Here is a 250,213-nt window from a genome sequence, read left to right on the forward strand (position 1 = left end):
CTTTTCTCAGCTCATTAGTGCCTCGCCCCGGCGCTGTTTCTCCTAAGCTCCCCTTTCTATCCAATACTGCCTAATAACGGAATCTATAAGTCCCGGCTCCTTGATTTATCCCCTCCAAAGTGCTGAGTGTGGGCTGGTTGTGCGTCATTGGACTGTTAGGATGTCACTTCCAGGTCAAATCTTAGAACTATTGGTGGAACTGCAAGAAAGCCCGTCCAACAACAAGGGCTAACGCCATTGGTGTGCCTCCACTGAGTCCTTTCCTGGCACATCATTGGGCAAATAGATGCGTCAGTTAGATCCAGATTCACTGTGCTGGAGTTGTTTATTGGCGATTGAGGTCAACTCTGGTTATTTGGCCAGTAGTTGATAATAATAGTGACTACCGTTCTTTGCACTCCTACTTTGTGCCAAGTACTGGGCTGAGTTCTTTACAGAAACTCTCTGGTTCAACTTAAACGTTTTCCATGTGAAAAAAAATTACTCATTTTTACATGTAAGAAACTAAGGCTCCAGAGACGCTAGGTAACTTGCACAAGGTCATCCAGATAGAAAGTAGTTGGTGGGCTTGGCATTTGGTCCTAGGTCTTTCTGACCGCAAAGCCTTCATTCATTTTCCTTTCCCTCGGTTCACAATTGTACCTGTCAGCCAACCTAACATCTTAAAAATGTTCCATTCGCAACAAGGTCCTCAATCAGTTTCTGGAAGTTACGTTGTTTGGTTTTGAGTATGGAGAGGTTGTCACTACCTCCGCTGTGTCCTCCCCAGAACTCATTCCTCTACATGGTAAATTAAACAATCTTGGTATTTCCTGACCAGAAACTCATCACACTACACCTACATTCACTTTTTCAGCTTTATTAATGGACATTTTCACCATCCCTGTGTGCCAAGCCCACCCACCACCCCCAACCCCCTGACCATCTATCTCCAATTAATTTTCTGAAGAGAGTTCTCAAGATCCAGAAACAATGAGAACATAGCGTTTAAAGAGAGATAAAGAATAAATCGCCTTAGAAATGAATAATTTATTGCAAGCAAAGGGAACAGCCCTTCAGCTATTGGAAAGCTTCCAGGGTAGCTGATGCTGAGCAAGACTGTGCTCCTGGCTGGAGGCCACTGGGTTCTTTCTCTGTGGCAGCTTTCATTGAAGTAAATCGGACATTCAGCCAAGGGAGGGCAGGATGCTTAGGATCCACTGCCAGAGTGCCAGCCCTGAGCCTTTGGGACCAAAATGAGCTCCAGGAGCACAGTGCTGGACTCCAGCCCACATTCCATCTTGGGTAATTAACATTTTACCATCTCAAATCCCCAACCCCTGTAGCTTCAGTGGGATCACCGCCCTTGTTTCACTTCCTGATCCAAACTGTTGTGTAACCTCCCTGGCACTGCTTTAATAATAAAACAACCATTGTAACATGGTAACAATGCTCAACACTTGGCGACTTTCAGCAGATGAAGCCAAGCTATTTCACAAAAATCAATTAAGAGTAAATGGCATGGTATTCCTAGGGCAACTGCAAGAAGAGATTATGAGTCAAATTCTACTAAAGGTCCTAAATCCTTACAAGTCTGTGTACATACCCCATATTAGCATTCCAATATTAGGGTCCTTATCTTCATAGTTGGTTATTTGCACCCCTATTTTAGTTCTTAAACTAGTGTTTGTTTGTTTGTTGTTTTTTTTTATAGAGACAGAGTCTCACTTTATCGCCCTCGGTAGAGTGTAGTGGCGGCACAGCTTACAGCAACCTCCAACTCCTGGGCTTAGGTGATTCTCTTGCCTTAGCCTCCCAAGCAGTCAGGACTACAGGAACCCACCACAACACCTGGCTATTTTTTGTTGCGGTTTGGCTGGGGCCAGGTTTGAACCTGCCACCCTCGGTGTATGGGGCCAGTGCCCTACCCACTGAGTTACAGGTGCCACTCAAATAGTGTTTGGTTTTATACATGTAGTTAATTGTTGGATACATCCCAGTTATCTAAGTTCCTTGAAGTAGATGGTTTCTTTTTCATCTTTGTATCCCTTACATAGTTCTGATCAAATAAATAATTATTCAGTAAATATTTAGGGAGCATGTCTGGCACTTTCCTAAAGTACAAAGGCTATGTAGATAAATAAGGCACTTTCTCTGCCTTCAAGGATTTCAGTCTAGGCCAGGTGTGGTGGCTCATGCCTGTAATCTTAGCACTCTGGGAGGCCGAGGTGGGTGCATTGCTTGAACTCAGGAGTACAAGACCAGCCTGAGCAAGAGTGAAACCCCGTCTCTACTAAAAATAGAAAAATTAGCTAGGCATTGTGTTGCATGCCTATAGTCCCAGATACTCAAGAGGCTGAGGCAACAGGATTGCTCAAACCTAAGAGTTTGAGATTGTTGTGAACTATGATAACGCCATGGCACCCTACCTTGGGTGACAGTGAGACTGACTTTTTCTTTTCTTTTGAGACAGAGTCTCACTTGTCACCCTTGGTAGAGTGCCGTGGCATCATAGCTCACAGCAACCTCCAACTCTTGGGCTCCAGTGATTCTCTTGCCTCAGCCTCCCGAGTATCTGGGACTACAGGTGCCTGCCACAACACCTGGCTATTTTTAGAGACGGGGTCTCACTCTTGCTCAGGCTGGTCTCGAACCTGTGAGCTCAGGCAATCCACTCACCGCAGCCTCTCAGAATGCTAGGATTACAAGCGTGAGTCACTGCACCAGGCCGAGACTCTGTCTTAAAAAAGAAAAACTCAGTCTAGTAGGGATGGCTACGAGATAATCCCAGTGCAGTGCTGAAGCAAGTCTCCCCTGGAAGCACATGGAAGTGACATGATCTCAATCTATAAGAAAAACTAAAGGATGAATAATGGTTAGCGAGGCTGGAAACTGGTGATGTGCAATGACCTGCAGTGTTTGCTATCTGGGGACAGGGAGCAGGATAGCAGTAACCCAGGAGTGGCCAAAGCCTGATCTTGTTATCATCTTTGTCCTTGAAGGCCTTCAGCTATTTGTCCACTCCACCTCATTGTGCTTTCTTGCCCTGGGAGAAAGCAGAAAGGCTGAAACCTGCTGTGTTTGCCCACTTGAAAATAAGTAATTTCCGATTATCATGGCTATTTTTCTGATAGTAAAAGGAACATTGAGTGAATATAACATTCACTCAACTCAGTATACCATCCTATATTTCAGACAATATGGAAAGTTATAAAGTAGAAAGCAAAAGCTTCCCACAGTCCCACTGCGATAGCCAACCACTTTTAAGGAGAATGTCTTCCCAGACTTTTTTGTGAATAGATCCACACATGGATCTCTTTTTCCAACAAACAGTGGGAGGTGGTTCTGGGTCTTGTCTGGACTCTGAGAGCTCTCATTACTCACTACTACAGCTTTGGATGGAACCTGTCCTCACTTTCTATACTAAGAGGAAGGAAGCCAATCAATCAAATATTTATTGTAGAGAAGGAGAGTTTCAAATTCCTGCTGTGACAGGACTCTGGGGGTTTGCTTAGCCTGGCGTGAATGTGGAGTCAGTAAATGGGGTGACAGTCCCTGCACAGAAGGGCTCACATATTTGCTTTGGTGGCTGTGGAGTTGACCTATGCTCTAAGAAGGCAGCCCAGGGTAGAGAATGATATGCGAGGGAGCTCTCCTATGCTCTCTTTCTCATTTCCTCTCTGCATGCTACTTGGGGAAAATATTTTTCTGTTTGTTTGTTCCAACCCACCCAGCCTTGAGAGTAAAAAGACTCATTAAGCCCTGCACACTTCCATGCAGGCCAAGTGCACTATGTTCTTGGAGCGCTATGCTATTCTTAGAGCTCTATATGTGGTTTTCTATACAGTTGGCTTTTGCTGGAGGGGAAGGCAGATTTAATGAGTGATAGCAGCCTTGGACAGCTACCAAAAGTGCTCCAAGCCATCCCAAGCAACAGGCCTTCCTTTTTTCCCTTGAGAGATTGCGCTGTGATCTCTGCCCTTGGCCTGGACAACATCCAAGGCAACAGGAATTTTTGTGAACTATCCTGCAATGACCCACAAGCTTGAGGTGGTATAGCCAGCTGAATCTGCTCCAGTTATGATTTCTGTGACACAAGAGAACTCCCTCCTCCCTTTGCATTGGCCTCCCATTCTTATGAGGCATTTGGAAGTGTTTGTAAAGCATTTTCCAATTCTTGAAGCTTATAACAATGGGACGATCCCTGTAAAGGAATCTAATCCAAAAGACCAGGGGACACGGTGACAGCTGATACTGCTCACTTGGCAGTAGGCGTGGCCATCACTAAAGACCAAGAGCCAGTGGTGGGGAGCTCTCTACAGAGTGCCAATTACAAGAACATGCTCAAAAGCGTTTATTACAGTCCGTGTAACAAAGCCCTTGAGATATGTGCTGACTACTTCTAAATCACCTCTCATTTTTTATCACCACTCTTCCTGAAAAGCTACTTAGTTAAGGAGCACACACTGGACCCCTCCTGTGTACTGGCCAATGCTAGACACACAGGAGGAGGTTAACAAGAGAACTGGGAGATGTGATTGTTAATAATAACTACCCTTTCATGGACACTTGCTGTGTGTCAGACATTGTATTGAGGGCTTTACAAGGATCATAATAGTTAATGTTCCTAGCAACTGTGGTTATCCCCATTTTTCTATGGAGAAAAATAGAGGCACTGAAGGGGTGACTAACGTGCCCTGGGTAACAGATGGTAACACCACATAGTTGAACCCAGGCAATCTGACTCTTACCCATGCTGCTACATTGCCCTGAGATGTCTACCTCCAGACCTCACAGGGCAGCTGGGAAGACAACCAGCCCCCAATGAACTGTTGCCCTTACAACCTTTATTATCCAACCCCACCCCTTTTCCCTATAAACTCAGGGAAAGAAGTACACCTCTCCCTGGCAAAATTGTAGCCACTGGTGGTCCTTTCCTCCCCATCCCAATCGTGACCTGGTTTTCCTCCACCCCTTTCAAATAACCTCCTTCCTTCTTTCCCTTTTTTCTCTATTTCCTGAACTTGGTTTCTTGCATAATGACCTGTGGCCATCTCCACGGTCAGCAGTGCTCCTTCATTCTTCAAACCTGGCTTGTAGCGTTAGCTCTCTACTGAAACTCATTTCTCTAAACTCATCTATAACCTTTTTGTGGCCAAGCTCCAAGAGACTTTCTCAGTCCTTGTTTCCATGGCTTCTTCACTTCGTTTTACTCTGAGGATTTTGCTTCCTAAAATAGCCAGCTTTCCTCCTACCTCTACAACTGTTCATGCTCTTTTTCCTATCATTTCTTTCTCTGAGTTCCTGCAAAGGAGTCTGTCTGCTCCTCTCTCCTTATGTTGCCTTCTGGGGCTGGTGGCGGGTGGCGGCCGCGATGGGAGCTGGGTCATTATCCTGCTTTCACCTTTAAGATTACAATTTTCGTCTCTCTCCAGCCTTCATTCTGCAGCCCATTTGGTGCATGATTTTGCATAAGTCACGTAAACTATCTGAGCTTCACTTTCTTCATTTCTAAAACGAATATATTCAATCATATTTGTTATTCTTGACTCTAAGATAATGACACAACTTAACATTTTAAACATGCTATGGTAAGAATGGCTACATAATTTGTAGGGCTCGGGGCAAAATGAAAGCAATGGGTTTCCTCATTCAAAGGTTGCATGTCCGTAAAGCCAGCCCTAGTGCCAGCCTCTGTTCTAAGCATTTTATGTGTATTAACTTATCCAATCCTCAGAACAACTTTATCCAGTAGATAGAGATGAAGAAACCAAGGTTTTTAAATGGATGAAGGTGCCCAGTGAAGGAAAAATGGTTCTTACTTAGGGACCCCTAAGCAGGGCCATTCACAATTCTTCCTCAGAGACTTTGTCCTGAATGCAGCTTCCTTCTTTCCCAGCACCCAAGTCTGTTTTTTTCAAAGCTCAGTTCAAGCCCTTCCTCCTCTTTTAAGGGGCTTCTGGAGCAGAAGCACATCTCTCTCTCCCTTGAAGATTTTCTCAGTGCCCTGTGTAAAGCCAGACCCACCCCCACCTGGTCTTAGGAGTTCTCACTTGCCTTCTCGAGGCTCAGTGTTAACCCATCCTACAAAGCTAGAGGAAAACATCTTCAAACTTTCTCTATATTCTGAAAGCAGCTTGCTTCATACGCTCTCAGCCACCAGACGGGAGGGCGAAAACAATATATGAGTCTTCACTTCTCCTGGATGAAAAAAGGTCTGTCCTGGCCCAGACCTTTCCCTGGAATTTCTTGCCTCTCCTCCCCTCCCCCATACACTCCTCAGGTGTTAGCTTGGAGATCATTTCCTCCTCCAGGAAGCCTTCCCTGACCTCTGCCTCCAGCTTCCAGATTTAAATGCCTCCCTGGGCTTTCACACGTCCTGTGCTTTCCCACTATAACACCTGCTTTCTGGTGGGAAGGTCCACCTTCCCAACCAGGTTATGAAAATCTTGAGGGCAGAGATCAGGTCTGTCTTATCACAGTGCCTGAGACACAGTAGGTTCAGTATATGTGTCTGAACAAATGAATGAATGAGCAAAAGTTAATATTAAATAAATGCAGTTTAAAACTCTAGGCTCCTTTGATGAGAATATTTCAGATTGTATATAAAACCCATACATTGTACCCCTTGATTGCACTAATGTACACGGCTATGATTTAACAATAAAAATAAATAAATAAAAATAAATAAAAAAATTCTCTTAGAAATGGAAAATAAAAAAAAAAAATACCTCTAGGCTCTTGACCAGGTAAGGTGTCTTGTGCCTGTGATTCTAGCACTTTTGGGGGCCAAGGCAGGAGGATCACTTGAGACCAGGTATGGAAAACTAGCCTGGGAAGCATAGTCAGATACCATCTCTTAAAAAAAAAAAATCAGGTATGATAGTATGCACTGGTAGTGCCAGCTACTTGAAGGCTGAGGCAGGAGGATTACTTGAGCCCAAGAGTTTGAGGTTGCAGTGAGCTATGCTGATGCCACTGCACTCCAGCCTGGACAACAGAGCAAGACCCTGTCTCTAACACAAATACAGAAAACAAAGCCTCTGGGCTCTTGCATGCACCTCAGAACAGGGCTGGGTACCTGATGGGTACTTATGAAATAGGTGAAAACCAACAACTCCAGACTTTCTGGTCAGGTTTAGTGGCAGCAGTCTGGTCTCAGGAGTGGGACTAGTGGGATTCTTGACAGAACAATGACAAAATACAGATGATAGTTGAGAGTCCATGTTGGGAGCAGAGATACTCAGATGTCCTTGGCCTGAGGTCAGCAAGCTAGAATTTGGGGGCTGAATCTAACTCACTGATTTTTGGCACAGTCTATGAGCTAAGAATAGTTGTCATTTTTTTAATAATTGAAAACAATTAGAAGAAGAATAATACTCATGACACATGAAAATGAGATTCAAATTTCAGTATCCACAAAGTTTCAGAACACAGCCCCAGCCACTCACTCACGTCCTGTCTATGGAGGCTTTAGTGCTACACCGAATGTCTGCAAAGCCTAGAATATTTCTGTTCTGGCCTTTACACGAAGTGCTTGCATACCCCTTGCCTCCACCACCTATCTAACCCAGAGAAGGACGGACACATGCTACCAGCCAGCCACAAGGTGTCAGCCTTTCGCCACCATGCTTCCAGCCACTCGGCTCCCCTGTAAGAAGTTCTGAGGCACGACGTAGGCGCATCCCCAGTCCAGCTGGGGAGATGATGGGGCACTAATCCCTAGTGTATAAAGCTAGAGGGCAGATAGGGAGGACCCGGATTCTAAATGGAGGGTGCAGGACTGGCTGGGGATGCCTGGAGTCTGTGCACAAGGTTGGCAGGCTTCTCCGGACCCATTCCGTTTCTTTAGTTTAGGTTTTATTTGTATTTTACATACAAAGGATTCTCCACACAAAATTCAATTGTTTATCTCTTTTGCACAACCAGATAAGACCTTGGCCCTTGTTCTGAGATGGGGATGGACCTGGGCAAGGCCAGCTCACAGACGGCATCTCTGGCCTTGAAACTCTAGCCCTGTGTGTCAGCTGCTCAACATGAAGGTGGCAAATATACAGGGAGGGAGCAGGGGAGAGAATCCAGGAAAGAACTCCTGTGCGTCACCCTGCTCCTTTTGCTTTGCACTCACCCCCAGCCTCAGGAGAACAGTTCCAAGATCATCCCCATTTGACACACAAGGAGACCGAAGTTGAAGTTCTGGAAGTAAAACTGTTTGTGGGGGTTATTAGCGGTTCAGTGGCAGAGTCGGGATTCCAGCCTGCACCTGCCCATTCTAAAGCCTGTCCTTTCTCCACCACGTGCCCCTACCAAGATCACAACAAGCAACACGCAGCCATGATGCCTTAAGACCATAAGCACCACCAGCACCTTTCCTGCTCACCATGTATCCCCAGGTCTGGTGCCATACATATCCCTCAAATGTACAAATGTCAGAAAGTGTTGCTTCCTGACAACACTTTTCCTTGTCCAGTCACCTAACTTCCAGGACACATCCGGAAAGATACGAACCAGGGAGTCAAAGCCACAGCAGGAAATAAGAATCACAAGGATGTTCTTTGCACACGGTGGGCACTACTGGCCTCCTGACCTCCTTTGCCTCTTGCTCCTTTCCTCCTCCAGGCTCCCATGCACTTGTGGCATCTATGGCAGGTCCTAGCCTGTCTTCTATTATGTGAAGCTGCTTTTTAATGGCTGCAGGCAATGCCCTAACTTCTAGCCACTTTTCTGGATGAAAACTTGTTTGCAGCTGGCTGTCACTTGGAGAGGCCATGGAGTGTAATGAAAGTGCTCTGGGCTGGTCCAGATAACTGGGTTCTAGTCCTTCTCATGACTCCTTGGGTAACTTTGGACAAATTTCCTCACTTCAAGGTCCCTTACCTCCTCTCATTTTTATAGCCTTTTGAAAGGAAGTGTGCAGAGAAGAGAGGTCATCCCTGAACAGCTAGAGGCTTGGGGCCTGGGTATCACCTACTCTGGAGGACCTGGGAGAAGACCCTCCACTTAGGACCTGCAATGAAGGGAGAGGCCTTCTTAGGAAAAGGATTAGATCAGGAGGGATTTTTGATAAACCCAATCCTTAGGGAATTAAACAGCACACAGCAGAATCCTATTTGGCTTCCTGTACCAGCAGTCAGGAAGACAGAAAGGTCATAATCACTTCTGGAATCTCTGACACCGCCCACTTATTAACCTGGCTTATTCTCTGTATTGAGTAGCTGTCAAGTCTTCAATCACTTAAAAAACAGGTATTAGGTATATATCATAGTTACCAACAGTGGGCCAGACTGATGAGGTCCTGCGCTCACAGAGGCTGGTCTCCAGGGAAGCTTAGGGACAGATGGGGACTCACCATGTCAGACAGCAGTACATGGCCCCTAGAAGCCAGTCCGTCCTCTGTCTGTAGCTAGAAGGGCAGAAGCTTCAAGGGAGGAGTAAGAAATTCAGGCTGCCTAACTTCGTGAGACTTTGGGGCCGATTTTGCAATTATTCAGCTCAAGAACACTCTCATGTATGTGCCTGCCACTTCCTGCCCTTATCCTCACCCAACCTTGGTCTGGTCCAACTCTCTGAGCCCAGGGTGCCTGTTCTTCAGCATGCCTCCTGCCTCTGGAACAGCAGTGCAGATGATCAGTGACAGCCACGGGGGCCTTTGGGCAGGGAGGGATGAGTGTGGCACACCGCCAGATGATAAACTATACCCACAGCACGTGGCAGGGCTAATTAGCTGCTAGGAGGCTCTCTCGATGTTCACTCAGAATGTGGTCATGACAGTCAGATGGCAATCCCTGCCTGGCCTGATTAGAGTGTGGAAGGCTCTCTGCTGTTAGCCCTGCTGCTTTGGAAGGTGGGGCCACTGCTGGGCACACACAGGCATGTCCAATTGTGCTTCCCATGCAGGACATGGCTGAGACTGAAGGAAGGGGAACAGATTGGGAGAAAACCTGACAGGGAGCTGAGCAGGGTAAGGCAGATGCATGCACATAAACACACCTGTTCTGGGGAGCACAAGGCAGTAACTAGAACAGAGATGGAAGATGCTACTACATCTGTCCCAGAAAGCAATGTTTCAGGCAAGTCGGCCACCCTCGTTGGGCCAAAGCACTGCATCCGAGACCCCCTGTGCAGGGTGCACAGGAACACTTCAAAGCAGCAGTCTGTGCAAGCCTCAAGGTGAGGGCTGCACAGCAGGGCCAGCGAGCTCAGGTAGGATCTCTAGGGGACATTTAGTAACAAGTAGAGACATTTTTGGTTGTCTCAATCTGAAGGGGTGCTACGTAGTAGGTTGAGGCCAGGGATGTTGCTAAACATCCTACAATGCTCGCGACAGTCTTTGCCACTGGGATTTTGTGTCACTATAGGGCTAAAACCCTGGGCTCAAGGAGCAGGCTGGATCTGCATTTTATGGGATACAGGATTTTGGGAAAGCTGTACACCTCCTCATCTGAAAAGTGGGGACGATACAACCGGCATTGCTCACCACACAACTCTACCAGGCACACTTCCCACATACACAGGGAAACTGCTACTGTGCAAAGGGCTCTTTCTAGAGCTTTTCTTACTTTAAAACCTGCATGTGACTAAAACAGCTAGCACAGTAAATGACATTTAGTAGGAACTCAATAGATGAAAAAGAAAAAAGCAATGCAGTAGTTTAAAAAAAAAAACACAAACCACTTCTCCTCTCTGGCCAACTTCTTCCCTATCTCTAGGCCTCATTTTTTTTTTTTTTTTTGGTCTAGCCTTTCTGTAAAGTTCTCTATAGGCACAGGGAATGATGTTAGCAGAGGCTGCCTTGAAAACATACCCTGACCTGCAGGACAGACAGCCAAAGGAGATGGGAAGTGACAAATCTCAAGGGACAGCCTCTCAGCCCCATGTAGGAGTCTTGTGCTTCCTGCTTTGAGCGGGCAGAAGCCAGGACAGCCACCCAGAGGGCTCGCAGGGAGAGGGGCCTTGCCAAAGAGCTGCACCAGTTCTAAAACTCACCCTACAAAAGCTGGACTCAAAGTGAGGCAGAAGCTTGGGGGGAGGAAGGAGCCCTGCCAGACCCCAGGCCTGAGTGCAGCTCTATCCTGTTCTGCCAAGAGCCCTTACTGCATCACCAGCCCTGTTGAAGCTGCTGTGCAGGGACCAAGGGCATGATCCACGCTTGAACTTGCCATCCAACTGGGAAGGCCAGATGTACCCTTGAGATTTGATGAGTAAGAATATTTCACAAAGTGCGTGCAAGTGCTGGAACAGAGGGCAGATGCACTCAAAGCTGAGACGCCAAGAGGCAGAACAGAGTGGGCCGGTGCTTAGGCAGACAAGCAAACATTAAGAGCTGCATTTTAACTGACTTCAACATCCTCAGCAATCTGTGGACTACAGTCTCTTTCTCAAACATCTTGGAGCTGGAGGGGGCCAGAGACTGTCCTTTCCAAACCTCCATAAGGATGAGGATGCTGAGGATGGCAAAGGAGGACCACCTGCCTGGGAGGTCCTGTTGCACAGGCCCACTCTTCCCATTACACTCAGCTGCTTCCTCTTTAGCATATGGTCTCTCCTTCGTTTCTATCAAGAAAGTGAGAAAAATCCCATCTTGGCACCTGGAGAAACTAAGGCAGAAAAGGAAGGCCTGGCTCAAGTCTGCAGTGATTTGGAACTTCTTATCGGCAATCCTCCTAGATTAAGTGCCAGGGCAAGGGAAGGACCTGGGCTTCTCTCATGGGAGAGGCATGAGAAGCCCTAGGCTGACTTGCTTAGAAGTTGGTCCCTTCCTTAAGTCTCCTCCCTTGTCCAGGGAGGGATCCAGCCTCTACACAGAGGGTGAAGTCTTTTCCCCACTGTAATTTATGCATCTTATGTCTCATGCCTTTAAGGCAACCACTTGGAGCTCAAGTATAACTCCCCCACACCTCCATGTCACCTCTCTCCCTTCCCTATCCCCTAGAACAAGCTCACAAGACACTGTCAGGCCTTGATGTCTAAGGAATCACTTCCCAGAAGTGTTCAATCCTCACAAACACTCTGAGAGGTGGGTCAGAGTCCCTTCCCCCACCTATTAGGGCTGGCTCAGGCTTTCCCTCCCTTTCCCCTCCCCACTGCCAGAGCCCCAAAGCTTCTCAGTGCCTGCCCTGTGCTGCCCCCACCAGCATATCCCCTTTTCTTGCCTCTCACATCAGTGGCCTTGCAGACATCTGTGCCCCTCCCCCAGGTGCTGGTGATGTCCTTTGGCTTTTCAGAAGAAAAAGAGTATAGGAGTTTAGCTCCGAGGTCAGAGGCTGAGGAAAGCTGCCATGTGACTCTCGTGGGCACTTGGGACTTCTGCTTCCCAAAGCTCTGACCCTCTGTCACCCTGCCCACAGGGCCCCCTGAGTCTGCAATTTCTTCTCCTAGGCCCCCTCCAGTCCCCACATGGGGAGGGGGCAGTGTGGGAGTGTCTACTGGTTGCCCTGGCCCAGCATCATGGCAATCAGGCAGCCCTGCTTGGGGGGCTAAGTTTCCTAAATGTGGCCTCATTTCTGCAGGAGGCTAAGGCTAGTCTGGGGCTGAGATGAAACAGGAGAAGCCCTGGCTGGTGAAGGGGACTGAGGACCATCTGAGGGGCAGGGAAAGAGGCAAAGGCTCCTTAGGGAGCACATGGGACACAGCCTCCCTCATCCCCCCTCCCCCTGATCAATATCCCCTGCCTTAGGCTGCAAACCAAGATATGCTGAGGGAGGCACAGTCCAGGTAAAAGCACTATAAGAGCCCCACATAGGCTTACAACAGGCAAAGCCAAGGAGGCCTGGGTCACTCAGGCCAAGATGGCCAACGTGGCACAGAGGGAAAGGAGGCTTCAGTATGAAGGCTCTCAGAATGGCAATGTCAAATTCTGCCACTGGCGGGGGGAGGCTGAGGCATATTCCCCTCAAACCATTCAGAGTCTAGTGCAGAAGCCTGCAGGGACCCAGCTACAAAGGCCATAGAAGCCAGTGCCCCAGCTGTCCCAGCTGCCTCTTACACCTTGAGTTCAGAGGCTAGAGCAAAGCTGGAACTCAGGGTCTGTGGCTTAGAACCCTGTCCTCTTCTCTTTTATTCCACCGGTTTTTGGGGGAGGGGGGACTAAAAGCACCAGGAAGCACAGGTAAGGAGAAGCCAGGGCACTAGGGTTACCCTGGAGACTCCATCCTGATAAGGTTCAAAGACATTCTCTTGCCCCATCTAGGGACCTGCAGGGCAAGGCTAGCCCAGCAGAGGGAGGGTCAGGCAGGCATAAAGGACAGAGGACACTGGTCAGGCTTCTGCTTCATGTAAACAAGGTGGCAGTGACCCCTTCCCAGCCACCAACAGTCTGGTAGAGGTGTGTGATTGTCTGGAGATGCTTCGGTCCCTCCTATTTGGGATTCAGGTCCCGGAGGCCAGGAGAGAGGCTGCAGGGCAGGAGGCCAGTCAGAGTCTGATGTGCAAACTTGTACAGCATGCAACATGCGCTCTCCACAGCCCAGGACACGACAGGTGGGCATCCACAGGTGCTTCCCACCACATCCTGTGGCTCAGGAAATCACGCAGTTGCTGGACTTGGTGGCACTTTGACTTGTTTTACCTGTGGAGACAAGGGGCACAGGCAGAGAAGGGGGTGAGTGAGCACTCAGTAGGTTTGCCTCCAGCCCCATCCTGTGAACCGTCCACATCTCAGATGTGGGTCCTGGGCTTACTGTCTCCCTCCCAATCTGCTGATCTGGCAACCAGGCCAGTAGGGCACCTAGGAATACAAAAGGAAAGACTCTTTCTGCCCCGGCAGCCTCAGCAGGACCCCACTGGTAGGGATAACAAGGGGGCTGCCTTCCCCTGACCAGAGGGTGAGGCTGGGGGAAGGATTCAGACTCTAGAACCAAAGACAATCTGCGAGTTCGTCTTGCCAAGAGGCTGTTCACGAGCAGCTGATGTCACAGGCAGCATCACAGCTCCCAAAGCAGGACCATAGTCCCCTCCAGTGCTCGTCATGCTGGCCATACCATGAACCAGGTGCCATTTGCCCTTTTCTACAGCTGAGGGCAGGGGACACATAGCTCCCAGAGCCGGTGAGTAGCAGTGCCAGGAGCTGGTCTTGCCAATCCAGTGTCAGCTCCTTCAGTCCCAGCTGCCTGTGTTGGAAGAAACGCCTGCGCCTCAGGAAGGGTCAGGAGCACTAACCAAGAGCCCGGCGCTAAGGGGGAGACAGTTAGGGGACAGTTTGAAGGGAGAGGACAGAGAGGACACACTGCACTAAGGGGGGAGAAAGTGTCTTTCTTTCAGTCCAGAGACGCATATTTCTCCTCTTCCCCAGGCCTCTACTTGCCCTTCCTTTGCGGCCTCAGGGTGAGGCCACCTGACTCTCTGACAGGAGGAGGGGGCATTGCGAGGCAGACCTGACCCCCCGGCCTACAAATTGGAGCCAGTGCCCTTCGACTGCTGGCTGCCTTCTCCCCTAGTGGAAGCCACTCGTGTTATTTCCTGCCAGTCACCTTCCACAGCAAGGGCTGGCGGTCTTCCTGGTGCTCACACCACCTCCCTGTATCACTTCAGTTGTGAATTCATCACGGTGGCGTCTGCCTCCTCTCCTGGGCTATGTACAGGGCTGGACTGGGAGCCCTAGTTACGGCAGCGCCTGCCCCCTTGAGGCCCTGCTCATGCCCGTCATTGGCACTCGGTAACCATGTGGTCTTATCTGGGCCAGACTGAACTAACTCCTCAGGACTTCCTACAAATCTGGTTGAGCCTTCCTTCTCAGCGCTGCCTGAGACTTGGGTAGGAGACTGCCCAGAAGGAGGTGAGAGGGGAGACTGATGGCTGTGCCAGAAGGGCTTGAGCAGCCAAGGATCTAGGGGTTCACCTTCCTGGTGCCGCTGAGGCCCTTGTCTGGTTCAGCATTGCTAAAGCGATTAAATTCTGCCATCTTAGAGCCCTCACTGATGCAATGGACACCTCCGCCCCCATTTCCTTTCCTTAGGGGCTTATTTTACATGCTTGGCCTACTAAGCAGATGTCTGGTCCCTCCCCAGAGGTGGCAGCATTTTGGAGCAGGTAAGCAAAGCAATCTCCAGATCTTGAAGCAGGGGAAGAAGCTGGGAAGCAGCATAGCTCTGTGGGGTAGAGGCGGCAGGGTGGAGGAGCCTGCTTCCCAGGCCTGCACTCTGCCCAGCTCCTTCCTGGAGAGGGCTAGGATAGGCTGGGGAAGAGCCTGTCTTCATCAGAACATGCCCCCACTATTTTATAGGGCTAGATGAAAGCTGGGAGAGAGAACTGATACTCAGAATTCATTTCCACGCCTCTGACAGAGAACTTGGTTTGAGGAAAAATTCTCTGTGTCCAGAGTGCTCATGTGCTGGAAGCCTACTGCATGGCAGGGGAATCAGCCCTGCTAAGGTCAACGGGGAGGAAAACATCAATGGCCAACAAACCTTTTTTTTTCTTTTTTCTTTCTTTCTTTTTTTTTTTAACAAAGTGTGTGTGGCATGAGTATGGGTGGCCCAAAGAAAACTAACGAGAGAGTCAAGCTTCAAAGCGGGGTCAGCAGCCTGGGCAATATCAAGACCCCGCCTCTGCAAAAAATAAAAATAGCTAACCTTGTCTCAAAATACAAAAGAGGATGGCTAAGCTAGAGGTGAGGCTGCAAACACTGACCAGCGGGAGGAGGGGGCTGTGTAATGTTGACAGCGGCAGGATGTGTCAACATCCTGGTGGGGGGAAAGACAGACGGGGGCACCCAAGGCCTGCAGTCAGTTATGTTTGAAGGCCAGCAAGGTGGTAGAGGTGAGAGGAAGGCAAGCGATACCCAAAAGGAAGGATTTGAGGACAATCGGTTCTATCTTCCAGTATGTGTCAGGGCTTCACCTTCCCTTCATCTAGAAGATTCTTCCCCTGGATGTCCACGAGGGGCTCTCTCTCCATTCTGGTCTCTGCTCCAGGGCCCCTTTGTCAGAGAGGCCTTCTTTAGGCACCCTTTCTAAAAGTCCCAGTCACTCTCTGCCCCATCCTGCTCTCTCCCCAGAGCAGGGACTTTGTTCATTCTATTCTGCTGTCCCAGGAACTCAAAACAGTGCCTAGCACAGAGCAGACATTTCATAGATAGATACTTATTGAATAAAATGAACAAGTGGGCAATGGCAAGCTATATAAGGGTTTAGAGCAATGCTAATACCATAACAATGGCAGCAACAGCAGATACCAACCGGGTGAGGTGCATACCCTCACTCACCTAGTACCTCCCTGAGATGGTGATGTCTGCCCTGGGCAGGCCCAAGAGAAACTAGAGGGATAGAGGGATTATGATGTCTGACAATAAGAATGAGGACAGCTGCCTCTTCTCTGCAGCTGAGTGGGGTCAGTCACTCAGAGGACACTCACTCTGCTCCCCTCACCTGCATCATGTGAAGAGAAGCCCTGACCCCTGCTGGTGATGGGACTCAGGTTTACCAGATCAGACTACAGCTTCTGAACACTGTGCTCCTCAGGGCTATACTGAATTTTGAACCTTGACTTGATGAGATAGTCCTGAGTAGACTGACCCAGAACTAGGACTTACAGGTCCTTAGGACACCCTGAAGCTAGGAGGCACTTCCCCAAAATTCCATCCTGGACAAGGACCCAGATTTCCAGGAGAGAGATCTGAGACCCCCAGCTCCCAGGTGTTACATAGGAGAGCCTGAAGTCCTCAAATCCAGTAGCCCAGCGATTACAGCTCTATTGAGCTTGACCACACTGCCAGCCAGGTTAGCCCATCCACATGTGAATCAGGGGAAGCTAGGAGAGTTCGGGAAAGGCACTGTCACTGTATATCACCTCACAGAACTCAGGAGAGGTAATGATCTTCTAGGGTGCCAGGGGAAGGGCCGATCTTATGTCCAGGCCTCTGACTCTTCCCAACTGTCTGCAAAGATGTAGGGAAATGATGCCAGTCCTAACCTGGAGACAGCCAGGATGCTCTGAAGAGGGCCTGGAGGCAGAAGACCACACTTCCCTGTCCTCACTGTGTGACCATGGACAAGAGGTTGCCTCTCTGTACTTCAGGCGTCTCGTTTGTGAGGTGCTGTCATCAGGCACGATGGCTGAGAGGATGACGCCAGTCCTGTGTGACAGCACATAGTGAGAGCACCTCCCTGAGGGGACCTTGTGGTGTTTCAGGCACAGCACCTAGAATCTCCTCCCCTAGCCTGGCAGTACCCTGGGAGCAGGGTCTCGTCTGCATCAATGTTGCTGTAAAGTCTACAGGCCCGAAGACCCCCCGACTGGAGAACTACATTGGAAAATCAGGGCCATTGTTTATTTGTATTTTCTGGTTTTTAATGAAGCTCCCCACTGCCTGTTGCTCCCTGAGGTTCGGGATCTCTGCCCCAGAGAGCCTGGGGAGGGCTGTCAGGTGGGCACTCAGCTTGCAGCAAGCACAGGAAGCAGGGTCCAGAGGCGGCAAATGGCACCAGCTTCAGCCACTAGAGGGAGCTGCAAGCCTTCCAACCTCTGGGCAGGTCCCCAGCTGGATCCCAGTCCCAAAGGAAGCTATTTCATAAGGTTCTCCCAAGGGCCACACCTGGGTTTATAGAAATCTGCATGCTGTTTGACAACTATATACTTCTTATCAAGCAATTTCACAGGCTGTCAGTTCTTAGCTTTTTCTGTTTTTGTCTCTGATGACAGAACATGTCATCAACCCAGGTTCTCCCTTGATAAGAGGGTAGCAGAGAAAGAATGAAGAGTCAGAATCTCAACTCCAGGGGCCCTCAGAAACCCTTCCCCCGGCTGGCTCAACCCCTCTTCTCCCAGATGAGGAAACAGCCCCTGGGAGGGGGGCAGGGCATGTCCTGAGTGAGAGCCCCTGATAGCTGTGCTGGGCTCTATATGCTCACTGCGGGAAGGGAAGGGGCCTCCTCCTGGGATGGGCCCACTGATAGATAGAGCTAAAGTACTCTCTAGTTCCAGCTGGGAGCCTCACTCTGCCGCTGGGCGCTCATCTTCTCACACAGGCGGTCCACATGAGGGGAGGCACCAAAACAGCCCACTGGGGCCCATGTCTGGGAGGCTGAGGCCATGAGAAAGGGCCTTCCAGGAGAGGGGCCCAACTTCTCCCTGCCTATGGGGGGGAGGGAAGAGTAGGGACAGGAAAGGTCTCTCTAGAGAGCTTGAATCTCAGGGCTGCAGGGAGGGACGCCCAGCCAGGTGGGCAGAGGCTATGCTGGAGGGAGCCTCCATGTGTTTCTCCAAAGGGGTGGAGAGGGCAGAGGGTGATGGCCCTGGGCATCAGATGCTCTGGAGAGGAGCGCCCCTAGGGTGCAGTCAAGGCTGCCTGGCCAGCTCTGGGCACCATCTGCAGACACTAGAGAGCAGCATGGTGGCAGCGACCACACAAGTTGTCCAGGCAGGGCACCCCAATACAGAGAGACACACTGAAGGCAGCAGGAAGGGACAAGACAATGGGCCTGTTTCCATGGAAACACCACCTTGGGGTGAGGGGCTGAAGGAAGAGAAAGCTCCCACTTCACTTCCAGTTAGGACCTGGGAATCGGTCCTTCTTGCTGTGGAGCTTGCCCCTGCCCCCCCTTCCTGCCAGGTTTTCACCATGGCAACCCTCCTCTACACCAGAGGTGCAGAGCAGTAGTAGCATCTGGTGCTGTGGGGGCCAGGGAGCCCAGGAGGAATGGGGGACGGAGCCAGCCACCCTCCCTGACAGGACATAGTCCTGGGTCTAGGCCTGGGTTTGAATCCTGGCTCTGCTACCATTTCCTGTGCCCTAGGATAGCTTAATTCACCTCTCAGGGCTTTTGCCTGCCATCTCTGTGTTTGCAGGTTGCTGTGAGGGCTGAGGGCAGAGAGAACCCATGCAGGACCCAGCAGGTGGGCTGCTGAGTCAGTGTTTCCAGGCCAAATGAAGGGAGGTAAAGCACTGGTGAGGAATTCAGGCCTGTTCTAACTTTAAGAAGCAAATTTCCTGAGCATGGACTGAGTGAGCCAGGGTCTGTAGCAGGCGCTGGACAATCAGCAGAGGGGAAGATGGTTGTGGTTCCTATTCTCAGGCTACTTATGATCAGGCCAAAACTGGTGCTGCAGGGAACATTGGAGTCTTGGAGCCCTCAGGCTGCCCCAATTGAGACCTTGGGCCCTGACATCACCTGTGTGGCCAAGCCAGGGACCTCAGTTCTCATTGCTGCAAAGCCCCACAGCCACATGGGAACAAACACTGACACAGAGACCCCTCTGACTCAGCGATGTTGAGAGGAGAAAGTCATTACTGCAGGCCTGGCTGTCACCACCAGCCTCCTCAAAGGCCACCCTGGAGATTGCTCTGGAGCAAGAGATAAAGGTAGGGGCTGTCAGGGGTCCCACTGAGACTGACTTTCTAGAACAATCTCTCCTAAAGGGTGAGGAGCAGACAAACTCATCAGACAGACACTTGGACAAACCAAACTATTTACCATAGAAATAGGAAAGTGGGTCAGGGCACTGGTGGGGCACAGGTGAGGGTGAGGGTGAGGTGTGTTTGACCAGGTGAAATCCTGATGACAGGTGATCTGAAAAGAAGCAAGGCTTCTTAGAAAGAGCCCTTGACACTGAGCCTTAGCCATGCCCCCCGGCTGTGCTGGGCCTCCATTTCTTCATTTACAAAGGAGCAACTTTTTTTTTTTTTTTTGTAGAGACAGAGTCTCACTTTACTGCCCTCGGGTAAAGTGCCGTGGCTCACACGGCTCACAGCAACCTCTAACTCTTGGGCTTACGCGATTCTCTTGCCTCAGCCTCCCAAGCAGCTGGGACTACAGGCGCCCGCCACAACGCCCGGCTATTTTTTGTTGCAGTTTGGCCGGGGCTGGGTTTAAACCCGCCACCCTCGGCATATGGGGCCGGCGCCCTACTCACTGAGCCACAGGCGCCGCCCAAAGGAGCAACTTTCTAAGCTTACTTTATTTACTTGAGTTACCATGAGGGCCAATCTGAATAGAAGTACCAATAAAAGCTTCAGACTACTGCATGCCCAGCATTATAATGGGCACTTTATAGCCTCAGAACAGCTGGGCAAGGTGGGCATCATTCTCCCCTTTCAGGGAAGAAACCAACTCAGAACTGCAGTGACTTTCCCAAGGCCACAAGGCCAGAGCCAGAATACATCCAAGAGCCCTCTGACCCCAGAGCTCCTGCCCTCTGAGGATATGAGGCTGTGCTCTTTGATAGGGCCAGATGCAGGGTGGGAGGCCCGGGAGGTGCTGACCCGAGAGAAGAGGGCTCACCTGGGATGTCGGTGCTGGAACTCTCATTGGGCCTCTTCCCCATCAGAAACGGCACTTCGGCGAAGTTCTCTGTGGAGAGGGAGGCGGCCATGCCGTTGGATGCTGCGGGCCTCTTGGCCCGTCGGCTGAAGAACCTGCTGCCGAAGCAGCGCTTAACTTCCTTGGCTGGGGCGGCCTCTCCATTGGCAGCTTCTCCCATGCCATTTCGGGTAGTTGCCTCCTGGGATTTGGGTTTCAGGTCTATGTGCATACGAGAGACCACCCTGCCATCCTTCCGGCTCAGCTCTCCTGTGGGGAGGGGATCCACGGGGGGCAGCACCTGCTCTATAGTAACCAGGTCATCCAGGAAGCTCTCCAGGCGCCGGGCCGACTCACCACCGCCTCCACCCTCCTCCTGCCGCTCTGGGTTGCTGCTGGCTTCCCGCTGTTGCCGGGCGGCCCAGCGCATCATCTCGCCCGGTGGGTGGCGGCTGCCGGACACCAAGGCATACTTGGGGTTGATAAGCTTGCGAGCCACAGTGGAGGAGTAGTTGAGGCCCAGTCTGCCCGCCAGGCCCAGGTGCCGGTACAGGTCCACCTCCTCAGAGATGGCGTACAGCTCCCGGAACTCTACATCGAAGGGCTCCACGTGCTGCCCTGTCAGGAGGAGGAGGAGGTTCCTATCCACGGAGGAGGAACTCCAGGTGAACCTGAGAGCAGGGGGACAGAAAAGCAAGACACATGTGCCCAAGCCTCTCCTGCCCTGTGGGCAGCCACCTCAACCTGCACTGCCCCTGCCTGATGTTCACAGCCCCCAGACCCCTCGCTGCCCGTGGGAGGTGCCTCTGGGCTTCTGTGCTGGACTGCTCTCCCTCCACCACCCCAAACCCTCCCTTTCTCCAGATCTGGGCCTCGAATGCAGAAAGCAGGCAGCGGATGCAAGGAAGGGCTTGAGACATCAGGCTTGGGCTCACACGAGGCATGTACCTGGGTGTGCCATGAAAAGTGGAGCTCACGGGACACCTGGCCCAGAGCAGCTTGGAGCAGCTACATCCAACATTTAGCTCAGTACCCTGCACAAACACACACTTAATAAACAGTAGCTGCACCTACCACTATTATTATTATCCCATTTTTATTGGTTCTTTTTTGAATTTTTAGAGCACTTAGTATGTGCAAAGCCTACTCTTTAAAGAAAAATGAAAAACAAAAACAAAATCCAATCTTTCACTATCTAAGGGGACTCATGCCTTTTATTAATTGTTTTGTGTACTTGGGTCTCTCTTCTCCTGGGCTAAATTTTAACTTACTTAGAGGGCAGAAACTATACAAATGTAGTCTCTTGTGTTTCTGGTAATTTACTGTTTAAATCAAAATTCTAGAGACATTCCTGCCACACCCCTGCAGGTCTTTCCCAGTTCTGGTTCATTCTACTTCCTGCTTGTCCCATTCACCAACTAACCTCAAAATGCAATTAGTTGCAACTGGACCATGAAAAGTAGACAGTGCAAGTGCCAGTAAGAGTTCATTCTATTTCTAGAATAATCCATCAACCAGAAATTTTGAGGGAGGGGACTAAGCAGGAAGCTATTCTTTGCCATTGGATCAAACAATACCTAAAACTCATGACTGTGGAGGCTCCAGTCTGGCATTCTCCTGAATAGCTGCCATGAACAAAGGCCATCCAGGCCCTTCCCTGACCTGGCCCGACTCACCTGTAAGATCCAGTGGCTACTTTGTCACCATCCACCATCAGGAACCTTGATGACAGGGTCCCCTTGACTTTTCCCATGGGCATGTAGAAGCCGATGCCTGTCACGGAGCGGACACGGATGTTCTGTTGAGAAGAGGAGAAGGGCCCTGACACCCAGCTAGGGCGGGCCTAGGAGGTTCCGTGCCAAGTCTTTGCTTCAGCAGGGGAAGAGTCAGCTTGTCCACAGGCCCTGTCTACTGACTCCTGCCTTCACTAGAGTCTCTGCTTCCTACAGCCTTACATATAAAACCCTCTTTGGCGAGCAGGAGGAAGTCCCCAAATCTTGCTTTGGGCATGAACAAGCCCAGGGTGGTTCCTTCCTGTTCCCAAAGCTCCCCAGAAGAGAACCACAGCCCTAACTTTGAACCTGACAGTGAAGTTGGTGACTCTGGAGGCTTGAGCACCCCAGGACTGGGTCAGAGCTGACTCCTTCAGCCTCAGCAACCTTGGGATAAAATTTAAGCGGGGCATGTCATTTAGGGGGAATCAGTTCATAAGCTAAGGCTTTGGACAGAAGGAAAGGGCTTGAGATCTTGACATTCACCTCTGCCTTTGAACTGGGGAAGAGACATAAAAGGAGCCAGAGGAAGGGGCAGGGGAAGCCTCTGTCTCCTCTCCTGCCCACCTCCACACCCATCCCAGTGGTGCTACTTACCCGAATACGGAAGTCAGTGAGTTGCAGGCCTTGACACATCTCCAGGAAATACTTCACTCCTGCCTCGTCCAGGATGATATATACTGGGACCCGGCGCTTAGAGGAGGCATCCACAATGTCTTGGAAGATATCACCATCAGTGAAGAGGTCCATGACTACAGCAATAACCTAGATAGCGATGGGCACTGGTGAGGCACATTGTGACAGAGACCCCCCCACACCCTGAAAGGACCAGCTCACCCTGCGATAATGGTGGCCAAGGGTCAAAAATCTCCACCTGCACCATTCCTGGGTCTCCTCCCCACCTCTACCCACCTCTGAGCATATCTGAACCCAGGAGATGGGCCTGGAGGTGCAGACAATGCTGCTTGAACTTCACTCTGGACAGAACCCCACTTCCCCACCCTGGGGATTTTCCAGCAGCTCTTCCAAAGCCATAACAGGGGAGATCTAGAAGGCTCAGGAAAGTTGCTCCTGGTACTCTAGGGAAACAAATAAGCATAAGGAGATGTCATCGCTGAGATGCAAGGGACGAGCTTGTTTTCACAAGTCACAGATCTGCTCAAACATCACTTTCTCAGCAGGGTGCTTTCATCTCCCTGTAGCTATGTGAAGCCCTGTGCTTCCCTATGCAGAGGTCTGGGCAGAGTTCCAGTAGGTTCGGATTCCCTGGCCTCCAGGTGTCCATCCCATCTCACCCCGTCTTCAAATCAAGGTCACTGCTCAGGACCCCTCATTTTCAAAAGTCAGTCTTGATTACCCATCACAGAAGGTGAGGCCTTTTGCAGCCTGGGGCAGATCCACCCTCTGACCTTAGCTGCCTCCATTCTCCTACCCACACCATCCTCTGCTCCAGCCATAAGATTTTTCTCAGTAGCTCCAAATATTGTGCACGTGATGCAGAGCAAAGGGCCTTGGCTTTGGGGTTGGAGAGATCTAGTTTTAACCTTGGGGTTTAACCTTAGATCCACTGCTTTCTGTTTAACGTGACCTTAGCAAGTTGCTTAACTTTAATGAGCCTGTTTCCTCATTTGCAAAGTGAGGATGCTGATACTTTGCACATTTGCTCTGAGGATTAGGGACAATGTCCGTAGAAGCTCAAGACACAATGCCTGGAGTATAGTCAATGCAGCGGCTGGAAAGTTCAGGGAGCCTGAATGCTGTTGTAGTTGAAAGTACAGATCTTGAAGTCAGGCAGGCAGGCTTTGGACACCTCAATGGCCTGCCCAGGCTTCTTTGGCAGTAAAATGGAGCTAATTATCTGCACCTGTCTCAGAGGATTGTTGTAAGGATTTAATGACCCGAACCAGTTAAGTATGGAACCAGCGCCTGGCATGTGGTAAGTTCAATAAGGCCCAGTCACCGTCACCAGCGTCACCTTCACAAACATTCTCTGCCATTACCCCTGCCTCACAAGCCTGCCTGACCCCTACATCCATACAATATCACAGAAAGTTCTTCCCAGTTCTTACACTTTGAGAAAGGGAAAAAAAAGCTTTTTATCTGAGGAATCCAAGTACCTTTAAATTGTCAGACCCAGAGATGCACTGAACTATTACAGCAGTCACCTCTAACTGTCCCTTGCGCTAAGTAATCACCTCTGGAAGCCACTTGCCATGCAGGCTCCAGAATGAATGATGTCAATAGCCACACAACATCATACATGCTACAGTTCAACAACGGACACTGTACATCGCACATGGATCCTAACAACGTGGTTTCTGTAAACCAGTGAGAATTCCTCACCAGTTTTTGTAATGGCCCCCTCTTGATTTATCCTCTCTTTTAAAAAAAATTTGAGCTTCTCCTGTGTTCTCTGGAGCACTCTCCAAGGCAATCTGGAACTGTGTCCTAAACCCTGGCCCGAATAAACTCTCCTTGTTAATTGTGCCTCTGTTTTTTCCTTTTATAGGTCTACGCACTGGTAGTTGTTCATACAAGTAGTACGAATGATTTCTGAGCCCCATAGGCACAGTGAGAATCTCAAGACAGATAAACGACAATTGCTAACTTCCAAGGGGTTAATCCAGGTGGAGTGATAAGATCTTTACACAAAATACCTGGGACATAGGTAGAGATAAATACCTAAAGAGTTACACAAATGACATGAGATGTAGATGGCAGAGAGAGAGAGAGATTACTTGCAGCTGGGGGAGAACAAGAAGACTTCACCAAGGAAGCGCAAACCTGAATGGGAAGGCCCTGGGCACCATGAGAACTGAGCTGCAGGGAAACCAAGCAGGGAAGTGGGTTGCGCCACCACGGAAGAGTGTGCTCTGCATACGGGCTCCGGGTGGAGGAGGCAAGTGAGAACTTCACCTGCTGGAGGAAGGGTCCCCATTTTCTAATCTCCACATGGCCTCCCAGGGGCTAAGGAGGGGAACATTTCAGGCAAAGGGCACAGCGTAAAACAAAGGCACTGTAATAATTTAATTTTGTATGTTAATTTGGCTAGGCCATGGCACCCAGATATTTGGTTCACATCATTGTGGATGTTTCTATGAAGGTTATTTTTGGATGGATTAACTTTTCTTTTTTGAGACAGAGTCTCACTCTGTTACCCTAGGTAGAGTGCCATGGGATCATAGCTCATAGCAACCTCCAACTCTTGGACTTGAGCAATCCTCTTGCCTCAGCCTCCTGAGTAGCTGGGACTATAGGCATGTGCCACTATGCCTGGCTAGTTTTTCTTTTCTTTTTTTTTTTTTTCCAAGTTTCAGATATTTATTAATCAGTGTAATCCTCAATACAATACATCAACGTGATTTCATGCATTTAGAGGAAAAATATTTCCTGGTTAAATGGAAAATTGTGTGGATGGCTTCCGGAAGACACTCATTCTAAGCGGCTTTATTGTGAAACATTTGGTTTAGAAATCTGGACCTTCTTTCTTCAGTTTGGTATAATCCACATTCACTGAGTAGAACTTGTATTGATCAGTGGGACCCAGTTTGTTCCCGGGCTCCAGGTTATTCTTTCTGTCCCAACTAACATCTGGATTGAACAATGCCAGATGCAAGACATACAGTGCTGCTCCAGTACCTCCGGCTCCAATAAATACGAAGAGGGGAATCAAGCTTGGATGCTTCTTGGCCTGACCAAGGATCTGGCAAAGGATGTTTGCAGCAGTGGCCTTTAGTCCAAAGGGAAAGAAAAATAAACCTGTGGGCTAAGACCTGGACTAAGTCTGTACCAAGACTATGCAGATGTCCAAAGTCACCTAGGACCTCCTTAGTTTTTCTATTTTTAGTAGAGATGTGATCTCATGCTTGCTCAGGCTGGTCTTGAACTCCTGAGCTTAAGCAATCCACCCACCTAGACTTCCCACAGTGCTAGGATTATAGGTGTGAGGCACCATGCTAGGCCTGGAATTAACATGTACATTTGTGGATGGGTAAAGCAGTCTACTGTCCATAATGTGCTGAATCTCCACCCAATTGGTTGAAGTCCTTAACAGAACAAAGACTGACCTCCACTGAGCAAGAAGGAATTCTGGCTCTTTCTAGCCAGTGCCGAGCGATGGGCATCTCTCGGGACAACTGGCACAAGTGCCGCAAGACCAGGGGCAAGAGAAAGACCTACCGCAAGAAGTCGAAGTATGAGTTGGGACACCCCACAGCTAACACTAAGATTGGCCCCTACCGAATACATACAGTCCGAGTCCGGGGAGGTAATAAGAAATACTGCGCCCTAAGCCTGGATGTGGGAAACTTCTCTTGGGGCTCAGAGTGTTGTACTAGGAAAACAAGGATCATTGATGTTGTCTACAATGCATCCAATAATGAGCTGTTTGTACCAAGACAAACAGCTTGGTGAAGAACTGCATTGTGCTTATTGATAGCACACCACACTGACAGTGGTATGAGCCCCACTATGCACTGCCCCTGGGCCGCAAGAAAGGAGCCAAGCTGACTCCAGAAGAAGAGATTTTAAACAAACAACGTTCAAAAAAAAATTCAGAAGAAATATGATGAAAGGAAAAAGAGCGCCAAAATAAGCAGTCTTCTGCAAGAGCAGTTCCAGCAGGGCCAGCTTCTTGCATGCATTGCAGCAAGACCAGGCCAGTGTGGTCGAGCAGATGGCTATGTGTTAGAAGGCAAAGAGCTAGAGTTCTATCTGAGGAAAATCAAAGCCTGGAAAGGCAAATAATTCTTCCTCTCTCCCATTTTTTTTTTTTTTTTTGGTTGCCGTTGTCATTTTTTAGCTGGCCCTGGGTTTGAACCCACCAGCCTTCATGTACATGGCTGGCGCCGTACCCACTGTGCTACAGGCAAGAAGCCTTCCTCTTTCCTGTCTTTGTTCATGTAATAAACGTTCATTATTCCATTAAAAAAAAAAAAAAAAAAAAAGGAATTCTGCCAGCAGACTGCCTTTGGACTTGGAATACACCTGTTCCCTGGGTCTCCAGCCTGCCAGCCTATCCTGCAGATTTCGGGCTTCATTCTCCACAATCCCGTAAGCCAATTCCTTAGACTTGATATCTCTCTCTCACACACACACACACTAAACCCTGCCATTGGTTCTCTTTCTCTGGAGAACCCTGACCAATACAGTCATCAAAGATGGGAATTAACCTGTACTAAATACTTTCAGTGCACCCCACACTGTTTTCATATGCTTTAAGCAAATTTTCTAGTCTGATCCTCACAAGTATTCTACAGTGAAGGGTTGTTATTCCCACTTTACAATTGAGTAAGTAAACATGGAGGGGTAAAGTAATATGTCCAAGATTATAAAGCTAGCATAGTGGCCGAGCAAGGCACTCAGGATCCACAATCTTCATTTCACTGCTTCATAGAGAAGGGACCGCTTTGAAGTATTTTAGAAAAATGGATCAAAAACTGGTTCTTTACACGCAGAAGGAAAAATTCCTTTTATCATAAGGACAGTTGCACTAGACTGTTTATTGCAGCTCAATTTACAATCGCCAAAATGTGGAAACAGCCTAAATGCCCACCAACCCAGGAATGGATTAACAAATTGTGGTATACATACACCATAGAGTACTATTCAGCCATTTAAAAAAAATGGAGACCTTACAGCCTTTGTATTAACCTGGATGGAAGTGGAACCCATTATTCTTAGTAAAGCATCACAAGAATGGAGAAGCATGAATCCTATGTACTCAATTTTGATATGAGGACAATTAATGACAATTAAGGACACGGTGAGGGTGGGGGAAGGCGAGAGCAGAAAGAGAAAGGAGAAGGGAGAGGTGGGGAAAGGAAGAGCAGAGAGAGGGAAGGAGGGAGGGGGTTGGGGCCTTCGTGTGTGCCACACCTTTTGGGGGCAAGACACGATTGCAAGAGGGACTTTGCCTAACAAATGCAATCAGTGTAACCTGGTTTCTTGTACCCTCAATGAATCCCCAACAATAAAAATAAAATAAATAAAAAGGAGTTTGGGCAAAATTAAAAAAAAAATGGTTCTTTAAAGAGACTAATCAAGATAGACAGACTTCTGGCAAGACTGACAAAATGAGAGGAGATGTAAATAAAATACTGCACGAAAAAAGAGAAATAACTACAGATATAATAGACACTTTTAAGAAATAGTAAAAATGGTGAAAATATATATATATTATACATTACACATGAAAATGTAAATGACATGGCTAACATACTAAAAAAGCAAACTAAACATAATATGCCATAATCAAATAGAGTTTGTTCTAGGAATGTAAAGATCCAAAATTAGAAAATGAATTTTTTTGTTGTTGTTGTTGTTGCAGTTTGGGCGGGGCTGGGTTTGAACCTGCCACCCTCGGTATATGGGGCCGGCGCCCTGCTCACTGAGCCACAGGCGCCGCCCCAAGAAAATGAATTGTTTTAATTTTAAACATTTGTGGAGTCAAAGAGGAGAAAATCATATATCTTAGTAATTTTAAAAAGAATTTGATTAAGATAAACCCTTGTTTGTGATTATAATTCTCAGAAAACTAAAAATAGAGGGATCTTCCTTAATTCAGAAAAGTCTACCAAAACCCACGTGAAACATTTCACTTATAGAGAAACTTAAGACGCATTCCCTTTAAGTCTCTGGAAAGTCAAGGATACTCACTATTGCTACTACTGTTCAACATTGTATTGTCCTAACCATTGTGACAAGACAACAAAAAGAAATAAGAGATAAGGATTAGAGGAGATTAAACTACCAGTATTTAGAGATGATAGAATTTACATAGGTAATCCAATAGAATCAAGAGAAAAGCTATTAGAGTCAATAAGATAATGTAGCAAGATTGCCAGATACAAGAAAAACTTACAAAAATCAATAGCTTTTTTCTACTCCAGTAATAATAAACTGGAAGGAAGGGAAAAAAGGGAAAGGAGGGAAAGAGAGAAAGAGGGAAGGAGGGAAGAAGGGAAGGAAGGAAAGAAGGAAGGAAAGAAAGAAGGCAGGCAAGCAGGCAGGCCCATGCACAATTGCAACTCAAACACATAGTATCTAGGAATTAATACCTTTAGGGAGAAATTTTCAAAGCACTACCAAAGGACATTTCAAAAATACATGTATAAACGAAGACAGAAAACATGAAAAGATATGAGGACTTACTATTTTAAAAATCCAGTACTCTGGGAGGCGGAGGTGGGTGGATTGCCTGAGCTCACAGGTTCGAGACCAGCCTGAGCAAGAGTGAGACCCCATCTCTAAAAATAGCTGGGTGTTGTGGCGGGCGCCTGTAGTCCCAGCTACTTGGGAGGCTGAGGCAAGAGAATCTCTTAAGCCCAGGAGTTTAAGGTTGCTGTGAGCTATAATGCCACAGCACTCTACTGAGGATGACAAAGTGAGACTGTCTCAAAAAATACATAAATAAATAAAATCTAATACTCCCCTTACTAATAAAAGTCAAAATAATTCCAATAATAGTTCAGTAAATGCTTTTAAGAAATTCAAATATTTCTAGAGTGTGAGGAAGAATAAAGGTCCACAAACAGCTACATTAATTTTGAAAAAGAAAAGCTAAAATTGGACACTTGTCCAACAGAGAGTAAGACATAGTACAGAGCCATGGTAACAAGAACTGAATAATATTCAGGTAGGAAGAAACTGACAAATAGACCAATGGAAGAGAATGGTGAGACCAGAAATACTCATGCATGCACACACAACATATACATTTATACCCACACATATACATGTATATCTGTATGATAGGGATAGAATCACAGCTCAGTGGAGAAAAAGTGCTATTTGGTAGATGCTATTGGGAAAATTGCCTTACTATTAAAAAAAAAAAAAAGGTGGATCCATCCCTACCTCACACCATATGTAAAGGTTAATTTCAGATAGGCTAAATACCTAAATGGGAAAGATTAAACTAATAAGGGAATTGATGAAATGGAGAAAAATATTTTCATAACATGGGGTATGAAAGGATTTTAGGTTCCAAAAGCACAAACCATATGGTAAACAAAATAAAACTTGAAGGATGTATTTGTCAAATTAAGGATTTTCCATTCAAATAAAGAGGCCATTGACAGAGGTAAATGATAGGTAACAGGAAGTACAGTTTCTATGACCAAAAATAATTAATGTTACAGAAAGGATTCCTGCAAATCATCAAGAAAAAGACAGGAAACTAATTAGAAAAATGAGCAAAGGCTATGAAGAACCAATTCCCAGGAGGAAAATCTTGAATGGCTAATAAGTATATAAAAAGCAGCAGATCTCATTAGTAATCCAAAAGTTTCAAATTAAAACAAAGAGATGAGAAAAAGAGAGAAAGTGCCCTTTATGAGATTAACTAAAAATTAGAAAGTTGGAGAATCCCAACTGTTGGTAGGTGGGGAAAGGGGAGCCCCCATTCACTGCTGGTGGGAAGGGACAATGGTGCAGCTATCCTGTAGAGCAACAGGGAGAATTTAGTAGATCTAAGTATGTGTGTAACTCCAGGCTGCAAAGCCACAGATGGCCATGTGCCCTGGGAGCCTCTTGGATATCTGCACAGTCTACAAGGGGACAGTAATAAAGATGCTCACTGCAGCTTTTTGTTGGGAGGGCAAGCAGCTTTCAACAACTTAGATGTCTATCTCTAAAAGGCTAGATAAAGATGTGAGGAATGTCACAGAATGTGTTATAGGCGACAGAAGCAAGGAACTAGTTCCACATGCAGTAACTTGCATAGTTCCCTTTAAAGTGGATATTCCTGGCCGGTGCAGTGGCTTATGCCTGTAATCCTACCACTCTGGGAGGCTGAGGCAAGTGGATTGCTTGAGCTCAGGAAATGGAGACCAGACTGAGAAAGACTGAGACCCCAACTTTACTAAAAATAAACTAGCCAGGTGTCGTGGTGCACACCTCTAGTCCCAGATAGTTGGGAGGCTGAGGCAAGAGGATTGCTCAAGCCCAAGAGTTTGAGGTTGCTGTGAGCTATGATGCCATGGTACTCTACCCAGGGCAACAGAGTGAGATGCTGTCTTAAAAATAATAATAATAATAAATTTAAAAAAACAAAATAAAATGGATATTCCAGCTGGGTGTGGTGGCTCATGCCCATAATCACACAATTTGGGAGACCGAACTGGGAGGATCCATCACTTGAGGCGAGGAGTTTGAGACCAGCCTGGCAACGTAGGGAGACTTGGAGACCCCATCTCTGCAAAAAGTAAAAAAAAAAAAATTATCCAGGTGTGGTAGCATGCACCTGTAGTCCCAGCTACTCAAGAGGCTGAGGCAGGACAATTGCTTGAGTCCAGGAATTCATGGCTATAGTAAGCCATGATTGTGCCACTATGCAGCCTGGGTAACAGAGCAAGACCCTATCTCTTTAAATAAATAAATGGATATTCCATCCGATGGAGTGCTGAAAAGAAAAAAATGGGTCATTCAATTGAAACTGTTAGAGAATGAGCTCTATAGTCTAGTAACATTTATGTAAATAAAAACACACTACATAAAATAATACAGGTGCTGCATACCGTTGAAGGATACAAATATGCCCAAGGTTTTATACCAGATACATGAAGGTGGCTGTCTACAGAAGGAGAAAGGAAAAGAGGGAAGGAGAAAGGGGAAGCAGGAGAGGCCTTTCATGGTAGATGATGGCAGAGGGCTGTGAAATGAGGCTTGTGAACAGTTCTTTGCACTTGAGGCCCACAAAATCCAGCCAAACAAACAAACAAACAAACAGCACATGTATTTCCTCCAATTAGGCTGGCACAGGTCAGGGTAGGGATGGGATAGGTATAAGAGGGCTGGGCTGGATCACAGAGGGTTTTAACACACACTGCAGAGTTCAGGCTTCATTTCATCAATAACGCAGCTACCGGGGCAGATACTTGACCATCCCAGCTCAGGTGCTTTTGATAGCTTTATCTCCCATGTGCTGTCCTGGCCAGAGTTCATCGTCCTCTCATTTCTGAGCTCTCCATGATGTACAGCTCACAGTGGACTCAGACGCTTGAGGACGGGCTTGACTGCTCACAGAAGCACTTCTCAGATTCACACTTTTCTGTTTTGTAATTGGAAAAGCAAGCAGCAGACCTGCCTGAGGATGTTGGGAGAGAGGCAGCAGTCCCCAGGGCCTGGCTTTCAGGAGGCAGGGTCTGTGACACCCTGGTGAGAGCCAGCCATCTGTGTCACAATTAAACAATGAAATAACGGCAGTAGAAAAAAAAATCAATTGCTGGCCGACTCCTGCAATCTAACTGTGGAGGAGAAGTGATAATTACCCTGGGCTTTGGCCTCTGAGGGCCCTGCTTGACATCCAGCTCCTCAGCATCAGGCCCAGGAAAACCAGCTCCCTCGACCCTCTGTCCGTATTTGGCTGCCCACGTGATTTTCCACACCAAGCCAAACTTCAAAGCTCCCAGTGTAGATGGAAAATTGAGTTTTAAAAAGGGCGTCACAGGCTCAGAACCCAGGGAAACATTTTGTCAGGAGAGAAAATCATCCCCTCCTCCTGGCTGGCTCCCTACCCCCAGTGTCTGTTACCTGGTCACCTATTGATATAAAACACCCAGGGAGAGAGGTTAATTTGAGGTGGCAGTAGTTTTCATAAGCTGTCGCGAGCATGCTGACAAAGAGGCTCTGATGTTGTAAGACTTCTCATCGGGTGTTTTGTGAGCTTAACATCTCCTCGTTTGATGTCCTGCCTAGGTGGCAGGGTAGGAGGGGGGTGGATTTAGGGGGGCCTCAGAACGCCCCTCTATCTGCCATTCAACTTTAATTAAACTGCCAACTTTTCAGATTCTCTTTCTGGACTCTTTAATAACCATTAGATAAACAAAATGACAAAGGGGCTCTACCTTGCCTATGCACCCCGGTGTGTTTGGATGACCCAGACTATAGAAGGGCCACTCTGCCAGATGTCCACACACTGGACATGGCCACCAGCCTGCCTGCCCCTCAGGCACTCCCAGAATCAACATTCTCTCTGTCACTATGGCCAGAAAACCACGAGTACCGGCCTGCTCCTCCTCCTCCCCACTGACCAAATCCTGTGCATTGCCAAGTTCAGCAGCTCTACCCCCCACCTTGGGGAACTTCTCTAGTTCAACTCTTTTCTGTTCTGTTAGAAATGCTGCCCTAGCTCAGACCCTCCTCATTTCCTCATTCCAACTTCTGGAATGGCTTCCTAACTGCTCTCCTGCTATATCTCTGCCCTCCCCTTCACTCTCCATGGCAGAAAGCCCCCTAGAACAGACAGATGAACCATAGGTGGGTCCCATAGTCCTTAGGAGAGGTCCAAGGTCCTTGGTTCTTGACTTGTCATTTGTGGGGCCTTATGGTGGGCCCTTTTCTCCTCTCCAGCATCATCTTGGGCTATTTCTCATGCCTGCCCCCAGTTTGCAGCCATATGGGATGAACTGCAGTTACCTTAACACAGGGTGTCTCACGGTGGCACTACTCACTTTTGGGGGCTGGATAATTCTCTGCTGTGGAGAGCCATCCTATGCCTTGTGGGATGCCACTAGATGCCCCCTAGTCATGACAACCAAAAACGTCTCTAGACATTGATAAATGTCCCTTGGCAGGCAAAACTGTGCCTCTCCCTCTCAAGAACCATGTACATATCAGGCAGTTTCAAGTCCTTTTCTTTCTATTCCTCCCACGCTCCTGTGATATATCTATGCATTTTTCAAGACTCAGCCAATAATTTCCTGAACTTCTCTCCATCTGATAGTGTGTTACCCACTCCTTGCTTCCTGCCCATAGTGTGTTCCAGGCAAATGACAGAGCTCTGTGACACTGTACTGGAATGTCTGCTCAGCATCTCTGTCCCTTACTAGTCTGTGGGTTCCTGGAAGGCAGGGCCCATCTGATTTCTTCCAGAGTTTCTACCCTTAGCACAGGGCTCAACACAAAGTCAGTTCTCTGTGTCTGTGGAACGATGGCTAAATAAGAGAGTTTTACATCAGTTGCTTTATTTGTTGGGTATAGGTGTAACTTGGCAGTTTTTTCTTTTATTTCATTAATGACAAGGTACTGAGGTGAAGAGAAAAAAAGAACACTGAGCAAGATTCCTGGCTAGATCATTTTGCTGGAAATTGAAGTTCTCCCTCAGGGGTACAGAGAAGGAAAAAGAAGTTGGCACCTTTTGGGACAGTTACCTGAGTGACAACTCACAGGTCCGGTCTCTGGCATCACTCTACTCACTCAAGATCTCGAAAGTACAGCCAGCCCTGACTGAGGATGGTAGTTAACTAAGGGACCCGGACCAGGAGGCAGGGCTGCTACCAGCACATATGGCAAGTGCTTTTGTGCAAATTACAAACAAGCACAAGCATCCTCCTCCCTGTGACGTGAAGGCCGGGAAGTAGAGCAGGCCTGCTGGGAAGTAGTACAGGGCTGCGTGTTAGCCCACAAAGCCCCTTGGCTGTTCTCACCATTGTGTTTGGCCTCTGCAACCCAAGACAGTCCAGGCTCTCCGAATCTCAGAGCTAGGAGGAAACTCAGATGGTGTCTAGCCCATCCCAGAGCTGAAAATTACCCAGTCAAGTCTTAGGACAGGCTTCTAACTCCAGCCCTGAACTTTTCTACAACATTGAGTTGTTTCCCCAGACAATGTGGACACAGCAGGCTCTGGGGCCTGACTTATTCTGGCTAGGACCCTGGGCCACCTCTGGTGGGCCACCTCTGGTAGGCCACCAGGAAGCAGACTGAGTTGCCTGCGTTGAAACAGACAATCCCGTCCTCCCCTCTCTAGCTGCCCCAACCCTGGAGTAGTGACTCTGGGGCTGTTGACCACAAAGATCCCAAACTCCACCCCTTCCTTACCCAGCTGCAAAAAGTAAAAGGCCATAGGCCAAGCTTGCTGACGTCAGGGGCCTGCTGCTGCCGGTCATTCTATTATCCATGTGAACCTGGGGCCCCACTTTTCACCCCCTGTACCTCCCTGCCTGCCTCCCAGGGCTGTTGAAAGGTCCAAATGGGATCATGCCCAAGAACTCCTGGGAAAACAGGTACTGTAAACACACTGTTGACTGCTCACGAGTTACCCAGTAATATGGATAGTTTCTACATAAAACTGCTGGTCACAATGTGTTACGATGTCAGAGGCACTAAGAAACTTTATATTGTAAGCAGCTGAGAGATGAGGAGGGGAGAACAAATAATAATAGCTCAGTGGGTAGGGCACCGGCCACATACACCAAGTCTGGTGGGTTTGAACCCAGCCTGGGTCTGCTCCAAACAACAATGACAACAAAAAATAGCTGGGTGTTGTGGCAGGCACCTGTAGTCTCAGCTACTCGGGAGGCTGAGGCAAGAGAATCACTTAAGCCTGAGAGTTTGAGGTTGCTGTGAGCTGTGATGAGGGTACCATAGTGGTACCCTCTGGGAAAAAAAAGAAAAAGAATAAAATAGGCTGAATTTGAGACAACTGGGAATTGAGACTGGGAGAAATGGATTAGGGAACAGCTGCTATGTTAACACATTGTTGATCGGCAATTTTATGCAGAAACTGCCCATGTTACCGGGTAACTCAGGTAACTGCTGACTGGTCAGCGATGTGTTAAGAGGGATCTGCAAGGCAACTGGTTCTAACTCCCCACACCTTAAGCCCTCAGGTCCCTGAAGGTAGGGAGGGCAGCAGCTGGACAAACAGGTCAAGTGGCCTGGAGGCGCCCTCTCAGCAGCCATCCCTTAGGCAGCCCAGGAGAGTTTGTCTTTCTGGCACAGCCCTTCCCTTTCCCACAGAGGGCAAGTGCTGGGTCTAATCGCTCAAGCCTCTGGCTCAGACAGCTCTGACTGTGAAATCTCTTCTGTTCTCCCCAAACAGAGGGATCAAGGTCTACAGGGCAGCAGTTGACAAACTTCAGTGTGTGAAGAATGCCCTGGAAGTGAGGGTGTGTATATACAAACACACCTGTTGAAAATGCAGATTCCGGGGCCCCATCCTCAAATTTTGGCAACACCCCTTTTCTCCACCTTCCTTCCAGGTGACTGAATGCAGGAGGCAGGTGTTGAGTGAAGGCTGGTGTTTAAAAAATAATACACAGTCTGGAAGCAGACAGTCTCATTGGTTGTGTGGCTTTGAGGGAGTCATTTGCCAGGCCTCAGTTTCCTCATTTTAGTATGGGAGGTGACACCTTTACAGGGTTGAGTTTTATTTATTTATTTATTTTTTATTTAAGAGATGGGGTCTCATTATGTTGCACAGACTGGTCTCAAACTCCTGGCCTCAAACAATCCTCCTGTCTTGGCCTCCCAAAGTGCTTGGCTAACAGGTACCAGGTACATTCTGAGTTTTAAATGAGGCGATGCAGGTGGAGAACAGCATAGTGCTTGGCCTGTTGTGAGTGACAGGTAAATGCTGGTGTCCTTTTTTCTCCTCAGAGATGGAGCCCGGAACAAAGTGGCCATCACTCGGAGGAGGGGGCAAGAGGGAAGGAGACAGCCAGTGGGGACCTGCTGAGCTCCTGGGGAGTCAGCCAGCCAGTGCCTTGGAGGCCCAGAATCAAGGTGGAGATGTTGTTCCTCTGCTCCCCGCCGTGCCCAGCAGGCTCAGCCCAGAGTGGTGATTAAAGCCCAGGCTATACTACACTCATAGAAAGGTCAAAATGAACTAATTGAGGGGAAGGGCTGCCCAATTAAGGAAGAGCCTGCAGGATGCTCTGTTCATCAAGTGATGCTGGGCAGCTACACCCACACACTCATCAGTGCAGTCTGAACACACTTTTCAGAAAGTCACTGCCAGGGAGGATCGCTTGAGCCCTGGAGCTCAAGGTTGCATGCAGTGAGCTATGATCGCACCACTGCACTCCAGTCTGGGCAACAGAGTGAGGCCTTGTCTCTTAAAAACAAGAAGATTTGCAGGCTCCAGGCAACCGAGGTGACTTCCCCTAACTGGCACGGCCACTCCTGGAGCACAGAAAAGTATGGAAACACTGGAGTATGGAAGCAATTCATTTGGGGCTGAGGTGCTCTTGTAAGTACCCTAGGTTTACATTGCAAAGACTGTCATCAAGACTACTGCTTGTGCCTGTAATCCTGGCACATCGAGAAGCCAAGGCTGATGGGTTGCTTGAGCTCAGGAGTTTGAGACCAGCCTAAAGAAGAGTGAGACCCTTTCTCTACTAAAAATAGAAAAACTAGCTGGGCATTATGGCAGGTACCTATAGTCTCAGCTACTCAGGAGGCTGAGGGAGGAGGATCGCTTGAGCCCAGGAGTTTGAGGTTGTGAGCTATGATAGTGCCACAACACTCTATCCAGGGCTAAAAAAAAAAAAGGCCAGGCATAGTAGTTCCTGCCTGTAATCCTAGCACTTTTAGAGGCTGAGGCAGGTAGATTTCCTAAGCTCACAGATTCGAGACCACCCTGAGCCAGAGTGAGAACCCTGCCTCTAAAAAATAGCCGGGTGTTGTGGTGGGCGCCTGTAGTCCCAGCAACTTGGGAGGCTGAGGCAAGAGAATCGCTTAAGCCCAGGAGTTTGAGGCTGCTGTGAGCTGTGATGCCAGGGCATTCTACCAAGGGTGACAAAGTGAGGCTGTCTCCAAAAAAAAAAAAAAAAAACTTCTTCAACTGGCCTGATCTGAATTATCACTAATTTTTACACCAGTAGGGTGTGAACCTTAATTTTCCCAACTATGTACCCTGGGGACAAGGAGGAGGGGAGCAGCTTGGAGAGGAGGCCTGCACAGCTGCCCTCGGCAGGGGCTCATGCTGCACCACACGCATAGAATACTGTCACTCCCCAGCCCTGGATTCCACATTCAGTTCACTAAATCCCACAGTTTAAAAGTGCACTGCAGCGGGGGAAGTGGCAGAGATGCCACACCAGGTGTGAGACCTGGGGCAAGTTACTTAACCCCTCACAAGTCCATCTGAAAAAACGAGGCTACCTTTCCATTCTTAGGGGGATGAAAAGAAACTGATAAAGCCTACATGAAATCTCAGGTGGTACCTGCCCCAGATGGCCAAGCACCAGCCTTCCTCTGGGACAGTGCCTGGGGCACAGGGCACTCAGTGTCAGCGTCATGCGGTACCAGCTTACACTGTCCTGCTCCATGTCCTCTCAGCAGATGTGTCCCATCACGCAAGCCCAAGCACGTCGTTTCCCTGCTCAGACCCTTTGTGGCTCCCGACTGCCACAGAACCTAGTCAGAGGCCCTTTGCCTGGCTGAAGACCTTCCAACTCAAAGCTGTGTTCCTCCATTCCCTCCCCTGACAATCGGCCCCCACTCCACAGGATTGCTCCTTGTTCTCCCAACTCATACTCTCACCACCCTCTTCCTATGGAGATCTTGGGGGGATCTTTCCAGACTTTCCAGACTCCATTCATCCCTGTACAAGGACTGGCACTCAGTAAACTTTCCAACAGAATACCTTCAGGTCAGGAGCTTCCCACAGGGAGCTGAGGATGCAGTTCGGGCCTGAGCCCTGGCCCACCAAGAGGGTAGAGCAGAATACAGAGCTCTAATGGGGTCTTCTTGCCCACTTGGAGGCTTTGTCACGTGGCTTTCCAGCTATCTGCAGCCATGTCATAGTATTTCAACTCACTAATTAGACATCATTAACCACCAGGCTCCCTCTCTGAACAAGCTGTACTGGAGCCCAATTCTGCCCAGCCAGGCTAGCTCCTCTCCCAGACCCCTCATCCTCAGCATGGGGCTGCTCCCCACCCTCGTGAGTCATGTCTCCCTGTTGTGCCCCCTGGGTTCACTCCCCATTGAGCTGACTCTCTGAGGCCATCACTTTTGACACTCACTTCTGGACAAGAATGAATGAGGGGGAACATACAGGGCAACCCTGTCTAGCTCTGCAGAGAAAGAGTGTACCCATGTGAGCAAGGTCAACTAATTCAGCCACGAAGAGCCATATGCTGGGCCCTCTAGGGAGTAAGCGTAACAATTCTTTTTAAGGCCAGCTTTTCCCTGACCTACGGCATGCTTCTGGGACTGGGACGACTTCCCCGGCACTAAGTTGGTGTTAATTAGTGAAAATTATCTAATGCAAGCTCATTTTAACATTAGCTTAAAGCCAAACATAATTACAAAGATAAATCAGCTGCTAAAAAAAAAAATCAAGTGAAGATACACAAATGATTTTTAGGATCGTTTGAGGTTTGAGCTCCCGGCACTTTGCAGCATGTGGGTGGAGCAAGGCAGGACTAGAGGTATTTCTTGATGGATTTGTCGGCAGCGGTAGTGTAAGACAGCTGGCAGTTTGCCTGGGAGGTTCTGAGAAGCAGCAAGGATAACCTTGTGGCTATTGCCAGGTGAGTTTACCTGAGAGGGCTTCCCCAAAGAGGCAAGTTAAGACTGCAAGGAAAGGGGTGGCAGTGAAAGTGAGGAGGAGGGCATTCTGGGAATAGGGTGCGTCCTCCTGCCCTCAGGCCTCTGCCCTAGCTTTTGGTCTGTCCTTCCTGTCCACAGCTTAGCATCCATTCCCAGGAAGGCTCCCTTCATCTGGAACTCCATGTGCAAGTACACAAGCCCGGAAATCAGAGTCATCTCGGTCCCCATCCAGCTTCACTATTTATTGGCAGTATGATCTTATCCTCTCTGAACCTCAGTTTCTTCACCTGTAAAAAGGAAAGTTTCTGGATTGTTGTAAAAATTAAACGAAACAGTCTATTCTAAAAGGGCTGGCACATGTCTGGCATGCAAATGCTCAATGAATAATAGCTTCTGGGGCCAGGCAAAGTGGCTCATGGCAAGAACACCATCTCTACAGAAAAACAAAACAAAACAAAAATTAGCTGGGCATGGCATTGTGAGCCAGTAGTCCTGGTTATTCAGGAGGCTGAGGCTGGAGAATCATTTGTGCCCAGAGTTTAAGGATTCAGTGAGCTATAATTGCACCGCTGCACTGCAGCTTGGGTGGCAGAGTGAGACCCTGTGTCTAAAAAAGGAAAAATACCTATCAACCCCCTCACCGCCACCGTACTATAATTTATCTTCTTTTTGTCTCCCCATTCAACTTAAGGCAGGGTTCACATTTTATTCATCTGTATATTTCTGATCACTGGCGCAAGGTAGGTTCTCAGCGAAATATATTCAGTGAATGAGCAAATAGGTCCCTCCATGCAGTCCAGAGACCTACCTGTGAGGGAAGGACACTCCCAGTCTGTCCTCAAAGACTCACCGATAGGTAAAAAGTCCTGGTCCCCTCTACCCTGTCTCTTGACTCACTGCTAAAAACAAAACAAAATCAGGAGCCTCCTACATGCTCAGCCAGGACTTCAAGGAGTCCAACAGAATGATGACCAGCATACAAGCGGTGCCAGGGATATTTCCAGATTATTGGAAGCCTGGGCCAGAGAGACTAATAATTAGCAAAGCCACAGACTCTCTCCCAGGACTAAGATTCTGGGATCATTAGCAAGTCTACATATTCCACGGATTTCAGAGAAGGAAAAGGAAAACCAGGGAAGGCAGCAGCCCTAGCTGAGGCAATAGTTTTGGCACCTGGGAGGGGGGAGGAGGGAGTAGAGAGAGAGATCAGCAGAGTGAGTCAGGCTAGGGGGAGGCTCAGGTCGGCAGCAGGAACAGAAGCCAAGAACAGAAGCAGGCCTCAACCAGGACCCAGCTCTGGGCTCCTTTGTTCTCTGCCCTGCTCCCCACCCCCAGCTCAGGTTGGAAACTTGTCCCCAAACAGCCTTTGCTTTGTACAGTCTAAGAAAAGGACAGGATGTGGCTACCAGGTGAGGCAGCACCCTGGGTGGTGAGAACATGCAGGGACTGACAGTTGCTGGGCTGGGAATTCCATGGCCTCAACTTATCAGGGAGGGGCACAAGTGCAAGGGAGCCAGAAAGTGTCCATGAAGAGGATAATATTATCCCTGGAGGCTACTTATACCAGATTCCCTGTGTTACCTGCCCCCATGTCCCCAGGAAGAAAGAACCTTCCTTCCCACAACCCCTCGCTAGGCATAGATTGGAGCAGCTAGCAGTGCTATATTTGTCTATCTCTAGAACTGGTCTGAAAACCTCACAATAAACTTCAAATGTTTCTGGAAGTTTTAGAGGGAAGAGATAGCCCCAGAGGGAAATTCCCAAGGGTAACCTGCATTTGTAGCAGAAGGACACAACCTTGAACTCTGACTGGTTAGAATCCCAGCTTATGAGTTCTATGACCTATGCTACCACTTCCCTTGCAAGGTGCTGAGGATTGGGTTAAAGAAGATACTTTATGGCACACAGGTCATTTATCTCATCTTAAGAGAAGTCCCTTTTATCTGCATACGTGCCTTAGGTTCTTAGGACAATCTTGTGGGTGTAAGCAAGAAAGCAAGAATTATCCCCGTTTTATAGATGAAGAAACAGAGGCTCAGCAAAGTCAAATCATTTTCCCAAGTCCACCCAGTGAGCTAGGAAAGAAATAACTAGAGCAAGGGTGAGGATTCCCAGTCTCCATGGCTCCCCTGGCAGTGGCCTGGGCCTTCTGAGATCTCTTCCCATCAGACCTGCTGGCTTCTAAGAGACCAAGAGTTTATTGAGGCCCCACCTTCTACTTATGGACTCTCCCAGAAACACCCATCCACCTTTGGGTTTTGGGAACCCAAAGTGTCAGATTTCAGAGGAGCCAGCCCTCCTCTTCATCTTCACCAAAGAGAAATACAGCCCAAAGCCATGATTACATCATAGTTAACCCTCAGCACCCCCACCCTCTGTACCACAATCTACTGAGGCCTTTTCTCCCAATGAAAGCTTTAGTTCTCCAGAGAAAAGAACTTGAGGGATATCTTTCCAGACTGCCCTGGGGCTCTTTGGGCTGGGCCTGGGCCACCACTCGCCCTTCAGGATGACAGTGTGCATGAAACATCCTCAGGGCCTCTCTGCACCTGCCTGTTTTAGACCTCTCTGCCCAAGGCAGATCCCAGAGAAGATCCTGGACTGAGGATTCAGCAGCCTCCCGCAGGCAGCCCTCAGGCAGGCAGACAGCTGCCCTCACCAACTCCCACCCCCACCAAATTGAGGCCAGCAGAAAAATTTGTGAAGTGGAGAATTCCCACGCAAAGGAGGGAACTGGAGACACACCCATGGGGGGAGGGAACTGTGGCCCCAACATGAGAAGCGACTCCTAACTCTGATCTCCTGGGTGGGGCACCCTACTTCTTGGGAGAAAGTTTGGCCACGCTACCCTCCTTACATAGCAAGAAGAGGAGAGAAGGCAATAGTTACTTTCCACGACAACGAACATTTGTACCATACTTCCTAGGACCCTCAGCTTTCACACACCATTTTTAAAAACCATTCAGAAACCTAGATATTATCTTCCTCAGTTTTATCAGTCAGGAACCTCAGAGAGGGCAGAGATTTGCCCGAAGGAACACAGCTGGTAAGTGGTGGGATAGATAGAAACCAAGATCTTTCAACTTCAGAGCCTGTCTTCTGTTCTTGACATGAAGCTGGGTCTCCACTGCTCATGAATTCCAGTGCCTGAGATTAGTGATTAAGCATAAAAAAGAGAGACTCAGAACCCAATAACCACAGTGCCCAGAGCTTGCCAGGGATGCCTAGACAGGCTGGGGCAAGATCCCAGAAGGGCTGGGAAGTGGTTATTCCCTGGTACTGCAGCCATGCCATTATCCACCAGCCTTGATGGGACAAGTGACTCTGGAACAAAGCTCATGTTGAAACTATCACTTGTGGAAGGGTAGAAGTGTCAAGAGAAGAGACAGTGTGCGGGGCCTGAGGGTCCCTAGGCTGCGTGAGAGGCCCATTGTCCTGTGCATTTTAATCAGGCTTCCAAAAGGCAGCTCAGAAGCTTCTAGATAGGGGAAGGAGGAAGGTAGGGAGGTATGAGGAACCCAATCAAGAATTGGGACTAGCAACACAAACAAGGTGGTGAGGTGACTAGTGAGTATATAATCTGACTCTCGGAATTCAAAAACTAGTAACATTTAAAAAATTATTTTTGTATACTGAATTTTTTTTTTTTGGCATCTGCTCAATCTCCGTATCTTAATACCCAGCATCGCACTTGGTATGGAAAAGGTGATTGGTGCTATTTGCTGGGCGTAGCTGAAGAGCAAAGTGTCAAAACTGAGGTTAATGCAGAAGGACAGTGGCCTCTACTCTGGGGCAGAGGCTGCCATCTGCAAGGCTGAGGCCCATGGTGAAGTGAGCTGATGACTCCAAGACTTTGTCACACCCCCTGGGCACCTGTATCCCAGTTGTTTACTGGGCTCTCCCATCAGCTCAACAGACTTCTAACCAAGGCTGCGAACCTTGGCCAATCATGCCTCATGCTCTGAGGCCTTTCCCCAAGTCCCTCTGACCCATCCCTTTCCTGGTTCCCCCACCACCCTAAATTACAGCATCCTTCTCTCTGCTGCCACACTGCTTGTTACAACAGGGGTTAAAGGTCCTGAGTGGTGTGTCCCTCAGCAGCCACTTACTTCCCTAGAGGGATGGGTGGCCAACAGAAGACAGTTTTCAATTCCTTAAATGGATTGCTGACCACCTGTAACAGTCAGGACACCACTGGGGTCCTGCAAAGAAGACTGAGGGGAGTAAGACAGAGTCTCTACTCTTCTTCTTCTTCTTTTTTTTTTTTTTTTGAGGCAGAGTCTTACTCTGTCACCCTGGGTAAAGTGCTGTGACATTGTAGCTCACAGCAACCTTAAATTCTTGGCCTTGAGCAATCCTCTTGCCTCAGACTCCCAAATAGCTGGAACTACAGGTGCCTGCCACAGTGCCCAGCTAGTTTTTCTGTTTTTGCTCAGGCTCATCTTGAACTCCTGAGCTCAAGCAATCCACCTGCCTCCGAGAGGGCTAGGATTACAAGTGTGAGCCATCATGCCTGGCCGTCCCTGCTCCTCTAAAGCTTCTAACTCAACAGGATAAAATGGACTCTCCTAAAGCAAGCTGTGTGGAACTTTTGGATTAAAAATTTGATAAAATGCCAAGGCAAAGGTGGCCTCTCAGCCAGGCCTTGAAGGAAAGGGGTGATGGGATAAGCCCATCAATAGGTAGAGATGGGGTAGGACTAGCCTGGTTACCCACTCCTTTCTCTCCTTAGTCAACCTGGTAGGCCTATTCCACTACCTACAACAGGAATAAAAGGAGTAGCTTCTAGTTAATAATAACCTATCCCAGCAGCCTCCTCTCCTGGGCTGTGTATATAATTTTCGTGGGGTCACTGGTAATCCTGACCAAGGGCCTGCGGGTGCTGTGTAATCTCCTTGTCCTTGGTCTAATGACAAGTTGTTTCACGCTTTTGGACCTCAGAGGGATCCTCTGAGAAATGAAGACAATATCCTGCCTTACATGGTCATTGAGGCTCCAAGGAAATTGGACAGTTTGAGATAAACTAAGAAGAGTTGAGTAGCTGGTACATTTGGGTGTAGGCCCAGCAGTAAGTTTTCTGTTTCTGAAGCACAAGGCAATATTCTCTAAACCTGCCCAGCAGCCTCAAAAATGGATGCAGCCAGTCACAAGGAAGCCTGGGTGCGTGTATGGCTTAGCACCATGTCCTCCGTGTGCCAGAGACAGTCCTCAGCTTCAGTGGGTCTTCCCTAACCCAGTTTAGGGGCTGGGCAAGTGCCCCTCCTACCTGCCTCCTGTCAAGCTCTGCTCATACTGCATTACAATGATGGATTAGCAGATGATTAGGCTATCTAAGAGCAGAGGTGTGTTTTCTGCTGAAATAAGCTTAGTACACAATAGACCTCCGAATATTTGTCCAGTGACCAAATGGATACCGGTTCCCAGTGCAGCTTGTAAAGGGCCTTCTGCCATTTGCAGAGGCCCAGGGAGCAGCCAGCTTAGGCTGCCACCCTTCCATACCTGCTGGGCTGTCTCCCGATTGTCCCTCCTCCCTAAACCCCTCCTCCCCAATCACATTTTCAAAGTGTCCCCTGATTAGACTCCTTTCTCCATATCTTTGAAGACCAGATAAGGAATTGCTCTCTAGACTGTGATCATGCGCAAGTCATGGCAACTCCTTAGTTTCCTATTTGTCATGTGAGGACAAAAATGATAGCACTTTACAAAGTTCTTCCAAAGACTACAAAACTCTCTGGCACATAACTGGAGGTGGGCACATCCTTCAGCCTCCCTCCATGATACTGGTATCTTTGCACATGAACTATCTGGGTCAACCCCACCCTGCTTCTGGGCAGCCAAACTCTCATTGAAAACAAAGGAAACTCCCTCCCTCGGGTGAAAAGGAAGGAGGAAGGATCTAGGTTAATGGCCAGGAAGATTCCTTGCCAGCTGGACTCACTGGTGTGGGGGTGGGGGGCAAGCAGCAGTCAGAAGGTGCAGCCTTTAGAGCAGAAGCCAGGGATCCGGGTTCTTCTGTAACCAACCACGTGACTTTTGGACAAGCCCCTTTCCTTGTCTGTACTTCAAGTTCCTCACCTGTGAATCAGGATGAACCTACTTCTTTGAGAAGTGGCTGTACAGACATAGGGACAATGATTAAGGGTGGAGGCCCAAGAGCCTGGGAGTTGAGTAGGTACAGTTAGAGTCAGAAACTGCTGCTTCCAGGGGCTGGTCACCTACCTTGGGCCCAGTTTTAGGGCCCCTACACTAGGCACTAAACTCCCACTATGATGTCCTTTGTTCTTTTTTTCCTGCCGATCAAAATACCTTGCTATTTTCAAAGGAAAATCTCTCACTCTTGTTCTGGAGTCTTACTTAGAAATTGCTCATTCTACTTTACTTCTCTCTCTTTCCAACTGTGCAGTTCACCTCCCTCAGGAAGCTTCCCCAGATTAAGCACATCCAGCCTCAAACTCTTTTCCTCTCAGCATTTGAGTAAACTCTTAGAGGACACAGGCTACAGCTTGCATCTTCTTTATGGCCAGTGCCGGGAACACAGTAGGCACCCAGGAGATAAATACTGGTTAAATCTGTACATATTGGATTGGTTCACAATTGTGAAAGAGTTAGTTTAAGAACACCCTATATACAAGACTAGAAGCTTCAGTGGCCAGGGGCCTTGTCTCCCCCTTCTTGTAACAGGGGTGCACAGCCTACACTCCATGTTGTGACCAGGGTAGCTCCATTCAAACTCCAGGCTTAATCCTATAGCACCATTTATTTCAGACTGGGACCAGATAGTGCAGTGGTTAAGAGCAAAGGCTTTGGTGTTTGGAGCCTGGCTCAGCTACTTCCTAGCTATGAGACCTCCAGTAAGAAACTTACCTGTTCTGAATCCTGATTTCTTTTTCACCAAAAACAAGAATACATAGCTCATCCAGGTGTTGTGAAAACAAATGAGAAAATGCAGTGGTTGGCACATACATCGTATTAAGTTCTAAATAAATTCAGGCTTTGTTAGTGTTACAGCATGAGACTTGACCCCTGACCCCAGCTGTAGCCTGCTGCCCAGTATTGCCCCACACTTCCCTTATGCTGTATCTGTGTTCAATCTTGCCTTTTTCTTCTGCAGAATGCAAATATACAAAGAAAGCTCAGTCAAACAAGGAGGAATTTAGAGAGGGAGGGTGGAAATATGGACAATGAAAAGTTAACCATTACTTCTGGAAGCCAATCTAGCCAACTACCTAGATCAACCCTCCAAGAAGAGATGCTTTGGTCTTTCCAGCTTAATTTTCCCTTCTCAGGCCTGTTCGGTGTCCAAGAAAAACAGAACTCCAACCACACGCATTCAGTTGAATTAGTGTGGTGAACCCAAGCCACTCCTGTTGTGTATTTTGAATTGGGCACCAAAGGCTGCTGTTGTTTCTTAACAAATCTCAGTGTATGGAACCAGATTTAGCAAATAAAAATAGAAAATGCCCCATTAAATTTTAATTTCATATAAATAATGAATACATTTTTTAGTACCAATATATCAGTATCAGTAATATTTGGGATAAATTGATACTGAAAAGTTATGTGTTGTTTATTTGAAGTTCAAATTTAATGGGACATTTCATATTTTATTTGGAAGCTACCCAGGTACTCCTACCAGAAGGCACAGAGTAAAAGTTGAAATATTCCCCCTGCTCCACAACCTCCTGGCCCCACCAGCATTCCCAACCAACCACCCTGGAAACCTCCCTTCTTCCAACTCTCAAGCAGAGCCATGTGCTAAGTAGAAGCTTTTCCCAGAGCTGCTGAGTCCAGTGACCTGCTTGTCAACGTGGCCAGCACAGTGCCAGGGACATAGTAGGTGGTCAGAATACATTTCCTCGTTCATTCCAGGCTGCTTGAGCTCTAATACTGAACCCAGAAGAGGGTGTGAAAGTGAGGGGCCAGCTGGGCTTTGACCGTGGCTGGGTGGAGGTGTTCCCAAGAGCAACATGGCTGAGTTGGGGTGGGAGGTCAACACCAGCTACTTCCTGGAGTAGTTTTGAAGATAACATGAGAAAATGTCCAGGGATATGTCCTGCAAATCCCTGGGCAGCAGATAGGTTATTGTCAAGACCTTCCAGTGACTCATTTTTTGCAGGGCCTCATGGAATTCACCCTTCCCTAGGGAAGGGACGCCAGGAAGAAGTTTCAGAAGTATAGAGCAAAGACAGTGCCTCTGGGCACTATAATAATGATGACCAACATCTGCCCAGCACCTTCCAACTTGTTAAACGTTCACATCTATCCTGCGGAGATAGACAGCTCCGAGACCTCACCATAGCCCTGCGAGCTTAAGGAGGGTTGGCCCAGAATACACAGGGTGCCAGGGCGGTCTGCTCCAGGCCCTGCTGCGGCGGTGGGGCCTGGTCCAAGGGACCGGGGTTGGGGTCCCATCAATCGGGGGACAGGGACAGGGCCTACCTTCTGGGCCTGTTGGATCATCTCCCTGACCACCTGCTTGAGGTGCGGCGCCTTCTCCTCTTTGGGAGGGTGAGTGAAGAGAGTGATACGGCTCACGCCGCGGTAGAAACCGGTGTCCGTCCAGCCCAGGTCCAGTGGGGGGACCTCGGTGTCAGAACGGTCAGGCCAGTAGGCCAGAGACTCTCCGGGCTCCTCTGGGGCCTGCGTAGGGGCCTTGGCCTTGGCCTTGTTCTTGCCCCGGGCGGCGGCGGCGGCGGCGGGGGCGGCGTCCTCGTAGGGGCTCCAAGCGGCAAGAAGGGCCTGGCGCTCCTGGCTGGAGAGGAAGTCCCGCAGCCGCTCCTTCTTGACCCGCTCGCGGTAGGCCTGCTCGCCGCCGCCCAGCAGCGCCTCCAGCGCGGCCCGCCGCCGCTCGCAGTAGTAGAAGGCGGCCTGCACCTCGGTCACCCTCTCGTTCACGTGCGCCTCGTCCAGGCAGCTCAGCTGGGACTCGGCCATGGCGCCCCAGCCCGGGACCTGCCGCGGCCGGGAGGTCCCCCCGCTGTACCTGGAGCCGCCGAGGGGCGGGGCGCCTCACCTGGCCGCGGGGTTGGCCTCGGCCCGCCCGCCGCCGCGTGCCGGCCAATCCGCGCGGGCCGGGGCGCGGGCGCGGCCGTCGGGCGGGGAGGAGCCGGCGCGCCGCCACCCGTGCCGGCCTCTCCGGCCTGGGCGCTGCCCTGCTGCTGCGATCGGGGTCGGTCTGCAGGGCCCGGCCTGGGTCGGAGCCCCAGAGTGGGAACAGACTCGGAGCTGGGCGGCAGTTAGACCCACGTGCGGCCTCTGGCCCACGGCTGCCTCCTGGCCCCGACTCTCGTGCGGGGCCAAGATCGACGACCTGACCCTTTTTGCCTCCAGCCCCAGCCTCCGTCGCGGTGCGCGTTCCGCGTTCATTGTCGGAGCAGGTAGGGCCTGGAGCACGTGTTCTGGCCGAGGCACCTTTGGGGCCGCCTGACCCCTCCCCCGTTGAGGGTCTGGGAGCCCTGCTGCTGGACAGGATTGTGACGGCAGCGGAGGGGGGGCAGCTGGTGTGCGAAGGCGAAATGCTAATGAAATCTCTAGCTCCTTCCCACGTGTCCCAGTTCTGAGATCAGAGGCCTCCAGGGACTTTCAATCCAACACCTTCACCATAAAAATTTCTTAAAAAAAAAAAAAGAAAAGAAAAGCCATTTAAACCCAGAAACACAGAAGAGATGTAAGAAGCAGCAGTGAAATCTCCACCCCACCCCATTTTAATTTGAAGTTTGGGCAAGACAGGCTGCCAGAGGCCTGATTACTGTATCAGTGAATCAAAATATATGTTTGAGCTTAAGGAAGCCGCATGTGCACACACACAGCATACAGCAGCAGCTCTGCTGTTTCCCATTGGATTAAATACAATCTTCTTAGTCATTAACATATTATTTTGTTCGTGCTCTGCTATACAATTTGATCCTCCACATTCAAAATATTTTCAGATCATAGCAACCAAAGGTTCACATTTCTTTCATTTTACAGCTCAGTGTCTTAGAGCTGGAAGGAGCTTTTTAAGCTAGTTCCACCCCCTCATTTTACAGATGAGGAAATTGAGGCCTAGAAACGTGGGCTTTGCCGGGGACTCCTGCAGGGGAGAAGGAGAACATGGGGAGTGCTGAGTTCTCTAGTCTTAGACATCTTTCCCATATATCACAGCCACCTTTGCCCTTTCCCCTTTCCTTGTGAAACAACAGGTCTGGGGGATGCGGTTTTAACTCCAGGGGATTTGAAGAGGTGGCTTACCATTTCTAAGGCCTTCCTTTGATGGTCTGAAAAAATGAGGGTTAGATTTTCAAATATCTGCACATTTTGCGACAATCATCAGTTCTGGCATCCTTTGTCAGCCCAAAGATTGGGGGTGGTGAGCAGCAATGTGTTCATCACCTCATTTATCTGTTCTTTGCCCATCTTGGGAACTGGAAGTCTTCACTCTGGTCATACTCCAATTTTTTTTTTTTTTTTTGAGACCCAGTCTCACTCTGTTGCCCGAGTGCCATGGTGTCAGCCTAGCTCATGGTAGTCTCAAACTCCTGGGCTCAAGCAATCCTTCTGCTGGCTAATTTTTCTATTTTTAGTAGAGGCTGATCTCAAACTCCTGAGCTCCAGCGATCCTCCCTCCTAGGTCTCCCAGAGTGTTTGGATTGCAGGCATAAGCCACTTTGCCGAGTCCATCCACTCTTAAGTACACACAGACAAATTATATCTCTAGGTAGAAGAGCATTTAGTTTGTTACCTAACGACTTGAGGCCTGATAGGATGCCAGACCCTATGCTCTGGGGACACAGAGGAGCTCAGGGCAGTGGAAGGATAATGGAATACAGAGAAGGGGAACAGAAGTGTGATGAAAGTGATTTCTTTTCTTTCTTTCTTTTTTTTTTTTTGAGACAGAATCTCACTTTGTCGCCCTCAGTAGAGTGCTTTGGCGTCACAGCTCACAGCAACCTCAAACTCTTGGGCTTAAGCAATTCTCTTGCCTTAGCCTCCCAAGTAGCTGGGACTACAGGCACCCATCACAGTGCCCGGCTGTTTTTAGAGACAAGGTCTCTCTCTGGCTCAGGCTGGTCTCGAACTCTTGAGCTCAGGCAATCCACCTGCCTCGACCTCCCAGAGTGCTGGGATTACAGGAGTGAGGCATTGCACCTGGCCTTGAAAGTGATTTCATAAAGGCAGTCAGAAATGCTTTAGGAGCAAACTGTTTCAACATTTACTCAGTGCCTGCTATGTACCTGATACACAATTTGTGCTCAGTACGTATTTCTTAAAGAAAAAATTAGAGCCAAGAGAAAGGTAAGTGGAAGGAGTTTATGGGGACTATGAAGGAAGATGCAATTAATCTGCCCAGTGGGATGTGGATAAGAAGAACTTTGCCCAGCGGGAAAGAATTTTGAATGAAGCCTAAAAGGAAGAGACGAATTCAAGGAGAGAGGGAGCCAAGACATTCAGGAGTTGAGTTTGGAAACAGTCAGAGCATCATGCTGACATCAGGCTCACGTGGGTTCACCCCAACATAACTTACTTTTCACAGCCTCCTCAGTGTCCTGATCTATAAAGTGGGATAATAATGCTGACTGTTCTTGACCTTCTAGATGGTTGCAGGGATTAAAAATGAGATCACATGGTTTATTTAATTAACACTTGAGTCTAACTGAAAGAAAGTGGTTTACAACAGTGCTTCTCAAACTTTACTGTGCATGGTAAGCACATGGTGGAGGGCTGTTAAAATGCAGATTCTGATCTTGGTGAGGCATGAGGTTCTGCATTTCTAACAAGCTCCCCAGTGATGCTAGTAGTGCTGCGCCACCGAAAGAACGTAGCCTGGCACGGATTTTGAGATTGGTAGAGGAGAGCATGAACTTCCATAGCAGAGGGTCCTGGAATGAAATCCAGCTCTCCTGGTATTAGTTGTGTGTCCCTGGGAAAGTTATTTCTCCTTTCTGGGCCTTTGTCTTTTCATCAGTGAAATGTGGGCAATAATAGGTCCTACCTCACTGGGTTATGTGAGAAAGAAAACAAGTCAGAGAGCATACACACTGGCTGGTATGTCTGGCACAGACGGTAGCGAGAGGTTAAAAGGGCAGCTAAAGAGAGGGACATTGGGGCCAAATTGTGGGGACCTTGACTTTAGATCTTATTCAAAAATAGCAGCAGTACTGTGTGCCAGGCTCTGTGCTACGTATTTTACGTGCACTTTAAATGAACTACATGATCCTATCAGAAAACTGAGGCACAGAGAGGTTCAGTAGCTCACTCTAGGTCATTCAGCTAGTAAGCAGAAGACCCACAATCCAAACCTAGTCCATCTGACTACAGTGCCTTCCTACCTTCCCACTTTGCTTTACTGACCTAGCTGGGGATGTTAGAAAGGGACATCAGAAAGAGAAAGTGTTCCCTTTGTTCAGTCATTCATTCAACAAACATTTGCTGAATTCCTAGCATTGTGCTAAGGGTTAGAAACCATTCATTCATTCACCAGATCCTTGTGGAGCCTCAGTAAGCACAAGGCCCTGTTCTAGGTACTAGGGCTGCAGCTCTGAGCAGAACAAAGTCCTTGCCCGCCTGGAGCTCACATTGAAATAGAATGATTAAGACATGGTTTTTGCTTTCAAGGAGCACAAATTGTATGTGACATGAGTTGTGATTGGATAGAAGGTTAGAAGGAGAGCAGAATATTTTAGTAACAGTTCACATTGGAACAGGTCTTTCTAGATCTAACTGAGATGAAATACACTGTAGTCTTTTTGTAATATTTACCTTAACATACCCATAACTTACTTATTCAGCCAACTGTTTGAGCTTAATGTGTACTAGATAACATGCTTGCCACTGAGAATAAAAAAAATAGAGGAATCAGATGTAATAACTAGCTTCCCTGATGAGTCCCTTAGTTTAGCTGAGAGTCAGATTCTCATGGCAATCTTTACAAGGCGAAGTGCAAAGTGGTTCAAAGGCATCTGCAGAGAGGTTGCAGGCTGTGGAGGCATTTTAATGCACAATTATCTAATTTGATCTGTCCCCTCCCCCCACATCTGCTGAAGTAGACTGTGAAGGAGTTATTGTCGGGTATTACGCCGGATGAATAAACTGGGGCTGCAGGAGATGTGCTGTTCAAGGTTATGAGTGGGCATTGGAAACGCTGGGGTGTGTGTCCACATAGCTTGATCCCCAGACCCCTCTGCCCTGCCACACACCTAAACACTCAGTGCACAACTCCTGAGATTTTTAAAAAGCCGTACTTACTCCCTGATTTCTTCCAGGTGCAGGCCCTGCAGATCAAGGTACATATCTTCTCACCCAGGGACACTCCATGGGGCCCCCTGGGAAAGCCCCTGGTCCTCTACTGGTCCTTCTGGCTCTGGGTCTGGAGTTTCCCTGAGCTAGGTGGGGCCCCGTCATGGTTGCATTTCCAACTCCAGAGGCCTCCTTACCCAAGGTGGCTGCCACCTTCCTGAGAAACTGTGCCTCATCCTGTGATGCCCTTCCTGCTCTGCCCCTCCTCCTTCCTCAGACAGACAGTACCGTGCCCTCCTGGGTAGTTGGCTGTAATTCACCTTCCTCTCGCCTGCTACCACGCACCTTGGACTGTGGGTTCACAAGATAAGATGTGACACCTTGTATTTAAGGTTCATTGTAGTTGTGTTCATCCCTGCACACGTCTATTTTCCCAGGCCTCCTGTGTAATTTGAGTCCCCAAATAGCCCACCTCATGATATATTTTTAGATAAGTTTTCTAGGGGCAACTTTTGTCCTCCACAGCAATTTGTGTCATGAGCGCCTCTTATAATACTTTGGAGACTCTTCCGTGCCTCTGTAAAATTCTTGCTCACTGCCTGGAGGCTGGGATCCTGGCCTGAACATGCTGAGCAAACCCTCCCCTCTGACCCATTCTACTGTCCCGAGAAATCAAGGGTGCACCACAAAGGCGTCCCACCTTCATCCACCTACCTAAGGCTTTCATCTAGTCATTCAATGATTACTTATTGAGCACTAATTATGTACTCAATAAAATAAATAAAACTCGGGCAAGTTCATGCCCCCACAGATCTTCCAGACGCAGGGACTTTGTTAAACCTATGGCAGTGGCGGCATAGAGGCTCCCTCTCCCGTAATCCCTGCACTGCTTTCTCTGATGAGGTGGTTCCGGGTTTTTCTTTACCTCCTTCTCAGTCTCCATCATCCATCCCTTAAACCTTGGTGTTCCTCAGAGCCCACCCCTGGCTTTCCTGTCCTTTCCGTCTCACCAGCTCCATGGGCAGTCTCGCCCTCCCATGGTCAGATGACTCAACTCTAGGGCTCTTTCCCTTCCAGGCCAGTTTGTCAGGCTGCCTGCTGGCCCCCTCTACACGGATGTCCCACAGATACCTCCAGTGCAGCATGTCCCAAAGGGAAGCCATCAGCCCCTTCTTCTTTGCCCCCTCGTACTGTTCCTCCTGGTTTCCCTCCTCTGCAGTGACCTGGCCATCTACCATCTGCCATCTTGCCCACGTGGGAAACACGGGCTCATTTGGATTCTTCCCCACCCTGGCAGCCACTAGGTCAGAAGAGGCTTCTTCTGGGATGGGATGGGATGGGATTCCCCTCAATCCCCTTCCCTCCATCCATGCTGTGACTCCCCGCTCCTCATTTCTACTCTGCATTTTTGTAGGAGCCTCCTAACTGGCCTCCCTAACTGAAGTTTCCTTCTTTCTGAAAGCAAATATCATTATGTCTGTATAAAATTCTTCAGGTTCCCCATCACTGCTAGGCTAAAGCCCATTTCTGATCCTGACCCGCTGTGCTTTTCCCTTCCTGGACATGTTGGGCCTTTGCTTAGGAAGCTCTTGCTCTCACAAGCTCTTCCCTCGAGCCCATTAGAGACTCTTCTGGCTCACTTAGTCTTCAGCTGGGTGCTCATTCCTCCACAATCTTTCCCTGGTCCCCAAGTCCAGGTTGGGTGCCCTTCCTGGCTGTCTCGCTCTGTTTTAGAACCCATGTGGGGATGCTCTGTCTCCCCCAGCCGTCGTAAGACCCTTGAGGGCAGGACAATGGTGTTTGCCATGGTGTTCCCTAGCATTATGCCTGAACCACTGGACTTCACCAGCTCCCTCTCCCCACCACCTATTTACTTCAAACTGACCAGGTATTTCTTCTTAAAACTGGGCAGGAGCTGGGTGCTGTGACTCATGCTTAAAATCCCAGCACTTTGGGAGGCTGAGGCAGGAGGATCACTTGTAGCCAGGAGTTCGAGACCAGCTGAGTACTAGCACACATATTTGAGGGTCAGAACAGCCCAGATTTCCTGCCTCCATGCAGCTCTACTCTCAGGAGGCAGCTTGAACCCCAAGCTGAGAATGACAGGGGATAGGCTTCCAAGTAGAGAAAGTGCCTGATCTGGGTGAGGTTGCATGTAAAGTAATGGGGGTCCATCTTTGGAAGTAACCCAGGTGGCTGTTATCCCTGTGGTGGCCCTGGGCTGCGGCTGATGCCCCTGCCTAGCCTGGCATTCTCCCTTCAAGAATTATTCCTTTGCTTGGCCAGCACCCCTGGCACTTTGTCCTTTGCAGGTGGTCACTGCAGGGCAGGCATCACTTGGAAGAGGGTGGTGAGGTGAGAGAGGAAGACTCTCTCAGAGCTGAGGTGCTGTATCAGCAAGTTAGCGGCTTGATGGGTGCAGGGAGATTGCCCCAAGGAGGGCAGAGTACAGGACAGGCAAGTTTCAAAGGAGAGGAGTCCTCTGCAGCAACTTGTCCTCACTGGAGATGGGCAGGGCAGGGTAGGGTGGGGTGGAGCAGACTAAAGAAGGCTGTTTCTGCCAACAATGGAAGATGGTTATTGAGGGGGTTGGGGGACTAGCTAGCCACAGAAAGCAAGACTCTTGCCAGGGTCAGGGAGGTCAAAGCCAGCATGAGCCTAAGAGCTGAACTGATGCCTTCTTTTCTGTGCCCAGAAGATTAGCCTGGGCCTTGGAAATAAAAAGAATAAAGAAAGCAAACAGTCGTCACATAGCTACTACCACTTGCCAGACCCTTACTAAATAGTTCCTATAATTTTGTTTACTTCTCACGACAGCTCAGTGCTCCAGATTAGCTCAGAGAGGTCAAGTAACTTGTTCGGGCTCATGTAGTAAGTGGCAGAGTCTGGACGGGGGCCCAGGTGCATCTGACTCAGACCTCATGCCTTTCCCACTTTTCCGTATTGCCTAGAGTAGAAAATAGATGATAGATAGGAAGGGAGGGGAAAGCCAGGTGCACAGCTCAAGGATGGGGCATTCTCAATGGGCTGGAAGGTTCTAGAATGCCCCAGAGCAAAACTGCAACTGAAAGACTTGATACCGTTGGACCACTCACCCTAACACCCCAGTGGTCCTCATTCCCTATGTTCAAGGTATAAATTCTTCCTTTTGCTCTCAAGCAAGGGGAAACTCAGCTTTTGAGTCAGGGTGAAGAATGTTCCCTGATAGGTTGACTCTGCCATCGTTGGCCACACTCAGACATTGCCCTGTCTGTCGTGTTTGTATAGTGGTGTGGAGGAGTCAGGAGTGGCCAAGACTTAAAACGGGATGTTGCCTCCAGGAGGAGGACAGACCAACCACTAAGGGTGTGACAGTGCCCGGCCTGTCTTCTGGGCTTATAGGAGCCACTGGCTTGGGCAGGGATCTTGTTGCAGGAACGAGGGAAGAAGATGGGCCTGAGTAGTCTCAGAAGGAAGGGACAAGCACAGATCCAAGAGGCTTGTGCAAGGTCCACACCGGAGGAGGCAGGATGGGGCCCAGGACCTGGGGAGGGCTGGGCTTGTGCCATGACTCTGCCTGGGACAGAGGACCAGCAGAGCCCAAGAACTGGTAGACCTTGTCCGATAGGATATCAGGCTTTAGCAAGCTGAGTGTTTTTTGGGACCCACTTTGGGTATTTATTTCTTAGAGAGTCTAGGTCCATCAAAGGACTTGCAAGTCCCAGGGATTTGTGAATATCAATTCCAGAAACTAAATTTTTGCTAACAGAAGGGAGCATCTCCCTAACTTTTATTTGTCCTAATCTAGACACAAGCTTGCTAATTTCCCTGTTCTTAAAAAGAGACACTTAATGCATTTCTTTTCTGCATCCATCTTGAGTCATTCCTTGGCTAAGAGGGGTCTTAGGATCAGTGTTTATTCAGTTTATGCCATCCACATGCATCAATACGTTTAATCCAGACCTAGCCTCTCCATTTTACTGATGAGAAAACTAAGGCCCAAAGAGATTTCCCTAAGATCCAGTGGCTCAGGATAAGTGAGGACAGAATCCAGGCTGCTGACGCCCATCAGGGCTTCCTCTCCCCTGCGTCCCCCAGCCATCTGGACTTGCCATGGTAACTAAGGCTCCTCTAGTGTGGGCAGCAGTTGCCTGGCAACTCCCCATAACCAGGTCAGAGCCTGGGGAGTGAGACGCTGCTCGCTGCTCTCCCCGGGGAATTCAGATGTGTATAAATGGGATAGCCCACGTCACAATGTGACCACCCATGACCCTGCAGAGAGCTATGCCTGGAAGCCTCTGGGGGGCAACATCTCACACTGGGATCAGAGAATCCCTGGGACTATAGCACAGTCCCAGGTTGCCTGTGGCCTTTGTCCACACAGCAGACACAGACCTTACTAGATATCAGGCCCGTGTCTTTGAACACCTGGAACCTGTCTCCATTGACGTGCTGGCTTAGTGTGGATGTGGGAGTCCAGAGAGGAAAGGTGATGGATGGACGTGTGTGTGTGTGTGTGTGTGTGCATGTGAATGTGTATGTGTGTGAGACTATCTGAGTGTATGTGTGAGTGCACAGATATTTGTGTGTGTGTGTGGAGCACATGTGTACATGTGAGTGGTTGAGTGTGTATGTGAGTGTATGTGTGTGTGAGTATATGAGTGTATGTGTGAGTGAGTGTGTGAGAGTAGGTGTGTGTATATGAGCTTGTGACAATGTGTGTGTGTTTGAGGTGTTTGAGTGTGTGTACATGTGAATGGTTGAGTGTGTGAGTGTGAATATATGCGAGTGTGTACGTGTGTGAATGTACAAGTAGTGTACACATGTGCATGAGTGTGTGAGAGGGTGTGAATGTGTACAAGTGAGTTTGTGTGAGTGTGAGAGTATTTGTGACTGTGTAAATGTGTGTGTTCACGCAGGCATTTCACCTTAGCTGGGGAGTTGTGGTTCCTTCATGCTACCATCTTGTTCCGTAATTATCTCTAGAAATGTTTATGAAATGACCCGATGGTAGAATAAACTACTCCTTCCCTAACATTCCCATGACATCTGGTCTTGACAGCCATTCCCCCCCGCCCCCCCACCGCCCCAGTCCACTTCTTCCTGTAGCAGACCCTGGCCTAGGTTTCCAGGTTCTGCCTCCCACAGGTGCCCACCAACCGATTATGGCAGCCTCGTGGTCCTGGAAATGGTTTACGAGAAGCGTGTGATCCAGTCTTTCCCATGAGGGCTGAGGGAGTGGCTGCTGCAGGACTTTTGGGAAAAGTTTTTCACTAATTAAAACCAGGAAGGATGTGCCCCTTCTCTACCAGACATCGTCATATCTGCCTGTAATTTCTGGAACGACAACAGGCACTGAGAAAAGACACTGATGCAAGCCCCAAACTACCCTATCTCTGGACTCCCTGTCGGGGGAGATTGTAAGCCCCTTTTTGTTTAAGATACTTTTTCTGGCTTCAGGCTCACTTGCTTCCCACTAGCTCGAGTTGGCCACTCAGTAGATGTCTGGGCCTGTGTTGGTATTAAAGATAAAGGACCCAAAGGAGAAAACTCTTCCCAAGTAAGTCAAAGATAGGACTCCTCAAGCCTTCCTCTCCTGGGAGGAACTGAAATCGGACCAGCAGCTGCAGCCCCAGCTTCTCGCAGGGCCCTGTCGCCTGCTCCCTGCACTCCCAGCGTCTGGCACATTCCGCTCATACATTCCCGCGGTGGTGTCTGGAGCTGGCTCCTGTCTGCTCATGAGAGCCAATTGTTCGCGTTTCTTCCCACCTCTGAGTTCAGTGATGTCATGTTGGTAGCTTGAAATCAGCCATGGTGGGAGTTGTTCTTTTTAAAGTAGACGATTTTTTATAGCAGTTTTAGGTTCACAGTAAAATGGAGCAGAAGGTGCAGGAAGGGGAGTTGTCACACGGCCTCTGTCTCCACGAACGCATAGCCTCCCCCACTGTCCACGTCGTCCAGCACAGTGGCAGAAGTAGTGTATTTGTCACAATTCACAATTGTAGAAACTACATTGACACAACATAATCACTCAAAGTGCACAGTTTCTGTCAGGGCTCACTTTTGGTATACATTTGGCAGGTTTTTAAAAATGTGTAGTGACTGTACCCACTGTCGCAGTACCACACAGTTTCCCTGCCCTAAAAATCCTCTATGCTGGGTCTATTCATCTGTCTCCCCCGTAAACCTTGGCAACCTTTGATCTTTTTAATTGTTTGAGATAGAGTCTCACTTTCTCTCTTGGGCTCAAGCAATCCTCCTGCCTCAGCCTCCCGAGTAGCTGGAACTGTAAGTGCCCACCACAACTCCCAGCTAGTTATTCTATTTTTAGTAGAGATGGGTCTTACTCTTGCTCAGGCTGGTCTTGAACTCCTGAGCTCAGGCAATCCACTGGCCTTGGGCTCCCAGAGTGCTAGGATTACAGGTGTGAGCCATTGTGCCTGGCAACCTTTGATCTTTTAACTCTCTTTCTAGTTTCTTCTTTTCAAGAATATCACATAACTGGAATCACACACTATGTAGCCCTTTCAGACTGGCTTCTTTCACTTAGTAATAGATATTTAAGTTTCCTCCATGGTTTTTCATACCATTTTAGCCCTGAGTAAGTAACATCCTGTTGTTTGGACGTACCAGTTGGACGTAGCAGTTACAAATAAAGCTGCTATAAACACCCATGCAAAGGTTTTAGTGTGGATATAAGTTTTCAACTCCTTTGGGCAAATAACAAGGGGTGTGATTGTTGGATCGCCTGGTAATAATAGGTTCGGTTTTGTGAGAAACCACCACACTGTCCTCCAAGGTGGCCGCATCATTTTGCATGTCCAGCTAGGAATGAATTTACCAGCATCTGGTGGTGTTGGAGTTTCGGATTCTGGGCATTCTAGCAGGTGTGTAGGGGTATCTCATTATCTTCATTTGCAATTCCCTAACAATGTCTGGGGAGCATCTTTTCATGGCTTTATTTGCCATTTATATCTTCCTCAGTGACATGTCTCTTCATGTCTTTGGCCCATTGTAAAAACCATGTTGTTCATTTTCTTATTGTTGAGTTTTAAGAGTTCTTTATATATTTTAGGTAGTGGTCCTTTATCAGATATGTCTTTTGCAAATATTTTCTCCCAGTCTGTGACTTGTCTTCTTACTCTCTTGACACGTGGTGGGAGTATTTACACCACAGAATTGGCAAATGCCACTAATCCAGGATTTTTCTCAGAAAGACAATCGTTAAACCTTTACCAGCACACCACTGCGTTCGTGGGTCAACCATTTATTGAGCGAATTGTTTGCCTTTGTCCTCAAAAATCTTCAGTCTGGTGGGGGAAGCAGATCAATGATCACTGATCACGGCACGGTGTTCTACATCTTGGGGTAGAGTAGAGGAAGAACAAGGCTACTACGGGAATGTAAAGAGGGGGCATGTATTTCAGCCATGATGGTGAGATGGCTTCCCAGAGGAGACTGTGAGCTCTGAGCTCAATATTTCTTTTTCTTTTTTCTTTTCTTTCTTTTTTTTGCAGTTTTTGGCCGGGGCTGGGTTTGAACCCACCACCTCCAGCATATGGGGCCGGTGCCCTACTCTGTTGAGCCACAGGCGCCGCCCTGAGCTCAATATTTCAAGATAACAGTTGTCTGGACCCATGCTGCCCAGTAAGGCTGCCACATGTGACTGTCTCACTCACTGGCACTAGCCACATTTCAAGTACTCAGTGACCACATGTGGCTAGTGCCTACTGCATTGGACAGAAAAGATACAGAACTTTTTCGTCATTGCAGTACGTCCTGTTGGACAGTGCTGGATAAAAATTGGCATTCTAGGCAAAAGGAACAGAATTCGAGAGACTCAGAGGTCTGAGACGACATGACTCCTTCTGGAGACCACAGATAGTTCTGTGGGACCAAAGTAAAGAGTATTTGAGAGTGGAGAGGTGGAAGATGTGGCTGAGTAAACAGGCAGCAGTCAGATCACAAAAGGCCCTCAGTGTGACCCTAAGGAGGTTAAACTCTAGCCTGAAAGCTATGGAAAGCCCCAGAAGGATTTGAGCCAGAGCCTGATGTCATCAGCTTGTACATTGGTAAGATCTCTCTGGCAGTGAGAGGAGGCTGGATTGGAGGTGGCTAGACACGTGGCAGGGAGACCAGTGCCAAGACTGTGGCAGTCACCTGGGAGAGAAGTGAGAGGGGTTGGAAATAAGGTAGCAACTGTGGCCTGGATACAAAAAGGACAGAGTCTAGGGACGTGAGGGGCCCAATGACTATTCTGACCCCTAGGAGGTGCTTTGTAAACGTTTGTTGATTCAGTGAATGACTTATAGCCGAGCTCAGACTGTGCAGCTGGGTACATGTCTGCACGGTCCCTCCATGGTATCTTCTGCACAAATGAGGAGATATCAAGGCATTTCTTTTTAGCTGAAGGAGAAAGGGGTGGAGAGAGAGATGGAGAGAAGGGTTGGCAGCCCCTGTTCTGTCTGATGGAGAGAGCACACAGGTGAGAAGGAAACGGGCTGTGTTCATAGAGGACTGTGAGGGACCCTGGGTCCGAGAAGAACAGGCCATTCTGCACCCCACCCATTGGCCGACTTCTTTGCCATATAGACCACAGGGGAGATTTGGTTCCTGAAAGATCGGGCCATTTCACCAGCAGACAAATGCGATGCATAGCGGATCCACAGCATGAGGGAGGGTGACGTCAGCAGAGGCTGTGTGGGGCAACAGAACACAGCCAGGACAGGAGGCCTGGGCATACTGGTGCCTGGACACGTGGACTCTCCTGGACTCTCAGAAGCAGTTGGAGGAGAATCTGCGGGCAGTGGCAACAGCTGCTATAACTTGGGCATCATAGTTAATATGACCTTGCTTGCACCTAGAGAAAGCCTGAGATTTCAGGGTTATTCAGTAAGTGGATGAGGCAGATCCACTTGTTCATTCATTAGACAAATAGTTGTTGGGCCTCTGTGTGCCATGAACTGTGCTGGATTCTGAGCGTGCAACGATTAACAAAACAGAGGTGATCCTTGCCCTGTAGAGCTTACAGTAAAACAGTCAGACAGCTCAGGCCAGCACCAGCATCCATGTACATGCTGGACATGCATCCCAGGCAGTGGGAATAGCAGGTGGAAAGATGTGGGGACAAATCCTTGGCCATCTGGGGGTTGAAAGAAAGCCAGTGGGGCAGGGGAGTGAAAGCATGTGCGGGTAGAGGAGAGAGGCAGAAGAGGAGGCTGGAGAGAGGGAGGGGCCACATCTCGCAGGGCCACATTAGGACTTCAAAGCCTAAGTCCAATGGGAAGGGGAGTGATGTGACCAGTTTTATTTTTGCAAATATTATCTGGCATCTTTGTGGAGTGTGAATTAGGGCAAAAGGAACATAGGAAGAAAAGTGTGGAGGCTAAGACAGGCGTTGGGGTAGAGATGATGGTGGCATGGCGGTGGTGAGGGCATGAATGGAGGAACTCGAGAAGTATTTTTAAAAAGAATTGAGACAATAAAGGTTTTTCTCACATCCTTGCCTTGGAACAGACAGGATGAAATGTTGACTTTAGACAAGGCAAACAGCAAATCTTTCAACCACGACTGTGCCATCTGTTCCCAGTGTGGGCTGTTGTGCTTTAGGTTAGCTGAGAGCTAATGACGTCATACAGGCCCATTCCCCTGCCCTAGCCAGGGTCATATACAATGGGAGTCTTTTTTATTTTTTTTTGAGACAGAGTCTCACTATGTCGCCCTTAGTAGAATGCCATGGGGTCACGGCTCACAGTGACCTCCAACTCTTAGGCTTACGTGATTCTCTTGCCTCAGCTTCCCAAGTAGCTGGGACTACAGGCACCCACCACAATACCTGGCTATTTTTTGGTTGTAGTTGTCATTGTTTGGCAGGCTCGGGCTGGATTTGAACCTGACAGCTCTGGTGTATGTGGCTGGTGCCCTAGCTGCTGAGCTATAGGTGCCGAGCCCAATGGGAGTCATTTTTATGTTTAAAGACTTTCTGAGAGAGCTTTCACATTTTCTTCTGCAATCTCTGCTTGTGTTCAAAATAATTACTATTAGGAAATTCCCACTGGTGTTTCATCAGATGCCTCTCGCTCTAAGGTGTTTTGATTCTTGGTGAAGATGAAGAAGATAAATAATAAGTCACCTGGCCTGCCAAATATGAACGATGTCATGATGACGGTTCTGAATTGCACGTGTTCCAAAGCATAGAAAAATGGCTGCATATCCCCAGAAAAAGAATTTTTGTAGCTATTTAGCTCACTGCTGAGTCCTTTGTCCTTGCAACTGAAAGTGTGGACCCAGCAACAGCACCTGGTAGCTTGTTAGCAATTCAGGACCAAATCCATGGTATCCAGGCAATTCTAGGCAATTCATAGGCACTTTGAATTTTGAGAAGCACCGCCTTAGATCACCCTTAGGCCATCTAAAAGTGGGTAGGCAGTGGCAGGTCCCTCAGCAAGCTGCTAGAAAAACCCAACTGGTCCGACAGGAACTAGCTTTTCTCTGGAAGTCCCTTGCACTCAAGTCACGTACAGCCAGACTCAGAGACAGTGTGTTGGTTGCTGGTTGCATGAGAGGCCCTGTGTGGATACCGCCCTGGTACTGAAACGCTCCCCAGTAGAAAGTGGGGTTTGTGGGGACACATGGGAAGTTGCTCCCCTAGGCAGCACCACAGACTGGGGGACAGTTTTGTCCATGTCCTGGGTTTCTGAGAGTCCTGGTTCTCCCTGGGTGGTCTGGGTGACTCTCTTGCTTCCTTCTGAATCCAGCAGGGCAAGGCAGGTTTAGCGTCTCAATAAAAAATACCCCCACAAACTCCCACAATAGCCTTGCTAGAACAGAACACCCAGTTCCAGGGGTTCTGAAAATTCCTGACAACGCCTGTGTGGTCAGCCTTTCCGGGCCAGTGACCCCCACACCCCCTGCTCTCACTCCCACCCCTAACTTGAGGGGTATGTGACACACATACCAGACACAAGCTCAGCAAAACGAGCACACTTGTTTTATTTCTCCTTTCTTGAGAAGTGTTTGTTTCAAAGCCCAAAATGTAGCCCACAATCTAATCACGTACCATTGTCCCACCTCATCGGACAAATGGATGAAGTTCGTGGGCTGTTTAACGCATATGGTTTGTAAATACTGACAAATCAAACATTACTTCTGGCTTTTATTTACTGTACGTTTCACTTTATCCAAATACCAAAATAGCTTATGAGGTCTTCTTTGCCTCTGCCTTCTTTCTCCTCTTTTTATTCCTGTGTTTCTTTGCTCCCTGCCTTGGCCACAGCGGCAACTTCTCTGCTCTGATCCTCCCTGTGCCCAGCTGCCTGGCCCCTCCCTCCTGTGCCCTGCCTGCCCACTGGCTGTCACTCTCTCTTTACTTAGCTCTCTTCACCCCAAGCTCCTGTTCCTGCCTCTGTGTCACTCACGCGGCTCCTCTATCCTCTGAGATGTCCCAGCCTCTGGTTCCTCTCCATGTTCTCACTTCCAAAGGCTGCAGATGCTCTCCACTCAGGCTCCACTCCCCCCTGCCTCTCCCAGGCTATTTTCTTGTCCCTCCCAATGTCTCCCATAGGGTCTCCTCCCCTTTTCTCTAAAGGGAACATGGGGATCAGAGAAGAGTAGAATCAGAGTCACAGGGGACACAGCTTATGACCTTTACAATGGCTGCTTCTGGGTCCCTCCTAGAGCAGGAAGGACTGGGGAAGAAAATCCATCTCTAGGTTCCCTCATCAACACTTTCGCCCTGACCCTTTCTTTCCTGTCTCAGCATACGTGCATACACACAGCCACATGCACAGGTGCACACACAGCCACACACATGCACACACACTCCTAAGAAGTGCCCTCTGTGCAGACATGTTTGCTTTCAGGCTCCACTAAGGCCCAGAGCTTCCAGTGTCAAGAATGTCTTCCCCCAGCCAAGCTGGTCTGCACTTCACACCCCCGGTGGAGCCTTAGGAACATGATTCCGGTTTGAGTTGACAAGGAGTTGACACATAGGTCAGCATTCGTTAGCTCCACAAGGAAGCTCATCTCAAAGCCAGCATCCGCCTGGGTCATGCTCAGTCAACCAACCAACAGTCAATGCAGCAAAGTGGACCACTCTCTGTGCCCGTGGGCAAGGCCTCTTCAAATCACAGAAAATCCAGAGGGAAAATGAACAGAACCCTGAAGACACACCCTTGTAAGCATCACATTGCAACTCTAAACTGAACATTCTCAGCCAGGGAGTCCCCGGGCACTTTATAGGATCTAGGATGCTACTATCTTTGCAGCTGGGGAGCAGAGGTTACATCCGAGTAGCCACTGGGGGTCCAAGAGAAATCCCTTGATTTCCCAGGGCTGGACTCTTCATGGGGTGTCAGTTCCTCTCCATGCTGGAGACCACTCTCTCCTGTCTGCAGGGAAGAGGATTATCCAAGGCACATTCATCTGAAGGACGTGTGAGTCTCAGTGGGGTGTTGACTAGGAGATCAACCCTGTTCAGGTGGGCCTCTCCAACACTGTCCTGCCCCTACGCCTGGGCCCACTCCCAGCTACCTGTGCACTGCTTTGGCACCTGGACTCTCAGCACAGCAGTGTCCACCCCTCGGAGAACAAGAGGAGAGCTGCCCTTCCAGGGGAGCTGGGCTTGCCAATGAGCTAGAACGTGCCTCACCAAGTCCAACTCCACCCTGCTGTTCTGTGTCCAATGCCAGGGTGTGGTCTCTGCTCAGCTCCTCTCTGTGAAAATACCCAAGGCAAGAAGGAAGTTCTGTTTGATTTCCCTGCACCCCCCTCCCCGCCCCTACTGCCTTCTGCAAACCCTGAGGGGAATAGAAAAGTAAGTATGAATATCATTCTCTACCCAAGCTCCTTTTCATATCAACTAATTAACCATCCCAGTTGCCAATAAATTACTATTACAAAATGTCGTGTATGTGTGTGTATGTAGTCAAGCAGTCCAGCCTTTTTTCCTTGTCCCCTCTTGTGGGAAGCTTCAGACAAAATGCCTCTGGCCCCCCGAAGGGTTCATCTCGTCATGGGTGCCACGTAGTTGGCAGGGAAGAGGCCCAGCTTGTTGTGTAGTCGGCCGGTCCACCAGGATGGGTTGGAGCTATCCAGAACCTCAACCACCTCTCCGCTGTGGAATCCCAGCTCATCGTCCGCCAAGGCCTCAAAGTCGTACAGGGCCCGAGCCCACCGCACTCGCTGTTGGGGGAAGCACAGAGAAGCTCTGCTGAGCTCTCCTCAGAGCTGCCAGTCCACAGCACAGGGTCTGTGGAGGCACAGACCTGAGCATGGGACTCAACTGCGACAGAGATGTCGTAGAGAATCCTTGAGAATTACTCTCTGCACACCAGTAGGTGGTATTTTTTATTTTCTTCAAGTGACAAACAAATGGCATCATGTTCAAAATAATGCCCCCACCCCTATCCCTGGGGTTATTGCAATGGAGTCATGAGTCAAGATGGATCTGGGTGATAAAGCAATGATACTATGGTAATAAAGGAGATAAAGGACAAGAGCCAAGAACTTGGAGGCCAGGGAAGGCCAGATACCCAGACTGGGAATGACAGACCCAGTGGAGCTGCTGGGATGGGCTTGACCCCAGGCCTCCCTGCACTGTCACTCCCTGGATGTCCCCCGCCTCGAGCTGAGCTCTGTGCAGTTTAGTTCTCTGCTGCCGTGTCTCTTCCACTGAAGAGACACAAAGCCTGGAGAGACAGTTCACTTTGAGAGGGACAGTTCACCTACCCCAGCCACTTGCAGCTGCACCGGGTCTGTGTGCCTCCGGTGCATGAGGGCCGCATTCATTTCACTGCCCAGGCTGGTGCCACAGTGCCCGTCGTTTATGTCAAGGCTGCCTCCTCGGCGCTCCTAGAAACAGATGCAGCAGAGGACCCATCACTCCACTGGCCTGCTCCCCCAGTGCCTTGCTGGGATGCCATCCACACAGCCAGCATTCCAGGAATACTTGCTGACCACTGATGATGGCAGGAAACCCTCGATGATGGAGAGAAGACGGGGGAGGAGGATCACAGGACCTTAGATTTGGCAAAGGAGCCAAATGTGGGTTTCATATATTCACTCAAGAAGTATTTATCAGGCTGCCACCATCTGCCCAGACCTTAAAGATACATAGCTGCAAACAGCAGGTGTCTTGCTTCATGAAGCTTCTGTTTAGAGGGGGAACCATACCCACTTAAGTGGTAAGTGAGCAGAGAGGAGAGCTTCTAAGTCTGCCTGGGTAAATCAGAGAAGCCTTCATAGAAGAGGTGATGCTTGTGTTTCAGCTTAAAAGAAGGACTGGCCAGGGAAGGGCACTAGAGACAGAGGGATCGGCATAGAAAAACCCACAAAGGCATGGACCATTCAGGTAACCAAGGGTAGTGCAGGGTTGCTGGAACGCTGTCTGCATGGGGAGTGGGCGGAGGGAGCAGGAAGCAGGTTGGGAAACAGATATGGGCTGTGAACAAAGGACTTTGTGTGCCCTGCTAAGGAATTTAGGAATGATGTTATCTGGCTGCATTGTCCATCTCCGTAAGCCACCTGAAATCCCATCTGGAACAAGGTGGGAGATAAATAAATAAATAAGCAAGGCTCCCCTGCAGGTCTTAATCCCTTTTTCTGGTGGATCTCCACAGCCGGATGGGTTAAGGGGCAGGAATAGATTTAGAATTGTGCTGATAGGAAAATGAAGCCATTGCTCACTGAGTCCTCAAGATTAGAATGTGTGTGTGTGTGTGTGTCTGTGTATTCAGGCAGTGAGCCATTTAATTCACGGAGACTTCTTTTTTTTGTGTGTTTTTTTTTTTTTTTTTGGCCAGGGCTGGGTTTGAACCTGCCACCTACAGCATATGGGGCCGGCGCCCTACTCCTCTGAGCCACAGGCACTGCTCAATTCACGGAGACTTCTTTGCCAAGAGCAGTTTCCATATTTCTGCCACGTGGGGAATCCTGTGAGACCTCAGGAGACTCAGCCAGGCCTGGGGGAAGGCAGGGCCTCCTTCCCACCCGTTCTTGCCCATCTCATTCTTTCCAGATACCTGGTGAAAGTGGTGATGCTGCAGGTAGCGCTGCTGAGGGGGCTGCAGTGCGGGGCCGTACTGCAGGGGTGCCTGCTGGTGATGGTGCTGGTGCTGCGAGGGGACGCCTGGCGGGTGATCCGATAGCTTGCGGTTCATGGAAGGCCGGATTTCTTCTCCCACAGCTCCACTGAGGTGCGGGCTTCCCTGGGACCTTCTGTCCAGGCTGTTGCCTCGGTGACCCTGGGACAGAGAACAGAGATGTCTTCTGGGAACTTCTGACCTGACCCCACCTGTTGCAATTGTTCCTAGACTTGGCTCCCGGAGTCTCAAGAGATAGCTGGGGAGTGGGTTGACCTTAAAGGGGACTAATGGTTCAGATTTTCACATTCTCAAAAGGAGCCTCTCCATTCTCAGATTCTCCCCATTTTAGGAATTCAGTTCTCTGGTTCAGTTTCCACGTGGTACCCATTTAGTCTGTACCTAGCAGGCTTGTTTTCCTCTGTGTAATCAAGCTTAAATATTCCATTTTACTGACACAATGCCACCCTTCCTTATCTCATGTCACCACACTGGTGGACCTCCTACCCCTACAGATAAGCTCTGCTGTTGACTTTGCCTGATTTTGAACTGTCATTTATAGCCTGGTGACAGAGACCCAAACAGCAACACTCTCTCGGCACCATGGAAACCAGACCTGCCGCTGGGCATGCTGGGAAGGAGCAAGGCCTTTCTGCTTAATGTTATAACAGCCTTGTGAATCAGAAATACTTTATTGTTATTTTTATTTGACAAACAATTACACAAGGCCCAGGGCTTAGTATATACCAGGCATTATTCTGAGCGCTCTACAAATATTAACTCATTTAATCCAGTTTAATGCAATTTTATATTGCCTCTGTTATCTCTGAATGCACATCCTGGTAAGTTAATCTCTCTGTTTCCTGGTCAAAATAATTCACAAGATCTGGTTAACCTTTATTTTTCTTTCTGAACTTCTGTGTGTGCACTTGGTGGGGACGCTATTTTCACCTTTAACAGGAACTTCTCAGGCTTAAAAGCAACTAAGACTTGAAAGGCAGGGTTTTCTTTACTTCCCCAAAGCACATGTCGTTGCTGTTATAGTTCTGGTGCCTTTTAAAGTAACCTTTCCCTAGGATTTCAACTATCGTCATAAATACTCCTTCTTATAATACCTGTCTCTTATAACCATGTTATTTCATTTGAAAAATAGTTTATAAATTGTGTGTGTGTTTACTCATGGGAGGCAAGGTAACATGTCCTCAGTGCCTTGTAAGGGCCGGGTTCTATGGCGCTGCTTAGCTATACTACTTCACGTAGTCTCCACAATGGCCCACAGATACAGGTACTATTGTTCTTGCTATTCTACAAATGAGAAAACTGGTACTCAGAAAGGTGACTCAAGGCTGCGCGCAGTGGCTCACGCCTGTAATCCTAGCACTCTGGTAGGCCAAGGCGGGTGGATCGCCCAAGCTCACGAGTTTGAGACCAACATGAGCAAGAGCAAGACCCTGCCTCTCCTAAAAATAGAAAAACTGAGGCAAGAAGATCTCTGGAGCCCAAGAGGTTAAAGTTGCTGTGAGCTATGATGCCATGGCACTCTACCCAGGGTGACAGAGTGAGACTATCTGAAAAAAAAAAAAAAAAAAAGTGTGTCTTGGCTCAGCACCCATAGCATAGTGGTTAGGGCATTAGCCAAATACACTGAGGCTGGTGGGTTCAAACCTGGCCCGGGCCAGCTAAACGATGACAACTGCAACAAAAAATAGCCAGGCATTGTGGTGGGCTCCTATAGTCCCAGCTACGTGGGAGGTTAAGGCAAGAGAATCACTTAAGCCCAAGAGTTTGAGGTTGCTGTGAGCTGTGACAGCACAGGACTCTACAGAGACTCTGTCTCTAAATAAATAAATAAATGGTGTCTTAACTTGCCTAGGTAATACAGATCATTAAGTGATTGAATCAGATTCAATGCCAGGTCTGTCTGATACATTTTCTACTAAAATATGTTCCAGGGTGGTGCCTATGGCTCAAAGGAGTAGGGCGCCGGCCCCATATGCCGAGGTGGTGGGTTCAAACCCAGCCCCATGCAAAAACAGCAAAAAATAAAAATAAAAATAAAAATAAAAATGTTTCAAATAGTTCCAAGAACAAGGATTTCAAGTACAGTTTTCTCCTCCTATGGTCCCCCACACCTAAGCCCTCCATAAAACTCCACCTGCTGCTTTAGTCCTGGACTCTAGGCTGCCCCTTAATATTCCTCTCTGTAGCCCCCCCAACAACTCCTGAGCTAGGTGGAAAATCAGGATGTAACAATGTCTATAACAAAACAATAGTACCCACACCAAGAGCTAATATTTGTTGAGTGATTAGGAGCGATGGGCGGGATAAGAATGAATTATCTTCTCCAACCTTCACAACCACCCTGTAAGGTAGATTTCACCATTGCCCCCATTTTATGGATGATGAAACTGAGGATGGGGGGAACTTTCCAAAATCACATAGCTAGGAAATGTTAAGCAAGGGTTTAAACTGAGATCCGACTTCAGAGTTTATTCTGCCTTTCAGAATGCTCAGAGGATCTGCCCATCATGCTTTTTCTTGGTGGTTCATATGGGTACTCGAGCTGCTTAGAATCTCTAGATTGGAGTTTATTTGGACCTGGAGCATACCTGATCTTCTCTGGTTCTGTCCCTTAGGAAGATCTGCTTCTGTTTGGAGATGGAAGTCGTCCTATAGTAGTCCACCAGCTTATTTAGGGATGGGAACTTCTCAGTCCACAGGAAATAATTACCCTTGTTGTCTCGCATGACCTTGAAGTGCTGAACATCATCCTCATGCCTGGAGATGAAGGCAAATCCACGTTGAATGTTACATGGTGACAATGGCCCTACCTGCACACTGCTTGCATCTAGAGATGATGGAGATCTATTTGAGCAGGAGATGTAGACATGAATGACTCACTCAGAGCTGGGCAGGTGAGTTGGCCTAGTCAAGCTTTAACAGGTTTATGGGATGGACCTCTTAGGACACAGGCTACGCTACATTTTTATATCAGCACAAGGTAATCAGATAGAATCTCTCCTGAACATTGGAACCAATCTTTTACAAGAAAGAAATGTTCCAAGTACCTTAAAAACTAAAAGATCAAAGTCCTTTTCACAATGTTTACTTCAAACATGGCAATACCTAAGTCCTGCACTGTGTTAAGGACTCAGTAGCCAAGGGGTTTTGCGAGCCCTATTTTTTTCTGTCAGAAATACTTTGAACCATCTCCTTTAAGCCAATCAACTAGTACTGGCAGGTAAGAAGCTACTCTTTTGCCTAATAAATCTGCCATGTTTATTCTTTATGTAATAAGGATCTCTTGATCTGGGTTTATATTTTGCATAAATAAGGTTACCAAGTATTTTGAGTTTTGGGGAGAAAAACATATGGAATTGTAGGGTTTTAATTGGGAAGGACCTTGGAGACTGAGTAGCCCTGCTTCTTCATTGTACAGATGAGGACACTGAGGTCCACAGAGCTGCAGAGTTTGGTCAAAGTCACTGTGAGAGAATGGCAAGGTTGGGCAGGAACATGGGTCTCTGATTTCAGTCCAATGAGCTTGGCCTGTCACACCATGTGAACATACTGTCTTGTTTTTGATCAGCACCTTTGATTCCAGTCTGAACTCACAAGTGATGGGGCACATTCATATCAGAGCCGGAGAAATTAGACTTTATCCATCTGGGAAGGGTGAGCTGAGTCTTTGCTTTTAGATTCAGTCTTACTCTATCGCTAAGTCATTCTCTTTTGGATATAAAGTTTATTTATTTATTTTTTTTGTAGAGACAGAGTCTCACTTTATTGCCCTTGGTAGAGTGCTGTGCCATCACAGCTCACAGCAACCTCTAGCTCCTGGGCTTAGGCGATTCTCTTGCCTCAGCCTCCCTAGTAGCTGGGACCACAGGTGCCCGCCACAACGCCCGGCTATTTTTTGTTGCAGTTTGGCCAGGGCCGGGTTTGAACCCACTCGGTATATGGGGTCGGCGCCCTACTCACTGAGCCACAGGTGCTGCCCTATAAAGTTTATTTTTCAAGCAGGCATACATTTCTATCTAAAATTAAATTGGCACTGAAGATACCAATTTTCTGCTCTAGAAGAAAGGTCAAGAATTTAAAGGGTCTTAGAGAGTAAAGATACTGAAGGTAAGCAGAAGTTTCTTAGGGATGGATTTAGGGATCTGTGTTCAGAAGGGGACAGAAATTTGGACCCTCAGTCTCATCTGGTATGTTGGACTCTGCTCATACTGGGTGAGGCCAAAGTAACCTCTTGCTTGGCTGATTTGGATTGCTCTCACTGCTTCATCATCTTCCATTTTGCTTTTGGCCACTAACACATACTTTCTTCCCTCTAAGAATCTATGGCTCTGCTCATAGTCTGGGTGAGGAAGAGGAAATATTCCTGCGATACTGTAATTATTCATCTGTCACATCATAGTCAAAGAATTTAATGTGAAACATTATCCATTTCACTTTCATACGCTTCAAGGATGAATGTCAAGGTTGCTGTTGGTCATCTTGGTCTATAGAGAGAAAATGGCCTGCACTTTGTTTCCCATGCAAGTACTAACCAGGCTTGACCCTGCTTAGCTTCCAAGATCAGATGAGATAAGGTGTGATTAGGTACTATGGCTGTAGGCTTGACTATTTGTGGAATTTACTCTAATAAAGGAAATATAAACCATAATTCCTCGCTGAAAAAGCCAAAGTCATTTTCACACAAACCAAAGGAACCAAAAGATGCTTTTCAATTTAACAATTTACTTGGCCCAGTTTGTAGGGGGGCAGGGAGGGTGCTTAAGAAATAGGTTTGATTTAAGAGATATCTTAAGAGAGCAAAATGTCATTTAATTAAGACCTAACAAGTTTAGAATTCATGACATAACAATATTGGCCTCAGCTAAAATTTCCCATCATCTAAGTCAGCAGTTCTCAACCTGTGGGTCACGACCCAAAGGAACTGTATTAAAGAGTTACGGCTTTAGGAAGGTTGAGAACAATTGATCTAAGTGGTGAAAAAGAAAATTTTAGTTAAGGAAAATGAGAATTTAAGCAAGATTGCAATGGCAATGCTGAGTAGACCAAATTGTTCTAAGAAGTTTGGTCTGTCCATCTAATCTAGCCCATTAGATGCAAGTGTGCATGCTAATGGTTGACCCATTATTTGTAAGTCCTTCCTACCTATCCTTTAAAATATTCACAGATATTCATTCTTTGTAAATAGCAAAGTGGCCACAGTTTCTTACCTGAGATTGGATTTTTGTTCTTAAGACAAATAAAGCTGCATGCCTTTCATACACTGAATAATCCAGATCAGCACTTCCTGTCAATGAACTTGACAGCAAGGTTTTACTGTATAGGTTGTCAAGTCTTCTCCTAATCTGCTATCAGCATTATTTCTTTTACTTTCACATGTGGTCACCAAGTCTAAGGCGTGACTTGCAATCCCCAACATGCTGACCACACACCGTGTGTTCAAACTTGGGGCTTCTGAGTTTGGGGTTGTGTAAAGTCTGTGCCTGGAATGAGTCACTTCCTCCCAAGTGCCACACATGAGAGAGATTCCGCTGTGACAGCCCCCCAGCCTTGGCCCTCTTTTGCTCTGTTCTGTTGCTTTCACTTTTGCTATATTGTTCTGTGTTGAGGTAGCCTTGCTTTTTGTTCGGCTGCCTACATTATATATGTATCTGTTGGGGCTTAGAAAATGATACCCCTTATCATGCTGAGTACTTTGAACCAAAGGAGATTGGAAGGCCTCAGAAGCAGCCTCAGAAGCAAAGTCTCCCTCTTCTCCTACCCTCTTTCTCTTCCAAAGCGAGTCTCAGAAACCAGAATTCCTCTTCCCCAAGGCTGATCAGAGAAACCAGAACCCCTCTCCCCCAAAGCAGGCCATAAACTGTAACTTTTCCTCTCCTTTCTGTGTAAGAGCTGGCAGTAAGAAAGTCTCTGACCTACGGTGTCTGGTAGTAGGTCATAAGACCCTCATTCCAGAGGGGTCCTGCCCTATGCCCAGGAGCAAGGAATGCCACACAAAGAGGCCAAGAAGAATTTGAACAGACAGACCTTGCTGGGCTTCCTCACTCGGTCTGTTACCGTTAGATCACACCCTTTTTGTCTAATCACATTACTAAGAGGCTGTCCATTCTTCATCACACCTAAGCATAAAAATAGACAGTTTTCCCTGGGTCTTTGGGTCTTCATTTTCAAAAGCTCCCATAATCAGACAAAATGTTGATTAAATAAATTTGCTGTGGTTTTCTCTTTAATGAATAATTATAATATCACAGAAACTGTCTTTGAGGAGTGTTGGCTGTACCTCTGCGGTGGGGAAAAGGGCATCACCCCCGCTTCTCCTCCAGTAGTGACTTGGGATTTCTGCTGTTCTCTTACCCTTCGTCAGATATACATCAGTAGTAAAAGGAAAGCTTAAGATTTTTTTTTTTTTAACAATATAACCATTTCTTAAAAATTTTTCAGACTAATGTGAGGGTACAAATGATTAGGTTACAATGTTTGCATTTGATAGGTAAAGACTCTGTTGTGTCCCACATTCCAGAAGGTGCACCATATATCCTCACGTTGTGCCCATTAGGTGGGAACACACCTGTCCGCTTCTCTCCTTCCCCCTCCCCTTTCCCCCAACTTGAATTAAAGTGAGTTTTTCTCTTGTGTGCTTATGTATTAGTTTGTCTACTGGCTTCATATTATTATTATTATTTTGAGACAGAGTCTCACTATGTTGCCCTGGTAGAGTGCTGTAGTGTCACAGCTCACAGCAACCTCAAACTCTTGGACTTAAGCGATTCTCTTGCCTCAGCCTCCCAGGTAGCTGGAACTACAGGCGCCCACCACAACGCCTGGCTATTTTTTGTTGCAGTTGTCATTGTTGTTTAGCTGGCCTGGGTTGGGTTCGAACCCACCAGCCTCGGTGCATGTGGCTGGCACTGTAACCACTGTGCTAGGGGCATTGAGCCATGGCTTCATATTAGTATTGCATACACTGGATACTTGCTTAAGAAAAGCTTAACATTTAAGCCCCCAGATGGCATGGACAAGTGGAAGTTCTCTTTCCTTTTCCCTTCCCTCCTTCCTTCCCCAAGCACTCACTGAGCATCTATTTTGTGCAAGGCACTGTTAGAGGCACAAAGATGAAGTGGAGAAAATTCTTGCCTTTCCAGAAGCACCTGGGCTACAGGGGTGGGCAGATGAATACATAAATAATTTTGAACACAAACTAATGTACTGGAGTTACGTGTGCATGTTCTGGGAAGGAAAGGGACAGCAGCACAGTTGTTAGATGCTGCCATAGTTGGTCTCCTTGGCTACCACGCTTCTGATCACTGGGTTACATCAGATTACCACATAGCTTCAGTAGTTTGGGTAGTTACAGGCTCAGAAGGGTCCGGCTGGTGTTGGGATTGGCCAGTACCTGACAGAGATGGAGAAGTCCCCTGGGGAGCTCTGGCTGGCCCGGATGATGAAGAAACCAACCTCCTTGCCCATGAGTAAGTTCTCTGCCTGGTGTCGTGAGAGGCCTTCGTGAAACCATCTATTGAGCGAGATAAAAGAAGAGGGTCTGGGTGAGGCACATGAGTGGTAGGAGGAAGACATGGAGAAGAGGTGACCCGACGGGAGAGAAGGGGGACTTTGTTCAGTAGAGAGCAGAGAGAGACCAAAGAGGGGCCAGCTACTTTTTGAAACCAAACCAGTGCTGTAGGTAGTTGTCAGGAAAGTCAAGCAAGTTCCCCTGGACTCACTCTATTCTTTCCCTCCAGGAGAAGTCGCTCTCCAGCTCGGAAATCCTGTATCACGGAAATGTGCCACTGAGCCAAAATGGGGCAGTGTGGGAATGACTCACTGTGGGGAGCAGCCGCGGGAGGGACAGAGAAGAGCTGCAGGGACAGAGAGGCACAGAGAGGGAAGGGGCAGCTTCAGGTGCTGGGACAACCAGGCTAGGAATGGCCACCACTCCCCAGGGCATTAAAGGAGAGTTACCACCCGAGGGGTCTTGCCACCTGGGCTGGCGTGCTTTGCCCAGTGTGCCCAGAAAAGAATCCAAGACACCCAGGGAGCCCTGCATAGGTGTCCCTGGAGATGAGTGGGGCTGGCAGCAGCTGGGCCCTCCCCAAAAATCCAGGCTGGAAAATGATCTTTTATGTGCAAAAGAAGACATGGGAAAAACTGCCCTTTAAGGCGAGCAGTCAGGGTGGCAGACTCTGGAGCTATTGCTACACATGGCATAGCATGTTTGAAAAAAGTCAAATACACAGGGCAAGGCAAACAATGGCTACAGGCTCAGGACAGGAGGCCAGAAACCTCTTGCAACTACAGATAAGCAAAATGAGTGTTTGCAATCACTCAGCAGCCAAAGGTGGGACTGTGTCACATTGCTTCATGGTGGCTGCTCTAATTGCTGCCACCAGAAGGCTAGTACTCATGTCCCTTTAAGATAAATGCTCAACAGGCTTGGGCTTCAGATTTCTTTGTTAGCAATTCCCCGTACTTTCTAAAATTTGGGAACCTGGACTCTGAGACAAGGGTAGCAGGAAGGGTGTGCTTATTCCAGACCCGGGCCACAGGGGAAGGTTGGTTGTGCTTTGAGAGGGCTGAAAGCTGGGGTTTCTGGTGGTCAATAGACCATGCCAAGTATTTGCCACACAACCCTGCAGGGCTGAACAAGAGACCACCACAGCATTGCCATGTGTGTAATGGGATGGGAAGAGGAGTGGGCGCACCGCACAGAAGCTGTCCCTCCAAGGAAATATTTAACAAGAGGTAACAGATAGGGGAATTTAGAAAATACGCATTTGTCCTCCAACTAGAATTTGCTAAATGGCTTCTTTCAAGACTTGCAAAAATTTCACATGCTCTATATTAGATATGAGTGGCCAGGGTTTCAATATTAATACATGTCGTTACAAAGTCTTTCATTCATTCACTTAACAGCTTTATTGAACATGTACTATTATGTTGGGTCTCTTCTGGGCACGGGAGATACAGTGATGAGCAGAAGAGACAAGCACTCTGCTCTCAGGGAATTCTCACTCTAGTGGGGGACATGCAATAAACAAAATACAGTAGAACCTCTGTAAGTTGAATTTACAAGGGACCGTAACACACCGGTGCACACCTACTGTACTGACACGTACATGTGGTGCGTGCTCAGTCTATGAAAATGAGGTCAACTTAGGGAGGTGGTCAACTCTGGAGGTTCTACTGCGATTAAACTAAGTGTGTCACATGATGACAAGTGCTGTGGAAAAAAACGAAACCAGAGAAGAGGGGCAGGGAGTGGGGGTGGGAGAGTATTTAAAATATGGTGACAAGAAAGATGTCACTGAAAAAGAAAGAACCTAAAAGGTTGGAGAGGAGGAGGAACCTGCAAAGGGGATGGGAAGGAAGGGCATCCCTTAGCCTTATGAAGAAAGTGTTTCAAAGGTAGGGAGAAAGCACCTAGGTCAAATCTGCCTATGGCCCCCTGGATAGCAAAGTCAGGCTGGATGAGGAGTTGGATACAGTGAATACAAATAGTTCTTTAGAAGAAATGGAATGTAGCTGGAAGGGGATTTGAGATCAAGAGGTTTCCTTCTGTCTCTTTGTTTGTTTCTGGTAAGCTGGGAGAAATTGCAGCACTGTTTGTTTGCTGATGGGAATGACCCAGCAGGGAAGGAAAGAAAGTTGATGTGGGAAGGAAAGGGGAGAATTTCTGCTAGAAGCACTGACAAGTTCCTTCTGAACAGCTGCAGGAGAGGCAGAGTGTCTGAGTGCAATTGCAGGGGGATGGCGGATGTGGTGGGTAGGGGTGGGGTGGATTTTACTGTCCCAGAGAACCTAGAATCAAAGCCACGAGCTGAGAGTGAGATGGGGAGAGGCTGGAGGTTGAGGAGCAGGAAGGTAATGCAGTCATCTAGCAGATTACTGGTAACCTCAAGGGCACAGTCAAGGTCAGTGGTCATTCCACTGGTTCATAGTAATAGTTCACCATGAGTGCCACTGTTGCACTCATTGGAGTCATCAATACCACTTCGGTTTCCTAATAAACCGTTACTCTTTTGGGCTAGACCCTGGCTCTGAGATAAGATTAGATTCCTATCAAACCCTTGTGGTCAATTCTTAAGACACACCAGACCCAATCTCAATTTTTCATTTCCTCTTTATAAAGGGAATTCCCCTTCCCCCCACTGACTTCTCTTATTGGGGTGAGCAAGGCAAGGCAGGAGTGTCCATGTACCCACCCAATTAAGGGTAGGGAGGCTGGTGGGGCTGCAAAATGGGGTTGGAAGGTGATGGAGAAGTGCCTTGAAGCAGCAGCTCTTGGAATGGGGTGGTTAATGGCGACCCCTTTGGAATTCTCGGAAACCCTGTGATTGCAATCGTTACCAATGATTTGAGTTGATAAACTTATTTTATAGAAACTTAAAAGAGACAATCTATGTGCATAGTGTAAAATTCAAAATTGAGTGAAGTAAAATGCAAATTCTCCCTCCTGTCCTGGCCTTCCCCATGTGGCTCTGGAGGCTCTGGGGAGTTATCTCCAGAAGCTGCCATTTTTGACAACATCTTAGGAACAGAGATAATCTTAGTGACTACTGAGTAAGTGAGGGGAGTGTGTAGGGGTAAGCCTATCCCAGCAGGCTGAAAATACTTACTCAGGAAACTGGATGTCTATGAAATTCTTAGGCACATATCCTTCTTGGCTCCCAAGCTCCGCCTTGAACCATTCCTCTTGGTTACTTAAAATCTACACAGAAGAGAAGGAAGGACAAAGACACTGCAGGGATGATACCAAAAAGCAAGAGAAAGGGGTTGCAGGGCAAAGAAGGGCCTTTGGACTTACAGGAAAATAAGCCAAAGGAATTGAACAGCTGCTCGGGGATTTACCCCGGGCCCGGTTGGGGAGCAGTGGGCTTATCTTTGGAATTTGTCTTCTCTTGACCCTAAGTTATTTCTGTCCGCTTGTGCCACCCACTCATATCACCCCACTGTGGCTTGGCCTCCCAGGTTCGGCACTCAGGGACTTCCCTGAATTCCTTTCTCCTTCTATTTTGGAAACGCGTTTGTCCCAGATCTTAGCATCTTAAATTCCTCCTCTGAGCAGATGGCGGGAAGGCAAGAATGGTTTTTTGTTGGTTGGTTAGTTTTTGTTTTTCTCTCCCAGGTAAGCAGGAATCTTTTAAAAATTTAAATTGTTTTAATTTTTTAAACAAGCAGATTAAAATGTAAACATCCGAGCAGGCCAGTGTTGAAAACAGTAACTCTTTGTGTTCATGCTCTGGGTGTCTCACCGATAGTTTGGATCGAACTCAAGATAGTTGGGTTGCCTTTTCTAAACATGCTTTCAGAGCCAGATCACAAGCAAACTCCAAAGTTCTGTCTTGTTCCTTTACGGTCTTACTGTGTCTATGACCCCCCCGTGTTATTGCCTATCTCCATTACTCATATTACTCACCAGACTTGACTCTAGGTAGCTTTTGGTTATTTCAGAAAATGAAATTAATTTTCATTAAAAGACAAATATTTGCTACCTCCACCAAGAATGACTCTAAAGCCTATGACACGGAGTTGACAATAATTCTATTAATATATGAGGAGATGATGGGGCGTGGTAGTTCATGCCTGTAATCCTAGCACTCTGGGAGGCTGAGATGTGAGGATCCCTTGAGCTCAGGAGTTCAAGGGTGCTGTGAGCTATGGATGCCATGGCACTCTACTCAGGGTGATGGAGTGAGACTCTATTTAAAAAAAAAAAATGAGGACAGTAGAGCAAAAGATGGAAAGAACACTGATCATGTTATGAGCCACTAAATTAATCACCCAGCGGCCCTCCTACTTTGGGACTTTGAGAAATTATAAATCTTTTTTTTTTTAAGAGACAGAGTCTTACTTTATCACCCTTGGTAGAGTGTTGTAGCATCACAGCTCCCAGCAACCTCCAATTCCTGGGCTTAAGTGATTCTCTTGCTTCAGCCTCCTGAGTAGCTGGGACTACAGGCATCTACCACAACGCCCGGCTGTTTTTTTGTTGTTGCAGTTTGGCTGGGGCTGGATTACGAACCTACCACCCTTGGTATATGGAGCCAGCGCCCTACTTACTGAGCCATAGGCTCTGCCCCAAGAAATTATAAATCTTTATTGTTGTTTCAGCCATTTTTACTTTCTGTTTCTTATGGCTGCAAGTCTCTTACTTGATTGAAGTATGATGACAATGGAGAGAACGGAAATGGCTAGGAGAGAGACCTCCTCCACTTAGGGGAGAGGCCACTGGCCCTGTCAATGAAAGGAGTCACTCAGATGGCACCAGAACTCCCTCCTCTTTCTAGGACACAGGGAGGTGCGGTCATTCTGGGAACTGATCCCTGGTGAGGCTGTAGTTTAGACCCGAATCTGGGAGAAGAGAGGGAAAGCTAGACGGGTGCACAGGGCCTTGGGGCCCAGGTGGGGGAGTTTGAATTTTTTTTTTCTTTTTGCAGTTTTTGGCCGGGGCTGAGTTTGAACTCCTTTGAGCCACAGGCGCTGCTCGGAGAGTTTGCATTTTTATCTTGAAATTTATGGAGAGCCATTAAAAGATTTTAAGCAGGAAAATAACAGTAAGAAGTAGAGCTAAGAAAGGGTTCTGTATCAGAGTGTGAAGACTGAGAGGGTGAAGTCAGGAGAGAAGTTGAAGGAAGCAATGGAGCCCTCCAGCAAGAGATGCTGGGCCCTGGGCTAAGAGGAGGTGAGGACTTATTTTAGAGGAATTCAGGGAGCAAAACGGGGAGGGGGGTTTCATGACCATTCTTGGGAGCTAAGGGAGAAGGGGTTTCTGGCTGGGAAGACTGAGTAGGTGGCGATGCCTTGACAAAATAGAAAATACAGGAGAGGGGCAAGGCTGAGACTGCAGACTGCATGCGGGTGAATTTGAGTGCAGCTCTGCAACTAAGAAGAAAAGCAGTGGGTATGTGAGTCTGCAGCCAGGAGAGAGGCTGGGGCTGGAGTTCGGGATTTTAGAGTCACAGGAAAGTGGGTGGTGTTGAAGTCATGGGTCCCCTGGGCATCTCTCTCCTGAAGAAAATGATTGGAAGAGAATTGAAGGAGAACTTGGTACTTGAGAAGGGACGATGACCTATTTCTAACATCACTCCCAAGGTGGAAAGCAGAGGACAGAGCTACGAGCTTGGAATGAGAAGACCTGGTTTCTAGCTTAGTTCTTTCACTAGCTGTGTGACCTTGGGCAAGTCAATTAGCCATTTGAAAAATGGGGATAATAATAACCACCCAGCGCCTCACAGAGCTGATGTGAGGATCAAATGAGCACTGGTACCTGAAAGTCCTTCAGAAAGCATACACTCTTTTTAAAAAAATATATAATTTCATCAAATGTGATATTCTTATGAGGGAGGACTAGAGCTCTGAAGGACATGGAAGGGTTTGTAAGTTCTTTAAAGCATTATATGTGTATGTTTTGAATTTAATCATTTGTTCCAAAGAAATAAAAGTGTGCCCCATATTTGAGTTTGAGATTGCTGAGAACAGAAAACTTTATAGTTTCTAACATCAAATGTGACTGTTGGTATCACTAAGGACGTGTGGGTATGTGTATGCCGAGGGGGGTAGGGGGAAGCCAAAAATCTAGGTCAAAGGAACGAGGAAACTCAGCAGTGCCTCATAGCCACACAGAGAACACGAGAACATTTCACTCCAGCCATCACTCCTGAATTTATGGCTTCAGAATTCCTCTCTCCCATCACATGGGAATGTGGTATTGGCTAGGGTAGCCAATGTCAAATACAAAAGTGAGCAGGGATGAGGTGAAAGGGGCCATTTGGAAATTGGCTTATCACAGTAAGAGCCACACTCTGTGCTTTGTTCTCTGACCTGAAACCAGCTGTAATTTTAGTAATCACAGCTCATGTTCATCTACCCCCTCTAGAAACTGGAAGATTATCCCACAATGGTGGCCATTTCTCTCTACCACCTGGTGCCTGTTCTTTCTGAGATTGTGTTTCTAGAGAGGTGAATTTACAGGTTTCTTACGGGATATGGAAGGTGAGGTTTAAAAAAAAAAAAAAAAATCTCATTTTTTGCCAAGAAAGGTATTCGGGGGGAGGGGAGAGGTGGTTTCCTCCCGCCGTTGGGGGCCCAGGGCCCCGTACTTCCTGCACTTCTCATCTATCTCTCCATCTGTTCGGTCCTCCCCGCCCCTTCTCTCGTACCTATCATGTAAACCCGAGCAAGAAGTTCGGCCTGAACACTTGAAGTTTTACACTGAAATTTATTGTCCCTTGATTCTGACAACATTCCCTGAGAAAATAATATTCTGGGTTACACGGCCTGAGAGTAAGTTAGATGTGGGAAGAGAAGGACCAAAAGTACGGCTGGAAGAGATTTTAAATTGGATGGAATTGTCGCTCTTAGCAGCATGGCAGAAGTATCGAGGAAGTTAATTACATAGAATTAACTCTTAGTGCTTTTAGGTTGCTGTTTTAGTAGGAAGAAACCAAGTCGAGTTAGATGCATTAGAGAAGCAGACAGAAATGGAACAGGTCAAGAGACATTTTTCAAAGCTACTGGCAAATTCAACGGCAGATTCAAATGTTAAGCCTGGTGCTACGTGCAGCTGCAAGGTGCAGAGGCTTGTGGCCTGAGCAGAACAAAATCTGATTCCTGAATTTTCAAATATTTCTCTTACAGAAGTGGGAGTAAATCATTTGGCAGGAGTTCCCTGTCCACATCTTGTTTACTATTCTGTGCAGATCAGCATGTATTGAGTGCCTCTTGTTTGTACTTAGGAGCTGGGAATATAGAGATGAGTAAGCTGGGGCCTTTGCCCCAAGGAACTTGAGGTCTTTTGAGTTTGGGTGGCTGGTGAGCTAGTCAGACATTTTTCTGTGCCTTTTTAAATGAGGGACTCTGTTTAGTTGTTAGCACCAGAGACCAAATAAGAGATGGAGCATCCTGGAAGTGAATTACTGGAGCAGTAAAGAGCTGGCTTTGGAAATAATTGAGAGGACCCTGGTGTGTCACCCACCTTGGGAGGGGAGGGCAGAAATTGCAGTCCTATGTGGGGCACACCGGGCCTAGGCACAGACCACTGTCCCACACATATCCAGGAGGCTCTGGCAACAAGCCCTCTCTAGTTTTCTCTTTATCCCACAGCTGCACTGGACAGAATTTGAAGAGAGGGAGGGAATTGGCTTTTGGATGGAATTCTAAATGAGCACGCAGAAATACAATTTTGCAATTCAAGAAATATGTACTGGGCACCTGTTTTGGGCCATCACTTGTGTTATAGGCTGTGATGATACAAAGGAACCCTGCATGGCTGTGCTCTCAGGGAGCTCACCAGTGGAGGGATCGATGGTTCATTCATTCAACAAATATTATGGAGTCGTAAGCACTGAGGCAGACACAGCCCCCACCTTTGCAAATCTGTGGCCAGTGGAGTAGTCAACACCTAAATTGGCAGTTAGGATCCCCTAAATAGGCAGTTAGGGGTAAGAGTAGTGGTGAGAGGTGGAAGAGGAGAAGTGTGAGACCACGGCGTTGCAGCCCGCCCATGTATAACTGCCGTGGAAGGCAAGGTCATGAGTGCCTGGAAGTGAGTGAGGTGCGTGCTGAATGCTGGGGAAGAGCTGAAGAGGGAGGGATTTGTGTTGCTGGAGTAGTGGTGGGGTGTTCAGGGAGGGTTTCATAGTAGAGATGATTGAACATGTATGCAGAGAACGTGTGTGCCTTGTCATACTGTAAGGCACACACCGGCCCCTCTCAGGCTCTCCCCATTACTCCCCCTGAGTAAATTCAGATCTATCTAGCTCCAAACTCAGATCTAGCTAGCTCCAGTTTATGCTCCTTTTTACTGTAACACACTCCTTTTAGTGAAGAAGGGGCTCGCTTGAGATGCATCATGAAAGGAAATGAATATTCAGAGCAGAGTATAGTGCTTAGAAGTCAGACAGAGTGAGCTCCATGCAGATCCTGGCTCCTTCACATTCTAGCTGTGCGACTTTGGACACGTCATTTAACCCCTTAGCCTCCATTTCACATTTGTAAAATGGAGGAAAAATTAGTGCCCGTCTCACAGATGTGTAAGGATAATGAAATAATGCCGCAGACCACTTAGCCACATCCCAGCCCCGACAGGGGGAGCTCAGGCGATCTTGGTTATTGATCAGCAGGATTTGGCAAGGAGATGCTGGTAGTAACGGAGGCTTCTTGCCTGGTGACCGGCCTAGAGTGATATTTAGAACATGGATGGGGAATAATTTGGGCAGAATGAGGTATGAGGTGGGTGTAGGGGGTTGGAGTGATTTTGGAAATCAGGAGTTAGGAGCTGGAGTCCGTGTGGTGACATCCAACAGACAATTGCTAGCACAGTTCTGGAGCTCAGGAAGAAAGTCAGAGTCAGAGCCGTGGACGTAGGGTCTTGGCACAGACGTGAGAGTTGAAGCCAGAGCAGTAAGTGAGATGTCTCAGAGTGAGGAGAAAAACCAGAAATCCAAGGCAGAACCTTCAAGAAAGTGTATATATTTCAAGTCAAAAAGAGAGGAAATGGAGCACTTAAAAATGAGACTTTCCAGGAGTGCTCAGGAAGGGGTGAGAAGAGCCAAGAGAGGGGGAGTTGCTGAAGGGGAGGAGAGCTTCCAGGAGGGGCAGCTAGCAGTGTCCAGCCCACAGGCGGTTCCGTCAGCCATTATGTTGCATGTTAAGGAGATCACTGGTGGACTTACTGAGAATGTTGGGGGCAGGTCGGGGTGGGGGCAGGGGGTTGTGATCCCACAGAGTTGCCCAATGAATGGAAAGTGAGAAAGTGGAGAGCCTCCAAACTTAAGCAAGATATTAGGTTCTATTTGCAAAAGAAGATGAGAGTGTGGCAGTGGCTCAAAGTGCTCTAGAAGGGTTGCTAATCAAATGGTCACAATGCCTCATAGAGAAGGGAGGAATTTCTCACCCCATGACAAGTCCCCTCAAGACATTGGTAGATCTCAAAGCAGTGAAAGCCACTTTCTCCTGGGTCAGCAGCCCAGTGGGGATTTTAAACTCACGAAGGCCTACACTTTGCCACCACCATGACTAGAGCTCACCAGCTGAGAAAAGTTGGAAGGCTACATAATGAGCTGTCCAGATTCCAAAAGAAGCCATTCTATGTGTGCTGTGGTCTGTGGGCACTTTCTGAGTCCTGACAAGGTTCTCTCTGGCAAGCAGGATTCTTGATGGTGAGACCCTGTTGGCCTCAGGGCTGCCGGGCATCTGAGAAGGCCCATCTGGACTGCTGAGGACCAGGGAGTGGGCTGTTTAAGGATGCCCTGAGGTCAGACAGGGGGATTGGCTTCACATATTTCTGAATGGCCTCTTGAAAGGCTTGTGCTCTTTTGCAAGATAAATGAGGGTTAAGAGTCTTGTAAGTGTGGTGTGTGAAATGTGGGAGAAGTCCAAGGCCACTTCAGCTCAGCAAGTGGCCATTACAATCAAGTGCAGGCTGAAGACAGGTTTTAAGAAGCCCCTGAGTGGCCAGGTGTGCCTGGCCTTTGTAGAGCCAGGTCCCTTCCGGCTGCTCTTCCCAGGCTGTCACCACCCACCCCTCCATCTATGCTGAACCTGGCCATGCTCTCTGAATTTAGCACGTGCTTGCGCAATTCTGAGCTTTAGTTAAAAGCCCATACTGCACACATTCCTACAACCCTCCGCCCTTCAAGTTGGAATCAATTTGTTCCATCACCTGTGTTCTCTGAGCACTGAGCCAAGAGCGGCATCTGTAACAGCCCTTTGGATGGAGGAGACATTCCCCCCTCCAGACCACGAGCATCTCAGGACAAGATGGTGGCTTATGCTGATCCTATTTCCATCACCTGGCCTGGTGTCTGGCACATGGGTGCACGGAAAGAACATTCTGGATACAGCCAAACTTCTCTTTTTAAAAGGAACTTCATGCAGTTCTTAAGAGACAAAGGCATGGATCCTTAGATTACTTCAGTGTCCAGACTAGAGTAACCTAAACTCTTCATGGCTCCCCACAGGCCCCACGACACGTACCTTCAGGACATCTCCAGTGTGAAAGCTCAGTTCGTCCTCACCTGAGGCGGTGAAATCAAACTTGGCGACAGCTTCCATGGTGTAACCCGAAGCTGGAAGAGAAATAATGGGGTCATTGTGCCTCTCTGCTGCCTGGCAGTCTTAGCCTCTCACAGGAACGTGTCGGATGAGCGTCTCCAGGCCAGAGAGCAAGGCTCAGGCACACAGTGAGGGCCTGTGTTTGCCGGAAGAACTGCTGGAGCCCTTAGGATCGCTCTCTGAATCCCTGGATGCCAGAAGCAGGAAGTGGAAGCCAGCCTAGACGCTCTCTCTCCTTTCATCTCCCAGTGCTGGTCCTGGCCTGACATCACTTTTGGGGGCATCTGTTTCCAGTTGATAAGGACGGGAGGCTTGCTATCCTCTGTAACTTGAGGCCCAGGGGGCTAGAAAGACTATTCTGTAAACACTGTCCTAGTCTATCCCTTGGCAGCTATATTTAACCAGGCAGTGTTAATTAGACAGATGCCATTTCCTCTTTTACATCTGAATCATTTAAGAGAATTAGACAGCATTAGCCATTGGGGAACTCAGCTTCCTTTTGCATGGTTTGAGAGTTGAAAGCATTTTGTTTGGAGAGTTAGGAGACTCTATTAGTCAGATTACTTATATTATTATTAGAGTGTAGACCAAGTACATTTTGGAAATCTAGATTTTAATAATTTTTAAATTGAGTTAAAATGCTGGTCCCCTCCTCATAATATATGGTAATGGTGTAAAGATAAATGAATCAGCCTATGTTCTATATGGAGTATGAAATAGAGCTGTTTTTTTGGAGATTGTGGGGAGGTTAACAGTGAGAGAGCTGGCATAAATCCTGGTTTTCTTGGTAAATATCTGTATAATCCTGGACAAGAAATTAAGCCTCTCAGAGTCTGAGTTTCCTCATCTGTCAAATGAAAATCATAATATTCAACTAATAAAACTGTTAGATTAAATTAGATCATAAATGCAAAGCATTATACAAGAAAAAGCTAAGTTGTACTTAAGTTTTAAAATGATTTTACGGAATGCATCCCCTCACCCCTGGCAAAGGCAGCCTGACCAAAACTAGCAGAGGTTTTCTTCTGAAGCTCCCAGTGCCTATAAACGTTTTTTTTTATTGAAGTTTGATGCTTAGTCTCCATGACTATCAACCTCCATGACTCTTTGCCGAGACAGCATTCTGTCAGGACAATCTTGAAAGCTCTCGTTGGGCACTTACGGTTTTCGAAGTTTCTCTCAGTCTCAAACTCTCTAGGTTAGTACTCTGAAACCTAGTGGACTTTCTGTGACCAGTAAACTGGTACCATAGTTGTCCTTTCAGTAGGAATTTCTGCACAGATAGACAGGATTTGGGTAAATAGGAAGGCGGCTACTGGTAGGTGGGTGCAGCACCAGGACATCAGACAACTGCAACAGGGCGATAGCAAAGGGCTTGTTTCTCTGATTCTCCACACTTGTTTGGTCTTCCAAAGGTAATTTGGAGAGATGAATACTACCCGTCCAAAGGTGGATATTAAGCAAACAATAAGCAAAAAACTGAGCTTTATCATCAGTCAAAACTTATTTCCAAACAACACCACCAGCACAAACAATACTTTTTGTACATTTTCTTCAAGATCTGTCCCTCTAAGGCAAATTAAAATTTTTGTGACCTAGGATGACCCACTCAACAGAAAGGAATATTCTCCTCTCCTTAGTTAATGCTAAAAGCCTTTGTCGATTTGATTCGCCCCACTATTTTAACATGCAAGTCTTCTCCTAATTAAGGCCTTGTCTCTTGTTTGCAAGGAGACACAGCTTCTGTGGGTCTACTTCATGGTATCAACAGTAGACACTGGTCACCTCCAGGGATCAAGGGTCAGAATAATGGTTCCGAAAACCAAGATCTCATTTCTATGCAAATTTACCTTAATAAGCAGGATGGGGGATACAAGGGGAGGGCAAATGCTTAATATATTAGAAAGTTACATAAATGGGAGAAGAAAAACTGTCCAAGGCATGAAGCAGATATGACCTTGGCTTGAGGAAGACCTTTCTAACATTACACACAGCTCAGCTCAGGCCTGGGCGCTAGGGCTGGCAGTAAATTACTTGTGGAGGAGCTAAAGCAGAAGTAAAATTGCTTCTGAATTGAGGCACTTTTCTCTGTCTTCCCCCAGGAGGCAGGCGGTGTGGCCAAGCCAACGACACAGGCATATCGCAGTGCTCCCCAGCTTATGGTATTAATCCTGGCTCATAAAACTCAATTAAACAAGCCCACTCTTCATGAAATCACTTGGAAAATTTTTGTTTGCTTCCATTTCCATTTGCGAAATGAAATCTGCTCAGGCTGCTATTTATTTAAGGCGGGGTGGGTTGTGTTCCTTTTTTCATTCAAATCACAGGGCTTTGAACATTCTTCCCTTGAAGCACCCTAATAGCAGAGAATGGTAAATATGCCACCCCCAGGGCTTGATCTTCTGTTTGATCATAAAAATGCATGGAAATCTATATCTCATTTCTCTATATTCATTCGTGTTCATTTTGAAAAGTTTTAAAATTATCACCAGGGAAAAAGAGAACTGAACTAATAAAGTTGTTTCAGTATTTATCCACTTGTTTTATAAGCTGTACCTGCCACCACTACATCCTGCATCTGGGAAACAAGAAAAATATGATGGCGATAAAAACTGGGTAACAACAACTCAGAGAGAGAGAGAGAGAGAAAGAGAGAGCTACAAGCCTGAATTCAAGAATGCAATGGTGCCTTCTTGCAATTTCAGTGTGTCTGACCTCTGGGGGAGATGAAGAGAGAGGCCCCTCTCTAGAGAACCTCACAGATGGCTTAAATGTGTTTTCTCTGCCAGTGAGGGGCTTTAGAAACAGCTGGATGCTGCCTGCCGTACAGCATGAGAAGCTGCAAACTCCAGGGTCAGTTTAGCCACCTCCGGCAGCGCCACCCCACCCTGCCAGGCGCATTGATGCTGCCATTTCCCCAGCGCTAGCTCTCACCAGCCTTCTGCTGCTCTCTCACTCCCTGGCCTCCCCATGAGTTGCTGGAAATATCCATTAGCAATCCGGCGACACAGATCTGCTTCACCACAGGGTAATGCCACACAGACTGCCCTGACGTGATTTTCTCTGCCTTGCATTTCCATGTAAGCTTCTCTTACCACCAAAGGCCTGAAAAATATTCAGGGTATATAACAAGAATGCTGTCTACTTCTAAAACATAGTCACCGCAGAGGTTGAAAACAGAAGCCAGGAGAGAGCTCTTTAACCTGTATTTGAAAGCCAGATTGTAAGTGGATTTGTTCAGAAATATGTAGTCACCATCAAAATGGTAGCAGGCAAGAAGCTACGTGAACAATTTCAGCTCCTCCTAAGTTGGCTATGAATAGGGAAGGTTTCCATTTTCTGTGTCTCTCAGAAAGAGCAATTGCATAACACCACCAAGCTATGCGAAGATTCAGGCTTGGGACCTCGATGAAGACGGGTCCCAGATTGATGGCACTTCTTACTTTGCAGCGAGAGCTCTAATTTGAACGCTTGCCCCAGTTTTATTGCAATTCAGATGAGATAATATCTTGAAATTTTTTTAAGAAAGAGAGAAACATTGCTTTTTAAAGTATTGCTTGTTGCATGTTTATTAGGATATTAGCAACAATTTTTATTAGTTTATCTTGTTATGAAATGAAGTAAGTAAGTAGGGAGAATAGTTTACATTTTAGGACTTTGGCTGTAGCTATAGAGAGGAGATTAGCAAAAAATGTAAACTTATACCAGCCACCTAACATCACGTAATTCAGAGACTTAGACTGCACAGACTTTCTATTCTTTCCAAGCAACAGGTAAAGCCCCTCTTGGGAGACAATAAGGGATTGTGCTTCCTTCCCCCATGGAATTGACAAGGTCAGCTCAATTACTTTCTTTCCATAAGTAGGAAATCTTACATCTGCCAGGGAAAGATGATTATAGCTAAGCTTCCCTGTGCAAAATAGGTATATTCTTGAAAAGTTATTGTGAATAGAGTATTTGTAAATGGAATCATATTAGCATGTATTATGGAGGCTCACTCTATAGAGAAACCCTGTTGTGAATTGCTTTATAAAATGAAAGGAAAATTTGTTATGCAAATAACTAACTGCCTTTTAATTTATCTGTTTTAAAGTCTGGATTTTCATGCATTGAGTCTTAAAACAGAGAACACCTGTATATCTCCTCTAGCTCCACACACTGTGGGCCAAATAAATATTTGTTTTCTCTCTTCTCAAGTCCTAAATATCTCATTAAAGAAAAAGCCTCTTTTATTGATACAGAACATTCTGCCTCAGGAGTCATCAAACCTTTTCTGTACAGGGCCAGAGAGTAAATATTTTTGGCTTTGCAGGCTGTCCAGTCTCTGTCACAATTACTCAACTGTACTGTTGGAGCTGGGGATGGAGACTTAGATGATGATTGTAATTAAATGAATGTAGCATCGTTCTAATAAAACTTTATTTGTAGGCACAGAAATTTGAATTTCATAGAATTTTTACATGTCAAGAAGTGTTGTTATTCTTTTGATTTTTTCCCCCAACACTTAAAAAATGTAAAAAACAATCTTAACTCAAGGTCAAAAACACAGTGAAGGGTTGAATTAGGCTCACTGGCTATAGTTTGTCAAACACTGATATACACATCTATATCTATATCTATATCTTATGTCTTCTAATAGTTTGCAAATTTCTTGAGAAGAAGGATTGTAGCTTAGTGGACAGAGTGTGGGCTTAGAGGTAGGGGGCCTACATCTTAATCTAAAATGGGCCACTTACTTCCTAGTGTACTGTTTCTTCATCTGTAAGATGACAGTCACCACAGTTACTTCATGGGGTTGTTGTGTGTTAATGTGTAGACTGACAGCATGGTAATCATTACAGTTAATGGTAATCATTGTTATTTATTCTCCGACTCCCTACAGTATCTAGCCAGTGCTTAGTTGGCCCTTAGCAAATGTTTGTTGAGTGAATGAAAATAGGCAAATGACCTGCCATTAGAGTTGCTATAAAGTTGATTTCCTCAGGGAAGGGGCAGCAGACAGAGGACCCATTTAAAGATCAATTAATTTGAGACTCAAAGGTGCTCTGACTTCTCAGAAAACTCAGCCAGAAATAGTGAAACACACACACCCACTAAGAGGCCTGATTTATTTAATCCAATAGAGGGCAATGTGCACCCCAAACTGGAGATTCCATCTCCTAACTTTTCTCTGCATCCTGAGTCCCTGCAGCTTTTACACAGACAGGTTTGGTGATTGTCCTTGTGAGTTTGAAGGCACCCACATGTTAACACTTCAAAGAGTCTAAAACCAATAAAATACAGAATTACTTAGATGGAAAAGAATTAGAAGCCATTTTCCCCTGCATTGTTTGTGATGCTTAACCGCCTTCTGAGCATCCTGGGAAGGTGATCCCCATTCCTCTTGAGGTGAATGGGCCCTCACTCCTGCTTGGATTCCAGGTTAATGATCCTGTATCAAAACCCCTACTCTATGTTTTTCTTCTATTTGAACCTGACCGCTGTGTTTGGGGCATTACTGCCTCAGTTTATCACTCTTACTGGGCATTGGACATAGGAATAGGAAACTGAGAAAGGTTACAGAGGGCCCTTCTTGAAAATATGTGAGCATGGAATTGTCAACTACCATACGCTTGCCTGTCAGCTGCTGATTAAATATTCTTTGAGAGAACCAAACTAATCTATTTTGGAAAAGAAAGTGGGGGGTGGGGGGAGAAAGAAAAGGCTGGCTTAGCCAAGAGACCAAAAGATCAAGGACTAGCCTGTCCCCATTTTGGCCTCTCCTATGACAAGACTTTCACTTTATTCTAAACCAGCAGAATCCCTGCTTACAGAATACCTCTTAATTAGCTGGCCATGTAGGAAATGTTAACCTTCTTACTGAATGCCTAACAAGGCTTACGTGTTTCTTAACTGTGCCAGCTCTTGAATTACTTCTAAGTCATCCTTTGGAGGCTTTGAAATAGAAAACCTCAAATCCTTTCTACTAGGATCCTACTTCTGGTTTCTCTGGAGACATGGCTCCGTGGCCAGGTGCAGAGGGTAGAGTGGGAGTTGGAATCGTGGAAGCTACAACCAACTCATGTGGAGCCCCCTGGTTCCCCCAGCTGCCCTTCCCCAGATAAAGCTTGCAGAGAGTCATGTTCTTGGGAATGACCCTCAGGGTCTTCTGCTTTAGATGATCTACAGCCAAGTCAGAGACACAGGACCATTTCTTTTTGGGTTCAGGATCCCAGGAAAAAAAGACAGCTTGCTCAAAAGGTCCTGGCCTGTTTAACATTTCAGATTTTATTGCAACCAAAGTAAGCAAGGTAAGGAAAATATACCCCCATCAAACCATTTCTGGCTAGTTGGCTGAGATTTTAGCACCCCCCCACAAAAGCCTCCATTTTGCGTGATTTTGCACAGACAGGACATCCCTATTTTTCTCTTGTCCCTGGTTGACTCATTATTCCCCCCCTCTTAAGCCTCAGGAAAGCACAAATCCCCCCAGCATGACCAGCAGGGGTGAACACAGGGAACTAGAGGGGGCCTCTGCAGCCTGCCCAAGTCTGATAATTCATCAGTGGCTGAGCTGCAGATGCTGGCCTTGGAGGCCACAAGGATGCTATATGAATAGAAACCAGTGGGGCACCCCTCAACTCCCATCCATTCCTGTCCTGTGCACAGGTGTGTTCCTGGAATAACAATTCATCCTCTGGCTGCTTCACTTCTGCGGAAAGCCACCAACAGAGCTGTCTCTGATGACAGGTGACTAATGGGCAGCTGGTTCTTGAGTGAGACACTGTGCTATGGGCAGGGGAAGTGTGCTGCCCTCTCCTCCCAGTGCCAGAAGGGTTCAGGCTTAGCCCACAACCACTTACTGCAAGGGGGGGGAGTTAACTTGCCCTCACCTTCTAATACCTCGACCAGCGTCCCTCCTGCAGACCCTTGGCCAGCCTCCTTAGGTCCTAGTTCAACCTGGGATTCCCCAGCTCCTCCTACACCCTTTGACCTTGCCTTCCAATTGCTTCCCAGTTTCCGAATGAGAACCATCTCCCCAGTTAGAAGGCAGTAGGTTTTTAGGTTTGGAAGCCAAATAAATATATTTTTCAGACTTACAGGCAAACTTTACAAAACCGGAGAGTCTCTTTAAATCCCTTATATCCTTATTTAATCAAATTGCTCTTCTGCAGGCCCCTGTCTGTCACTGTGGATTATGGAGATTTCATTGGTTTCAAGGATGTTTTTCTTTTTTAATTAGCTTCCTTTTTCCTGCTTATGTTTTTCTGGTTTTGGTTGAGAAGGGGTGTTGCAGTTCCCTCCCCTCCCCTGCTCCTAACTTGGGTGATGCCCGAGACAAAGGGATCAGTCACCTGCTCTTCCATTTTCAGCCTATTTATTACCTTACTCTTCTTCAATCAACACCAGTCTGGCTTATATAATCTAATTTTTTTGTTTTTTATTGCAGTTTTTGGCCGGGGCTGGGTTTGAACCCACCACCTCTGGCATATGGGACCGGCACCCTACCCCTTTGAGCCATCCTATAATCTAATTTTTTTAGTGCAAGGCATATTGCATAAAATCTCATTTATAGTCAAACTTTTGGTAAGAAAAGTATCTTTTTTTAAAAGCATAATGTACATATATGTTCTGTTAAGCAAATTCCATTCTTTTTTGCCGTTCTCTGCAAGGCGAGGCTCTCCCCCATCAGTGGGAAGCTCAGCTAACAGGACGCAGGTGTCAGAAACACCTGGTTTCAAATCTCAGGTCCTGTGGGTTACTTAGTGGGTAGAAGGCCTTCTTCGTGTCTCAGTTTCTTCATCAGAAATTCTAACGATAATCATCAGCCCACAATGTTACAGAGAAGAGGACAAGAATGCGGGGCCTGTTGTCGGTGTTTGATTGCTAAGTGTCTTTTTCCAAAGAGTTTTTGCATTGCTGTTATCTACTATTCTTTCTTGTAGAGAAAAAAAAAAAAATTCAGAAGTTTTAAGTGTAAATGCACCAAGCATATACTCCTTTTCAGCCTTTCAAGTACCCGTTTTTCCTTATTTCCCTGGGCAAGTGCTGGCTTCTCCCTCTCAGCTGCAGTGTTATCAAGACAACCCAGTGAGTAAAGAGAGAAGATGGCACTAAACAAGGAGAAATGGGGGGAAAACCAGGTAGAGAAACAGAAAACCGATTTGGCTTCTACACATCACCATCCACCCAGAGCACAGTCACTGCCTTGTTATCTTTAAACAGGAAGTGCCAGCACAGCCACAGACAGTCCCAGTACACCACCCAAGCTTTGCCAACATCTAGACAGACGAACCAGCTAAGTTACCATCTATTGATATGGCTTATCACATGCCAAGGGCTTTCCAAAAGGTCATCCTTGTTGTTGTTATTATTAGGATGTTATAATCATTCTATTGTATAGATGGGAAATGGAGGTGAGAGACAGAGCATGTGTTGCTGGCTCCCAGGCTGTGATCCCTCTTTACCCTGCCACTCCACCTCTGTTCATACTAACAAAATAACAAAAAGTATTCTTGCTACTATTTCAAGCTAATTGTTAACTAGCTCAGGTACCCTAAATCTCTCTGGGTAGCTGTTCTTCAGCCAAGAAATCGACAGGAGCAATTCTCACACACGCGAGAAATTCAAGCCCATTACTTCTTGGTCAAAGAGGCAAAGACTGCAATCAACCCCGCGGACCTCAGACCCAGCCATCATGTGCTTTAAGGCAATTGCAGAAACTCAGAGGATCTCAGTTAATGAACTTAAAATAGCCTGCTTTTTCCTTTCCTTCCTTTTCCTTTCCTGCCCCACGGCTTTCTTACCTTTCTCATCAATTTTCCCCACAATATATTCTTTTTTCAAGTTCTTTTTCTTTCTCCTTTAAACATTGGTAGCTTACTATGAATTTACTCTGCTTTGAATTCCCTACGTGTTTCTTATTAAAATGACACTGTGAGAACAACATCATTCCCAAACAATAACAACAAAAAAAAAACAGAAAGAGGCTACCAACCCCGCTGGAGATGGGAACATCCAGCCCCACTCTGCTGCGAGGCTGATGTGTTGTTGCCTTTCCTCATTTTATCTTATTGTCTCCTCGAGCAATAACAATTGCCTACAGAAACACCAAGAATCTTGCTGGCAAAATCCACACATAAACGAAGCATTAAAAATACCTACCTGGAATCAGAAATCATTTAATGAGCCCTGGCAAAAGGGTGGAGTGTGCCATGGGGTGGGGTGGGGAGATGAGAGTGAAAAAGTAGAGACAGACAGACAGACATTTTACAAATTTCCGGGCTTCACTCCCCCACCCACACCTGCTTCCCACTTTCTAGTCACATCATGATTCCCCCTCAAATATATCGCGAGGATTTTATGACGCCCTCATGTTCTCTTTTTCTTCTCTTCCCTACTGTTCACTTCATGTTTGTTTTCATTGATTTGGGTTCTGAAAGCGTGGCTTGTTTATGTCTTTGAAAGGCTCCATTTTCTTGCTCTGTTGTCACCAGGACTGTGACACTGTTCACAAATGCTACAGATGCCCTCAGCCCCTGTTCCTCAGTATGCTCTGGGCTACCTAAATGTTATCTGGGCAAAGTACAGCAGCGTGGACCTGACCACAATTGCTTTATTCTTTTCGTCACTTTTACTTATGGTCCCAGCCTTCATTTATTATTGGAATACTGGTCATTTTTTTAGCTCACTGGTCTCAAAGCTTGCAAAAGTGAACATTAATTCATATAGCAGCTTACTTTGCTTCACTGGATAAGATTTGCTTCACTGGATAAGATTATCCGTGAAAAGGTGGAGGTAACGGCATTTTTACGTTATCAGGTCGCCTGGTAAAGGTACTAAAAAATTGCCAATGGTGGCTGTTCATGGTATCAATGAGGCCAATAAAAAGTATTTCTTGTTATCTCTAGGTACGTTTAAGAAATGCATGTTTCATACTTTAAACATAAAATACTCTAAATGTTGATTGATGTTATTTCACTATTAGATTAGTATCATTTATTTTGAATAAAATTGAATAAAAAGTTAATGTGTTCAGGAAAAAATTGCCAATGAAAGGGATAATATTGCTAATTCCTTTCATCAAGGGAATAATTATAATTTTTTATTATTTTGGAAATTTTGTTCTTCAAATTTGAGTTGAGTTCAATGAAGGAGCACCTGTATTTGTCTCACTTAAAGTAGTTCTGGGCCAGGTGCGGTGGCTCATGCCTGTAATCCTAGCACTCTGGGAGGCTAAGGCAGGTGGATTGCTTGAGTTCAGGAGTTCGAGACCAGCCTGAGCAAGATCGAGACCTCTGTTTCTAAAAAAATAGCCCAGTGTTGTGGCCAGGGCTGGAGTCCCAGTTACACGGGAGGCTGAGGAAAGAAGATTCCTTGAGCCCAAGAGTTTGAGGTTGCTGTGAGCTATGATGCCAGGGCACTCTACTGAGGGCTACAAGGTGAGACTGCCTCAAAAGTAAAAATAAAAATAAAAATACATAAAGTAGTTCTCTTTCTTTTTAATTGCTGTTTTGATCAAGTAGGGTTGCACATCCTATGTCCAGAAGGTCAGTCTTTCACCAATTCATGGAGATGATAAAGAATGGGCAGAAGACTGACCAGGAGAAGAAAGAGTGACCTAAGAGCTTATTGGATTGGTTACATCAAGTCCTAAAGTCTTTCAGTTGCCCTAGGAAGCAGAAATTTAAAAATAATAATAAAAAAAAAGAAGGGAAGAGAAAAGAAGAAAAAATGAAAATGACAACCAGAAATTTCAGAAGTTCCAAATTCTCATTTCCAACCCCAGGGTCCTCCACCACCCTCCATGTGCCAGGGTTCCAACTCCTTGGTCTCCTGCTCATTTTCCTGAGGCCCCATTTTAAAATGCATTACTGAGATTTGAAACCAATATTTGAGATTCAGTCTGAGCTGGGCTGAGTGGAACAGGATGATTTAATTACTTTATCTGTACACTAGATTTTTTTATAATCATGTTACATTGCTGGCTGTTCAGGAATTATGCAACCACTTGAACAAAAACCCAGGTGTTTCCGACATGCAGGTGGTCAAGGCAGGCCTCTCCACCTCTGCAATGGATTTTTGGAACCAAAATACAGAGCCTCACGTTTAAGTGTTTTAACTTCCATCTTATTTCTCTCTCTTTGGCCAGTTGCTCAGCCCTCACAGTTCATTCAGGCATGGTTTGAACTCCTAATCCTCTGGTTATATCTTTCAAGTCTTTTTTAATAAGCAAACTTCATGCCTTTTTGGCCTTTATTTCATAATAAATGGAACATGGACTTTGGAGTCAGGGCCACTGGGCTCTAGTCCTGGCTCCTTTGTGCACCAGCTGTGTGACCCTAAGCAAACTGGTTATCTCTGCACCTAGTTTCTTTACCTGCAGACCCCTCCAGGTTGGCATTAACTTATTCATCAACATTCTCTTGAGTATCAGCTACCACCCACCAGATTAAGTTATCAGCTGGCCTGTCTATCTTCGTTCAGGGTGTCAGGAAATACCTTGCTGAAGTCGAGCTGTGCTGGCCTGCGGCCCTTGCCTTCTGTTCTTTCCTTCTGCTCCAGCCTAATAACCCCACAGGAAAAGGACTCAAACCAAAACAGGGCAGACTCTTCCTTCACAGCCGTACTTGGGGAGACACCAAGTGGAAGAAATTCATCTTCTCACTCACTGTCCCTCTTCTAGTGTTTTCTCTGCCCCCCACCTCTTTTCCAAGCCACAGACTTTCCTTTCATTGCGTCATGAAATAGGCGACTGCCACCTTACCTACCACGCCTCATTCACCCTCCTCCCTACCCCTGCTACTTACTCCTCTGTGATGGAGCACAGACATCCGTGGAGGATCATTTTCCCACTCAGCATCCGTCCGTGTCACATTGTCACCTGTCCTCCCAGATCCATTCAATTCTCTCCTACTGTCATTTTGGGCCTTCAGCAGTCTCTCCTCATCTTGTCTCTCAAAACTGACTTTAGAATACATACATACTAGTACGTTAACCCATGCAAACATGCTTTACTAAATGGCTTCTCCTTGTTCTCTAAGCTCCCCATCTGCATCCTGGCTTCTGCACTAGTCCTCTGCCATCTAACTCACATAGTATGGTCATGCAGGTTGTTCACTGCACAAGGCTGAGGTTGCAGTTGGGGGATGATATTCATCCAGTGTTCTTCTAATCAAGCTTTGAGTCCTGGTGTGGGGCTGCATCTGCCTAGAATTGGGAGCGCATTTTTTTTTACTTAAAGGCAACTGGTATGGTTTCAACTGCTTCTTTAAGTCCTTAGTCAGGGTCTGACACCATCGTACCCATGGTCTCACGCTCTCTTATTCTTCTGGGGGACTTGGTGTATCTACCCCTTGCCTAGAGCTGAAACCATATCAAGTGAGGTGGACAAGCACATGGGCTTTGGAGTCAGGCTACCAGAGTTCACATCCTGATTCTACCTCTAGCTATTTGGGTGACTCTGAGCCAGTTATTTAACCTCTCTGAGCCTTAGTTTCCCTATTTAAAAATGGGGATTATAGTAGTACCAGTGTCATAGTGTTCTTGGAAAGAACATATGAAATATTCATCTAAACCACTTAGTATGATGTCTGGCACATAGTGGGTACACAATAGTTGTTTGCTATCATGACTCTGACAAGTTGACTCTGCTCAACAGCGAAAAAATGTTGAGATGAGGTGTGGCTCACAGAAACCCAGTCACAGTTTTGTGACTGCAAAACCCTCACTATGTAGGGTTGCCAGATAAAATATAAAATGCCCAAAGTTGAATTTCAGATAAACAACCAGCAATTTTTTTTGTATAGTGTATGTATATCCTAAATGTTTATCTTCTTCATAGAAATCTCAAACTGGTAGTGGAGCATTGATTGTTAAGAGTACTGGCCAGGAATTGTCTGATCTTTTCACCCTTTCATCTCAATTTTTCCCCGATGTCTCCTCATGTCACATGTGGCCTATTCCACGAGGTCTCTTACATGAAAATCAGCTCTAGCTGTTGGGGTCAGAGCTGATGTCCTGAAATGAGGCCTTAGCTTTCTCAGTGAAGGTCATGGTTGGTGTGTAGAAGTATATAACCTCATTCATAAGTCCTGTGAGCCACAGAATATCCTATCTCCTATTTACTCTATTTTTCTTGGATTATTTGCTACTTTCAATATTGTATGGGTCAAAAGACATGATTTTACCATTATATATTCTGGAATACTATGTGTGTTGGTAAGTAGATTTTATATTTTGGAATTTCTGTTCTTACAAGTGCATTTGTTTTGGTAGTCTGTATTTGTGGCAAGGCAGGAATCCTCTAAGGCCTCTTATGTATTCAGATATTCCTCTTGTGGTGATTTTGGCATTTTGTATCATTATTTTCAAATTCACCATCTACTTTCCTATAACTTGTCAAATTTTTCCATGCTTGGCACCAGCCCTGATAAATTATTAGTAGTTCCATCACATAGTCACCAGGTTGACATTTACTTAAATCGCCCGTGTATCTAGTCCTGATGAAAACTAATCCCTAAATCAGTTGATGCTACCTCATTTTTTATTTATATGATTTGCACCTTCCTAGTCCTTGTCTCTTCCTGGAACCATTTCAGAGGAAGTTACTAAAAACCACTCAGAGTACCAAATGTGGTTCTGTCGTTTTAATGATCTCTTTTTTATAATGATCTCTTTTTTATAATGATCTCTTTTCTTTCATTTCAAATCCTCCATTGCGTTTCTCTCATTCTTGATTCTATCTACCCTTGTGCCGATTTCTCCCCAAGTTGGTTTTCAGATTTTCCTCCTGCCTAACTTCGCTGAGCACTCACCCACCTTATCTCTCTCAGTAGTATCTATGTGTTTTGTGCATTCACTCAACAAACATTTCCTAGGCCCCACTCTGTGCCATGCACTGCACTGAGCATGGACATCCAAGGTAGACTAGATGGCCCAGCCTAGACCTTGGATTGCTCAGCCTTATAGGAAAGACAAGTCAATTGAACAAATAAGATTGGTGTAATAAGGAGCCAAACCTCAAGGGTCAAGGAACCCAAAGGAGAGGCTCCTAATCCAGACTGGGTTGGAGGCAGGTATAGGAGGGATTAGGAGAAGTTTCCCATGTGAGTTAACAATCGAAGTGGATATTGCAGAAAGTAGCCAGGCAGAGTAGCGAGCACGTATGCCACAGAGAGAAAATGATGTGCACGAATAGGAGTTGGGGACCCAACTGATTCAATCATGGACTGTCAGGAAATGGAATTGGTGATTGGCATGGGGGCAGGGCCTTCATGCCCAAGGTGACAGGAGTCTCTGAGAATTTGACAACATTTGCATTAGAGAATGTTAAATCTGATAGCAGTACAAAGGATTGGAGGGCAGGGTGAACTGGAGATGTCGTGAACATTATGGTGGATGGAAGTAGCATTTTCTGAGATATGGGGATATAGATAGAAAGAGGAAACGATTTGAAAAGAATCTGAAATGTTTGTGAGGCATCTAGGTAGAGACTCCTCCCAGACAAGGGTTGGATATGTAGGTGTAGATCTTAGCAAAAACATCTGGATAGAATTCTAAATTGGGGAGCTATTCCAATATAGATAGATGTTAAAACCCAGAGTAAGAAGAAATTCACCCTGAGAGATAAGTAGGACTGTGCCTTAGCTAGCAGCAGGAAGGGATGGGATACCTTGCTCAGGTGAGGAGCACACTGTGTAGCAGCAGCTAAGGCATCTCCTCATTGAGTGAGATGGAAGGAGGACGTGGTGTGGATGCAGGTGAGTCTGAGTAGGTAAAGGGGGTGGGAGGGGCAGGAAGCAGGTGCCCTTCTAACCCATGTGGGCAGGGCTTCTCTCAACTCATTCTAGTTTTTCTCTTCTCTTCTATAGAAAAGGGAGCGCTAGCTTTTATTCATGACTGCTCACAAATCTGTGTGAGAAGGGAAGAGGCAGACAAAATGTAAATATTTGTATAGGTAGGGACTAAAATCAATAAGCGCTCATTTCTCCCAATTGTCACTCCTCTCTCTTTCTCTCTCATTAAATTCTTTATTTGAAATAATTATAGATCTGCAGGAAGTTGCAAAAATAGTGCAAAGAGGTCCCCTGTACTCTTCATCCCCTCTTTCCCCAAAGAAGATGCCTTTTGTCACCATAGTATACTATCAAGCCCAGGAAAATGACATGGTACAATTCTTCCACCTTCTCTTTTATTACTTCTTAGCAGGAAGAATCTTGAGTAAAAAGAATCAAAATGATGTCAGATATAATGTTTAAGCAGGTCAAGAGCTTTCTGTGTGTTCAGAAGGGTTTCTCCCTGTAACTAAATGACATGGATTAAATACAAGACTAAATATCACCTAAATGCTTGGATCAAAAACACCTGATGACCACACATAATTTGCAACAACATTAATCAGGCTTTTCATTGTCTGCTTGGCTTTATCTCATTGTGGAGACCAGCACAGATGAATAGGCTGTTCTGTTGTTCCCATGAGCATCTATAATAAGGGTACTTGTGGTTCAAAACAGAGATTCAACATCCCCAAGATGACACTGCAGTATCACCTAGGTCTTGCTGACATCAGAACTCAAGCTCAGTTTATGACATTGCACCATCTCTCAGAAGAAGAAGCAGAAGACCAACGGATTAGGAGGGAGTTAGTATTCAGATGGGTGACTTCATTTAACCTTCAAATGGGGAGAATTTCAGAGGAATCCATGGCACCCAACATGGCAGGCTCTTCAATAAATGCTAGGGATTTAATCAAACCAGCTTACTAAGCAACAAATCAGGAGAAGTCAGGCACATTCCTCAAAAGAAGAAGAATCAAAGACAGACAGACAAAACCAAGAAATCTCTTTGCTTTAAGGAAACAAAAGCCAACAAGAGAAAATTAAGCCAACTTGAAGTGAATAGCAGCTGTCCATCCACCCAGGTTCAGCCAAGGCAAATAACCAACTTACTGAGAGTGAGAGAGTTCCCTGTATTTTCACAGTAAGCGGTAGTTTGTTAATGGGGAAATATGAAATGACTTTCCTTCTCCCTTGGAGATAAATAAGCTCTGATTCTTGAGGAAAAATATGTCTGGAAAGAGGTAGAAGACAAAAAGAAAAAAGAGGTATTTCATTCATTACAATTTGAAAAGCAAAGTGAGGTGCTGTGGTTCATGCCTATAATCCGAACACTTTGGGAGGTCAGGATGGATCACTTTAGGCCACGAGTTCAGGACCAGCCTGAGCAGCATAGCTAGACCCCTCATCCCTACAAAAAATAAGGAAAAAATGGCTGGATGTGGTGGTGCTTGATTGTAGTCCTAGCTACTGAGGAGGCAGAGGCAGGAGGATGCTTGAGTTCAGGAGCTTAAGGTTACGGTGAGCTACAATTGTTGCCCTGTACTGCAGCCTGAGTGATAGGGTGACAGAAAAAAAAGAAAAAAAAAAAAAAAAAGGATTTGAGAAGCAAAGGGAATATATATTTCTGGTACCAAGGTGGAGGGAGGTTGGCCTTGACAGTTTTCTCCTTCCAAAGAAGGAAAAATATAGCAGGAAGACAGAGGAACACGGGTGTCCAGATGCCTTCAGGCAGAACGATCTAATAAATGACATATTCCCTATGTGGGCTCCTTACTTATTTTGTGGACCTACACCTTCCTGCTTCATCTTCTTGTATCATGTTTGTGCTACCAATAATAAAATAGTTTCATCAACCAGAAAGACAGGCCTGAGAGCCATCTGCAGCTGTGGAGAGAAACCACAAGATGGAGAGGACAGGACACAGAGAAAGGGGTTGCCTTGCCCTGTGGTTGCCGCTGGGAAATGTCCTCAGCCCTCAGGTGGTGGGACAGAGCAGCACATAGGTGATGGGTCAAGAAAAAAGCCGAAATCAGCGTAGCTCTATAAATGGCCATTATCAAATAGTCAGGGGTGAGGGGAATGCTTTTGATCAACTGGTCCTGCATGGACCAGCCTCAAGGTCACTTCTGTCACTGACTTCCCCTACAACAATGTGATATGGCTACTCTTCTCCGACCCTGGCTGTTTGTTCGGGTGTGAATGGATGCTGCCTGCATTTTGGAATCTGTGCAGATGCTTAAACAGACCTTGCTCTCCAGTTAGACAAGAGGAATGCCACCAGAGGTGACCTAAACGTGCTTCCTTCTCAGCTGTCTCAATGTGAGGAATCCCTCCCGCATCTAGACCACTACAGTGGGTTATTTTCACCAGGGGCTCTCGACCCCAGCTCTGAGACACATCACAGCAATTCCCACAAACGCTCCCAGAGCAGACAAATGAGATAAACCAGATGTCAGATGGACTTGTACGCGCAGGCAGGCCAAGAGGGTGGCGGGTCCTGTCAGGACGCTATTCCCCGCCATCACTTTGAACCTCAGAGAAGCTAAGTGGGGACAGCATGACCAACAGGGCAGAATTCAGACGTGATCAATGCGACATCTGATTTCTCTTCTCTTTTCAGCTTTCACAGAAGTGAACATGAAAAAAAGGAAGAATGGGCGGCGCCTGTGGCTCAGTCGGTAAGGCGCCGGCCCCATATACCCAGGGTGGCGGGTTCAAACCCGGCCCCAGCCAAACTGCAACCAAAAAATAGCCGGGCGTTGTGGCGGGCGCCTGTAGTCCCAGCTACTCAGGAGGCTGAGGCAAGAGAATCGCTTAAGCCCAGGAGTTGGAGGTTGCTGTGAGCTGTGTGAGGCCACGGCACTCTACCGAGGGCCATAAAGTGAGACTCTGTCTCTACAAAAAAAAAAAGAAAAAGAAAAAAAGGGAAGAAGAGGGGAGGGAAAATAAGAAGAGACAGGGCTCCTTCTGGGAAAAGCAATTCTAGTCCTGAATTCTCAACTGTGCATTCCACCTCAGAAAGCCAGTGACTGCCTTTGCTGAGCATGGGGTGACACTGGGCTTACTCCCGACTGGAGCCAGGCAGCAGGTGGTGGCTGCTGCCTAGATCTTTCTGCTGTCTCCTTTCCCCATCCCAATCATGATAAATATATTTATACTTACTTGATTATGTCAGCCAGACAATATTCCCCTAATTGGCAGTGATCAGGGTTTCAGAATTGTTTGAGCGAGCCTGCTGTCTCTCTATCCGGCAAAGCAATAAGGGGCCGCTAATGCAATCCCCATTAACAATTTCCAGTGGAATAAAAAAACGATCCCTAGACTCAAGCATGGCAATGAATTTTCCAAACAGCTCCTAACAGCCAGCCCTTGAGGAACTCAGACTTACATGAACCGTCCCAGCACAGAATGCTTTTATAAATCTTCCCCACCCCCAGCTCCGGTGCATAGAAAAAACCATAGCCACTTCCTTCTGCTCGAGGTTCTTCTATTCTTTTGCTTTTTTTTTTTCCCTTTTTCCTTTTATTGGGTTTATGGAGCTGTCTTTTTGGGTTTTTAGTTCTTTGTAAATTGCAGGGACATCTGGCACACGGCTTATTGCATTTGCTAGCTCTGGTATTTGTAGATATGCGCCCTGTCTGCTTGTGTGTGCATGTTAACACTCCCCATGCATAATGTATGTGTGCATAATTGGAGCTTGAGCGCACAGGCTTATTTTGACATTTAAGTGTAACTACACAGTGCTGATCATAAGTAATTTCTCAATAAATATTTATTAAATGAATGAATGCGCCAAGAAGGCAAATAGGCAACTATCATTCATTCATTCATCAGATATTTCAATACTTAGCATATACTGGGCACCAAGCTACACTGTCCCTGTCCTCCTGGGGCTCCCATTTGAGGGCAGGAGGCATCTTGGAGACACGGTGCTAGAGCCCTGTGCAGGGTAGCAAGGAGTTCCAAGGAGAGAACTTAGTGCACCTCAGTGAAGGCTGAGGCCACGGAGGTTATCTTGAAGGTAGTGTGGCCTACACAGGACCTAAAGGGTTCAGATGTAGGACAGCACCATCAGTGACAGGATGGAAGAAACAGCAATGTTGTGATACAGCAGTGAGGCTGGGGATGGCAGCAACAGGTGGGAACTCCGGCATGGCCAGTGTAGGGGCTCGGGATGGACCAAAGGAAAAGAGCCTCGACTATCCCCATGAGGGTGGGGAAGCACCATTAACTCCTCCACTCAACCAAAATTCTCTTGGGTTCTGCCAGAATTTGTGTGCACACACCTCAAAGCAAAACTGTGACCAGCCCAGGAAGTCTGAGGTCACAGCCTGATCCCATCATTAAGGAGCCATGAGGAAGTGAACTTGGAGGGCTCCAGGGTTTGTTCCAGCTTTTACCACTTAGGTTGCAAGGATTCTCTGAGGTTTGTGGACAGTATGTACCTGGGCCTATTCTGTGTACCAAATGTGGGCTCTCAGGGAACTAGACTAGTTCCAAGGAGCACACAGTGTCACAATATCACTGTCTGACAGTGCAGAGGCAGCCAGGGACTCTGAGGCACAAATTTATATGTATCCCTAAGAGACATTCTCAGGACTATACTATATGACAGAGACATCCCACTGTCCCCAGCCTGGGTCAGTATCTCATGTCTGTGAGTCCGAAAAAACCCCAATTAGTTCATGGCACTGATCCCTGTGAGATTTAGTTTCTCAAAATCATTGTTCAGTTCACATCATTTCTACTTAAAAACTCCCAGTAATTCCAATTAAACCAAATCCAGAGTTCTTAGAGTGGCATACAAGGTCATCCCCAATCTGTCCCCAACCCTTCCTGCCACAACCCCACCTCTGGCAGGCAGGACATCTAGTAGCAGTGTCCATGAGTGTTCCCACCACTCTGCCTTTCCTTACTCCAGCCCCCCTCAAATTCAAGTCCATCTCCTTGAGGGTTGCAGTCTTGTTACCCCGCCTTCTTCTGTGCAGCACTTACTGACAGTGTTGTTCCCTGGTGACAGTTAATTTCATTTTGTGGTTTGTGTTTTTCATCTCCAGCTAACTCGTAAGCCCCAGAGGATAAGAACCAAGCCTCACTCCTCTTCATAGTCCATGGACCTAACACAGTGTCATGCTCACTGAAGATATTTGCTGGTGAATGAGCTTCCTACACGGCCCTGACTCTGAGACCTTTCCATAAAGTTCATGGAAAGTGTGATGATGATGATGACTTGTCATGCTAGTGCTGCTGCCTGAAGTTCATTTTCCCTCTTCTTGGAAAAAAGAAATCTTTGGAACAAAAGGAACCTTGGAGAGAGAGACAAGTTTGATGCAACCATTTTGGAGTAATGAGAATGTGAAACATTTCCCCTGCAGTGCATAAACAGTATTTTATATGTGTTTCTTGGAAGCTTAAAGTTCATCCAGGAATGAGCTATTTCACAGATCAAAAGGAGCATATGTGCAATCCACCAGGAGGAATAATCACTCTGCTAAATTTAAAGGGAGAAAGATTGAATACTCGAGCACAGAAGTAGAAATGTTTTAACGTCACATGGCTGGAGAGGAACACGAGTGACTTATTTAATTTCTGGCCCCGTTCAGTTTTGATGGTATATGTGCCAGGGAGCAGCACACGGAACTTTTCACAAAAGAGGAACTGGCTTTAAATCAATAAGGAAAATCACCGTCTCCTTACTGATCCAATGGCATTTAAGGAAGCGGAGCATTGCCAATATGGACAACCGTGCAGAATTTGTCACTGGGCAGTTAAAACCACCATCTATGCTGGCAGCTGTGTTTTCCCCAGAAGTAGAACTGCAGGGAGAAAAATAGCTTTTAAACTTCAGTTCCATTTTTACAAATTAGATCTTTTTGTGAAAAACTGTTTTAAGTCCAGATTTGTTTGTTGTTGGTTTTTACCTTTTCTTTCCTTGTTAATAAAGGAAATGACTGTGTCTTCTTACCCACATGGAAATTTATTCATTTACTCAATAAATATTTATTCAGCACCTATCAGGAGTCAAGTGTGGTTTTAGGGACTGGGGATTTGGATGAGGACAAGGGAGACGAAGTCCCCAGCCTCATGGAGCTTGTCTTCTAGTGAGGGCTGGAGGGAGATAAATACCATAAACATGTACTATACCAGGCACAGATAGCTGAAATAATGCCGATATATTATTGCATTTGAAAACTTAGTTGCCAGAAAATTAAAAATTAAAATTCTTACACAAATACTGTCCTAGCTTACACACACACACACACACACACACGCATATATAGTATACATCTATAGTAAAATCTCTGTAAGTTGACCACCCAAGGGACTGTAACAAACTGGCCAACATCCAGAGGTAGTCAATATAAGGGACTAGGACTGCTGTACTGATACCTACATGTGGTATATGTCTTTTATGAAAATTAGGTCCATTTAAGGAGGTGGTCGGTGGTCAGCTACAGAAGTGCTGATCACTGTATTTTGGGGCATTTTAAAAGAAAGATCTATTAAGAAATACATATATGCTGCCCTTCCCTACTGTTGGCCTTCCCTACTGACCTTTGGCAGGTCATGTGTCTCTGAGGTACATCTCTGGAAGATGGATTTGTGACAACTTGTATTTGCTCTGTTAGGAGACTAAGTGGCACACTCACCCTCATGGTTGTTCACACCAAAAATCTAGAAATTCCTTCCAGACTTCTCCCTGTCTTTCCTTCTTCTTTCCCAAATCTGGCGCTCCCTCTAGTTGGTCTTTCAATGCAAACTTTTAAATATACCTAATATCCTTCTCTTTATCACCAGCACCACAGCTTTGTGCGAGCTTTATAATGTCTCTCGGCTGCCCAGCATCCTATTTCTCCTACCTGGCTCTAGGCCCCATGCTGCCCTCCTCACTGCTTCCAGAGTGATTTATGTAGAGTGCAGATGGCTCTGCCCCGCCTCTGGTTACCATCCTTCCCTGGCTCCCGACTCCTGTAGGATGACACTCAGGCTTCTTAGCCCGGCCCTGCCTGACCATGTCTCTGCTCCTTTCCCTGACCTGAGGCCTGAGCCATAGCAGCCCATGTAAGGTGAATAGGTGATACAATGTGCAAATTATCCCTGGGTGTTTCTTCTTTGAATGCCCTTCTTTTTGTACTCCTTAATTTTTGCCATTCTTTAATATGGCTCAGATGTCACCTTCTCTCAAGGCCATCCTTGAGCTTAATAATCCCCTTCCTCCTTTCTTCCCTGAGCCATCCTTCCCATTTCAAGTATGGCATCCAATGAGAAGCCATTGGTAATGATTCGTGGACAGTATCTTCCCTCCCAAGCTGTAGGCTCCTCCAAGTAGAGAGGATCATTTTTGTAATCTTAGTGCCTGGCACATAGTAGACACTCAATAAGCGTAGAATGAATAAAGGAAGGAAGAACCTGTGGTCACTCTGGCATGGCTTGTGCTGACTATGCATGTGAGAATTAGGTGGCCTTTGGAATATGACAGAGTGAAACCAATAATGGGTTTTAAACATTCAAGCTAATGGGGTGCAAGTGATAAGTAATTTCAATACCAGATTTTCTTAGACAGTATTTCTGTGTGTGCTACATCTGAAGATGGTAGAGAAGTTCAAATAAATGATTAAAGCATGTATTAAATAATTTGGAACATTTACTGCAGAAGGGAAACTTGAAGAGAATAATGGTTTTTAATGAAAGGAAAGATTGTATTCTGAGGATAACGAAGCACTCTCCTTCTTCACAAACACAGATGAAGAAATGAGGTTAAAGCACTTCAAAGATTAAAGTTAAAAATAAAATATAACTCGGAGGTTTTTTATACTGGGATATGTGAACCCATTTCAAGTCACTATTACAAATAACTCACATGTGTTGAGGGCTTACTTGGACTCAGGCACTGTTCTAAATGGTTACTATGTATTATGTCACCTAATATTCACAACAAACCCACACAAGTTTGTTTAAAATTTCATTATTCCCATTTTACAGGTGAGGAAATGGAGGCTTAAGGTGGTTAAGTAACTTACCCAGGCCACATAGCTGGACGTGGTAGAGGTGAAACTCAAAGCCAGACTTCTGAGATTTTGCTCTTACCAACTCTGCCCACTGCCTTGCTAGAGCCTAAAATAGATGTCAGAGCTCCATATGAGGATGGAGGCCTGAAGTTCAACTTGAGAAAGCTTACTCAAGTTCAAGTGAGTAGTTTAAATTTAAACAAACAAACAAAAATCTTTGAACATACAAACTGTCCTCTGTTGCCAAGGCAACTAGCTCTCTTGTGGTCTTTCTTTCTTTCTTTTCTCTTTTTTTTTTTTTGAGACAGTCTCACTATCTATGTTGCCCTTAGCAGAGTGCTGTGGCATCACAGCTCACAGCAACCTCAAAGTCTTGGGCTCAAGTGATCCTCTTGCCTCAGTTTTTCATTGTTAGTAGGCTGCTCTTCGACTTCTGAGCTCAAGCAATCCACTCGCCTAGGCCTCACTTTATTACACCAGTGTGTGTGTATATGTGTGTGTACAGTGATTCTTTACTCTGGTGAGTTGGCCTACCAGCTCTTATCTTTCTAATCAGGCAGTAAGTTGTTTTGTTTTGCTTTTGGCTCTCAGGGAACACACTGTTTCAGCATCTACATATGTGCATGTATTTATAAGACCTGACATAAATCAAGTCATATTTAGATATGATTTTACCTCTAGAATGATGGAATTTACTCTGGGGGCTGAAGAGTCAGCATCTTTTTCCTTGTTATTTTTTCCAAGACAACCTTGTTTAGTCTACCTCGGGGGCATACACAGCAGGGTCACAGTCAGCACAGGACAGGGGCAGCCTGGCCCTAATGAAACTCAAATGCCTGTTCAGAAGAAAGTCAACACTTATCTGATCCGTGGAGAGGGTAATCAGGCACTGAGCTGCTCCCAGGCTGCAGGCCAGGTCAGGAGAACCAGGCAGCCCAGCAGGAGCCCTGTGAGAAGGGTGGGAATGAGTCATCAGACTTTTCAGGTTGACTGAGATGACTTCTGTTGATTTTCTTTGAATTGAGATGTGTTATCAGTGTTCACACATTGGGCATAACGGGAAGATGAGTGAACATTCTCTTGATAGGGCCTGGCCTTTGGCAGGGTTGTGATAAGATTGGGGTTAAGATAGGAGTGACTCTGCAGAATATGCTGGGCAGTGTGTGTATGCCTTGTGCACCAGAGGTGTGATGGCAGATAGACCCTCCCAGGAGAAAATGCCATATTTTCTCACATTATACAGAAGTTATCCTGGCTTGATATTTTACTCTCTCAGGGCAAGAGGAGGCATTGCTAATTTGTCACCCTTTGAGTTCATGATCTAGGGAAAGCACTTGCTTTTTTAACGTTGAGTTCCTTATAATAACTGGATAAATTACCAATGCCTTGATTAAGGGTTTGGGTTCTAAGAGTTCGTTTAACATTTCTGGCCTCAGTTCCTTCATCTTTAAAGTGGAAATAACAATGGTACCCATCCCCTTGGATAGGAGTAAATAGATGAATACATGTCAAATGCCTAGAACAGTATATAGCCAGCATTAAACTCGTATTTATATCAATGCATATATTTTTGTTATATAACTTGATATTTGTCAGAGGACCTACTCCAATGCTTGATCAAAATAGATGCTAGATAAATATCTGTTAAATATTGAAGGAGATAGATTTAGTGGAATATACGTATGGCTACCAGTTCTGGCTGCTCAGTAACCTCTAACTCAGGGACAGAGTGGCAAAACTGGGTGTCAGACTTAATTTCTATTGAGCAATATTTCTTTTTTTTTTTTTTTTGTAGAGACAGAGTCTCACTTTATGGCCCTTGGTAGAGTGCTGTGGCTTCACACAGCTCGCAGCAACCTCCAACTCCTGGGCTTCAGTGATTCTCTTGCCTCAGCCTCCCGAGTAGCTGGGACTACAGGCGCCCACCACAACACCCGGCTATTTTTTGGCTGCAGTTTGGCAGGGGCCAGGTTTGAACCCGTCACCCTCGGTATATGGGGCCGGCGCCCTACCGACTGAGCCACAGGCGCCGCCCTATTGAGCAATATTTCAAAAAGAAGCAATATTTCAAAAATACGTTTGTTCTGCAATCAAACATCTCTGTGGAATAAACAGATGGGAATACAGATGATGATATTGCATGAAGATTACAGAGGAAATGGCATGAAGAATTGGGTTGGAGAATGTCACACCCGAAGCACAGGTAGCAGGGACAATGACTCTAAACTGAATCAAGAGCAGGGTCTTATACAATCAGAAACCTTTAAACTATAACATATAGTTGTGAGTCTATCAAAATAAATAAATATAAAGAACAAGAGTCAAATCCCTGACCTGTATTTACTGTCTATTTGTTGTCTAATAATGACAGGTTCAACTTGAAATAAACCATTTCATTTAACAAATAGAAAGAAAATGAAAAGTATAACGTTACTGGAACAGTATAACAACAGTACCTTAGTATTAGGCTGGATCACTTAAAAGTTGCCACTTTTTGGATTAAAAGTAAAAGTCATACATTGTTAATTTCATATGGTTCAATGTAGTATATTTCATCAAACTGACACTAAATCAAAACACTTACATTACTTTGCCTTTTATCGTCCTTATAACGAGGGCTATGAAATCAAATTGGCCAGTTTTATTTGTAATAGGCTCCTTTGCCTCTCAGAATTTGTGCACAGTAGGTGCTAAATAAGTGTTTTGTTAATTGAATGGGGTTTTGTTATTTCCTCTCCAAAGTTAGGTCTAAATTTTGCCACACTAACTAATGCTGAGACTGCCCTTAAAACATAATTACCAAAGCGTAGGCTTCATTTCAGTTTTTAAGATTTAGATAAATCCTTTCTGTGACTCGTTCAGGCAGCACTGGGAAGCTAATTAATACATTATTAATATATTGTAGAGACAAACAAGACTCCGCTTGCTCACACAGCTATGACAAGAATAAATTTAGGTCAGAAATATTTTTGCAATTAAGAGAAAATGTTATTATAATGAGAAATTATTTTTCATATGACACAACACTACTCTGCACGTTGAGACACATTATAAATTTACAAATAAGGTGAACAGAAGAGTCAGGCAAGCTTTTTCCCCAATGGTTCTAATCGTTCAGAGCCGGATAGGGGCATCCAAAGTGCCCTGAAATGAACTAGCAATGATAACCTTTTGGGATCGCAGGAATGGAGAATGTCATTATTATTCATATGAGATTTCATAACAGTTGGGATTGGTGCCAAACTTTGGAGCGAGGACTGAAATAATGGAGCAGGAGGCATGAAATGGTTTTCAATTCAGAAAATAAAGAGCTGCTTCTACAGTGGGAGAGATGGGGCATGTTCAAGGAGGAGCATGAAAAACCCATGAGTTACAGCACCTCTTTGGGGTCTCAGTTTTCCCATCTTTGTTAACTACCTCCTGGAGAATAGTCATTCTCTGGCACATCTGTTGTTGTACGGACACAAGGGATAAGGCCTAAAAATGATAAGTATTTCTTGAAGGGGGGAAAGACTAGAGCTGTAAAATGTATGACTTTGGTTTTTGTTGACCCAGAGCTGTGACAGCAACCACGTTGTACTGGCAGAGTTCTAAGAAAACAGAGTTGCTTTCATTTTTCAAACAGAAGAACCACAATCTCCAAATCAAACATGTGGGCAAGAGCGGACTCATGGGAACACCAATTTTAACAACCCCCCCCCATGCCATGACTTTTTCTTAGACATCTTTTGAGCACGGAGCAGGCACATTTCTGCTTAATTTTTACTGTCTAATGAGATCTCAGCCCCAGGTGATCTGCTCCTACAAAAATGTCTCACTGCTAATTACATTTTAGAATGGTTAGGGCAAGAATAGTTCCAAACATACTTAAGGTAATAACTAGTCATATATCCAGAAGGTCAACAGTGCAATCAAAGAGAGAAAAAATTAGCATATCTTAAGAAAGAGTTCAAGTGGTTTTGTACAAGAGCCCTCTTTAAGTCTACAAGTATACCTAAAATACTGATAGAGCTAGGTAATTCTATATTTCCCTTTTTAACTTACTGCAGGCTCCTGATTTCAGGGTGTAGTGTCTGTGAACAAGAAGCCTGTGGCAGGTGAACGAGGAAGGAGTGTTGCTAGGGGAATCGGCTTGGATTTTAGGTTGAGGGTCTGAGCCAGGGCTGCATGGCACCAAGTTGCAGAGAGGGGGGCTGTTGGCAGCTGGTGAAAGAAGAGAGGTCATGCCAGAGAGCTTAGCACTGGGTCAGGGCTCTGCGCCAGTCTTCCATTCCAGCAACAACCCAGCTTTGATCCATGATAACAATAAATCCCTCAAATGATTGTATATCAAACTCTGAACAACAAAATGACAATCCACTGTGATCAATGAAGTTTCTGTGTCACTGATTTTCCCCCCAACTTCCCATTTTTTAAAATGATTTTTAATGAACATCAAAGAGAAGGCATTGGAAACTCTACCCGTTACTTACTCTTTTAAATGCTTGAGGTATCTTTGGTTTAGAAGTGCACGGTATTTAATTTGTTTTAAAAATATTCACTGAGCCCCGAAGATGTACTTGGCAATAGTTATATAGTTAATAGTCTTAAAGATGATTCCTAAAAATATCATCTGCCAAAACCCCCAAATAAATCATTTCTACTCTGCTGAAGGTAAAGTATTAAAATAAAAAAGCTCAAGGATTTTTTTTTTTTAAATGTGCTAAAAGTGGTACTTTTTCTCCTCTAGGAGCCCCACGCTCTGCACGAGGAGTTCCTCTCAATAAGGGTGCAATGCAACCTGGCATTGTGTGAAACAGCCTAAGAACTCACGATTTCATGGGGGACCATACTCTGTTGGAAAAATACAACTAAGCTAGGAAGTGAAGAATGACTTTTATAATTCAAACTATAGGACAATTTTAAGGCAGAAAATCGAATCACAGTGAATGAAACTTAACTCACTAACTTTTAAATATGATAAGGTCTTTTTAATGACCATTTTTAAAACAAAACATTTCAAATGTACGGAAAAGTACAGAGAATAATAACAGCAAACTTATCACTCATAGGGTTTTAATGAGTCAATGTAATTGACCCTATTAATTAGAGGTTCTATAGTTGCTCAGGAAGGACTTTTCCAAATGTGAGACTAGTTTCTGGGGACAAAGCCTTTTCCTAGGATGTGGAATTCTCTTGATCCTGGGCTACTCTAATTTGAGCTCTTCTTTACATTAATTTCTGTTCTAGGAGATCATGGAGCACTATCGGGGCAGGGGGCCATACCCATTGTTAGGACTGCCCTTGCCCTGTAGCCCACAGGCCACTGCCCAGGTCACAGGCGATCCAGGCAGATCAGTGCTCATGTAATGATTCTAATACCAGACCACTGTGAGTGCTGCTGAGAGGGAGATTTATTTTGTCTGGGGAAGAGCTGGGAAGAGGGGATGAGTTGAGGGCTAGTCCTCAAAGGTTGGTTGGGATTTTGGAAGGTGGTGGCAGGGAGGGATCAGGGAGCTGAAGCCGGAGTGAGGGCTTTTGGTCTAGAATGGTGAGCATACTGTCCTTGGAATAGAGTGCATGTTCTCAACTCACTGGGCAGGCTTTGACTATAAAATTGTTGAGAGGCCTCTAAATTGCTGATGGAGGCATCAATACCACCAAATTTCCTAATTTTCTTTTCCAACTATGCTACCCAACTTTAATGAATTTTTACATTTCATTTTAAACCGTAAAATCAAATAATACAATAATAATTTACTTTTGCAGCACATGTTACAGTTTACAAATTGCTTTTTTCTACACATTATTACATTTGATCCATGTAACAGCCCTGTGACACCCTGGGCTCATCTGCCCAAGCTATTTCCTTTGAAAGTAACTTCTAGTTATAGAAACTACTAGTCATAGAAATCAGAAAAGTTTCCACTAGCAGGCTTATTGTGTTAGAAGCACAAGCCAGAATACAGCCAGCAATTCAGGATAAACGAAAGGAGAGGGCCCCAACGTAGAGAATGAGAGTCCTGGGAGGATGACAAGACTGCAGCTTTGGAAACAGTAATGCAGAAGAAGGAGGCAAGTGTGTAGCAGAAAGCAGACGATGGAGCGAGGAGGGCGGTGGTCCTCAGTGCCGCACGCAGCAGGGGTGGAGTCAATGCCTGCTCAACCACAAGTGGGGCTGGGTGTCTCTCTTGAGCAGAGCCCTATGAAACACAACTCAAAAATATAAAATGGTGTCTTTCAGAACATGGGCATAGAATAAAATGAGTTTTTTTTTTTTTATAACATCAAGGAGCAAAAGACTGCTTCAAAATCTAGAAAGGGTTCAAAATCATTTGACATGTCTGACATGTTTCTCATTCCACAATACCCCCTCTCTTATAGCCTTAATAAGCTGTTTTTCAGGCCAGGCATGGTGGCTCATACCTGTAATCCTAGCACTCTGGGAGGCTGAAGCAGGTAGATTGGTTGAGCTCAGGAGTTCAAGACCAGCCTGAGCAAGACTGAGACCCCATCTCTACTAAAAATAGAAAAACTAGCCGGGTATTGAGGTGGGTGCCTGTAGTCCCAGCTCCTTGGGAGGCTGAGGCAAGAGGATTGCTTGAGCTCAGGAGTTTGAGGTTGGTATCTTGACACTGAGGCCTTGACACTCTACCTGAGCAACAGAGAATGTCTCAAAAAAACCCCCCAAAACCAAAAAAAACCTCAAACAAAAACCAAATTGTTTTTCGGAGCACATACATAAGTCATGCACTTTTGCAACTATTTTACAGAAGCAAAACAACCAGGACACTATTATTGTTGCAATCTAGTTGGATAAATCTTGCTGATGTTGGATGCATTAACCTATCTATTTGGCCTCCTGTTAATCAGTTTAGAACTACTTAGAGACATGATATGCAATGAAATTAATCCAATGGCAGCAAAGTGAGCTAATTCAGTTGAATAAATCCCTTTCCATGTAAAAGAACTTTGTTTTGTAGCTTGTTAGAAACAAAATCCACAGGACAGTATAACGCCTTCTCTGGAACTGAACAAATACATTTATTCTAGTTTTTCTGACAGCTAAATTCACATTAGAGCTATTTTATATGATAGTACACTCCACTGTCCTTAGGTAAGGATCATAGTGAAAGTATTTGCAGGACAACCAAAATGTTTTGGTGGAATTTAGCCTAAGGACTACTGCTCCGACTAAACTAAATAAATGCAGCAAGGATAGACAACTCCTTGGAGAGAGAAGAGAGAGACTAATAACTAGCAGAACTGTGCATAGCCTTTTATATTTTTCCTTCTTTATTTTTCATGGTCAAAAGGGCAGTTGGCACACTGTATACACTTAATAAATACATTTTAGTGGTAACTATTACAAGCAGGCAAGAGTTGGAACAGGTCCAGAGGATACCAAAGGGATTAAAAGGGCGGAGAGAGACTTTGAGGGCAACCAGCTAATGGAATTGGGATTCTTTTTTTTTTTTTTTTTTTTTGTAGAGACAGAGTCTCAAGGTACCGCCCTCGGGTAGAGTGCCGTGGTGTCACACGGCTCACAGCAACCTCCAACTCTTGGGCTTATGCGATTCTCTTGCCTCAGCCTCCTGAGCAGCTGGGACTACAGGCGCCCTACAACGCCCGGCTATTTTTCTGTTGCAGTTTGGCCAGGGCTGGGTCCGAACCCGCCACCCTCAGCATATGGGGCCGGCGCCCTACTCACTGAGCCACAGGCGCCGCCCTGGAATTGGGATTCTTTAGGTTAGAAAAGGGAAGGCTGAGTTTGGCAGTTGTGAAGGGAGGTTTATGTTATTTATCGTTATTAAATGTTAGGAATCACATGTATGCGAGGTAGGAAGAAAGAAAGTCAACGTATATCCCAGTAAGGGTATTTAGGGTTAGAAATGGGGGAGAAGTCTTGACTTAGATGTACTGTAAGGCATTGACAGGTCCCTAAGAAATCTTTCTCTGGAAATGTTAAAGTTGAAGAGTAGATCATCTTTCTGAAATGATTTAGGTGCCCTGTAATAGGGAAATGACACAAAGGTCCCTCAAGTTCTATTCCATTTTTCTTGCTGTGATTTTTCAGTGGCCAGTGTGAGGACCCGGACTGGCTTTTCAGCCACCTTTCTCCACAGTTGGCAGCACCTGACCCCTTCCTGCATGTCAGCTGTGCTCTAGACTCAGCGCTGAGCCTTTTCTCAGTTGGGAGGGATTTAAGAAGCTCACTGTAGCTGAACACTCAGCTGACTCGGCATCAGGTCACCCCTGCTGCTAGTCTGGCTCTGAAGTGTCCTACTTCTAGCAAGCAGGATTCTGCCTTGTTCCTAAATCCACATCTTACTGGATTTACCTGCAATCTGCCCTTATACGCCCATGCTAATACTCGGAATGTTTTCTGGCTTTCCATGTCTAACACGATTTTGAGATCATACCCAGTACCCACTCGAAGACTGAAGCCTTTTCTCTTTCTCTCTCTCTCCAGCTCGCACCTCCCCTTGCCCTCCTGCATCATACTTGGTATGCAGTCTCTGAACCCTAGCTCTGTCATCTACAACCGACTGCCTTTGTGCACAGAGAACTAGTCACTTTCTGTCCTGGATGTCTCCTGCCCTCAGCTCCCGCTCCCACCATTACTCAGGCCACCGCCAGTCTGTCTGTTCTTTGCCTAGCCATATCAAGACATGCTACACAGCTCCATCTTCCTACACCCTTCTACTATTTATAGTTGCAGATGTGAACCTTTCTCTACAAACCATCTACCTCTCCCACAGGGTTTTTCAAGCTTTTCTTGTGGGGCCTTTTAGGTCTTTATTGTGAGGGCTTTCTTATGCATTGTAGGATTCTTACCTGCTCACCAATTTTTACTTCCCCTTCCCACCAATTGTGACAATCAAAAGTATCTCCTGGCATGAACAAGTGTCTTTGATGGGAGGGGGCTGGTGTAAGGGAGAGAATCCCTGCTCTACAAGAATCCAGAAAGGCAAGAGTACTTTAAAGCCAGTTGTTATACACATAGAGACATAGCTGAATGTATATGGGATATTTAAATCTGGTAAAAATTGAAACTAACAGCTCTAAACTCTTAATAAATACCAAATGGAAGTTTTGTATTATGACACAAGGTGGATAATGGATAAAATGAGGTGAAATCTCTCAACCCTAGATCAGTTCTCAGATTTTATTGTGCATGAGAATCACCTGGGGAATATGTTTCAAGTTCAGGTTCTGATTCAGTAGATTTGAGGTAAGGCCCGAGATCCCGTTTTCTAACACCCTCCCAGGTAGTGCTAATTTTACTGGTCCTGGGATCACATTCTGCTATAAGTAATGAGGCCCTAGATCAAAATACCAATGAGAGGTCCAGGAGGGGCTTCTGGCATGTTAACAATGACAAGGTCACAAGAGTAACATTAAATTTTGCATTAGAATGATAGACTAGAAAAATGCGGATGTTCCGTGCAACTTTCTAAAATGAACAAAATTGCTCATGTTTTGAAATAGGACATTTCTGTTAGCTTGACATTGTGAATATTGTACAAGTTTTCTAAGCACTCTTTGCTTTGGCCAGAGAAAACCTATGAACTGCTAAGCTAGTTTGATAAGACTTTTAGAGGTTTCCTAAGGTCTAACAGAAACCTTAACTTCAAGGTCTTTGTAGCCCTGTGTTACTAACGGAAGAGGGTAGAGTTGAGGAAAGGGATGGGGGAGGGGAGAGAGAGAAGAGCGTAAATTTAAATGAGTCTTGTGATGAAATAGATATACTTTATGGCACTTAGTCAAATTACAAATAATTCTGTGCAAAAACTATACTGACATCACATGTTGTTACTACAACCCAAAATCAGATCACCCAATTATATCTTTAAAACAGTTGCAGAAATGAATGCCATGAACTGTAACTTGTAGTGATAAGGAAAATCAAATATGAAAGCTGCTGAAAGCCGGAAATAAATTTTTCTCCTCTCATCTAAAACTGCCTCTGAGGAACGTTTCCCTAGGGTTTTGCAGATACCCAACTCATTGCTGCATATCCTTGGGAAGAAAATGGCCATTCAATTTGTTCCTATTTTATAGTTAGAAAGATTGAGGCCTACTACCCTGTTTCCCCGAAAATAAGACAGTGTCTTATTTTAAGGTGTGCTCCCAAAGGTGCGCTAGGTCTTATTTTCAGGGGACGTCTTATCGTTCCTGTAAGTAGGTCTTATTTTCAGAGGATGTCTTATTTTCGGGGAAACAGAGTAGGTTGCCTAAAGATGCAGATTTTTCCCGAGTTGCAGATGATTTAGGGGTAGGAAAGAGAGAATAAAGTTATGGGCCTTTCGAAGCCAGAGATCCAGCATGAGATTAGCTACACCAGCTAGCCCTGAAATATTTTGACAGGTTGCTATCAATGTGATCAGTTGTAATAGGGATAAATGTTTCTGCATTTTAATGTCTCTGTGCCTAGAGATTTTTTTTAAGTCAACAATAAATACAGAATAAGAAAGATCTGGCTTAATAGGAGTGCATGGGAACTCATGGGTTTTAGTTGACCACAATTTCAGTATGAGTCAGTGATGTGACATGAATGCCAAAAAGTCACATGTAATTGTGGGCCCCATTAATCGAAGTACAGGAGTTAGACAAAGGTGGGCAACCACCTGCATGGTGTTCCGCATCCTTAGACCACTCTTGGAGAGCAGCGCTCCATTTGGGGCACCCTCAGTTAGGAGAGGTGATAAGTGAAGTCCCTCCAGAGTTGAGTGCTGAAAATGATGGCAGTATGCAAAACTACATCATAGGAGGAGTGGTTAAGAGAACCAAGGATATTTAAGCTTGAAAAGAAGACTGAGGGATACCTTGGAAGTGGGGCAAGAGCAAGCTATGTGGAAAAAGAGCTTAAGGTACTTTCCAGTGACAGAAGTTTAATCTTTGAATTCCCCAAGAAAAAAAACTTGGCAAGTACCTTCTAACTCTCTTTTGTTTGCAAAATAACAGATCTTTAGCAAAGAAGACTCTGTTCCCCTTTTGTTTTCCTTGAAGTGAAATACTTTGTAGATGCATTTATGGGCCCTTGCTAAAGCATCTCCTCTGCCTACTAGTGTGCCTCCTGTAAGAAGCCCTCTCTGAAATCCCCACTTTGTGCTGGTCACCTGTCATCTATCTCCTTATCATGAGTTTTGCCTTGTGGTAGCATTTCTGTTTTTGTTCATTTGTTTGTTCTAATTTCCCTAATACACTGTTAGTTCCTTAGGGAAAAGAACCCTATTATGTCTTTTTGTTTTTATTACCCTTAATGTTCTCTCAGTACATCTGGGTACCCTTGAGCCAGGGATTGAGGGAATTTCTGCAGACGGTAGCCAAAAGATGAATTAAAGTAATCGGACAGGTAATCTTTATAGCATCTATATGACAAAGCATTGCAGCATGCTCTCTTGATGATAATAACACCTAATTGACCCTTCACTTTGTGAAATAATGTGAGCTGACTAGGTTAGCTGTATAGTAAATCTTGCTTCCTTACATCTTGCATTTAAAAATGGAAGCTGGGGACAACGCTTGTGGCTCAAAGGAGTAGGGCGCTGGCCCCATATGCCGGAGGTGGCGGGTTCAAACCCAGCCCTGGCCAAAAACTGCAAATAAATAAATAAAAATAAATTTTAAAAAATGACTAGAGATGGTTACAACTTTCAAATTAAAAATAAATAAATAAATAAAATAAAAATGGAAGCTGTATACCTATGCTGGAGAAAGGCAAAGTCTTCTGTCTAGATCTAGAAGCTCCATTTTTTTCGTTCTAGGTGTTGGGAATTTCTTTGAGAATTCCTTGACTTCACACTGTCCTCTTCTTTGTTTGTTCGGGTATTTACCAGGGTGACTAGTGTCAAGTCACAACATCTTATGGTACCTAGTTTCTAAATATTATTAGTTTATCTAAAAATACTGATTTTGTAAATCAAAATTCCATAAAATGAATGTGTTTAAATAGGAAAACATTATGTTATATATTGCACAAGCGAGATATTATTTATTTATATAATATCAAAGATATAAAAATGTTTTGGTATAGCAACTCATGAATCTTTTTTTTTTGTCACCCTGGATAGAGTGCTGTGGCATCATAGCTGACAGCAACCTCAAACTCTTGGGCTCAGGCAATCCTCTTGTATCAGCCTCTCAAGTAACTAAGACTATAAGCACCCGCCAACCACACCCAGCGGGTTTTTTATTTTTAGTAGAGATGGGTCTTACTTTTGCTCAGGCTGTTCTCCAACTCCCGAGCTCAAGCAATCTACCCACCTTGGGCTCCCAGAGTGCTAGGATTACAGGCGTGAGCCACTGCACCTGGCCACAGGAATCTTCTTAAGTCTCCTGTATAGTGGCTTAAGAAGTAGTATCATTTCACTAAAGGCCATAGGAATGTATGGGGCATGCTGAGTCATTTGTGAGTGACTTCTTACACTTCTCTGTAAGAAGCTGACATTAACTCATCAGCTGTTAATCACAAATAGAGTTGGTCACCTTCCTGGTTACCGAGGTGCCCAGGCTGCCCTTGCTAATAGCACTTAGCTTGCATTAGTACAAAGGCCTAACGAGGGTCTTCTTTCTGCGTCTCAGAGTGTCCATGTTCAGAGCTGCAGGCCCTCTCGTGAGTAACTTCCAAGAACTTTTCTGAGACATTAAGGAATATTAACTGTTAATAATGATAAATCCGCTGGAAGGTTTTGTGCCCTTCAAGAAGAATAACTTCTTTAGAAGGATGGGGTCTATCAGCCTAAAATAAGTCCCTCAGGATTATTTATTTATTTCCATATTACTCCCTCAACTACCCAAAAAGGACGATACAATAGCATGATGGTTCGTCTGCCTGGTGCAGAGTGCAGCGAGAACATAATCGCTGTGAGATAGTCAGCCCTGCGGCCAAGCAAGCAGCCGGCAGATTGACAAACGAGCAGTGCACCAAAGCGCTATTGGCATTTGTAGTTTCTGACAGGATTTAGACATTGCAAAGGAATTCATCAAGAATTGGATGCCAGCTCTTCTGACCTGTGGGGAAGGGAGAAAGGTCTTGCCATTTGTGGTAGAAGGTCATTTCCCTCTGTTCTCAGACTTAGGGTGATTAGGTAGTTTTCAAAAGAAAACCAAAGGGCTTCAGAGAACGTGTGCTCTAATCCTTCACTTGATGGAGGAGGAAACCGAGGTCCAGAAAAGTTAGGTGACTTATTCAAGGTGATGTAGGTAGGTTCTGTTAGAGCTAGAATTCAGCCTTCCAGAAGCTCCATCAAGGGTTCCTGCATCTCCAGAATGCTATGCCTACCCCAGTGTGGTAGAAGGAACTTGGCCTTGGTGCTAAGCCCTGGGAGACATCAGCAAAATTACCTTGAGCAAACCACCTAAATGTTTCAAGCTTTGCATTCTCCACTTTGCAAAACGAGAGGTAAAATGTGTGGTCTATCTACCTCAAAGATCACAGGCAGATCAAATAAGATAATGAAAACTCTCTTAAAGCTCTACCAGGATTAGTTCAAAATAAATCTAGATAAAGGAAGTTTTTCCTTTTGAGAAAATATCATGGACACCAGAGAATCCAGGGACCACAGGAAATTCTGGGCGAAGTTGTGTGAGTTTGAGTGCTAGGCACGGTTAGTTTCTTCACACCCTGGGGACAATTTTCATAGCTTCCTCATCTGTGACGTTCCCCTTCCCCCCAACTCCTGTGTGCTATGGATATCAGCATATTTATGATCAACTTGGAGGGATTTTTTTTTTTTTTTGACACATAGTCTCACTCTATTGCCCTGGGTACACTGTGTGCCATGGTGTCATAGCTCAGCAACCACAAACTCTTGGGCTCAAGAGATCCTCTTGCCTCAGCCTCCCAAGTAGCTGGGACTACAGGTGCCCACAACTACACTCAGCTAGTTTTTCTATTTTTAGTAGAGATTGGGGGAGGGGGGGGTCTCGCTCTTGCTCAGGCTGGTCTCAAACTCCTAAACTCAGGCAATCCATCCACCTTGGTCTCCCAGAGTACAAGAATTACAGTGTGAGCCACCTTGCCTGGCCAGTTTAGAAGGCTGATATAAGGCATTAAGATGTGACAGTTTCCTTAGATTTAATTTATGGTTGAGATCCTCTTGCTAGTCTAACTGATTCAATAATCCATTATCTTCAGAACAAAATCTATTTGGGAGAGGAGAACCTTTTCAGCTATCTGACTTTATATTTTGTTCCATAAAGGACTAAACCTATGACCTATAAAATGATGAATAGAAATTTCAAATTACAAATCAACTAGTCCTCCCACCACTTTGTCCTCCCCTTGTAATATTTCCTAGTTATTTTGAAAGATTTTTCTTTGAAATCGTATTTAACAAGAGAACTATCTACTTATTATTTGCTGAATTCCTACTGAGTTCTCAGCAGTTTGTTTCTAATATTTTCCCATACAGCAATTGACAAAAGGCACAAATCATAAGCCATTTGTAAGCTGACGCATTCAGCCCGTGGTTCTGGAAGGCTGGGAGTGTGGAGAAAAACAAATGAAATATTATTCATGACCAATCGATCAATTAGGCTGCTTTTCATTAAAAAAACATAAAAAGGCAGAACCAATTTAGCAATGACTATGTTAGAAATGCAAAAAAAATATTAATGATAGATTTTTTTCTCATTTATTTTTAGCTCTCTTTAGAAAATTACACTTGAGAGCTTTCTGTAACAGCAATTTAAGGAGTGGAAAAGGCTTGGCACAGCAGTGGAACCCTTTTGTAATGCTAATGAAGGGGGCACATACATAGTTTGTAGGGCATTTTCTGAATTCCGTTGTAGGTTTCAGAAGACACAGACGGACTTATGAAATATCTGCCTATAGAGGTAACCAACCAGGGAAGTTAACTGCTAACACGAATCATCTGTCGTCCCATAAGGAAATCCACTGCGGTCTTTTATAAATCTGACAATGGCTTATAACCTTGTGTTTTAGTGGTAAAACATTATATAGTGTAAGAATATGGGAAAGGAGAGGGATATTTTCCTTCCTAACTATATCAAAATAGCATCCCCTGCCTGAAGCTCAGCGCTCTCATAACTCCCCTTTTGTTCTTTTTAAGATTTTTTTTCCCTTTTTATTCCTGCATATTTCTCTTTGTTCAGTTCCAAGAAATTTATGTTTAAAGTTTCTTGGATAGAGCCTTAAGCTATATAAATACGGTAAGTGTATTATCTATGCTTAGTGGAATTCTATTCTAATTCACATGTGTCAAAACCAAAAACGTGCTCCCAGACTTTCAGTGACTTCAGATCTGGGTGTGTGTGCCATTTGTGTCCAGAGAGTGCTCTGGAATCAGACTGCCTGGGTTCAAATCCTGGCTCTCCCATGGTCTGGTTAAGTGAGTCTTGCAAGATATTTAACCTTTCTGTACCACAGGTTCCTCATTTGTGAAAGAAGGATAAGATTAGCACTTTCTTCACTGTACCATTAGGAGAAATAAATGAGTTAACACCTGCAAAGTATTGGTACAATGCTTGGCAATCATAACAACGGAACACTGTTTTAGAAATTTTACATATGTAAATTATTTAATCTTCAAAATAATCCTGTGAGACAGGTACTATTCATTTCATTTTATATCTTAAGAAACTGAAACACAGGCTCAGCGCCCGTAGCCCAGTGGTTATGGTGCCAGCCGCACACACCGAAGCTGGCGGGTTCAAACCCAGCCTGGGCCAGCTAAGCAACAATGACAACTACAACAGAAAAATAGCCAGGCATTGTGGCGGGTGCCTGTAGTCCCAGCTACTTGGGAGGCTGAGGCAAGAGAATGACTTACGGCCAAGAGTTTGAGGTTGCTGTGAGCTGTGATACCACAGCACTCTACCTACGGTGACATAGTTAGACTCTGTCTCACAAAAACAAAAAATGTTTAGTCAACCTAATCTTGACTTTATTCCTAACTTGGAGTTTATAGGAAATACAGGGGGTAGAGGAACAAATTAACCAAAAGGCGACAACAAGTCTGGAATATGGGACATTCTGCAAGATAACTGGCCTAATCATTAAAAAAATCTGATATTGGCCAGATGTGTTGGCTCATGTCTATAATCTTAGCATTTTAGGTGGCAGAGGCAGGAGGATCGCCTGAGGCCAGGAGTTTGTGACCAGCCTGGGCAATATTCAAGACCCCATCTCTACCAAAAAGTACAAAAAGAGAAAAATTAGTGGGTCATGGTGGCATTCTCCTATAGTCCTAGCTACTCGGGAGCCTGAGGTAAGAGGATTGATTGCAGGAGCTCAGGAGTGCAGTGAGCTATGACCATACCAACTAAGCTCCAGCCTAGGTGACCGGCTGACACAGCAAGACCTATCTCTAAAAAAAAAAAAATCCGTTGTTGAATAAAGAGATATAAAACCCAGCAGAAAAATATTTTTTTATTTTTTAAAATTAGAGTCTTTTTTTTTTTAATGGTATAGAAGATGTTTGGGGACAAATGAGGAGGATTAAATATGGACTAGATATTAGATGATATTAAAGAATTATTATTCACCTTCTTAGGCATAATAATGGCATTGTGATTATATAGGAGAATATCCTTATCCTTAGATGTATCTTGAATTGTATAAGAGTGAAATGTCATTTTATCTGCAACTTACAAGTGATTCAGAAAAAAATACATGTAGAGGGAGCAAATACAGCAAATAGTTGCATAGGTGGTAAGTTCTAATATTTCAACTTTATGTTGGATATTGTCTTCACTTTCTTCATAAAATACATGTCTCAATATATCTCCTTTGGAAAGCATGTAAGACTTTTATTGTCATGGACTTTGTAATAGTTTCTTTTCATTCTCTAAAACTTTTGTCGATAAGTGCACATTTAAAATGAAAACTATCTTTAAAAGTTATTTACTGAATTCCTATTTGATGCAGGCTTATTGAAACCCAATGTTAACATTGTTGAAGGGAGCTCAGTGCCTAGTATAGGGCCTTGCACATAGTAGCTGCTTAATAAACCTTTGTAAAAGGTGTATTTGATAAATAAGGCTATGCTTTTTTGAGAATTGTCAAGTGCCAAAAGGGCGGATGGGCAGAGACACATAAGGATGTGTTATTCCTTTAGGAATCAAGCAAATACTTCAGATGAGTGAAATGTGGGATAATCAACTCTATCCTTTGATTCAAACAACTAAGGTCATGAAAATTCTTGAAAAAGTTTTGAGTTTGTTTAATGCAGATGCAAAAACTAAGAATCCGTTTCCAGGATTAACCCAGCAGCAACTGTTACTTATTTAAGAATCCTGATGAAATCATACTTAATGATACATTTCTGAACAATTGCAGACTTTTCTTGATCCAGGAAAAGAGGCACTTCTCCTCAAGTTTAGGCATGAACCCTACAAGTCACCAAGGTCAGCAGGCATTGCTCTCATGGGAATCAATAAATAGGGGGGAATTAGGATCCTTTTCAACTCTTCCCGAAGGCAATGGTTCTAAAATAGATGGCTTTAGGCAGTAAGTGAGATACATTTTGTGTAAAAGGTGGGAAGAAAATGATCGGATTCAAAGAAATAATTAATAATGATAACATCTTACATTTTCATAGTGTCTTTTTCAGGCACTTCATATCTATGTCAACTCATTTATTCTCACAATATCCCTGTGAGGTAGATATAGAACAATTGAAATTAAAAAAGAAAAGAGATATTCATCAGGGCCTAAGATGTGGAAGATATTCAAAAGGAAATTATATTAGCAATAGAGATATTTCCTCATATTGAGCAGATCGATCACTTCCTCTCTGCTTCAGAAAAGTCATTTTTAAAAAGATAAAGTCTATTATAATTCAGAGAGAATAAGATTTCCGTTTACTATATGAGAGACATTCAAAGTTCAATCTGGAAAGGTAGATTTATTTAGTAATATAGGGCCGTCTCTCATCTATGAAAAAAGCCAAAAAAGTTCTCCAAAGGGTACAAATCAGATTTTTAAAGAACTTGAACTTCAAATGCACTTAGGTAGTTCTCTACTAAGTGTACCTTTATTTACAAAGTCTTCATCACAAAAATTTACAAAATATTCTTTACGTGTTGGCCACTTCTTCGTAAAATTTTGTAATAAGTATTTTGTAAATAAAGATATATGTAGCTACATTTTCCCCTTTTCCCTATGTATGGTGACTTTAGGGGCAACTATTGGCACAGCCTACATTTACATAATGTTCTTTCATAGTGGATGTAAAGATGGTCACTATAAAACTATTTTATAAATATGAAGTTTTATATACAATACTGCATTGTTAGAGTAACTTATACAAAATGTTCTTTCTGAAACCAAAAGTAAGAAAAAAACAAAGGGACCCACTAAAGAACTAAACAGTTTATGATAAATGTAGTTGTACAGAACAAAAGATTCTTCAACCAGAAGATTCCCACCCTCAGATAACACAACCCGAGTGCATGACATTTTTCCCATTGGATTTTTAGATTCTATACCTCTTCCCTTCTCTTAATTTGTCAGGGGATGTATATTTTCAATTACGGGCCAATTAAGTTACATATGCCAACGCCTGATTCCAGGTATGTAAATGTGATAATTTTTTTTTCTCTAGTTTTGGCCAGGATCAGATTTGAACTCACCACCTCCAGTGTATGGGGCCAGCACCCTACTCCTTTGAGCCACAGACGCCACCCAATGTGATAATTTTTAAGTTAGTGAAATCAAATCTTTGGCTGTATATTCAATTCTCTTGTTCAGGAGCAGCTGGGACAAAGAGCACAAAGGAGCTATCTTCAGATCGGATGCCTACAGTAGAGACAGCCATAGAGATGGAAATAGCTTAACTATTAATAAAGGTACAAAGATAGACAATATACTCTCAAAATACATTTCAACAAAAAGGTGTAAGAGTGTGTGTGTGTGTATGTGTGTGTTTATTGGAAAGTAACCCAAACTAAAGTTTTTTGTAAAGGTAACAAAAATACTACCAGAATTGGAAATTTGAACAAGAGAGAAATCCTGACCCTGGAGCGCTGGGACTCACTCAGTGCTGTTCAGCCCTCCACTGCTGCAACATCACATCCACCCAGTTTGGATTAAATGCTGGCTATGGTGAAGTGGAATTTTACCTCTGTGATCCTAAGGTCTAAAGTCTTTTGCTGAGATGCCTGTGAAGCCAATTAGTGGAGTTTTGTGTGTGTGTGTATGGACTGAATAAGAAACAGGTTTGTTTGATAGAATTTGAATCTTATCACCATGAATATTGTCATGGCAAAAGATTTAGACACCTTAGCGGACGGGACTGAAGTATTAAAAGTAATATTTAGAAAGGCCATAAGATTCATTTGAATTAGAGTTGACTCACAGAGAACATTCTGCAAAATATAAAACAGTTCAAGGTTTCTAAGAGCATGTGGACTGATGTATAATGACATACCTTTTGGAAGCAAAGAGGTTGAGTTTGTCTTGGCTTTGGCACGGAGTTACTAGACTTCTCTCTTGCAAGAAGGAAGATGAGTCAAACTATCAAACGTACTGCATTTCAGAGTATAGATCCACCTTGCACAGTCTTCCAAGCACCACACTGAGAGAGGGTGCTTACAGATCCATTAGCAGTGCCTCCTCCTCCCCACCTCACTCCTTCCTCCAGACTGCCCCTGGCAGCCCAGCAGTCTGTAGGCAAACCACACAGGAACTAGCACACACAGAGGGGTTCAGAGACTTGGGCGTGAGCCTTAGATTATGTGGTTTTGTTTTCTTGCTGCCAGAGTTGAACTAAAATGCAGAAGGTTCGAGGGAACACTTTTGCTCCTTTATATTCAGTTTCAGTTTTAACAATATCCCCCCTGAACACTTTGTTCACATAAGAAAATTTCTAATCCTAGATATGGCTCACCAGCAGGCTGATGCTATGGAAGACCCTCATTTTCTTTTAATATATTCATGCGTCCAGAGAAATCTTAGGGCTTTTTGGAAGAACTTATTTAAGACCATCCTCAATCACTCACAATGTTAAAATCCCAGGGAAAATGTTTTCTCAGTGCCCTCAGCCTGTAATACTACCCTAGCCCATCATATTACTTTTGGTAAACAACAACAAAAAAAAAAAAAAAGAAGAAGAAGAAGAAGAAAAGCTCTGCAATAAGTTCTAATCCTAGGGTTGCCACAGTCCAGCATGAACTGGGACCATTTCGTTAGATTTTTGAGACTTCATTTGCTGTTGAGCGAGATGAAGGAGTGTCTAACCTTTTGGCTTCTTTGCCCCATGTTGGAAGAAGAGTTGTCTTGTGCCACACATTAAATACACAAACACTAACAAAAGCTGATGAGCAAGAAAATAAAAGGTCCATGCATAATTTTGTGATACCCACCACCATAGATAAACAAAAATGTCCTCACCATAATACACATGTGGCCTGAGGGCTACAGGTTGGACACCCTTTAAAAATTTTCCCTGACCTTGAGTTTTGTCATCTTTGACTTCCTTAGTTCAGATTTATAACTCACCCTTCCCCCTCCCCCAGCTGCAACTTGTGAAAGCCTCTTCCTTTCTCTTTGGTCTTGTTAGAGAGAAGATTGCCAATGTTGCATCTTTTGCAGAAAATTAGAGACATTGCTACTTGCTAAGTAGCATCATTCAGAGTTTGGGGGCTGGCCTCAAGATGAAGAGGGATATGTTGGCTCACAGGGACATTCCTAGCATTAATCCCTGGAATGCCAAGGAGGGTGTCTTTTTTTTTTTTGAGACAGACCCTCAAGCTGTCACCCTAAGTAGAGTGCTGTGGCATCACAGCTCACACCAACCTCTAACTCATGAGCTTAAGTGATTCTCTTGCTTCAGCCTCCCAAGTAGCTGGGATTACAGGTGCCCACCACAACACTGGGCTGTTTTTTGGTTGTAGATGTCATTGTTGTTTAGCAGGCCTGTGCTGGATTCGAACCTGCCAGCTCTGGTGTATATGGCTGGCGCCTTAGCTGCTTGAGCTACAGGCACCAAGCCAAGGAGGGTATCATGTAAGGCCTAATTTAAGGCTTCTAAAATTTAAGCTTAGGCCAGGCATGGTGGCTCACACCTATAAATCCTAACACTCTGGGAGTCTGAGGCAGAAGGGTCACTTGAGCAAGAGCAAAACTCTGTCTCTACAAACCCCAGAAAATTTAGTTTGTGTGGTGGCATGTGCATGTAATCTCAGCCACTTGGGAGGCTGAGGCAGGAGAATGGCTTGATCCCAGGAGCTTGAGTTTGTAGTGAGCTAGGATGATACAACTGCAGTCTAGCCCGGGTGATAGAGCCAGACTGTCTCAAAAAGAAAAAAAAAAAAATTAAACTTACTCTGAAATGTGAAATGGCATCTTTTTCTATCTCTTTGTCCCTTAATTTCTAAATCTTGCTCAAAATTTACTTTCCTTTTTAAAACCTTTTGTTTGGTTATAATTACTCAACATTTTTGTTAAAATAGAAAAGAATCTGGCATTGAATCAGGAGAGTACTTTGGTGATAGAAGATGCTCAGTAAATAACAATCAGATGAGTTAAAGAAAATAATTTGCTACCCCTCTTGACTCCTTGACAATGGTCTTCTTATTTATTTTTTTTTTTTTGTAGAGACAGAGTCTCACTGTACCGCCCTTGGTAGAGTGCCGTGGCGTCACACGGCTCACAGCAACCTCTAAGTCTTGGGCTTACGCGATTCTCTTGCCTCAGCTTCCCAAGCAGCTGGGACTACAGGCGCCCGCCACAACGCCCGGCTATTTTTTGGTTGCAGTTTGGCCGGGGCTGGGTTTGAACCCGCCACCCTCGGTATATGGGGCCGGGGCCCTACTCACTGAGCCACAGGCGCCGCCCAACAATGGTCTTCTTATTAACACAAATTTGTCAAATTGTCTTAAGTCCAAGTTATAGCTGAACAAGATCCTTATTATTTCCACATGTTATAAACATAAAAATTAAAAAATAACAATATGTTGCCAATTTTAAAGCAATAGCATCTTGGCGGGGCATGGTGGCTCACACCTATAATCCTAGCACTCTGGGAGACTGAGGCAGGTGGATTGCTTGAGCTCAGGAGCTGGAGACCAGCCTGAACAAAAGCAAGATCTTGTCTCTACTAAAAATAGCAAAAACAAACTGGCAGTTATGGCAGGTGCCTGTAGTCCCAAGTATTTGGGAGGCTGAGCCAAGAGGATCACTTGAGCCCAAGAGATTGAGGTTGCTATGAGTTTATAATGCCCAGGGCAATGAAGTGAGACTATCTCAAAAAAACAAAACCAACCAACCAAAGAAACAAAATCCCAAACAAGAAAACCAATAGCATCTCTCCATAGTCCTTCATATCCATCAGCCTTCTCAGTGTAAGGAACTTCTTGGATCCCATCATTACATGGATCAGCACCATCAGCAAGTTTTCAAACACTGAAATCCTCTGGCCACAGTTCTTTCTCTTCAATTGCTCCCAACTCAGTGGTTTTGAAGTGGTTAAACAGTAAACTCCTACAGTTCCATGGCTGGGAAGTGTTAAATTATGGTATATAGGAAGTACCATGGTATTTTCAGCTTGTACCCGAAGGAGGAAGCTACTTTCCCACAGGGGACTACACATGGGGGAGAATGTAATCCCTTCCCTTTAGAAGCAAGAGGCAGAGGGAGAAGAGGAAAATCTCCCAAAGAAGTTATTTTGGTAGTCAGAACTGATGGACAGACTGTCACAGAGCACAGTGGGAGGGAAGCAAGGCCACTTGACAGCTCTGTAATTGAATGAGTGCGAAGGCAGAACCTAAGAATATAGACCCTAATATGAGAATGCCAGCACCGCAGTCCTCACCATGACAGGATACTCAGCAAAACAGCAGCCAGATTAGAAGGATTCAGGGATAATGTGAAATCTGAACTTGCCACAATGGAGAAATTTTGTTTAAAAAGTTTTAGTCCTTCCTTTTGAAGGATATTTGCTAACATTTGAACTTCTTATATATAATTACGCTTAATTGAACTTTATGGTAATATATGTACTTCTGATTTAATAGTGTGATACAAACATTTTCTTTACATTCTTTCAACAAATAAAATCTGAGCACAGGGACTGGGAATGTGTCAGTGAACCAAAGATAGTCTTTGTTCTTTTGGACCTTACATTCTGATTAAGGGAGAAACGCTTATAGTGTCATGGAGAAAAATAAAATGTCTCAGGGAGCGTAGGAAGTGTGGCTGAGACAGGGATTATGATTTTATGTTGTGAAATCAAAGGACACTTGTGCAAAGTCCAGGACGAAGTGAGGGAGCGAGCCTGGTGGGTATCTAGGGAAACAGCTTCTGGAGGTATTGGGACAGCAGGTGCAAAGCCTTGAGATGGGAGTGCACTTGATACTGTGAGGAAGGGGGAGAAGAGTCGGGATGGAGGTCAGAGAGGGAGCCAAACACATAGGGCCTTCCTTGCCAAGACAAGCCTTTGGATTTTTTTTTTTTTTATTGTTGGGGATTCATTGAGGGTACAAGATGTGTCACACACTGAGACCCCACCCCCCTCCCTCTTTCCCTCTCTCTGCTCTTCCTTGCCACCACCTCCTCCCTCCTTCTCTCTCTTTCTGCTCTGAAAGGCCTTTGGATTTTATTCTGAGTGAGATGGGAGCCAAGAGAAGATTTTGAACTGGGAAGTGATATGGTCTGCCTTGGGTTTTAAGAGTTACAAGGATAGCTGCAACTCTTCTGTTGAAATTAGATTACAAGGGAGCAAGAAGAGAAGCAGGAAGACTAATTAGAAAGCAACTGCCACAGTCCAGGTAAGAGATGGCAGTGGCTTAGAACAGGGTGGTGGAGGTGGTTGAAAAGTGGTTGGTTTCTGAACATACAGGGTGATCATGAAGTCTAGAATCACAATGTTATTGTGTTGGGTATTGAATTGTAGTATCAGTTGACAAGACCTGGGAGCCACTCTGTATTTTCAGACATATGATGATGGGTATGATGTGAGGTATGAGAGACAAAGGGGGAAGTCAAAGATGGTCGGTCCCAAGGTTCACGGTCTGAGAAACTATAAGCAAGGGTGTGTGTGCCATTTCCTGAGACATGAGAAACCATGAGAGAGCAGGTTTGAAAGACAGGATCAGGAGTTTGGTTTTGGGCATACTGAATTTGAGATGTCTATGAGGCATACCAGTGTGGAGGTCAAGGCAGTTAAGTTATATGAGTTTGGAGGCCAGTAGACATTAGGGCTGAAGACAAAACCTTGAGAGTTGTTGGAATCAAAGTGTCATCCAATCAAAGACTGGATAACATTACCTTGGGAATGAATATAGATAGAGAAGACAAGAGGTTGGTGAATAGACCCCTTCAAAGCTCAGAGGTCATAGAATTGAGAAGAAATGAGCCAAGGGGATGAGAAGGAGAAGTGGTGTCCTGAAAATTAGGTGAAGCAAACTTTGTTCACTTTTATAAGACTCTTAAGTTCAAAAACTTAAAAAAGAAACCCTCATGTTATTATCATAGAACAATATTTGTATTTAGCAGATGCTATAGTACTGCAACTAAATTGTGCCCCCAAATGGAGGAAAGCAGATAAGAAAGACCCCTTACATAATGTCACTTTAACAGGATTAATTCCATTAATTTGGTAATACTTTATACTTTTGGCAGCCTAGCCAGCTCCCTCACAACTTATTTGGGCTGAGTCTTTGCCCTATCTCCTATTTCCATCTTCCTCATCAGTCAACTTCTATATGCTGATTACTCTCAAGGTTGTGAACCCAGCCCAATCCCCTTTTTAATTGCAGTTCTATTCAATTGTCTTGACATCTTCACCTGGTTGTCCCTCAGGTTCCTTGCATTCAAAGTGTGTAGGACAAGATTCACCATCTTTCCTGCCAAACCTGCTCCTCAGACCATATTCCTCATCTTGGTGAACAGCAAGTTTACATAGTTACCCAAAAAAGAAAACTTGAGAGTCACTGTAAGCTCTTCTTTCTCCCTTACTCCCAACATGTATTTGGGGTCAGGTCCTATAACTTTTACACTTTAACATATATGCAAAAGTATATGTGTAAAAGGAGAAGGGTGGAGTATCACCCCATCCCCATTACTTCCGCTTTCCTTAGGGCCTTTCCTCGCTTATTGCCAGAACTATCATAGCACTCAGTTCTTCTTTCAATTCCTCTGTTCTACTTCCAATGTATTACTCAAACACATACAGAGATTCATTCTAAAAGGAGAAAATGAACAGATTAAAAAAAATTGGAGTCTCTGACCTTCTTGAAACAACACAAGGAGACTTCTGACTGAGAATGCTGATGAGGCCAGGAGAGGTGGCTCACTCCTGTAATCCTAGCACTCTGGGAGGCCGAGCAGGTGGATTGCTTGAGCTCACAAGTTTGAGACCAGCCTGAGCAAAAGCAAGACTCCATCTCTACTAAAAATAGAAAAACTGAGGCAAGAGGACTTCTTGAGCCGAGTTGGAGGTTGCTGTGAACTATGACACTACAACATTCTACCCAGGGTGACAGCTTGAGACTCTGTCTCAAAAAAAAGAGAATGCTGATGGAGGTCAATTATCAAGGAACAAAGATTTGTCCTTAGAGTAGCAGAAATAGCATAGAATTGGACAGAGGAGATTTGTGTTCGACTTACAGCTAAATTGCTTGCTTAGTTAAATATTTCTGGCCAGTTCTTGGTAACCTCTGTTCCTATAAACTCTACTCCAGCCCACCTTCTCCAGGAAGTCTTCCCTGACTATGTAGATTTAGACAAGTCCCCTTTCTATGCCCACAGCAGTCTATGCCTGCCTTTATTATGGCAACTTATAATACTTGCTGATTAATTCCTGTTCTATTAAACTAATAGACTATAACTTCTTTGTATTCTCATGGCTCAGCATAGTGCCTGGAACATAGTAGATGCTCAGTACTGTGGAATGAAAGCATATTACCCAAACTTAGCTTTATCATCTATAAAATGGGATCATAATGCCCACTTTCAGCGTTTCTTTGAAATTTATATAAGAAGCATATAAAAAAACTTCATAAACTATAACTCAACGTATAAAATACTCGTTTATCCACCACTACTTTATAGTCCAAATACCTTAGCCTGGCACTCAAGGCCCTGAACAGTCTGTTTTCCAGGCCACCTTTTCAATTTCCTTCTGGCTACCATCCCCCATCACTCGATATTAGAGCCAGTTAAACAATATTTCCAACACACCAACTTCTTTCATGCTTCCTATCGTTTTATCTAGTTTTTAGATTTTATTTCTTAGCATAGCGAGGGGAAGGAGACTGAGGCTCCACCCCTCCTGTCCTTTTATACTTACCTATCTACATGTCAGTGTCAATACTGTGGGCTGTTATTATCATAATTACGATCCCTAATTAGTAGGAGCTGAAAACAAATGTTACTTTTGTCTGCTAAGCATTTTGCTATCCTCCAAGTACCCCCCATCCTAGTCAGTATTCCACTTGGCCACCAAGTGCTTTAAAACATGGGTTCGATTATATTTTCAATGCCTCCTGGATACAATCACCTAGTACCACAGACAAGATGCTTCATGATCTGACTTCCCTCTGCACTTTATCTCCCTCTGCTCCTCCAGTAATAGCCTTTACCATAGCTGTAGTAGCTACAGGACTTGTAGGTTTGCCAAGATAACAGGCTTTCTCAGCTTTCATGCCTTTGCACATGTGTCCTTTGCCTCCAATGTGCTCCTCTACTAGTCTATCCAGTGAACTCCCTGTCATCCTTTAAGATTCAATTCAGAAGTAAACTCTTCTGTGAAACCTGCCCTTTAATACTCCTTGGCAGAATTCGATGCTCTCTCCTCTCTTATTAGGCTGTACATATCTTGTCACAATCTTCTGTGAGGCGCCTGTCACCTCCACTGCCTATAAACTCACCTAGCATAGGGCTGTGTTTCATCTCCGGTCCTTATTGCCTGGCTCACCGAATCAGTTGAATCCACCAAGGTCTCCCTGTCAGGGGTTGCCGGAGCGATCACTGGAGTCCTCCATCACCGCCCATCACGCACACGGCTTCTTCAGGGCTGGACTGCTAGAACACTTTGTCCTTTGAGGTGGCAATCAGGTGTCGGAGGTGTTTCTAGTCAGTTAAACTTACGGCAGTAACGCGCTGGTAAACATTTATTTTTGGAAAGGAGGATTAGGGCTTAGGGCAGTGCTGCAGCCCACTAGAATGTAAAATAAAGACACTGCCTTCGCTTGGTTCATACCCTCCAGCTGGGGCATTTTGACCGCTCCTCGCATCCCGCATCCGGCATCCGGCATCCGGCGCCTACCTCTCCTGAGGGCCGGAGACGAGGCCGCCAGGAAGTGACGAAGCGGAAGTGAGGGCGCGCAGGGACGGAGGTGCGTGCGGGCCTGGTCTGAGGAGCTCGAAGTATCCTTGGGACCTAGGGGTTTGAATTTGAGTGGGAAAGGGCCCCCGCACCGGGGCTGGACCTTCCTCTCAGGTAATAGCTGCTGTTTGGGAGTGGAGATGGGGATGGAGGGGGCCCTGGCCCTGTTGGCTGCCATCTGACGTCCTGTTACCTGCCAGCACAGTCGGGTCTGCACTATGGAGGCCATCACCGTCTGCCTGAGGGAAAATCCCTGCTTTGTGACGCTGTCACACCTTCCCTCTAGAAACTACCCCATGGCCCAGCCTCTCCCTACCCCGTGAAGTGTTGTTCTCTGAGGGAGAGTGCAGGTCTGATTCCCTGACCTAGCGCCCAGTACCCGGCCCACCTAGTACACAGTGGTCATTTGGAAATGGTGGTTGAATGAAGACGTGGACGCCAAGAAAGACCCTGTCTACAGAAAGTTAATCTGCTACTCTCTGTTGTCAAAATTCTTTAGGTAGCCTCTCGTTTCTTCCTCCCGACAGCCCTGTCTGTGATTTTTGCACGCTCAGAGAAGTTGTTAGGAAATGGCAGAGCAGGACCTCATATCCTTGGCTTCGAATCCTAATTAGTGACATGAGGTATGTGAGTGCCTAAGTGTGAGCATTTAATACAGAGTAGCCTTTTGCTTCAGTGGGTAGGGACTGTTGTGTGCCTGTTCTTCCATTTCCTAAGTGGTAAGCTCTGGAAAATTATTAGTTGAATGAATTAATGAATACACAGGTAGGGCTGAAAAATGTTAGTGTCTCTGCCTCTGTCAGTGTTCTTTCCATCTCAACAGTAACACCCTGAATTCCATGGTATTCTCTGTAATCACTCCCCCTAACAGTCTTGGCCAGACCTTTTTTCTTCCTCACACTCATGCCTATAGTCAGAAACTGTGCAAGCACAAGAGGTGCTCTCTTCTCAAAGCACCACCCTAAATGCATCTTTCCAGAGAAGGCTCTGGGCACTTAGCCTCTTAGATACTGTCCTCGTTACTGTCTTAAGACTTTGGTTAAGGTCAGTTCAACTCCCCAATTCTGAAATCCAATACGTTTTGAAAACCATTTTCTCCTCTAACTCAACTTTGGTGGCGACACTTGGCCTTTTATATAGTCTGTTTACATTGGGTTTGTTGTTTGTTTGTTTCTGGCACTGGAGTTGACTTTTAATTCCTCCTAAAGCCACTGAAGCAAAAAACGCAGTTGATTTGTTTTTCGAGACAGGGTCCCACTGTGTTGCCAAGGCTACCTCAAACTCCTAGGCTCAAGCGATCCTCCTGCCTCAACCTCCCAAGTAGTTAGGTCTACAGCTGCTCCCCACACCTGGCTTATTTTTAATTTTTTTTTTTTTTTAGAGACAAATTCTCTCTCAGGCTAGTCTAGAATTCCTGGGCTAGTTAAGCAGTCCTTCCACCTCACTCTTCCAAAGTGCTAGGATTACAGTGATGAGCCACCATGCCTGGCCCATTTATATAGTCTTTATTCCAAACATGTGCATGTTCATGTATTTGGTAAGATTGGCCCCACACTTTTCTGTAGGTACTATATATATGGTATAGACATTGTACTACTATTTTTTTTTTTTTTGAGACTGTCTCACTCAGTTGCCCTGGAGTAGAGTGCTATGGCATCAAACTTACAGCAACCTCAAACTCTTGGGCTCAAGTGATTCTCTTGCCTCAACCTCCCAAGTAGCTGGTACTACAGGCGCCCACCACTACACCTGGCTATTGTTTTTAGAGATGAGGGTCTCATTCTGGACCAGCCACCACGCCTGGCCTGTCCTATTCAAAAATTTAAAAATTGGGCCAACGTGGTGGCTCATGTCTGTAATCCTAATACTCTGGGAGACTTAGGTAGTAGGTTGGCATGATCTCAGGAGTTTGAGACCAGCCTTAGTAAGAGCAAGACCTCCATCTCTACTAAAAATAGAAAAATTAACTGGGCATTGTGGTGGGTGCCTATAGTCCCCACTACTCAGGAGGCTGAGCAGGAGGATTGCTTGAACCCAGAAGTTTGAGGTTGTTGTCAGCCCTGCTGACGCCATGGCAACTGTAGCCCGAGTGACAGAGTCTCTGTCTCAAAAAGAAAAAATCAAAATTGAATGCCACAACTCAACTGACCCCAAGGATTTGGATAAGAGATGGTGAATCAGTAGTTTAATGTCACCTGATAATTCCAATGATTTTTGTTATATGATTCAACTAAGACGAGAGAAAGAAATGGCATTGTGAAAGTGGGCACATCTTAAAAGGAAAGTAGACCTTTTCTGCCTTATCATTTATTTGCATTGGAATTATTTAAGGGAGAAAGCTTCTTAATTGGTAAGTTTTTTGAATGTGGGAGTCATGTTTTATATTTCTTCACAAAGCTGTGTAAATGGTAGATAAGAAATATATGGTGATTGATTTGAAAATATTTTCTCAAAATTCTAGAAAATTCTAGAATTCTTGTAGTTCTTGACAGTTACAAGAACTAGCTTTTATTTTTTAAATATCATGTTTATCATTAGAAAGCTGTAGAATCAGTGCAGTTTATCTCAAAGCAGAATCATTAAGTCATTTCATCATTCACTCAACACATGTTCCTTGAGTACCTGCTTTTGCTGGGTACCTCTCAGGCACAGGGTTGCGGTGGAAAATGAGATGGTCCAGATCCCTGCTCTGAAGGAGCTTCTAGTCTGCGATGAAGAAGGGGGCTGGGCAAATGACAAATACACGAATACACATCATCCTAAGTGCCATGAAGGAAATTGACCTGGTGCTGAAAAGTGTGTGTTCAGAAGACCTAAGTAGTTAGCAAGGTTAGAGAAGACCTTTCAGATTTGTGATATGAAATACCTTCTTCCTTATCTTTCTGAATATTATAGTGATTTGGGTGACTAGACAACTGAGATTCAGATGTGGAAACTAATTTTGTTTTTTCTTTTTTGTGACTCACTGTGTCACCCTCCATAGAGTGCTATGTCATCACAGCTCACAGCAACCTCAAACTCTTGGGCTTAAGCCAGTGTTTCTCAACCTTCCTAATGCGACGACCATTTAATACAATTCCTCATGTTGTGGTGACCCCCAACCATAAAATTATTTTTGTTGCTACTTCATAACTGTAATTTTGCTACTGTTATGAATCGTAATATAAATATCTGATATGCAGGATGTATTTAGGCGACCCCTGTGAAAGGGTTGTTTGACCCCCAAAGCGGGCTTAAGTGATTCTCTTGCCTCAGCCTCCCATGTAGCTGGGACTATAGGCGCCCACTACAATGCCCAGCTATTTTGTTGTTGTTGTTGTTTTTGTCATTGTTGTTTAGCAGGCCCAGGCCAGATTTGAACACACCAGCCCCAGTGCATATGGCTGGTGCCCTAACCACTTGAGCTACAGGCACCAATCCTAGAAATTAATCTTTTGTGCACTAATTTTATCTCATATATCATTTCACTATAATTACTATCTCAAAGTTATTCATTGGTATGAATGAACTGAGCATTTGTGTATAGTTGGGTGTCTAAAACACGTAATAAACCTACATATAATTTATAATTTATGTTAATGACCTTCAATTAGAATGAAAATACATCAATGTAAGAATGGTGTTTCACAAATTCCATGTTCATGTCACTAAATGAAGTTTATGTCACTGTACGATAGTGATAGTCATTTATCCAGACTTTTTTCATTGTGATTTTTCTATTGGTTGGGAGTTTATTTAATTTTGATATGGTGTCAAGCATATCCATTTTAAGCTACTGTATTAGATTAGAAGCCTATTTTTATTTCTTTATGGGGTGGAAAATTCATTTAAGAAAGCATTTTTTAATTTTTTAATTTTTGAAATAGTCTCTGTTGCCCATGGTAGAGTGCTGTGGCATTGCACCTCACAGCAACCTGAAACTCTTGAGCTCAAGTGATCCTCTTGCCCTCAGCCTTCCGAGTAGCTGGGATTACAGGTACCTGTGCCACAACGCATCTAGTTTTTCTGTTTCTTTTTTTTTTCTTTTAAGAAGAGAAGGGGTGTCCCTCTTGCTCAGGCTGGTCTCTGAACTCTGAGCTCAAGCATCCACCCATTTGTGCCTCCCAGATCTGTGCCTCCCAGAGTGCTAGGATTATAGACGTGAACTACCGCACCCGGCCATAAAGCATTTTTTTAGAAAATTTAAAATGCAGACTAGAGAATATAAAACAACCTAACAATAAGGATTGCCCCTCTAAAATATAGATAGTTACCAGTCCAAAAAAGAAAAAAGATTTTCATGTCTATTGTTCCATTCTAGCAAGTTACGATATATATTTTTTTTTTTTGTAGAGACAGAGTCTCACTTTATGGCCCTCGGTAGAGTGCCGTGGCCTCACACAGCTCACAGCAACCTCCAACTCCTGGGCTTAAGCGATTCTCTTGCCTCAGCCTCCCGAGCAGCTGGGACTACAGGCGCCCGCCACAACGCCCGGCTATTTTTTGGTTGCAGTTTGGCCGGGGCTGGGTTTGAACCCGCCACCTTCGGCATATGGTGCCCGCGCCAAGTTACGATATTTTTTAACTGTTATTTGCATTTATTTTATGTTGCATCTATTCCCGTGCCATAAGTTTTTGTTTCTTCAGTGTCTTCTGGGATATCTTTTACTTCTGTGCTACCTCTTCTTCTGGTTTGGGAGCAATTTGTTCCTTTTCAGTAAGGATCATCTCAATGTGGCAGGGGGAGCTCATGTATGGGTTAATGTGACCATGAGCTCTATAAGTTTGGCAACACGTCTTGGGTGCTTTGTTCACTTGGCTATGCTCAATGACCAGAGAATCTACATCTAAACCCTTAAGTTCAGCATTATTCTCTGCATTTTTAAGCATATGCAGCAAAAATTCAGCACTCTTTTTGGGTCACGACCCTGTGTCCAGCCCCACTGTTTGGCCTGGGCACACCTACCAACTCCACCATTGTAATGTTGGAATGGTACACATTGTTTCTGTAAGGTGACATCCTGAAGATACTTGGTGGCTTTTCATATATGCATACCCTTGATGGCCTGGGCAGTTTCATGTGTGTTCTTAAAGTGAACGCGAAGATTTGAGCCTCTTGACTTGCATGACTTTGTGGTGTTTTCTGGGTCAAGTGAATAGCGAACCATTTTCACAGAATACCTCAGGCTGCGTAGGGGAAGGGCGCAAGTTATGATTCTAAAAGTACTTTTTTTGTTGTTAGACTTGTGTAGCAACAGATCAGTATTTGCTGCTCTCATCCAATGTCACAGTGCATCTCTGCATCGAGTGGGTTTGCCAGAGGGGAAGAAAGGACAATAGAGAAAGAAAGGAAAACCCTCATGATTGAATAGCTTGTTGAAACAATATAAATCAGATTTTTGTTGCAGGAGTGAGTCAGATGAAAATGCCTGTATTTGAATTGCAAACAAGAAAATCAGGAAATTGTAGAAATACAACTTCACTTTTTTCCTCTACTGTTGATAATAGTCTCTTTCTGAGAAATCTTAATTAAGACAACACATTTTCTCTCTTGCTTATTTAAGGGTATGTTGTATTTTACAGAAAAAAAAAAGAGAGAGAGGTTAATTATCTCCTCTTATTTTTTAAAAAAGTGGTAGTTCATTTAGGATGCTTTTCAAAATTTATGTCTTCCTTTAACACAGAGAGAAATTAATCAAGCCTGAGCTAGTAGCTGAGAAGGTCAAAGAAGAGAAACAAAACTAAAAATAACAAACACATTTGTTATGGACTTCAGTATTTTTCTTTTGTAATGTGTGCAGTTTCTCTAATAAAATACTATAGATTGTCTAGGCTTTGTTGGGTCTGGATGTTCATCAGGGCTTGAAATCAATTTGGTACATTATCGTGGGGGCCGTTGGTGGTGAATCACTGGGGAAATTGCAAACTAACTGGCCCACCTTAATGCAAAGTGGAAGGGAATGGTTTCATATAAACTGTGAATTGATAATTGATCAAAACTTTTAGGACTTTGGTACCCTTTTAAGTTTTAATGTATTTTTGAATCAACCTAAACTGGCTTCTCTTCATGTGTACTTATTTTGAGATCTGAAAGATACATGCTGATCACTCTAGGTTTTAGTGAAATCCTTACACTATTTGAGTTTTACTGTTGACACTGTTTAATTCTAAACTCATTAGTTTTTCTGAAGGTAAATAAAATGACCTTTATCTCAAATTTATCAGCCTTATCAGAACTAAAATACAGAGTGTTGGCTTTAGGGTACCATGAAGTTAGCTGTGGAGTCTACTGGGGTGTAACTATCTGTCTTCTTAGTTAACTCTCCTTCCTTTTAGATTAGCAAGAAAGTGGACCATATTTAGAGGTGATTCTGATGACTTGTAGCTTTAAAAAGAATATAATCATAGGGTCACTTGATTCTAAGACTCATTTTTTTTTTTTTTTTTTGAGACAGTCTCATTGTGTCACCCTTAGAAGAGTGCCGTGGCATCCCAGCTCACAGCAACCTGAAACTCTTGGGCTTAAGTGATGCTCTTGCCTCAGCCTCCTAAGTAGCTTGGACTACAGGCACACACCACAACACCTGGCTGTTTTTTTTTTTTTTTTTTTGGTTATAGTTGTCATTGTTTTGGCAGATTCAACTTGCCAGCTCCGGTGTATGTGGCTGGCACCCAAGCTGCTGAGCTATAGGCACTGAGCCCTAAGGCTCAGTTTTTGTGCTCACTTTATTGGTTTTTAGGACATAATATTTGTATGCATGACAATGTATCTTACAATGTCAAAATGTGGATTCCATATTTTATACTAACTTGTCCACTGTCCATGTTAATGTTTTATACTCATTATGTTATATTTCTACCTGAGTAGATTGAATGATATTTTCTGCAGGAACTTTTAGGACTGGAAAGATCACCTGTATTTCCTTAAATAGCATATGCCAATCCATTATGAGGGATTTTCCTGTACTCATCCTAGGAACATTTATATGGCACCCTCAATTCTGGCTGAAATAAGTGAGAGACTAATTTAGAAACCTAGGTGTTTCAGAATGATTTAAAAAAAAATTTAACTTATACTTTCTGTGTTTTATTTGTAGGAAGTTGATATTTTATCAACATGAAGATTAATCATTTGTATTTGGGAGCAGCAGAACTGGGGACCAATTACCTGTCACAAGTTTTATAAGCCAGTCACTTAAACTCCTATTCCATTTCTCTTATCCTCCACTTCACCTTCAAACTTGTCTTAACCTATGGCATTCAGGAGGCAAGTGAAAAACTTTGTGAAAAATTACTCAGATGCTGAAGTAAAAGTCAGGGAAGCAACTTCGAACGACCCTTGGGGTCCCTCTAGTTCTCTGATGTTAGATATCAGTGACTTGACGTTCAACACAGTTTCTCTCTCAGAGATTATGAATATGCTGTGGCAGAGACTCAGTGACCATGGGAAGAACTGGCGCCATGTGTATAAATCCCTTACGCTAATGGACTATCTCATTAAGAATGGATCAAAGAAAGTCATCCAGCATTGCAGAGAGGGGTTCTGTAACCTTCAAACACTAAAAGATTTTCAACACATAGATGAAGCTGGAAAAGACCAAGGTAACAGTTCAAAGAAATTTATACAGTGGGCCAATAAAGATAAGGAGTTTCTTTCGGGGGGAGTCATTTAAAATCAGTAGCTGGGAAGAATTGTTTTTTTTTTTTTTTTAATTTTCTTTGTAAACTGGGAAGAGACAGTGTCCAGCATGGACTGGATATGCTCTTTCTTCCAGTTGTTCTTCAGGGTACTATGTATCTTTCCCTTGGGACAGTTACAGTTTCCAGTTTTATCCTCCATGTGGAGTCCTCAGTGCCCTAGAGAACAATTTTTTTTAAAGGTGTAAAACTAACACAGATTTCTGATAAAGTGATACCTCATAGAAAATGAATAAAAATGAATAAAACAGGAGGTATAGCAATTTGGTATAATTCATAATTATAATTAAGCTAGAATTTAGTCATAAATTAAGGAAGTATTTCAAAGACTATGGAATCTTCAAAGACTAGATGGAAATAGTTATACGAACACAAAAATTTAGGTCATGAAACAATTCTTTCGGGGGAGGAAGAGGAGGTGAAGTAGGGAAAGGATATGTAGAATATTGGGATGATTCAGTAGTGCCTGACATTCCACAGTGGTAAAAGAATTAGCACTTCCTCTCCATCTACTGTAAAATTATAATTTGTGTTTAAAATGAATAGTCCTATGAATCATGTGAAGAGGCTAAAATTCCGTGCCGTCTCTGTTAAGTATGCATTTTAAAAATAGACCTTTTTTAGGGCAGTTTTAGGTTTACAGAAAAATTATGCACAAAGTACAGAGTTCCCACATAACCATTCCCACCCATAGATAATTTCTGCTATTAATAACATCTTCCATTAGTATGGTACATTTGTTACAATTGGCAAACAAATATTGATAAACTACTATTAACTCAAGTTACTATTTACATTAGGATTCATTCTTTGTGTTGTACAGTTCTATGGGTTTTGAAAAATGCTTGCTTGTCATGGTTCTGCCATTTGGTATCATACAGAATCATTCACTGCTCTAAAAATTCCCTGTGCTCCACTTATTCATGCTTTTACCCCTCCCCCTCCCTGGACTTCTGTTCTTTTTACTGTCTCCATAGTTTTGCCTTTTCTGAGTGTCATGAAGTTGGAATCATGAAGTATGTAGCTTTTTCAGACTGATTTCTTTCACTTAGAAATATGCCTTTGCGATTTCTCCAGGTTTTTTCATACCTTGAGAACTTATTTCTTCTCTCCCCTTTTAAAATAGCTCTATTGAGATATAATTCGCATACCATAAAATTCACCTATTTAAAGTGTGCATTTATATGGTTTTAGGTATATAACTTTATAATTTGTTTTCTTTGAGACAGGGTCTTGCTCTATTGCCTAGAATAGAGTGCAGTAGCACAATCATAGCTCAGTGCAACCTCAAACTCCCTCTGCCTCAGCCTCCCAAGTAGCTTGGAGGTACCATCATGCCCAGTTAATTTTTCATTTTCTGTAGAGATGGGTGTCTCCCTATGTTGCTCCGACTGGTCTTGAAATCCTGACCTCAAGCAATCCTCTTGCCTCAGCCTCCCAAAGTGCTAGGATTATAGGCATGAGCCCACTGTGCCTGGCCCCACATTATAATTTTTTAAAATTATAATAAAATTTATATAAGAAAATTTGCCTTTCTAAGTGTTCAGCTCAACTGGCATTAATTTACATTTACCATGTTGCACAACCATCACCATCATCTATTTTTAAAATATTTTCATCACCCCAAAACAGAAACTCAGCAACCGCTAAGCAGTAACTCCTCTTTCTTACCCTTATTTACTTCCTATCTCTTTAAATTTGCTTATTCTTGTTATTTCATGTAAGTGGGATCGTATGTATAGTACTACTGTGAATAGTGCTGCAGGTAACATTGGGGTGCAAGTATCAGTTCAAATTCTGGTTCAATTCATTTGGGCATATACTTAGGCGTGGAATTGCTAGATCAAATGCTAATCAGTGTTTAACTTTTTAAGGAATTGCTGAACCTTTCCATAGTGGTTGCACCATTTTACATTCCTACCAGTAATGTAAGAGGATTCCAATTTCTCTGTGTCCTTGCCAACACTAGTTATTGTCCCTTTTTTGATTATAGCTATCCTACTGGATGTGAAGTGATATCTCATTGTGGTTTTGAATTACATTTCCCTAAAGATTAATGATATTGAGCATCTTTTCATGTCGTACGTCTTTGGAGACATGTCTATTCAAATCCTTTGCCCAATATTAACTGGAGGTTTTTAATTGTTGAATTTTAAAAGTTCTTTGTATATTTTAGATGCAAGACCTTTATCAGAGAGGTGATTTGCAAATATCCTCTCCTATTCTATAGATTCTTTTTACTTTCTTTCTTTTTTTTTTTGAGACAGAGCCTCAAGCTATCCCCCTGGGTAGAATGCCGAGGTGTCACAGCTCACAGCAACCTCAAACTCCTGGGTTTAAGCAATTCTTTTGCCTCAGCCTCCAAGCAGCTAGGACCACAGGCTCCCGCCACAAGGCCTGGCTATTTTTTGGTTGCAGCTGTAATTGTTGTTTGGCAGGCCCAGGCTGGATCCGAACCTGACAGCTCTGGTGTATGTGGCTGGCACCCTAGCCACTTGAGCTTTTTACATTCTTGATGTCTTTTGATGTACAAAAATTGAAAAATTTTTTGGCCTGAGTACTTTAGTACTGTATTTTTAAATTTTTATTTCACAATATTAAGGGAGTAAAAGTGTTTTTGTTATGTGAATGAATTGCATAAAACTGAAGTCAGCTTCTAGTGTGCTTGTCACCAGGATAGTGTACATTGTACCCAATAGGTAAGTTTTTATCCTTCATTCCCCTTTATCTCCAATATCTCCAACAGTGCCTATCATGTGGTGCATGCTCAGTGGTTAATAATTATTAAAGGGGAAAAAAAGAGGGAAAACAAATCAGAAAACAAAAGAAACAAAAGAGAAACTTATTTTCAAATAGTGAGTTACTATTTGAAATAACATAAGTACAATTTACTCTCCAATCTCTAGAAAGTTTTTCAAGTGACGTATCTCTAAATTTAAGCAATAAGTGCAGTTGTTAATATGAAAAATAAATACTTGATTTTTCCTATGTTTCCAGACTTTGGGGTCTATATTGTATTTAGTGTAGCTTTAAAAATATTCAACAATTGCACACAAGGTTTTACATTTAGAGGTATTCCCACCTGAAACAGTTCACTATAGAAAAACACTGAGCATATATTATTTGAAAATGTAACTAATGTAGTATTTTAAAATAGATTTATTTTACATTTGCTAACTCTTTGGGCCCCTTTATTAGCAAACAGTTTATAGCACTGAACTGTGTGACAAGCTCTGTTCTAAACACTTGGGATGTATGAATTCACTTAATCTTCACAACAGCCCTTTGAGATAGATGATGTTGGCCCTCAAAATTTTACCGACAAGGAAACCAAGGTGCAAAGAGATTGAATAACTCATTCATACATCTAGTTAATGGCAAAGTCAAGATTGCAGTTTAAGCTTTTTGGCTTAATAATCCACGTATTTAACAGCTAAAATATATTGTTGAATGAATGAATGATGCTATCCCCTTCCTGAGGGATATCCCCCAAGAGGGATAACCTCTTTTACTCCATCCTGTTAACATGTGTCATGTTTCTGGACTTGACCAAGTATTTAATAGTAACTAGTTACATATACAGCAGGAAGGAAAGGCCTGAAAACTGAACTAGCTTTGTTCACTAACCTGGAACAGGAACTGAGTTTATCATTTAAAAAAATTTTTTTAAGGAAAATGCCAAATGGCAGTTTTTATGATTTTATTTAACCACAAATAGAATGTGCACATGAGCTGTCTATCCATTTTCTTCGCTGTGCAGCCTGGCATTGGGATTGGTGACTCTGATGGCCAGCTGGGCTGCTCTTTCCACAATGGCTTTGCGGTTCTTGGAGGAAACGTGAGCAATCACTACACAATAAGATTTATTGCACATGAGGAGCACTTCCAGCTCCTTGATGTTGTGGGTTAGGAACTTCCAGAAACCACTGGGCAGCATATGCTTTGTTTTCTTGTTGTTCCCATAACCAATGTTGGGCATCAAGATCTGGCCCTTGAATCTTCTCTGATTCAAGATGGCTGCCACCTCTGCAGGTAGCGCTGAGAAAGAGCCATTTTGAAATTTTTTAAGATTGTCAATCTTCAAAAAAAAAGAAGTATTTTTTACAGAAGTTTTAGATTCACAACAAAATTGAGAATACAAAGTTCCCCATACACCTTCCCTCTATATATGCATAGCCTCCCCCATTATCAACATCCTCACCAGAGTGGTATATTTGTTAACAATTGATGAACATACCATGATACATTTATCACCCAAAGTCTAAGCTATGTTAAAGTATACTCTTGGTGTTGTATATTCTTTGAGTAGTTTTACTGCATTCTGTTTTTTTGTTGTTGTTGTTGTTGTTTTGAGACAGAGTCTTACCGTGTTGCCCAGGCTAGAGTGCTATGGTGTCAGCCTACCTGACAGCAACCTCAAACCCCTGGGCCCAGGTGGTCCTCCTGCTTCAGTCCCAAGTAGTTGGGACTACAGGGGCCCGCTACAATGCTTGGCTTTTTTTTCTATTTTTTATAGACAGGATTTTGCTCTTGCTTAAGCTGATCTCAACTCCTGAGCTAAAGCTATCCTGCCTCAGCTTTTCAGAGTGCTAAGATTATAGGCATGAGCCACCATACCTGACCATTAAAGGCATTCTTTATTTCTGTTACAGTGCTTTTGATCTCTATCATTTTTTTTTTCCTTTTGGTTCTTAGAATTTCCATTTCCTTGCTTACGTTGCCCATCTGTTTATTCTTGCATGCTGTCTATTTTATCCATTAGAACTCTTAGCATCTCAGTCATAGTTGTTTTAAATTCCAGGTCTCATAATTCCCATTTCCCATCGTAGCTGAATCTGGTCTTGATGCTTGTTCTGACTTTTCAAACTGTGATTTTTGCCTTTTAGTGTATCTAGTAATTTTTCCTCTCCCTTCCCCTCCTTATCCCTATCCCTTCCCCTCCCTCCCCTTCTACTCCCTCCCTTTTTTCTTCTTTTCACTTTTTTAACCAACAAAGCAAAGGCAAAGTAATTTCTTCTTGATTACTGGACATGAAGTACAAGGGAAAGGAACGCCTGTAAATAGGCCTTGGTAATGTGGTGGTAAGTTGTGAGGGCAGGGAAGCTTTCCGCAGTCCTGTGAACGGGTCTCAGTCTTCCAGTGGGTCTGTGCCTGTGGACTGTGAACTTCACAAGTACTTCTCTGTGCGTTCCTGCCCCAACTCTCTTTTAGTGGGACAGGATGGATGGAGCAAATTGCAATTGGGTATATCCCTTCTCACAGATCGGTTAAGCTCTGAGAATACCCCATCAAGTTAAGGCCCTCGTTAACTAGTTTCTCCTGATGGTAGAACTTAAGAACAGAATGCTTTGGAATATTTAAAATTGTTTCCTTTTACTGTACCCCCATCAGAAGCACAAGGGTATTTTTCTGTAGTATTCACTTTGGGAATTTGGTCAAGTTCCTTGAGGTAAACCTCACAAAAGTGTGGGGGCTGCTGATGACTGATTCCCTGGAGTTTTTCTCTCTCAGACACATCCACACTGAGCCTGCAGCATTCGTCAGTTTATAGTCCAGGTTTCTGTGACTCAGCACTTGTTCCCCTGGAGGTTTGTGCTTGTGAGTTTCTGTTCCAGCAGATGTGATTCTGTACTGCGTTTGCCTGTCAGTCTGTGCAGTTTGGGGCTCAGTGACTTGCCCTGTGACTGCACCTCTCTGATGGATCTAAGAAGAGTTGTTGATTCAGTTTTTTACTTATTGGGATGGAGTACATTTTTTTTGGACTAGAAGTCAAGTTTATCTTTTTTTGTATCTGTTTCAAAATTATTTAAGTCAGAAATGGAATAAGAAATATACAACATATTTTCTTTATTATGGTTCTCATGCCTGATAAAAATCCTTCCCTTAAGTCTAGCCAATTTGATGGTCTTGGACAAATAGGAAGAAAACAGTGGCTTGGTTGGGTCAGTTTCTTTTGTCTTTGGTTAGAGCCCATTACAGTTTATGCACCACCTTGGGAGAACGGGTACCATGTTATCACAGATGACTCAAGGTTCCCAGATGATAGTCCTCAATCTCCTTGACATTCTCGGGTAGTCTAACATTCTCTCTTTTATGTTCACAATGTTTATGGACATTTACGTCCACATCTGTGTCCTTGCAAAATTAGATGTTGATTAGCCATGTCAAGGCTATAAAGCCAAATAACCAAAATTATAGAGGGACAATTATTTGGGGTAGTATGAGGCAGACTGTTCCTACTCAGTATAATATAGTGGCTAGGCAATGTACGGAAAAAAATCAAACTTCAAAGTAGACTTAATTTTTTTTCTGTGCTGCTGTCAGCACTAGTCAAAGTTATCTAATCAGAGAAACTATCTGATATATGGTTGTGGACTAATAAAGTAATACAGTGTGGATATTGTTGGTGAGTTAATTAACACAAGGCTTCTGTGTTCATTTATAGCTTAAGTGAACAAATGTATTTTCCTGCAACGAATTTTTTTGCTCTATTATCCAGGCTGAAGTATAGTGGCATGATCATAGCTCACTATCATCACAAACTCCTGGACTCACATGACCCTCCTGCTTTTAGCCTCCTCAATAGCTGGGACTACAGGCACCAGCTACCATACCTGGCTAATTTGTTTATTTTTTGTAGAGTTGAAGTCTTGCTGTGTGCTATGTCCTCCTGCCTCAGCTTCCCAAAGTGCTGGGGCTACAGGCGTGAACCACTATACCTAACTGTAACAGTTGTTTTTGATGAACAAATACTTTCGTTTACATGTTATGTTGTAGGCTTTATGTCATAATAAGCCTTGTAGTTAAAAGTTATATTAGTGTGAGTAAAACAAAAAAATGTTATTTAAAATAGTTGAATATTTTAGGTAGGCTTGTGTTCATTTTCAACAAATATAGTCATTAGTCATCATGGTACGAAGAAGCAAAGCATGAATTTATTCAAAGTTGAATGTGACTTTGCCCAACTGGCTAGTCTTCCCACAGTGCTCTTTATTTATTGTACTCACGTGGGTGACAGAACACGGTAAACAAAAAAGGGAGGGCAACCAGTTTAGTTAGCCTTTTCAGCGCTGTGTCAACAAAATTATTCTGCCTGACGGTTCTCATTACATACAACCGCTTACAATTACATACTAAGTTCAGTCAAAGATAAACATAAATGTATTTTGTTATTTTTGTAGAGCTAATCTCTGCTTTCTAGCTTATTAGCTTGGTGACTTTGGGAAAGTGACCTTATCACCCTAAACCTTACTTTTCTTTTTCATAAAATGGACTTAATAATTAACCCCGAGGGTTGTTGTGAAGATTAGAGGTATGCCTGAGAGTTAGGTATGTAGTAAGTCATCTGTCAGTATTAACTAATATTATTAGTCCTTGATAGATTTTTACTTTTGTTATTTTTATTTCCTGGAACATATATTGACGTTCAAGTAAAGCTCAGTGCAAGTACTGACTAGGAAGTTCTTTTCTGCTGTCGTGTAGAGTTAAGCAGTCACTCCTTAGCTTGTCCCTGGTACTTTGCCCATGTATCCCTGTGGCTCCAGTACACTGCTGTAACTGTTGTCTCACAGGTCAGTCTCTTTCACTGGGTTTGGAGAACTGAGGTTACTTAATTTCTTTCTTTTTTTTTTTTTAACTAGAATTTTCTTTCTTTTTTTTTTGTAGAGACAGAGTCTCACTTTGTGGCCCTCGGTAGGAGGTTACTTAATTTCTGTCTGTCTTCACTTGCCCTGGTGGAGGTATGGAATAAATGTTTGCTGGCTGAATGACTGATGTGCTGACAGAATGGCAAGTGTGCTGTTATAAAGAAGGAAGGCTCTAAGATTTCTTCTGTACCCTCAAAGTTCTTCTATTTTTCTGTGATGTTCTAGTATAGATTTATCTTTATTTATTTTGCCTGGTCTTTGGAAATCATCTTTGATGTGAGGATTCATGTCTTTTCTGTAAAATTCTCTATTCTTGTCTCTCAGTGTTGCTTTTTTGTGACTTACCTTAGTTTCTTCTTTTAAAATTTCTTCTATATGAATATTGGAGTCTTTCTGACTTTAATTTTATTACCTTTCTGTGCTGTATTTTAGAAGAATTCCTTGGTACTGGCTGGTCTCCAGTTACTAATTCTGTCTTCAACTGTTCAAGTCCAGAGTCTATCTTGGATGTGGAGGGTTTTTTAAAATCTCAATGTCTATGGTTTTCAAATCTAGGATTTTTAATTCGTTCTTTTCATATCCATCTGTTCTTGTTTCATTTTTGCCTGTCTTTATTTTGTTTTATAATTTCATATTCCTTGTTGTGGATATAAGTAATGTATTAATCTCTCAATTATTTATTTAAAAATCCTTATTAGATTTTTAAATCCTATGGGATGTTGAATTCTATAAGATCCTATGGAAACATTGTTTTCATTTGGAATGAATTTGTTTTAATTGCTGATTATATTGGCTGTCTTTCTTAGCATTGGAGTTTTTAAAAAATGTATTTTAGAATTTTAGTTTTTAGGCTCCTTGAGTGGGAGGTTCTTCCCACAACCACTCATGTTCACTTTTTCCTTTCTGTTGGCTTTGTCAGTTCTCTTTACCCAGCCCCCTAGAGCTTCCAATACAGGCCTTACAAAGATGCCTCAGGGCTCATGCCTTAGGACAACACTGGAGTGTCACAGACACGAGGACTGAGCAAGTAGGTGGCTTAGTTTAGTTCTAAGTCTTAAGCCTGCATGTGTGTCTTCCTGTTTTTAGACCCACAGCTGTGAATAAGTGATAGCCTAGGAAGCAGGTAGCAGCTATTTTTTTTTTCCATTTTCTTTTCTTCCCAAGGCCTTCTCTCAAAACACAGACCCCCCAACATCACCAGTGAGACCAGCTGTGGTTTGCTAACACCTGAGGAGCTGAACTCCTGCCTGCCAGATCAAGAACCCTGCAGCCTGAGGCATCAGCCCTGTTCACTGCTTTTTATTTCTCCTATATTTCTGCATTGGGGAGTTTTTCATCTTGTTTTTGAGAAGGACAGCGTCTATTATTATTGTGTATTTGGAGGAGAACAGAGAGATACTTTGAAGCATGAACTTACTGTGCCAACTTCACTGAAGATTTTTTAACTTGAAAACAACTTAATCAGATATTTTAGATATTTCTTTCCTCTCTTCTCATCGCTGCCCCATTTCCTGGAGGCTTTGTGGAAGGTAGTTTGGAAGGGAAATTAAAGACAAGTAATTTAGGACGCCACAGGCCACCAGTGATCAAGGTCTGAACCAGGGGAGATGGAGAAGAGAGAATGGATTTAGAAGTTGTTTAGTAGGTATAATCAATAGATGTGAATAACCAAATTTGGGGAAATGTATGTTCATATTTCTAACTTAGAATAGAGTTAAAAGTCACTGCAAAAGGAATATGGGAAGAAGAGTAGCTCTCAGGAGGGAGATGGGTAAGGAATAGAGACAACAGTATTAAGATATTTTTATAAGTATTTGAAGCCTATTACAAAGTTTTTAAAAATGATTTTATGATATGTGTTTTTCCTGGTGGTAAATCTCAATGCCCCAAATCTTTGAATTTACAGTATTTCCAGTTCTCTTTACATAATATTCACTTGTAAGCTTATGTAGCCTCCCCTCCAGCATTTGGGAAATTTTTCCTTAGCATATTCATTCATTTCACAAACTTTTCTTAAGTGCTTCTTAAATGAGTATTGTCCTGGCCTTCACAGATGTTATTAGTCTGATGTAAATGGGCAATTACAAACTGTGGAAGTCCTCTCTGAGACAAGTGTAAGGTGCTGTGGAGTGTCTGAAAGCAGGACCTGACCAAGTTGGAGGCCTGCGCCTATGTAGAGCATGCTGGGAGGGAGGGGCTGACTGTCAGGGGAAGGCCTCCCCAAAGAAGTGAAATAGGAGTGGTTCCACTGCCTGGCACTCTGTCCTATGTGGCTGGCTTTTTCTCGTTCAAGACTAAGCTATGTCATCTCCTTAGTAAGACTTTCCACAACTGTATCCAAATTAATGTTTAGCATATCGCCCTTCTTTATTTCCTTTAAAACATTTATTTTTTTATCTGAAATTATCTTGTTTATGATTATTGGATATTTCAGTCAACTAAATGTAAATGCTACTTGTGCCTTCATTGCTTAGAACATTTTCTGAAATAGAAGTGCTCAAGAAATGATTGACTGCAAAAGTGAATGTCCTTGGATGTTGATCTCTCATGCAGTTGCTCTAGTAATTTGATCTTCTTGTCTTTTACTTTTTGTTTGGAGAACTCTTCAGGTTGACTATGTGCTTATTTGTTTTTCTGTCATGTTGATCTCACTCTTACTCTGCTGTGTTTAATGGAGGTGGCCAGTTGTAGTGTTGCACCCTGTGGCCAAAGTGATGGGCATGTGACTGTTTCAAGGCGGTCACTCAGTCATTCTCCTGATACTTCAAGTTCAAAGGAAGGAAGGAAGGAAGGAAGGAGACTTCTCAGGTGTCAGTGTGAGGTGTGAATCTGGAACTGTGGCCATCTTCATATCTCGATAAAATAAACCAATTTGGGGGTGGGGGAAGAAAATAAAGGCATTAGTCAGAGATAAGCAGAGATAAGAGAGGAAGAAAGGGTTCTGGTGGTTTTCCAGTCTCTGCTTCTTATGTACCTGAGGCCTGGTTGCAACCCTTGGCTTTCCAATGACTTTTGTTACCCAGTTAAAATAGAATTTCTGTCACTTGTAACCAAAAGATTCCTGATTAAAGCAGTATACCGCTGTATCTTCACTTTAACCTTTACCTCAACTAACAACCCTTTCATCTTGATGTGTTTTATGTGATTTCCTTGGACACTCTCATCTTTTGGCATAGTTTCTTGTTTCAAAGAATCCATATTTTCTACCTCCCTGCCTCCATTTCTTTCTTTTGCTGCTTAAGTTTATTCTATTTCAAGTACTATATTATTTCAGTATAATGCCCTCTTTCCTTTTTTTCAGAAACATATTGTTTAGAAGCAGATGCCTTCTTATTATTACTATTGTTATTATTTAACTCCTTGAAGTAGGTTTATTGAGTTCTTGGGTTTTCTCACTCTCAGCTTTGATGCTTTACAACAGCCAGGTTATAGTACCCAGCATTTCTGGAGTGGGAGGGAAGTAGCCAGGGTACTAGGGCAGAAGCTCACTTCTGTGTCATTTCTTCCCTATGACTTGTCTCTTAGAACTATTGCAGCTGCCCTCAAAATTGCACCAATGTACACAGACTCCAAGGAAAATATTCCACATCTGTCCCATAATTTCTAATTCTAACTTAATTATAGGAGTGTGGCAAGAAATTATTCCAGGAAAAGCAACTTTTTCAGGCAGCTAAGTTCTAAATTGGCTCTCAATATCTTTCATCAATCTGGTGCCATTTATACTATGTCGGGGGAAATTAGAGACTTTTTGTGTTTTAACGGATTCATTCACTCAGTAAATATTTAGTATCTACTATGAGCTATGTGTACTCTTCTAGGCTTCTCTGCCCTCATGGAGCTGATATTCTTGGTGAGGAAACAAACAATGAACAATGAATATATTCTATGTAGTGATAAATGCCAAGGTAAAAAATAAAGCAGCATTAGGGAAGAGAGAGTAATGGGGTTGGGCTTCTTTTAGAGAGGGTGGGCTTGTCTAAGGAGATGACATTTGAGTGGAATGAATTGGGGATCTAGCCATGCAAAGAGTTCCTGGCAGAAGCAGCAGGCAGCATGCAGCTGTAGGGGGTGAAGAATGTGGTAGGATTCTGGGATAGTAGAATCAGCCTTAGGGTAGATAGAATGAGGGGGAAATGGAAGGAGATGAATTTCTAAAGTTAAGAATGGGGGGGAAATGTTTTTCATTCCTCCAAACCAAGCTATGTCAATTTACCAAGGGAAAGATAGTATCTGACATACTGTCCCCAAAGGCTAAAATTTCACAGCCTACTTTTGTTTATCATATGACATTGAGTAGTAGCCAAAAATGTGGGATTTCTTGGTAATGGACTGCAAACTAATCATAGGAAATTAAGGGTAGTTAGAAAATTTGAAGCAGTTACAAAATAATCTTGGAAGGAAGAAATAACTAAGAAGTGAGATTAAATAGAATAATCTTGGAAAAGATGGTAACTGGAGTAAAGGTTTCTGGCACTGTCCATACCTATCCTTAATGAAGTGACTGGCAGTTAGCAAACATTGCAAGCTCAAAATGAGCATAATAGTGGATCTTTTTGTTTGTTTGTTTTCTTTTCTTTTTTCTTTGAGACACAGTCTCACTGTGTCACCCTTGGTACAGTGCTGTGGTGTCACAGCTCACAGCAACCTCAAACTCTTGGGCTCAAGTGATTCTCTTGCCTCAGCCTCCCAAGTAGCTGGGACTACAGGCACCCGCCACAACACCTGGCTGTTTTTTTGTTGCAGTTGTCATTGTTGTTTAGGTGCCCCGGGTTGGGTTCAAACCTGCCATCCTTGGTGCATGTGGTTGGTACCATAACCACTGTGCTACAAGCATGGAGCTGATACTAGTGGATCTTTAGGGACTTTTTATTTTACTTCTGGAAGCCTAGGGAGACCTGACATGTTCATGTTGGTTGGTCCCAAGATGCAGAGAGATAGATGATTGCCTTTATCATTTCTTGTGGGAGAAGGTTGAGAATAATGCTAATACTATATATTCAAGTGAATTATAGGTACAGTGTACTTTTATATCTGTGAATTATACTGAACAGAAGAACTGCTTTTCAAATAGGAGACTTAGGCCCAGACAGACCACCTGACTGACTCCGAGTCATACAGATGGTTAAGGACAGAGCCATCACTAGAATTCTGGCCTGCGACTGTGCTCTGTTACTCTATCAATGACAATAAGTTGTTTTGTTAGGATATATGTCAAAGAAGCCAATTGTGCTCCCTTATCTTGTCTTGCGCCAATTGAATCCCTTCAGTGCAACAAATATTAACAACATTGTGCCTGCTGGAATATCTGTCTTAGTCCATCTGATACCACAGACTGGGTAATTTATAAAGAGCGGAAATTTATTTTCTCACACTTTTGGAGGCTAGGTAGTCCAAGATCAAAGGCACCAGTAGGCTTAGTTGTTTGGTGAGAATTGCTCTCCGCTTCCAAGATGGCACCTTGATGCTGCATCCTCTGGAGGGGAGGAATGCTGTGCCCTCACAGGATGGAGGCAGAAGGCAAGAAAGAGACAAACACTCTTTTTTATAAAGGTCTTTATCCCGTTCTTAAAGGGGAAGCCCTAAGGGCCTAATCACCTCTTAAAGGCCCCACCTCTTAAGAGATTACACTGGCAACAACTGAATTTTGGAAGGGCTCCATTCAAACCATAGCAATCTATGTCTATTTCTATTTAGCACTCTTCCTTCCGAGTACATATAGTGTTTTATTCTCCCCTGTGCTTTACAGCTTAGATTCATACTGTGTATATTACTTAAGTCTTTAGCCACATGTCATGGTCATACATCTACGTCAGTATATCTAGTTCTACTTTATTCCTCTTCTTTGTATGCCTATGGTGTTTATTATTACAGAGCAGGTATTGCTTTTAAAAGGAAAATCCTATAATGTATTTAAAGTGAAAAATGTAATGCCATGTAATATATGATTTAATCATATATTAGTTATTTATTTACTACTTAAAGTTTAGGAAAACAAGTATATTTACTGGCACCTTTTTGTTTGCTGCAGGTTTTTTTCACTGCTCACATTTTCATTTTTTCTTAATTTTCTGTAGAATAAAAGCTGATTATAGCCTTGATTAGTATTTCCCTTTCTAAGTATATTCAATATATTTTTTTTTCTTTTTTTTTTATTGTTGGGGATTCATTGAGGGTACAATAAGCCAGTTACACTGATTGCAATTATATTCAATATATTTTTTAGGTCATTACATTCGAGAGAAGTCTAAGCAAGTCATAACATTGCTGATGGATGAACAGTTGCTATATAAAGAGAGGGAAGTGGCATGTCGGACTAGACGGCGAACCTCCTACTCTATGACATTTCCTAAAAAATTACCTGGTACAGGTAACTCACCAACAGCATGTGCTTCTGCCCCTACACCAGAAGTTCCTGCTTCAGAGAAGAAGCATAAGCTTCTTATGGTTGCAAGGCTACGTAATAAAAGTACGTATACTGAACCTTGGCCTAAAGTGCAATAGACATCATTTACGAACAGTTAAAAAACATATATTATTACTAAATTATTAGTAATATTAGTTCTATTATTACTATATTAGATTTCATACTGCAGAGAACAAAGACATAATTTAATTATAAGATTTTATTCATAACTAGAATGTGAAGGAGTACTTTTTTCTGAGACTTAGTGTCTGGGTGTGTGTGCTTGGGTGCTATTTGATCCTACACAATAAGAAATTGAAATTTTCTGAAATGTGCCTCAAAATCATAAAAGTGCTTTAAAAATTCTTCCAGGATAATACTTTGCCTAAAACTTTAAATCTGGATTACTGAACTGTTTTAAAAGAAGAATTTATTTATAATATTATAATAGAAATCAGCAAGAAAATGATATTATCTTTTCTACAAAGTTTGCTAAAACCTAAAAGAATGTCATTTTCCCCTTCTCTTGTACAAATTCTGTTGATAAATTATGTATGAGGAATGTACAATTTGAAGAAGCAAAAACATGAATTCATTCTGCAGCCCATGGATCAAGGAGTAATTTTGACTTTCAAGTCTTATCATTTGAGAAATAGTGATTCTTCTGATGGATCTGGGCAAAGTAGAGTGAAAAGCTTCTGGAAAGGACTCCCATTCTAGATGCCCTTAAGAAAAATTATGAGGACACAGTATCAACATTAACAGAGTCTGGAAGAAGTTAATTCTAACCCTCATGGTTGACTTTGAGGGGTGTTCAAGACTCCGGTGGAGGAAGTAACTTCAGATGTGGTGGAAATTGCAAGAGAATTAGAATTAGAGGTGGAGCCTGAAAATATGATGGAGTAACTGCAATCTCATGATAAAATTTGCATGGATAAGGAATTGCCTCTTATGGATGAGCAAAGAAAGTGGCCTCCCTCCCCTCTCCCTCCCCCACCTCTCCTCATTCCATCTGTTGCCCAGGCTGGATTGTGATGGTGGGATCATGTTCACTTCAGTTTTGGACTCCTGAGCTCAAGTGATCTTCTTGCCTCCTCAGCCTCCTGAGTAGCTGGGACTATAGAAAACCTGCCCCCATACCTGGCTAGTTTCTTGAGAGTGAATATGCTCCTGGTAAAGATTCTGTGACTATTGTTGAAATGCCATAAAAAGATTTAGAATATTACACACATTTAATTGATGAAACAGCTGCATGGCTTCAGAGGATTAAATCCAATTTTGGGAAAAAGATCTACTATGGGTAAAATGCTGTATCAAACAGCATTGACTGCTACAGAGAAATCTTTTGTAAAAGGAAGAGTCAGTTGATGCAGCAAAATTCATTGTTGTCTTATTTTAAAATACTGACACAGCTACCCTAGCTTGCAGCAACTCCCACCTTAATCAGTTAGAAGCTATCAGCATTGAGGTAATATATTCTGCCAGCAAAAAGATTGTGACTCACTGAAGACCCAGATGATCATTAGCATTTTTTAGCAATAAAGTATTTTTTAATTAAGGTATGTGCATTTTTTTTCAGACAATGCTATTGCACATTTAATAGACTGCAGTACAGTGTAAACATAACTTTTAAATATACACACTAGGAAGCCAAAAAACTCAGCGATTCACTTTATTGTGGTTCTCTGGAACCAAACCCACAGTTTCTCCTCTGTAACAGGCAGAGGGAGTAGCAGGGGAAAGTATTCTGAAACTGGAGCAAACTTGGCCTAGTTTGTTGTAAATATAAGAAGGGAGTCCCCAGATTGATGCTAAAATAACTCAACTCTGATTTTATGATTCATACGAGAAATTCTGGTTTATTGTTTTATCATCTCTGATTGTGTTTTTTTCTTTAACCTGTAGTGATATTTTCCAGCTTTATGAGACATCCTTATTCACTACACTGAGCTCTGAAAGGCTTTTGACTGTTTTTACAAAAATCATTCTACCTTCAAATGAACTTTTGTTACAATTTATTTTTTTAATACTATAAACACATGTTGCATAGCTGTTTACTATATGCCAGGCACTATTATAGGCATGGTAAGCAAGTCAAGTACATTTCTGCTTTCACAGAAGGTATATCTTGTAATGCACTGTGCACTTTCAAGTCTGTTTTTACAAAAGAATGTTGCAAAAGAGTTTTGGTCAGTGATAGCATCACTGAAGCAAATCTATAGTAAGAGCACTATTTAATGTAAATAGAGAATATTTGGATGTAAAAGCTGTAGTAAATTTGTTTAAGAATCTATTACATTATTTCATTTATTTATATAGATGCATTGATCTATTTATATAGAGTAATTGAGTTAGGTAAATTTGGCAACACAATTTCCACGTGTGGATTTGAATCTGAAGCTGTATTTTATTATTCTTTTTCTATTTTTTCTTATTTTTTAGAGACAGAGTCTCACTTTGTCACCCTCGGTAGAGTGCTATGACATCACAGCTCACAGCAACCTCCGGCTCTTGGGTTTAGGCAATTCTCCTGCCTTAGCCTCCCGAGTAGCTGGGACTGCAGGTGCCCACCACAATGCCTGGCTATTTTTTTGTTGCAGTTTGGCTGGGGCCAGTTCGAACCCTCCACCCTCAGTATATGGTGCTGGGACCCTACTCACTGAGCCACAGGTGCCACCCTGTGAAGCTGTATTTTAAAGGGAAAAAGAACTGACAGTCTGGGAGGTAGAGAGGGAAAAGATAGGAAAATATGGTGGGGGGTACTCTTAATGAGACAGAAGTAGCAAATGAAAACTTGGAGTAGGGTAGAGCAGTAGAATTAGGTGTACCCACACAAGTGATAGTAGTAGAGGTCACAAACATGCCAGTGGCTTAAACATAACATGCATTTATTTCTCTCCTAATATAATCCATTGTAGGCATTCTACTGACATTGCTCTCTACCATGTTGAGTCCAGGACTATTTGTGTCTTGTTGCTTCAAGACACAAAACCTCCATTTTGGATTCATAGCTGCTCAAGCTCCAGCCATCACATCTACATTCTAGCCAATATGAGAGATTGAAAAATATGAAGGCTGCTTCCCTTTAAGGGCACCTATTAAAAGTTGAATATAACGTTTTGCTTACACATTTCTATTTAGCACTTAAGTCACATGGACACTCCTAGCTGCAAGGGAGGCTAGGAAATATAGTCTATATACTGGGCAGCTGTGTGCCCAGATGAACGGGAAGAGATTGTATTGTTAAGGAAGATGGCGAGAATCAATATAGGGGACAGCAAATAGTCTCTATCATCATGGAAGAGAATACAAATAAGGAACATATTAAGCATGGTAATATATGGTTGTCTGATTAAATGGAACAAAAAATATAAATTTGAATATGTGGAAAAATATAGATTGATAATTCAGAGTACTCAGAAAAATTCATAAAGGACCTAATAAGCAATAGTTGGAATTTCAATTTGATACAGCCAGTAACTAGGAATCATTGTAGGCCTTGGAGAACAGAAGGGATCTTTAGCTTAGTCACAGAACTTAGCTTTCTTATTACAGAAAGCAGCTGTTGGTGAAAGATAATTCTTATTGCTTTGTATGGAAATGAAGGTGATACAAATTGAAGGAAGCTTTGTAAGAGAATTGTTTCAATCCAGGTATCCAGGACTTGCCCTGGAATTATAAAAAGAGGGGAACGGTAATGTTTAAAGGTAGACCATAGAGAGGCAATGGTTAAATGAATGATATATTAGAGAAGAAGGAGAGAAATTGAAAATTATGCTAACATTTGAGTTAGAGAAAATGGTGGCAGGTGATGGAATCATACAGGTAAATTTCCACCAGAAGGAATTTAAAGATGTCTGTGAGTTATTTAGTTACAGTGAAATGTAAAGTTGAATGTGTTGCTAAAAATCTGATTCCCAGGCTTTAGGCTCTAGAGCTGAAACAGCTGTGCCTTGCTTCTTTGTGGTAAATTAGCAAGGGAAAAGAGGTACTTTAAAGAAGGTGTTATATACACATCACCACTTCTTCTTCTTTTTTTTTTTCTATTCCCGGATGTTTTTCCCAGGTTTTATTTTTGGTAGATAGCTTTGGGTGGTTTTTGTTAGGTGATTTTGATGTTTAAAGGCAGAGGTGGACAATTGCTGTTTGATGGCAACACAAAACTCTACAAAAAGCACAATTGCAACTCAGCTGTAAACACTGGAGTTGCAATAATTATTACAAAAACTAGCTCCATAGACACTGTTTACAACCAGATCAGCAAAACATTACCCATGTTGGTCATCTAATCCTTCGTAAAGAGCTCTTCAGCAGCATCGTTCTTTCTATTGGAACTTTACCTGTATAAAGGAAGGTTTATTTTGGTCTATGTCAAATGTAATAGCATTCTGTGTTATGGAAATATTTCCCTGCAAACTGTATGATTGCTGTTGAACCTAAAATTAGATGTCAGGTCCTTGAATAATGTCATTTCATTTAACCTTGTTATAATGTAGATCACAAAAACAATTCCCAATCAAGGTAGTCTGTGTGGAGTTTGCAAGTCTTCCCTTCTCCTACATCCCAGAGATGTGCATGTTAGGTAAATTGGTGTGTCTATGTGGTTCCAGTTGAAGGGACTTCTGTTCGTGCTCCGTGTGATGGATGGTTGGTTCCCAGAACCCTGAGCAGCTAGGGGCAGCTCCAGCCACCCATGGCCCAGGTAAATAATCATATTGCTTGTTTTTAATCACTCTTTCTTAAATGTTGTATATAGTTCACATTAAATAATAGTATTTAACATTAGAATTGTTTTGGTCTTTATTTAGAAATATGGGGATGTTTTTATGACTAGAAATATGCCGTAGGAACTTCACTCTTGCTTAAATTAATTAGCCTGTGGTGAAATTGGTTTCGTTATATGTTGTTTCACCTAAAGAGGAGGTTTCCAAGAACCTATCCATGCCATCAAGGCCTTATTACACTGCAGAATAGTTGTCATGCTTTTATAATCAAAACATCAATGTTGACGTCATTACTTCTTTCAGTGAACTTTCATACTAACAGAGTTGATACAGAGTCATACTTGGTTGTCTTGATCATGTACAGATGAGATGCAGGGCTTGTGGTACAAATTGTGGTTGTTACTAAAACATTTGCATTGGTAAATGTCAAGCAGTTTAATTTTTAAAATTTAAAATGAACAAAAAAGAAAATAACCATAACTTATATCCCTACCACCCCAAACCAGTCACTCTTAACATCTTTAAATATAGTCATGTATAATGACATTTTGGTCACTAATGGATCATGTATATGACAGTGGTCCTTTAAGATTATAATACTGTATTTTTATGTTTTAATGTATTTAGATACATAAATACTTGCCATGGTGTTATGATTGCCTACAGTATATAGTATAGTAATGTGCTGTGCAGGTTTGTAGCCTAGAGTAATAGGCTGTACCATACCGCCTAGTGTAGTCAGCTGGGTTTTCTTAAGTACTCTCTATGATGTTTGTACAATAAAATCACTTAATTGCATTCTCAAAATGTATCCTTGTTAAGCTACACATGACTGTATTTGCTTCCATTCTGCTTATTTTTTTTCTTGTTTTTGTTTTGGAAAATCACTAATTTTTTAAAAACAATACAGCTTTGTTATAGAGAATCAGTTCCAATCTCATGACTCAGAAATAGCCATCATTAATATTAGATTAATGTAACTCTAGGCATCTTCCAATCCATACATACATGTAGAGAAATAACTAGAGAGAGATTATTTTTATAAAAATATACTATATTCTTGTGTTTGTTCTGTTTTGAGACAGGGTCTTGCTCTACTGCCCAGGCTAGAGTGCAGTGGTGCAGTCACTGTAACCTCAAATGATCTTCTGGGCTTAGCCTCCCAAGTAGCTAGGAGTACAGGCATGTACCACCACACCTGGCTGATTTTTTTTTTTTTTTAGATATGGGGTCTTGCTATGCTGCCCAGGCTGATCTTAAACTCCTGGCCTCAAGTGATTCTCCCACTTTGGCCTCCATTTGCTGTGTTTTAGTAAAGGTCTACTTCTGGCAATTAGAGTATGAGCTCCATCTATTGCAGAATAACCAAAGACTGGAAGTGACACACTGCTTGGGACAACACTGACCTCACAAGAGGTATAGAGAGTCTCCAAGGCTCTCTCCTTCAAAACATTTAAAATAAATAATTGAACAAAATAAAAACAGAACATGTGAGCTGGAGTCAGAGTGACTCGGAACACTGCCTATGGGATGCTGCAGGTGACTGTAGAGGTTGGGTTGCTTAAGGGAAGTTTCTAGGAATTCAGAAAATGAAATGGGGCCTGTCTGGAACACTGGGAAAGAAAGCCTTGGATTACTGTGCTCAGCCCAGATCCTCAGGGGCTGAAGTGGTCCCAGGTTGTTTTCTCCAAGAAGAAAACCTCAATTTACAAATGAGATTCTTAGGATTTTCACCAGTTTATATCAAGCAGTGACCTCACAATCTGATATCACTGAACTGGGAGAAAGTAAGCACCAAAGGGCATATTTAGTCCCCTAAAGATTGTAGATATTGTTAAGGTGAGATTCAAGATGTGTTACAGCTATGTATTTAAATATTTAAATAAATAAAGGAATATAATTTCATATATCACCACTTATTAAGAGATTTATAGGACTAAATGGTTGAATTTGAAAAAAGGGAACTAATAGAAGTGAGAATACCTCTGAACTTAAAAACTTAATTTAGTAAACAAGAAGAGACATCCAAAGAAAATGGAAAAAATGAAAATAATGTTAAGTCACATGGAGGATACTGCTACAAAGGAATGACAGTTACCATGACAGTGCACTCTCCTCATCAGCAATAGAAGAAGCTAGATGACAGTGATACCATATCTTCAAAATACTGAGAGAAAAAGCCTGTAACTGTACCCAGCAAAAATACCATTTAAGGATGAAGATGAAATAGTTATGTATAGATGAGTAGAAAACTCAGAGTTTACCACCACGAGACCTGGATTAAAGGATAGATATACTTCAAAAAGATGGTAGGAAATGTGAGAGTGTTGAATAAATGGTAAACATATAAAGATTAAATAAACATTTTCTGTATAAAATGATGTCTAATATTTAAGTTAAAAAAAGACAGCTAAAATAGTGGGTAGCCATGGTATGTAAATTGGGGGTGAGTGGATTCCTGGAGTTGTGCTCTAAAAGTCTTTGTATTTTTTGAGAGGAAGTTAATAGACGACTCTAAACTTTTAAAGGTAGATGTGTGTAATAAACTTTCAAGAAAAGGCTCTAAAACAGCAGTTCTTAACCTGTGGGTCACAACCCTTTTGGGGGTTGAATGACCCTTTCATAGGGTCGCCTAAGATCATCCTGCACATCAGATATTTACATTACGATTCATAACAGTAGCAAAATTACAGTTATGAAGTAGTAATGAAAATAATTTTGTGGTTGGGGGTCACCACAACATGAGGAACTGTATTAAAGGGTTGTGGCATTAGGAAGATTGAGAACCACTGCTCTAAAAGAAGAGAAATAGAGTTAATAAATTATAAACAAGTGGTGAGAAAGTAGAATGAGAAAAGATTTTAAATTTTATAAGGGGCAATAAGCATAGATAAAAGAGATAAATGGAAATTAAAAAGTAAAATAAGTATAAGTATATTAATCATAATAAATAGTAACAGATTAAATTCATCTGTTAAAAGGCAGAGATTATCAAATGGGGGGAAGAAATCTAGATATATGCTACAAGTATAAATTAACATACACGGACAGCAAATAGTTGGAAAAATGTAAACCAGGACATACTAACTAAAAGAAAGCTGATGTAGCTATATTGATATAAGACAAGGTAGAATTTAAAGACAAGAGCATTATTAAGAATGATGAAATGTTCAATTCCCTAGGAGATAAGCATTTCTAAATGTAAATATACCCAATAAAACAACTTCAAAGCCTATAAAGCAAAAAATGGTAAACTACAGGAAGAAATTTAAACATTTACCATCATAGTAGACAATTTCAAAATATCTCTTTCAGCTCCTGATAGGTAAAGTACATAAAACATTTTTAAAAATATGGAGTTTATAATTGATTTTATTATAAAGTATTTACATTTCAAAAAAATCTATGCCACATAGGCCATTTTTTCCTGACCACAATACTAATGAATTTGAAATCAATGAAAAATTTAAATTTCCATACATTTAAATGTGGATGTATTTCTTTTAGAATCAGGTAGAAGCTTCCACAAGGATCTGCTGAGTACTCTGTTGCAACCGCCTTGCAGTTCAGTTTCTCCTTTGGCTCAATCCTGCATTCTTCACTCCTTGCAGATATTGTTTCTAAGAGCACTTTCTAATGAACCTTTCCCACTTACACATCAGAATCTGAGAGTCTATTTCCTGTGGAACCCAACCTGCAATAATGACTTTTCCTCTAGATTTAAAATATAGGGCAACCATGGTAAGTGTAGGTAAATGTAAATTGTAGGTGAGACTAGCAGAATAGAATAAATTGAGAATAGAGAATAAAACGCTGGGGCAAAATGATAACAATGGGTGACTCTGGATGAAGGATATATGGATGTTCTTTGAACTACTGCAACCTTTCTAAAATTTGAAATTATTACAAAATGAAAGTTTTAGAAAAGATAGGTCAAATATCAATTACTTGAAGATGTTAAAGTTTAATTATATGCCAAGGCAAAGAAATTGGGAGTTGAACTTTCAAACTCATGATTCTGTGAAAGTCAGATATCAACTTAAAGACCAGGTGACTTTACTTTTATATCATACCAGCTCTATATTAGCCCACTGAATATTTCCTATGATGGAATACATTTTTCTATTAAAAATTAACTTTAAGTAAACTACACCTGAAAGGACATGTCAATCCATAGCAGCAGTTTTTATTAGATGCTAATTAATAAATGGAAGTTTGGAAATTTGTCTGTGGACCATTTCAGTTCCAAAATGTGTGTTGCATTGTTAATGTCTGGTAGTTTGAATTTTGATATCTCATCTGAGAAACATCATCACAGGGTTCACCAGTTCTGCTTTGTGATATTATCTGAGTGGTACACACTCAATGAGATCCACAGTTTCTCTCTCGATAGTTTTGGCAAAGTACTTACAGCCTTGGTATCTAAGCCTTCATCTTTGGATGGCTCGCTAGCTTCATTTCCTGCAGCATCTTCACTTTTTCCCCTGAAGTTTCTCATTCACATAGTAGTCTTTCTTGGCTTGTGAGTTCACAATCTTGACTGATAAGTAGCTTGGGATACCAAAGGGACTTCATTTCCATTAAGAATTAAGTGTGTGGGAGGGGGATTGGTGGGATTACACCTGCAGTGCATCTTACAAGGGTATATGTGAAACTTAGTAAATGTAGAATGTAAATGTCTCAACACAATAACTAAGAAAATGCCAGGAAGGCTATGTTAACCAGTGTGATGAAAATGTGTCGAATGGTCTATAAAAGCAGTGTATGGTGCCCCATGATCGCATTAATGTACACAGCTATGATTTAATAAAAAAAAAAAAAAAAACTAAATGTGTTTTGCCTACTTCCACTTGCTTGTGAAAATCCCAAGTAAATATTGTGTTATCACCTAATCTAATTAAGCACATCTCACTTGCAGTGTTGTGCTGTCTGATACCGAAAGCAAAACTTAGTGAAATTCCAAAGTTTTCCTTCTTGCCCCATAAGATAACATAATAGGTTAATAACATTTTAGCCATTCTAGGCAAAAAACTCCAAATATGCAAAATCTTTTTTTTTCATAATTCTTGCTGTTTCCCTCACAGTTTACTTCAAAACTGACTTTTTGAAATTTTTATTAATCTACTTCTGTGGTGTCTAAAACCTGAGTCTGTATCATTTCAAAGATAATTGTGTTGCTGAATGCTGGAGTGATAATATAGTTCCTGATTAAATCCAGTGAAAGTAGACAGGTGATCTAAGCCCCAAGTCATCACTGTGTTGCAGTGTTAATTATAAAATCTCCAAGTCCAAAATAAATCGATTTTCATTATCATCTTCATGTGAAGTTACAACAAAATAAAAAGCTACAACTATAGATGGAAAATTCTTGTTATTTCTTCAGTATCTCTGGCATCTACCATACTTGCTCCTTTTGCCCTTGTAGTTCCTTCTGCTTGGAATAATTTCTCTCTTCCACTGCACTTATCCTTCAAAGCCTTGTGCAAATTTTATTTCCTGTTTGAGGATCTTTCTGAGTGCTCTGGTGCACGTTGTTTTGTTTCCCTCCTTGAGAGTGTATGCTCCTAAAATTGGTTAATTCCAGAAAGTTTAACATATAGGTGTTCTCCAATTGTTTCCTGTAAGCATGCATGTTAGACTTAGCTACTTAGGGTATAAACTTTTTCAAGGTAAGGACCATGTCTTATATCATTGCTTTTTAAGATATTTTTCTTGTACAACCCCTAAAATGATATTGAAAAATTATGTACCTCTTCACATATTTTTAATTTGACTTGTGAATAACTAGAGAAGATATAATTCTGTCATATTGTAAATATTGACATTAAAGACCAAAAAACCCCACAAAATTGTTATATTAGTCTTCTAAACATATCTAAAGGAATCTAAATACTCTTAGGACTGATAGCTATAGTCATTCATTTGAAAAAAACACATGAAGTCTTCTTTAACTGTTGGTGTATGGTTTTGTTTTTTTTTTTTTTTTTTGTAGAGACAGAGTTTCACTTTATTGCCCTCGGTAGAGTGCCGTGGCGTCACACGGCTCACAGCAACCTCCAACTCCTGGGCTTAGGCGATTCTCCTGCCTCAGCCTCCCGAGTAGCTGGGACTACAGGCGCCCGCCACAACGCCCGGCTATTTTTTTGTTGCAGTTTGGCCGGGGCCGGGTTTGAACCCGCCACCCTCGGCATATGGGGCCGGCGCCCTACTCACTGAGCCACAGGCGCCGCCCTGGTGTATGGTTAAGTGTAGGTAAATATAATTGTAGGTGAATTTTAAATTATTCCCTTTTCTTTATTCCCTATTGAATTTTAAATTATTCCCTTTTCTCTTTGAAGTCACATTTTCATTCCACATCCTCACAGAGCTTTAAGCTTTCCAAGCATAAAAATACTTCATATTAGGATCAGAGCTTTATCCTAATATGAAGTATTTTTATGCTTGGAAATTTTCTCTATGTCAGATGTGTATATTAATTGCAGGTATTTTTCTAAATTTTATGTGATTAGGGATTTTAAAATTTTAGATTGTCTTATCAATACAATTATTGTTAGTGTACAATTGAGCAAAACCACATAAATGCATTATATACTTTTATGGATATTTAGCAAACATAGAGGATACAATTTTATTGGAAATATGTTTATGAGATACCTGGGACTACCTGTTTACTCACATAAGAATGTGATTTATGGGAGTGGGGCCTTGGTGTGTGTCACACTTTATGAGGGCAAGACATGATTGCAAGAGGGGCTTTGCCTGACAATTGCAATCAGTGTAACCTGGCTTATTGTACCCTCAATGAATCCCCAACAATAAAAAAAAAAGGAATGTGATTTATTACAATATGCAAGCAGAGTTCAGTATAAATTCTGTTTCTGTTTTACATTTTTATAGATTGATGTAAATGCTAAAAACCTTGTTCACTTAAATTGTAGGTGAGACTAGCAGGTGTTTTATTATAGCATTGTCAATCAATTTTATGAATTAATTTTAAATAATATGCAAAAAATTATATGATGGTAATTTATCATAAATATACTTTTGATCTTTTGTTGACATTAACTTGGTTAGGTCTTTCTTCAATGTTGTTGAAAGCAAAGCATTGTAAACACCCTACTAGAAAAAGATTCGAGCAGTCATTAGGACTAATTTACTTTCTCGATTTCTGGAAATAATACCAAAAAATCTTTACTCAAATTTATTAAATGATTATTAATTATATCTGTTATATTTTAATTTAACCTAATTACTCAGAAAATGTAGAGAAAATTAAGGTATTAAGTACAGTATATCTGTCATTACAAGTTTTTGAGAAAATGATTTTATTGTGTCATGCTATAAATATATTTTTGAATTTATTTTTTAATTTTTATCTTATTTATTCGTTCATTTATTTATTTAGAGACAGAGTCTTACTCTGTTGCCTTGGGTATAGTGCCACAGTATCATAGCTCACAGCATCCTCAAACTCTTGGGCTTAAGTGATCCCCTTACCTCAGCCTCCAAAGTAGCTGGGACTACAGGCACGCATCAACATACCCCTCTAATTTTTTTTTTCTATTTTTGAGACAGGGTCTTACTCTTGCTTTTATGTTTAAATTAAATTTTAAAGTTGTGCTAAAAGTTCTTTTTCTTATCAAGTAACCTATGCATTTGAGATTAGTCTTAGAACACATGAAATTCACACTGAATAGTAAAGTTCTTTTAAATATTAATTTGAATAATTACAGTTATCATTCCCACTTTGCTAAAATTTCATTTGAATAGTTTTTCCATTTTTAAATTATTTTCTATATTATACCTTATTTTTCAAAATATGTTTCAAATAATAAAGTTGTAGCAGAGTTGTTGATGTGGAAAAAGGCTAGAAAAATTGTATTTTTAAAAATCAGTCTGAACTTGTCAATAATTATAAAGAGATATATTAAAGTAGTGAATACTCATAGTTTACCACTGGCAGATGATGGCTATTTAGTAGGCAAAAGGAATCTTCAGAAGTGATTAATAACTTAAAAACGGTGAACTAATATGAAAACATTACTGTTTTTTGCCATGATAAAATCTTAGCTTTATGTTGTTGGCAGAAAACTCTTCCAAGGCGGGATTGAAACAAGAGCAGTGCCAAGACGGTCTGTTGCCTACAGGAACTGTGTTGTCCCAGGAAACACTTCCATTCAAGATTAATGCTTGGAAATCAACAGAAGTAAGTCATTGTCATGGTTTCCTGTTGCTCTTGTAACAAATTACTACAAGTTTGTGCCTTCAAACAACACACATTTATTATCTTACAGTTCTGACTCAAGTCTCACTGGGCTAAAGTCAAGGTGTCCTCAGGGCTGTGTTTCTTTCTGGAAGCCCAAAGGGACAATCTGTTTTTTGCATTTCCCAGCTTTGTGTGTTCCAAAATAAGCTGTGCCTATCTTTTAACTTTGGCTTTGGTGCCTTTTGTTATATGGAGTTTTAAATGTGAATGAGTCAGTTTGTCAAAGTTTTCTTTTATGGTTTGTATTTTTAAAAAAAATCTTAAAATCTGGATCGGAGCCTGTAGTACAGTGGTTACGCATCAGCCACAAGGCTGGTGGGTTCCAACCCAGCCCTGGCCAGCTAAACAACAATGAAACTGAAACAAAAAATAGCCAGGCGTTGTGGCAGGCGCCTGTAGTCCCAGCTACTGGGAGGCTGAGGCAAGAGAATCGCTTAAGCCCAAGAGTTGGAGGTTGCTGTGAGCTGTGACAGCACAGTGCTCTACCAAGGGCGACAAAGTGAGACTCTGTCTTCAAAAAAAATCTTAAAATCTTTTTTATCCAAACATGATAAAAATGTCTTTTTTCTTATAGATATTGAGTTCCTGTGTCCTCTAGTAATTTACTACAGTATATATGTAAGATAGGGGTCTTATTTTATCTGTACCTCTGAGGATAGGCAATATTTAATCTACTGAATAATTCATCTTTTCTACCCATTAAACTTTTTATTATGAAATAATTGTTGCCTCACAGGAAATTGCAAAAATAGCACCAAGAGTCTTGTGTACCTTTTACCCACAGCTTCCTCTGCTGTCGCCGTCTTACACAGCTGTAATATAATATCAAAACCAGGAAATGGACATTGGACTACAGGCCTTATTCAGTGTTCAGTATTTCAGTCGAGTATTCAGTTTTTTAAACTTGCCTTTCTAGGCCAGGTGCAATGTTTCAAACACTCCTGTAATCCTAGCACTCGGGGAGGCCCAGGCAGGTGGATTGCTTGAGCTCAGGAGTTCAAGACCAGTCTGAGCAAGAGTAAGACCCCGTCTCTACTAAAAATAGAAAAACTAGCCGGGCTTTGTGGTGGGTACCTTTAGTCCCAGCTACTAGGGAGGCTGAGGCAAGAAGACAGCTTATGTCCAAAAGTTTGAGATTGCTGTGACCTATGATGCCATGGCACACTACCCAGGGTGACGGAGTGAGACTCTGTCTCAAAATAAAACAAAACAAAAAACAAACAAAAAAAACCCCTTGTCTTTCTGTGTTTGTATGTGTGATGCTATGAAGTTCTATCCTATGTATAGGTAGATATGTGTAACTAGCGCTAGGATAAGATACAGAACTGTTTCATTCCTGTAAGAGAAGCCCCTCACACTACCCAGCCCACCACTCACCCCTCCTCCTGATAATAACTATTTTTTTCCTTCATCTCTATAGTTTTTTGTCATTTCTAGGGTGTTTTATAAATTGAATTAGTACGTAACCTTTTGAGATTGAATTTTTTACTTAGTGTAATGCCTACGCAGGTTGTTGCACGTGTCGGTAATTCATTCCGTCTTATTGCAGAGTGGCATCCCATTTTAATCATTCACTCATGGTAGACTATTTGCATGTCTTGGGGCTTTGGCTATTTATGAATAAAGCTACTGTGAACATTTGTGTACATATTTTATGTGTCAAGTTTTCTACCTCCAGGTAAATGTCCAGGAGTATGATTGCTGAGTTATATGGTAAGTGCACGTTAAATTTTGTAAGAATCTGTTAAGTCTGTTTTCCAGAACAGCTCTACCACTTTTTTATAGTCCCACTAGCAGTGTGTGAGAGACCCAGTTCCCTGCATCCTTACTGACTTTTGATATTACCACTATTTTTACATTAGCTGTTCTAATAGGCTTGTGGCGATATCTTACTGTGGTTTTATTTGCATTTCCCAAATGGCTAATGACACTGAACGTCTTTTCCTTTGCTTATTTGTGCCATTATAACTTCTCTTTGGTGAAATATACGTTCCTGTCTTTTGCCCATTTTCCCATTGAATTGTTTGCTTTTATCATCGAGTTTTGGGTTCTTTGTATATTCTGGATACAAATCCTTTGTCAGATATGTGATCTGCATAGATTATCTCCAAGTCTGTGGCTTTTTTTTTCCTATTAATATCTTTCACAGACCAAAAGTTTTAAATTTGGGGGAATTCCAATTTATCATTTTTTTCTTTTATGTATCATGTTTTTGGTGTCATATCTAAGAGCTCTTTGCCCAGCCCAAGGTCATGTATGTTTTTTCCTAAAAGTATCATGTTTTACGATTAGGTCTGTGATATATGTATTTTGAATTAATTTTTGTATAAGGTGTGAAGTACATAGATTGAGGTTCTGTTTTTCTGCCTATGGGTATTCCGTTTCAATACATTTGTTGAAAAAACTTAAATTATAACACAACATGCTTCAGCGTGGGTTTTGTTTTCTTTTCTCTTTGTCACTCAGACTTTTCAGTGGAAAGTTTTTTCATCTCCATTTAATTCTGAGAAAATTATCTCTGGCTTTAAATATTTTTTACTGTTTATTTTCATTTTATTCTTTCTTGGACTCTTATTATCTGGATATTAATAATTCTCTTTTTGTCTCTTAACTTTTCTTTGTAGTTTCTATTCCTTAATTGTTTTTCTCTTTTTTCTATAAGAGTTCCTCCGTCTGACCTTCCAATTTAATAATTCTCAGCAATGTCCTGTTATTTATTCCCTTCTTCAGCTATTCTGTTTTTGTATTTGTCATCTAATAGTTTGTTTTTTTCCTATTTTGATGTCCTCCCTTTGACGTCCTCCCAGGGTTGATCCTGAGAGAGGAACCCACCATCACCAGAGCCTGCTGTGCGGTTTCTTCAGTGTTCTCTGACTTTCTCAGATATTTACCTGCTTAGCTCCTGCTTATACTTCTGCATAACAACCTGCATCTTTAATTTTGGAATCTAACTCTACAAATATTACTTTTTCTGTTTCCTTGAAAAATTTTTTAGCTTAATTTCTATTAGCTACATAATGTCGCTTACTCAGTCATTTTCCATGTCTTTCCACTGCTTTTTAAAATACTTTTTGCCTCATATCTCCATGCTGCCTTGTGGGTAGTTAGATTGTCTTCCAATTCATTCCTTCTCCTCTCATCAGTGCCCCACTCTAGACTTCCTCCTGTCCGGTGAGGTTTTTATTTCATTTATTTTATTTATTTTTTCATTTCCAGAACCTCTCATTGCTTCTTATTTATATCCATTTTTACTTATTTCATTTCTGCCTGCTTTTTGTTACCTTATTCCAGTGGTTCTCAATCTGTGGGTCGCGACCCACAGGAACTGTATTAAAGGGTTGCAGCGTTAGGAAGATTGAGAACCACTGCCTTATTCCTATAAATTAATTCCTTCTCCTTATCTTTTTGAAGACTCTAAGCACACTTAGTTTTAATACTTTTTATATTTCTTTATTTTCATTTTGTTGGAGTGAATTCAGTTTTTCTCTGTGTTTAGCAATACTGCATCGTGAGCTCATCTTGAATGGGTCAAGGGTTTTTTGTTTGGTTTGTGTTTCTGTCTCATTCTCTGTGCTTATCCCTACCTGACTAAGTTTTCCTTTGCCTCCTCCTGACACCTGGGAATACCCGTGCATGTTCAGAACTTATATTGGCAGCTGGGAACAACTTTCTTTTTCGCTTGTATCCAGCGTATTGCAGATCTTGTCCCTGGTCCCTAGACCAAAGGGTTGCCATGGTTCAGTTGCTGGAAAAGGTTGTGTCTCCTCACCTACCCAATTTGTAATGCATTTAGAAGCTACTATCCTAGACTGTGATTGATGACAGGTTATTTCAGCTTCCTTTATATGCAGGCAGTCTGAATGCTTAATTTCAAGCAGTGAACCCATATTCAGCCTTTCTGTTTTGGATGGATACTTTTAGCCCTCAAGAGTTGAGCTCCTGGTTTTCTTTGCCATTTTCTGGACTCAGAACCTCGAAGGTCCACAGCTTCCACCTCTTTGTCATTATGTATTTCTGTTTGCACTGTCATCCATGATGTTAATCATATTTTTCAGTATAATTGTTTCTTTTTAATTTTCACATTTGTATTTTCTTGTTCATTGTTCTGTATTTGGAGAAGTGAGGAATCCCCAAAGAAAGAGAATCATCTTGACTAGAAATCTGTTTCACTCATGGCTGTATGAAACTATCTCATTTACTCATTTGTTTTTCTCTTTATTGTCTGTTTCTTCTTGTTTATCAATCTTCAGTTGATAAACTTTGATTGATGAAGAAATGAATGAATAATAGACATTAACTGAATGTTAGCTTTTCTTCCTTTCCTATGAAAGACACTCATTAGGTCCCCTTCTCCAAGTACCTTGTTCTCTGCCACAATTCTTATGAAGGAGAGTGGAATGGCCTTCTATTCCCAGGCCCTTTCCTCAACCCAGTTAGGTATTGGATTCAGCTATTTTCTAGTAGCTCAGAAAAGTATGTGAAATGAAAATTTCCCTGTTCCTTTTTTTTTTTTTTTTAATTTTAATTTTAATTTTTTGGATACAGAGTCTCACTCAGTCGCCCTGGGGTTGAGTGCTGTGGTGTCATAGCTCACAGCAACCTCAAACTTTTGGGCTCAAGTGATTTTCTTGCCTCAGCCTCCTGAGTTGCTGGGACTATAGGTGCCCACCACAACACCTGGCTATTTTTTAGAGACAGGGGTCTTATTCTTGCTCAGGCTGGTCTCAAACTTCTGAGCTCAAGCAATCTACCTGCCTTGACTGACTGCTGGGATTACAAGCATGAGCCACTGTGCCCAGATCCCTGTTCCTTAATTGCATAATGGCTCACAGATTGAAAATATATAAATTATTTTAAAAGATAACACACACAGGCAAGATGGCATGCACCTGTAGTCCCAGCTACTCATGACGTGGAGGCAGGAGGATCTTCTTGAGGCCAGGAGTTCAAGGTTACAATGTTCTATGATTCCATCTGTGACTAGCCACTGCATTCCAGCCTGGACAACGTTGTGAGATTTTGACTCTAAAAAAACGATAAAGCATTAGGTTAAAACATTTTTAAAAAATTTGAGATTAGTCTATCTTCTAATGATGATTTCTGAAGTAGAAGACAGACTTTAATAATCTGTGTGCTTTGGAACCAAAGATAAAAGGTATCTTGAACTCCCAGACCCTTTTATGTATGCTTGAAATTTTTTATAGTAAACAGTTTAAAATAAAAAAAAAAGATAAAAGGTCACCTAGTTAATAGCCGGGCGTTGTGGCGGACGCCTGTAGTCCCAGCTGCTCGGGAGGCTGAGGCAAGAGAATCGCGTAAGCCCAAGAGTTAAGAGGTTGCTGTGAGCCGTGTGACGCTACGGCACTCTACCCAAGGGCAGTACAGTGAGACTCTGTCTCTACAAAAAAAAAAAAAAGTCACCTAGTTGCTTAGTTTTTCTTTTTTTTTTTCCTGACAATCGTTAAGTCCTGGTTATTACTCTTTTCTTACTTTATTATCATTCCACATCATTCCAGTTTTTTTAATTTCAGTCAGGAAAAAATGGCTCTCTTAAAAGAAACTTAGAAGCTGGATTTTCCTTTTTCCAAACATTATTATAACAACATCCTGTCGTCCTAATGACAAGCATCTCCTCTTATTACTGTCAGGAGCATTTTATGTAATCCAGTATGTCCTCTTCAGTAGTTTGCTCTGGTAGCAGAAGACAAAAGCCAGCAAGTTGAACAGTGAGTCTAATTGCTGTTACCGAAGGCACTGCATAAGAGGTGCTGCATCTACATTAAAATTCTCATGTACGTGATACAGAATGAGAAAGAAACGATACTGCCAATTGCTTCGGCAGAATGAGGGGTGCTTAAAATATCTTTTAAAAAATTTAAATAGAAATATCTTCATTCTTTTTCTACAAATGAAATGAAAATTATCTGAAAAATAGTAAATAAACAGAAGAGAGCCTAAGTGACACTTACAAACGACAGAAAATCTTGAAACTCATGACAGACATGAATTTGTTTTCTGTATATATACTGTCCAGAATTTTTATTATTAGATTTACTACTTAATAAGGCTCCTCCTCACCTCAAAAGACCTTACTCTTTTTCTGTGTGAGGGGATTCAACAATGAGGTGTGATTTTTTTTTGGTCACAGTCGCCATAGAAACAGCTAGGGATGCTGTGAATTGGTTCGCACAAAATTAAAGCTGACCAAAACCTTCAGTCTAGCAGTGAGTTACAAAATTGATAGTGATACATGATAAATGTTTATTTCCTACTGCCTCTATTTGTTATTTTGCTAAGTGAAGATTATACAATTTTTATCATTTGGTTTATTAGAATGTTATTATATTTGCAAAAATAAAATTCATCAAAGTTGTTATGGAAATGGAAATTATACTTATTCTAATTATGTTAATTCATTATTCCTCTATTTTTACTAAATCATTTTATGCTCAAAAGTCCCTTTTTACTTTCATGTTTGTGCATTTATTACTTTATTTTTAAAAACTTTAAAAACATAAAAGGGTAAAGAGTGAAGAGCTGAGTTTTTCCTTACTCCTCTGTACTTGAGTTCCTTTCCTCAGAGCCAACTGTGGCAGTGTTTACATGAATTTTGGGGGAAATTTTCTGTGTCCATTCATTTCTTTTACCTAAAAGAATGTCCTTCTTGGACATCTTTGTGTACAATAAATGTAATTATTCAGTGTATATTGTTTCAAAATATGCTTTCTTCACTAAACTGCATATAATGGACATATATGTAGAAATGAATCTTAAACATCTAGATTGGGTGGATTTGGAGAACATCCTAAGTAAAGTATCACAAGAATGGAAAAGCAAGCATCCAATGTACTCAGTACTAATATGAAACTAGTAGTTGAACTACTACAGGTCCACACACAAAAAAACCCACAATTAAATTTAAGTGAAGGTGGGAAGAATGAAGGAGGAGAGGGGGGAAAGGAGGGGGTTTGGTAAGCTCTCACCCAGTGTGTGCAACATAGGGGTACATGGCACACCTCCTGGGTGAAGGGCTCAACTACAACTTGGACTTTTACCTAACAAATGCAAACAATGTAACCTAGTCATTTATACCCATACATTAGTCTGAAAAAGAAATGAATCTTAATTTAACCGTTTCTTATTGGCAGTCATTTAGGGATTTTAAAAAATGTTTTTGCCTACTTAAAGCAACATTGCAATGATATATCTTGTACATAATATTTTTGTGATGCTGTCTCAGAAGGGGAATTGCTGAAAGATTATTTTTAGTTTTGAAAATACTGCAAAATTTTTCTCCTAAAAGTTATACCAATTTATATTTACCAACAGTATTGTCAGGTTGACTTCCCTTCCCTTTGCAAATACTTGTAGAAAATTTTTACAATTTATTAGTCTGAGAGGTTAAAAAATACTGTAATTTGTTTTATTGCAATTGTATGTACGACTTAGCAACTTTTCGTGTGTTTATTGGACATTTGTGTTTCTTTTTTTTTTTTAACTCTATTTATGTCTTTTGATTATTTTCCTGTTTGGTCTTTTTCTTACCAATTTCTAAAAGCTATTTGTTTGTTAAAGAATTAGATTATTATCTGTTTTTTTGTCTATTCATTTTCAGTTTTTCATTTTATTTTTAAATTTTATTAATGGTGCTTTTTATTTTTTTGGCCTTATAGAAATCTTTAATTTTTGTGTAGAAAAATTGGCCTATCTTTTCTTTATGGTTTCTAGATTTTAAGTGATTTCTTAGAAAGACTTTCCTTATTCTAACAGACTTTATAAAAGGATCACCCAGACTAAAAACAAAAAACTATTTTTTAGAGCCATTTTAGGTTCACAGCAAAATTGAATGAGAGTGTGAAGATTTCCCCCTATGCCCTCTGCACATCTTATATAAACAGCCCTCCAACTATCGGCATCCTCTACCAGAGTTTCTTAGTTTACATTAATTAGGGTTTGCTCTTGGTGTTGTACATTCTATGGGCTTGGACAAATGTGTAAGGACATGTGTCCACTATTGGAGTATTATACAAAGTACTTTCGCTGCCCTAAAAATCCTCTCTGTATCACCTGTTCATTTCCTTCCTCCCCCCAACCCTGGCAACCACTAATCCTTTTGCCGTCTTCATCATTTTGCCTTTTTCTGAATGTCATGTAGTTGGAATATTACGGGATGTAGTCTTTCAAATTGGCTTCTTTTATTTAGTAATTTGCATTTAAAGTTCCTCCATGTCTTTTCATGACTTGAAAGCTCATTTCTGTGTAATGCTGAATAACATTCCATTGTCTGTATGCATCACAGTTTGTCCATTCACCTACTGAAAGACATTTTGGAAGCTTCCAAGTTTGGGCAGTTATGAATAGGACAGCTATAACATATGTGTGCAGGTTTCTTTGTGGACATAGCTTTCAACTCATTTGGGTAAATACCAGGGAACTCAATTGCTAGATTGTATGGGAAGAGAATGTTTAGCTTTATAAGAAATCACCCTGCTTTAATATCTTTATATATATTTAAATCTTATCTATCAGGAATTTGTTTTGATAAATGGAGAATCTTAGAGGTCTATTTTTTAAATTTTATGTTTACAACCAATGATCAGTTATCTTAGGGTCATTTGTTGAATAATTCATCTTTTCCCCTTTGAGTTGAATCATGGCTTCTATCACATAATACATTTTCATTTATATTTAGTTCTATTCCTGGATTTCTCATTTGCTGATATTAAAGAACTAACATTTAAAGATAAACAATAAAATTTAAATTAAAAATTACTTATAATGAAGTAGAGGGAATAAGATGGATAGGAGGACTAGAAGCAATATTTCTTTGAATATATGTTGTTTTTAAATTTTTCATGGGAACCCTGGAAATATGTTATATAATTATAAAACAAAAATTAATCCCTAAAAATGCAAAGTAAAATTAAATGGATATATCTTCTGTTAATTGAGTGTTTTCACTACGCAACATCGATATTCTGGTTTGAGATTATTGTGAGTGTAATGTAGGATGAATCAAGTGAATAATCATGTGAGATACTCTGTTTGTATCATCTTCATTCAAAGTCTTGAGAAATGGGATTCTCAGCCTGGGAGAAAGGAGACAGTAGATGTAAGATAGAAGAGATTGTCAAGACTTGATAGACTTGAATTGAATTGAAAGTATATCAGTACAAAATCATGATAAATTTTACCTTCAAAATTATTTTTGAAAAATTATTTTTGGAGTATAACATATTTCTAAATATTTATAGGTAAAAAAGGAAGTCTCAAAAGAAATTGCAAAATACATAGAACTAAATGAAAAGAAAATAAAACATATCAATATGTGAAGTACACCTAAAGTATTAGTGAGAAGAACTTACAGTGCTTACGTTAGAAAAAAGGAAAGGTCGGGCGGCGCCTGTGGCTCAGTCGGTAAGGCGCCGGCCCCACATACTGAGGGTGGTGGGTTCAAACCCGGCCCCGGCTGAACTGCAACCAAAAATAGCTGGGCATGGTGGCGGGCTCCTGTCATCCCAGCTACTCGGGAGGCTGAGGCAAGAGAATTGCTTAAGCCTAGGAGTTGGAAGCTGCTGTGAGCTGTGTGATGCCATGGCACTCTACCCGAAGGGCATAAAGTGACACTCTGTCTCTACAAAAAAAAAAAAAAAAGAAAAAAGGAAAGGTCAAAAATTTAAGTGCCTTCTTTAAGAAACTAAGAAAAGTGAAATAAACCATAAAAAATAGAAGAAAGGAAATAAGAAAGAGCAGAAGTTAGTGAAATTGAAAACAGAAAAACAGAGAAAAATGGATGAAACAAAATGCCAGTTTTTTGAAAAAAACATAATAAAAATAAGTTAATGAAAATTAGTTAATAATAAATTACTTAAAAATAACAAACATTGATAAAACTCTAGGAAGACTTGACAGAGAAGACACAAATCACCAATATCAGGATGATGAAATAAGGGATATCACTGTGGTCCTTTCCACCATGAAACATGAAAGTATAATAAGAGATTACTTCAGCAAATTTATCCTTATTTGACAGTTTAAAGAGAGAGAACAATTTCTCAGAAAACTTAAATTACCAAAGTACAACCAACATTAACTAGAACCTGGATAGTCCTATAATCACTTAAAAAATTGAATTTGTAATAAGTCTCCTGAAACAGAAACCTCCAGGCCCATATGTTTTTACTGGAGAATTCTACCAAATTATTTAAAGAATTAACAGAAGTTCTACACCATGTCTTCCAGAAAATAGAAGAGGAGAGAACTCTTCCAAATTCTTTTTATGAGGTGAGTATTGCTCTGATACCACCTTCAGACAAAGACAGCACAACAGAAGAAAACTAAAGACATCTCCCTCGTGAAATTAGATGTAAAAATCCTCAATTAAAATATCAGCTAATTGAATCCAGCAATATATAAAAAGAATTATAGGCTTGGCACCCGTAGCTCAGTGGGTAAGCCTGTGTGAGGGCTGCATCAGGGCTGGTGGGTTTGAACCTGGCCTAGGCCTGTTAAACAAAAGAAAACAGCCAGGCATTGTGGCAGACGCCTATAGTCACAGCTACTAGGGAGGCTGAGGCAACAGAATTGCTTGAGCCCAAGTGTTTGAGGTTGCTGTGAGCTGTGATGCCATGGCACTGTACCAAGGGCGACATAGTGAGACTGTGTCTTAAAAAAAAATTATAAAAATACTAGAGGAAAATGCAGGGAAAACCCTTGAAGAAATTGGTCTGGGTGAGTATTTCATGAGGAGAACCCCCCGGGCAATTGAAGCAGCTTCAAAAATACACTACTGGGACTTGATCAAACTAAAAAGCTTCTGCACAGCTAAGAACACAGTAAGCAGAGCAAGCAGACAGCCCTCAGAATGGGAGAAGATATTTGCAGGGTATATCTCTGACAAAGGTTTAATAACCAGAATCCACAGAGAACTCAAACGCATCAGCAAGAAAAAAACAAGGGATCCCATCGCAGGCTGGGCAAGGGATTTGAAGAGAAACTTCTCTGAAGAAGACAGGTGCAAGGCCTTCAGACATATGAAAAAATGCTCATCATCTTTAATCATCAGAGAAATGCAAATCAAAACTACTTTGAGATATCATCTAACTCCAATGAGACTAGCCTATATCACAAAATCTCAAGACCAGAGATGTTGGCGTGGATGCGGAGAAAAGGGAACACTTCTGCACTGCTGGTGGGAATGCAAATTAATACATTCCTTTTGGAAAGATATATGGAGAACACTCAGAGATCTAAAAATAGATCTGCCATTCAATCCTGTAATCCCTCTGCTGGGCATATACCCAGAAGACCAAAAATCACAACATAACAAAGATATTTGTACCAGAATGTTTATTGCAGCCCAATTCGTAATAGCTAAGTCATGGAAAAAGCCCAAGTGCCCATCAATCCACGAATGGATTAATAAATTGTGGTATATGTATACCATGGAATACTATGCAGCCTTAAAGAAAGATGGAGACTTTACCTCTTTCATGTTTACATGGATGGAGCTGGAACATATTCTTCTTAGTAAAGTATCCCAAGAATGGAAGAAAAAGTACCCAATGTACACAGCCCTACTATGAAACTAATTTGAGACTCTCACATGAAAGCTATAACCCAGCTACAACTTAACAATAGGGGGAAGTGGGAAGGGGGGCGTGGGTAGAGGGAGGGGGATCGGTGGGATCATACCTGTGGTGCATCTTACAAGGGTATCTGCGAAACTTGGTAAATGTAGAATGTAAATGTTTTGGCACAGTAACTGAGATAACGCCAGAAAGGCTATGTTAACCACTGTGATAAAAATGTGTCAAATGGTTTATGAAGCGAGTGTATGATGCCCCATGATCATATCAATGTATACAGTTATGATTTAATAAAAAAATAAAAATAAAAATAAAAAAATTATAAACCAAAAAGGACCAAATAGGATTTAATCCAGGTAGGGAAGACTGGTTCAACATTTGTGAATCAATCAATGTAATGTATCAACAAGTTGAAGAAGAAAAATCATAGGATGATCTCAATTGATGCAGAAAAGCATTTGACAAAATTCAATGCCCATGTATGATGCAAACTCTTAGCAAACTAGAAATAGAAGAGGATTTCCTTAAATTGATAATGATCATCTATGGAAAACCTACAATTAATGTCACACTAGATGAATACTTTCCCTCTAAGATCAAGAACAAAGCAAGGACATTTGCTCTCACCACTCTTTTTCAACATAGTACTGGGATGTTCTAGGCACTATAATAAGGCAAAAATAAGAAAGAAAAGGCATGTAAAATGCAAAGGAAGAAATAAAACTCTTCCTGTTTAGAGAGGACATGATTGTCTGAATAGAAAATCTTAAGGAAACAAAACCAAAAAATGTTATAGAACCAGTAGATGAAAAGGTTGTGGGATACAAAATCAACATACAAAAGTTAGTTGAATTTCTACATGCTAACAGTGAACATATGCAAACTGAAATTAAGATATAATGCCATTTACAGACACTCCTCCAAGTTAAAATACTTAGTTATAAATGTAATAAAACATATACAGTATTTGTTACATGTTGAAAATTATAAAATACTAAAAAAATTATAAAATACTGAAAAAAAATACTTGGATTAGCCAACCTCCAAACTGTAAGCAATTATAAAGATGTTTAGTTATAAATGTAATAAAACATATACAGTATTTGCTACATGTTGACAATTATAAAATACTGAAAAAAAAAGACTCAAAGAAGACCCAAATGTACATGGATTAGAAAATTCAACATTATAATGATGCCTCTAATTACTCTATAGGTTTAATGTAATTCCTGTCATAATCCCAGCAAGAATTTTTGTAGATAGAGATAACAAGCTTATTCTAAAATTGATATGGAAAGGCACTGGCCCTAGAATCTTGAAAAGGAAGAATAAAATGGATTAAGTCCTATGTATAGCTATAGTAATCAAGAGAGCATGGTATTAGTGGAGAGATGGACACTTGGATCATAACTGAGAATCCAGAAATAGACCCACATAAATATGGCCAGCTGATTTTTCACAAAGGTGCCAATAGTCTTTTCAACAAATGGTGTTGGAGTAACTGGACATTCAGACTGACTGTCTACAGAAATTCACTCTAAAAGAATTACAGACTTAAATATAAAATATAAAACTATAAAATATTTAGAAAATAGAGGAGAAAAATCTTTGAGATCTAGAGCTGGCCAAAAGCATGATCTCTAAAAGGAAAACATTGATAAATCAGGCTTCATCAAAACTGAGAATGTTTAGGCTTGGTGCCTGTAGCTCAGTGGCTAGGGTGCCAGCCATGTACACTGGAGCTGGCTGGTTCGAATCCAACCTGGGCTCGCCAAACAACAATGACAACTACAACCAAAAAATAGCCGGGTGTTGTGGTGGTAACCTGTAGTCCTAGCTACTTGGGAGGCTGGGGCAAGAGAATCACGTAAACCAAGAGTTGGAGGTTGCTGTGAGCTGTGATACCACAGCACTCTACCCAGGGTGACATAGTGAGACTCTGTCTCAAAAAAAAAACCTCCCCCCCCCAAAAAAAAAAAACCTGAGAACATTTACTTGGCAAAAGACCCTGTGAAGGGGATGAAAAGGCAAGAAACAGATTGGAGGGACTGATATTTGTAGCATATAAAGAAGTGTCAAAACTCACCAGTTTAAAACCAAACAGTCCAGTTAGAAAATGGGCAGATGATCAGGCATTTCTAAGAAAACACATGAAAAGATGTTCATTCAACATAATTAGCCTTTAGGAAAATGTAATTTAAACATGCAATGAAATACTGAAATGACTAAAATTAAAAAATAGTGATAACACCAAATGCCGGTGAGAGTGTGGAGAAATTGGAACACTAATATATTACTTGTAGGAATACAGCATGGTAGTGCTAAATGTAGTAAGTTTGTTTGTCCACAAAAATATTTGTACAAGAATATTCAAAGTAGCCTTTTTCATAATAGCTGAAATTTAGAAACAAGCCAAGTATCCATATGCAGGAGAATGGATAAACAAATTGTGATGTATTCATATAATGGAATACTTCTTACGTGTAGGAAGGGAGGGGGGGAAGAGAGAGACTACCAATATACACAAAACATGAATGGCTCTCACAAACATGTTGCAACAGGAACCAGACATAAACGTATAATGCATAGTTTATGGTTTCATTCACATGCAGAACAGGCAAAATTCATTGACAGTGATAGAGATAGAAAAGTGTTCACAGTGGGCAGGCGTATAATGTCAATAGGAAAAGAGTTTGAGGGAACTTTCTGGAATGAAGGAAATGTGGTGAGATAGACATACACCTGGTAAAAGATAACTGAGCTCTGCAGTTAAAGTTTGTACATTTTACTGTAGGTTAATTATACGTCAATTTAATGCCAGAAAGAAATTATCCTCAGTTCATAGAAAAAAATATATACCAACCAGTCTTATTCTATAGTCTTTATTTGTATCTTTTTTCAAACAAGCAGTAAAAAACCTGATTATGATATTTGTGAGAAATGGCAAATGTGAACAGGTTATGATAATTGATGACACTGGGAGTTGTTATGAAGCTTATCCAGTTGATATGACTATTACTTTAAAGAGTTCTTATCATTTAGAGTTTGCTTTTGTCTGAATACTTGTTCCCACTCTAAACTTCATGTGTTAAAATCCTAACTAACCCACCCCCCTCCCCAGGTGGTAGTGTTAGGAGGTGGGGTTTTGAGAGCACAGTCCTCATGAGTAGGATTAGTGCCTTTATCATAGAGGCCCGAGAAAGCTACTTGGCCCCTTTCCACCATAAAAGGTTATAATGAAAAGATGACTGTCTAGGAGGCAGGTCCTTACTAGACATCAGATCTGCCAACACCTTGATCTTGGATTTGCTGACCTCCAAACTGTAAGCAAGAAATTTCTGTTATTTATAAGCCACCAAATTGATGGCATTTTGTTATAACAACCTAAATGGAAGACAGAGGTACATGTTAAAATAAATAATCATTCTAGAATTTACTTCACAGTAAAACAGATGAGATGTAAATGGTAGGGGTACAAATGAAACAAGATTAGCTATGAGTTGATTATTGTTTAGGCTATATAATTGATTATTGTACTTTTTACTCCATGATAAAAAGTTAAAAATTTAAAATATGAATAAAAGACAAAAGGATCTTTATTATTTGTTACCAGTGAAAGAAAGTAATTGACCTGTGAGACAATATGCTTTAAGGATGTTCAAGGAGTGGTGGAGAAAGGTAATGCCCTAAGTCAGCAGTTCTCAACCTGGTGGGTCATGACCCACAGGAACTGTATTAAAGGGTTGCAGCATTAGGAGGGTTGAGAACCACTGCCGTAAGCAAAATCACTGTCATCTACATAAGATGTCTTCAGCAAGGAATGAAGATTCCCAAGGGTAGAAAAGCACCCTATACTCAGTAGACACTCAAATGCATAGATAACTTATATGTGAATTACTTAAAATGTGTTAATGGTGATGTTTGCACATATAGATACTTTGTTGCTCCAGAAATTGTCTATCCAGTGAGATTAATTTTTTTTTTCCAACTCTCCCATTCTCTTGTTTTGTTTTGTTTTTTAAATCAGGACCTGATACTATTTTATGATGAAGATCCAAAGCCACTTTTGCCAGCAATACCTCCTTACGTTATCCCTTCAACTACGTTGTTGTCAGAAGAGGGACCAGCAGTTTGTAACCTCTTGGATGCAGGTAAATTGGGTAAGGAAGTTTGTTCAAAGAAATAGGAATAAGAAACCCTGAGGAGGAATTGTTTATCTGATTTTGTTTTGTGCAATATAGCAGCAGTTGGCTTTTATTTAACTTTGGTAACAGGGGACAGGACTAGCATGGATAAATTCAACCCACAACATGGTCCTATAATCTTATTTTGCCATTTGTTTCAGTGTTTTCTTTTTTTATATTTTCTTTTTTATTATTTTGTTTCAAAAATTAACTATAAGCCTTAAATCTTTTATAAATGGTTAAAAAAGCAGAAAATTAAGTTAGTTTCTTTTCTTATTTTATAACTTTTATTTGATAAGGAATTTAAATTATGCCATCTTTCACAAGAAAACATTAAGTGAAAATGCGAAAAGGCAGGATGCATAGTATCCTACAAATTGGTTATCATCTCTTGAACAATTAAGATTAGAGAAGGGCATAGTATTAATATAAAATCATACAAAACTGCCCTCCAGTAAATTACACTATTTAATTCTCGCTGGGCTCTGCTGCTACTCGAGATTCTTTAGGATCTGATTGATTCACTCCATCCCATCTTTATTCTCCATGAACTCTTAATTTTCAGTGCAACCTTCCTTTTCATTTTCTCAACTAGTCAGGTGGAAAGTCTTCTGTCAAGATAAGAAACATTCTCAATAGTATCTGTAATCCCCTCATCAATCTTTGCTTCACTATACATCCACGCATCCTTTCCTTTATCAGAGAAGTGACACCATATGTTTTGAGTTCCATCTTCTCCCTCTTCTTGGATCATGTACCTCAAATTTTCCCCCTTATATTGGTCTACAGTATCTAAACTATAAATGCAACAGTTTTTTAGTATAGATTTATTTTATAAGTTCACATGTGTAGAATTTTCTTATAAAGCCAGTTGTATGAGAATGATGAGGATATTTTAATGAATACCAAAGCAAGAAAATAGGGGCTATGGCATTATTCATGTGAATAATTAGTTACAAATAGCTGTAATCTTTGGACAGCTTGTATTGTATTCATAAACAAATTCAGAAGCTTGAAAGAAGAGCAGTAAGGAAAAATTATTTTTATTCTAACATCCCTTAACATTTTTCTCTCCTCACATCTTTTTTAATAGATTTTCTTTTCTAGAGAACATTTAGGTTCACAGCAAAATCAAGCAGAAAAATAGAGTTCCCATATACCCTCTACCCCACATGTATATGGCCTCTCCTGCTATCACTGTTCCATACCAGAGTGCATACTTGTTAGACTCAATGAGCCTATATTGACACATCATAATCACCCCAAGTCCGTAGTTTGCAATAGGGTTCACTCTTGCTATTGCATATTCTGTGGGTTTGGACATATGTATGATGACGTGTCCACTGTCAGAGTACGTATTACACAAAGTAGCGTATTGACCCCCAAATTCTCTGTGCTTTATTCATTTCTCCCTCTCCCCAACGCCTGGCAACCACTGGTCTTTTTACTGTCTCCATAGTTTTGCCTTTTCCAAAATGTCATATCGTTGGAATCTCACAGTATGTGTGATTTTTAGACTGGCTTTTTTCACTTAGTAATCTGCATTTAAGGTTCTTCCATGTCTTTTCATGGCTTGGTAGTTCTTTTCCTTTTAGTGCTGAATAGGGTGTACCGCAGTTTGTTTACCCATTCACCTACTGAAGGACATTTTGCCTGCTTCCAAGTTTTGGGAATTATATATGAATAAAGCTGCTACATGTATAAACATCTGTGGCAGGTTTTCATGTGGTCATAAGTTTTCCCTCCAAACATTTTAAGAGAAATTGAGTATAAACGAACATCAGAGTCAACTGTAAAGAGGAAAAAAGTCACAAAACATATACCCTGAGGGGTGATCCCTCTGTTTTAGTTGGCTAGGACCCATCTTAATCAGAAGGGCCTTTTCTATTTTTAAGTCTTACATTTCTGCAATATTTCTTGGACAGTAATCTCAGAGATATATTGCTAAAATGCAGATCTTAGCATTTTACTTTCCAGCTTAAAAACTTTCAACAGTTTTTCCCCTGGCAACAGGATAAGTCTTAATTTTTAAAATAGTATCATATAAGAATTTTCATAGCCTGATACCAGCTAGACTCTGGGCATCATCACCCCAAACTGCCAATACTCAACGACATTCTGTGACATTCTATTTACTTGTGTAGTTCCTTTTTTTTAGAGTGTCTTTGTTCCAGTTATTTTGGCTGTGTAACATATTGCCGCGGACCGCCAGTCGAATGAGTCTCAGTCCGAGGGCTTTCAGGGTGAGAACGGCTCAGGTTGATTGAAAGGGCGACGCAGGAAAATGACAAACTGCCACACACCAAGGATGATGAAGAAAGCAGTTGTACTTTACTGATTTTTAGGCATGGTATTTATACATTTTTGACAATGTCTTACAAACTACAAAAGATATTTTTATGACTTGCTGATGCTTACAAAGTTCTTATCGAGTTTTGTAGATGGGAGTAGTCAACTGTCTTTTCTTAGACAATGTTTCTGCCCGTAAGGGGGAACAAAGGACTGCTGCTTATCAGCAGTTACTCTTTTACTTCTCTTTATCTATGTTTAAACCTTCTTTCTTTGTAAAACTGCTTTGTTCACATTTTGTATTTTTATATTTTTATATTTGATTATGATTTTTATGTTGTTAGTGAATTGATAGTGAATTATGTATATGTTTTAAGTGTATAGTGACAAAATTATAGAGAAAGCAATTTCATAGAAAACTTATTTCAAAGAAACAGTTTCAAAGGGACATAAGGTAGAGATAAGAGACCGGAGGGAGCGGGTATCTGGTAGGAACATCTTAACTTATCATCCCTGCATTCTCTTGATACATTGTTTCAATTAACTGACCTTTATGGTGGGAACGTGTTCCCTTGGAGACATTTAGTCTCCATTGTATAGATGAAGTCATGGATTAGTAAGTCATTATGTTTATTCTTAGTTTCTGAGGACATTCAAGCAACAATTAACCATTCAACTCAACAAACAAGTTTCAAACAGGTTTCAGGGTAAAGGTTATTCAGGCCTTTATGCCGCACCTCATGAATTCTTACGTTCACTAAAAGGCATGCTAGGCAACTTATGCGCTGCTGTTGCAGGCCAGGGGGACCGGGGGCAACGCTCCGGGGAGCACTCACCGCCTTACCACAGTTTTTACAACGCGGACAGAGCCATCCCGCCACGGCTTGATGCCGGGGGTGCGGCAACATATTGCCCTAAAACTTCGTGGCATGAAGTAATCATTTACTCTGCTCTTGGATTGTCTGGGTCAGGAATGAGAACAGGACACTGTGGGGATGGCTTGTCTCTGTTCCATGATGCATATCTGGGCCTTAGCTGGGAACATAAAGGCAGGGCAATTGATGCTGACTACCGGTTGAGGGCTTCAGTTCCTCTCCACATGAGCCTCTTCATGTGGTCTTTTCTTGTGAATAGTTTGGGCTTCTTCACAGCATGACGGTTAAATACCAAGGGTGAGCATTTTCTGAAAGAATGAACCAGGCAGAGGCTGAACAATCTCAGAAGTCTTCTGTGATAGTTCTACCTCCTTCTGTTCATCAAGGCAGTCACAAAGTCCTGCCCAAGGTGAAGGGGGTGGAGACATAGACTCCCCACACACAACCTTTCCATGTCAATGTCATGTTGAAAGAATTACCATAGTGGATGGATGGATGTTGGTAAAGTCATCTTTGGAAAATATAATCTGCCACAATCTTCTATCAAATTATAAATGCTTAACAAAATCCTATTTAAACGTTAGACCCAAGGAAAATGTCACTGCCAAACTGTAATAGTTTCTCCTTTCACTATGTTCCCGTAAGACTTTGGCAAAAACCCCAAATTTATAATTTTATATCATAATTATTTTATAAATGTTATTTTAAAATTGTATAAATAATAAGTTAATATACTCTTATTTTAAAAATTCAAACAGTAGAGATAAAACTAAACTCTCTGTTGACTGTCCCTTAACCCTAACACAGTCCCCTCCCCAGAGTTACTATTAACAGTTTAGTAGATACCCCCAGATGCTGCATTTACATGTACCTTTAGAATTATATAGAATTGGTCTTTGTTATAGAATATTATTCTGTCTTTTTTTGAGACTTTTGTAAAATTTAAGAATATCACTTGGCTGTCCTTCAATGTGTGTCAGGATGTAGAGATTTACCATATTATTTTATTAGATTCCTACAGTGCCCTGGTATTATAGTTTATTCCCAGGCTGATCAACAGTTTGATGTTTTATATTTTTCATTATTACAAATAATGTTTCAGTGAAAATCCTTGTACACATATGTGAGTGTTTCTCGGGGTGTATTCCTACAAATGGAATCCCTAGTCATAATGTATGTGCATTTTCATTTTAATTAATACTGCAAAATAGCCCCTTAAAATATCAATACCGATTTACACTCTGGCTTGCAGTGTATGAGAGCATATATTCACTCACACCAACCAACGCTTGGTGTTTCAAATCTTATATTTTTATCACGTGAGTAAAAGTTGTATTACATAGTAGTGTAATTTGCATATAGTCTATTTCCTCTTCTATGGATTGCATATTTTTATAATTAATATAGTTTTTCTTTTGAATTGTTCAGTTGATTTTGTATTATATTATATTATATATATTATATATGTTATTGATTCTTTGTGTTGCAAATATCATCTTTCAGGCTGAATTACCTTTCAACTTTATTAATGGTGTCTTTATAGAAGTTTTATATTTCGTATAGTCACATTTATTCCTCTTTTTCTTCATGGCTTTTGTTTTTTGTGTTTTTAAGGTGGCTTTCCGTTTACCAAACTCACAGTATGTATTCAATTCTATTTTAAGTATCTGAGTTCTTTAATAACATCTGGATTTAAAGTATTCATGAATGGTATCAGATAAGGCCAATGGGCAGCCACTTGTGTCAACAACATTTATTGACTAGTCCATTTTTCTCTACTGTTTTAAAATGACTTTATTTATTTTTTTTTTTTGATGCAGTCTTACTTTGTTGCCCTTAATAAAGTGTTGTGGTGTCATAGCTCACAGCAACCTCAAACTCTTGGGCTTAATAGATCCTCCTGCCTCAGCCTTCTGAGTAGCTGGGACTACAGGTGCCTGCCACAATGCCTGACTAGTTTTTCTATTTTTTGTAGAGACAGGGTCTTGCTCTTGTTCAGGCTGGTCTCACACTTGTGAGCTCAGGCGATCCACCTATTTTGGCCTCCCAGAGTGCTAGGATTATAGGTGTGAGCCACTGTGCCTAGCTTCTTGTAATGATTTTTTTACTTGTACTAAATAATACCTGTTTAAGAATTATTGTTTTCCATTGACTCACTTTTCTTTCCTTGGTCTATTTAATTTTTTGTGGTGATTATTATACTATATCACAGTATTATACATTATCTAATATCAATGTATTCTATTTTATTTAACTGATATTATATTAATGATCACATAGGTTTTTTCCATATTTTTGCTGTTATAAACAACGGTAAAATGACATCATTTCCTCCCTTTCTAATGAAGTAATCTTTTATTTATATTTTTTTATGATTTGACCACAGATTCTAAAATACATTCTGAGTTTCTTTTGGTAAATTCTGTCCAGTTCACTAACTTATCCTGTCAACAGATGGTTCTAATTTCCATGTTATGATTTTGGCAACTTCAGCCCAAGACAAAAATAAAGTAGGAAAGTTATTCTGGTACAGCATTCTCAGTTCTTCTTCTCTTCTCCCTTGACTTTGCCCTCTGTCAGCACACCGTGACCTACTGTTTACATAGGAGAACAGACTTCCACAAACCCTCACAACCTCTTGATATTCACCTCACTGAGCCCACCCCTTTCCTTCACCTGCAGAGGGACTGCTTCCTTGAAATTTGTTCTCATCATACCCTGCTTTTCTTTATAGTTTTACTACACATGTTTATATTTTAAATAGTACATGATTTAGTTTCATAGGCTCTTAAACTTTATATAAATTGAGTCATTCTGAATTTATTTTTCTATGACTTCCCCTTATTAGTCAATATTATTTCTTAAAAGTCATTTTTTCACTGTTGTATGGTATTGTATGTATATATTACAATGTATCCTGTGGAATACTATCATCATTATTATGTGAGTTTTTTTTGTATGGCCAATAGCACAGTTTATGAATCTGTTTACTTGTATAAGACCCCTGGTTCTCGTGGACAGGAGTGTCTCTAGGGCATATATTTGGGAGTGAAATTGCTGTATGGTTAGATATGAACATCTTCAAATTGATTAGGTAATACCAAATTGTTTTCCAAAGTTCTAGTTGGTCTATATCCTCACCAACTCTTACTGTTGTTGCTTTTAAAAAATTACCAGTCTAGTGGGTGAGATTGGTATCATTTGTTCTGAAATGTATTTTTTGATAATGAAAATGAGCATCTTTTTACATGTTGAAGCATTTCATAGATATGATTCGTTCATGTTTCCTCATCTGTGAAATGTCTACTCAAGTCTTTTGGTCATTTTTTTCTGTTTGTCTTTCTTCATTGATTTGTAGAAGCTCTTTGTTCTGGAAACTAATCATTTACAAGATGTAAATGTTTTTCCAGTTTGTGACTTGTCTTTTTTGCTTGTGTGGAATTTTTGAATAACAAGTTCTAAATCTGAATAAGGTGTATTTTATTCTTTATGGTTTGTACTTTTTTTTTTTTGAGACAGAATCTCATTATGTTGCCCTCGGTAGAGTGCCCTGGCATCACAGCTCACAGCAACCTCTAACTCTTGGGCTCAAGCAGTCTTCTTGACTCAGCCTCCAAGTAGCTGGGATTACAGGCGCCCACCACAACACCCGGCTATTTTTCTTTTGTTGCAGTTGTCATTGTTGTTTAGTTGGCCCGGGCTGGGTTCGAACCCACCAGCCTCGGTGTCTGTGACTGGCGCCATAACCACTATGTACAGGTGCCAAGCCTGTGGTTTGTACTTTTTGAATCTTATGTTATTTAAGAAAATTCTTCCTTATCTCAAGATTATAAAGATAATTCTAGGTAAGCTAAAATTTTTTATAGTTTTGCTTTCTACAATTAGATCTTTAATGCAGCTGGAATTGATTTTGGTGTGTGATTGAGGTACAATTCCAATTTTACTTTTAAATACATAGCCAGATGTCCTGGCATTAGTTATCGGAAACTCTTTCCTTTCCCCAGTGAACTGCATTGCATCTGTATCCTAAAGCAAGTTTATTCATATGGAGGCATCTGTTTCTAGGATCTCTACTGTCCCTGCACCAATAAATAGTTTCAATCTTGCTACCTTTATAACTTTACCAATTTTCCTAATTTATCTGTTGATTATTCTTAGTTTCTTCTGTTGCAAATCATTTTATCTGTTTCTCTGTTTGCAAATCTTATGATTTGAATTTCATTTTCTTACCTTAACCACCCTAGGTGGAATGGCTAATGCAGTGGTTCTCAACCTTCCTAATGCTGCGGCCCTTTAATACAGTTCCTGTGGGTCGTGACCCACAGGTTGAGAGCCACTGGGCTAATGTGATGCTGAGCAAAAGTGTGATCACTGGATTCCTAGACTTATCTTCTATATTAAAGAGAATTACGTTAACATTTTTCTGTTTAGACAGACAAAGGTTTTCTTTGTATTTTTGCAAATCTCCACTCCTCTAATTAGTTAACAATTTCATTTTGCCTATATTTTGAAGTTTCTCTATTTTTAGTATCTATATTGATAGTTTCATAGGGTTTTCTCCTCTGGTTGTTAATTTCATAAATCAGTTGATTTCCAAATATTTAAAAAACCTTGAATTCCTAGAATTTCCCTGGTTTCTACATGTTGGTGTTCTCTTAAGTTAGTAAGTTATAGAGTGCTACACGTGAGGGAAGGAAGCCTGGGTGGCAGAGAGCAGGCTGAGGGGCTTTCTTAGTGGTAAATTAGAAGAAGTGTGTGGAGAAGGGACAGAGGGCTGTCGAGAAACTAGAAGGGCCCCTCAAAGGCAGAAATGGCATCTTACTTAGGCTTGAGTTGTGGGCCCAGAGGAGTAACTGTATTTTTTTCTAATTCAAGATAATCTTAAATTTCCTGCTGTCAGAAAATAAAAGCTTGATTATTGTGTTTTCCTAGTCATTTCCATCCTAAACTCACTCACTTCAGGATGTCCCTTTCTTCCTCATCCTCTTGAGGATGGCATCAAAGTCCTGGGGACCTATTGTGGCATCATGGCTTTGGGGATGGGGGATACTGGTCCCTGGTTCTTCTCTTTCTGCTTGCGTCAGGGGACATCTTAGCTTTAGTGCCTGGCTTAAGGCAGTTAAGCTGTGTACTCCATGTCCTCCTTGTCCCCATCCTGAGGCCCTTTCTCTTCCCACCCCCTCACAGCTAATTCTTTGACCCCAGGAACTGCTGGAATCGCTCCAATTCCTACATTGTAGGGGCCTGTGAATGGGTGACTCAGAGGCTTTCTTCTCACACCATCCTAACTGCCATCCAATTTGCTGCTGTGAGGTGAAGAGGGGCAACGGAATTCAGAGATGTTGCTCAGTTTTTTCAGGCTCTGCCTGGGAAACAAATAGAAATCCTCTTTACCCTCAGGATGAAAGCAGCACGAGAGAGGGAATTTTTCTGTGTTTTGTTCATTGCTGAATGCTCAGTGCCTAGAACATTGGCTAGCTAACAGGAGATGCTCCAGGAATATTAATACTTGCTGGGTGGAGGGAAGACTCGCGCTTCTCTTGTCTCCCACCTCCCAAGGGTTGGCCTTGGACAGGATCGGGGTGTAAGACCTCCCTCACCAAATTTAACTCTTGCTGCCTCTATCCCTTCCCTCAGAGGATTCTTAGCCTGGGGTAGAAAAAATAAGCTGTGCCAATATTCTCCCCACATCTTCCTGTTACAAATTAATCTAGCTTTTGTTTGTTCGTTTTTGAGTCTTTCATCTCTGGACCCATCATGCAACTTCTCTTGGGTGATGGTGGCTTCATATTTGGGTGACTATGCTTGGGAAAGGGCCTTGGGGATTCAGAGATGTATGGAGTTATAGGAAGTAAGACTATGCGTCTCTGTTACTGCTTCACTCATCATCTTTCACTGTTATATCCCTAGTTCCTGGCATACCCGCTACATAGCGGACTCTTAATCAGTCTTTCAGTTGAATATAGGATGAGTCAGTAACTGATAAGATATTGAAGCTTGGCTATAGCTCAGCGGCTAGGGCACCAGCCATATACACTGCAGCTGGTGGTTTCAAACCCAGCCCAGACCTGCCAAACAACAATGATAACTACAACAACAACAACAACAAAAAGCTGTGTTGTGGTGGGCACCTGTAGTCCCAGCTACTTGGGAGGCTGAGGCAAGAGAATCACTTAAGGCCAAGAGTTTGAGGTTGCTGTGAGCTCTGATGCCGCAGCACTCTACCAAGGGCAACGTAGTGAGACTCTGTCTCAAAAAAACCAAAAAATATACTGAAGCTTATTGATGTCTGAAGGTAGTGATGGAATGGGATGTGGAATGAATGTTCATTATCATATATTCTTTGTTGAAATGGAATTCTGTTCAATAAAGCCAGTTAATTTTGATGTTAATGAGTGTTGCTATTAAATTTATTGATTGGCAGTGTGGTAAGTGCTCTTTAGACCCCAACTTAATTAACTCTCTAAATTAAAATCAAAATCAAGAAGATTGTTCAACTTGCTACAAGTGTCAACTTACAACTTAAATAGCTATCAACAACTAAGTATTAATTGCAAAATAATCATAAAATTCCAGAAGAGAAGATTGAGAAATTATATTTTAATTCATCAAATTCTTAATGAGTTTCTACCATGTATCAGTCACTGTGGTAGTCACAGATTTATGGCAGTGATGGGGGCAGAGGCTGTCTGTCCTTGAGGAGCTTCTGTTCTGGTGAAGGTAACAGGTAGCAAACAAATGATTATAGATTGTAACATGTGCTATGAAGGAAATATACAGGGAATTTCATAAAGTGACAAACTCTAAGTAGGTTTGTCAGAGAAATATGAGGAGAGATGAGAAGGATGAAGAAGCCTGGAAAGGAATGTTCCAAGCAGAGGGAAGAGAAAATTCAGAGGCCCAGGGATGGGGGAAAAGCTTAGTTTACTCCTGGAATTGCAAGGAGCCAGGGTGCTGGAATGTAGCAAACCAGGAGAGGGCAGTCGAGAGATCAGGGAGAGATGGGAAGGAACGCACAATGTAGCCAGCAGGAGCGGTGGGCATGATGGGAGGGTGGACTGAGTTCTGGGAACAGTGGGAACACTGGAAGCACAGGAGTGGTATAATTTATTTATTTACTTAAATATAAATTAGGGAGGATAAAGTTGGGGGAAGGGGCAGGAGCAGAGCAGATACTGAAGAGGCTGTATTGACTGTCCAGATGACTGGCTGAGGACAGAGGCGATGGCTGTGGAGCCAAGTGGGCAGGCTGGAGATTTGTTCTGGAGTTTAGCCCTTAGGATTTCCTGGTGTTGGTTGTCAGAGTGATGGAAATAAAGATGACTCCTAGTTTTCTGCCTTTGGGAAATGAGTGCCTTGGGGACTCTTTAATTTAGAGAGTTTTCTGCCTTGGGGCTTAGAAAGGGTATCCTAAAGTGTGGCGCTTTGGCATACTAGTACTTAGAACTGAAGGACACAGAAAGGGCCTCAGGAGTATAAAGTGTCTGTCTGCCCTTTTCCTGCTCTTCCTTCTCCTGCCTCCCCTCTTCCCCCAAGGCAGGCCATAGAAACTAGAATTCCTCTTCCCCAAGGTGGGGCATAGAAATATTATTTGAACCTTCTTCTGTAGGGGCCTTTCTGTGTAGGAGCTGTCCATAAAGAAACTCTGGCTTACCTTGTCTGATAATAGTTTTAAGACCATTCTAGAAGAAGTCCTGCCCTCTACTTGGGGGAAAGAATGCCACACAGAAAGATCAGGAAGAATCTGAACAGACAGACCTGGCTGGGCTCCCCCCACAAATGTCTGTTAACCACTAGATCCTTCTCCTTTGCCAGTCACATTTCCATGCGTCTGTCTTGTCCATTCTTTGCTGAACCCGAGCATAAAAAGTTTCCCTAAGTCTTCATTTCTGAAGGCTCCCTTGTCACATAAAACTTTGATAAATTATTGTTTTATTTTCAAAGGTTTTCAATAAATATAGATTAAAAATGTGTTTTGCTTCCTTGTAGAAATTTGATTCCTCTAACTTAGAAAAGAAAAACCCAAAAAGGAGTGCTTAACACTTAATGGTGATAGCTACCATTCCTTTGCTACCTATAAACTTGGAAAAGCTAAATTGTTCAGAAATAATCACTAAATTGTGATAGGTCTATGATAATTATATCTCAACGGTCGTCTCTCTTCCTACTTGGGACCCCTGTCATCCCCTGCCTGGACTATTGTAATGCATTCATTAGTGATCTCCTTGCCTGAGCCTTATTCCTATCTATCTGATCATGTCACTTCCTCTTCAAACAGCCTTTTCATTGTCTCCAAGAGAAACTCTGCACTCCTGATTTCTTACATTATCAACAGTATGGTGGACTAGACATTTGGAAGTTTCTCCTCTATTAAAAAAAAAACAAACAAACCTAGATACTGAATAAAAGATACCTTTTAATGCATTGTTGGGTTTATGGGAGCTAAAGCAAATCTCTAAAGACAAAATAGAACAAAAATTGCATAAACCAAATAAACCCAAGAGCTGAAACCTGAGTAGAACAGAAACCTATTAATGTAAAGAAATCAAAAGGTTTTCCTGAAGGCAAATGTTATATCAACATCACAATCAGAAAAGGAAGGCCAGAGCCCTTGGCAAGGAAGGAAGGCCAGCCTCAGACTTTCCCGTGAATTTGGAGCACTGGGGACTATACTGGCTCTAGGTCTGTTGTCCCAGGTTCCTGAGAAAAACATGGATCCTTTCTGGAGGAGAGCGTGCCCAGGATTCTTATATATTAACATCAGCCAAAATGATGTCACAATTAGTGGTTGCCAAAAAGATAAAAGAATGGAGAAGGGGCTTCAAGATGGACGACTGGAGGCATGTGGCACTTGCCGCCTCCACAGAGGAGAACCAGAATAGCAAGTAGATAATCACACTTTGACTAGAGATTCTAAATGAGAGCACTGGAATTCAACAGAGAAGTGACAGGAAAAACCTGAGGCACAGATGCAGGAGGAAGTGAGGTAGCTGGTGCAGGAAAAGGGTGAGAGATCCTCAGTGGTCTGCACTCCCACTGAAGACTTGTGTAATCCTAGCATGAAGAACCCCTCCACCCCCTAGCATAGGGGACTTTCTGGAGGCTGCATGATAGCCTTGCTCCAGAGAGGAACCTCATGCCGGGTCCCACACATCCCCCGGGTCCTCAGGAGTGGTGCCATCTTGAGAGGCCAGCCCCCACCAGACTGCATCCTGTCCTGGGACCCAAGAGCCCCTGCTTCTCCACATCCCTGGATCCCTGCTGATAAGCTCGCCACCCCTGCCCCCAGCTCTGTCTACCTGGAGGGATATAGCAGTGCAGTGCTGGTTAGACGCAGCAGGAGGCAGGGTCCCCAGAACTCTGTAACCTGGGCAACTGCCCCTGGAATTTGGGGAACCAAAGTGTGTGCTCCTTAGAGCTTTAGCTTGGCCTACCTGGAGCAGCTTCTGCAGACAGCAACTCTGTACCACCCGGGCAGCAGGGCTGCTGTGCACACACCTACAGTACAGGCTTTTCTGCCATCCACTACAGGGGCAGTTGTGGCCACCAGGGCCCAAAGTGTGTGCCACTAACAGTGACCCCATCCCCTTCAGCGGTTGGGCCACTGTGCACTCGCATGCACCCTGAATACTGGCTGGCTTTCCCTGCTGCTGATGCCACCACTGCCAGAGGCCCAAGTGTCCTTCCTGGAGCATGAGGACTGTTTCCCTGTAGCTGCAGCTCTGTCGGCAATCCTGTGCCCCCTTGCCCCCCTGCCCACACCAAACAGCAGGGCTAAAGCATGAGGACAAGTCGCCCCGACCTCTGCCTTCAATCACCACTGCTACAGCTACCTGAGCATCCCCCAGGGACCATACCACCCACAGCAGAGCCTGAGGACAGACACAAGGGGTCTAGCAGTGCCCTTCCCCCCTCTGCCAGCTTCCACCACTGCTGGCATTGTGCGCTCCTTCCAGAGGCCTGAAGGCAGGCCCACCCAGCCTGCTACTGCCATCACGAACAGCACCTACTTGGGGACTGGCCTGTTGCAGCCACCATTAATACCATTTCACTCTTTGGAGCCTGAGGGTTGTCCCACCACTGCTACTGTTATCGCCCATGCCACACATGCTGTCTAGGGGGCCAAGGACCTGTCCACACCTATGGCTCGGCTCACCATTGCCACTGCTGGCACCTGAGCAAACCATCTTGCTTGGCCAAGAATTGGCCTGTTGGGACCCACTGACACCAGTGCTTGTGTACGCTGCTCAGGGGTCCAAAGATGGGCACATTCAACCTGCAGATGCCACGGCTGGGGCCCAAGGACCGGCATCTCTGTCAGATAGGTGACCAAATAGTGGCCAGATAAGGAGGAAGCAGACATTTGTCTTTTAGTCTTCCTCCTCTGTTCTAACCCTGGAGGAGCTGAGCTTGGTGGTGGTGGGGGGGGGGGGGATCAAAGCAGATCAAAGTCGACTTCCAGACCAGGGGAGGGAGAGAAGTATTAAGAGCAGGGCAGGAAGAGAAAGCTGCCAGTGCAGAAGCAGAGGTGAGATGGCACAGGGCAAGAGGGGGAACCTTTCTAGTACAGAGTGGCTGGTGCGTAACGGGGCACGTGACCGTACACAAGAAGGCGAGCTGGACCTCTGCTTAGTTGTGACTTCAACCTTACTGCAGCCGCCGTCTCCCTTAACTTCACTTACAGTCTTTGCTCTCCTTTCACCTCTGTGCTGTATTTTTGAATCATTTCTTTCTACCTGCCTTCCAGTTCATAATTCCCTCTTCAGCTGAGGTTAATCTGCTGTTTAAATCCAGCATTTTATTTTGAATTTTCAGTTATTTTTTCATTTTTAGAATTCTCACTTGGACCTTTGTCAAATCTACTTGGTGATGTTTTTATAATATCTATTCTTCACTCATCTTTCAAAAAGATCTGGTTTCTTTAACCACATTAATTATACTACATAACTGTAGTTATTTTCTTGTCGGCCTTTAATAATTCCAGTGTCTAGCAGGTATGTCCTGATAATTTGAGGAGTTTTGCTTATCTGCGGTAAGCAAAATTTGTGCCTTTGTGATATCGCAAAAAGTATGCTCAGACCTTTTCTTTTGCCTATCAGCTGTCGTTAGTATTTGTGTATTTTATACGTGGCCCAAGGCAACTCTTATTCTTCCTATGTGTGGCAGAAAAGAGAAGAGGTTGGACACCTCTGCAAGGACTTTGCTGGTCTAATCCTGCTGGGTTTTCTATTCTCAAGCATAGTGAATGCATAGTACAGGGTCCATCCTTAAAGTATTTGTTGTATGAATGAAATATGGGAAGCACTGGAAGAAAATAGTAAATAGAACATTAATATCTATTAATAGAACATTAATAGATATATTACAGTATAAGTGCTGTGAGTCATGCCATAAAAATATAAGCAAAGGGCTATAAGAACAACCATACATAAAGGGCTATAAGAACAACCAACCATACAACCATCTGTCTAGGAGAAGAGCAATGTATCATCTTTGGTATTCAGTGAGATGTTTCCAAAGGGACATGGTCTCTGTCACTCTGTAATATTTAAAGTTTTAATAGGTGTCTTTTGGCTTATTTGATATAAAGGAGCATTCATGAGAAATAACACTTCATCTGAATTTATGAGTCAAATGAAATTTAAGGATTTATCACAGTGCTGCAGACTTAGGATTTTTACACCGTGTTGAAGTAAAAAAGAAGTTATTATTGTCTGTATATCTAATAGGGAAGATGTTTGAGAATTACAGTTTTTCATTTTATTGTTTTCCACACCACACCAGTTCTCTTGATCTCAGAATCACCTTCTGTGAATTGGTGGGTTCAGGTGCACAGGCCTTGCTTGCTGTCTATAAATATAGGCGTTTCTAGGGGACAGGAGCATACCTGGTTTGTTCAGGTTCCCATCTGCTTCCAATCAGGGCTGGGAGAGGAACTCCTTGTAATTGTACTTCTTTAGACTGTTTTATGGTAGCAATACCCAGGAAGTACAGTCCTCAAATTATCAGGACATACCTGCTAGACATTGGAATTATTAAAGACAGACAATAAAATAACTATAGATATGTAGTATAATTAACATGGTTAAAGAAACAAAATCTTTTTGAAAGATGAGTGAAGAATAGATATTATAAAAATATCACCAAGTAGATTTGACAAAGATCCAAGTGGGAATTCTAAAAATGAAAAAATAAAATAACTGAAAATTTAAAATAAAATGCCAAGCACTGTTTCAAGCATTTTCTATATTTAATTAATGCCAGAATTAAACCTGTGACCCAATTTAGCTTGAATTTTGTACCTGTAGAGTTTTATGGTCTGAGGGTCACAGCCACTTGTGCCTTCAGGCACCTGTTCATCCTTTAGCCTGTAGTGTGCTCTGTAGAGCATGGAGACCTTCCATGTGCCCGAGACCAGTTTCTATTTAAACTCTAGCCTGTAAGACAGGAAACATTGAAATAGATAAAGATCACCAGCTTCACAAAGACATTCTCAGTTCCAGTTTTTGTAACTATAGTCTATTGAAGGAAATTATGATTTTTATTTTTGGTGGAACCTTAACTATGGTATAAAATTTTATACCTTAACCATGATATAAAATTTAATAATGAGCACCCTGTACCTATTTTATAATCCATTCATTATGATCTGTTTTCATGGCATGGAAGTCTTTAGCTGTCCCATTAGAAGAGATTTTGTTTTTAAAAAAACACCTCTACATGTGTCCAATATCTCTGTCTTCCTATGAGAAATTAAAGTATTATTTCAAGTTTATATTGAAAAAAATAGTAAATATGTTTGGCATATTTCATAGCTATGTTTTCAAAAATATGTTTTATTTCTTTAATACTTGGGTATACTATACACTATAATTAAATGTTAAAATATACAGTGAGATGAAATTTTCAGGACCTACAACTGAGTGTGCACACATATATACACTTAATACAGATCATAGGGAGACTATAGCTGTCCTAACTTATGATTATTTAGGGTTTATACATATTCTATAAGAAAAAATATATTTTCATGTCAACCATGAAAATTTAAGTTACACATTCAATACTCATTTTAACTGTGGCTTGTCTACTTTAAACCAATATATTAATAAGCAATTTAAATTACTTGTTTTGTATTAATAATTTATAACTGTAGCCTTTTAGCAAAATGGTCTTATTATTGTCTTCAGACCCTATTTCCTTTTAACTTAATTATGAAAGTAGAAGCCCCTTTACTTAATACATTTTTAAACTATAGAACTCACATTTGGGGGTCCATTATTTGTCATGCTTGCCAACTCTCTGCTTTGTGGCTATAATTGGATACTATGTATCAGAACAAGAGATTGCATCACAGTAATGCCTGTGCTGAAATATAACACCCCATTATTAGATTCACAGTAATGAATACAAAATAATTTTATTAATAGTTTATATTAATATAATAAAAAAAAAAGTTTCTCTACCTGAAACAAGGCAGTAGGATTATTGGAAAATGAAAAAGAAATACCAGTGTGGAATGATCCTGTCTGTAGGCAATCTCTCAACTCAGGATCAAATTTGAAGTTCTCTTTCAAAAGATTTCATCATCATCTGCAAATTGACAGAAATATTCTTAGTACATTTAATAGCATAGCTGTTCTCCTTTGTCCTTAGGCTCAAAGAATGGTGAATTTATTGTTTCTTTTTCTTATTTCAGGCGTTTTCATGATAATCTATATTTAAATTTGCAGTTCGATATCTTACGTGAGGAATAAGCTTCTTCCTACAGGATAACTATCAAGAATAATCAAACCAGCCTTAATAAGATTCATGTTTCATGGTACTATTTTGCATTAATCAAGTATATTGATGGGTATAAAAGCACTGTGCAATACAGAAGGCTGGGTATAGTCTCATAATTTAATACTGGGCTTCCCATCTAGAAGTCAGCTGGGTAGATACTTGAGAACAAAGCTCTTTGACATTCAGGTTTAAATTGAAAGAAAATGAGAAACCCGATAAAGCAAGCCAACCAAATTAATTCACTCTGTACTTTTCTCTGCTTTTTTGGTGGAATTCGGAGAAATTCCCTCCCAGAATAGATTGGGAAGCCCTCGTGAAACAATTGCTTTAGTGTTTACAAGAGTATACATTTACATGTTTGTGTTCAAACATATAAAGATAGTATTTATTGCTGTTCTCTGTCAAATCCCCTCAAGTTCTTGAGGGCTTCAGAAAATTTTCCATGAATGCTGTTCATTCTTTCTATGTATTCAAGAAAGCATCTACCACAAGGCCCTCTCCTGAGGAAGGGTAAACAGGCACAGATACGTAGGCCAGCTGTGTACCTACTCAACTCCTTCCCCATTTACGGGAGGCAATAGCAGCAGCAGGGACAGATGGGGTGATCTGGAGGCGGAACGGAGTGAGTTGTGGACATATACACCTCAAACTATGAGAAGAGTCATCCGGGAAGAACTTGGAGCAGTTGGTCCTACTGTACTTCCTTGTTCCCTCTTCTATTTCCCTAGTAAAAACCTGGGATTCTAGTCCTACTTCTGCCCTTCAATTGTTGTGTGATCCTAAGCAAGTCACTTCATCTCTGGATGTCTCATGTGTATCATGTTTTGTGTGTATCATGAAGGGACTAAATTAGGATGTCCCCTAAGACCTCTTTTTTCTCTACAGTTGAGTTCATTTTAATGACTAGATCATCTAGATAATGATTCATTGAACACACATTTATCAAATGACTATCAGATACTCTGCTAGTCACCCATGGGTTGAACAAGTTGAACAGGATCTGTGCCCTGAGAGGTTTGCAGTATACTGTAGGTAACATATCTGTAAACAAGAAATTACACAGTATAAGAACTTATAAATGACAAATTTGTTTACCCCTGTGTTTCCAGGAGTTATCCTTATGCTTAATAAATATTTGTCAAATGAATGAATAATGAAATCAGTGGGAAAATGCAAAGCATTTAAAAAAATGCAAGCATTTAAATTATATTATGCAATAGCAAAGCAAACAGATTCATTTCTGGTCCACCAGCCCTGGCTCCATTTCTCTCCAGATTTTGCTCTTCTGCTCTTGCTGAAAATAAAAGATTTTACCAAGGAGGTAGTGTTTGCACTGGGCCTTGAAGAATGAAATAGTTTTTGATGGAGAAGAAGTGTGAGGAAGGATAGTATAAGCTAAGGGAACAGTATGAACAAAAACACAAAGACATGAAAACGTATGTCCCTCTAAGGGACATTAGTTGGTAATCAGTTAGATATAAAGAAAGGGAGGAATATTTAAGACAAAAGGCAACAGTGTGGTGAAGGCTTAGTGCTAAAAGGGAGCATGGAATTTGAAGACTTAAAAGAAATATAGCTGGAACATACAGTTTTATGACAATAGTGGTGCAAGATGAGGCAAGAGAAGTAAATAGGGACTGATTTATGCAGGGGTCTCATAAACCACGTTAAACAATTTAAAGAAATATTAGAGAGAATGACATGATTTGATCATCATTTTAAAAAGGTCACTCTGGCTGAGCTGTATGGAGTGAACTGAGGGGTCAGGCATCAGGGCAGAGAGACCTCTGACAGGCTGCGGTAGCATCATAGCTTGAGAATAACCTGGGTGATGGGGAAGTTGATGATCATATTAATAGAGGTAAAGCAAACCTGCAGATGAGGCTGCAGGATTGTATGACCACCCTGTGCAGAGCAATAGGTAGGTATTTAGGGCCAAAACTCAGCACAGGTCAGGTTGAGGACTTGTGAATTAGTTGCATACCATGTAGTTCTGGTTTTAAGTACAATCGTACATGACATCACCCTGAGAAATTTTAGAGGCTAAAGAGGAAAGAGTCAAAGATAAACTTTCTACATTTCAGAGGAAATAGAGCCTGGGAACAGTGTTAAGATTGCTTAGATATAAGGAGAGCCTGCAAAGTTCAGTCATCTAAAGAAGAATGAGTTTCTAAGAACTTGTCTTAAGATTTTGATTTCATCCTTTCTTTTCACTCCTGCCTGTCAGTCAGGAGGTCCACCAGCCCAGGCTCCTTCCTTTGTCTCTCCAGATTTTGCTCCTCTGCTTTCACTGTACACTAGGACGCTGAGCACTTTGTCCCTGCTCTGCCACTCCACACAGGAGGTTGTTCACAGCCTTCGTTTCTCTACTGAAGTTGTTCCCTTTACTTGGACTCCTCCATCTTGTTCTTCTCTTGCCTGACTTTTTCTCATCCTTTTAGCTTGGCTCAGATATCACCTCTTTCAGAAGACTTTTTTGAACCTCCCATATATCTTTATACCTCTGACACAGTAACTGTATTTTTAGTGTACTATACTTGTTTTAATATTAAATTAACCTTATAATCTGAATTATTTCATTGATCTCCTAGGTGATTTCCTTATTTCTATTCTCTCCCATTTCCAGGGCATTTCTGATTAAATTCCATTTTGGTCAGAGAACTTCCTGGAAGGTTTCAAGCTTTTAAAGCTTATCGAGACTTATTTTATGGCCCAGAATATGGACCATCTTGGTGAACAGACCATGAGTACTTTGTAGACTTACAAAAAACTGTATATTCTGCCATGGTGAGTGTGGTGCTTTGTAAATGTCAATTAGGTCAAGGTGGTTGTGATGTGGTTTAAGTCTTCTAGATCCCTGCTGATAATTTGTTTACTTGTTTTATTAGTTGCTGAAAGAGGGGTGTTAAAATCTCCAGCTCTGGGCTAGTTGGATTTTCCCAGTTCTTTCTTTAATTCTCTAATCTTTTACTTCATGTTTTTTGAAGCTTTCTTATTAGGCATATGTACATATGTAATGTTTATATCTTCCAGATGATTTTGTCATTATATACTATCTCTTTTTATCTCATGTAATCACCCCTTGTCTTTTTTCTTTTCTTTCCTTCCTTTCTTTTTCTTTTCTTTCTCTTTTTTTTTTGAGGCAGAGTCTCATTTTTTCACCCTCAGTAGAGTACTGTGGTGTCATAGCTCACAGCAACCTCAAACTCTTAGAGATCTTCCTGCCTCACCTTCCCAAGTGAGGAACAACAGGTTCCCGCCACAATGCTGGGCTAATTTTTTTTGTGTGTGTATGGAGACAGAGTCTCAAGCTGTTGCCCTGGATAGAGTGCTGTGGTGTCACAGCTCACAGCAACCTCAAACTCTCGGGCTTAAGCGATTCTCTTGCCTCAGCCTCCCAAGTAGCTGGTACTACAGGTGCCCGCCACAACACCTGGCTATTTTTTGTTGCAGTTGTCATTGTTGTTTAGCTGGCCTGGGCCAGGATTGAACCCGCCACCCTTGGTGCATGTGGCTGGCGCCGCAACCACTATACTAGGAGCACCAAGCCCTAATTTTTCTATCTTTAGTAGAGATGGAGTCTCACTCTTGCTCAGGCTGGTCTTGAACTCCCAAGAGTGGTAGGATTACAGGCATGAGCCATAGCCACCGCACCTGGCCAGTACCCCTTGTCTTGGGGTCTATTTTATCTCATACTATATAGCCACTGTTTTCTTATGTTTATTTTCACCTGGTAGACCTTTTTAGAACCTTTTACTTTCAACTTATTTGCAATTCTGTTTTTAAAGTATGTCTCTTGTACTCTCATATAATTAGATCTTTTTCTCTGAAAAGTGTATGCCTTTTAATTATGTTTGCTGCAATTTTTGAAATGGTTGGCTTTACATCTACTGTTTTACTGTTACTTTCTGCTTGTCCCATCTGTGTTTTGTTCCTTTATTCCTGCCTGCCTGCCTTCATTTTGGCTACTTTAGTACTTTTTAGAATTCCATTTTATTTATCGCCTTGTTAGTTATACCTCTTTGGATTAATTTAGAAGTTTCTCTAGAGATTAAATTATATACCCTTAAGCGTCACGGTCTATTTGGAGTTAACATTATATTACTGTTTCATGTGAGATATAAGAATGTGGTAACCCCACAGTTCTATTACCACCCCATCATTTATGTCATCATCATATAAATTATATTCACATGTGTTAACAATACTCCACATATAGTGTTATATTTTTTAAACAATTACATATAAATGTTTTAGAGAAATTAAGAGGAAAAGTAGTCTTACACATTTAACTACATGTTTTCCATTTCCAGCATTCTTTCTTCCTTCCCACATATCCAACTTTTCATCCAGTATAATTTCTCTTCAACCTGAAGTACTTTCTGTAACCATTCTTAACATAAAATCTTACTGGCAATTTATTCTCTTAGTTTTTATTTATCTTATAATGTTTTGATTTTGCCCTCAATTGTTTCTGGATACAGTATCCTACACTGACTTTTTTTTTTTTTCCTTTTTAGCATTTAAAAAAAAAATGTCATTCTGCTCCATTGTTTCTGATATTCTCAGTCATCATTCATCTTATTCTTCCCTTGTGTATAACGGGTCATCTTTCTCTGGTTACCTTCAGGGTTTTTTTTTTGTGTGTGTGTGTGTGTGTGTTTGGTTATCATCAGTTTGACTGTTATGATAGTAGGTGTGGTTTTCTCTACAGCTCGCTCTTTACTAGGATTGCCCCCTTACTTTCCAGGGGTGTGGTAGCTCCAAATGCCACTCTCTGGTTCTTTAAGCCAGTAAAACCATGGGTTTAGCACAGTTCTAGCCACACAGTATAGAGATGTCTGAAACTCAGGGGATGAGTTGGAAAAACATGAAACTCACCTGGCATTCTTCCTATCTTCTGAGTCTTGAGCCCCTTCCAGTTTCTGCCTACTTTGATTACTCTCCTCTGCCTCAAATGGTGAGATTTTATATATTGTCTAAAGTTTTAGTCATTTTCCACAGAAGAGTTGGTCCAACTGAAATTCTCTGCCATTTTTATAGTATTATAATAAAATAGAATTTCATATAAAAACATTAAACATTGAAAACTGAAAAGGCAAAAAGAGAATGCAGGTTGAACATCCTAATCTAAAAATCCAAAATCTGAAATGCTCCAAAATCTGAAACCTTGTGAATGCTGACCTGATCCTCAGAGGTTATGCTCAAAGGAAATGCTCATTGGAGCATTTTAGATTTGAGATTTTCAGATTAGGCATGGTCAGCAAGTAAGCATGATGTAGATATTCAAAAGTTCCCCCCCCCCCCCAAAAATCTGAAATCCAAAACACTTTGATCCCAAGCATTTTAGATACAGGATACTCAACCCATATCAAGATATCATGGAGGTAGCAGCTGCAGGGATAAGCTGTCAGCCCTAAGGCTGGGGGAGTAAAGGGAAGAAGTTGGAATTATTACAATTGAGAGCCTTGGAAGAAGGGCTCTGTAGGGGCAGTGACCTTGGCCTCTTAGGAAGGGGTGCTGACTTGTGGGTGCTAATGCTATGAAGGGGGGAGGATAAAGCTGCTTCTACACGTGTTGGAAAAATACAGACAGGAAAGAGTGCTGCTAATGGAGTGTATGAGCCTCGCAGGGGTGATCCTGGCAGAGGCAGAAGGCAGACTGTAAGAGCAAGTCCTTTCTTCCTACTCTAGCCTCCAGTCTCCCTCTAGTACCTCTTATTGTCAGAACCCAACAGAAAGGCAGCTGCAAAGCATAAAGGGTTCATGATGTCCCAGCCTAGGTAGCACACAGCAGAACGCAGAACCGGGCGGGTATGAAGCTGATGCAGAAGAGCTTAGCTGTGCAGCAGCCTACCTGTTGGCTGCTCATCCCCGTGCACACTCTTCTACACATATTTGAATGTCCAAGTGACAAAAACAACCCTCTTTGCCTAACAAGGTGCAGCTATCTTTAAATGAAGGTCCTTTCCCCAAAATAAAGTCATGAAGTCTTCAAACTTCCAAGGTAGTGAGCGGGTCTTCTAATTTCTAAAATGTTCTGGGGTTCCATGGCAGGAACCAGTTTCCTTCACATAGGCTTCCCTCCTGCAGGCATCCATGATGTGTGATAGTCACTAAATGGCATGTAATTAAGTGAAAAAATTGAACTCCCAGAAATAAATACTTTATTATGTCAGAGAAGGGAAGGATTAGGGTGGAGTGATAGGCACGATCGGAAATAGCATCCACATGTAATAATTACTTGAGATGGGACATGAGGAATTAGTAGGATTTAAATAGGTGGACAACGTGGAGGAAGGGGAGGATGTTCTGGTATTGGAGTGCACTGTGAGAAACTGGTGGTGATAAACATAAAGAGACCTGCATGCATATGGAATATGGATTGAAAAGGACCAGAATGCACCTGGGCTATGTGAGTGATGAGAATGGCCTGACTGAGGGTTCATTTGCTGTTCAGTAACAACAGGAAGTTAGCAGTGGAGGGCCCTTAAAACCCAAGGACTTTGTCACTGACATAAGCAGGAATTTTTGAAGGATTTTTAATATAAACTATAAATAACTACGGTAGTGATTGAATTGAAGAGAATTAATGTGGCATGTTGCATAGACAGACTAGAGGGTGCAACAAGGCTGAAGGCAGAGAAATCTTGTACAACTCGCTTTCTAGAATCTTCAGGATGCTAGCTTTCTCTCTCCACATATATTTTTTAGATAATATATGATGCATTAAAAATTATTGGTTTTGATTTGTCATCAGGCTTCTTTTAGCTCATAGTATTTGATTAATTAAAAAAGAAGTTTTACAAAAGTTGAAGCAATTGAAAGATTGTAGTCTATTCTTCCTGGGCTATTGGGAAGAGGGGGTGATAGTGATAGAATGGCTTCTGTTTGCCTTTTTTTGGAGTTTTTGGCTGGGGCTGGGTTTGAACCTACCGCCTCCAGCATATGGGGACAGCACCCTACTCCTTTGAGCCACACGCGCTGCCCCTGTTTGCTTTATTTTAAACTTTTGTACTAAACATTAAAAAGACAGTTTTGAGATTTAGGTTGTTATGAATATTTTCATTAGAAAGTCATTATCATTTTGAATTGTTTTAGTTTGCATATTGCTAAATTTTAAGATGATTTTAGTACATATAAAGGAAAACTTTTCTGTTTTTCTCACATGTATAATGAACATCAGTGGAAAACATTTAACCGAAATTCACTTTTAAGGAATACTTTTATGTAAATATGGTGATATATACAAGCCCTTTGGAATACCATAAATCTAGTATTTTAGTAGGAATATATCGGGGTTTTGTTCGTTATGTTTGAGAGAGGGGTCTCACTATGTTGCCCAGTCTGGCTTCAGACTCCTGGGCTCAAGCGATCCTTCTGCCCCAGTTTCTCCTGTACTTGGGACCGACAGGTGTGCACCACTGCACCTGGCTTTTATTAATATTTTGTTTTGTTTAGTTTTATTTTGTTTTAGGTGTTTTTTGTTTTTAATTATTTTTGCGTTTTTTTAGAGAGAGAGTCTCTCTGTTGCCTGGAATAGAGTATAGTTGTGTCATCAAAGTTCACAGCAAGCTCACACTTCTGGGCTCAGCCAATCCTTCTGCCTCAGTCTCTTGAGTTGCTGGGACTACAAGTATGTACCATCATGCCCCACTAATTCTTCTATTTTTAGTAGAGACAGGGTCTCACTCTTGCTCAGGCTGATCTCGAACTCCTGACCTCAAGCAATCCTCACACTTCAGCCTCCCAAAGTGTTAGAACTACATTTGTGAGCCACCGCGTTCATCCTTATATTAACATTTTTTAACAGAACCTTTACCAACTAAATACAATGCAGTTGTATTGCAAACTAGTGGTATTTTAGGAGGGGTTATTTTCTTCTACCTGCTTTCCGTTTACTTTCATCATTATTAAGTAAAATATATCCAATTTGGAATAACGAAGGCATTACTTTTTCTTTAATCCTTATGCTTCAGTTTCCCCTTTCACTCAATGAGCACTGACTGAATACATCTTCTAGGTATGTCACTGCTAGGTGCTGGGATCCAAAGATGACTCCCAAGTAAGGTCTTCTCAAGGAGACTGTTGTCAGGTAGGGGGCGAGACTTGTGATAAAAGAGATGTAAAGTTTTATAATTACTCACAGGGCTTCAAACGGGATATGGGAAGATAAACAATAATTCAATAGACAAGGAAAGAAAAAGGGCAAGCTTTAAAGAGAAAGTGATACTTGAATTGAGTTTTATAAGATTAGAGTATTAAAGAAAAATGGGATTTCTGGGAGAGAAATCAATATAAGTTTCTTGAATTGTCTAATTCTGTGTAAAATTCCAGCAGCTTTTTTGCTCAGGCTAACCTCTAGCTGTGGATGAAAATGGAAAGGAAACTTTTTAGAGTCAGAAAATTTGCTTTTCTTTAATAACTCAGAACCTAGAAGTGATGAGGGCAGCATCTAAATGTGTCTTATGAAACATTATGATATACATTGTGGTAGACAATCCCTTGAGAGCAAATTGCACTATTTCTGCATCCTCTTCCCTTTGGGGAGCTTCAAATCTTACTGTCTTCCTTCTGCCCTCTTTCACCTAGTTACCCTTCTAATTTTATGAACTCAGTCTCTTAATAATGATTTTCTTTTCATATCTAGGTTCAGTTGAAAGTATATGAGAGGAAGCCCCAGCACTGAGAGTGCTCATAGAATTTGCATTTAGAAATTGAGACCAAGGGGCGGCGCCTGTGGCTCAGTCCGTAAGGCGCTGGCCCCATATACCGAGGGTGACGGGTTCAAACCCGGCCCCGACCAAACTGCAACCAAAAAATAGCCGGGCGTTGTGGCGGGCACCTGTAGTCCTAGCTACTCGGGAGGCTGAGGCAAGAGAATCGCTTAAGCCCAGGAGTTGGAGGTTGCTGTGAGCTCTGTGAGGCCATGGCACTCTACCGAGGGCCATAAAGTGAGACCCTGTCTCTACAGAAAAAAAAAAAAAAAAGAAAGAAATTGAGACCAGGTTCATAATTCATGGATTCGGTATAGTTTCCTAGATCAGGCCTACCTTAAATTTTAGCTTCTTGCAATTCCTCAGTTCTTTCTATTTGTGATAAGTATTATGTTTGTCTGTTACAATCCAGGAACTATTCTAGGTTCTTTGGTAGCATTAATGCCTATAACAGACAGAGAGCCCTAGCCTGATGGAACTTACATTTTACTAATTATCAGAACATCTCTGAAAGATTGTTTCTTTAATTCCATGTAGATGAAGGATTTATTAAAATTGTTTTGTTGACTTAAGGTAGTGAGTTTCTTCAATGTGCCTCATATAGACATTGAGGAGAAGAAGACATTCTTTATCTTGAGGAAAAAGACTTTTTTGTAGCTGAGGGTTCTATAAGGATAGACCAGTATGATGTGGCATATTTCCCCTCATTTATTGTGTAAAAGATGAAAATTTGCAAGTACTAAAAATATGGTGGTTTCAGAGACAGATAAGTGGGTGAAGGGAGAAATATTTAAAGATGAGTTATTTGAAGCTTTCCTTGCCTTGTGTTTCAGTGGGGAGAGGGGGAGAGGCAGCTACCAAATGACTAAGGCATCAATTATAGCTTGGGTGTACTTTAAATAGGCAGAATACAGAAGCATAGTAAGAAAGCAGAAGGACTAAATAGGAAAGAATTCTGTTATGGCATTAAAAAAATCCTATTTATTAAAATTTTAACTAATTTAAAAGAAGAGTATTTTCAGTTTTATCTTCTGATTATAGTTCTTATTTGTTGTTTTACAGACATTCTGCCTACTTCTTCAGAAAAAAGCCCATCTCTGCAGACAAATGTGAGTTTGGACAAGAGATCAGACAGTACCAATACCGTTATGAACACTGTAACAGAAGACCCCTTGCAAACACCTCTAGAAAAGCAATCAGCTGCAAAAAGTTTTGAAACATTGATAACTTTACCAGCATTTTGGTCATCAAGTAAAGAATTTATCAGTCACAATTTAAGGATATCTAAGTCAGATTCTACTTTCCATAACCAGACCTCTGTAGAAACACTCTATGTCTCTCCCTCTTTCAAAATATTTGACCCAGCAAAGGAGATTGTGATCAGTAAGGACTGTCATAAACCAACACAATCCAGCATTGTGCAGTTGGATGATGAAAACCTCAAGACAACTACGTGGGGTGAGTCTACAAACAAAACAAAGCAAAACCCTACTCTCTTAAAGCATTTTTTTTTTTTTTACTTTTTTCTGCTTTCTATCTCTATATTCATTCCCTCCTTTCACTTTTCATCAGTGATATCAGTGTACATGTCATACAGGTACTTCTTAGTTGGGAAAGTGCCCCTTTTATTAAAGGACTAAAGGATAATTCATCATAGTAGGTTCCGAGTGCTTGGTTGACTATGTTACCCTAAGTTCTGAGCAGTTTTGGTGCAGACCAAATTAGAAAGAACCAGTATGAAATAAGAGCTTCCTGTTAGAATTTAAGTTACTTATTAAGAGACTGTATGAAAAAGAATTGGTTGTTATATTGCTGCATATACACACAAACATATACATGTATGTGTGCCCTTTCATAAAATGAATATGTACTGATTGCCCAAATGAGGTATTTTACTGTTTTTGTCATTAAGAGGGTTTCAGTATTCTTTGGACTGGGTGATAAAGGATAAAGCCAGTTGAAGTTCCTGCTATTGACTGTTATTTACTAAACCAGGATCATGTAATTATGCTTCCTTCTTTAAAGTTAATTGGTAAAAAGAATGAGGAAAAATACACAATTCATTTTATGAAGCTGGAATAATCTCATACCAAAACCTGACAAAGACATTACAAGAAAAGTATAGACCAATATCCCTCATTAACAGAGACATAAAAATTCTTAATAAAGTATTAGCACTCCGTAACAGCTGCGCCGCGACCGCGATCAGCTCCCACCCAGACCTCTGTAACAGCTGTGCTACGACTGCGATCGGCGCCCGCCCAGACCTCGGTAAGAGCTGCGCCCCAATCTGCGACCCGCGCCCACTGGGCCTCCACACGCCCTGACCCGGAACTGCGGGAGCTGCGCAACCCCGCGTCCTCCCTCCTGTACCCTCCCTGCCTCCACACCGGCCTGCTTGTCTGGCCAGGGACTTTGGTAGCTGCATGCCCACCGGAGCCCTCCCTACCTCTGTGCGGAGCCCTTTTCCTGGCCAGAGACTTTTGGAGCCTTGGGCTCTCTGTGCCAAAGTCACTGGGCACCAGGCACTCCCAGAACCATGTGCAACACCCCCCTCCCCGCCCTGTTGCTGGATCCAGGTGTGTCACATTCCGGACCTGTTTCCACAACCAGAACTCTCTGGCTGGGGCAGCCCCAGAGGAACTACACAGAGTCACTCCCTACAAAGATCCAGCAACAATAGAGTGATCCCGCTGGGGTCTAATCTTGGAGAGACACCTCCCCAACTCTGAGGACAGCCAGAGGCAATGGTGAAAAACAATCATGAGGCGAAATCAACAGAAAAACTCTGGCAATATGAATAATCAGAGTAGATCAACTCCCCCAAGGATCAATGGGACAGACACAGCACAAGATCCCATGCACAAACAAATAGCTGAGATGTCAGAAATCGAATTCAGAATCTGGATAGCAAATAAGATTGAATTAGAATTCCAAGCAGTAACCCAAAAGATATCTCAAGAATTCAATGAATTCAAAGACCAAATGACCAAAGATTTTGATACATTGAGACAAGAAGTTGCATCCCTCAAAGATCTGAGAAACAGTAGAATCCCTCAGTAACAGAATGGAGCAAGCAGAAGAAAGGATTTCTGACATTGAAGACAAAGCTTTCAAATGCTCCCAAACTCTCAAAGAGGAAGAGAAATGGAGGGCAAAAACAGATCACTGTCTCAGAGAGCTCTGGGAAGAAATAATTCGAAGAAAACCAATATTCATCTTACAGGGATCCCTGAAAGCAACGAAGTGGCTTCACAAGGCACAGAGTCTCTTCTCCATGAGATTATGAAGGAGAACTTTCCAGACATGCCAAGAGATTCTGAAATTCAGATAGCAGATAGTTTCAGAAGTCCAGCCTGACTCAACCCAAACAAGACATCCCCCAGACACATCATAATCAATTTCACTAAAGTTAGTATGAAGGAGAAAATTCTGAAAGCACCCAGACGAGAGGAAACCATCACCTACAAGGGGAAGAATATTAGAATAACTGCAGATCTCTCTGCTGAAACCTTTCAAGCTAAGGAGGATGGTCATCGACTTTTAATCTCCTAAAACAAAATAACTTTCAACCCAGGATCCTGCACCCAGCTAAACTGAGTTTCATTTATGACGGAGAAATTAAATACTTTAATGACATTTACATGTTGAAGAAATTTGCCATAACTAAACCAGCTCTCCAGGATATTCTCAGACCTATCCTTCATGAACACCATTATAACCCTCCACCACAAAAGTAAATCCACGCAGAAAATTTTGATCAAATTCCAACTTCCACAGTCACAAAAGGATTAAAAATGTCCACCGGGCTCTCGAAAGGCTTATCAATATTCTCAATTAATGTGAATGGTTTAAATTGTCCTCTAAAGAGGCACAGGTTGGCTGACTAGATACAAAAACTTCAGCCAGATATCTGCTGCATACAAGAATCTCATCTTACATTAAAAGACAAATATAGACTCAAGGTGAAGGGATGGTCATCTATACTCCAGGCAACTGGAAAGCAGAAAAAAGCAGGCATTGCAATCTTATTTGCAGATGCAATAGGCTTTAAACCAACTGAAATAAGGAAGGATAAGGATGAACACTTCATATTTGTTAAAGGTAATACTCAATATGATGAGATTTCAATTATTAATATTTATGCACCCAATCAGAATGCATCTCAATTTATAAGAGAAACTCTAACAGACATGAGCAACTTGATTTCTTCCAGTTCCATAGTAGTTGGAGATTTTAACACCCCTTTAGCAGGGCTGGATAGAAGCAAAAAGAAGCTAAGCAGAGAAATTTTAGATTTAAACTTAACCATTCAACATCTGGACTTAACAGACACCTACAGAACATTTCTTTCCCAACAAAACTGAATACACCTTCTTTTCATCAGCCCATAGAACATACTCCAAAATTGACCATGTCCTAGGCCACAAATCTAACCTCAGCAAATAATTTAAAAATCGAAATTATTCCTTGCATCTTCTCAGACCATCATGGAATAAACGTTGAACTCAATAACAACAGGAATCTGCATACCCGTACAAAAACATGGAAGCTGAACAACCTTATGCTGAAGGATAGATGGGTTATAGATGAGATTCAGAAGGAAATCACCAAATTTTTGGAACAAAACAACAATCAAGACACGAATTACCGGAACCCCAGGGATACTGCAAAGGCAGTCCTAAGAGGGAAATTTATAGCACTGCAACCCTTCCTCAAGAAAATGCAAAGAGAGGAAGTTAATAACTTAATGGGACATCTCAAGCAACTGGAGAAGCAACTCCAACCCCAAACCCAGCAGAAGAAAAGAAATAACCAAAATCAGAGCAGAATTAAATGAAATTGAAAACAAAAGAATTATACAACAGATCAATAAATCCAAAAGTTGGTTTTTTGAAAAGATCAATAAAATAGATAAACCTTTGGCCAACCTAACCAGGAAAAAAAGAGTAAAATCTCTAATTTCATCAATCAGAAATGGTAATGATGAAATAACAACAGACCCCTCAGAAATTCAAAAAATCCTTAACAAATGCTACAAGAAACTCTACTCTCAGAAATATGAAAATCTGAAAGAAATTGACCAATACCTGGAAGTACGCCACCTACCAAGGCTTAGCCAGAACAAAGTGGAAATGTTGAACAGGCCTATATCAAGTTTTGAAATAGCATCAACTATACAAAATCTCCCTAAAAAGAAAAGCCCAGGACCAGATGGCTTTACGGCAGAATTCTACCAAACCTTTAAAGAAGAACTAGTACCTATATTACTAAACCTCTTCCAAAATATAGAAAAAGAAGGAATATTACCCAGCACATTCTATGAAGCAAACATCACCTTGATCCCCAAACCAGGGAAAGATCCAACAAGAAAAGAAAATTATAGACCAATATTACTAATGAATATTAATGCTAAAATACTCAATAAGATCCTAACTAACAGAATCCAACAACACATCAAAAAAATTATACACCACGACCAAGTGGGATTTATCCCAGGGTCTCAAGGCTGGTTCAGTATCCGTAAATCTATAAATGTAATTCAGCCCATAAACAAAAAATAAGGACCATTTGATTCTTTCAACTGATGCAGAAATAGCCAAAACATTACTCAGCAATAAAAACAAAGCAGGAGGAATCATGCTACCAGACCTGAGACTGTACTATAAATTGATAGTGATCAAAACAGCATGGTAATGGCACAAAAACAGAGAAGTAGATGTCTGGAACAGAATAGAGAACCAAGAGATGAATCCAGCTACTTACCATTATTTGATCTTTGACAAGCCAATTAAAAACATTCAGTGGGGAAAAGATTCCCTATTTAACAAATGGTGCTGGGTGAACTGGCTGGCAACCTGTAGAAGATTGAAACTGGACCCACACCTTTCACCATTAACTAAGATAGACTCTCACTGGATAAAAGATTTAAATTTAAGACATGAAACTATAAAAATACTTGAAGAAAGTGTAGGGAAAACTCTTGAAGGAATAGGCCTGGGTGAATATTTTATGAAGAAGACTCCCCAGGCAATTGAAGCAGTATCAAAAATACACTACTGGGACCTGATCAAACTAAAAAGCTTCTGCACAGCCAAGAACATAGTAAGTAAAACAAGCAGACAGCCCTCAGAATGGGAGAAAATATTTGCAGGTTATACCTCCAATAAAGGTCTAATAACCAGAATCCACAGAGAACTCAAATGTATTAGCAAGAAAAGAACACGTGATCCCATTTCAGGGTGGGCAAGGGACTTGAAGAGAAACTTCTCTAAAGAAGACAGACGCACGATCTACAAACATATGAAAAAAAGCTCATCATCCTTAATCATCAGAGAAATGCAAATCAAAACTACTTTGAGATATCACCTAACCCCAGTAAGAGTAGCCCACATAACAAAATCCCAAAACCGGAGATGTTGGTGTGGATGTGGAGAAAAGGGCACACGTCTACACTGCTGGTGGGAATGCACACTAATATGTTCCTTCTGGAAGGATGTTTAGAGAATACTTAGAGACCTAAAAATAGACCTGCCATTCGATCCTATAATTCCTTTACTAGGTTTATACCCAGAAGACCAAAAATCACAATACAACAAAGACATCTGTACCAGAATGTTTATTGCAGCCCAATTCATAATCCCTAAGTCATGGAAGAAGCCCAAGTGCCCATCGACCCATGAATGGACTAGCAAATTGTGGTACATGTATACCATGGAATATTATGCAGCCTTAAAGAAAAATGGAGACTTTACCTCTTTCATGTTTACATGGATGGAGCTGGAACATATTCTTCTTAGCAAAGTATCTCAGGAATGGAAGAAAAAGTATCCAATGTACTCAGCCCTACTATGAAGCTAAATTATAGCTTTCACATGAAGGCTATAACCCAACTATAGCACAAGACTATGAGGAAAGGGCCAAGGGAGGGGGGAGGTTAGGGTGGAGGGAGGGTAATGGGGGGGGTGCCCACACCTATGGTGCATCTTAGAATGGGCACAGGCGAAACTTACTAAAGGCAGAATACAAATGTCTACATACAATAACTAAGAAAATGCCAGGAAGGCTACGTTGAACAGTTTGATGAGACTATTTCAGATTGTATATGAAACCAGCACATTGTACCCCTTGGTTGCACTAATGTACACAGCTATGATTTAACAATAAAAAAAGCAATCACGGGCGGCGCCTGTGGCTCAGTTGGTGGGGCGCCGGCCCCATATACCGAGGGTGGCGGGTTCAAACCCAGCCCCAGCTGAACTGCAACCAAAAAATAGCTGGGCATTGTGGCAGGCGCCTGTAGTCCCAGCTACTTGGGAGACTGAGGCAAGAGAATCGCTTAAGCCCAGGAGTTGGAGGTTGCTGTGAGCTATGTGATGCCGTGGCAAGGGCCATAAAGTGAGACTCTGTCTCTACAAAAAAAAAAAAGCAAGCACAAAAAATAAAAAATAAAATAAAATATTAGCAAATCAAATCCAGCAATTTATAAAAAGAATAAGACATCATGACCAAGCAGATTTTTCCCAGAATTATAAGGTTGGCTTGACATTTGAAAATAAACCCTGTTTTCTACCATATTAACAGAATAAGATGAAAAATAGTATAATTGTCTTGATTCATGCAGAAAAAGCATTTGACAAAATTTTATACTAATTTATAATTTTTTAAAAATCTAAGCAAACTGTGAATAAAAGGGAACTTCCCTTAAGTTGATAAAGGGCGTAAATAAAAAAAAAAAAACTTTGTGCTGTTGCCATAATTAATGATGAAAGACTGAATGCTTTACTGCTCAAGATCAGAAACAGGGAAAGAATGTCTGCTGGTACCACTTTATTCAGCATTGTATTGGAGCCCTAGCCAGGAAAATTAGGCCAGAAAAAGAAAGAAAAGGCATATATATTGGAAAGGAAGAAATAAAACTGGGTTTTATCCAAAAGCAACATAATTATCTATGTGAGGAATCTCAAAGAATCTACGAAAAAAAAAAAAAAGAAAGCTGTTGGACCTATTAGGTGAGTTTAGCAAGATTTCAGGATGTAGAGTGAACATAAAAAATGAATTGCATTACTCTCTACCGATAATGAACAATTAGAAATTCAAATAACAGTACCATTTACAGTAGCATAAAAATACCAAAATACTTAACAAAAGACTTGCAAGCCTTCTACACTGATGACTATGAAACATTTCTGAGAGCAATTAAAGACCTAAATAAATTAAGAGGATATACTATGTTCATGGATGGTCTTGTTAACAAAACTCAGTATTGTTAAGATGTAATTTCTGTCAAGTAACTCTGTAGGTTCATGCAATCTCCCAAGGCTTTTATTTACTTTTGGTGGAAATCAACAAGGTGAACATTGATTTTTTTTTAATATATTCATTTGATCCTTAATGTCTCATTCCAATTTTGTTAATAGGGAGGAAGGGGGGGAAATAGACATAAAATGTGTATGTGACATTGATAGATTTAACAACATATACTAGAAATTCTTAATAGGGAGGGGTGAAATAGAGCATTTCATATATTTCATATATAGTATTTTCATGTATTTGATAAGTCAGGGCCAAATTATTTCTGTATTAGTTATTTAGAATATGGCTTGGCTCCTTGATTGGGGGCTTCATGATTGAAAATTGCCTAACTCCCTAGAAGAGGCAGCATGAGCTTGATAGAGATTGAAGGCAGAGCTCCCAGTTCTAGAGGGAGATTGGAGAATAAAACAAATGTCCCTAAATCTCACCATGAAGTCAAGTTAGGGCTCAGATTTGGCTGAATAACATGGTTGCTGATAACACAAACTCTGGAGTCAGGGACTGCCTGGGGTCATAATCCCAGCTCAACCACCAATTTTGTGACCTTCAGTAAAGGGCCTGACCTCTCTGCATGTCAAGATCTTCATCTCTAAAGTAAAGATGATGATGGCACTGCCATATTGAGCTGTTGTGGCAATTTAATGGATTAGCAAATGTCAAAGTGCTAGAGTGGGCCTAGAACTCTGTAAGTGCAATATAAAAATTTGCTATTATTACATATTTTTAGATCTACCTTTAGAACATCAACCACCTTCTAGCCCTCATAAATCCCCTCTGGTTGTTTCCAAAAGTACCTAGGAATTTCTCATTTATTCTCAGGAACAAGTAGGTTCCTATCTTTCCAAAAAGAGCATTTCAGGCAGAGAAATAATACTGACCTGTAACTGAGCAAAGAGATTCCGGGAAGCTCCAATTTGTTCTGTATTGAGCAGCCAGTGGTCTGATCACTAGTACTCCCCAACTTAAAGTAAAGACTGCTTCCCATGTTCTTTGGGTAAGGGTCAAATATTCTTCCAAGCCCTGGGCAGCCCCACTTCTGCCTCTCTCTCCAGCCTGGTACCCTCTGTTTGTCAGATAAGCTGTTGTTCCACCAGGCTGTGCTGTGGTTTGCTTTGGCAGAGCCCTCCAGACCCAACCCTATTGCTAGTTCACCCTGCTCATCCTTCAGAGGTCAGCTCAAACATCACTTCTTCCAGCTTTCCTGAGCTCCTTAGGGGATTTCAAATCCCCCTAAATGAATGCTGTCTTAGTGCCCTACAATTATCCTTCATACCCTTACTGTCATTCTAATTAGATAATAATTACATATGTTCTAAGTGTTCAATGTCTTTCTCCCCTACTGAAATGTCAGCTGCAGGAAGGAAGGCTCTGTGTCTGCCTTGTTTATTATTGTATCCCTGGCACCAAGCCCAGTTTCTTGTACGTAGTAGGTATTCAGTATCTAATAAGTAAATCAAAACTAGCAGAAATAGAAAGTGTGCATGAAGAAGTGATCGAAGAAAACAGTGGGAAATTATGTCAAATAGATGGTGAGGAGCTGTGTATGCTGGGTTAAAAAGTTTGGTAACTTAATTTGAGTACAGGACAAGTCATTAAAGGTTCTTAGCCAGAGTAATGACCTTACAATGTGTTTTGGGAATGTGAAAGTTTGGTTTGAGGGGTGAAGCGGGAGGAGGGGAGCACTTCAGAGGCTGTTGCTAGAAACTAGAAGAGAAATGGACAAGAGAGGAGGAGTTGGAAAAATAGCCAGGAGTCCAAGGGGGAGGTGCTCTGGGAGAGGTGGAAACTAGAATCTAGAAAGACTTGCCCAATCTGAGAGCACAGAGGAAGGAGGAGAAAGAATGTACCAGAAGTGATGTGAAGGGCAGGTTGGTGGTTGGTTGTTCTTTTTAGTAATCAAGACACATTGAGCCCTCATGTGCCAATTTCTTACCATTGGAGGTCACCTGCCAAGGCTGAGGGCTTTGGAGTGGTATAGGGTCTGTGAAAGGAATGGTAAAAATTTATAATAGCCAGGGTAGAAAATGGAAGAAGGAGTTGGTAAGATACTGGGAGACTAGTAATTTGTGCCACCCTAGTTTGCAGAGTTCTGTACTTTACTTCAGTTGTGCTAAGAAGACTAAGCATTGGAATGAAAAAGGTGGATATTTAAATTTAAATAGAATTAGGTCAAGGGGTGGCAAAGAACAGCCCCTGGGCCAAATCTGGCTAACCACCTGTTTTGGTAAGTAAAGTTATATTAGAATACAACCGTGCTAACTTGTGTGGCTGCTTTTTTGCTAAAAGATCAATGCTGAGTGGTTGCAAGAGACTATTGTCCCTCAAAGCCTAAAATATGTACTGTCTGGTCCTTTACAGAAAGGTTTGCTGACCCTTTGATTACAAGTTAGCAGGAAGGCAGGATCCACAGCAGCAAGGGAGTAGCAAGAGAGGAGCAGAGGGGATGGACAGGAAAGGAGGGAAAGCCAGATGGGCGTCAGAAGAGTGAGAAGAATCAAAGGACCACTGGCTCTGTTTCAGTGAAGCCCAAGTGCATGTGTATTCAAGGAACAAGGGGGCTGGAAATAAGCTAAAGGGAAAGTAAACTTGGAATACAGGATTTCAGAGTAGGGCAGTTCTGAGTGTTGACACATTCTAGGGAGTGCTCAGACGGGTTGCTGAAGGTCTTCTTGGTTGAGGAATTCAAGGAAAAATGAGACTAGGATGGAGACTTAGTCCCTCCAGACAAAGATCACTCAAGATGATGGAGAATAAAGGTAGTGTCTCTATCCTGGTTTTAAGAAGTATTTGTTTGTATGAAGGCTCCAGGTCTAATGTTATAAATTCTTTGGAGAGCAAGAGCTGGGCAAATTTTAAAATATTTGCATAGTCATGTATTAGTGGATCTCTAACATCAGGGAAGTGAAGGCAACCACCTAATACACCCTAATATTTTTACTGATGGAGAGGGACAGATTAGCTATAGCAACTTCACTTGACCTTTTGGTCCTAAATAATTCTGTTCCTGCAATAGTTCATTCATTCTCCTCAGTTTAAATTTTAAGTTATATATCTGTAGCTCAAGCTATTCTTTTAATTTATTACCTAATTACATAGATAATATATACTAAAAAGAAAAAGAGGAGTTAGTAGATACTTAGAAACCAGAGATGGTGGCAGGTAGCCTTCATTCTCTTAAGCCACATTATAGAAGGTGTGTTCAACTACATTAGACCTTTCTAAATTTTTTGAAGGAAAAAGAAACTACCCTACACTTTCTCATGTTGGTTAGTGATGGGCATTTTCACCGGCTTTATCCTGTTACCGGACAAAGAGGGTCCAGCCACTTGTCACTGTAAAACCAATATGCAGAGATTAACTGGCCTAATGTTACTTATGAGTATAATAAGTTAAAGATAACACATCAGCATTTGGGTTAATTTTATCAGTGCTATCTTTAAGCAAGCCCAGCATTAATTGGTGTGCATATACTGCACAATGAGATTTTAAAATATAGCCATTTATGGCAGCTTATTTGCAATAATTGTTGCGTCTCAGCTCTGTTGAGTAGTCTATATGAAAGTTAACACACCCAAATAACTTCTGGAAGGGGAACTAAATGGACAGGGGGGATGCGCCCTGGAGAGCCACTTGAAGTGTGCGTGCAGCTGTGGAGTGTTTGGAAACAACAGTAAATTGGTGTGCGGCAATTAGAGCTAAAGTGGCTTGTTACAAGCAAAAGCTTCTTTAGCCTATGAATCAAAGCTGCAGAACTGTAAACAATGATGAGCTGTAGTCAGCACTTGTGGCCATACAGTGAAAGAAAGGTGGACAGATAGAAGAAAGCAGTGGTTCCCAAACTTTAGCATGTGTCAGAAACACCTAGAAGTTTGTTAAAACCTTGTTTTCTGGCAATTCACTTCTCCATCAGCTAGAAGGGAAATGCTGAGGTTGACATATCTATCAAGAACAGTAGCTATCCTGGCTTCCAATGCTTTGATGAAAGCTCAGATGTGTGGCCTTCTGGCTAGGGGTCTGAAATTTGATATTGTTGGAGCTTTCATTGTATCCCTGGGGGTTGTGGCTCCCCATAAGTTTGCTGTGGCTGAACCAAGAAAGAAGGCATACACATATTTTTACAGCAATTATGATTCCATGAAGGATTTTGGAAAGATGAGAAAGGCTAGTATCTCTCAGAGTACAAAGTAATTTAGAATATAAAGAATTTCTTTGGGTTCACTTCTTAGGAGTTTGTCACTGACCTTTGTTCCTGAAGTATGAAACATCAACATGTGGGTTAAAGAAGAGTGTCTCTTGGTAAATAAACAACTAACAAACATAGCGTGCACACATGCATGCATGCACAAACTTAGTTTTCTGGACCTAACCCAGTTTCTAATTTAGTAGGTCTGAGGTAGGGCCCAAGACCCTTCTTTCTAACAAATTCTGAGTTGATGCTGCTACTATCACACTTCAAGAATCACCAGCATAAAGTTAAATACCAGGGTTTTTGGTCACATCATATATAGGTGACTAGCATAACTGCATATCTCTAAATAGATAACATGATATTAATATTTTACTCAAATATAATTTTCCTCTTGGTCTACTTAAATGTTTCTTATTAAATTGTTCTTTCTGACCAGAGTGAACTTAATTCTTCTCTTTCTAGAATAGTTTCTTAGTATTTTCATGGATGTGTTTTGGATCCTGTAATCTCAGAATCTCATCAAAAACATAGTTCTATTACCTGATGCACTGATCTTGCCTCAACATCCTTAGCAAATGGCCATTCAGGCTGTGCATGAGCTCCTGGGTATTAAGAAACTCACCATTTCCCAAAGCAGCTCATTCCTTGCCTGGAGAATTATGACTATTAGAAAGTTCGCTATTAATTAGGCTAAAAGCTGTTTTCTTGTAACTGTCACCTGATGATGCCAGTTCTAGCTCATGAACAATATGAGAAGTGAAAGTTATTATTACTAAGGTTTTGTAACTATCTTCAAATAATTGAATATAGCCTCTCCCTCTTTCTCTTGCTATCTCTTTGGGTAAGATTAGCATATCTATCAACCATTCCTTACAGATAAGATGTCAAGACCCCTCACCATCCTGGTTGCTTGCCTTCTAAATTTTATAGCCCAACTTTAATATAATTATGAGTAAAAATAATTATAATACCGTAGAATGGTGTAGAAGTGTGGCATGTAGTGATTAAGATCATATGCTTTGGTATCAGAGAGACTTGAGTTGGAATCCCATCCCTGCCCTTCTTTAACCTTGCAATCTTGGGAAACACTTTTAGCCTGTTTGAGTTTCCTTTGCCTCATTTAAAATCGGATTATAAAACCTACTCCACATCATATGCTAAATAAAGAGAATTAGAGGGTGGTGCCTGTGGCTCAAAGGAGTAGGGCACCAGCCCCATATACCAGCCCTGGCCAAATACTGCAAAAAAAAAAAAAGAAAGAAAGAAAACAGCTATTTGAAAAGCAGTTAAATCCTTAGACTTCTCTACTTTTCCAGACAGGTGAACAATTACCCTGAACACCCACCCACCTCCAACAACCCCTGGAAGAATCTGGAGATTTGTTTTCTAAGAGAGTAGATGGAAGGTCTCTGAAATGAGAGATGCTAGGAAAGTTGAGGGTGTGAGTATTATAACCAAAACCACAGAATTAAGTGACCATGAACACCAAATAGTTTTTTGTTTTTTTTTTGTAGAGACAGAGTCTCACTGTACCGCCCTCGGGTAGAGTGCCGTGGCGTCACACGGCTCACAGCAACCTCTAACTCTTGGGCTTACGCGATTCTCTTGCCTCAGCTTCCCGAGCAGCTGGGACTACAGGCGCCCGCCACAACGCCCAGCTATTTTTTGGTTGCAGTTTGGCCGGGGCTGGGTTTGAACCCGCCACCCTCAGTATATGGGGCCGGCGCCCTACTCACTGAGCCACAGGCGCCGCCCTACCAAATAGTTTTTTGAGCAGGAACTGAGGCCTGCTTGCACTCACCCCACTCCCCACCCCCAATCTGTTCAGGAGCTCTCCAAGGCTATAAAAAGAAAGTTCTAAAAGGCAGTTTTTAGTCAATAGATCTAAAAATTTATATTTCCTCTCTGTCAGTTTAGCCCTTTCCAAATATTGTGAAAATAGAGCCCCCCACGGGGTATCCGTCAGCAAGAGAGGGAGAGAGAGAGATGGAAAGCTCATATGATAGATCTTAGCCCTTACTGAGATTCTGTGAGTTAGGTAATTTTTCTGTTCTTGGTATTTTTCTGTTATTTTAGCAAGTCCATCCTTTCAGGAATATTCAATACCCTCTTCTTGGCTATTTGAAACTACATATTAGTGCTAACTATATTCCCCTCAGTGCTGTAGAACCCTTGAACCCATCCTTCCTACGTTGCAGCCTTCAACAGATCTCCCCCTATCTCCCTACCAACCGTCCCACTGCCCTTCTTAGCCTCTAGTATCACTTGTTCTATTTTTTACTTCACTGAGATCAAGTTTTTTGTAGTGTCCACATATGAGTGAGAATGTGCAGTGTTTAACTTTCTGTTCCTGGCTTATGTCACTTGACGTAATGTCCTGCAACTCCATTCATGTTGTCTCAAAGGACATGATTTCATTTTTTTAATGTCTGAATAGTATTTCATTGTGTATATATACAACATTTTCCTCATTTATTCCACTGTTGTTGTGAAGGAGCTCAGGAAATTTCACCTCAAAATATGACTCCTTGGTAAAAAGAATATTTTAAACTAAAGGCTCTTAGAGATTAACAGACCACTGAAAGAGACATAAATCAGACCAATCAAAAAGAACATTGGATTTCCCTTCCCCTCTCTATTATCTCAATATATTTCAGGAAAGAAAATCAAGAATTTAACCAGACCTGGCCCAAATTATTTAAAACATAACCTGTCTCTCAGGTTAATTTACAAGTCAATCTGTTTCCCCATCCATTCATCCTCCCTAGTAACCGCTTATCACCCCAGTGATAAACAGAGTCACCTGTGCTGCTCATCTCCCTCTCCCATCTAAAAAACATGTATAAAAATATCTGTATCCCACTGGGATATTGAATAATCACCCTGTGATTCTCCCCATGCACACAGTAAATAAACCTGTCTCTTATTAATCTGATTTAATTGTAAGTTTCAGTAAACTTTCAGGGAAAGGGAAAGGAATAGTGGAAACCTAGGCTGACTCCCTATCTCAGCTATTGTGAATAGTGCTGCAAGAAAGATGAGGGTCTCTTTGTTGTACTGATTTTTGAAAACTTTTTTAAAGCTTATCATTATTATCCTCAAAGAAATAAGATAGTACAATATATCCATGAAACAAGAACAGGGTGTTACAAAAAGAATTTCTGAGAAAAAAATAGCTCTTGGAAATTAAAAATATAATAGCAGAAATGAAAAGCTCAATGGTAGAATTGGAAGCTAAAGTTGACAAAATCTCCAAGGAAGTAGAACAAAAAGAAAAGTAGGAACAACTGGAAAGAAAAATAGGAAAATTAGAAAACTAGTCCTAGAGCTCTAACATCTGAACAAGAGGAGGTCCAGAAAGAGATAATAGAGAAAACAAAGGAGAAAATAATTAAATCATTCAAGAAGATTTTCTGAAGCCAAAGGAGATAAGTTGCCTGATTGGAAGTACCACTTTCACTGGACTTTAATGAATGGGAATAGTCCCATTTCAGGGCATATCTCTGAGAAGCTTCAGAACACCAAGGGATAAAGAGGAAATTCTGTAATACTTCAGAGATTAAGTAGGCTATATGTAACGAGTAAGAATTAGAATGGCTCCAACTCCTCAGCAAGAATGCTGGAAACAAGAAGACAGTGAAATGTGGGCTTCAGCATTCTGAGAGAAAAGGATCTCCCACTTAGAATTCTTTATCCAAACAATCATTAAGCCTAAAAGTGCAGTACAGACATGCACTTTTCAGAGATGCAGGTTCTCAAAAGGTTTAACCTCATACATCCTTTTTCACTGAGCTACTGGAAAAGATGTACACCAAACTGAGAGTAAACCCAGGAAGAGAACGACATGGGACACAGAAAACTCGAGAGCCCACACAGGAGGATGGTTGGTGGGGCATGTCTCGTGACAACGGTGATCCAGACACATGGCATTCCCAGTTCAGAGGCCTGCAGTGTGATTCGGGACACAAACTCTGGAGGCTGTCTTCACTGACATACCAAAGGAGAGAATGTCAGGATTAGCCTGACCTAGATTCTAAGTATTCTTGGCTTGCCTTGACCATGTGCCGATGAGGTTCCTGCTTTGCTTTTCATGTCCTGCTGCTGCATCAGCTGAGAATATTCATTTTATTCCCCAGAAGTTTTATGATTGGAATTTTCCGTGAAAACTGGAGATAGGCCATGCAGTATTTGGGGGCAGAAAATAGAAGCTGCCTGCCCTGGCCATAGTTTTTATAAGAGGTTCAATTTAGTTTAGAAAGGACATGAATATGTAAAGCAAAATAAAACAGTGATAAGCATCAAATTCCCTGTCCTGTGAGTTACAGTGAATAAGTTTGGTTTCTCTAAAGTAGCAAGTTCAGAGTTAGTTGCAAAGACTTCAGATCTGGACTTCACTAATTTGTACCACATCCCACGAGTGAGTATAAATATCCTAAAGGAAAAAAGTTTTATGTTTAAGAAAGTTGGGAGGCCAGGCACAGTGGCTCATACCTCTTATCCCAACACTTTAGGAGTCTGAGGCAAGAAGATCACTTGAGCCTAGGAATTCAAGACCAGCCTGAGCAACATAGACCCATGATACTGATATTTGACTCATTGTTACTATGATCTATAATCATGCCACTGCACTCCAGCCTGCCCCGTCTGGGCAACAGCCTAAGACCCTATTTCTTAGGAGAAAAAAGAAAGTTTGGAAAACATTTGAAAAAATTAAATTACTATAAATTTCTCAGAAATTTAAGTGTGTTAATGGATGTTATTAATCACCTATTGGGAGGTGCAGTATGCAGATGCCTGGTCTTATTTTACTCCAAACCCCTGTTCCACAAAACGTCTTCCAACATCTTAAGGAACACAGTGTTCCTCAGAACAGTATGGGAAATGATGATTAGCATGAAGTATAAGAGAAGAGGCTTGCTATGATTTTGCCTAAAAGGAAGTAAAACTTTTTTCAAAACTTTTAATTTTATGGAAAATAGCTTTAGAATGCTTTTTATTTTACTTATGGTTTCTTAGAGAAAATGACCTCAAATGGATTGGACTTTAGTCTTGATTATATTTGACCACAGAGAGAAAAAGACTAATTTTACTAACTTTTGGGCACTTACAGTCTTACAGTTGGTAGTTCATTTGCCATAATAATCATTGAATAATCACTGAGGGTGGGTGGGGGGAAGATGAAGGAATCACAGTTACAGGTTTCTCAGACTTTCTACTTTAAATACCAACTTAAAATGCCGGCAGTCAGTAGAAAGTGGTTTAATACTTTTCTGCTTACTCTAATTAAGTTTAGAGTAAAAATATGTTGGGCAGGGTTTGGGAGTCAAGATGAATATTGATAAATCTATTTTAGTTTCATTTCCATGGTATTATTGATATATAATACATCGGTAGATTTTCTGTTTCCTACTTTGGGTTTTTTTAGGCTTATTGTGAATACTTAACATATAAAATTCTAAGTAGTTTATTTATGTTGAGACCTTTCAGATAGGCTTTTACATTATAAAATTATTTTAGCTATTGCTCTCATTTGTATATTGCATAAATCTTTCTCGTTTATACATTGTAGTTTCAACTACCTCTGAGGAACCATCTTCCTTTTCTACTTTATCCATGTCATCTCCTGATTCATCCTCTCCGGAGAAGTCGGTTCATCTCTTACCCCCAATTCTGGCCAGACGTTCCTTCTGGACTTTGCCCCATCAACAGTTCTCTTTTGCTCCCTTTAAAGATGGAGATAAGACAACCAAGGTTCATCACCCCTTTGCTCCTAGGGGCCCATTGTCTTCTGATGAAGAGGAAAATGGCAACCTCAACAAACTGGAAACTCTTCCAGATAACTCTGATTCTGCTAAAAAGACAAGTCATGTATCTAGCAATAACTGGGTAGAGTTTTCCACCCAAAATGTAGACCACTTCACCTCTCTATCTTGTTCTAGTTTTCCAACAACCAAAGGCCTGCCCAGGGAACCTGAAGCAAACAATTCCATTATGGTTCTTCTAGGGGAGGTCAAGAGTGCAATAGTTCGACTCCATGAAGACCTGAGCACAGTGATACAGCAGCTTGGTGCCATCAGCAGCCATCTGGGAAGCACAAGTGGGAATAGTCCACCAAAAATCCAATCTTTGCAGGTCCCCCAGTTTTCTGAGGGGAGCTCAGATCAAATCTAATCATCTCAATAGCCATTTTTGATAGAGCTCATGTAGTTTGACTCCTCAAAGACTTAAGTTAACATTTTTATAGAGTTGCATTACTATGGTAATAAGGTGGGGAGTGATGGTTTAATTTTTCCTTGTTAGGTTATTAGCAAGTGTCTTTCAAACCAATAATTTCATTTGAGTGGTTTATTTTTTAAAAGAGAAAGATGTCTCCTTTGATAATTTCAAGTTTAGGTATTAGTTTATTTGAAAGTGAAGAGAATTTCACTCCTCTGCACTTTACCTCAAAATGGGTTTAGCATTAGTGGAAGTTGTAGCAAGACCTCACCCTGCAAATGACCATTAGAGAGTTCTGCTTCATTGTTCACAAGCCCTGCAGTGACCCAGGGGGATTAAGTTTGGGGTATATGTTTCACTGTTCTCTTCCAAGTTTCAGGTTCTGCGAACCAAGGGCCAGAAATCTTCTTTTCCTTTTTTCAGATGCCACAATGTTGGAAGCTAAGTTGAAACAAGTAGGCCTGGAACAGTTGTTTGTTAATGTACATTACAAAATGAATTCAAACACATTCTTTTTTTCCTTCCATTTGAGCAAGTAAATTTGATGTTTTTCATCTTCTGTGTATCTTTTTAATTCATTAAAACAACCTTTCAAGTACAAATGTCTCAATTATTTATGGGCAAAATGATCGAGTTTGGGGATTATACACCAGTGGCTCCTAACCCTGCTGCATGTTACAATCGCCATAGACACTTTTATTTTGTTTTATGCTTGTTTAAGAGGATAGTGTAATGATCTCCCATCACTCTGTCTCAACAGTTACCAACTCAAGGATAAAATAATCTTGATTATTTTAAAGACATACAGAACATTTAAAAAATAAACTAATGCCTGGTCCTGCCCCCAGACAACCTGAAACTAGTTTTTTCATCATGCAAACGGGGTTAAGAGATAGAGGGAATTGTCGGTGAAAAGATGCTGAAGTGAGAAGAAATATGGGATGTTGAGGAATGAATGACAGGGCAGCTGAGGCAGTTAGAGTGAGGTGAACAAAGGGCAGAGTAGCAGGAGGGTAGGTCATGGCTCAAAGAGCAGGGCCTGGTCCCAGATGACTATTAGAGATTTGGGCTTCTATTCTGTGAAATAAAGGTGACAGACGTTTAAGGCAGTGATTTTTAACTGGTATGCTCTGGAGGATCTTATGTGTGCTGCAAAAATTTTTAAAGATCATTAATTATCTTCAAAAGATAAAAGCACAGTAAGTATATTCTTTTTTACTCTTTTTGTTGATCAACATAATTTAAGTGTGCCATGGAAGTTTAACTATAGGTTCAGGTGTGCCAGGAGATAAAAAAGGTTGAAAAACACTGGTTTAGGGTATAAAATGATATGTGACTAGATTCTAAAAGATCACTCTGGATTGGACACAGTGGCTCACACCAATAATCCTAGCACTTTGGGAGAGAGAGGTGGGAAGAGTGCTTAAGGTCAGAAGTTCAAGACCAGCCTGGGCAACATGCAAGACTTATCTCTACAAAAAACAAAATTTTTTAAATTAGCCAGATGTGGTAACATGCACCTGTAGTCCTAGCTATTTGGGAGGCTGAGGCAGAAGTTTGAGGTTACAGTTGGCTGTGGTTGTGCCACTGCATTCCAGGATGGGCTACAGAGCATGAACTTGCCTCTAAAAAAATTAAAAATAAAAGATCCCTCTGGCTTTGAGAGGGGAAGTGATACAGGGAGATAAGATGAAGCAGGTAAGACAGTTAGAAGGCTATTGTTATCCAGATGAGAGCTATCAGTGGCTCAGAGCAGGGTGGGCATTGTGAAGGTGTATGAGAATTGATCAATTCAGAGATACTGATGGATCAGATAAAATATATGTTAATTTAGATGTTATTTTTTGTTATTTGTTGTCTGTTCGTTCATACTCATGGTGTTCACTTGTGTATGATTATCTTTGTGTTCTGGTCATGAATACTTGACATTTGTATGAATAATGCAAGAACTTGTTCTTTTTTTGCTTCTGTAAGTGCCTGTTGGTTACCACACTGGTTAAGTAAATCAAGGTCATGGCTTGAAGTTCTCTAGATACCTAAATTAATCCCAGACTTAAATTCTTCAAAACAATTGGTTAATTTCCAATTCATTCTCACTGGATAGCCCGTAGGTTCCACTTTGGTGTAAGGAGCATCTCGTGTTAGACTTATGCCTTTTATGGGGTGATTTCTGTTCCTATCACCTTTCAAAGCCATAAAAATGGAAATTGGAATTTGTTGGACTCAGCAAATGCCCTTAGGGAAAAGTGGCTTCTGGGATCATTTACCTATCAGGTCTCTTTTTCTGAGTACCATTTGTAAGGCTCTGTACCAGGCCCTGGGAATACAGAAGGGAGCAAAAACAAGACATAGGTCCTGTCCTTGGAGAGCTTGAGGTCTAGAACAGTGTGAACTGTTCCAAGGAATTGTCAGTGAAAAGATCCTGAAGTGAGAAGAAATGCAGGATGTTGAGGAATGAATGACAGGGGGGCTGAGGCAGCTGAGGAGGAATTTGATAGATTAATCAGTTGTCAAAAAAAAAAATGTAAAAATCTAATGGTTCATTAGGATTTGACCTGGTCAGGGAATTCAGAGAAGTTTTATTTTAAGGAAGTAACTTTTGAGCTGAAATATCAACTCTAGGATTATGGAAATAAATGCTACTGATGACATACTGCCAAACAAACTTCTTTATGAGATAAGACAGAGTGTAAAATGAGGAGGAAATCTTGAGGCTTTCTTCATATGTGCGGGAGAACTGCCGGTGGATTCTTAGGGGGGTGATAGGATGCCATATCTCCTCTTTGATACTGGCTATGAAATTTATTAGTTGTATGTTGCTAAAAGTGAAGGAAAAACCCTCCAAAGTTAACAGCCTTCCTTCTCGCCCCTCTGCAAAAGGTGCTTCATCACGTGTCTTGAATACTCAGAGAAATCCCACAAAAAAGTGAAACAACAAAAATGATCCCTTTGAGAAACTGCCTTGCTTACGAGGTGCTTACTACAAGCACACAGCGCATTCAGACTTTTAACTAGGTTTTAACCAGCTTGTGTATTTCAATGCAACCATTTGTTAATTAGTATAATTAACAAGCACTTATTTGAGCTTCTATTTAGCCAACTCCATTAAACGAATAGAACAAACCTGGCTTAAATTAAGAAAGGCTATATTCTGATTGACTTTGTAATTATCGCAAATTAAAAATACTTCATTAGATGCTATTCTCATAAGTATTTTACTTGGAACTCAATCCTATTATAAGGCGGTTATAAAAATATTTTAACGTTTACCTACTGTCCAATTACTCATGTTCATTCTTTATTTATTAAGCAGCTATTATGAGCAGGCAATTTGCTAGACATTGGGGATATAGCAGTGAACAAGAGGATGTGCTCCCTGTCTTCAGAGCTAGTTTACCGCAGACACAGGTAACCAGGTGGTTTCCATAAACATGAAGGTCCTGTGAACTTGGGAAGCACAGTGTGGAGTGGCAGAGACTGATGGATAAAGAGTGACAGCCAGCTCTGACTAGGGGCACAGGGAATGTCACCTGGAGGAAATGACATCCAAACGGGATTCTGAAGGATAACCGGAGTTAGTCGAGCAAAGGGAGTCGAGGCGGAGAAAGAATTTTCTAGGCAGAGAGGACAGCACGTACAGTACGTGAGAGCTAGAGGGAACATGATGAGTTTGAATACAGGGTGTCTAAAACCAGCAGGTCAGACATTTGAGCAGGTTAGTTTCAGATGTTATGCCGTGAAGCAGTAGGTGATGGTTAGGTGGCCTTTACAGACTGAGTAAAAGAAAAAGACCAACAAGTAATGGATCATATTGAAAATAAAATATAGAAATTTGGGGGTTAAAGTGTTCCCGAAATCCATTCCGAATTAGTTCATTGTGACAGGGGTTTGCCCTGGATGCGCAAGGAGGTCCCTCTTTGGAGCGTCTTCATTGTAAAGAGAAAGGGAATATTGAGGACAACTTGGTGAACCCATTACATATTCAGTAGAGAGGCCCTGATGTTCTAGGTTTTACTTTAATAGAGTGGATTCTGAGATGTGATAAAAAGGTTTAGATATGTGGAATTGAGAGATTTCTTATTTTTTGCAGAACACTAAGTAATTTGAGGAGGCCAAGCATATTATTGTTACAGCAGAATATATGTGCCACCTTTTATCAGCAGGCAGGCTTAGAAAAAAGTAAATTGGCTCAGGAGAAACTAGGTTTTCAAGATGATTTTGTTTGGTAATTTAAAATTCTGTTTTCTCACTGATGGTGCAGAAAGTTCTCAAAGATATGGTAATTATTGCAGAATTATGGCTTCGGGCATTTGCAGCTATTCAGACAGTAAAATTCCATTATAAAATATCACAATCTATGCGTTCAGTTGTGCACACTACATCTTTCTGATAACACAGAACACTCTTAGCATGGAGGAGGAGATAGCCTACAGCCTTAATCACAGAGGGAAAAGATAATGGCATATTATTTTATTACATATGACAGATGCCTTGTAGTGAGGCTAAATCATTAATCACTTTTTGGTCCAGTGTCCTGTTGGGTCCCTGTACAGTTCTCAAGTTACACAGAAATCTAATATATTATACTTTCTTAACATTTCTGTTCTTACCTAATGGTCTGTTTCTTTAACTGACAAGCTTTTAGCACATCACAAAGGTAGTAAAAGCAATGACTAGCAAAATAGAAAGATCAACTTGTCTGTTGGTAAATTAAGCATTTTTAAATTATTCACTATCTCTGATTAAATTAGTGATCAATAAAATAAGCAAACAATCCATATTGGTGCAGAGGCAACAGCACATGAAAAATCTACACGTTTTTCAGTTTTGAGTCATCTTACAGGTCCTGAATCTGAATCTAGTATCTCCACAGACTTTCGGGATTTACAAAGCATTCTAATCGATTTAGAAAAATGCCTTCTCTTGGACAGAATGAGAAGGCTAAGCTTTTGGTAGCTGAGAGAATGTCCCCCTTGACAGTGAGAGTCGTGATTCACTAGGATGAACAGAAAGGGCATACGGGGGTGGAGGTGGGGAGCACAGCAGGACTAGCGTGAGTGAGATGTGAGCGTGTCTGTGCACACCTGCCACAGCACAGGTAGCCTGACCACCACTGGAAGATGTTGTCTGTGGGAGATGCTTTCTGAGCTCCAAAGGATGATGAACAACTTAGAGATTGCCTTGACCATCAAAATTGAACATACAGTCCATTTAACTCATGGACTATATATACAGCCTCTGTTCTGAGTGCTTAAAATGCATCAGTTAATAAAACAAATCCAAAAAGTCCTGCCCTTGTGGAGCATTCTCCATTCTCATGGGCAGGAGAGAGACAATCCACAATAAACAGTAAATAAGTGACTTACATAATGTGTTAGCACCATGTGCTGTGAAAACACCAGAGCTGGGAAGGGTGGAAAGCACCCAGCAACTGGAGGAGGCTCACACCCTGGGAACATTTGAGCAAGGCAGAGATGGAGGGAAGTAAGGACCTCTGGGATGTGCCGCCCAGGCTGGGGGACAGCCTGTGTATTTGCAGATGGGGAGGTGGCCAGCTTCTGGGGCTGGGATGTGGCAGGAGAGGATTACAGAGGGGCAAGGGAGTGGAGACTAGGCAGGGGGGTGTAGGCACAATAAGGCCTGCGGGGAAGGGGCACACTGGAGGTTTTGAGCAGAGAATGGCACGCTCTATGTAGGGTTCCAAAGACTCCTTCTGGCTGTTGTGTCAAGCAGAAGGGCCACAGCAGGACAGGCAGGGCAATCGGGAGGCCCCCAGAGCCTTTTATGGGGCTTGCATTATTTTAAAAGTGCTTCCTATATATTAATATTAGTCACTCAGTTCCTACCACAATCCTTTGCGGTAGGGATTACCATCATACCTGCTTTACAAATGGGGAATTTGAGGCACAGATTGTTGAAGCAACCTGTCACCCAGCTACTGCTAGGCAAAGCCAGGATTCAAAGTCAGAGCCTACCCTCTCAGCCACTGCAGGGAGTGAGAGTGAGCACGCGCAGTGAGCATTTCTCATGTATAGGCTCAAAGGGATGAACAAATGTGTTTTAGGGTTGGATGAGAAACCTGCATTCTATTTCTGGATTATACATTTGCTACTTTGGACAAATGAATTATTCTACTCAGTTCCTAAAAGAATGTGCCTAATGACTATCAATCCCTAAAGCATGTATCGTTGCCAAGATTACCATTAACAAGATTATCATGTATTATCTAAATGTCGAAAAATAATAACTTGCATTTGTGTAGCAATTTGTAGATGTCAAAGCACTTTCACACACATTTCCTGCTTTGAACCCCATGACAAATCACGAGTTCACTGTCTTCCGCCCAGCCTGCTCCTCTGCCTTTCCTGTGTCTGACAATGGTGACACCAGTTCCGGAATCTGCTTCGGGTCTTTCCTCTTCCCCTCTCCCCAGCACTCAGGCAGTGCCTGGGCTCTGTGGGCCCATCCCATCCCCTCAAAGCCGTGTTCCTGTCCCCTCTTCTCTATTCACACAGCCATCACCTGGCCTAACTCCCTCCCTGCTCAGTCCTTCCCAGCCCATGCTGCCCATGACTGCCTGAAAGTGCCCTCATCTATATCCTGCAAATAGATCTCTTGCTGTCCCACTCACCCAAGCCAAGCCTGTGGCCTAAAGGAAGGCAGAGGTGATGGGAGTGCAGAGAGAGGAAAGAGACGGGTGAAAGGTACAAGTTTGAGGACTTGGCAATTAACTAACAATGAGGTTGAATGCTGGGTGCAGTGGCTCATGTCTGTAATCCCAGCACTCTGGGAGGCTGGGGTGGGTGGATTGCCTGAGCTCAGGAGTTTCAGACCAGCCTGAGCAAGAGCAAGACCCCGTCTCTAAAAAAATAGCTGGGCATTGTGGCAGGAGCCTTTGGTCCCAGCTACTTGGGAAGCTGAGGCAATTGAACCCAAGAATTTGAGGTTGCAGTGAGCTATAACACCATAGCACTCTATGGTGAAAAAGTGAGCCTGTCTCAAAAAATAAAATAAAAATGAGGATTGAGAGTTAAGAATCAAGGATGAGCTCCAGAATCCTAGTTTAATAATCATAGTAGTAGTTGACACTTAATGAACACTAATAATGTTGCAAGCACTTTTTAATCCTCTTAACACCCCCGCCAGGAAGGTACTAGTTTTGTCATAGTGAATGTGAGAAAACACAGGCTAAGAAGAGCTAGGAGCTTGTCCAGGGTCATACAGGCGTAGTAAGGGTCAAGGCCAGACCTTGAACTCTGGCCCAGCTAGCTCACAGCCAGGCTCCTGGATGGAAGAGGCGAGCAGAAAGACAGGCGGGTCTGGCCTGGCTCTGCCTTGTACCCTCCCTCCACCTTGTCCCTCAGGCACATCCTGCTCCCAGGCTGGGCCCCCAGGACCTACAGGAGCTGGTCGGCTGCAGCTGCCACCCCAGGCCCTCTGGAACTCCCTTGGCTGGACCCCCTGTTTCTGCAGAGCTGTCAGCCTCCATCCACACAACCCCTTCCTTGGCCCTTTCATATCAAGACTCAGATTAGCAGATGTTGGGGCTGGGGCAGGACATCTTTAGAGCTGGTTTAGAGATGAAGAGAGTGTCCCAGTTTCTCTCTTTCCCACCTAATTAAACCGTGTGAATGTCATGCAGCCACACACACAATTTGACTTTAATTGGGGGCCGTTCACACTGGTTCACCTGGCAGTGGACAATTTTCACTTACTCGTACCATGATGGTTCTCTGCCTCTGGAGTATGTCACATCACTTGACCACGCAGAGCAGCCCAGAAATAGCCAACAGAGACTAAAGGAAAACATTTTGTTTGGAATTCTGTTATGTGAAGCAGTAATATGTTCACACTTCTTTTAAAAATCAAAGTGGGGGGGGACCCAGTAGTGTCTTAGCAGTTGGCTTCTTCATCTCTGCGTGGGTGATGAGATGTTGGCTTTACCATCACACCCACTGTGCAGGGAGGGCCACCAACCCCAAGGAACCAGCTTTTGTTAACACTGCACTTGCTCTGTTCCACCTGTACCCCACTGCCCCCAAACCAATAATCAGGTATCAATTGCCTGATAACTATCAATCCCTAAAGCATATATCATTGCCAAGATTATCATTAACAAGATTATCATGTTATTATCTAAATGTCAAAATATAACTTGCTGAACTAGAAACAGTACCATGCTAGATTAATCCAGCTATAAGAGTAAACATACAGCTCAAAAAGCACAAAGTCAAGGATAAACAGAACTAGCAAAAGGGAAGAAAACATATAGGTTGCACTATACTGGCAAGAAGTCCACCACGTTCAGCTGTTCACACGAAGGAACAGGCCAACTGGAGGAGACCAGCAAGCTGAGGGAGTCTGTCCAGTTTACAAGGTCAACAACAGACCTACTACAGACTGCATGGGCGGACAGCTGGGAAGGCTGTGGAGCAGGGCACCCAGGGAACATCACTGAGGGGCTGAGTCAAAGCTGATAAGGGTGGGCATGCGAGGCAGGAAGGCCGTAGGTGCAGGTGGCAGAGGAGTTTAGTCTCTCCCTCCTCTACCAGGGCTGTCAGGATCCTTCAGCCGAAGCTGTATTCAGGTTTTGGGAGGGAAGGGGCCCTTACAGAGACACTTGTGCTGCATCATCAGCCCAGTCCATCAAGATCCTAGAAGGCCACTGGGAGCCGTGGGACCCACAGGGGAAGAGGCTTCCCCAGCCCTCTCCACAAAGGCTTCAGAGCAGAGAGGGATGGGAGGCCTTACTTGCTGCCAAGCACATTTCCTCCCTTCCGGAACGATTCTTCTGTGGCTGAACACATCAGCGCCAGCTCGCTCACTCCTTTGCTGGGAATGGCTGCTGGGTGTGCCTCTGCCGCCTCAGCCTCTAAATAGCCATCGCTCTATTGAAGGGGAGGGCGGCATTGACCGCTCAACAAGCATCAGGGGCAGCAATGCCACTCAGCTTGGGAACAAAGCGTCTGAAGGCTCTTTTACCTGCAGTGTAGGCAGGGGTTGGCTGCCAAGTCACATTCAGAGACCTGTAGATTTCCTCTTTTCAAGTATATGAGGAAGCGACAGGAGGAAAAGCTCAACACACAAGTCAGCTGTGCTTACTGGTTATTTACCTCAGAAGACTTCCACTGCTCAATCTGTTCAAATCCCCTGGGCCTTGCACTTCCTAACATTTGTGGAACACTTTACAGTTGGCAAAGCTCTTGAATGCATCTCAATTTAGTCTCGTAGCTCTCCGGAGAGTGAGGCAGAGGAGGAATTGGGGCCTGGGCATGTCTGAGTCACTGGCTCAGGGTCACACAGCTCTGAGCTTTGAGCTTGTGCCTCCCCAATACTTTGTGCTGGAGGTGTCTTAGTCTGGGCTGCTATAACAAAGTACCATAGACTGGGTGGCTTATGAAACAATAGAAATTTACTTCTCACAATTCCGGAAAACTCATTGTAGCCTCAACACGGTAGAAAGAGGGCTTGAAAACTCTCTGGGGTATCTCTAATAAAAAGGCACTAATTGGATCGTGGGGGCTGCACCCTGATGACCTAATGACCTCCTGAAGGCCCCACCTCCTAATAGCATCACGTGGAAGGGTAGGATTTCAACATGCGGATCTGGGAGGGGCACAAATATTTCATCCATGAGGAGAAGCCTGGTCTCCCATAAGCTTACAGTCCCCAGGCCCTCCCCTGGGGGAAGGCACTGGGAAGCTTTGGAATTCCAATCAACTACCAAAAACTCAATATGGAGTCTCTGCCCTTAAAATCGACTTCTATATTCTTAGTCTTATAGCTTAGCTTTGTTTAAGCCATTAACATATTTCATCATCTCTAATATATGGAAATTAGTGTTTCATGGGGCTCATTATTCTCCACTTCTTCCCCTAAGAAGGTTGAAGTTATTGAAAACAATTTTACACAAAACCAGGACACCTCACAGTCTGCAGATGAGCCCAAGGGGGAGAGCAGTAATCACTCTGATTTTGTCTAGATGCCTAAATGACGGTTGGTACACGAATTTCATGATGAATCTGCTGAGGTTTGCAATGACGCTATTCTGCTACTAATCATTAGAACATAGCAGTAGTTGCCAGGACCATTACCACCTGGAAAAGTAGAATCAATACAGGTGCTTAAATATTAATAGACGACTGATTAATTAATTAAAATCACAAATGTAAGGAATTTTTCAATAATCCCAGGGGTGGGAGAGGAGTGGGAGTGAGCATGCATCTTTCTCCAAGATTTTCCTCTCCTGCCTTCCCAGCTAGCTGCTAGTCTATAGGGCATGTTTGCCCATCCCCTGGGCAACAGGACAGTGCTGGCACTGTGATGAGATGAGAGCAGAATTTGTATCACAGCTCCTGGGGACAAAGGCCAGAGAGACTGACAGTGGAGCACTAGCATTACCAGAAACAGCACTGATGCCCAGGGACAGAAGCTGAGCTGTCAGCTGCAGAGCTTTGGTTCTGATGAGGAGAAGGCCTGTCCTGACAGCACACAGAGGATTGCTCCAATGGCAGAGGGGAAACTGAGACCACCACCAAAGATTCTGTGTTAGTTTGCTAGGGCTGCCATGACAAAGGGCCACTAACTGGGTGACTTACAATCCCAGCAATCTATTGGCTCCCAATTCTGGGAGCCAGAAGTCCTCCTGCTCATGGAGTGAGGGAGGGTCTTTTCCAGCCTCTCTCTAGCTCCTGGTGGGGGCAGCAGCAATTTCTGGCACTCCTTGGCTTGCAGAAATGCAGTGCTCTGGTCCCTGACTTCCTACGACCACCCTGGGTGTCTCTTCACGATATTCCCTCTGCACAGCAGCCTCTGTCTCCAAATTTCCCCCTTTGGTAAGAACACCAGTCATATTGACTCAGGGCCCACGCTAGCGACCACATTTTGTTTTATTACCTCTATAAGGCCCTATTTCTGTAGGTCATCTTTTGAGATGTGGAGGCACTCCAACTTAAGTTTCTGGAGGGACACAGTTTGACTCATAACAGTTCCTTACCCACACACGGCCTCTCCTCTACTCAGGCGACAACAAATGTGTCAATAAAAGCAGGCGCTGCCCCGGGCACCCACCTGGCTCAGCATCACCCAGGGCTGGCCTTCCTTGCATTACCTCTTCCTGTTCAGAGGCTGTGCAGGGGCATGGGAGGCAGGCCCTGAGGAACACACTGGGCTCTGGCTCTACCCCTCCCTGCCTCCGCAGCCCTGGGCCTGCTGCTCAGACCCACGAGCCCACACCTGCATGGGAAAGTGATCACATCTACCTTACCTTGTTATTGTGAGAATTAGATGGAATCGTGCCCACAGGTCACCTTGCATATAGTAGCTGCTAAGTAAATGTAGTCATGGGTCCCTTCTCCCATCTCTACATTTCCTACATATCTCGCCTAGCCTGGGATTTTAGGCTGACCTGACGTGGCCATACAGACGATTCTGGAACAGGCATATGCTCCTCGAGCTCAATTTGTGGCTCAGTTAAGTGACAAGCAGGAGAATTTTTCAGCCCTTAGGTTTTCAGAATCCACCAAGGGGCACCGAGCCGACTGATAGCCGCCTTCTTGAAAAAGGATCCAGGCCAAACACTATGCCTGGACTTGATTGACGGTTGCACTGTCTCTCCAGGTCCCACGTGGCTTGGGCCTTTGTGTCTGCCTTACAGAAATCAATTGCCCTGTTCCCGGGAGCTGGCATCCCCAGGAGCCGCATTCAGAAGTGAACAGCTGCACCAGGGCAGGCATCTCTGTGTTTGGGGCTCCAGCTGACACTCACTCCCCCTCCCTTGCCTCCAGGCAGGCGGGGCTCTTGCCTGCTTCAAAATAAGGCACATGGGAGGGCTGCCCCTTGCTGGGGTCACTGTCACCTCGGTATTGTGACAGCTCTTTCAGAGGTGCCCAAGCCCAAAAAGAAAGGATTATAATAACCCCAAATGCAAGGAGGCTGTTTTAGGTCCCAGGTCATTTTTACACCAGATGCTTCTGTGTTTATTTATTTGTTTATTTATTCACTCATTTGTAAGCATCTATGGAAGGCTAGTCACTTTCATGTGTCTTCATCCTAAAAATAATCCCAAAAGGTGTCAGCTTCCTCCCTCTTACACATGGGGAAACTGAGGTTTGAAAAGACCAAGTGATTTTCCCAGGTACCTGCTCTTCCCGGGGGCACAGAACACAAAGCAGAGAAGCTGTGGGAAGATGGAGCTAGAGAGGTGTTTTGCACCCACTCAGCAAAACAACAGGCCAGCACCCTAGGGACTGTACACCCAGAGGGGCAGCTGTGGCCAGAATGCTCAACCAGCAACCCCTGCTGCCCAGCGTGGCCCATCTCATCCCTAGGGCGTCTCTAGCTAACCAAAGGTGTGCCCTCCAGAAGCCTTGTCCTTCTCAAAATCCCCAAAGCCAACGCATTCATCAGCTTTTGTTAAGTTCCACTGTGGGAATAAACAACCCCACTTCTCAGCAGTTTATCACAACCACAGTTGATTTCCTCACTCAGGGTAAATATCAGCTGCTGGCCGGGCAGGTTCTGATTCACATCTTCCTGGGATCCAGGCTCAGACCGCAGATACTTTCTTATGGCAGAGAGGAAAGAACCATGGCGGGACCACACCGTAACTTCCAGAGTTTCTCTCCAGGGGAGCTTCTTTTATATTCTTTGCCCAAAGGGAGCCACATGGGCAGGTCTGCAGTCTCCAGGGCAGGGTCATAGGAACTCTTTCGAGTCAAAGCAGCAAGTAATCGCGATGTAATTCCTGTGGGTTATCCACACTTTGGGGCTCCATGCTCTAATTTATAAAATGGAAATAATACTCGTTCCCTCTGATTGGGGCACTTACAAAGATTAAAAGAAATACAGCACGTGACATAGTAAATTGACTCACAGCTCAATGCCGCCTGGCAAAGTAGGTGCTCTGTGGGTGTCTGTGGACCTTTATTCCTCAGTGACATTTCCTGGGCACCTACTCTGTGCCAGGCACTGTTCTAGGCTATTCTAGGACAGCTTGTACGATCTAATGGAGAACAAAACAAGCAAGATGTTGCTTGCCAAGACACACAAGGGCCTTACCCTCCAGTTAGGTGGGACACAGATAGTACACAACTAAGAATTTCAGACAGTGCTAACAGTTGTAAAGAAAATAAAACAAAATCGATAAAAACAGGATAGAGAATAAGACTAATTGAGAAAGACACCTCCAACGAGATAACTCTGAGCCAAGATCTGCATAATGAGAGGGAGCCAGTCCTGAGAAGCTCTAAGGAAAGAAGACAGGATACAGAAAGGCCCTGAGGCAGGAACAAGTTCAAGGCCAGTCAGCTGGGTGACTGGGCTGAGAGCAGGGCAGACCCACAGGGAAGGAAGTCAGAGATTAGATAGGTATCGCTTTTCCCATCTCTCACTTTCCTAGAGCAGGGGTCCCCTGTGGACAGGGTCACCAGGACCTAGCACAGTGCCTGGAGCAGCATATGCCCATAGGCACACAGCCAGTAAGACTCAGAGGAGACGTCTGTTAGAGAAAGAAAGAACCATCTGGAAGGGACAATGGCCACAACAGAGACGAGCTCCTGTCCCCGGGAAGGGGCTTCAGAAGCTCTGGCCCATTGCCCCCTCATTCTCCTTCTTGATTCACTGAGCCTGGGAACATCTCTCACTCCATGACAGTAGCCTCACTCCTTGACATGTTACAATTTCAAAAATTACAGCTGATTTTTTTTTTTTTTTTTTGGCCAGGGCTGGGTTTGAACCCACCACCTCCGGCATATGGGACTGGCGCCCTACTCCTTGAGCCACAGGTGCCACCCTAATTACAGCTGATTTTATATGACGTTTCACAGTGGCCGCTTTCTGACAACCCAGAGAATAAGCTGTCTCCAAACCCCAGTGTGGGATGGGCTACCATGGATTCCATCCACTGGACACCAGTCACTATCAGCTCTGCCTCTAGACCGCGGCAGTCGCTGACCTTGACCCAGGTTCCAAGGTGACTTTTACTCTGAGGACCTGGATCTTGCTACCTACAACCAGTGGAGTCACACAGCATGCATGTCTAACTCCATATGCATACCTCAATGATACTTGCTTGTAGTAGAGAAGGGAGGGAATGGTTTGAGTAACACCATGCCTCCGAATGAGCTGACAAGGAGTTGTGCCTCAGGGGAGCCCAGAGGAGCAGGTGTGAGCCCTGAGCCAGGGCTCCCAGCAAGAGAGGGGAGGGAGGGCAGAAGACAGGAGGTCCCTGTCACAGCAGGTCCATCTGCAAGCCTGCAAGGTGGTGCCCTCCCTAGGCTGTTGTGAGGAAACCAGGCTCAGAGAGGTAAAGGAGTGGCCCGCGGGCACACAGCTGGTAAAAGTCAGAGACAAGAATTGAACTCCAGTCTGTCTGAAGCCAAAGGTGCATCCCTGGAACTACATCATATGTTCTCCTCTCTAGGGCTAGAAGAGTGTGCTTGTGTGCGTGTGTGTGCATGTGTGTGCATGCACATGTGTGTTGGGGGAGTAGGGAGAGTGATGAGGAAGGTTAGCAGAGACGTTCGGTTAAAAAAAGAGAGAGAGAGAAAGGAGTTGCTGAGGGATGGGGAATGCAGTTGAGAGGGAGAGAAACACATTTAGAAACATTAACCTCAACAGACATTTAGAAACTTTCAGAGGTTGTCAAAATCTTTCTGGACGAGTTTTTAAAGCCATGGTATCCAACCTATGGCATAACTTTGGGACAAGGCCAGGAACAGCAAATCAGAACCAATCGATGGGCGCCCGGCCACTGAATATTTTCCCAGAAACTTTCTAATCTCTCTGCAGGGCCCTGAGGTCCCCAGGAATGATTTTAAAAACAGTGTTCATGTCACAGTTTAAAGACCCAGCACTTTCCATCTGTAGTGGTGCATCATAATGTTTTGCTATCAGGCTCTGGGGCCCAATTCTATTAAAATTCTGGTGCTTCTGGGGCTTGGACAATGATAAAAACTTCAGTGGAGGAAGGAAAAAAATCCAAAGACAGCACATCAGGAGCCCGACGCAGCCCATGTGGCCACAGTGCAGGTCTCCCGCCCTGATTGGAGAGAATGGCCCCTGAGACTTTGAGTTGATGGCTGTGGCTAATTTCGGAAATGGTGTAAAAGAGAGGATGGGTTATTAACATAAGCAATGACAACAATAATAATACATCAATACTTTACATTTGTAATTTACATTTGTGTTTTCCCTGTGTAATTTACATATGCAGAGGGCTGGAGGTTTTACAAAGCTCATCAGACGCAGCTCCCTCTCTTCTTCCTGATAGCAACTTAGTGAACCACATGGGAAAAATCCTGGGGTCCAAAAACACCCGTTTCTCCTCCTGGGGACAAGGCAAAATGGCTCTTCCTACCCCAATGGAAGTTATGTGTGGCCATATCCCTCAAAGCATGTGGCTGAAGCCTTTCCACTACAAACCATGTGTTCCCTGCCCTGGCACAGCCCTGGTCCCACAGGGAGGACACCCAGAGCAGAGTCCGCACTTAGCCAGCAACGGGCATAACATGAATGTGTTTGTCACTGCAGCAAAGCCCAGCCATACTGATGGATCCAGACATTATCTTCATTTTCAAAATGAATAAACATTTACCCAAGGCTGCCTAGATATAAACTCAGAATGGAATCTGGGTCTTTTGTTTTTTCAGCAAAAAGGCAGACACCGTAATGAGTTAGAAAGGGCTTTACCGCAGGCAGAGCCAGAACTGAGTCCACCTAGGCGCTACCTGTTGGAGCTGATGATCTTGGACAAGCTATTTTAGCCTCTGTGCTGCTCATCTGAACAGAGAGGACGGCATCACCCCAGAGGGCCGTGGGGACAGCTGAGGTCAGATGACTCACACCACAGTGGGGGCCTCACAGGCGCTCCCGGCTGGGCCTAGTGCTCTGTCTACTTAGCAGGTGCCATGTGGCAAAGCTTCCCATATAGCTTAGGATGTTTGAAGATGACTTCGGTTTCCCCGGGTACCCTCCATGACCTGCTCTTCCTTCTGCCCTCCGCTAAGCAGAGTCTTTATTCCCGGCTGAGCTTGGAATCTGGAAGGTGTCTCCTTTGTGTCCAATTTTTCATTTCAAAACATATTGTTGTCCAGGGACAATGACATAAAGCAGAGCTTACCCAGCTGGCTCCTGAGAGTAGAAGCCGACAGAGAAGAGGCTTTCTGAGAACAGTGGCTCCTTGGGTGCCACCGGCTGAGCAGTGTCGGCAGGAGAGACCTTGTAATTAATTTTTAAATTTGCTATTATCATGCATTTAGGCAGTGGGCCGAAGTGCCGGCTGGTTTTGACCTTTAAAAATGTTACAAGCACTATCAGCTTTTCTCCAGTGTGAAGGACACTGACCCGGAGGCTATAAAAACCACAGCCTGGTGGGCTGGCCACCTCCCTTTTAGCTTCCTCCCCTTTCCCTTTCTTTTGCTTGTCATATATATAAAGGAAAGCCGCACACGGGCTTTTTTTTTTTTTTTCTGGAAACGAGGAAACGTATGTGTGTTTCCACCTCTTCATTTTTCATTCCCAAAGTGGCTGTCACACATTGTTTTCATTGTGGTAAAATATACGTAACATTTGCCACCTTAACTACTCCCGAGTGTGCAGTTTGGAGGCATTAAGTACATTCACTGTTGGGCAGCCGTCAGCACCAGCCGTCCACAGAACTTTCTCATGTTCCCTGACGAAACTCTGCACCCCTTAAACACTAGCTCCTCATCCTCCGTCCCCCAGCCCCTGGCAATCCCAATTCTACTGTCTGTCTCTCTGAATGTGACTGCCCTAGGAACCTCAGAGCAGTGGAACTGGACGACATCTGTCTTTTTTGTGACTGGCTGATTTCACTCAGCATAACGTCCTCAAGATTTAGCCAAGGTTGTAGCGTGTGTCTGGATTTTCTTCTTTTTAATGCTGAACACCCTTCCATTGTACGTATATCTCAATATATTTTAGTAAAAGGCAAAGATTTATACGATCTAAAGAGAATCAGAGTGGATCTCATGTATATTAAATAGTAAAAGACCTCCAGGAGCCAGAGGTGGTGCCCTGAGCACAGGAGAGGGACCAAGTCCCTGAAAAGCTAAGGGGCTGTCCTGGGCCAACCTCCAGGTACAGCAGCCCATCTCAGACCCAGAGCCTCTCACCTGCTATGAGAATAGCACGGACCAGGACTGCACAGTCCTGAGTTCAAGTCCCTCCTGCAACTTGCCCACTGTGTCACCTGATCCACTTGCTGGAACCTCAGCTTCCTGTTGGTGAGATGGGGTCTTAGAGTGCTCATGGCCTAAATCTAGAGGATTCAGAGAGATGAAGTGAAAAGGGACTAGCACCAGGTGAGGCACACAGTGGACATCTTGTGGCAGAGTTGTCTCCTTTATGTAATTATATTCTGACTGCCCGTGTTTTTGCAGTTATTTCTATTGCCATGCGCTGGTCTGAGGGGCCTTGGGCCCCAGCTGGATCCCATGACCCTGACCCTGCTGCACTACCATCCCTACCCTGGCTCCCCCTGGCTCCTGCTTAGCCTGAGCCATCCCCTCCTTCCCTCAGCCCCTACCCTGGGTCTTTTCTGGTGCCCCTGCCCACCTGGTGGCCACTCCCTCCTAGACCCCCATGGGGGGCCAGCCCCTCATCTTCCCCAGAGCCAGCCTTGGCCCTGGTCTAGACCAGGTCACCCTACCTCTATGTTTAGGGAAAATTTTTTTAAGATTCACGAAAGAAAGCAACCTGCTCCTTCCTGCCAGAAAGGTACTAAGTAAATTTTGTTTGTTGTCATTTTTCATTTTTAATCAGTGCTTTTTAAACAGAGAGAGAAATGTAAAGGGTAAGGGTGTATGACGGTGGGCTTCCTCCCAGCCTCAGCCCCTCCCTCAGACAGCAGAGGTCTAGGTCCCTCCTGCCCATAGCAGGATCCCACCTGCCCCACCTTCTTTCTACATGAGCAATTCTGGCTTTTCATTTAACAAGACGTCTTGCAGATCTTTTCATATCCGCAAGACTTTATTCTCACGCATGGCTTCCTGGGATTACATTGTATGAATGTTCCATGTTCATGTATTTGTGCAAATAATTCCATGGAATAAATTCCTAGAAGTGGAATTGCTGGGTCAAGGTTCACGAGGCCCCTCTGGATGCCACACACTGGCTCAGCCCTATGGCCTGCTGAGTGTCCTGCCTGGCCCCATCCACTGCAATTGCAGGCCTCACAGCCGAGACCACCCAGGTGTAGACAGTCATTCCCTCAATCATTCATAATCTCTTCTGGGCCTGGGCCAGGTGCTAGAAATTCACAAAAGGCCCTCCTTCAGAAGCCCGTGGCCTTGGGTCGACTCCTCCCCCTCTGGAAAATCTCCAGCAGGCCTCTGCCCCTCCTCTGGGATCCACTGTAGTCACTGAACCGTTGGCTCGTCTTTTCAGTTGTGATGGAGAGGCACGCGGGCATCCCTACCGAAGGAACACAAAGTCACCCGTAAAACAAGGCAGGTGCACGGGCCTCAGGGGACCAGGCTGTGTGGTTTGGTGTTGCCCTCTGACTCGGAGAGGCCCCCCTGGGGCCATGAGCAACTTCATGGCTGCACCTGAGTCCTGTGCTAGGCTTGAGGCCATGAGAAAGAGATGACGGAGACCAGCCTCGCTCCAGAATGAGCAAGAAGTTTATTGTCCTTTTGAGCCTCCTGCAGTGTGAGAACAAAGGACACTGTCTCAGGAGCACATTGTAGCCAAGGCTCATTTAAGTTAAAAAATAGAAAAATTTTCCTTCCTCTGTGACATTTCACCACCTCCCTCCACTGCCAGCCACCTCATCTTCCTGATGACAGGGATATTCTCAGGGAGGACAAGTGCATTCAGGACCCATTCATCTGGTCCTTGCCATCTCCTCCTCATGGATTCCTAGGATCAGGGGCTGCCTGTCCGAGAGGTTTCCAGACAGATCCAATCCTAGCATGGGTTGGGTCCCCCCAGGATGACCTGATGAAAACCAAAATGCTGAGATTCTCCAGGGGGTGAGCAGAGGGCATGGGGCTTCTGAGAGCTGAGTGGCCCCCTTCCGTGGATAAGAAGTGTCAATCTAAACAACAGCTCTGAGAAAGAAAATGACATGTACTCAGGACCAGGCTCCACACCGGGAATACACATGCACTGTAAGCTACGAGCGCTCAGGATGGCAACAGAAGACAAAAGTTTTTAAAGGAAAATGAGGCTTATGTAGTTGTGTTGAGACAATTATCTCTGGCTACGAGGATCAATAACCAGGTGGTCCCAGTCCAGGACTGGACAGACAGTTGCCATCCTGCAAGGGCAGGTGTCCTTGCAGAAGTGGTTTCTGTGTAAGGCTGTGACGGTCTTTGTGCAACGTCTCAGATTTTGCAGAGACTTTTGCAGCACCTCTAGTTCTCAGCATTCCTGCATGAGGACCCTCCCTCTGTGGCCTTCCCTGGCTCTGTTTGTCAGGGTTTGTAACACAAGTGATTCCATTTGGATTCTGACAACTTTTGCAGGAGATGCGGCTCTGAACAGCTGTACCCTGGCAGGACCTAAGAGAAAAGGCTGGGGGCCAGGGCAGGTTTGGCCTCAGAGCTCTTTGCCCTTGAGCAGAAATCCCAGGTGGCCCCTTCACATCCTAGGGGCAGGGC

General features: G+C 42.9%; 4 protein-coding genes and 1 pseudogene across 8 annotated transcripts; 2 read left to right on the forward strand and 3 right to left on the reverse strand.

Moving 5' to 3' along the window:
• Window positions 1-12,530: 12,530 nt before the first annotated feature.
• LOC128581562 (protein FAM83F-like) lies at window positions 12,531-48,256 on the reverse strand. Its single transcript, XM_053584544.1, has 5 exons — window positions 47,705-48,256; window positions 22,583-22,750; window positions 21,890-22,011; window positions 20,196-20,884; window positions 12,531-13,546 (listed from the first exon to the last, which is right to left on the reverse strand). The coding sequence occupies exons 1-5, from the start codon at window positions 48,197-48,199 to the stop codon at window positions 13,497-13,499; spliced, it is 1,524 nt and encodes a 507-aa protein (XP_053440519.1). The 5' UTR covers window positions 48,200-48,256; the 3' UTR covers window positions 12,531-13,496.
• On the reverse strand, window positions 25,310-25,997 carry LOC128582447 (cytochrome c oxidase subunit NDUFA4-like). Its single transcript, XM_053586374.1, has 2 exons — window positions 25,965-25,997; window positions 25,310-25,715 (listed from the first exon to the last, which is right to left on the reverse strand). The coding sequence occupies exons 1-2, from the start codon at window positions 25,995-25,997 to the stop codon at window positions 25,452-25,454; spliced, it is 297 nt and encodes a 98-aa protein (XP_053442349.1). The 3' UTR covers window positions 25,310-25,451.
• On the forward strand, window positions 26,102-26,749 carry LOC128581564 (40S ribosomal protein S8-like; annotated as a pseudogene).
• Window positions 48,257-63,436: 15,180 nt separating the features above from the next.
• LOC128581563 (GRB2-related adapter protein 2) lies at window positions 63,437-128,124 on the reverse strand. Of its 5 annotated transcripts, none has more exons than XM_053584545.1 (8): window positions 127,816-128,124; window positions 85,531-85,622; window positions 78,171-78,262; window positions 74,951-75,070; window positions 70,149-70,317; window positions 67,480-67,701; window positions 66,188-66,310; window positions 63,437-65,641 (listed from the first exon to the last, which is right to left on the reverse strand). In XM_053584545.1, exons 2-8 carry the CDS (start codon window positions 85,606-85,608, stop codon window positions 65,462-65,464), a joined length of 984 nt encoding a protein of 327 aa, XP_053440520.1. In that variant the 5' UTR covers window positions 85,609-85,622; window positions 127,816-128,124; the 3' UTR covers window positions 63,437-65,461. The 5 variants fall into 5 exon arrangements, with proteins under 5 accessions (XP_053440520.1, XP_053440522.1, XP_053440521.1 ...); XM_053584547.1 differs by lacking the exon at window positions 127,816-128,124 and adding an exon at window positions 127,019-127,103; XM_053584546.1 differs by lacking the exon at window positions 127,816-128,124 and adding an exon at window positions 112,481-112,545.
• A 14,822-nt stretch (window positions 128,125-142,946) lies between these two features.
• ENTHD1 (ENTH domain containing 1) lies at window positions 142,947-231,114 on the forward strand. The gene is made up of 6 exons (XM_053584941.1): window positions 142,947-143,295; window positions 157,261-157,503; window positions 170,252-170,370; window positions 186,046-186,169; window positions 212,930-213,325; window positions 229,942-231,114. Exons 1-6 carry the CDS (start codon window positions 142,947-142,949, stop codon window positions 230,541-230,543), a joined length of 1,833 nt encoding a protein of 610 aa, XP_053440916.1. The 3' UTR covers window positions 230,544-231,114.
• The last annotated feature ends 19,099 nt before the right edge of the window (window positions 231,115-250,213 follow it).

This window comes from Nycticebus coucang, chromosome 3, assembly GCF_027406575.1.
Source record: "Nycticebus coucang isolate mNycCou1 chromosome 3, mNycCou1.pri, whole genome shotgun sequence".
NCBI lineage: Eukaryota > Metazoa > Chordata > Mammalia > Primates > Lorisidae > Nycticebus > Nycticebus coucang.

Coding starts and splice junctions, on each gene's coding strand:
- LOC128582447 (XM_053586374.1), bottom strand. CDS start 25,997: ATGGACAGTAGACTGCTTTACCCATCCACAAAT. Junction 25,716..25,964: donor TGCTTTACCCATCCACAAAT/GTACATGTTAAT, acceptor TTTGGACTAAAG/GCCACTGCTGCAAACATCCT.
- LOC128581562 (XM_053584544.1), bottom strand. CDS start 48,199: ATGGCCGAGTCCCAGCTGAGCTGCCTGGACGAGGCGCACGTGAACGAG. Junction 22,751..47,704: donor TGATCCAACAGGCCCAGAAG/GTAGGCCCTGTC, acceptor ATCGCTATCTAG/GTTATTGCTGTAGTCATGGA. Junction 20,885..21,889: donor GTAGCCACTGGATCTTACAG/GTGAGTCGGGCC, acceptor CCCTGCTCTCAG/GTTCACCTGGAGTTCCTCCT.
- LOC128581563 (XM_053584545.1), bottom strand. CDS start 85,608: ATGGAAGCTGTCGCCAAGTTTGATTTCACCGCCTCAGGTGAGGACGAA. Junction 70,318..74,950: donor GACTTCTCCATCTCTGTCAG/GTACTGGCCAAT, acceptor CTTCATCTCCAG/GCATGAGGATGATGTTCAGC. Junction 66,311..67,479: donor AGCATCACCACTTTCACCAG/GTATCTGGAAAG, acceptor ATCTGTTTCTAG/GAGCGCCGAGGAGGCAGCCT.
- ENTHD1 (XM_053584941.1), top strand. CDS start 142,947: ATGGCATTCAGGAGGCAAGTGAAAAACTTTGTGAAAAATTACTCAGAT. Junction 157,504..170,251: donor TGCAAGGCTACGTAATAAAA/GTACGTATACTG, acceptor TGTTGTTGGCAG/AAAACTCTTCCAAGGCGGGA. Junction 213,326..229,941: donor CCTCAAGACAACTACGTGGG/GTGAGTCTACAA, acceptor TATACATTGTAG/TTTCAACTACCTCTGAGGAA.